This window comes from Lissotriton helveticus, chromosome 10, assembly GCF_964261635.1.
Source record: "Lissotriton helveticus chromosome 10, aLisHel1.1, whole genome shotgun sequence".
NCBI lineage: Eukaryota > Metazoa > Chordata > Amphibia > Caudata > Salamandridae > Lissotriton > Lissotriton helveticus.
In genome coordinates, this window is record NC_136071.1 from 645042474 (window position 1) to 645330831 (window position 288358).

Consider the following 288358-nt stretch of genomic DNA (forward strand, 5'->3'; position numbering starts at 1 on the left):
CAGTATATACGGTTACTCTTTTATTTTTTCCAATTTTACAAGCTCTTGTCAATGCAACCAATTTGGCTACTTGTGCAGACTTTACTCCAAATAGGCAGGAAGCTTCTATAGTGGTTTTACCGTGACTACAGCGTAAGCAGCACTCAGGCCTGCATATTCATGTCTCAGACATGAGCCATCCACAAACAACTCATAATCTTCTACAGGCAGGGGCATTTCCTTGATATCTGGGCGTGGTTTAGTACTAAACTCAGTTAGGTCAATGCAGTCATGCTCGACCTCTCCTTTTGCTTCTGCAATCAGTGATTCGGGTAATAAAGTTGCTGGATTCAGTATGTTACACCGAGTAATGACTACATTTGCAGCACCTACGAGGATTCTCTCATACTTAGTCAGCCGACTAGGAGTGAGATACTGGGTTTTAGTTCTGGTCAGTAGGATTACAACTGCATGTGGAACATACACAGTTACATGATGTCCCATAACAAAGGATTAACTTTGTTCTAGACTCATGCAAGTTGCAGCTACTGCTTTTAGGCATCCAGGTAATCCAGAAGCTACTGGATCCAAAGTGGCAGAAAAATATGCTACTGGACGTCTAGTCAGTCCATGCTCTTGTGTTAGGACAGACAGTGCACAATTATCTTGTGTATCACAAAACAGTGCAAACTCCTTTGAATAGTCCGGCATCCCCAATGCTGGAGCTGTACACAGACATTCTCGTAATTTTGTAAAGGCTGTCAAGCTTTCCTCATCCCATTCCACTGGGTCTTTTGCTCCTTTCTTTGTCATTTTGATTAATGGTTTTGCTAGGACTGCAAATCCCACAATCCATTGCCTGCAATAACCTACGACCCCAAGGAACATTCTGACTTCTTTCTGAGTATTTGGTAATTGCATGTTTCGAATTATTCTGATTCTTTCTGAAGTAACTTTCCTGATACCCTTCTCTATCTGGTGCCCCAGATATTTTACTGAATTGGTACAGAACTGTAGTTTGTCAGGTGATACTTTATGTCCTCCCTCACCTAAATGTTTCAGCAAGGCAATACTGTCAACAACACAGTCTTTCCGGCTCTTAGACGCCACCAAGAGGTTGTCTATATATTGCACCAGAACTGAATTTTCAGGTAAGACTAGGGATTCAAGGCACTTTTTCAGAATCTGATTAAAGATTGAGGGGCTTTCTGTGTACCCCTGGGGGACACGATTCCAAACGAACACGTGACTGTCGAAGGCAAATGAGAAAAGAAATTTGCTGTCTGGATGCAAGGGGATCGAAAAGAATGCATGACATAGGTCAATCACAGTGAACCATTCAGCATCCCAGGGGATCTGATACAGAATCACTGCTGGGTTCGGAACAATAGGGCAGCAGGGAACAACAATTTTGTTTACCTTTCTCAGGTCCTGTACTACCCTGTACTTGCCACTAGGTTTCTTGATTCCAATTATGGGTGAGTTACATGGGCTACTCATCACTTCTTGAATGATGTTGGCTTCTAGCAATCTTTTTATTTCAATGGCCACTCCTGCTCTCACTTCTGCACTCATCTTGTATGGCTTCGTATTGGGGTAAACTGTATTTTCTTTCATGGCTATTTTGATTGGGTCAACGTTTGCCATCAGGCCTACATCCTTTCCAGTAAAGTCCCATACTTCTGGTTTCACTGTCTGTTGGAGTTCTTCAGGTAAGTCTTGTATAGTCAGTGGTTTAATTTCTGAGTCAGGTCTGATTAACATTAACTTGTATATTCCATCTTCGTCTGGGGTTTGAATTTCGACGCCCTTTGGTGTGCAAAAGATGGTACAGTTCATTTTACACAACAAATCACGTCCTAATAAGTTTACAGGACTGGTGTCACAAACAACAAATCTATGCATTTCTTTGAAGTTCCCTATTGTAATCTCCATGGGCTCAGTAACTGGGGTACTAATCAATTGATTAGATACACCCACTACTTGGATTGCTGCTCCCGAGAGGGGTAGGTTTGGAACATCTGCTGTACTCACAGTAGAACGGGTAGCACCAGTGTCCAACAGAAAGGTGACATCATTGCCTTCAACCTTTCCTTCGATGTATGGCCCTGACTGGTCTACCGGCAAGGAGGCGCCAAGCATGCACTCCTCGTCCTCCCCCCTCAGGCCCCGTCAGTATTGGTCGTCACAGAAAAAAGTGTCATTCAACAGAAATTGCGAAGTTGCTGCATTTCTATCCTCCTGTCCTCCCCAGATTTCTATGTCTTCACCCTGTGGTGTCTTTCCCTTATAATTTGGTTTAGGTGCACGAGGCAACTGACTCGCCTTTACCTGTTGCTGATTCTTTCTTGGTCTTTCATTCTGCGTCTGTGGATTTAAATCAGGGGTTTGAGGGTTACTATGCTGTGCGTATGGACACTCGTCTCTCCAGTGCCCTATTTCTCCGCACTGGTGACAGGGGAACTTCTTTTTGGCTTCCTCTCGACTCATTTTTACTCTAGGCTTTCCTCCACCCCCTGAACCTGGATTTTGAGAATTCTTATTCATTTTACCCAATTGCTTTTCCTTCTGTTCCGCTAGTTTTACGTGTGCCCACATGACCTTTTCTTTCAGAGCCTTTTGCTTATCAGCCATCTCGTCTTCGCAGTACTTTGCATACCGTAAGACCTCATCAATCTTCTTTGACTGCCAACAGATTTTATTATCTTTTATCCATTTGCAAATTTCAGGTCTTAAACCGTTTACAAACCTGTAAATGAAATGGGTCATATCCTTCATCTCGATGTTATCTATACCGCTGTACGTTTTAAACACCTGTAACAGTCTTTTATAAAAGGAATGCACAGTCTCATCTCTTTCCTGTGTAGTTCTATCTATTCTGGTCCAATCAGTTTCCTTTGCAGGCACCTTTCCCTTCAAGTGTAACATCACTTGTTGGTATTTTTTCATTACTTCAATAGAAGGTGCTCCCGTATTAGCATCCCTCGGGTATTCTTCACTAGGCCAACCAATGGTAATTTTACAATCTGTCCATAAATCTACGGGAACGACTATGTCGAAAAACCCATCCAGGTCTTTCCACAGGCATTTTTGTACGTTTACGAACCTTTCCACCTGCCTGTACCATTCCACTGGTTTCTCTCGCAGTTTTGGAAAGTCATTAGTAAAAGACACAATATCCTGTCTGGACCATGGAACGTGCACATACTTCCCACCTGGCACTTCTTGCATGGGGTATAACTGTTCGGGCTTGTCTGCTTCCCTTAAAGCAAACTCAGAAGTCGTCTGTTTGGAACTAACCTCTTCCTTTTTCTTTGCCCACCTGGCTTTCCACTTGTCTACATCTCCCCATTTTTGCAACACGGTCAACAATTCTTTGATCTGAACCTTCTTTCCTGACACATTCATATTCTCTAGATCTTTGTCTGAGAAATCTGCTCTGTAGGGTGTTTGTAATGGCTTTGATTTTGAAATATCTATTCCCATACTGGCTGCAGTGTCTGTCAATTTCTCATGGAGCACTCTGGTATTACGGGTAAGACTCTTGCCAATAAACAGCAGCTCTTCCTCGGAATAGGTATTTAATCTGTCTAACCCCACATTTCCGGCCGTCAGTTCTTCCATTTCAATTCTCTATTTGTAAATATCTAATGGTTTGGTCTGAGGAGTTTGTCTCTCTAATTCTCGACTCCATCTCTCAATTTCCTCAGGAGTCACCAAGGTGACACTCTTGGTACCTGAAGTCGATTCCATTTGAATCTCTCTCGTATTGAAAGGATTATGTCTCTTCTGCAAACTCCTTCCCGAGTTCCTAATCGGCAAATCCATTAAAGAAGCTTCAGATTCACACTCACTCGTCTGATCATCTACAATTAAGGGCTCTTTTCTTAGCTGCACTACAGTTGGGGTAATAATTGGGGCTCTTGGACTCCCTTGTCTATCCCCATACAAAGGAACAACTGGTCCAATAGTTACTGGGATTGTCAAGGCTTCGGGGCTGGTATTTAACTGGGAGAGTTTCTGAATTATTTTGGTTCTTTGTTTAGCTAGAGCCTCTCGCTCTTTTTCCTGCAGTATTCTTTCCAGGCTTATTTCAGGTACTATTTGCGGAGTCAACGTTGGGGCAGTTGGATGCGTCATACTTGGTCCTTCACCATAATTAGGTTTTGGGAAACAGCTTCCTGTGTTTATGGATCTCGGTCCTTCCTCATAAGGAGGTCTTGAACCAAAGTCTCTTTCACCTGAATATCTTGATTCTTCACTAAATGGAGGTCTTAGACAGGTGTCCCCGGCACCTATTTATTTATTTATTTTTGATATTTATAAAGCGCATACAAAGGCCCATGGGCGTCTCGGCGCTGAGTATCTGAATAGTTTACCCTGAGAGAATGAAACAGGATCTATTGATTAAAAAGCCAGGTCTTAAGTTGTTTGCAAAAAGACCATAAGGATGGACTGGCTTTAATCACGTGTGGCAGAGTGTTCCACAATTTTGGGGCCGATACCAGGAATCTTCTGTCCCCCCATGAAACCGTTTTTGTACGGGGTACCACAAGATCACCTGAGCAAGATGAACGCAGAGTTCTGAACGGACGATAGGGAATCAGGTTACGGATGAGATGTGCTGGTCCTTGATTATGCAATGCTTTATACACGATGCATAGAGTCTTAAACTTTATCCTGTTTTTAATGGATAGCCAATGCAGCTCTTTGATGGTATTGGAGGCAGAGTGATGTTTGGGAATATTTCCCAAAAACCTTGCCGCTGAATTTTGTATTATTTGCAGTTTGTTCAAGACTCCTTCCTGTGCATTGAGGAACAAAGCATTGCAATAATCCAAGTTGGACAGCACGAGGGAAGTAACCAAAGTTTTACCGGCTTTATCAGGTAGAAACGGGAGAATTTTTTTAATAAGCTTCAATTTGAAGAAAGCTGAGGAGGTAATCTGGTTAGCATAAGGGTGAAACGTAAGACGATCATCAAAAATGACACCTAAGTTCCTCACTTTGCTATCAGGCTCGGGAGGTGAGCCTAAGGAGGAAGGCCACCAATTGGATGACCACTCAGGTGTTAGTGGTCCGAAGATTACTACTTCCGTCTTATCGGAATTTAACTTTAAACAATTGGAGGCCATCCAACTCCCTATTGCTATCATGCCTGATTTGAGATCATCCGCTACTTTGTAGCCATTGTTCTTGATGGCTAGGACCAACTGGGTATCATCTGCGTAGGAGGTAAGGCTCATCCCATAAGCCCGAATGACATTGGCTAAGTCTGACACATAGATGTTAAAAAGTGTCGGACTTAGGGATGAGCCTTGAGGTACTCCACATGGCACTCCCTATGAGCCCCAGGCCCTCGCTATAGGAAGGTATTTGACAGCTATCTCTTGTGTTTACAGATCTATTTCCTTCCTGACACGGGGGTCGTTGAGAAGTATCCTCTACACTAGACGATCTGGGACCTTCATTATAAGGAGGCGGACTTTTCATAAACATGTCATCTAATAAATCATCATCCGAATCCCCATTGGACACCCAATGTTTGCACTTTTCTGTCTTTTTCTCTCCCGCAGGACCACCCATTGCCATCATTGGAAACAGTCCTTCTACAATCATATTCTGTCTCCATTGTTTCATTTTTTTATCTCGGGTTTCTTGCTTTAATTTCGGATAACATTTTGTTAATCCTTTGTCCAATCGGGGCTTGTCTCTCTCAAAAGCCTCGATTTCCCATTCCTCTAATGCTTCGTACTGCGTTAATCTGGGTCTGGGATGTAAATCATTCATTCGGGTTCTCAAATTAAATAAAATCCTGCCATTAAATGTTCCTTCTAACGGGAAAGCCAAAATTCTGTCATCCTTTGTGTACTCCGCCCAATTTTCCAACCACACACATTAGTGGTACCCTTTATCAAACATCATGAACGATGCGGGAGTATTTGGTGGCGGTATGACAACACCTTCTCTAGTTTTGATAGGCTTGTCCTTTTTGAAATAATTCTTCACTTTATTTACAAGGGACAACTTTATCTTATTTCCGTACATAATGTCGGTTTTATGAGCTTTCCACTGATCGTTTTCAAACCCTAAATGTCTTGGATCAGGTCTAGTCACTGGCCTATACGTATGCCACATATAACTTCCCACAAGCGACTTTGTTTACAAAATCACTCCCAATCCAAATGCGTCTTTTATTTTCGTGCAACCAATCAAATGCACGGGTTCAAATAATCTCAACCAATGGGTGCGCGGCCTTTCGCGAGACAGGTTCTCACGCTTCGGCACTCACCCCTCCTTTACAATTCCAGCTCCGCTACACACCCGCTGTTTCGACCAATACCAGCGCGGCACAGAGTGACGTCAGAGCAGCTCCGCAACTGACTCCCTCCTTTACAAGGTAAAGGAAACTTGATTTCTCTTTTAAAGTGCAAGTGCTTTAGTTATTTAACAACATAAACACATTCGCCACTGTACTCGAGTGTTCTAAAAAAGGAAAGATACTTTCACTGCAAGTAAACTACTTCCATTTACTTTCAATTACTAAGAGTAGAACCCTTCTGCCTACCCTTCACTCAAGCATTAAGTAACCTGCTACTCCTTTGACTCATCCACTTCTTTTCGGGATATATACTAAGTCTAAAGTTTCACTAGCGAACCCCTTTGCTATCACCCAAGCTTCGACGAACCTGCTACTCCTTCCGGCGTGACCCTTACTAGGTTATATCACAATAGAAGTTTTGCCAGCGAACTCGTTGCTATAATTTTTTCAAGCATATATTCGGAAAACCCTAATTAGTGCTTCCAGTTCTGCCTAACCTGCACCAATTTTCCTAGAGTCAGTGACCTCACCACGGCGTGGATTCTCTTCACCACCCGCTATTCAATTCCCCGGGGATTCCAGACAAACACTTAAACAATTACTAACGAGTGGGTTAATACATAAATCAATATAACAATAAGAAAAACAATTTAAAACATTTCATAATATTCAAAGCAAAAACATTTCACGTGATCGATCAATTTCAGAAGTAAAAATATTCACAATTTAGCAGCAAAATCTTTATAGCAGCATCCGACCTACCTACTTATCCTAACTAGTCCTACCTAACTTTAACTAATCCCTAACCATTTCCTCTGCTACCAGAAAATTACTGATAGAGCGCGCAGGTCACCCGACCAACAATTTCACCACATATGTATCGGGCCCATAAACTTCAATTTATCTTATACATTAATCAGGTGACCTTGCACTCCACTACCAGTAACCCTAGTTCCTTTCCGAGTTATTCCTACTGTACCCGACTTACCATTCCACCGTTACGGGTACCTAATGACCACAATGGATCAGGGAGCTAGCTGTAAAAAAGACAGACAACACAGTACCAGTTTTATATTCTTCTGCATTAAATGACCACAGACTACTGGGAAGTTTTAAAGATTTTATCTAAAGTTCAGATTCGGAAAGCATCAAGTTTACAACCAAAAGGCAATCAATAATCAAAATAACGAAAAGCACATATCCATAAAGGAAGTAAATCAGGGCAACCATTTATGAGTCTAAGGGAAGATTAAGAACAGGAAACATGCTAAGCAGATTTTCAGGTATGGAACTCAAGAATGAATGACTATAAGTTGAGCAGACTTAGGCACAAACTAGAATTTCACTACTAGGAAAATACTCCAAAGGTTAGGTGAAAGTTTTGGAAATTCTATACCTCTATAGGAAGGGAAAAAATGGAACACGCTATAATTCTAGGAGTATCAACTCATTTAGCATAAAGGGAAAAATTGTAAACCACATCTATATTTCATAAAATGTCTGTAGAAAGGTACTTAAAGGGAGGGTAACATAGGAACATGCTAGACAACCAGTAATAACGTATGAGCTTTTCATACAGTAGTTTTGCGAAAGCATGGAAAATCAACTATGCGCAAAGGTATGTCTTTATTAAAGCAAAAGACAGAAAATTGGAAGGTGCAGTATAGAGTTTCAGCACTATATATTTACCTAGAATGGTGTGAAGACCAACCCTGGCCACGGATCAGTCAAAGACAGGAAAAACCCCAAGGAAGGACAGTCATCAATGGGACAGCAGGTGCAGAATGGACACCCCAGGACAGGACAGGAAACCCAGATTAGGATCAGGACAGGACCACCAAGGCACGACCAGCACCCGCAGTTTGGAAGCAACGCTTGCGCTCCACCCTCTCTGCAGCTATCGGTCAGAACCCCGATTGGGTTATTGAACTCCCCAGCAAAGTGCTCCGCCAGCACTTAGGGTTTCTTTAGCAAAACCCCGTGAGTCTATGGAAATTTCGGACAGAGTGCTACGCAGCCCTCTGTATCAAGTCACCTATTGAGTGCGTTGGGTCAGTGACAGGTCAGCTATTCGGACAAGTCGGACAATTTCTCTAGCTAAACCTAGGCTAGTTATACTGTTTTCGGGTCAGTGTACCACCCCCCAAATGTTGCAAGTGTCAGAATCCCCAATTTCGATTGGTCCCCAAGTAGGATAGGTCAACACACCAATCATATTTTACTTCTACAAGCCTATATTTGCATATTCTGGGACCGCCTATTGATTTTGGGGTTCCCATGACCTATTTTACAGAATACAATGGAAAGAAATACATTTGTTTCAATTGTAGTACATCTCAGCTTCTTCGGCTGGGTGAAGGTGCATCTTCCCAGGCACGTTTTGGCTGAGACCTCAGGTTGGCATGAATTCAATGCCACCGGCAGACGACAGACATGCGCAGTGGTGTACTTCAATATGGATTCCTGCGTGTCTCGCAGACCCTCAGAAACCCGGTACATGAAAAGTAAGCGAAAACAAATTAAAACACAGAAAATAAATGAATACACTGTATACCATGAATAGCTACTCTATACCCCTTTACTTAATATTATACTATGGCGTTAAAGTTTAGTGCAACAGACCATGACATGCAAGCATCAGTGCAAGCTTCACCATGTGAGGACACAGGCAGCCATCTTAAAAGCCAGTGCGCAAGCGCAAAGGTTCCCACCAGAACTGCAAGTACGTCACGTCACGTGAGTGTGACTAACGCATGCGCAGAAAGAAAACCCGCCAAGCAGCGGCCATTTTAGGAACAAGAGTTATTGAATTAGTAAACACATATGTAAGCGTCGCTAGGACAACCCAATGTCAGAATAAAGGGAAATTAGTATGACAAACAGATTGAATTACATTGTTATATGTTATTTCGAGGTTCATGAATCCAAGCAAGTCGCGTAATATGCGAATCCTTGCTCCATCAGAATCACCACCTTGCCTTTGCTTATTAAGATTTTAGAGCGGACTAAGAATTCCCGCTGGAACCAGAACTCTGCTCATGAGGTCAATGTGTTGTTTTCCAAACATATAAATCCATATCTGATGTGCTATGCGATGAACAATATAATCAGTTCAATAAAACAACTGTACAAATATATCCGTGGTTCGCTTGTTTGCCAAATTATATCCAACCGCTCCGCCTCTGTCTGCTGTGTGCTCCTGGACCGGGATCCGCGTTGGCGCCTTCCGTTGAGTGGCTGGTGGCAACGGCACACCCTCTCATCCAATCCAGACGCTGCTCCAGCAGAGCCAGGATTGGCTCGAGCAGGGGGTGTGTGGTTCTGAAAATCTGGACCCTATTGTTATCCCAATATCGAGGTCCAATACCCGTGTCACAAAATATCAACGTACCATGACGAATTTAGTGTCCATGAACCGATAATGATTAGGACACCATTCCTATGTATTTGCGTCACAATCGAGGGTTGCCAACACCCCTAAATCGTAGTTTCCGTCCCAATCCCTTAGACTCCATTTTGTGAACGGCATCCATCTTACGTCTTGCCCTCATGTTAAGTCAATTAAAGGTCGAGCTTGATCCAAAGGGACACGTCCACCTTCCCTGACTTCCCCCTGACCTGTCCCAACTGACTCCATTGCCTTTAGCCAAACCTGTTTGGGCAGCTCCTCGCCCAGTGGCCGAATACGATAACATCGACACATAACATTCCACAAACCATTCACCCCATACAGAACATGCTTTCTACAAACATGCACCTGTCCATATTCCTTGTTTATGGCCAGTTTTATGACTGGGTGGTACCTGCCTTTATTGGTGTTTCATCGATATCTGATGGGAGTCCCGGATCTTGCTGGGTAATCTATCACGAACTGGACATCTAAAATGTGGGCTTGCTTACATGACTCCGCACTTTGTATTATTGCAGAAATATGTTTACAGCCATATCATAAACTCAAGAATTCTTGCTCGAAGCCATTATTTCTGTATAAAAGGAGAAGGCTGGTTCTGTAAAAACGAACACGTACAGTCTCCTGAGAATACATGACCCGTGTTTGTCGTGCTTCTAGGACACGTGTTACTTGGTAGCTACCAATAAAACTTGATCTCTGACTGCGACTAGAAGACTCATTGTTTCTGTGGTCCGGAACAAGGGAGAACTCAGAGGTCTTCGGGTGTTATCCCCTGGCACCACCGGGTTCCTAAAAACCCGGCACCTCAGTTGGCGCTCAACGTGGGGCGATATCAAGCGGCGACGGTCCAAGCCAGATGTTCGTGAGGAGCTTCGTGTGAAAATTCCGGAGGACGGCCAGCCACTTCAGCGACCCCTGTATGTCGACGTGGTTCCGAAGGTCTTTGCTGCGTGGTTCCCCGCGTCCCGACGGCTACGAAGGACTGCTGCCCTGACTATCGCCTTGTTTTGGACCCAGTGATCCTTGGTAGAGCGAAACGATAGACGAGTCTTCTAGCGACGTCACCGATCTTCAAATACTTCAGTTAAGTATAAGTGGAGCGTCTCCCAGTCCTTAGTTTGTCCTTAGTTTTTGGTATCCTTAAGATACGACTTGATTTGGCACTTGCAAGCCCCAAAGCCGAAGGACTCGTGTTTTCACGAGAAATATCGTAATAGATAAACCTTTGAAGTTTGAAGCTAGACTAGTGAGCGAAGATGCCTGGTTTTAGCAGACTTGGAAACTTGTTTTGTCTTGGTTATAATAAGGACTCCGGATTAGAGGATTCTTGTCCGGTTCCTCCAATTGGAACTCCAACGTATGAGCTCTATGTAAAACATGGCGTAGGTCCTATCACATATAATGAAGTGTGGATAAAATACACCCGTAAGGATGGTGTTTTAAAATGGCCCCAATATGGTAGTTTCGACTCAGAAGTTTTAGATAACCTAGAGGTCAAACTGTTCAAGAAGAAAGCCCGACCGGCGATGTTTGACTCTTTCCGCTTATGGCGTAAAGAGGCCAAACAAAAGGAAATTAAATTAGAAAAGAAGAATAAGAGGGAAAGAGGTATTTCAGTAATGCAAGCCACGATAAAATTTAAAGACAACGAAGAGGATCGAATAAGTGAGCAGTTGCACAGGCAACGTAAAATGGCAATAGATAAATGCTATCCTGTTTTACCATCTCTTCAGCAAGAGACAGTAAAAGAGCGTGAGAAAGATCCATTAATGGCGCATTTGCTAAGTTCGCCACCACCCTATGCGCAAAATGCCACAGCACCTCCGCAACCTTTAGTTGCACCTCTGGTAGCTGTTATACCAGCTCCTCTACAGCACTCACCAGCTACTCTTCAGCTGGCTTCTATTTCTCTAGTGCAGCCTCCTCAAGGCTCACCAGTCACATCTACTTCTCCTACTGTTCCTTCTACAACTTCGCCTAGCTCACCTTTTATTTCTTCTGATACTAGTTCTGCGAACGCTTCTGTTTCTGCTTTGCGTGACTCTGTTCTGCCACCAGTTATTCCTCCACTTTCACCTTCCGTCTGGCATAAAACGGCCAGCATTGTTACTAACATTCCTTCACCACTTTTTCGGTCACCTAAAACGACCCCTAATACGGGACAAAGACAGTTACGAAGCCAAATGCCTGATTATCAAGAGAGGGAATCACTGAATAAGTTAGCACGGAATTGGGCTCTGGATACAGCCAGATATGATGTAGAGTCCGTCATGAACGTTTTCCGTCAATGGGATGAACCGACGCAAAGATATGTTTTTGAACAGATGTGTGTTTTTCTGTGTGAGGATTTGGAAGATAATGGTCAAGAGAGCAACGCTCGAGAGTTGTGTAATGTACGATTTAAATTTGGGGAAGGCATGATTGTAGGTCCCGATGTCGACAAAGCAGTTGAGGTATTATTATCATATCGAAGTACAGGTGGTAACTCTGGGTCATCGTTTGAATGTGGTACGTCTAGTGGGAAAAGAGCGAGACAGTACCCCATGAGAGAGGTTCCTCCAGTTTGGAGGGAAGGTGATGCGAATGCTAATCCACCAATTCTGCCCCATTTCCAGCGTGTATGGGTACATGTCCCATGGAAAAGATCGGAAGTATTAGCACTCAAGCAGTCACTACCTGACCCTCGTAAAAACCCAACTGGGTATTATAAGGAGTTATCGCAAACTGCAAGCTCATGTATAATGAATTTAGCGGATGTAGACATGTTATTTGGGAACGTTGTTCCACATCCTTTATGGAGCAAGATACGTCATACGGATCACGATCAGGAACTAGGTGACTCGTGGGCGAACATTGCGACTACAGATGCTAGACAAGTCGGTGGTTTTAAACCTGAGCCGTTAATAGCTGAACTTCCCGGTAGAATTATAGCGTACATGAAGACAATAATGCCTGAAGTACGCGTAAATTGGGACAAGCTATCAGCATGTAAACAAAAGAAAGATGAGAATGTGTCTGACTTTTTCACGAGATTTGAGGAAACATTCACCGACCACAGTGGTCAAGATATGGCTACCTAGGGTGGCCAAAGATTGTTTGCGGACAAGTTCGTCCATAATTTGCTCCCTGAACTATGTAATAAACTAAAAGACTCTGAGAGTGCTTGGGCTGTCTCTACGTCAGCACAGATTTTAGCCACAGCCCAGTACTATGAAAATAGGCGTAAAGACGAGCTAGACAAGGCAGATAAAAAGACGAAAGATTTGAAAACTAAGGTTCTCCTCCAGCAGGCCTATCCGCCTCGCACGGCTGGTCAGCCCGACTATCAACCACGACAGCAGTATTCGAGGAACGCGCAAGGTAACGAGTTTTCCCATCAGCGTCCTACATATGGCCCGAATCAATGTGCGTATTGCAAGGAAGAGGGTCATTTTAAAGGTAATTGTCCAGCTCTTGCGCGACGTTTAAACGGTGCTCAAGGTGTAAGGGGAAGAGGTGTACAGCATGCCCCTAGAGGTAGAGGCCGTGGAAATTTCACACAGAATACAACTTCTTTTCCACCTCAGAAGTCCATGAATAGCTTTGACCAACAGAATAATTCATCGTCTAAGTCAGCTCAGTACTATGCTGACGACTATTACGCCGAACACGAAAATGAGGGTAATGATTGCTAGGACAGCCATGGACAAAGAGAGGGAGTTGTCTCAGTTCCGGTAGATCAGAATGGACCTTATGTCGAGGTGATTACCTCAGGAGTGTCAGAGCCATTTCTGCTGGATACTGGTGCTACAAAAAGTTCTATTATGCACTCGAAACTTCCTGGCGCACCTTTGTCTGGTGAAATGAATGTCTCAGTAGGTTTCTCTGGCGCCCCTGTTAGAAACCCGATCTCTAGTCCTATATCACTTTCTGTTGGCCCATGCGAATTAGAAGCACCCCTCATTTTGACAACAGGTTGTGGTGAAAATTTGTTAGGTTTGGATTTACTAAAAAGGTTATATGCGACCTTGTACTGTTCACCCTCGGGAGTACAACTTACTTTAGGTAAGAAGGTAATTTCTTCGATGTATTTGTCAAAGGAAAATATTCCAACTGAATTATTGTCACTTCCTGATATACTTTGGGCTAATGGTTCTAATGATGTAGGTCGTTTGGAGATAACACCATATGTCATAACCTTGAAAGCCGACGTTAGATTGCCACGTATTACCCAATACAAAATATCTAGCGAATGCGAAAAAGCATTGTTGAAAATTGTTTATGATTTGATTGATAAAGACATCATCGAAGAAACGACAGGAAATGTCTGTAACAGTCCGGTTTTGCCCGTCTTAAAACGCACTGATCATTCACAACCGCCTGCATACAGGTTCGTGATCGACCTCAGAGAAGTGAACAAGGTAGTTATTCCACAGTTTCCAGTCGTCCCCGACATTACTGCTTTATTGACAATGGTTCCAGCTTCAGAAAATTGGTTCTCGGTGATTGACCTGAAGAACGCTTTCTTCAGCATCCCGATTGCCGAGGAGAGTAGAGACATTTTCGGCTTCAATTTAGGAGGACGAAGCTTCCGCTTCAAGTGCGCTCCTCAAGGCTACTGCGAAAGCCCATCAATATTCAGTCAGGCCCTGAAAACACAACTGGACACGATTATTCTACCAGATGGTTCGACTCTGATTCAGTATGTCGACGATCTGCTGATCGCCGCAGACACTAAGGAAATTTGCAAGCAAGCTACATTGTCATTATTACGTCACTTATGTGACATGAAGCACAAAGTATCTCTTTCCAAACTACAATTTTGCCGACAAGAAGTAACCTACTTAGGTCACATCTTGTCGAAGGAGGGAAGGAGACTGACACCAGAAAGAATACAGGCAATTGCAGAACTAAGTGCCCCAAGGACACAGAGAGAAGTTCGAGCCTTTTTGGGCATTACATCGTACTGTAGACAATGGATACCGAATTTCTCACTACTAGCTAAACCCTTGCTGGCACTACTCCGTAAAGATACGCCCAATCCTATGCCCTGGTCTGAAGATTGTCAGACGAGTTTCCACAAGTTGCGTGATGCATTGTGTTCGGCTCCTGTGTTGGGAAACCCCAACTACAGTAAGCCTTTCACATTATATGTCCATGAGAAGGAAGGCTGTGCATTATCAGTCTTAACGCAACACTTTGGGGACAAACAGCGCCCATGCGCGTATTTTTCGGCAACTCTAGATCCTGTGGCTAAGGCACTACCAAGTTGTCTGAGAGCCACCGCCGCAGCAGCTGTCTGCATTCGACAGTCTGCTGGATTAGTCATGAATAATACTCTGATTGTTATGGTTCCACATGCAGTAGACATTTTGCTAAACAGGACAAAGACACAACACCTTACTAGCGCTCGACTATCCAGTTACGAACTTACACTGCTAGCAAGTCACATACACATAAAGAGGTGTGATACACTCAACCCTGCTACGCTATTACCCATCCCGACAGAAACAGACACAGACAAGATTGATAAACATGACTGCTGCTTCAAGACAGAAGAAGAGACAAAAGGGAGAGTAGACTTACAAGACACTCCCCTTCCTGAATGCAACGATACTTTATGGGTTGATGGTTCATGTTTCAAGTTACCGAATGGTGATACGACTGCCGCATATGCCGTAACAACATTACACACCATTATAGAGACCGCACATATTTCCCACAACTCTGCACAAGCTGCGGAAATTATTGCACTTACCAGAGCATGCGTGTTAGCAAAAGGAAAGCGAGTGAATGTGTACACGGACAGCCAATACGCCTTTGGCGTGGCTCACAGTTTTGGGAGATTATGGCGTGAACGTGGCTTCCTTACATCACATGGTGCAAAGATACAACATGGTCAGCTAGTTAATGAGCTCCTTGAGTCACTGACCATGCCACTACAAGTTGCCATTATGAAATGCAGTGCACACAAGAAAATTCAAGACGATGTTGGCCGCGGGAATGCATTTGCAGACGAGGTTGCGAAAGAGACCGCAAGGAACATGATGAGTCGAATGTATGTTGCGGGTCCCGCTAGATGTATTGCTGATGTGGGAATGTGTGAGGACACCATTGAAAGCGTGAAATCTATACAAGCTGAGGCAACTGAGAATGAGTTGAATGAATGGAGAGAAAGTAAGGGTAGATTGGATGCGAATGGTTGTTGGGTCAAATTATCGGAACACCAGCGATGGCTACTACCTAATGCATACGTACTTGCAGTAGTAACAATGGCTCACGGCATGGCACACATCAGTTCGAAAGGAATATGTAAGCTATTGGCCCCAGTATGGCAGAATAGCAATATCCCAAAATATGCAGAAAATGTGGTCAGAAACTGTATGATATGCCTGAAACACAATCCCGGTAAAGGAACTCCAACTCCAGCTGGTCATTTTGCGCCTCCTACGTATCCGTTTGAGGTTTTGCAGCTCGATTTCATCCACATGGAGAGGTGCAACAATCTAAAGTATGTGCTCGTTGTTGTTTGCGCCTTTTCAAGGTGGGTGGAAGCGTACCCCCTTAAAGACAATACCGCTTTGACAACTGCCAAAGCTCTTGTCAAAGAGTTCTTCCCGAGATTCGGTATGCCTAGAATTGTCTGGAGTGATAATGGAAGTGAATTCATAGGACGAGTGATGAAGAGAGTGTGTGAGTGTCTAGGCATACACCAGAAATTCCACGCTGCAAATCACCCCCAATCAGCTGGATTAGTAGAGTGCTACAATGGCACATTGAAACTCAAGCTAGCCAAGATCCAAGCCAGTAGGGTCTTAAATGGCCTGACGCCTTGCCCCTAGCACTCTTGTCAACTAGGATGACTGTCCATTCCAGATTAGGTCTTAGCCCTCACGAGATAGTGTTTGGCCGCCCAGCCAACGTCTGGGGCATGCCAAGACCAGAGAAACTCTGTGAAATAGAACACCCCGTACTGCTTGATTATTTGTGCGAATTGACAGCTAAATTGCGTGTTTTACACCAACAGGTTCACAGTTCCTCTCCGCCAGCCTCTGACGATCCAGGTCATACAATCAAACCCGGCACGTGGGTCTTGGTGCGGAACTTCCAGCGCACCAGCAACGGACAGCCGAGGTGGACCGGACCGTATTTGGTGCTTCTTTCTACGAGGTCAGCTGTACGGGTGGACGGCAAAAAGAACTGGGTGCATGGGACCCATTGCAAACGGGTCCCTCTGCCCCTTCCATACGACCGGTGGGTCGATAAAGGACTTGCCGACTCTGAGACTGAATCCGTACCTCGTTTCATCCCTTTCAGCGATGCACGTTTAAAAGAGACTGGTACTGAAAAGGAGAGTGATCGTATTTTGCAAGGACTTGTGTCACCGTCTATGCAGTTGGACACTACCGAACCTGAGACATTGTTTAAAGACCACACCGTACCTGAGAAGCGACGGTACGACCTGAGATCTAGCCCCAGAGACTAATAAAACTTGATCTAATGTGATTTCCCTTTTCCCCCAAGAACTATTTTTGATTTTTCAGCTCTCTCGTCCCAGGAAACTAGCTCATTTTTGATTTTCGAACCGCCATCCGGTTCCGCTGCTAGGGTCGCGGTTGAAGTGTAGGGAGTGCAACCAAGGAAGTTTTAGGTCCACGGTTCTGGTTGGTCCGAGGGAGTCACCCCGGACTGAACGGAGCGCACTCCCTGGCAGAATCAACCTACCACCACGGGCAGCAATTAGAGGATGGAGTTTCCAAGGGTAGAGAGACCTGTCAAACTTACGAACTTTGAAAAACAATTGTGTACCATACTGTCCAAGAGAAGATTTTTAATAATATGTGTTCTAATGCTGTGTAGCACTGTGATTCTTTTGATTGGTTATGCTCTATTCGTATTTCGAGTTTCCCTATTCTCAAATGACACTCTGCCAACGCCTCCTCCCACTCTCTCCCCACACTCTTTTCACCCTCTACCTGAACACGAGTCTGCCAGAAGACTCGAATTTGTAAATAACTCTTTCATCCAACTCCTACACCAACACCAGTCTATAATGAACACATCAAACTGTTGGATATGCGGACTCATGCCGCACACGACTGATAAGGGTATCCCATACTTCATCCTGCCATTTAGTTATTATGGTTCTCTATGGGCTTTTCAGACCATGTTCCTATTCGCCCTAGAACCATACCCGACCCGTTCCACTGAGAGTGATTCCAGTAACAAGGCACTAATAACAGGGATAAGAAATATGAGTAGGGATATTGACACATATCTGACTATCCCCAAAGATGAACTGACTCCATACACTCGTTGGAACGTAACCAAACATGGCGTTTACCTGAGCAAGAGCCAAGCAGCACAGAAATCCCGCCCAGTTTGGATAGTGCCCCACCGAGGTCACTTATGTTTACAAGGTATTGGTAGGGATCCCACAGCACAGTTAGGAAAGAGCATTTGCACAGAAACATATGTGTTCGCCTCCCGAACTTCCCCTATACTCTTAGCAGCCAAAGGCACGTATTTCGTCTGCCATGACCAAGCCTATACATGGTTACCTACTGACTTCTCAAGCACGTGTTTCATCTCATTTCTGCTGCCTCCCACCTACACGGCCCGAGCAGATTACCATCGGACAAGGACAGCTAGAGGTGTCGTGAGTAAAGACGACACCGCGGGTCAGGAATTCGCTGACTTCGCAAAAGGTTTTCTGCCATTTTGGGGTACTATGGTGAACAGCAGGAATATTCGCCAGTTAGCAAGGATAGTTGAATCCGCCGTGACTACAACGGCCGGAGCACTTGGCAATTTGACAACCGAGCTTCAGTCGGATCGACTTATGACCCTTCAGAACCGAATTGCCCTTGATATCATACTCGCCGATCGTGGTGGTGTGTGTAGAGTCATCCAATCCAGTTGTTGCATATTCATCCCCGATAATGCGCCGACAGTATACCAGGCCATCTCTAAACTACATGAAATATCTGGTTCCCTTCACGTTGAGAAAGGGGATTGGTCCTTGCTAGGGTGGTTCTGGGGATTGATCGCTGCCTGGGGATGGAAAGCACTGATCTTCATTGGGATGATCTTAACACTTCTGTTTATGTTCTGCCTACGTGTACAGTGCGCTCCTGCACTCTGTGGCCTCTGTGCTACTTCATGTGTACGGAAGCCTGTGTCAAGGGATGAACTGAGCAACAGAATGATGTTACAGCAGCATCTCCACGAATTCCTTCATACAGATTTGGACTCGGATTAACATGAGTTATTGCCTTACATAAGGGCAAAAGGAGGGTCTGTGGTTCTGAAAATCTGGACCCTATTGTTATCCCAATATCGAGGTCCAATACCCGTGTCACAAAATATCAACGTACCATGACGAATTTAGTGTCCATGAACCGATAATGATTAGGACACCATTCCTATGTATTTGCGTCACAATCGAGGGTTGCCAACACCCCTAAATCGTAGTTTCCGTCCCAATCCCTTAGACTCCATTTTGTGAACGGCATCCATCTTACATCTTGCCCTCATGTTAAGTCAATTAAAGGTCGAGCTTGATCCAAAGGGACACGTCCACCTTCCCTGACTTCCCCCTGACCTGTCCCAACTGACTCCATTGCCTTTAGCCAAACCTGTTTGGGCAGCTCCTCGCCCAGTGGCCGAATACGATAACATCGACACATAACATTCCACAAACCATTCACCCCATACAGAACATGCTTTCTACAAACATGCACCTGTCCATATTCCTTGTTTATGGCCAGTTTTATGACTGGGTGGTACCTGCCTTTATTGGTGTTTCATCGATATCTGATGGGAGTCCCGGATCTTGCTGGGTAATCTATCACGAACTGGACATCTAAAATGTGGGCTTGCTTACATGACTCCGCACTTTGTATTATTGCAGAAATATGTTTACAGCCATATCATAAACTCAAGAATTCTTGCTCGAAGCCATTATTTCTGTATAAAAGGAGAAGGCTGGTTCTGTAAAAACGAACACGTACAGTCTCCTGAGAATACATGACCCGTGTTTGTCGTGCTTCTAGGACACGTGTTACTTGGTAGCTACCAATAAAACTTGATCTCTGACTGCGACTAGAAGACTCATTGTTTCTGTGGTCCGGAACAAGGGAGAACTCAGAGGTCTTCGGGTGTTATCCCCTGGCACCACCGGGTTCCTAAAAACCCGGCACCTCAACTGTCCCCGCCCATCGGGGACCGGGGGCTGCGGCCACTGGCCAGTAGCAGCCATCCCTCGCTCTCCTAATGTTCAGCAACAGCACTGCAGGCTAATACTAGCGCGCAGGATCGGGCTGGTGCGCAAAATGACCAGCCCAAACCTGAACATGCGCACTGGGCCTGCCCTGCTGCTGCTGCTGTCAGTCAACAACCACACCCTGCAGTCCTGCCCCACCCCCTTCAGTGACGCGTCCTGACTGACTCTGTCCGGCCGAGTTCGAGTATGTAGTAATCTTCAGAATGTGGCCACGCTGTGGGCGGGCAACGCCCTTAATGGACGCACCGCCAATGGTGGACAGACTAGTAAGCAGTGGACACGTCAACAGGGTGAGGAGTGAGTTGGGTCATGTGGACTGATTGTGAAGAGCTGGCACATAGGGACTGGCTCTGAGGAGTTGGGTTGTGAGAACTGACTGTGAGGAGTTGGGGGCAAGTTGACGTTATGAGAAGTGGGTCATGCTGCAGATTGTGGATCTTGGGGCATGTGGATCGACTCTGCGGAACTGGGGCATATGAACAGACTGGCAAACTGGAGCAGTGGCACAAGAGCATTGTGAGAGCCTGTGTCACACAACAACTAGCTGAAAAGAAGGGGAATAGGACAGTGAGGTGCAAGGGGAATGAAGGCAGTGTGGGGATATGAGGCTAGTGAATAGATTGAGTAGGACTGCATATAGGCTTTTTTTAGTGGGAGGAGTGTGGGTATGTAGAGGCACACAGGCAGGGTGACAGACAATGTGGAGGAGTCTTGGGAGTGAGTCGCTCACATGAAGAGACAGACAGTGCTGAAGGTTTGCATTCCCATAGTCCATGGATGACTTCACTCTCCCGAGGGAAGAGACGAACCCAGTACCCCCTGAGATGATTTGCCTCTCAGTCTGCCTCAGGTGTGCCTTCAAACTGCACTATGCTCTCATGCCACCAGGTGGTGCTAGACCTTTAACTTGTAACACCTACAAATTTTTAGCGCCCAGTTCATTCCTCCATACCTCCGAATAGAAACCAGGGCTCCTGGAACCAGCAGGCTTTGTCTTCAGATCAAAAAGCAGATATAATATTTTAACATAAGGTATGTGCCCAGAGGACGAAACTCTTTGTGTCTGCATGAGTCTGTGTGTGTATGTGATTTTGATGTGTGTGTGAGTGTGTATGTGTGGATATTTCTATGGGTGTGAGAGTGAATGCACAAAGGTATATATGTGCATTTGTATTTAGGGACGTGTGTTAGACGATGTATAAATATATATTTATTTCTGGTTATATCTATGTATGCATGTAGGTATTTTTATTGTATGCCTGTATGTGCATTATGCATCTGTATATTAGTCTGTTTCCATGCTGTACAGATTGCCCACTGGCAGCTTCAGATCCAGTGATGCACCACACACCACATAGTTAGTACAGGATCAAAGCTTACAGGCGCCTTACAAAAAGATAAAATCAAAACATATTAACCAGCTATAAACTTAAAAATCACTTCACATCATGAAAATATACTTTATTATGATACAGTACGGATACCATAATGGAGAGCGACGAGTATAAGTAGGTGTGACAATATCTGACGCACAGCTAGTGCATATATATGAGTGAGAGACTGAGGGAGTATGTTAATGGTGTAGGGCTGATGTTTGCAAGTGCAAGTGTGCAGCTGAATGGGTTTCCAAGAATTGAGTGGCTGAGAGTGACCCATTCAGTGAATGGGTGAACAATAAACAGTGACTGAGTGAGTGGATTATTGAGTAAAAGAGTAAGGCGGGAACTTAGTTTTCTCGAATAGTGCTCACTGACAGCTGACCTCCAGATGCTTTGCAACTGCTTGTTGTGGTTTCTGTGTTACTGAATGGGAGGAGCTATGCATTTAACACAGTTGCAGTCACTGGACTGTATCTACCCCTGGTAGAAAATGTCAGTGTTTGTATTAATACCCGGCATGTACAGGCAGAGATAGACTCCCCTGATTTTTCAAAGTCATGTTTCCACTGAATGATGCCTGTTTCCAGCAGTACACAATGGGAGCTTCCTAATAAACACCCCCACACACAAAGCGAGTGAGAAACCTCTGTTATGTCATGTTATATAATTTTCTAACATGCACAGCTACTCCAGAGAGCTCATAGGGAATGTGATGCACATCAGTACTAAACAAAGAGATACGTTTTTAACTGTTTTTGAAAGCCGCAGGATCTTATGTGTTGCGAGGTACAAATGGAAGGGTGTTCCATGCCTTCGCAGCCATAACGGCAAGGGAGCAGCCCCCAAGCCTATGCTGAGAGAAGCAGGGAACCTTTGCCTGGAGAAGAGCAGAGGACAGAAGTAGTCTCCCTGGAACGTAAAAAGAAAAACGTTTCTGCAAATACGTTGGCTCAAGACCATGCAGAGCACGATGGGCAATGGTAATAGATTTAAATTTCACCCGGGCCGCCATGGGAAGCCAGTGGAGAGAACGAAGATGACCTCACACACTGCTTCTTAAGGGAATGTCTAAAAGGAGTCGAGCCACCACATTTTGCACCACTTGGAGTTTGTTAAGGGAGTATGCTAGAATCCCCACATAAAGAGCATTAGCATAATCCAGGCGGGAAAGAATGAGCGCATGGACAACTCTCTCTTTTGCCGCCCGAGGGAGAAGTGGAAGAAATCTTCTCAAGATTTTGAGGAGACCAAAGCAACACCCTGAAAGTCTCTTGACTTGGGTGGCGAACGATAAATTATCCTCAAACCAAACTCCTAAGTTCTTAGCAGTGCTGCTGCTATAAGATGGTGGCGGGAACTCAGATGGCCAGATCAAATCTCTAAAACCAGGGGTAAAATTGCCATACAAGAGAATCTCTGATTTATCTTAATTTCATTTCAATTGGGCACCCGCGAGCCACTTAAATACCGAAGACAGGCAGGATTGAACAGAAGCCACGGAATCCTTGCCCTTTTTCTAGGTGAGAAGTAGCTGGGTGTCGTCAGCATAAGCGATCACCGTAGCCTCCAAAGCCTCAGCCAGCACGACTAGAGGAGTAAGATAGATATTAAACAAGAGGGGTCTAAGGGACGATCCCTGGGGGACCCCAGTATTAACCCCTAAGCTATGGACTTGAATCCTGTGTGGAGGGCTCAGCCTTTAATTGTACTTGAGTCAATATGCAGCTATGTCTGTGTGTTATTAGTCTCTGCTGCAAACTTAGTAGAGTTTCCAGACATGCAAGGAGCTAGACTAAAGGAAAACAATAAATCAAACCCATGAATTTAATCAGCGCTCAGTAATAAATATTGTGTCAGTCCAGCAGACAGTGCGAAAAGTGTTGCCCATCCCTTTGATGAAATTTCTGCAGATACAGAATGCACCATCGTTTAAACCCTTCAGAACGATGCATGGAGTTTTGCTATGGTCCTCAAGGAAAACTCCAGTAGTTAAGAACAGTCAGTCTGATTCAACAGACAAGAACGAAAAAAAAACAAAAAGGATTCTGTTATAGCCTTGTAAATGGTGCATAGGAAGGGCATGAACAGGCTCCATGGGAAGACTGATCTCCATTCCTCTTTCCTAGAAACGCTCACTTTGAAGTCAGCTGAAAGCAAAGTAAGTACGAAGCCAAGCTTCCTCAAAGACACAGCTTGACACTTGACCTCTGTATTTGAATGCACAGAAAACGTTATGAGATAAGAACAAGGTTTAAAAGCCTGTTTACAGAAAATGAGTTTGTGGAAGTATACCGAAAACACAGTTTAGGCAACAAGAGGACAAACTGTACCTGGTCAGCCTAAAGCAAATAAAGCCAGCAAATGGAAACAAAGAAAATGTAAGTTATAACCCACTAGCCAATAGCACGCAATGGGCAGAATGCATTCCTAAGTCAACTTTCTGAAAGTCCCAAAGATGTCTTTAGCAAAATCAGACAGCTGCGCTATTTTCTAGGCTGTGACCTAAAAATGGCATCCAAAAAACACTTGTACGTTCATTTCCATTTCTTTTTGTGCGTGTGACAATCTTAAATCAAAACCATTCACGATAATCATAAACTCTTTATAAGTCATTGTAGGAAACTGGCTCTGTATATACTATACCAAAGTAAGGTATAGAGTGCACAGAGTCCAGGGAGAACCCAGAGGTTTAGTGGAGGCTAAATTAGACAACTACTAACAGCTCACTTTGTAGTAGTTTGGGTGATCAGTTAGGCTTATCTGGAGGGTGTGTTAAGCATTTATTGTATTCACTCAATCAAGTCTGATGGCACACACATGAAGACAGAATCCAGACTATACAGGTAAGTATAAAAAGGTATACCTACAGTTTATTTCATAGAACCAAGCAAGACTTGGCACAGGCAAGTAATTAATATCTTCAAATGCAAGACTGTACACAGAATTGCAATTGTGGATTGTATTGAAATCATTTACAGGTTTGCGTTACTTTCAGATTACACCAACTACTTGGGGTTATATGCCTAGATATCACATCGTGGATACTACCATATTCGGGTAAGTAAGACTTTTTCAGGTTTAAAACACAGTTACTTTTCTTTCATACAAAATTAGTTCAACCCAGAATATTTTTAGGAACAGAAAACTCACACTATTATTCCCTATGGGGAAAAGAAGGTTAACAGTTCACAGGTAAGCAAACAACCTGGGGGTATGACTTTTGGTGGTTAGGACCAGGGTTCCCAAGGTCCAGTTAGGCACACAATTTGCACCACCAGCAGCACGGAGGCGGCCTCTTGCAGAGTGCAGGCGCCCAATGTTAGCCAATGGGGCCTTTCGGTCAGGGGCTGCTTACGAGCAAGCCACTTGGTTGTGTGAGGACAATTCGGGGTTAAGATCAGCAATGCAGGGGCCAACAATCAGCACAGAAGCTGCACCACCAGCGGCATGGAGGCAGCCAAGTGCAGGGTGCCAAGGAGGCATCAGGGACCCTGTGTATTTGAATGGAGATCTCCGGTTCAGAAAAGATACTGCAGGCTTGATGAGGGACTCTTACTGAAGGCGACCACTGGCCGGAGAGGTAAGTTGGGTTCTTTGGGGATGCCTAGACACCATCGGTTGGACCACCCAAGGCTGTGGAGCATCGGTGTAGGGGTGTCTTTTGATGACAGATCTTCTTAATAGCTTTATTCGCTGTCAGGGGGACTCTTCAGGTTGAGGCTACAGGCGCTGACTTGAAGCTTGAGGTAGGTCTGAGATCACCAAATCCCAGATCAGGATAACTGGGGAGACCTCCTCATGGTGTTGTGCAACTCAGGCTGTGGGCGTCGGGTACAGAGTAGTGCAGAACCGGAGAGCCATCTGGATCAGCGTTCTGTGTTGGAAGTTTTTATTTAAGCAAATCCGCTGCTCACTGGAGACAGAGTCTGTTAGATGAGTGCAAGGCAGGTCCTCCGGGCTCTGGGGGGCTGCTATCTGCTATACATGCCAGTGTTTCCACTGTAAGCAGGTCAGAGTCAGCACAGGCTGGTAGTGCTGGGCCAAAGCAGTTGGTGTCCCTTTCTTCCTGAGTCAGGACGGCTCTTAGATGCTTCTTCTTTCTTCCTCGAATCTGAGGAGACAAGGTTCAGGGTCGCCCTATTATGGAACTCTCCAGTGGGAGGGTTTTTCTAATTGGCTGGGTCCCCTCAGCTTCAAGATAGAGGGGACTCAGGGGTGGGGTTGCCAAAGGTGGGCACACCTCTCCTCCTATCTCGGTTTTCCTGCTGATTCTCCCATCCAAAGTGGGGTCAGAACCAGTGGGAGCCAGTTGCTGGGGGAAGCAAAAGGCAGGGGCAGCTTGCAAAGGCAACAGACCTTTGAAGCTTCCCCTTCGTGTACCCAACCCATCGTGAGGAAAGGGAGTTCTCTACCCAGGGGTCCAGGAACCTGTCTGGTGGTAGCAAATGGCGCCCAGGCATTCAGGAACCACACAAAGGCTGGTCGTATTTCAAGGGGCATCTCTAAGATGCCCTCTGTGTGCATTTGGCATTAAATCCCATACTGGCATCATGGGTTTAATGTGCTGAGAAGTTTGCTACCAAACTTTCGAATTTTCAGTAAAGCCGCTATGGAACTGTGGAATTCGTAATGACCAACTCCCAGACCATATACTCTTGTGGCTTTACGGTACTTACAGGGGTTCAGTGCTCATGCATCTGTACCCACACCTGAAGTCTAATGCCCCCTGCTACATAGGTGGCTTACTTAGGCCACAGGCAGTGCATTGATCTGAAATGCATTGGGTTTTGTTCGCAAGGGAGAACTTAAGAAATATTGAATTCTAGTTTGGTCATTATGAATGTGATACTACAACATATGTACATAATAGCAATTCATATAGATAACCCCACAGTCTTAGATCATGGTTGTGCACACAGTGTCAAGAACATTTGTTCTAGTTTCCTTTTCAGATTATAACACGTTTGGGCCAGGGTGGAGCCCTGTCCACAGTGGGCGCATGAAGCGCATTTAAGATTTTCAAGCATCATTATACATTTTGTACACTACATTTAGCTCTCACAAGTGCATTACTACCAACTCTTTTCAACACAGGAATGTGTTGCAGGTGTTCACTTTTCTCTGGACCAAAACTAGCAGCCTGCATAGCAGTGTTTGGGTGTTGAGGTACAGGGCCTCCAAGGGTGGCACAAATGGTTCTGCAGCCCTTAGAGGCATTCCCTGGTCACAGTGCCCTTGGTACCCATGGTGCCTTTTACAAAGGGCTTACCTGTGGCCTGAAATTTTCCCATTGGGGTACAAAGGTACAGTTTTCGAACGAACACAGGCCCTGGGAACCTGATCGGCAGGGACCCAGTGCACACCAAGTCAAAGTGCATCATGTGTCAGGCAAAAAGTGTGTGTGGGAGAGGTAACCATGTACAAAGGGGCACTTTCCTGCTGTCATGGTCAGCATCAATAAAAAATATTACAGTGTCAATTTTTTCCCCAATTTAAGGCTTCTAATATATCCTTAACTAAACTATTGATTCCATACTCTATTCGCCTGTTGATTTCTCTGCCTGGCCCTCACTTTCGGGCCCCTATAGACCTTTCTTGAATGCAGTTGTCAAATGTGATAGAGTGTAAAGGATGCCAGTAAGTGGCAATGCTCCCATCCTAGCTGAAAACAACAAAATACAATCAACACAACATAACATAACAAAATATAACATAACATAACATGAAAAATTGGGCCACATGAATGAAACCCTTTTGTGGTCGCACAGAACACAATATGAAAAATCACAGGTTTTGCAACTGCAAAAGATTATTTTGAAAAAGACAATAGTTACTCTGCAAGTTGCAAAAGTCTTTCTGACTCGCAAAGGAACTATTGTGACCCTTTCTAATTTGTAAATAGCGGGGGGGAGTGGGGAGGCTTCTATTTTCGATTCAGAATGCTATGTGTCAATAGTTTGGGGATGCAAATGCAGTTATAGATCAGTTATCCTCCAGGGTGGGGAGGTAACTAATTCACAGATGTGAAGCTATCTCTTTGGGACAGCTTCACCTTTGGAAACTGTGCGAGATGGCTTTGAGGCAGAACTCAGAAGCCATGGGGACCACTACATTATTTCCCAATGTCATTCAATACAAGTGAACCTATTTTTAAGAAAGAATAAAACAGCCCATGTTCTTTTAAGGGACACGGTGTACTTTTACATAAATGTTCGACTGGAATTAAAACAAATGCAGGGATTGAAGCCTGTCGTCCCATACAGGCCTCTATCACCACATTTACAGGCATTTGCAGAGTCAAAGAGTGCATTCTGTCTAATTGATATTCATTAGGCAGGAGGTTTTGTGATCTCCTGCGATTCTATATTTTGTGATGCAACTTATTAGTACATTAATCACATCGCAAAATGAAGGCCAGGCCACAAAGCTGCTGCGGTGCAACATGCACATGCTGGTTTGCAACCTGGGTGTTGTATATCTCCCGTTTTCTCTCTTTCTCGTTCCCTCTTTATCTTTCCTATGGCTTCAACGAATTTTCCTCCATCTTTCTCCAATTGCTGCTTTCTTTTCCCGGCCCTTTGTTTCTCCCGTTGCTGTTGTTTTCTGAATTATGATCTACTTATTCTCACTTGAACTTCCTTCCCACATTCCTGTAGATAAAGTAGTACCACAATGTTTCCATTTCTTGGTTCTGATAGAGTGCTTACAGCACCCTAAATTTTATGGGTGCATTATACTCATAGTTGAAACACACTCGGATATATTTTTATCATTTGCAGTGTATTATGTTTATTAAATGCGTTTATTCAGTATCCACATCATTGAAAAGAAATGTACACCTTTAAGTAGGATTTACATGTATTAGAGACACAGTTCAGTTCAGGAATCTTTATTCGAATTCCATGAATTCATAAAAGCACATACAAAACAATTAAAATATTACATAATACAAACATACAAATTTAAAGTCAGGCAGGGCAACATTTCCAATTATTAAATAGAGAATAGTCAAGAATTGTCCATCATTTTTCGCGCACGGACCGATGTTGTCAAAAAAGTGCTGGTGCGACAGATTATTTCCTCATTGTCGAGGGAAAGCAGTAATTGATAAGATTCCCCAAAAGTAATTGGTCTGTGTTTGTTAAAAAGAGGGATTAAAAACCATTTTATATATTTTAGATAATATTTACAAGTAAAAAAGAAATGCAAATCAGTTTGTGCGCTAACTCCATCACAGGGGCATTTTATATTATCAGCAATTGACAAATAACCTAGAGGGAAATTCAACAAGAATCTTACAGTCCCAGACCTCAATCGGAACAATAAACTTCGTTCCCAGTTTGTCATTTGTAACATGAGGTATAACGGGAGAGTATGACTAAATATTTCCCTGCCCATATATGAGTGGAACGTAGTTTTCTTGGACTCTTTCCTGACCCTAGCCATATCATAAAGTGCGTAGAGTTCTTTCTTCAGGTCATTCTTATGTACAGATCTAGATGTACCCGGATCATGAAAAATTTCACCTTTATCGATACTGCACAAACTTTTATAGACCTCCGAAAGCCATGGAATCTCCATCCCTCTTTCGCATCCAAGGCAATCTTTTATAATTTCTTGGGTCAGGGTAGCTGAATCATTCCTCCAAACTGAATGCCAAAATAGAGCGGGGCGAGCCCTGATAAAATCACAAATAAAAGTCAGACGTAGTTCTTTGTGGGAAATATATTGGGAGGTAGATATTGGTATTCCCAGCAACCTTCTACAAAAACGATTTTCCTCCCGCTGTATTCCTCCAGCCTCCGCCAGACCCCATATTTCTGCCCCGTATGTAGCAACAGGCACACATTGCAATTTAAAAATCCTTAAAATAGCCTCAGTGGCACCTATTTTCCTTGGTCGTGGAAGGCTCAAGATGGAGTTGATGACCTTTGAGAATTTGCTCGTGGAGTGGGCCACATGCTCAGTCCACAAGCCATTTGCAGCAAAGATCATCTCCAGATACGGGAATTAAGTTTGCGTTTCCCAGGGCCACAGGACATAACAAATGATTTTTTTATAATTTACATAGTTTAGAGACACTATCAATGCTGTACACATAGGGGCCGATTCCGATTCAGGAAAAACCGCTCCGAATAGCCGTTCGGAGCGTTTTTCCCATACGAATCGTACCCTGCAACATCCCCGTACGTACGACGAAGTACGATTCGTACCAGGAGCCGTACTCCATACGAGTCGTACAGAGACCGTACGACTCTAATCTCCGTACGATTCTCCCTCGGAACCCGCTGTACGCGACATCTGTATGGTTCGAGCTGGTTTTTACGACCCAGCAAGTACGATACGTGTCAGGTATGCACCATACGGCCCTTTTTCTACGGGAGCTGAAAACAGCCGTAAAAGCAGAGTTCGCTCCGAAACAGGTACGGAACGCCCCCCCGGGTACGGTGCGTACCCCTGCGATCATGGGGTGTACGCACTGTACCCCATGTACGCCGGGTGTACGCAACGTACCCCATGTACGCTGGGTGTACGCATCGTACCCCATGTACGCTGGGTGTACGCATCGTACCCCATGTACACTGGGTGTACGCATCGTACATGGGGTACGGTGCGTACACCCAGCATACATGGGGTATGATGTGTACACCCAGCGTACATGGGGTACGGTGCGTACACCCCATGATCGCAGGGGTACACACCGTACCACTGCGATCAGGGGTACGCACCGTACCCCTGCGATCATGGGGTGTATGGACCGTACGGTGTGTATGTGTTTGTGTGCTTTTCCGTATGACTCGCCCTTACCTGACGTGGACCGTACAAATCACGTCCTCATACCCCGGTCCGGATCGTACTCGTCGGGTCGTACGGCATGTGTACGAGTCATACGGCATGTGTACGAGTCGTACAGTTCAAGGTTTCAGCCTTGCAATACGTACGGATCACAACGATTCAGACGGATTCACGGAATACGGATCGTACTACGCGACTCGGATGGACGGGTACGATTCGTACGGAGAGGGCTCCGGATACAAATCGTACGGACGTTTTTTTTCCCGAAACGGAATCGACCCCATAATGTGCAGGATGGCATTATATTCATAGCAATGTAACTGGGTGTGTTTAAGTTGCCTGCACTGTAGGCCCAGAGTTGCAGGTCATTGACAGTTTCGAAATCCCTGGTTGCTAAAGAAATACTGAAATGAATCTCTTGTGTGTGCCAGAACAGTATGCTCTCATCCCACTGCAGATACAAGAATTCAACCACGTTATTCGTAGTTTAAGGAGATAACTGAAATGTCTTTGAAAAGTCTGAGAAGCGGGAGGGGAGAATACCTTCTGTGCCTGGCCTATATGAACCCCAAGGCTACTGGAAAGACACAGAGAACTTAATTAAAGAGTCCATGGAAATCTGCTGGGGAATATTGCAAGTGTAAACCAATTCATCATGTGATACATTTAGGAGGGGACTGAATTTGACCTTTTTGAATGATGAGCAGGGACAGAAAATCAGACTTCCACATTTTTGGAGGAGAAGGAGCATGCTAAGAGCGAGTACCATTGCCCTAAGCTATTTTGAGGCATTTTTGATGTGAGTACTTCTTGGAAAGTCTACACGTGCTGACACCTGTGGCAAATGAGATAGGGGAACTAGAAGGAACATCAATGAGAATAGTGTGGGGAAATATAATTTATGCTTTCCTTTCTAATGAAAAAGGAATTAGATTCCGCCTCCATCTTGGGGTGTATTTTGATTCTGGAATTTATCACATTGTGCCTTCTATTCTGAATTAGTTATATGCGTAGGTTGGGCTCTGTATTGATTGGTGTGTACCTATATTCACTGATTTTTAGATGTGTGTATATTCAATTACTTTTGGCCTTATAATAAAATCCATAAACTGGAATTCGGAGTCTGTGGTCTTTTAAAACATGACAAAATTGTAAGTATAAATTTGAAGTGTTTACTCCCCTCAACCACTTTCAGCAGGCAAATAAAAGACCATCAGTGCTAAATTTGGAAGGGAAGGCAAGGACTAAATTTAGCGTAATCAGTTCCTTTCTTCCTCATTCTGTGTCCCCCCCTTGCCTCTTGTACTCCCTTCCATCTTACCTCTCCTCCTCCCCCCCTTTGCTGCTCATGGCCAGTCCCCACAATCTCTCTCTTGTTTTGCTGTCCTCTCCTAATCTTCTTTAGAGAGTTTAAACAACCTTATTACAACATAAGTTCTACAAAAAAACTAACGAATCTGGTAGTATTAAAATCCCTTTTGGTTCCTTGTACGGATATGACTTCTCGTAATTTATGCAAGAAAAGTTTGATACGATCACTTTAGGAACATATAGGCAGTGGAACAATTTGGCGTTAATATTAGAACCTAAAGGCATAGAACACATCCCACCTCCCCTCGATTATCATGTTTCCACCAACAACAAATCATTTAAAAGTCTGAACATGGAAATTCAGAGCGAATTTCTAAAACAAATACTCAAGTTCAAGCATTCACAATATATGTGAATGGCACAGAACATTTATATCGAATCCAATGAGCACACTTTCCGGTCGTTCAATGCTTACCCTTCCACTCGTCCAAAAGTCCCCCACAGTCACTACATGAATTTTTTGTAGCAGATGCTTACATTTGTAGGTTGTGAAAGCCTCTGTCTTCAAGACCACAAACTGCAACCAATCAAACATTTCCAGGTTTTAGGTAGCTATGCGCAGAATTTATCCAATTTAACACATTCCTGTCCTTTTCCATTCTGCTGGTGCCATTTTGGCAACCAAGTGTCAAAGCAGGCACTCTTACACCATGGTGCAAAGGTGACTGCGTTGCATGCAGAATTGTTTTTGTGCATGAAGGAGCACCATCCTGCACAAAAATAACCCTGAAAGGCTTTTTCCTGTTTCTATGTGTGCGGCAGAAGGCACACATAGAAGTCTTTTTGGGGCATTCCTAGGTTTACAAGTTTTTGTAAATCTGGAAATGCATATAAATCCATGGATATTGCAAGGTAACAGCCACGCAACACCCATGGAAATGCCTCCCTGGCGCAGAGTAATGCAATGCAGCAGAGATTTATGTAGCCGTGCAGGGCCACACCAGGTGGCCTTGTGTGGCTTCATAAGTTTCATTTTTCATTTGCATCACCACGTTGTGTGGTGCATGAACAATGCAAAGGGGCTCATAAATATGCCCCTGGGCTTACAGATTTTAATAAACACATGAATATTTCTAGATTTATTGATGGTAGGTATAGTGTTAGTTAAAGCAAACTGCAAAAATTACTTTATTGTGCAAATAACAGGATTTTATTTCCTGGAAACATTTTGTAAATTTGTAGATCTTTGGGGGCATATTTATTTAAGAGTTTTGTTGCCCTTCTATTATGCAATGGGTCACAAGAGCGATGCAACTCTTAAATTTGATTTATCAATCCACGCAAGGCCTCTTTGCATTGGCCTGCGTGGCTTGATAAGTCTAAATTTAGAGTAGTGCAACATAATGCAAATCACTACTGCCCCAGGGAGGTGTACCATGATGGAGTGGGGGTGTTCCCACGCATCCACCCATGGGTTTTGACACAGTTCCATATTTACCATTACTGGTAGACCTGGGAATATGTCAAAACACTATGCATTACCAGACCAGGCACAACGAGGAGAAATATCATTATTTGTCCTCATTTTTTCTCTTTCTATGTTGCATACTGTAGCACACACAGAAAGAGGGCATTGTTTTTGTGCAGAAAGGTGCCCCTTCTTGCACAAAAACAATCCTGTCTGCAACACTGCCACTCTTCATAAATATGCCCCTTGATGCCAAAATGAAGGTTGTTCCCAAGTTCCGAGGCTCCGACAGAAAATTGACTGCCAACCATTCTACTATGGTGAAAGTGAGATCCATTGATGAAATACAAAGAGTGTTATCTGAGTTGCTGACTTGTGATATATGCCTAGAAAGTATGAATTCTAATTAGGAGTCCCATTTCAGCCACTGTCTGTGTTATGGATAGGACTTTAAATGAATGAATGAATGACTACACATTTGTATAGCGCATGGCTACTCGGAGGCATCCCAGCGCTTCAAAGACCCATTCATTCCGGTGATTTAGGAAAACAGAAAGGTTTTAAGCAGCTTCCTGAACCTAAGATGGTTCGCTTCCAAGCGAATGGTGTCGGGAAGCTTGTTCCAGAGCTTTGCTGCCTGTAGGCAAAAACGCCTGCCGCCCATGCGGCTTCTCTTTATCCTAGGAATGGCCAGTAAGTTCTTATTACTGGATCTTAGGGTTCGGGAGGTTAGGTAGGGGCAGAACATAGGTTGGATCAGGGCGGGACCAGCCTTGATCATGGCTTTATGTACAATGGTCATGGCCTTGAACTCAATCCTCTGTTGAACTGGCAACCAATGAAGTTGGCGCAGCGCTTGTTTGGCCGAGGTCCTTCGTGGGATGTCTAATAACATCAGGGCCGCACAGTTTTGTACGGTCTGTAAGATCTTGACTGTCCCCTGTGGGACCCCTAGATAAACCGCATTGGAATAGTCAAGGCGTGATAGGATCAGGGCCTGTACTAAAATCCGCCTCGCCTCGAAGGGGCGGAGCCTAAGGATTTTCCTGAGTAATCTAATCAAGGCGTAGCAGGTAGCTGCTACCTTCCGGGCTTGCACCAAGAAATTCAGAGCTGGATCCAACCAGACTCCCAAACTCTTAATCTGTTCTTTTGGAGGAGGAGGCTGGCCGAGGCTACCCGGCCACCATACCTCCACCGAGGAGGGAGCATTGTGTCCCAGCATCATGACCTCTGTTTTTGCTCCATTGAGTTTTAGGAAGGATTCATCCATCCACTCACGGACTCTGCTAAGACAAGAGGAGAGGTTGTCGTAGGTTGAGTCCTGCCCTGAGAGAGTAATGACTAGCTGGGTGTCATCAGCATAGGTAACCAGTTGCAACCCCCAAGGAAGCACCACCTCAGCCAATGGCCTCATATAGATGTTAAATAAGGTGGGGCTGAGGGATGAGCTCTGGGGAATGCCACACATCTGAGGGGAGGCCACATCATCCTCAAACACAGCAAAAGACCTATTGGAGAGGAAGGAGTGCAGCCACCTTAATGCGGTCCCAGTGACTCCTATATTGCTCAGTCTTTGAATCAGGATGGAATGATTGACAGTATCAAAGGCCGCGCTGAGGTCTAAAAGCAATATGGCTGCACAGCTTCCCATGTCCACAATCTTTCTGGTTTCCTCCACCACAGCAATGAGGGCTATTTCGGTGCCCTGTTTGCACCTGAACCCAGTTTGGGTAGGATGTAGGGAGTTAGCTAACAGGGAGTTCACATATTTTTCGGCAAGCTTACTAATAGTAGGCAACAGGGAGATAGGGCGATAATTTGCCCAATGTTCTGGGTTCAGGTTAGGTTTTTTTAACAGCGCCTTTACTCTTGCCTGTTGCCACGAGGCTGGCACTAATCCGGCTGCCAGTGAGGAATTGATCACCTCCTGAATAACTGGTGCCACCGTATCTGAGACCTTATTAAGGATGGTGGGCAGCGCAGTGTCAACCGGGGATCCTGATTTCAGGTTACCTAAGAAGGACTGAACCCTCGGGCAGTCGAGCGTGGTGAATTCTTCGAGCCTGATACCATCACAGGGCGGAGGAAAGAATGGCCCTGTTGTAATCTGCTGAAATGATGAATATATATTTACCACTTTCGAGGCAAAAAGTTTGCTAGTTCTGTACAGCGGGACTGGGCAAGAAGAGGATCGCTAGTAGAACAGAGGGGAGTGACTAGGGATTTAAACATTTTAAAGATTTCCCTAGGGGAGCTGGAGGCTGAGGTAATCTTATCCTGGAAATAGATGGACTGAGTAGTTTTAATTTCATGCTTATAGCTACACAGTGCCATTCTATAGCTATCTTTGCTAGCTCCTGAATAATCTTTCCTCCATTTCCTCTCCTGTCTGCATATCAGTTTAAGGGCTTTAAGTTCAGGGGTGTACCAAGCTTTTTTGTTCACCCCACTGCGATGGGAGAGTTCAGTTTTTGGAAGGGTGAGGTCCAAAGATGACTCCAGCCATTGATTGTAGCGTGCATTGACTTCTAGGGGATCAGTACTGATCTTGGGAATAGTTTCTTTAAGGTTCGAGGTCCATTTCTCTGTTGATAATTTGGACCAAATTCGGCTCATTTTCTTAGTTATGTTGGCAGGTACTATCTGTTCCTGGGGGGTCAAGACGAGGAACAGGAGAGAATGGTCATACCAGGGGACTCTCATAGAATTAACAAAATTCAGTGTGTTCAGGTTGGTGTAGCAGTGGTCAAGCATGTGACCTGCTTTATGTGTGGGCCCTTTAATAATTTGCTTAAGGTGAAGCACCTCCAATCCGGTCATCAGATTTTGACATGCCGGGGTATCTGGTTCATCTAAATGAATATTGAAGTCCCCCAGAATGGTGAAGTTGGGGGCATTACTGGAGAAATTTATTGCACTATTAGGAAGATCGTCACAGAATTGACCATGCGTCTCTGGGGGGCAGTAAAGCAGTAGGCCAGAGAACGTGCATGTCGGTGACAGTGTGTTTGCAAACATCATACTCTCCGCACCTGAGATGACGACCTTTGTAGTTCTGCATCCCAAGCTATTTTTGTACAGAATAGCTATACCCCCCCGCCCCACGCGACCGTCTACCCGGTCTTGTCTCAATATTACATAGTTAGGGTGCAGAGCTCGAACAATATCAGGCTCTGAACTGTCGTTAGTCCATGTTTCCATCAGGAAGAGCACATCAAGGTCTCGTTCCTCCAAAAGCAAGGAAATCTCGGTCGCATGCTTAGGCAGTGACCGGCAGTTGAGCAATGCCAGTGAAAAAGGATGCAATTTAAGTGCTACGCCCCTAGCGTTATCAGGGGTAAATTTATATTTACAGCCCGTACAGGGCCTCAGGTCCCTCATATAAGTGGCTAATCGGATGCATTTTGAGCCCTCCCTCCCTCTTAGTTTTAGGAGTTGCTCCCTACTGTAACTTAGCTCAGGCCTTTCTTGCCCTCTAGGTGCAGGGGGCCCGGCCCCTGGGCCCGACCTGGCCCGGACGGGCCCAGACGGGCTTACCTTAGGCGCTCCTTTGGCGCGTTGAAGGCGCATCCACTGAGCGCCTCCGCTGCGCGGAGTCTTACCCGTCTATTTAAATACAGGCGCCGAGTGCCTTGCGCCTCAGCAACTAGACTGCACCCTATCATGGGAAAACCTCCCCAAGATGGCCGCGCTCCTTCAGCTTCGCCTCCTAAGATCGAGGCCCGACTCAGCGCCTACTCGGCTAAGTCGCGTGAGTGTAGATGAGTTTAAAAATGCCCCAATGCAAAAATAACAATTCAAATACATTTTTAAAGGAGATTTTTAAAAACAGTGCTCAGAAATACAGAACTCACATACAATGCGCGCAATCTCCCGGCTTTCTGCCTCAGGAGAATGAACCAATCAATCAATCAATCATGACATTTATATAGCGCGCTACTCACCCGGAGGGTCTCAAGGTGCTGGGGGAGGGGGAGCCCGCTACTGCTCGAAGAGCCAGGTCTTGAGCTGCCTCCTGAAGGCGAGATGGTCCTGGGTCATCCGGAGGTGGATGGGGAGGGAGTTCCATGTCTTGGCTGCCAGGTAGGAGAAGGATCTTCCTCCGGTGGTGGTTCTGCGGATGCGTGGAACGGCGGCGAGGGCGAGGCTGGTCGATCGTAGCTGGCGGGTGGGAGCGTAGAAGGTCAGGCGGTTGTTGAGGTACCTGGGGCCCAGGTCGTGGAGTGCCTTGTGTGCGTGGGTGATGAGTCTGAATGTGATCCTCTTGCTGACGGGGAGCCAGTGCAGGTCTCTCAGGTGTCCGGAGTTGTGGCTGTGTCGGGGGATGTCCAGGAAGAGTCGTGCGGAGGTGTTCTGGATGCGTTGGAGTCTTTTCTGGAGTTTGGCTGTGGTTCCGGCGTAGAGGGTGTTTCCGTAGTCTAGTTGGCTGGTGACGAGTGCTTGGGTGACCGTTTTCCTGGTTTCGGTGGGGATCCACTGGAAGATCTTTCGGAGCATGCGCAGGGTGCCAAAGCACGATGATGAGACAGCGTTGACTTGTCTGGTCATCGTGAGGGAGGAGTCCAGGATGAGGCCCAGGTTACGTGCATGGTCCGTTGGTTTGGGAGCGGTGCCCAGGGCAGGGGGCCACCAGGAATCGTCCCAGGTGGAGGGTGATGATCCCAAGATTAGGACTTCCGTCTTGTCTGAGTTCAGCTTCAGGCGGCTGTTCTTCATCCACTCGGCTACGTCTTTCATCCCTTCGTGTAGGTTGGTTCTAGCGGTGGCGGGGTCGTTGGTGAGGGAGAGGATCAGCTGGGTGTCGTCGGCGTAGGAGATGATGTTGAGGTTGTTTTGGCGTGCGATGGCTGCGAGGGGGCTCATGTAGACGTTAAAGAGGGTAGGGCTGAGTGATGATCCTTGTGGTACGCCGCAGATGACTTCGGTGGCCTCGGATCTGAACGGGGGGAGGCGGACTCTCTGGGTTCTTCCGGCGAGGAACGAGATGATCCACTCCAGTGCCTTCTCTTGGATTCCAATGTTGCTGAGGCGCTGCACTAGGGTGCGGTGGCAGAACGTGTCGAACGCTGCGCAGAGGTCCAGGAGGATGAGGGCCGCTGTTTCCCCGTTGTCGAGCAGGGATCGGATGTCGTCAGTGGCTGCGATGAGGGCGGTCTCGGAGCTGTGGTTGGCTCGGAAACTGGACTGCGAGTGGTCGAGGGATCCGTTCGTCTCGAGGAAGGCGGACAGCTGTCTGTTGACGGTCCTCTCGATGACTTTGGCAGGAAAAGGGAGGAGCGAGATGGGGCGGTAGTTCTTGAGGTCGGTGGGGTCCGCTGATGGTTTCTTTAGGAGGGCGCTGATCTCGGCGTGCTTCCAGGTTTCCGGGTAGGTGTCGGTGTTGAAGGAGCTGTTGATGATGTCCCGGAGTTGGGGTGCGATGATGGAGTCGGCCTTGTTGAAGACGTGGTGGGGGCAGGGGTCGGCTGGTGATCCGGAGTGGATGGTGTTCATAGTGCTGGTGGTGTCTTCGGTGCTGACCGGGGTCCAGACGCTGAGGGTGGTGGTGGGGGGCGTTGGTTCGGTGGTTGGGTGCGTGGTTTGAGCTCCAAAGCTGTTGTGTATGTCGGCGATCTTGCTGTGAAAGAACGAGGCGAGTGAGTCGCAGAGGTCTTGCGAGGGAGTGATGTCGTTGTTTCCGGCGCTGGGGTTGGAGAGCTCTTTGACGATGCTGAAGAGTTCCTTGCTGTTGTGGGTGTTGTTGTCGAGTCGTTCTTTGAATGTTGTCTTCTTGGTGGTGTGGATCAGCTGGTGGTGTTTGCTGGTGGCGTGCTTGAGGGTAGTCATGTTGTCAGTGGTCTGGTCGTTGCGCCAAGTTTTCTCGAGGGTGCGGCAGTTCTGATTGGAGTTCTTAAGTTCGCCGGTGAACCAAGAGGCTTTCTTGCTGCCGGGTCTGCTGGGAGGGGTCTTCAGTGGAGCGAGGACGTCTGCGCATTTGGCGATCCACTGTTTGAGGTTGCTGGCTGCTTCGTCGGGGTCCGCTGTACTGGCGGGAGGGTTCTGGCTGAGGGAGGTGGTGAGCTGGTCGGCGGTGATCTTGTTCCAGTTTCTGTGAGGAACCTGTTGCGGGTGGTGGTGGGTCGTGGTTCTTCTGAAGCTGAAGTGGACGCAGCTGTGGTCAGTCCAATGAAGTCCGGTGGAGTGGCTGAAGGAGATGTATTTGCTAGAGGAGAAGACGGGGTCAAGCGTGTGGACGGTGTAGTGGGTGGGGGTGTTCACCAGTTGCTTGAGCCTGAGGTTGGCGAGGTTGTCTAGCAGGGTGGTGGTGTTGCTGTCCTTGTTGTTCTCCAGGTGGAAGTTGAGGTCCCCTAGGAGGATGTAGTCAGCGGATGGGAGGGCGTGCGGGCTGATGAAGTCGGCGATGTCTTCGCTGAATTGTGTGCGTGGTCCCGGGGGTCTGTAGATGAGGGTGCCTCTGAGGGTGGTCTTGGGGTTGGTGTGTATCTGGAAGTGGAGGAGTTTGGCAGCGGTGAAGGTGTCGTCGGAGTTGGTCGTTATGCGGATGGTGTTCTTGTGTACGATGGCGATGCCTCCTCCAGTCTGGTTGACGCGGTCCCTCCGGGTGATCTTGTATCCGTCCGCGATGGTTATGGCGATGTTGGGCGCTGAGGAGGCGTTCATCCAGGTTTCTGTGAGGAAGGCGACGTCTGGTGAAGTTTTGTCGAGCAGGTTCCAGAGTTCCACGGCGTCTCGCGAATGCCTTGGAATCCCTGTTTAAATACTGGCGCCGAGTGCCTTGCGCCTCAGCAACTAGACTGCACCCTATCCTGGGAAAACCTCCCCAAGATGGCCGCGCTCCTTCAGCTTCGCCTCCTAAGATCGAGGCCCGACTCAGCGCCTACTCGGCTAAGTCGCGTGAGTGAAGATGAGTTTAAAAATGCCCCAATGCAAAAATAGCAATTCAAATAAATTTTTAAAGGAGTTTTTTAAAAACAGTGCTCAGAAATACAGAATTCACATACAATGCGCGCAATCTCCCGGCTTTCCGCCTCGGGAGAATGAACGGGATGTCTTCCCATCATCAACTTCAAATTTCCTTGCCTTGTTTTCTTAGTTGACCCAACAAATTCTTGGCTACCTTACTTAAACAGCCTCATGTTTTGCAAAACCTGTTGAGCTCAGGAAAGCAGATAACTCTCTCTGCTTACTGTAATTACATTCATCCATCAATGTATGTTTGTGAAACTTTGGCTTCAAAAACCATACAAATATTTCCCATAACAAAATTAGATTTTGAATTGATTATTTTCATTTTGTTTTCATATTTAAGAATTATATACCCAAATTCACGATGCATCAAAACAAGATTCCTGTGGAAGCCACGTGATAAAAGTTCAAACTTGAGAGGTGTAGTATTTCAGGACAAGAAGAAGTGGACGCCAGTAAGGTCCATACATTACTTAATGGTTGGCAAATATCACATTGAGACAATAAAGGCAGGGAATTGCCATCTTTATTATCTGCTCTAAATGTATGACCCATGCTTAATCAGGATATTAAACTGCTAGAGACACTCCTTTGCCAAGTTCACTTTTTAAACAACTGCACAATTACATTTATTCTCATGTACCAAACCTCAGTTGGCAACCTTAGCTGGGTGGATTAACTGCTACAAGAATGGTTATGCTTCATTCTGCCATGGTGAAATTACTGCGAGAATCCAGTCTAGGCTAACCCAAGATGTGTTAGATTGTGAGTTTACACTCTGGATAGCAGCTGCCTCCAGTCAAGGCTAACCCAAGATGTGTTAGATTGTGAGTTTACACTCTGGATAGCAGCCTCCTCTCATAAATTAGAACACATGCTTGACCTCAAGTTCACAACAGCTCTCTTCATCTTAATTTCCTCATTTTGCCTAGTATCTGGTCAAACCACTATTTTATACCTTTTGTTAATGTAAATGTCCAGTATTTGAAAAGCGCAAACTATTACCCGAAGGTGTCTAGGCGCTGGGGACCCTCAGGAAGATTAGGTGAGCTATTGCCCAGAGTCACATGGTGCTGGACTGATCTGCCGTCAAAATGCCTCCTTTGGCCACGGAAACCCCTAATGGCATTCAAGTTGGAATAAGAGTAATGTAGAGGAATTGCTATCAAGTTGCACAAATTCGTCACAGTTACACCTGCAATTGACATTGACTCTCTACTTTTTCAGAACTGCACCTTTGTTGGTCAAACCATCGACCTACCTATTCTGATTTCAAACTATCCTGTTTCTAAATTGGAGAGACAGTATGCAGATCACTGGTTCACATCGAAACTGAAGAGAAAAAACCTGCAGAAGCAGCAAGCAGAGTAAAAGAAGCCGAATAGCCACACTACAGAACCCATAGGGCTCTATAGGTCCTTTCTGAAGCATTACAAAACATGCCCCTTCAAGACTTAAGCTGCTATCATTTCTTCTTTTTTTTGTTTCCTAATTTTTTATTGAAAGTTAAAAGGTATACATATACATTTATGTTCTGCACACAATAATGAACTAACAAAGGTGAATTGCCAGTACAAATGATTAGTGTGCTTTTTTAAAGATAAAAAATTACGCAGAATTGGGAGGGAAGGAAGGGAGGGAAGGAAAGGAAAGGAAAGGGTAAAATAGGAAATAAGGATTAAATGGTGGAAGAAAAATATATTGCGTATAGAATGAGGAGTAACCTACAATCCCAATCTTTCAAAGTCATAAGATGAATTAAAGAGGTTGAATCATAGATATATGAAGGAGGATTAGGTCTATTAATTATGGGATATATAAGAGGAAATAGATATTAATAATGTTGGATAGTCATGAGTGAGGAAGATACTGTCTCTTAACCCAGATAAAGAAAGAACAAGAGAACAAAAGAAAAAGGGAAATGAAAGAAGGAAGAGGAGGAGAGAAAAGGGAAAAAAGGGGGAAAAAGGAGAGAAAAGAATGGGGAAGAAGAGAAATGGAAAGGAGAGAAAGGACTTCAGAGCAGTGAGATATAAGAAAGGTAAAAAAGGAGGGGATTCAAGGATTTTGCAGACGGTATATTACACGCTCATGGGATGCTTCTGGATCATTGCAATCATCCATTCCTCCTGAGAAGGGGGACTGGGTGATTGCCACTGTCTTAAGATACAAATTTTGACAGTGGAAAGCGCAGTGTGTAGAAGACGACGTTGTGGATTTGTAATGTCAGGTGAAATCCCAAGATCATGCAGTAAAATAATGATTGGGGTTAGTGGAAGTCACGGGGAATTGTTTTTTTTACAGTATCCCCCACATAAGGCCAAAATCGCTGTATGGTAGGGCATTTCCAAATTATATGAAGAAGGTCACAATTAACTCCTGAACACCTCCAACACTTGGAAGCCGACAGTAACCCTGCTCTTTGTAATTTCAAAGGTGTCCAATACCACTCATGTAAGGTTTTGAATAGACAGAATTTCAAGCCTGCTTCACGAGTACACTTATCAAGAGCTTCTGATATATCTTGCCAGACCTCTTCTTCTATGCTAATGTGAAGTCGCTCCTGCCATTTCTCGCGAATAGCTTTAAGAAATGACCAATATAAATGATTGGTTAATGTTCCATATAATCCCGACATTACTCCCTTATGACGGCCCCAAATAAGGAGATAATCAAGTATCAGCGTGGATTCTAATGTCCATGGATATGAGCCAGACATCGTCTCAGGCAATGCTGTACTTGAAGGTGTCGCCCAGCCTGGTGTAGGGAGATCAAATTTGTCATGGAGTAGATCAAAAGATTTCAACTCTAAATTTAGTATGACTTGATCTAATGTCAATATTCCTCTTGATCTCCAACTAGACCAGCCAAGTGCATGGCCATCTATTTGGATGCTCTCATTGCCCTAGAGTGGAGCTTTGGAGTGTAAACGATGGTAAATCCCAAGAAGATGATGTGCTCTATACCACGTTTGATATGTAGCCTGCATCACAGGATGCGGAGGGGATACTCGTGGGTTCTGGGTTCCTTATAAAAAAATCAAGGCAGTCATCACAGTTAAGTAATGAGTGTTCGGTTGTGACCCACAGTGGAGGATCATTCGTGTCTGGGAGTGAATATGTCAGTTGTGAAAGGTGTAAGGCTAAGGAATAATGTTCTAAAGATGGTAATCCCAAACCACTGTGGGAGCGGCGAGCCATTAATTTGGCAGCAGTAAAGTGAGAGCACATAGATCCCCAGATGAAAGCCCGTATGAGAGCATCTATGTGACGTAGCTTGGACAGGGGGACTACAATCGGAAGCATTCCAGGAACATAAGTGAAGCTAGACAAAGTGACCATCCTTCCAGCCTGTACTCTTACCCACATTGAAAAATGTAAAAGAGACCATTTGGCAAAATCAGTTTCCATTTGTGTAATAAGGGGTGAAAGATTGTCTGAGACCATTTCATCCAAGCTGCGATTAATCAGAATTCCTAAATATTTTAGTTGTGTCAATTTCCAGCAAAAGGGTTATTCTTCAATAGCGGCTTTTATGGTACCCAAGGATAGTGATAAAGCCTCACTTTTTCTGTCATGCTTTAATTTCTTCTTTTCTCATATAACTCCATATTTGCTCTTGAAGCTGACTCATTCTGCTGAGCACTCCTCTTGTGACTGAATTACTGCACCATGATTCACCTCTGGATTTTGGGACACAGATTCATCCACTGAGCTAGAGAATATGCAATTAATTGTGATATTGACAAGAATCTTTGATTTCCAACTTTAGACATAACTTAGATTGGTCATAGAGGTAAGAAGTGGCATCAGTTATTACCAACGGTTGAAAGCATTTTGGATTGTGAGCATCCTGGTGAGATGATAGTGCACTGTACTGGTAATGACTTAGCCACATTCACAGGTGTATCATTTGAAATCCAAATTAAGGAGACCTTTTCACAATTGATCACTCTTTTGCCTCACACTGCCATGTCAAAGGCAGAACTGACAATGGTCAAAAGAGTTTTTCCCTTTGATTGAGAAATCCTGGAAGCATGTCAATAAAACAGTTTCTGTATTTCTTCATGACCATGGCATGGGCTCAATATATCATAAAAACATCTGGTTTGATATGCCAGGTGTGTATAGTCAAGATGGAGTTCACTTCACGGCCGAAGGGAACATGATCAATCAATCAATCAATCAAAGGGCGTTTATAGAGCGCACAGCTACCTCTGCAGAGGTGTCCCGGCACTAGTAAAGTGGACTAGAGAGATTGAGGGTCGATCTACTATTCCCCTTGCTTGAAGAGACAGGTTTTTAACACCTTTCTGAACTCGAACTCTGAATATCAGAGTGCGTAAGTGATAAGGCAGGGCATTCCAAAGTTTGGTGGTCTTAACAGTGAAGGACCTGCCCCTTGCCTCATTTCAGCAAAGTGAGGGACATTAAGGAGATGCTGATGATTAGATCTTAATTTCCGCTCCTGGCTGTAAAGGGTAGCCTCATTCTAAGGTAGTCCTTGCCCTGGATGGCTCTAAAGGTGAGCGAAAGGGCCTTGAATTCAATCCTCCTGGCTACTGGGAGCCAATGGAGCTGTTTAAGGTGGGGGGGGGGATGTGTTGGTGCATAGGGACCTTGCGGATGAGCCTTGCTGCCGTGTTCTGCATTCTCTGAAGCCTGTGGATCAGATAACCAGGCAGTCCAAGGTAGAAGCAGTTGGCATATTTAAGTTGATAGACAACTAAAGCATAAACCATGCTCCTTCGGCTCTCTTCAGGCAGGAAGCCTAAAAATGTACCGATTGATCTAATTTTTACAAAGCAAGCAACAGAAATTTGCTGGACTTGTGTATTGAGAGCAGGGTTCTTCTCCCATCTGACTCCACGGTTTTTAACCGAGTCCTTAGGGGAAGGTGGGGAGCCCAGCTCCCAAGGCCACCAAAAGCCTGGCGGGGGAGGCGATGCTTGTTTAAAAAATACGACCTCCATCTTATCAGCGTAAGTCTCAAGCAATTTTCATTCATCCAGCCAGCAACGTCCTTCAGGCAGTCCTTAAAATTGACAAAGGCTGTTGTAGAATGTTCTTTAAAGGACAACACCAGCTGGGTGTCATCCACATAAGAGACTACCTTGACACACCTCCTGGTAATTAGGGCCGCCAGCAGGGCCAGGTAGATGTTAAAGAGCAGCGGCCTTAAGCCAGTGCCTTGGGGCACTCCACATATGAGTTGTTTAACTGATGATGAGAAAGGTCAGAAAAAAACTTGTTGGCCTCGGTCTTTTAGATAAGAATGAATACACTCTAGTGCCACTTCCTGCACTCCTATGTCTTTTAGTCTTTCTAACAGGATTGCAGGAGACACTGTGTAAAATGCTGCCAACAGATCTAGCAGCACTAGCATGGCAGAGGAGCTGTTGTCCACTGACATTCTCACTGAATCGGCTACTTCTACCAACGCAGTCTCAGTGCTGTAACCTGATCGGAAGCCCGATTGAGAGTTGTGTAAAAGATCATTGACTTCCACATAATTGGCTAATTGTTGATTAGACAGTTTCTCTAGCACTTTGGCTGGTGCAAATAGCAGGGAGATCGGTCTAACGTTGCTGAGCACTTCCGGGTCAACATTGGATTTCTTCAGTAGTGTTAACAAGTAGGCTTGTTTCCAGGTGTCTGCCTTAATAACATTGAGGAGTGCATCCAGTTCTATGTGTAACTGAACATTACCCACTATAAACACAAACTCTGACAAGAGCCACCCTATTGCAACATTATGTGATAATTTCATGGTATAAATCCCTTTTAAAAAAAAATACTGACCCCTACGAGAGTCTTGCGGGAGCACACAAATGTCTGCTCTCACTTGTATATTTTTCCCACTCTTGCGAACCTCTTGCAAGCTAAAGTATTCAAAGTATATTGAATGCATAATAGTTCTGTATCACGGGTGGCATTATAAGACTGTGTAAACACAAACGCCTCTGTACTGTAACCTTTCTCTTGAAAAAGATTTTCTGAACCCCGCAACATTTTGTTTATGCAATCCTGCGAGAGTCGTGTGAGATCGTAATATTTTTTTGGGAGGGAGGAATTTATACTTTTCTTCATTACAGTACTTATGCCTTATTCTCCCCAGTAGTAACCTGTTGGTAGAAAATGGCCTGTCGAATGAGACCTTGTCACAGTAGTGCATAGGGGAGACTAGGTTCTACAGTAACACCTCTACCCAGGGCTACAAGTGTGTACAGTAGCATGTGTGTAGAGATAGACAGTGGCGGGCGTCCATTAAGGGCGTTGAGGCGTTGCCCAGCCCACAGCATGGCCATATTCTGAAGATTACTTTTTGACTCGAACTCGGCCGGCCAGAGTCAGTCAGGACGTGTCACTGAAGGGGGTGGGGCAGGACTGCAGTGTGTGGTTGTTGACTGACAGCAGCAGCAGCAGGGCATCCCCAGTGCGGATGCTCAGGTTTGGGCTGGTCATTTTTCGCACCAGCCCAAACCTGCGTGCTAGTATTAGCCTGCAGTGCTGCTGCTGAACATTAGGGGAGCGAGGGAGGGCTGCTACTGACCAGTGACCGCAGACCCCGGTCTGTGGAAAAGTAAATTTTGCCATGTTCTGTGTCCCTACGTGTTCCCCATCTTATGTTATATGTGCATGATTAATATGCATATGTATTCCCTGTGATCAATTAAAGACGCAATTACAGCTGTGTCCATCTCTAGTATGCCAGTTCCTAGTTTTCGTGAATACAACGAGCATCAGGCCTATGTAAAGTTATGTTGCCACGTTTCACAGTGTGCACGTTATTTCATTGTAGAAGTCCCCGTTTCTAGGCCTCAAAAGGGCCCGGACTCAGATTCAGCTCCTGTCTCCTAAACCCTCTCCGAGGAGCGATACAGCCCCCACCTGTATCCCTGACCCTTCACTTACTTCCTGCCTCACAGTGCCCGGCTCGGCCTGGCTCTGCCTGCCAGTCTGCCAAGAGTATGTTATGATTCTAGTTATCAGTCCAGCCCTCCTTCTCTGCATTCCTAAAGCTACTGAATCGCATCAATAGTTTCCGTCATGGTCTAGCCTTTACATCTCCATGTAAGAGAAATACTGTATTAATGGTCATTTAATATTCCTCAACACATACTACATGTAGAATAATGCATGCACCAGTCTTAGAGTCTGTTAGCCTTTACCCTGATAACTTTTGGATTCTATCAACATGTTCCCTAAACATCAGATACTAGATAGTGTTTAGGTACATGTCGCTCTGACTCTCCAGACTTTCGTCTCTCCTTCTAGCGCAGAAGTCATAGCCCCCAGTTCCTCCTAGTAACACATCATTGCCAGCTTGCGCGCACCACTAGGTTAGAGGTCCCGGCTCCTTAGGTAGCCCCCTCCATGTTTCCGCCTCATTTGTGACATATTCCGTTACGTTTACATCACATGTCTATGTATACGCCCTGTTCACGCCTCTTGTTACACCTACTTTCTGCCTTATCTTTCGCGACTGTTACAGGCCCTGCCCACTGCTACGCCTATTGTATTGAACATCATGTATTTTGTTTAACTATATATACTTGTGCAGTGTTATTAAAAGTTACCCCTTATGCTGTTGTCCCGATCCTGCCCCCGGCAGCGCTGCCATCCTATTCCCGTGCAGGTTGTCCTGTTCCTGTCCTTTATGCTGTATTAAACCTGCAAACTCCAGCTACCTCGAATCTTGACTCTTATTTATTGAGCTATCTGTTATTGTATATCCAGTCAAAAATAGAGGTATTATTTATTTATTTACCACATAATGGCGCCCGAATAGGGACTTGCCCTTTCCCCACGCGCCGGAGAAGCCACGCCAGCCCCCTGACCCTCTGCAGCCGTGACGGAACCATACCGTGCACGTGCAGATATTTCTGCTTCAAGTATCCCTCAGGCCCACGGAGGAGACGGAGGTTGCGGTCCAGCATCCAGACGAGGCGGTGGAGGAACGCGGCGAGTCCCGACCAGAGCCCAAGCCGAGAGTCCAAGGTCCGAGGTATCCGGAGGCCCACCCGTAACTGAAGTCCGAAGTTCGTAGTCCCTCGTCGTAGCAGTCCAGTCCAGTCCGAGGCCTTCCGTTCTTGCTGCCCGGTGAGTACCGTTGCTGGGGTAGTATCTAGTAAGCATGGGCGGATTTTGCGGATTGGCAATCCGCGAATTTGCGTATTTACGGATTCGCAATCCGCGAAGATCCGCGAACTCTAGCGGATTTGCGGATTTTTCCGTTTTTTGTGTTGGCGCGTGTTCGCGCCGATTTTGGGACAAGTTCGCAATTGCGAACTTACTTTTCGGCTTGCAACGGCCGCGACTATGTTGTTTCTACGTCTGGTTTATCATCACAGGTTCACAGCACCCTCTGTTTCACCACTGCCACCCTCTGGGACACCCATACCACCCTCTAGTACATCCTCACTGGCACCTATTAGGTTTATTTATCACTGTAGATTATGGTGGTTGAAAAAAGCAAGCACACCTGCCCTTCTTCAACTGCCATCAATTAATTTGTGTTTCATTAATGTGTCAGTAATTTTGAAAGTTCCAGTCTGGCTGGCACCTGCTTCCTTCCTTATCTGTAATTTGCTTTTTGTTGCAGTGAAATTTTTTTTTCACAGGACCTTTATGGTGCTATTCTATGAGCCTGCTGTTTGGGTCATAGCAGGGTCATAGAATAGTTGCAAACTCTGGAGGGGCCCATCAGGAAGCACTACCTTGAATGTTACTAATGTTAAGTTTGAACTTTTGCACCTGCTCATTGCTTTCAGTTTAGCTAAAATCGTTTTTTCTGCAATTTCGCGCGTTTTTTGGGGCGCGAATCCGTGCGAGATCGATTTCGGAAGCCGCGAATACGTGCGAATACAAAATTGTTTTTGTTGCGACGTGTATGTTCGCGTGATCTTGCGCGTGTTCGCGAGGCGCTTCTAGCTATACGTTTGCCAAGTTACCCTATCGGTCGTACACGGGCGCGGCCATCTTGTTGGCGTGACGTAATTCCGTTTCCGCCCGCTATGTGTAATCTCGCAAAGTGTGCTGCTCGCTAGTACAATTTCGCGCGTACTCGCAAGTAAAATCTCGCGCGAACTTACCCACGCGGTCGTGAACGGGCGCGGCCATCTTGTTTCTCATTCATTGCTATGGTTCTGGGCATGCTTTCTCTATCCTCTCTCAATCTCTGCCATCCTTTGCTTGTTTGAAGTTTTTTTGATCTAATTTTACTTATTATCTAACCCTCTATTTTTCTAGCTCTATATTTTTGTGTTTTCTGCAGCTTTTAGTTACTTTTAAACTACTTTTTTAAACTCTTTTCTTTTCTTCTTCACTATTCTATTTCTTCTTTATCATTTAAGTTTATTTCTGCCCAGACCATGGTAAAGGGAGCCGGGAAGCACCCTGAGAAGGGGAAGGGTCCCGCACCCCGTGCCCGGCTCCCGTGCGGGCGTTTAAGGGGGGAGCAAGTGGTCCCGAGGGAGATCTTCAGCGCGGAGGAAGTGGCGGCACTGATCTTCCACGTCCAGCGCCGCCTCCCCAAGACGATCCTGGGAGGCGGCAAGATCGCGACCGGCTATGGCATCCGGGAGCGTCGCAAGCGGTGGGAGAAGGTGTGCCGGGCCATGTACAAGATCTCTGGGGTCCGGCGCACATATAACCAGGCCACCCACCGCTGGACCGATGTCATGGACCGGGAGCGGGACTTGCTGGACGCGCTCGGCGTAGAGGTCCCCGGGCTTGGTGAGTAGTAGTAGTAGTACATTTACTACTCTGTTTTATCCTGCTCTGTTATTTGCAAATCTTTGTTCTTTACCAAGAGCAATAATGCTGCCGATTACATTGAGGTAAATTATATTTCAAAATCTTCTATGCATTTCAGGTGCACTGCTCTCCTTCTCAGTAGCCTTGCTTGCTACTATGCTTCTTTGTTTTGTATGTTGTGTTCAGAAGCATTTCATTGGCCTGAGAAATTATGTATGAGTGTACTGTAAAGAAAAGAACTGCGTAATGCTAGACAGTAAGGGTCATATTTTCAATTACCGGCGCATCCCTGCAAAGTAGCAGGGATGCGGCAGTAATTGTGTGCCATGCCACCACCACCCATTGGCCCAAAACGTCACAGAAGCCTTACGCATCTGTGCCGTAAAGGCAGCGCATTGCTGGAGTTGCGTGCCAACGATGGCGCAGCTCCAGCAATGCTCTGGGGTACCCTATCTCCCCAATGCTGCATCAAGCCGTACGTCGGCTTCAAGCGCGCAGGGTTTGAGTCATGCATCATTGTCCTAAAAGTGACTGATTGACATCTTGTAGATTTCCCTCAGCCACTTTTAGGATTCGTTCCTGCGCAGGTACGCCCTCCCTTGCGCCGGAACGCCCCCTGATGGCGCAGGGCTTTACAACGTGATGCATCGCCCATATGCCCATATGTGTTTTTTTTTTTAATATATACGCCGCACCAACACCATGGCGAGTCTTTTGTTCTGCCGCTGCGTCAGAAAAGGCACGCAACAATGGAGGAAAATCAGCCGCAACTTCCGCAAGGGACTTATAAATCAGCCCCAACAGACTGAAGTCCAGTCCTTCCTTTAGACAGTCACATGGCTATCAGAAGAAATAGTGGCGGTGGTGGCGGGTGGATTGATAGTTTGAGTATTCACTGATCTGCAAGCAGGATGGACTTTGTCTGTCACGTGTTGCGCACTGCTGCCTGCAGTGCCAGGCCTAGGCAAACCTCTTTAGTAGTCTGTTTATTGAGTTACATAGGAACTTTCTAAGTCAACGTTCCGCAAATCAGGCAATACGAATAACGTAGTATACCACATGAGATAGATCCCGTGGAATAGTTGTCTATCTATTTGCTATTTTTCCAAAATATGTTGTTATTGTTCTTTTGAAATGTTTGATTTGGTTGAAAAATCTCATCCATGTTTTCTGGTTTTTCTTTCTTTCATGTTGTACATCAGCTCCCCCCAAGGGCAAGAGGACACAGGAGGAGGGTGCTGAGGATGCAGGCCAGGATCGGGCAGGCGAGGGCTCCTTTGCTGGCCCCAGTAAGTTTACATTTTAATTAACAGTACCTATTTTTTCCTAGCGTTCCTCATTCGATTTTTTCTAAATCGTCTTTGATCTTCTTGTAGACTGGATATAAATTCTTATCCTGCCTCGAATATGACTCCCTGTGGTATTACTAGACTATTCTTATTAGTCTGTCTGTGTAGCTAACTAAGATTGGACATTTGGCAATTCCATTGGACTCCCATTATATTCAGCAATACCTCTATGCACTGTCTCCTTACTGACTAGATAGTGTGGCAGAGTCATTCAGCTCCCGAAGTCACCGATTATAGATCCCGAATGATCTCTAGATTATCGTACGCAGGACAAGAGAGTAGTACGGAGTCACAGCACAGTCAAGAAGTGTCAGAGGCACTCATGCTTGCAAAAATTCCAAAACCTTTAGCTCATCCACTCTAGTCTAGAGGAACAAAAACCACAGAGTCTATTTAAGTGTAAAAGCTTTATTAAAAGTAAACACATTTATTAAAATCTACTTTGTCATAAAACTATTTAACTGTAAACGGAAAAGTGGTTAGTGCTGACGATTAATTGGACACATTTCTTGTGGTCGAGCCGAACTCTCACCTAGTTTGAACTTGATCCTGGTCGTGTTCTTAGGACTCAGGAGTCAAGCTTCTGTCTGTTAGGAGAAAAAGTGGTGCGTGTTAAAAATCAAACGCAAGCATTCATCAGTTGTGCATAAAAGTGCAGCAAGACAACAGCCTTCCCTGGAAAATGGGACATTTTTACTATGGAGTAGACAGTCACAAATTATTACATTGTATTCTGTTTTTTTAACATTTCTCCTAGACCAAATATTATATAGTAGTGAGTGGTGTATTCTAACATTCTTAAATGTACTTTGTAGGTGTAACATCTGGTGACGGGGCCAGCGCGGAGGTGGCTGTGTTGGACTTGGACTCGGAGGCCTCTGGGGAGGAGGCGGCGGTAGAAGAGCTGGTGGCCGTTCCTGTGGGGGATCCAACGGTGGTGGCGGAAACAGGTAAGCTATATATTCCTTACTTATTGAGATTGAAGACTGCATAGTGTGCTTTCTGCACGGGTGTATTACAATTACAAATCAACCAGGTAGTAGCCTCCTCGAAATGTACTTCGACTTAGCTGTGAAGTTTTTGGTGAGAAGAATCCCAATAAGTTCTTAGACGAACGTGATGGATGGGATGAACGAAAAGCGAAAGAAGGGTGTAAGTAAGTGGGACGCGAACTTGTATGATGGCTGGCAAATGAGAACGATATGTGTTTGCTTGGACCCAGAGGTGGCTGGGAAGGAAAGAATATGGTATGGTGCATGGCTGGGTCAATGATGAAGCAAGGATGGGTGGAAGGACAGCAGCCTGGGTGGGTGAAACCGAAACTGTATGTGTGCGTATACTTTGACTGAATGGATGCCTGGAGCATGGTATTCTCTGACTCTTACATAGCACATGTGTATCTAGAGAGAGTAGATGGTCGCCAGGTGAAGTAAGTGTTACCTTGAAGAGCATGTACCACCGCACCCGCACGTCCGTCCCAGTGCAGGGAAGGCAAGGAAAAGAAATTGTAAATGTGTCCAATACTACCATGAATAGTAGCAGTACTTTGTATTGCGTTTGCATTCACAGCATATATCTGGTTATTACGGTGGACACTCCGTACCTCTCTTAATAACTTTAGTTTACTTGTAGTACGTCATTCATGTGTGGGTGTATCACTGTTCACTCAATATTAAGCAAAGCACCTAAAGTCATCTCATCTGTCATTAAATACGTCCCATGTGAAGTGATAGATAATCAAATTAGTTAGCTTCTTCAGTTTCCTTTTCTAGTACTCATTTGCACTGTAGGGTGAAAGGTAAATTAATTAAGCAGTAGCCCTTGTAACAGAGTATTCTCAGTGCCACCCGTAATAGAAAAGTAATAGCTTCACCACCTGCATGTACTGGACCGGTACAGTAACGCAAGTCTGTCTCCATCATCATGGTGTGCAACTTTTTTTCTCGGGTGCAACTTCACTGTGCTGTGTCCATGTCATTCTGCCGGCTTGCATAAGATAACGTACCCATTTCCCTAAACAAGAGAGAAGAAGAAGAATAAGACTGGTGTACTGTCATAGTCGACTGTAATGGAAGTCCATAGTGGTCGTAGAATTAGTTCATTAAACTACCACTACTGTTAGAGCAAGGATGCAGAAGTGGGAGGTTACATAGATACTGTCCTCAATAGTTATGTACTGTGCTTTCAATTTGCTACTTGTACTCTGTGACCCAACTTTCGGCTCAATCACTTTGTGTTATTAATAAGGAGCATTGGTTACAGACTATGTCTTTCTTTCTTCATATAGTTGCTCCTTCCAAATCAACAACAAGGAGGGAGCAGGCTAGATTGGCCCGGCAACGGAGGCTGGAGGCCACAATCGCCGAGTATCGGCGGCTGGTGGCCCTGGAGGAGGAGGAGGACACGCAGTCGAGCGGGGCAACATCTTCGACTGTGACCACTGCATCCTCCTCCGTGACTAAGCCAGCGGGACCGAGCCGGGCTAAGAAAGCCGACCGCCACCGCCAAGCAACCGAAATACCAGCTGCCCCCCACAGGAGCTGCAAGGAACGCCAACGCCGCCTACGAGTCCGCATGTCCAACCTGGAGCAGGAGGTCCTGAGGTATAAGAACTTGGTTAAGGGCCTCCGCTCCGAGCTTGCCACCCTCCGCAAGGAGTATGATGCCCATGCCGCATCATGCACCAGCACCAGCACCCTCCAGTAGTGGAGTGTCCCTTGCCCTTTTTTTATAGACTTTTGGGGGGTGGGATTTGGGAGTTGGGATCGTTTTGGGACGTTTCAGAGACAATCGTTGGGGTTAGGGTGGGTGAGGGAGATTATTTTGTTAGGGCTAAATAAATATATTTTTCAACTTTATCTGACCATACCTGTTTTTTACTGCTTTTCAGTCTGGTGGGTGGGGGGCGGGGGTGTAACAGTAACTTTGTTTTCCTGAACAGTCGTAGGACTTTAGTAGTACAACCGTCAATCTCTTGTCTACTCCGAAATAATACTCCATTGTATTACCTCCCACCAAACGCTTATCTTACCTGTAATTTGTGTTAGAAATTAGGGCTAGGCCCAGGGCTGGCTCCAGGTGAAATGGGGATTAACGTTGTCAATCCTGGGCGGGTGACATTTCCTCATTGCGGTGGTACTAGTGGTGTGACACAGTGGCAGTTGCATGCCTATGGAAAAAAAGAAAACAAAACCTTGTTTGTCCTCCTTACTGTAGCATTACAACGGTTACGGTACGATCGAGAAAATAGCAGGTGACAGTACACTAGAACAGTGCCATAATGTAGCCTAACAAATGGTAAAGTATTTGCTTGCAAGTATAACTAGTACTTGCGTTGAATTTATTTGACATTGGCTACTACTACTAGAAGATATAGTACTGAAGCTGAGTAAGTCTAGAAGATATCCTCGTATTCCTTCACCAGCCTGTTGCTGCTATCACCTTATCCTCCCCAGCAAGTGTGTGGAATTATTGATGTCATTTTAGTCAGACATCAAGCAAAACAACACAGCCCGGGGGAAGAGGGTTAGGGTTTGTAAAATGGATGGGAATGGGGGTTTCTTTTTGGGTAGGTTTTGTTGAGAGAAGAAAAAAAAAGCAGAGCATGGACAAACAATAATTGAAGATACAGAGTTTACAGACAATCTTTGGTTACAAACTAAAGGTAAGCACATGCAGTCACACTCATAGAATAAAAGACAACAATGGATACTGAATCTGTATTGCGTATGTTGTTGGAGTTGTCCTGTTGAAATTGGTAAGTAAGTTGCATGCAGCAAACAATTCCTCTTATTGGCGGCACTCCTCCATTCCAGCTGATGCTTCGTCCATCAATGTGGTGGTGACCACTGACAGAAGAGACACCCTGTCCACTGCCTGCCTGGCGGATGTTGACTGAAACCCGGCCTGTAATTATTGAACGGAAAACAGGAAGTGCTATTACAATACCACTGATAAATAAATAAAAGGTATGTACGCTGTGTGGTTCAAAAAGTGACACTTTGATTTCCCTAATAGACAGTACAATATTTTTGAAATTGCGTGCTCTGTCTGAGTCACCTTTTTAAGGATCAATAAGTATGGCCAAAATATTATAGCGGATCTTTCCCCTCAAGGTGGGTGTACTACTGTGTTTTAGAACAAAATTTGACCTTCCCAGCAATGCTCCCACCAAGACCCTTACTAAAGCCAGTCGCAAAAATGTAGAAGAACCCAATCATATCTCCAAAAACGATGCCTAGCAGAAAAATGGTTACAAAACGTACTTTGAAAGTAACAGTAGGCCCAAATACAGACCGTGGATTGTATTCAAACCACTTGCCTGCAAGCAAAAGTATCCATAGCCAGCATCGCTCCAACAGTGCTCTACAACAACAGAACCGCGTTGCAATAGAATCCCCCTAAACACATGCAATCCTGCTGCTAGGGCTAACCCTAACGAACCCTAACTTACAAAAAGTGCCAAAACTGGTGTTTCCTTATGGATTTTGTCCAACAAACTTCTAGCCGGTATTAGACCTTCCCAGGAATGCCCCAGGCAAGACCCGCCAACCCACCCGCAAAAAAACACCCGACACAACACCACCAAACAGCGAAAAAGCTAAATCTCATACTTACAATGTCTCTCGGCCTTCGGTCCAAACGCGGCGCTGTGCAGCTAGGTCGTCATCATCATCAATCATCATAACTCCTGTTTTCCACCACGGATTTCCTGAAAAGCAAATGCAATCAAGATTAGACTGTCGCAGCAGTGCTTCGACAGAGACCCCGGCCGCAACCCACCCACGAACAGCAGGAAGCCCCCCAAAACGCTACATTGAGCAAGATGTCTGAAGAAATGGCAAAAAAAAGGCTTTTCCTTAAGGATTTTGTCCAAAACACTTCTATCCGGCATTAGACCTTCCCAGGAATGCCCCAGCCAAGACCCGCCAACCCACCCGCAAAAAAACACGCGACAACACCCCCAAACAGCGAAAAAGCTAAATCTCATACTTACAATATCTCTCGGCCTTCGGTCCAAAGTAACGCGCTGTGCAGCTAGGTCATCATCAATCATCATAACTCCTGTTTTCCACCACGGATTTCCTGAAAAGCAAATGCAATCAAGATTAGACTGTCGCAGCAGTGCTTCGACAGAGACCCCGGCCGCAACCCACCCACGAACAGCAGGAAGCCCCCCAAAACGCTACATTGAGCAAGATGTCTGAAGAAATGGCAAAAAAAAGGCTGTTCCTTATGGATTTTGTCCAAAACACTTCTATCCGGTATTAGACCTTCCCAGGAATGCCCCAGGCAAGACCCGCCGGCGCCAACCCACCCGCAAAAAAACACCCGACAACACCCCCAAACAGCGAAAAAGCTAAATCTCATACTTACAATATCTCTCGGCCTTCGTTCCAAATGCGGCGCTGTTCAGCTAGGTCATCATCATCAATCATCATAACTCCTGTTTTCCACCACGGATTTCCTGAAAAGCAAATGCAATCAAGATTAGACTGTCGCAGCAGTGCTTCGACAGACACCAAAAATTACACACAACCCCCCGGAACCCCGCCAAAGAGCACCTCAAAGGCAAGCAAGTCAGCAAAAACGGCAAGAAATTTCCACCTCATATTTGGTCCAAAACACTTTTGTCCATTATTAGAGCTTCACAGCAATGGGCCCAAAACCGTCAACTCACCCGCAAAGAAGTACAACACCCCCACAAGTGCTGAGTCTTTCTTCATTGTGCGTAATCCAGCACTCTGCTTGGAGGGAAATCGCAGTCTGGAGGAGGAGGATAGAGGAGCATGTTCTTCAGAACTTGTGAACCTGAGGAATGTAGACTGCGGCACCTTCAAATCAATAAGCAAACAAGTGAAGACAGTTCTGATGATGGTCTTGTTTTTGGGATTAGGTGATTAAAGTTTGAATTAAATTAACTGTGCAAAACAAAGAAAGAGAGACACAAAGCACACAGGAATAAAAGTGAATAAGGACGAAAAAGAAAGTTCTTGATTGATTGTCTCATTTTCAGGGCTCGGTGTCAGGGAATAAGAACAAGATTTCGTCATCATACTCTGCGAATTCAGGCTGGATGAGGTCAGTGGCACCGAACAGAGAAAAAATCCCCTCATCTACATTGCTGTCCTCCTCGTCTTCATGCGGCGTGCTTTCTCGTACTTTGTAATCTGGTGGTATGAGGTGCTGATTCATCTTGATCATTGTCAGCCGCTCCACATTTTTGGGCGAGAGGCGGCTCCGTTTGGGAGTTACAATGCCACCAGCAGCACTGAAAACACGTTCAGAAGACACACTTGCGAGTGGGCAAGACAAATAGTTTATAGCCAGGTTGAAGAGCTGTGGCCACAATTGTTTTTTGCCATGCCAATACTGCAATGGCTCATCATTAAGGAAGACCTCTGTTGAGTCATTCAGATAGTCCTGCACCATCGACTCAAGGTCATCAACTGTTCCTCCACTTTGCTTACTTTTTGCTGTGCCTGTGACATTTTTTCGAGAACCATACCCCATCAAACTTAGCCAATCCTCCTCCCCAGCCACTGTTAGTGTTGTCATTGTGTGTGGTGCAGATGATCCAGTTGCCGGTGTCTTTAACGGCTGAGAGGTCACTTGTGCCCCAGCCACAGGTGCAGAAGTGGATTCTTGTGACTGCGGATGGCCTGCTGATGCTGATGCTGATGTACTGGCTTCTCCTTCAATAACCTGCCGTTCTTTTTCAAACCTCTTGGCTGACCAGGCTAACCAATGTTTGTACTTTTGAACATCTGCATCAGCGAAAGGAAAGAATGCGTTGTCTGCCAGCGCCTTTTTGTAGCGTGGATCCAGAATAGTAGCACAAATGTAATGCTGATCTGAGTTGATGTTTTGAAGACGTTCATCACCACGTAGGCGATGTAATAATTTCTCAGACAAAATGAAATGTTTTTTTTTTTTTTCATCTTTTTCAAACTCAGAAGAAACCGCCATCAGTTGGTGCTCCAGTATGCACAACAATGGGATAGCTTTTCCCAAATTACAGTCCTCCTGGCTGACTGCACGCGTGAAGAACTCAAAAGGACGAAGCATGTCTGTCAGGCTTTTAACTATGTCCCATTGCGCCTTACTCATCCGCAGGTCCTCCTTCTGAGATGTAGCCTCTGTCAAGAAATAGTGATCGAGTACCGTATACTGCTCATACAGACGCTCAAGCATGTAGAAGGTTGAGTTCCAACGTGTTGCCACCTCCTGGATGAGTGCTTTCACTGGCATTCCACGTTGAAGTAGCAGTCTACGCAGATGCTTCCGGGCCTTAAAAGAATGGCTGAAATGGTTGCACATTTTGCGGCAGGTGGCCATTACCTCGAACGCTGGACTCTCTTTATCACTCAAGAATTTTTGAACTACCAGGTTGATACAGTGCGCCAAACACGGCACTCTAACATGGTCACCAAGGAACATGGCCTTAACTACATTGGCGCCATTATCCGTGGAAACATAACCAATCTTGCGTTTTAGGGGGGATAGCATTGTCAAGACCTTTTTGTCAAACTCTTCCAAAAGGTTTTCTGCTGTGTGACTTTTCTCCAAGCCAAACATGGCTAGTGTTGCATGTTTCCGAGCAGCTTTGAAAACTTGGTCCGGGTCAACACCTGCGTTTAGCTTTGCTATAACACCTGAAAAAGAGACCCAGTGTGCAGTGATGCACATGTAATCATCGCCTGGGCCACTGGTCCACATGTCTGTTGTCAGATGTATTGTGTGAACAGCACTCTTCTGCAAAGCTGCCCCAATCGCCTGCAGCACATCTTCATGTAGTGCTGGAACCGCAACTCTGGCAAAATAGAACCGGCTCGGAACCTTCCATTTAGGGCAGAGCGTTGCAACTAATTCAAGAAAACCTACCGCTTCTACAAAAGAAAAAGGTAGAAGGTCCACAGCTAGCATTTTAGCCAGCTTAGTGTTATACAGACGCGTCAGTGGGTGGTTGCGTTCATATGGCACGTCTGAAGTAAGCATTGTTCTAATGTTGCCCTGGACCAAGCATTTACGGGCTGATAATGACTTCGTTGACCCAATTTTGCTCGCTGGTGAACTTTTGTGCGTTGGTGTCTCACTCGCTCCAACACTCTTAGTGTGCCTCACATTGGGTGTGCTGCTGACAGGGGTACTGGGTGTAAGGGAAGTGTTTGACACGTCTTCTTCCTGCTCGTCAACATCAGATGAAACATCAACGTTTCCTTGATTTTGGCCTTTCTTGATCGCAGCTAGGTGCGCAAACCATTTGACAGCGTGCTTTCTCTCAAGATGACCACTCTGGCCGCCGGTACCATAGTTGGTACCTGACTTACCACGACTAACTGCAAGCTTACAAAGGGTACAAATGGCAAACTTTGGATTTTTGGGACAAACAGTAAAGAAGTCCCAAACTGGGGACTTGAAGTGTCTGTGGGACCTGGAGGAGGCGGCGATACTGGTGGTGGTGGTCATGAAGCTAATGCCAGATGAAGTGGAGGATCTGGATTGCCCAACTTTTGTACGTTTTCCACTTTCACCGCCACTAATTAAGGTCGAGGTTGACGCAGGTCTCTTCTTGCCAGAAAGAAATATGGAAGCGGGACGAGTTGGTGTACTACTTAACTCCAATGATTGTGGTGTTTCCACTGCCTCCTCATCGACAACATCATCATCATCATCATCACGCGCAGCAGCTCTTCGGGCTAGGGTCAAAATGTCTGTTTGCTGCATGCCCGCTGGGGCTGCAGTGACCTTTATGATGACTGGGTCGTCGTTGGCAGAGTCTTCATCAGCAGCAGTATCCGCCACTTCTTGTTGAGCCTCATCACACTCCATAAGTCTGAGACTTTGGACGAGCTTCCTTTTACGCTTAAGTACCTTTGTTGGATCATGGTGTGCCTCACTCTCAGACGGCTGTGGTGCTGGTTCCCAAGTTTGATCCGTATCATCAGAAGGAGGTGTGCTTGAAGAGGATGTAGACACCACCCTTGATCTCTTCCTTGCTAGGGTTGTGGAAGACAATGAAGGATCAGCAGGAGGAGTGGCTTCCTCAAATGATACCTCGCCTTGATTGTCGATTTCCTGATGTGCCCCTACTTCGGGAGGAACAACTATTGTGGGCACTTGTGACCCTCCATGCACCTCTGCTTGCGCATCTCCTTGCGCTGCCTCTCCTTCCACATGTACTTGGGCTTGTACTTGCACATGTGATTGTTGTTGCGGCTGTGGTTGTTCAACACTCGTCAGATGAGCTACAACAACCTGTGTTGATTGAGGGACATTGCTGCTGCTTTCTTGCGATGAGCCAACATCACTGGTCGATGGTGATTGAAGAACTATACTGGCTGCCTCTGCAGCACTCAAGGGCTTGGACTTAAGTTGGCGTGGTGGTGGTGGTGGCACTGAGCCCAATGAAGCGGGGGGGTGCTGCCAGCTTGGTCCCCAGCAGATCCCGCTGCTGCTGCTGCAGGCATACTTTTTTTTTTACTCCCAAAAAAAGGGGCGGGCGGCACACCAGTCTCCTTGGTAACTTGCTTCTTCTGCTCCTTACTGGCACCTTTCTTGCTAGAGGAGCTACGGGTTACTTTTTTTGGGGCCATCCTCTTCAGAGCAGGTCAGCAGGCAGCAGTTGCACGAGTTGCAGAGGGTTCTGTGTCCAGACGTGACGTCGCGTGACGTTATGCTGCACACACCGCTGCAGGACTTCTTCCTGGCACTGGTGGTTCTCTTGAGTCTTCTTGTGCACCTAAAAGCAATGGAAGACAGAGAAACATCAGTTCAGTTATACACCCCAAAAATTCGACAAAACACAGAAAAATGAGCACAATCCCATGCCATCCTTGATGTTTACATTGAAGACACCCCACAGAAAGACTACGGACATGCAAGTATGCAACACTCACTACCCCTGGGCATAATGGATGAAAAGTAGGCAAAATAAGTGCAGGCCTCAGACACTGCCTCTCCTCAAAATGGCCCCTTACACCCCAGGCACATGTTGCCTGTACCAGCCAGCACTCAAGATGGCCACCACCACCACCCACATGGCCAGTCCACATCAACAGTACACCCCCAAAAAACAGAAAAACAGCCAGAAATCACCACAATCCAACGCCATCCATGATGTTTACATTAAAGAGAGTGAGACCACACCACAGGCACACTCAGTCCATGCACCACCCACCACCCCTGGGCAAAAGGCCACACCAGCAGCCCCCCCAAAACGACAAAAAACAATAAAATAAGCCCAATCCCAGCCCATCCATGGCCTCAATTATGTTTAAATTCAAGAAGACACCCCACAGAAAGACTAGGCCCATGCAACACTCACCACCCCTGGGCAAAGGGCCCCACCAGCAGGCCCAAAAAAACGACAAAAAACAATAAAATCAGCACAATCCCAGCCCATCCATGGCCTCAATGGTGTTTAAATTCAAGAAGACACCCCTCAGAAACACTAGGCCCATGCAACACTCACTACCCCTGGGCATAATGGATGAAAAGTAGGCAAAATAAGTGCAGGCCTCAGACACTGCCTCTCCTCAAAATGGCCCCTTACACCCCAGGCACATGTTGCCTGTACCAGCCAGCACTCAAGATGGCCACCACCACCACCCACATGACCAGTCCACATCAACAGTACACCCCCATAAAACAGAAAAACAGCCAGAAATCACCACAATCCAATGCCATCCATGATGTTTACATTAAAGAGAGTGAGACCACACCACAGGCACACTCAGTCCATGCACCACCACCCCTGGGCAAAAGGCCACACCAGCAGCCCCCCAAAAACGACAAAAAACAATAAAATAAGCACAATCCCAGCCCATCCATGGCCTCTATTATGTTTAAATTCAAGAAGACACCCCACAGAAAGACTAGGCCCATGCAACACTCACCACCCCTGGGCAAAGGGCCCCACCAGCAGGCCCCAAAAAAACGACAAAAAACAATAAAATCAGCACAATCCCAGCCCATCCATGGCCTCAATGGTGTTTAAATTCAAGAAGACACCCCTCAGAAACACTAGGCCCATGCAACACTCACTACCCCTGGGCATAATGGATGAAAAGTAGGCAAAATAAGTGCAGGCCTCAGACACTGCCTCTCCTCAAAATGGCCCCTTACACCCCAGGCACATGTTGCCTGTACCAGCCAGCACTCAAGATGGCCACCACCACCACCCACATGACCAGTCCACATCAACAGTACACCCCCAAAAAACAGAAAAACAGCCAGAAATCACCACAATCCAATGCCATCCATGATGTTTACATTAAAGAGAGTGAGACCACACCACAGGCACACTCAGTCCATGCACCACCACCCCTGGGCAAAAGGCCACACCAGCAGCCCCCCCAAAACGACAAAAAACAATAAAATAAGCACAATCCCAGCCCATCCATGGCCTCTATTATGTTTAAATTCAAGAAGACACCCCACAGAAAGACTAGGCCCATGCAACACTCACCACCCCTGGGCAAAGGGCCCCACCAGCAGGCCCAAAAAAACGACAAAAAACAATAAAATCAGCACAATCCCAGCCCATCCATGGCCTCAATGGTGTTTAAATTCAAGAAGACACCCCTCAGAAACACTAGGCCCATGCAACACTCACTACCCCTGGGCATAATGGATGAAAAGTAGGCAAAATAAGTGCAGGCCTCAGACACTGCCTCTCCTCAAAATGGCCCCTTACACCCCAGGCACATGTTGCCTGTACCAGCCAGCACTCAAGATGGCCACCACCACCACCCACATGACCAGTCCACATCAACAGTACACCCCCAAAAAACAGAAAAACAGCCAGAAATCACCACAATCCAATGCCATCCATGATGTTTACATTAAAGAGAGTGAGACCACACCACAGGCACACTCAGTCCATGCACCACCACCCCTGGGCAAAAGGCCACACCAGCAGCCCCCCAAAAACGACAAAAAACAATAAAATAAGCACAATCCCAGCCCATCCATGGCCTCTATTATGTTTAAATTCAAGAAGACACCCCACAGAAAGACTAGGCCCATGCAACACTCACCACCCCTGGGCAAAGGGCCCAACCAGCAGGCCCAAAAAAACGACAAAAAACAATAAAATCAGCACAATCCCAGCCCATCCATGGCCTCAATGGTGTTTAAATTCAAGAAGACACCCCTCAAAAACACACTAGGCCCATGCAACACTCACTACCCCTGGGCATAATGGATGAAAAGTAGGCAAAATAAGTGCAGGCCTCAGACACTGCCTCTCCTCAAAATGGCCCCTTACACCCCAAGCACATGTTGCCTGTAGCAGCCAGCACTCAAGATGGCCACCACCACCACCCACATGGCCAGTCCACATCAACAGTACACCCCCAAAAAACAGAAAAACAGCCAGAAATCACCACAATCCAATGCCATCCATGATGTTTACATTAAAGAGAGTGAGACCACACCACAGGCACACTCAGTCCATGCACCACCCACCACCCCTGGGCAAAAGGCCACACCAGCAGCCCCCCAAAAACGACAAAAAACAATAAAATAAGCACAATCCCAGCCCATCCATGGCCTCAATTATGTTTAAATTTAAGAAGACACCCCACAGAAAGACTAGGCCCATGCAACACTCACCACCCCTGGGCAAAGGGCCCCACCAGCAGTCCCAAAAAAAAGACAAAAATCAGCACAATCCCAGCCCATCCATGGCCTAAATGGTGTTTAAATTCAACAAAACAGTTGTATCATGCACCCCTAACCAACCCTGGTCCTACTGGATACTGTGGCTACCCACAATATAATTTATTTAATGTTCTGAAAAAGTTCCAAAATTTTACTTGCAGCAACTGTAATGCCCCAAACAAACTTACTTGTGAAAGTTGATTTCTAATCCAAAAGTGATCCAAAGACAGTCAAAAAGGCCTCAAATCCAAATATCCAGCAGCACCCACAAAAAGTAATCCTTCCAGCTCCAGATCCAAATGAAAGTGACCAGGAGATGGACAAAGCACTGGGAGGAGCCTGCTGGACAGGAACAGGAAGTTGGAGACTGTGGGGCACTTCCTTCCTCCCCCCCCCAAAATGGACTCCTTGCAAAAAAAAAAGGCCATGCAAATGTCAACCTGAGGAGTGATTCTGATAAAAATCATAATTTTCTGAAGGTTTATCCTGTTTGCTGGTGATTTTCTTGTGCGAAATTGCAAAATCTCTATTTCGCAAGTGCGAGATTGTTCCTTTCCGCCGCAACTACGTGTTCGCAATTGCGAACTCTCGCGAGGTGTGCTGTGCAAGGTGGCAAGCCGCGAGTACGTATTCGCGGGCGACAAACTCCCGCGGGAACACGCAGCAAGATCTAAAATGGCGCGTCACTCGCAAAGAAAAACAACTCGGCAAACGCTAAAATGACGGAAAGTGAACGCCGTGCACCACGCCGCGCGCCGCAACCAAGCAAAAAATCCGCCGCGAGCGGATTCACGGATTTTCGACAAATTCGCGAGCGTTCGCGGATTGCGGATTTGCCGAAAATCCGAAAAATCCGCGAGCGGAGCGGATTTTACGCCCATGCTTAGTATCTAGACAGGGTCAATTAATTTGTCTCTGGTCCGTGGGTTTGGGTACGCAAATCCAACACGAAGTATCCACCTAGGTGGATGCGGGTCCTGACATGTCTCTTTATGAGACCGGTAAGTTTCGTACTGTTTTAGCAGTGCATCTAGTTTCTGTTCTAGCCCGTTCTGTTCTCGAGAAATTCATGTATTCTGTTTTCAGTATTCCAGGTAGTATTTTGTCCGAACTGTTATCCTAAATGTCATTCATGTATTTCAATGTCGTGGTATGAAAGTGGTGTTTCTTCAGTAATTATCGTGTTCATTGTGTATTGTATTGTGTCTAGACTCCAGCCCAGTCATGCCATTGTTTTCCAAGTTACGTCAGTTAAAAACTAGAAAAGGTCTGTTATCAAGAAGCAGTTCCTGTCCCACCTAGGGACAGTCCAGGTCATTTTATGTATCATAAGCATGGCATAAGTGCCATATTATATCTAGACTTATGGGTGGAGTACACCAAACAGTTAGAAGAGAAATATAGATGGCCCGTATCAGGTACATGGGATGCCGAGTGCATCATGCGAGTAGAAGAAGCATTATGGAAAAAGAAAGCCAGACAGTCACAGAAAGATGCCATCGAGTTATGGCGCAAAGAATCTCATAAAAGAACCGAAAAAGAAATCAGAAAGTCAGAATTAAGTAGAGAATCCTCAGAAAGAGCCCAAGAAAGGGAACTAATCGAAATAGGTGAACGAGTTAAAACCGAACAGTCAGACAGACAGAGGAATGTCCTTTTTAAGGGTATGTATCCTCTTCTTGCCGAGGGCTTGCCAAAAGCAACCCCGGAGGCATCCAGTAATTTCCCGCCACCTTTAGTTCCGACCAAGCTACGTCACAAACCGACCGCAGCTGATATTTTTCTCTCGTCCTATTTGGACGACACAGTCCCAGAATATGCAAATCCTGTTCCACCAGCTCCTGTAAATAATGTAATTCATGGTCCTCCAGTCACCGGGGCACCTGTTGCAGTACCTGTTACGGTACCCCCGGTCCAGCCCGTAGTACAAATTCCCGCCACATCAGTCACTCTGCCAGCACGAAGAGTATCAGTCGACAATTCCAGCTTAGGGGCCGCGGGAGGAGGTCCTCCTGGTACCCCGCCGCCAAATAGACGTCTAGGGCCAGTCGAGTTACATGAACGTGCGTTACAGCGTACGCCTAAATATCAGTCCATTGCAGAAATCAGGCGAGCTCTTACTGAATGCTGTTATGATCCAGTCCCAGGCGAGGATAGTATGGTTATATATTCCGTACGTATAAGGCAGGTGTCCGAGTATTTGGTCACCCTACCGAATATGAAAGAAGATCTAGACAGAATGTATCGTTTCATTCGTACAGGACAAGATCCAGAAAGTATCGGTGAAGTCATGTCTCACAGAAAATCTGAGATCCAGTTCATGTTATTAAAGTTTCTGATCAATTGTTTAATTAGGGAACAAGATTCCCCGACTAAAGATCCGACCGAAATGAAAATTCTGACAAAGTGGAGTGATAATATAGCCGAGGGTAAGCACAAGACACTCAATAGTATAGAGAGTATGTACAAGAAAATACGTAAAGAAATAATAAGGTTACACGAACAACGCAAAGAAGCTCTAGGAAGCGAGAAAGAAAATGACTCTCTTACTGAAGAGGTAGACGACGAGAATACCGCCAGAATAGCGTATGTAGGTAAATCTAGATTTCCAGACCGACATTTACGCCTAAAACACAAGAAAGTCTTTCATCTACCAGCACCAGAACAAGGCTCTCTAGAACAAGTATTTCAAGCTACCGATCACATTCTGAAATCACGAATCGGTTATAGTGAATTAAGTACTATGCATGAACAAGAACTAGCCCGATCAGCAGTCCGGTGGATTACTGATTCTACCACTTTTCCAGACGAAATAGTGGCACAAATGTTCCTGAAACTGCCCCCAGCCGAACAGCGACTGGTGGGTATGTATATGATCCAGCACCTCATTACACTGTATGAGGGTCAACATTCTGATCCAGGTCCGTTACATGATATCCTGAACGAGTTACTCCAGTATAGATGGAAAGGTTTAGGTACCGATTTAATTAGTGTCATTCTAGAACAGCGCCATAAATATAGAACGTTTCTGAACCCACATTTTGTTCATGTCTCACCTCCAGAAAGTAAACCATTTTACATAGATAGACAGCATCCGTTACGAGAAGTACACCCAGTTAGGACAGCGGGTGGTGAAATGCAACGAGTATTTGTTTACACCCCAGTTACAAAGATGGAACTCTTAGAGATGAAGAAATTAATTCCCTGTCACGACAAAGATCCAGCAGGGTTCCACCGAGAATTAAAAGACATGCTCCGTATGGGAGAATACACGTATCCAGATATTATTAAAATGTTAAAAGTCCTGTTGCCTGCGGGCATATACGAAAAACTCAAGGAAAAGGATTGGGAGGTGGGAGAGAAAAAGATCGATTGGACAGCTCTAGAAGCTGAAGATAAGATACGAGTACCAGGTACCGATCTTGGAGACAAATGTAAAGAACTACCAGAATTATTGATACAAGTTTTGCCTAGATTATTAGCCACTAAAAAGGAAGACTGGGATGCAATCTCAGCCTGTAAACAGAAACAAGACGAAGACACTAGTGATTTTTATTCTAGATTTGAGAAATGTTTTATAATAAACAGTGGTTTAAAGACGAGTAGTGAGTCATACCCTCATCTTTTTGTTACTAAATTAGTCGAGAATTCAAGTCCACAAGTTAAGAATCGAGTTTTGAAAGTCGAAAGTACATGGCAAGCTAGTACTCCGTCCCAGATGTTACAGATGCTCCAGTATCACCAGAATAGAATCAGGGAAGAGCAAGAACACGAGAGAAGACGTATGAAAGACACGAAAATGAAAGTACTAGTTGCACAATCTGTTCCACAAGACAGTCAGAAGAGGGGTCCGAATCAAGCCAGTCATCCTGCAGCTCCCGTTAAAGGGACATGCAATTACTGTAAACAGCCAGGTCATTTTATAAACGAGTGTGCAGTTCTGAAACACAATATAGCCACTGGTAAAACTAAAGAAAGACCACGTCCGCCTAGACAAGAACAAGTTTCACAGACTTCTCAGCCACAGAATGCACAACAGACGGTTACAGCACCGCAGCCTATCGCTGCAACACAGCATGTTACACAGCAGATGTACCAGTATGCACAGTCCGAGTATCCAGAGTATCAAGCGTATTCATGAAACAGCCTAGAGAGGGAGGTAGGCTTGCCTCTCATCGAGATTCCTGTAGATCAAGAGGGTCCCTATGTTCACAGTCAAGTATTAGGGAAAGACAGAAAGTTTTTGATTGATACAGGGGCAAGTAGGACTACTATTAGTCATGACGAGGTTCCAGGGGCTCCGCTCTCAGGCTCTAGAAATGTTTCCCTTGGATTTTCAGGAAAGCCAATAGTTAACGAGATTTCCAAACCAGTTACTCTAGAAGTTGGTCCATTGTCCCGAACTACTGATCTATTACTTACGAAGTCATGTCCAGAAAATTTGTTAGGCATTAAGACATTGAAAGAATTAGGTGCAGTTATTTGTTGTTCCCCAGAGGGAATACGTTTGTTTTTACGTGACTTCAAGGGTCGCTATGTTTTACGAGATTTTGATCCGAGATTGTCTAATGTTCCGCAGCATCTATGGGCGCAAGGTCCAACTGATGTTGGTTTTATGCAAATCACACCCCATCGTGTGACTCTCAAGCAAGGTATAGTCTTACCACGAATCAGACAGTACAGATTGCCACCTGAGGCTGTAGCAGCCTTATCCAAAATTATTGACGAGCTCATTGCTCAAGGAGTAGTTGTAGAAACTGACTCCAATGTATGTAATTCTCCTATCATTCCAGTCATGAAACGTACTGATACAAATGCACCCGCAGTATATCGATTAGTGATTGACCTTCGAGAACTCAATAAATGTATCATTCCCCAGTACCCAGTTGTTCCAGATATCTCATCTCTGTTGACAGCTATTGATCCTGAGGCAATATTTTTTACTGTAATCGACCTCAAGAATGCATTTTTCAGTGTTCCAATTCATCCAGACAGCCAGTACCTTTTCGGTTTTTGTTTAAATGGAAGGAGCTATAAATTCACACGAGCTCCTCAAGGTTTCACAGAAAGTCCTAGTATTTACAGTCAAGCACTTAAGAGACAACTAGACAATATTCACATGCCAACTGACACTGCCCTGCTCCAATATGTCGATGATCTACTGATCACAGCCCGTTCTGAACGTGCTTGCGAGCGAGCATCACTTACAGTTCTGTACTTCCTAGCCGAGATGGGGCACAAGGTGTCCCCTTCAAAGCTTCAATTCTGTGTCCAGCAAGTGATCTACTTAGGCCACTTACTGTCCAAGTGGGGTAGGCAGTTGACACCTGACCGTATCCAGTTAATAGCGAGTCTTCCACAGCCCAAGACACAGAAGGAGGTACGTGCTTTTATCGGCCTCACTTCTTATTGCAGACAATGGATTCCTCAGTATGCATTTCTAGCCAAGCCACTGATACAGTTAACGACACAGGAGGCAGCCGTATCGACTGTCCTCCCTTGGACATCTGAACATACACTTAGTTTTAATGAATTAAAGAAAGCTTTATGCCAAGCTCCTGTTCTAGCAACACCGAACTACAGTAAGCCTTTTACGCTTTTTGTCACAGAACGTGATGGTACAGCATTATCTGTTCTCACACAAGATCAAGCAGGACAATACAAGCCCTGTGCTTATTTTTCTAGCACATTAGATCCAGTAGCCCAGGCTCTGCCTGCGTGCCTCAAGTCAGTTGCAGCCACAGCACTAGCTATTAGACAAAGTGATTCCATAGTGTTAGGACATTCCTTGACAGTACAAGTTCCACACTCCGTGGAAGTTCTTTTAAACCGAACACAGACTCAGCATTTGACAATTGCACGTTTGACAGGTTATGAACTGACACTATTCCAGCCACACATAGAAATCAGACGCTGCAACATTCTAAATCCTGCTACACTGTTACCGTCAGTTACTTCAAATCCTGCCACACATGACTGTGTGGAAGTTGTTAACACTATGACAAAGCCAAGACAAGATCTGACAGATATTCCGTTACCAGATCCTGACCTGACACTTTATGTGGATGGTTCATGTATGAGAACAAGTACAGGAGAACTAGTAGCCGCGTATGCAGTGACTACTGACACTGAAGTTATTGAAACACACCGTATTGACACCCTGTCTGCTCAAGCAGCAGAGCTAGTTGCTCTGACACAAGCCTGCATACATGCCAAGAACCTGAAAGTTAATATCTACACAGATTCACGCTACGCATTCGGAGTCGTACACGACTTTGGAGTGCTCTGGCAAGAGAGAGGTTTCATGACTTCTCATGGAACCAAGATTCAGCATGGTTTCCTTATTCAAGCTCTGTTAGATGCAATACATTTACCGACATCTATCGCTATCATGAAGTGCAAAGCACATACTAAAGTTACTGACATTATTTCCCAAGGTAATGATCTAGCGGATCGAACAGCCAAGCTTACAGCACAGACACCAGACATACCAGTTAACAAGACACCGACATCCACTCTAGATCCGACTACATGTATGACAGTTAAGGACCCCACTCAAGATGTCATAGATATCCAGTTACATGCTACTCCCGAAGAAATTAAGAAATGGTCCGAACAAGGAGGGGTCCAGACAGATCAGGGATGGGTGACGAAGGGAAAAGCCACATGGTTTCTCCCCGACTCTATGGTTCAAGTCATTATTAATACCGCACATAGTCCTGCACACCTAGGAGAAAAAGCCATGATAGACAGTATCCAGAACATTTGGTTTAACAAGCATTTACGAGCTGCAGCCAAGCAGAAAGTCCGTACCTGTATGATATGTTGTCAATTCAATCCAGGTAAAAGTGTCCCGGTGGAACAAGGTGGGTTCCAACCCCCTGACCACCCTTTTGAAGTCCTCCAGATGGATTATATTCAGATGGAGCGATGTCGAGGTTTTAAGTATGTCCTTGTAGTTGTATGCGCTTTGTCCAGGTGGACAGAGGCATATCCAGTCCCAGATTACACAGCCGCGACCACTGCCAAGCAGTTGGTTCGTGAATTTTTCCCCCGCTATGGACTCCCTAGGGTCGTGTATTCTGATAACGGCCAGCCATTCTCATCCGAACTAATGAAGCACGTTTCCCTTTTACTAGGGTACCAGTGGAAGTTCCATTGTGTACGCCATCCTGAAGCAGCAGGTCTTGTAGAGAGACATAATCAAACCCTGAAAATCCGTATTGCCAAAGTATGTAAAGAGAAATGTGTAGACTGGCTAGTAGCCCTGCCAGTTGCCCTATTTTATATGCGCATGGTCGCACACTCCAGATCAGGTCTGTCCCCTTATGAGGTCGTATTCGGCCGTCCCCCGAATATGTGGGGTACACCTAGACCCCGAAGTATTACAGATGTTTCCAGTAATATGCTGACAGATTACCTAGCTTCCTTGATGTCTGCCCTACACTCTTGTCGTTCACAGGTTGCCGCTGCATTTCCCGACAATACTGAAGTCAAGCCACACGATGTCCTTCCTGGCTCCCTGGTTTTAATCCGGAATTTCGATCGTTCAAGTCCGCTGGAGCCTCGCTGGAAGGAACCGAAGTTAGTCCTTCTGACCACCCGTACTGCCGTCAAGTTGGAAGGCAGGAAGGGGTGGGTGCACCTGTCGCATGTCAAGAAATTTCACGGACTCCGACTAAAAACTGTTTCCAAGAACATTTCCAAGGATTGTCAAGATTTTAAAGACTGCCAAGATACTATTATCAAGGACTGTCCCGCTATTGACTCTGATTCAAAGGATCCCCTGTTAGAGAAAACTCCGCAGCAGGAGTATAAACAGAAGCTTCGGTCTAGTAAAATAAGTCAGCCAGTTTAATTGTCTAAGTCCCCCTGGGTGAAACGGTTAGACAGGTATCTGACATGTATGAGATAGACCCCCATAGTGAGAGAGTTAGTCAAAACTCTATCCGATGTATCGTTTTTCTAAGTTTTATATTGTTTTTGAGTTTAATGATTACCTGTACAAGTTATGCATTTCATTTATGTTTTCCAATTTCTCATGTAAATAAGTTTTCTAATGCTACAGTAGAGCATACGTTTAGTGATCTGCCTCCTCACGAACTATCCTATCGTCTTGCTATGCGCAACAATACATTTATCCGTATGTTACATTATTCACACCAGACCAGCAATGCCAATAATTGTTGGGTGTGTGGTCGACTCCCCCCTTTCCAGACACCGAAGGGAGTTCTGCCACTGTTTCCTTATCCGTTTTCACATAATGGTTCGTGTGGAGCCTGGTCCACGTTAATGTCATCTTCAACAGATATGTCTTATCTGAACAGTACATGTTTTCCAGACAAGCAAGGTCTTCCCCACAGAACAGGGTTAGATCTAGAAAATGAAGTTTATAATTTGGGTAATTATTCTTCGAATTTCATGGTTCTGAATGTTCAGTCTGATCCTACTCCAGACTTACCTGCTATTTCAGTACTACCAGTCAAAGGCGAATTATGTGTCCGAAATAATGGTTCCGCACATGTAGGACATAGTGATTGTACTACTATTGTCAAGTATAGTGACAGTGGGAAATCTATTTTCAAAGCTTCACGTCATTCTTATTTTGTTTGTGGTCAGACCGCATATGTTCGTCTGCCCCTCGATTGGGATGGAACCTGTTACATTGCCTTCCTACTGCCACCAGTTTTTCTAGCCCCATCTGATTATCACAGAAACACACATCTAGTACACGCCAGACATAGAAGGGAGATTGAGTCCCCGATTGTCGATCAAACTGAAACTGCTCTAGAACAGTATACAGATTTCAATAAAGGATTCTTCTTTTTTATAGGACCTATCCAGAATAGTAAGTTAATCCGTAGGTTAACAAGAACCCTTGAAGCAGTAGTGAATGAGACTGCCTCTGCCCTAGGTAACTTAACCGAAGAGCAATCTGCTATGAGATTTGTCGTGCTCCAAAATCGTCTCGTTCTTGACGTCATACTGGAGGAGGAGCATGTAGAGTCATCGGATCTAGTTGCTGCATTTTCATTCCTAATAAAGCGCAGTCTGTTTATTCAGCTATAACCAGACTTCATAAAATTGCCCATCAGTTACACCAGAATCCAGGCACCTGGACATGGTCCGGTTGGTTTTGGAGTATAATTTCTGCCTGGGGATGGAAAGTATTGTCATTTCTAGGTATTGCAGTAGCGATCATATTCAGTTGCTGCCTCTGTATACAATGTGGCCCTGCGATTTGCGGCATTTGTGCTACCTCTTGTATTCCTAGTCCCAAGTCCCGTCCTAAGTCCCGTTCCAAGGCAATTCGAGACGAGCAAATGATACTGTATGAAATGATAGATGGTATCATGAATATTGATGTTTCCTGATGGAAACGTAGTGACAAGGAGGGAATGTGGAAAAGTAAATTTTGCCATGTTCTGTGTCCCTACGTGTTCCCCATCTTATGTTATATGTGCATGATTAATATGCATATGTATTCCCTATGATCGATTAAAGACGCAATTACAGCTGTGTCCATCTCTAGTATGCCAGTTCCTAGTTTTCGTGAATACAACGAGCATCAGGCCTATGTAAAGTTATGTTGCCACGTTTCACAGTGTGCACGTTATTTCATTGTAGAAGTCCCCGTTTCTAGGCCTCAAAAGGGCCCGGACTCAGATTCAGCTCCTGTCTCCTAAACCCTCTCCGAGGAGCGATACAGCCCCCACCTGTATCCCTGACCCTTCACTTACTTCCTGCCTCACAGTGCCCGGCTCGGCCTGGCTCTGCCTGCCAGTCTGCCAAGAGTATGTTATGATTCTAGTTATCAGTCCAGCCCTCCTTCTCTGCATTCCTAAAGCTACTGAATCGCATCAATAGTTTCCGTCATGGTCTAGCCTTTACATCTCCATGTAAGAGAAATACTGTATTAATGGTCATTTAATATTCCTCAACACATACTACATGTAGAATAATGCATGCACCAGTCTTAGAGTCTGTTAGCCTTTACCCTGATAACTTTTGGATTCTATCAACATGTTCTCTAAACATCAGATACTATATAGTGTTTAGGTACATGTCGCTCTGACTCTCCAGACTTTCGTCTCTCCTTCTAGCGCAGAAGTCATAGCCCCCAGTTCCTCCTAGTAACACGTCATTGCCAGCTTGCGCGCACCACTAGGTTAGAGGTCCCGGCTCCTTAGGTAGCCCCCTCCATGTTTCCGCCTCATTTGTGACATATTCCGTTACGTTTACATCACATGTCTATGTATACGCCCTGTTCACGCCTCTTGTTACACCTACTTTCTGCCTTATCTTTCGCAACTGTTACAGGCCCTGCCCACTGCTACGCCTATTGTATTGAACATCATGTATTTTGTTTAACTATATATACTTGTGCACTGTTATTAAAAGTTACCCCTTATGCTGTTGTCCCGATCCTGCCCCCGGCAGCGCTGCCATCCTATTCCCGTGCAGGTTGTCCTGTTCCTGTCCTTTATGCTGTATTAAACCTGCAAACTCCAGCTACCTCGAATCTTGACTCTTATTTATTGAGCTATCTGTTATTGTATATCCAGTCAAAAATAGAGGTATTATTTATTTATTTACCACAGGTCCCCTATGGGTGGGGACAGTCCCTGCTCGAGCCAATCCTGGCGCTGCTGGAGCATCGTCTGGATTGGATGAGAGGGTGTGCCGTTGCCACCAGCCACTCAAAGGAAGGCGCCAACACAGACCCCGGCCCAGGAGCACACAGCAGACAGAGGTGGCTGGGTTGGACCCGGCGGTCAGGTACGTTTTCTTTTTTACTTCATTTTTAAACCCCCGGCCCCTCACCCCAGCTCGACCCCCCCCCTGCGAGTATTGTGAGGCTCGAACCGCGACTGCCGGGAGAAACCTTAAAGTGGTCAATCTAATAGGATGATATAATTTGGCAAACAAGCGAACCACAGATATATTTGTGCAGTTTTATATTGTTCATCTCATAGCACATCAGATATGTATTTATATGTTTGGAAAACAATACGTTGACCTCATGAGCAGAGTTCTGGTTCCAGAAGGACTTCCGAGTCCGCTCTAAAATCTTACTAAGCAAAGGCCCGGTGGGGATTCCTCCTTCTTGGTTAGCAAATAGAATGGTTAATTGTAAAGACTGTGACTGTTTTGCATGCGGCATTGCTTTGCGTGTCACTCTTCGTGTTCGTGAACCCGCTGACCTGCCAGGGGAAGGCCAGCTGCCGGGATCTCACACATTCACTCTCCGTCCGGCGGCTGCACGCGGACGTAAGCACAGAGCACCTGCTGTCTGGGCCCCTCGTCAGCTTCGCAGGCCGCCTGGCTTTACACATTCCTGATTAATGCTTTAAATGAGCCGGCCCCTCCAGCATATCGTAGAGGCAGTTGTGATTCCCATCATTCGACGTCTGTGTTACGTGAATTTGTCCATTCCTGCAAAATGTGCCTCGAAACTCAAAAGTGAGAATGAAAGCAGGTTTTTGCAGTAAAGACTGCCATTTGTTAAACACCACTGCCATGTTCACATGTGGACGCTGGCATGGCAGCAGCAGCAGTCCTTTTACATGCTTGGGGTGCGTGTGGAATTTACTCCATGTATGTAAGGAGCCAGTGGCAAACCATTATCCACATTTTAATTTAATACGATGGCGTTGCAGCTGTGTTTACATACTGTTGAAAAGGCGACATTTTCCCCCAGTATGTTTCAAATATCTACATTTACCTTCGGTACAGTATGTAAATGACCAGTGTCACGTCACTATCTACATATTTTGTTTAAATACTGGTGAAGTTCATGTGCTTTGCATGTCTGAGATGTGATGTGTCCTCCAGTGACGGAAGCACGTTAGCTGTGAGGTACCCACATGTAGCTACAGCGTACAAAGCCCCCCTTGCATCACACCCGCTCTCACCCTGAGCTCATGGGCCGGAGCTGCCAGGCCGCACAGGGTCGGCTTCAGGATCTGAATGGTGGTCAATCCTCCCTTGTGCTTCTGTGCGGACTGACAACACTACATGCAAACACAGATGTCCGGTACTACACACTTTCTCCTGTCGTCTTACCGGTGAAACTTCTGGTGCTCGCTCCCCCCCCCTCCACCACCACCACCACAACCCAACATGCCCTTCCTTTTGCTCATGGCAATAAGCACCTGCTGGCCTTCTCCCCCATTACTCCTGAAAAAATAAAATCGTACAGCTCATGTGTCCCAGTGCCTGGATTTATGCAGATTGTCATATTTTAAGGTGTGGGGGGTGCAGCCTTGGAATGGGCCCGGCTGTGTGATGTCACTTTTATTGAAATGTTCTGAGAGAAGCTGGAATGTTATGACCTCTCACCTTTGAGTGTAAGAGGCGGACTTGGAACATTGTAAGAGTTCATCCTTTATCTTGTGAGAGGCGACATTGGAATATTGTGAGGGTTCATCGTTTAACCTGTGAAAGGTGGTGTTGGAAAATTTGTGAGTTCACCTTTTAGCCTGTGAGAGGTGCAGTTTGAAAATTGTGAGGGTTCCCCCTTACTGAGTAATCCCCTTGCACACTAAGAAACACCCTGGAACATCCAGTAGAACGCTGGTTTATCGAGCATGGCATGGGCACACTCTAGCCATATCTCATAGCCTCTGGATATTGTGCACATGCAGCGCTCTAAAAACCAGCAGCTTCCAGGCACACTGGACTCAGCCCTATCATGTGGATCATGTGCAGTCATGCGAGCAGCCTCCTTGCATAGCGAGCAACTTCTTTGCACAGCGAGCAGCCATGCGATAAACCTAGAAATGCTCAATCAAACTCAGCAGAATTCCACCAGGTTGTGCAAGGTCTGGGCATAGTGATCATCACTCCATTCCTATCTGAGAGGCGAATTTCCTGGACCATTCATCGCCCATCTCCCCTTAAATGATAAATAATTAAATCATATTGTTTAATCAACCTTCCCGCTCTCTCATATTTGCTTAACAATGCACCATTTGGCCACTCTTTTTTCAAAATGTTCTCGGGGAGAACCCCCTGACTTCCCGTAGGTTGTTCAGGCTCACTCTATATGCTCGCTCGCTGCGGTGCAGTACTGCAATACTTTTATGCCGCACCACTTTCAAATGTCACCAGCCACCACTGGAGATAGACTCTCCGGTAACATCTTACATCAAGATTCTTTATACCGCGCTACTGTTTTTTATGTTCCCACAAGAGTCCTGTCAGATTGTAAATGTATTTAGGGGAAGAATTTACACTTTCCTTAATTACAGTACTTATGCCTTATAGTCCCCATTAGTAGTGTTTGGAGAGAAATTAGACTCTCTGGTGAGACCTTTTCACAGTATGTTAACAGTGCATAGTAGGGTGTAAAGAGACACTGCAATCTCACTGACACCTCTGTACAATCTAACAAATGTCTACAGTAGAGTTTGGGAAGAGGCTGGGCTCTCCACTGACACCGCCCATAAATCTAACCAGTGTGTAGAGTAGAGGGTAAAGACACACTCCCTCCGCACTCACACCTTTCCCCAGCTCAGCAGATTGCATAGTAGGGTGGGGAATGCACTCACCTCACATGTAAGACCTTACTATTACATAGTAAGTAGTGGCCTCTCCACTGATACCTCTTCCCAGGAAAATAACCCTATATATTAGAGATACACAGTTGTGTCAGGGAAGGGAGTGACTTGTCCCCTAACACATCTTACCAGAGTGAGAGGTGTCTGTAGTAGGGTTTAAGATAAATGCATCTCTCTGCTCATACCCCTTCCCATCCTGAGAGCCATGCATAGTAGGTTGCAGGGAGATAGTGCCCTGTTTGCTGATACATCTCTCTTGCATGACAAGTCTGCATATTAGTGTGGGTAGAGACTTGCCTCTCCTCTGTGTCCTGTGTCTTGGATGATATATGTGCAAATTATAGTGTGAAAACAGGCATACCTCTCTGGTCACTGCTCTTCCCAAGATGACAGATGTACAAGTAAGGTGTCAGGATGAAATTCCTCCATGCTGAAAAGTCTCTGTTTCAAAACAACTATAGTGACTATGATATAAGAACACACACCCCTGTCAGCTGAGACATGTTCCCAGAATAACATATCTGCAAAGTAGGCTGTGGGTAGAGATTATTTTCTCTGTGCATACCTCTCTTCATAATGGTGAATGTCCATAGTACAGTGTAAAATGGAGTATCCTGTCTGTCGCAAACTGTGTCCTGCACAACTGGTGTCCATAATGGTGACATACTCACCTCCCTTTCAGACATCTCCCAATGTTGGCAGTCATGTGTAATACTGTGTCCTTAGCAGCTTATAAGAGTGTGTATTACAGTATGAAGATGCACTTCTCTCTGTGCTAATACCTCTCTCTTCTATCAGAGGTCCCTGTACTACAGTGTGGACAAGGGAATATCTCTCAGTTGACACCTCACTGTTGCATCAAAAGTCACCATCGCTGAATAACACCACAAATTTGTTTGGTTTCGCTTGAAGATTCTGGCTGTTTAGAGCAGCTAAAATCTTAATGTGACTCTTTTGAGGAATTACAAGCTAAATGGACCCAGAATTACCCATTCCCCTTATAAGTCCTCACTACTACTTCCCTAGTAATTAGGCAAACCTGGATAACCTATACTCTGGCATCATTCATCCTCTGAGGTGAATTTATCGGGAGGATTACAGGCCCACTCCAAGTGAGGGCCAAAGGCATGAGTGGTATCAGGTGTTGTGGGACATTTTCAAGGGAGATAACCAGGGAGGACTCCTTTAATGCATGATAGAACTTAATTGACTGGCTTCAATACTTTTACTGGAGTATAAGGCTTCATCATTAGAGATGGTCTTTGAGTGTACATTAGGGAACATGAGATCAGCTAAATTGTTTTAAATTTACTGATTATCTTGAATGTTTGTTTCTGAGAGATGTGAGCCTGACGATCAAGCCTTTGATTTTGCACAAAACTACTGTTTAGTATGATGGTGACCATGGAACTTAACTTTCTGGAAAAAAAGAGGTTCCCTTTGAATTTACTGGTTATGAGTTTATTTTTCTTCAAGGAAGAGATTACACATTTAACTAACTTTGTATTGAAGCTCATAATAATTCCAGAACCCAACATGTTCAAGATGGAGCTCACTCGTTCTGCATCTATTCAATTAAGTCTCACAGGGTGCCTGCACTTTAGAGGTAATTTCAAAAGAATAAGTTAGCAAACTTGTCAAGATGGTGTGATTTCCATTTTCGAATTTCATTAATAGGACTTCAAGACTCAGATGTAAAACAACAAATGCCATAGGGGAATTCTTTGAGGGGACAAGCGGGAATTAGATTTCACAAGTCAGATTACTACCTGTGTTAAATGCCAAGTCAAAGAGATGGCAGACTCTCTCTGGGCACTGTGCAGAATGTCATCAAGGGTTCACAATGACAACATGATTTACACATTTTTCCATGGCTGTAATGAAATATCCTGGAGTCATAGCTTATACACACCCTTGTATTGTGAAGGAGTTCTCTGCCTGAAAATCTCCAATCAAATCTGAAATTGTCTCACAGATGGAGGACTAAGAGATTTGTGGATGGTAGGAGTGCATTATAGGGTGCAATTATAGAAGGGACAAGTACACTGAAGCACAAAGGGTTCATAGAGTGGTGTCTGGATAATGGGCATTTTTTTGTAAGTAATCATGCAACCCTTGCACCATAATGCAAGGGTGCCTACATTAGTGCCAGGCTGCCGAAAGGGCACCAGTGCAGGGAGGAAAGTCAGGAATGCACCATAGGCCTTAAACCCAGCACATTCCTGCCTTTTCCCAGTGACGCAGTGCAGCTAGGTGACTTGCTGCACTGCGCCACTGTTCATAAATATGCCCCTCAATGTACATCCCGCCTTAATGTCAGTCTTTGCTAAGGCGCCCATGTCCTACCTTTGTAAGTGCGTGGGAGACTACAACACAACGGTGAAATAGTACAGTTTTGTAGAGGCTGACAGCATCCCTTTTCAAAATCAATCAAAGGGGGGAGGAAGAGTACTGATCCATTCAGTCTCCTTTGGGTTAATCAATAAATCAAGGGGGAAGGATCACTTGTCCTGCATAACTCGGGTACGCAGGTCGATGTGGGGTGTCTCCCAAGTAAAAAACCCTCATGCACGTGTAAATTGGGATCTCATAGCGGTATATGCTGTCTCCCCGCTCTTGTTGACACGTGTGTGCATAATCATAGGGTTAGTATTTATGGACCCTCCGCCAGGAGGTATTTATCCATAGTTAAAACAGTAGTGATCGTGAATAGTGGGTGATAGGTGTTGAAATCTTGTTTACTCGAACCCAGACTAATTAAAGTTTCAGTCTGTCAGTTCAGGTATTTTATAAAATTTCCCTTCAACACCTATCACCCACTATTCACGATCACTACTGTTTTAACTATGGGTAAATACCTCCTGGCAGAGGGTGCATAAATACTAACCCTATGATTATGCACACACGTGTCAACAAGAGCGGGGAGACAGCATATACCGCTACGAGATCCCAATTTACACGTGCATGAGGGTTTTTTACTTGGGAGACACCCCACATCGACCTGCGTACCCGAGTTATGCAGGACAAGTGATCCTTCCCCCTTGATTTATTGAGCATCCCTTTTCAGGCACGGGGGGCCTAGGGAGCTTCCTTTCAGTCACCCAGAAGGCACTCATTGGGGTGAAATCAATCACTAATGTACACTATTGAATGGTGCATAAATCACAGTTCCCCAGGGGCCTTCTTGCTATAAACACTCGTCAACCTCTTTGCATTGAACAACATCTCATTTAAATGCTGTAAAACCCACCTACTAGTGCATGGGCAAAACAGGAGGTGGCGCAATACTCCTTACAGAAGGGGGGGGGCGAAAAAACAGCAGCTGCTTCTGTGACATAAACATATCCCTATATACTGTCAAAAGGGAGACAAATAGCAATGCAAACCGAAGACAATTTTGTTGATCCAGACCCAGATATTTTTCATCGTTACAACAATATATCCTTTTGCGGATTAATATTTGTGAACGTGCAACCTGATTGGTGCACACAGATTTGCTTACTAAATCCAACTTGAACATTATAACGATACTTTAGTTTCTAACTGACTAAAAAAGGGTTGTAATGTTGGTCAGGAATGACAGTACTCTTTAATTAAATATGATTCTACCGAAAAAGATTTTATGCATGACTTGGAAGCTATATATTTTTAAAGGCGCTCCTTATAAATATTAGTCATTCCTCTTGAATCATGGACTGAGATACAGCAATTTCATGCACCCGCGATTGTGGTAGGGAAATGCTCTTGGAAGGCGCGTGGCTGCGTGCAAATCAAAAAGGGAGGGTGAGTGAATATAATTTCACAGAGGCTTATTTTTCAAACATTTTTTTGCAACTCAATATCCGCAAATCTTTGCATCTTCACAATGGAGTCACTGAAAAAAACCACATGCTGAAAATTGTGTTGTAAATTGAACTGTGTTGGATTATTCGATTCACCTTTTACAGTGTCAGGATTCAAAAGCATTGTGTTGTGATGGCCCTCTGAAAGATTCCTTTGCTGAAATAATGACAAATAAACCTCTTGTTTCATTGCACTCTTCTGGTCTGCATGAGTAGATTTCGAATATTAATCTACACCTGCTGGCAAGATACCCAAGGGAAATAAATAATCGCTTCATGTTGAGTTCTGTGTATAATCTACAGGTTAAAAATATTGTGGAGGTGATTCACACTTCCTTTCATCGGGGGTTAGAGACATTGAGTGCCACAGAAATGGCAATGACAACACCTGTATTCCCACTTTCACAAAATGGATAAAATGATCGAGGAAATGTTAAATAACAAAAATAAAACAAGCTATTATTATTTTCAATACATGGAAGCCAGAAATGCATGTATTAACACATGATTCTAATTGTCTTATTACAGCCCACGTGACATTAGAATGCGAATCTGTAATTAGAAAAACACATCATTGCTCGACTGTGGTCATTCTTAATGTATTAGTGTTTGTGAGTACCCAACTGTATGAGTGAACACATGGTTATCATTTTCTTAGTGCAGCCCAGGTTACATACCCTACCTAGACGCATCTGTAATTTGAAAATTACATCATTGATCGACTGTGGTAATTCGTAATGCATTAGTGTTTGTAATCTCCCTTTAAATTCCAGTCAACTATTTTCTACGTATAAATGATTTCTGAAGTCAGAGCTCGATTGGAAGATGAAAATGGCATCTCATTGTCCAGTATTTGTAAAGCGGGAACAATTACCCGAAGGTGTCAGGGTGCTGGAGGCTGTCGGGAAGATTAAGCGAGCTATTGCCCAAAGTCACATGGTGCTGGGCTGATCTGCCACCAGCGCCGGGCATCGAACAGTGAGCGCCCGGGGCCTTGTTAAAATGTATTAAAGGTGAGTGGTCACATTACAATAGTCTCGGTGGAACTGTTGGTAACCCATGGTGCCTATCTGTCAAAAAAGCAGACACTGCTGAGTTTTATGGCAGGCAGCAGGGCCTTAGGACTTTCAAGGGGCGGAAAGACTTGAACATTTGGGGGCAGATTTACAAGCCCCTTGCGCCTCATTTACGCCGCCTTTGCGTCACTTTTGCGACGCAGCGGCGGCGCAAATCCTGCTCCATGGTGCGGGGGTACTTACAACGTGACGCATCTGGAAGATGCGTCACGTTGTAATGCCCTGCGCCACATGTAGGCGTTCCTGTGCAGAGGGGGGGGGGTGTTCCGGCGCAGAATGCCTCCTAAAAGTGGCTGCGTGAAATCTACAAGATTTCACTCAGTCACTTTTAGGCCCATGCTGCGTCAAAACCCTGCGCCTGCCTGAAGCAGGCGTAAGGATTGACGCAGCATTAACTAGATAGGGCCCCCAGAGCATTGCTGGAGCTGCGTTGCGCTTGCGACGCAACTCCAGCAATGCGTCACTTTTACGGCACAGATGCGTCACGCATCTGTGCCGTATTTGCACCATGGTGCGCCGCATTGTAAATGCGGCGCATCCATGATGGCGGAGCTGTGGCGCACAATAACTGGCGCATCCCTGCTGATTTGCAGGGATGCGCCAGTTATTGTAAATATGCCCCTTGAAGTATATATTTAGAGAAACGTTCTTCGTCTGCATTCTTCTTTTGTTTTTGAGATTTTGAGGCCACTGCCTCTCTGCTATGAAGGGCATGCACAGCTATGGTGTGAGTTGCGAGCTTCTACAAACTAGGCACTTTCTTTGGGTTTATGCTTCTGCACTTTTACCTCACTTTAGCAATAATGAGTGATACAGAAAGCTCTTAGTGTCAGAAGATGGTCCACTCTATCATTCTACTCACAGAAGCATGTTGGCTCACTATCATTTTGAAAGACTTTGCTGTAAACACAACGGGTCATATGTTTCCATCGCTCTTGCGCCACACAATGCGATCCAAGAGCGACGCAAACCTAAAGTCATGTTTTTCAAGCCATGTAAAGTGGCTCCAAAAATATGGAGTAAGGCAATGCAGCGCAAATCAATGCGTTGCATTACTCTGCCCTGGGTAGGCCTTCCATGGGCGTTGCTTGGGTGTTCCCATGCAACGTCCTTGGTTTTTGATGCATCTTCAGGTTTACAAAACCTCATAAACCTGGGAATGCGCCAAAAAGATATACCTCCTCAGGGGAGGTTCAACAAGTAGAAATATATTTATTTCTCACCCTCTCTTCCTCTTTCTATGTGTGCTCCATTCTGCAGAACACATAGAAAGAGGACAATGCCTCTCATGATTGTTTTTTTGCAGGAAGGTGCTTCTTGCTTACAACACAGGCACCCTTGCACATGTACATGGATTGGCAAGTGGAGTGAAAAAAAAGGAGGGTCAAAGACAACAGCTAGGAAGGTTCAATGCGACAATAGGAGGGATAGGGTAAGAGGAATTAATTACATGTCATAAACCTGATGAAAACTGGCACCCACAAAAGTGATGGGTTGAGAGAAGGGCCAAAGTTAGGAGTAGGGAACTGTCTTATGGCTCCGAAATCCCTTAGAAATGAATGCACAAAAGAATCCAAGGTTGATTGGTATTAGCAAAAGCAACCCAAGCAATGTTGACCCTCCTCTAAGTACCATGGGAAACATAACACAAAAGAGAAATATGGAAACATGAAGTAAGAATGTAAATAGTTTATGGGTATTTGTGGAACTTGACCAAGAAAGCAAGACTGCCAAAGGGCCCAGGAAATTAAATCTCCTCAATTGGTCTAGATTGCTCCAGACACGTTCAAAATGTCCTAGTCTCCACCTCAACGAATGGCCTAAAGCAAGTGGGGTGTTTGCAAAATAAGTCAGATGTGGAGGTTACAAAGATTTTACTCTTTTCCGTGCAGGCCAGAGACACCCTGCTAGAAGCTGAAAGAGAACTGAAAACTCAAGGAATAAAATTCTCATCAAGAGCGGAGCTAAACCATAATGAAACCCCTGGGTGGGCTTTCCATAATGCCATGGCGGTCTTCAAGAAGATAAAGTTAGACTGGACCACCATGGTTCTCAGCAAAGCATTAGGCACATATTAAACAATAGGGAAGGTACCATGACAATTACCTTAGCACAAGGAGAATGCAGTAATGAGGAGTTGTTTAGATTAGACCTAAATAACTATGCGTACCTGAGGTCGGGTAAGGTAGATAAGATGGGCAGACATGATCTAAGCAACATTAACTATGGATGCCATATTCTGAGCTTGGGGGAACAAGTTGTCCGGCTAAAGAGTCGACCACAGACTTGACTCCAGCATTTGTTTTCCTTAGTTGAAAATGGACTCAATACATTATGCGCGCAATTAAAAACAAAACTTTAATGATCTTAAGCAAAGCCTTAGGCTCTTTTAAAAAAGCAGACTGGAGGAACTACAGAGAAAAACCTCGTATCTCTGTGCCTGTGTGCCTTCAGGACTGCCCTGCTTTCCTCTGCTGCCGTCTCCCTCACAGACTCAGGCGTGGGCGGGGTCGACTGGAGGCGGTAGCGTCTGTGTTTGGAGGCGCCGCAGACGCGTAGATTGGATTTTGGATACTTGTGGGATTAGAGCCCAGGTTTCTGGTTATCTTGGCTCGGAGATGCTTTTGGTCTCCCTCCTTTTTCCTTGCTGGCGCTGGCGCTGTCGCTCCCTCAGGAGGTGTTCACTGGATTAACCCATTGGTGTCTGGATCTCCCAACTTGAAGTTGCTCAGTTGGCCCTTGCTGTCTCATGTTACCACTACCGTGTGGGGGGCAGGTGGTCATGTTGCGAGTGGAGGTGCCAGGGGGGAGGGGGTTGGGATGTATGGACTAAGCTAAACTCTGACTCCTGCTGTTGTTGGCAGGGTTCTTTCCCCTTTACCCTGCGACCTCTGTGATGGCTGGGACTGTTTTTTATTTTAGGATCCCGGTGTGCTCTGTCTGATCTATTGCCATAACTTGTGAGGTGTTAAGGACTGCTCGGGCATCGTTTAGCGTATGGTGCTGTCTACTGTATATGTGCCCCCCTGGTATCTGGTTGCCCTCCAACTTAGTCAGGCAGAAGGGTTGTAGCACAAACTTTTTTGCGTGGACAAGGCGAAGTGGTTAATACACATGCGTAATTACAATATTCTTGTGCACAAGCCACAGAAGACCTAGCAAATAGGCTGGAACTTGGCTTGTCCTTGAACATGAGCCCCAAAAAAACACCTGTGTTGAGTTAAGAGTTGATAAAACTGGGGAAGCAGAGCGCCAACGCAAAACTATCTCAGAGGGCGAAACCAGAGGGGTAGCTGCCTACAACATCTACGGAGCCAAGGATACAACAAACTAACAGGTACACTTTACAAAATAAATGTATTGATGTTGATGAAACCCACTTAGGGCAAAACGTGTCTCCACCAGTGATCTTTCCCCAGTTCTTTGATACCTTAGCTGTAGCACCTCGTAAAGATCATTTCCCTAAACAAACTCAGAAAAAAACAGCAAGATGCTAACAGCATTGCTCAAATAGGGAAGGGGTCTAGACTTAAAATAAACCCCTCATTAAGATCCTTAAGGTCAGTGGGAGTGTTAATTCACCAACTTTTGTCACAAGGGTGTTAGAATCCCCCAGTGTTATTAACACTATGAATAACAAAAAAAAGACTGGAGAACTACAGCAAATCTCTAGTCTACCTCTGACTAACAAAGTTCATGTCCTAGAGATGGAGGCCCCACCCACGGAGACTCTACTTGATAGTCAGAAAGAAAGTCTACCCTCACCATCTGTCCCATATACATCATTGATGTCTCCTGAGTTCTTAATGGTAGAGGGAGCAACTGCATTACCTCCAAGGCAGGAAAACATCGAGGCATTGTTGCAGACATTATCAGAGGAAATTAAAAACAGATTTGCTATGTCAGAAGCAAACCAAGTAAAAATTTGCGATGCCTGTGAGAATCTCAAGAAGAAGCTCACAGACCTGACTGATAGGATTAAAAATTTGGGAGCATCTTCAGTAGATATGAGAAGGGAGGTTACTGATAACCGTAAGGAGATTTAGCATTGCAAGGAAAAGTAAAAAGCTCTCCAAGAAAAAATTGAGACTTTAGAGAATAACTCAAGACGAAATAACTTAGGGCTCCTGAATGTGCTGGTGGGGAAAGAGGGTGAGGATTTGAAGGAGTTTTGCGTAAATCTGATCCAAGAAATAAGACAAGAGACCAGGGAATTAGATTTACTCAATGATATCCAGCGAATCCATAGAGATCCCGTTAGGCGGAATCCTAATAGAGACAAACCCAGAAAAATACTAATTAACTTTAATACTTACTCTATTAAGGAAAATATACTTTCAGATGCACTAAAAGCAGGGTCGCACACCAGAGACGGATGGTCATTCCGCATCCGTTTGGATATATCAAAGGAAACTCAATTGCGTCAATGGGAATTGGGTCGGTACATACAGGAGCTCAAATCTCTAGGGGCCACTGTGCAAATTTAGTTTCCCGCAAGATTAAAAATAATTTGGAATAATAAAATGCATATGTTTAGAGCTCCAGAGGAAGTAGAAAGCTTTATTAAGCAGAAAAATCTTTAAAACTCTCAAAAAATAAGTTGAGTTCACACACATATACAAAGATTAACGCTGGAAAGATAAAGGCCGCTGGGTAGCTCTTATGCCCTATTGGTCAAAGGGAGGGTTCCCTTGGGAGGGAGGGTGGAGCTCCATGAGAATGGGGTAAGGATGCACTGTCTATATTTTGCAATTTGCACACTGGGTGGGAAGCATTGGGAATGTTTTTTTTTTAAAGTCCTCATATGCGAAAACCCTCTAGAAAACAGGAAATCTCGCTACAATACAGTTAACATAAGTAACAAGTATACTTTGAGGATACTTAGCTGGAACATAAATGGGTTCAGAGTAACAGAATATCAAAGAGTGTCATTATACTATTGAAAGAAACTCACCTGCAACAAAAAGAATGGGAACCGATACTTAAAGGGCATAAGTGGATATACCAGATAGCATGTACTAACCAACTCTGCAATATTAAAGGGTTCACTATCCTGTTTAAAAACTCAGCTCATGCAAAAAAAAAGTAGTCTCAGAACCTAAAGGAAGATGGGTTATTGCGACAGTGAGGATACAGAGTCAGAACTACTCCATGATCAGTTATAATGACCCGAATGTAAATGGCCCATCACCACTACATGACCTTCTACAACAACTATTGAATGATGATTATCCTATTATAATGGCGGGGGACTTTAATACTCTGTTGGATCCTGAATTAGACAAATCAACCACTAGGCCAACAGTTAGTGCTATCAAAATGCGAACCTTTATGCAAAACATGTGAAGAATTTAGCACTAATAGACCCCGAGAGGATAAGAGCTGGTAGAAAGAAGGAATGTACACATCAAAATAAAAAATATGGTCATGGTTCTCGTATAGATTATTATCTTATTGACTCAAGATTATGTAATAAGGTTAAAGCAGTGTTTCATCACCCTGTCCATTTATCTGACCATATAGCAGTTAGTTTAGAGATAGCTATAGAACAAAAGGGGGATGCAATCAGATGGACAATGGACAGGTCCTTATTAGGAGAATTGGAAATACAAACAAAACTGAAACAAAACATGCTAGACTACTTTGAACTGAATGCTGGTTCTACTTCATTACGGATTATATGGGATGCATATAAATCCTACATCAGAGGGAGAATAATTAGTTATGCCACGCATAGCAAGAAAGAAAATTATAAAAAAAATTGAAATAATAGAGATGAAAATAACCTCCTGGCAAAAAGATTTCTATGTAGCACAGGACTCAGTAGCAGTAAATGAGATCCAGGCATAAATTGATGAGGGGAAGAAAGAACTTGACGAATGTCTGGAAGGTATAGTTAAGAAAAAGTGGTTCGCATTATGAGTACAGTGAGGGATGTGGATGGTTATTGGCATGGAAAACTAGGGGAGACGTAGCTAGGAATACAATAAAAGAGATAATTTTGGAGGGGACAGATGTAAGCTGCACTGATGATAATGACATTGGGGCAGCTTTTACCGATTTCTTCCAAAATCTATACAAGGAAGAGATCTCATCGTCGCACGAACAGTTAACTACATGGCTTTCAGGAGACCCTCTTCCAAAATTTTCCTCAGCTAAGGAATCTCTGCTCAATAACCCCATTACACCTGAAGAGGTATCCTTAGCAATATGAAACTTGAAGAATGGGAAAGTACCTGGACCTGATGGGATTCCTAGTGAATTCTATAAGGTCATAGTGAAGGAAATCGCTCATTCATTAACCGCATTATTTGACTCTGTCTACGTTAATAAGGAGACATTCCAGAATCCTGGAATGCAGCCACAATAAGCCTTCTACTAAAACCCCACAAGAATCCTAAAAATTGTGAATCCTACCGCCCAATATCGTTGCTTAATAGTGATTATAAAATATTTACGAGTATATTAGCAAAACGGCTAGATAAAGTATTTGGAGCATTAATAGGAATTTCGCAAAACGGGTTTATGAAAAACAGACAATTAATTGATCTTACACATGACCTGGTATGTGCTACAGATCTGGCCACAAAATAAATCTTTTTAGCTATTTTGACTGTTGATGCCGCTAAGGCGTTTGACAGGGTTAGCTGGCCCTTTCTTCACACTGTCTTAACCCATATTGAGCTGGGGAACAACTTTGTTAATGATATAAAAACATTTACACATGCCCTTCTGCAAGAATTTTAATTAACAGTTCACTTACTAAGCAATTCATAATAGGTAGAGGTACACAGCGAGGTTGTCCCCTATCTCCCTTGCTCTTTCATTTATACATCGAGCCCCTAGCAAGGAGGATTAGGAAGGAACAGCTGATCCAGCCTTTTCAATATCAAGGTAGGGTTAAGAAAGAGGCGCTCTACGCTGATGACCTAATACTATACACGCAAAACCCTACGGAATCCTTTTCAATTATAATGGGCTTATGAAAAGATTTTGGTAAGATAGCCGGGTACCAGGTAAATAAAGAGAAAACTGAGATAATCTGGAATACTCAACTTGATTCTACTCTAAGGAAATGCGTGAAAAAAAAGATAAGCTATCTAGGTGTCCAGGTAGTTCAATCCTTGGGAGAAATGGCAAAGATAAACTTTCTAAAACGTGTGAAAGAAACTAAAAGGCTGTTACATACCTAGTCTACCCTACCATTATTGATTGTTGGCTGGGTGAATTTGATAAAAATTATGATTTTGCCAAAGTCCATGTTTATATTTAATGCCGTATCATTATATTTCGAGCTAAAATTGTTAAAAAAATTGCAAGGTGATTTGAAAAGTTTTATATGGGCTAATAAAAACCCAAGAATCGCCTGGAAGAAACTCTGAAAAAAAGATAGACCGGGGGCTTGCTTTACCTGACTTTTTGCTAAATTGCTAGGCCCTCCAGTTAAAAAACATTACAGTACTTCTAACTAAAGTGTCCAGCTACTTCGACCTTGCTTAGTCAGTGATTTTGCAGAACAAGGTACCTACTTCTTGTTCAAATACAGGCACCCTAAATTCTTCAAGAAAATCCGTTTGAAAGTACTGAATGTAGCATGTAGACTCTGGCTTTAGGTCAGGAGAATATTGAAGCTACCCTTCCCGAGTCATATGGCTCCTATTTGGAAATTGCCCGGGACTCCTTCATGTTTACAAGACTCCTTATCTACACAGCTAATGGATGCTGAAATTGAAAAATGGGGCCAACTAATGGACGAGCAGAATTAAATCTCGTGGGACTACTTATTAAAAAAAATATATATATTGTCTAGATGTAAATACTTACAATTAACAAGTTGGGCCCAAAGTCAATCATCTCTAGGAGCAGTGAAAGAGTGGGAAACAGCTTTATACGGCAATCCGGGACAGAGAAAAGAGACTGCCAAATGGTACTGGATTCTAATCCAAGAGGAAGACTCTCATATGATGCCACTGGAGGAAAAGTGGAATGAGGCCCTTCCAGTTGCCGATTTAACAACTTTGTGCAAGTGTCTATGAACACACTATGTTTGTTTGTCAAATTCGCACCCTTAAGGAAGAACCATTTATTTACCTTGCCCAGGGTCTATTGGTCCCCAAAAAAGCTGTCCACAATAGGAGGAGAAATAAGATGCTGTCCGAAATGTGGGCTCCAGAAAGCAGATGATGTGCATATGTTCTGGCAATGTCCTTGGCTAGAAGTGGGTAACATATTAACTGATATATTGAAAAAGAACATAGAGGTAAGCCTATCTTTGATTGTTTTTGGGATTCTAGACAATTATAGTTTTACTGGGAAGGACAAGAAATCGCTTGAGCAACTGTTATTAATTCTGATTATGATTGCGCGTAGGGAAATTTGTATTAATTGGATTTCTAGAAGTTCAGTGTCTTGTGCAGCTTGGTTAAATACAGCTAGACAATTTGATAGGTTAGACTGTATAAATGCTTCTGAGAAGAGAGCCAGTATATGGGAACCTCTTGTTAGTCATGATTCAAATTCAGATAGGCAATAGTGGATTTAAACGGTCCAAGGATTAAGACATCCTAATCCAATGGGAGGTATGCTGGGGAATCCTCGACACCTCGATATAAAGGTTGAAAGTAGGTGTGTCAGGGCAAGGGAACCTCCAGCAGGTATCTTGTGTATATTCAGTTCTCTAAACCCAGTAAGCACCGTAACAAACACCTTTTTGGATTGTCGCATATGAGAACCAAAACAAAAACAACAAAAAAACATTGATTATGAATGGTGTTCAAAGCACAGAATTACAATATTTTCCTGGAACACGCACAGGTTCGGGAATTTAACGAAACAGGAGATTTTTAAGCAGGTAACAGACATGTATGGGATCTTCTGTTTCCAGGAAACATGGCTGTGCATGGAGCCCCGCCAAGATAAACAGCTTCTTGCAAGTACCACAGACAGCAATAAATAACTCCTCAGGTCTTGTAAAGGAAATTAATACCAGAAGCAATTGAATGCTTGCTTGTGGGGTACAATTACGTAATGCTAAGATGGGCTCAGGTTGTATTATTGTTACTATATGTATATGCAAACGAAGAGCTCATCCGTTTACCCCGGAGAAATGAAAATGTTTAACCAGGACCTGTTTAAACTGTTTTCAATGTACCCTCTGCATGTGCTTATACTGATAGGAGATTTCAATCACAGATTAGCTCCCTGCATGATTGATTCAATGTATGAAGAAATGTTGCTTGTATTTAATATAAGCCCAGCATTTTACCCTGAAAGTGCTGCAGTGGCAAGGGACATTCCTTTGCTAAATGTTGCTGCCTCAAATGGTTTAGTCAGTATAAATAAATGTGTACCTTTGGATACTCCGGCAAGGAAAACCTTTCTGTATGGTCATCAGAGTTGACCAATTGAGTATGTCTTTGTTCATGTTTGGGCCTAAAGTGAAGTCGAGAAGTTTGAGGTTTTACAAATCAAAGGGAGTGATCACTAGTCTCTACTTCCAACGATGAATATGGGAACCCTCCATAAAATAAAGCAAATGCTCCCCTTCAAAGAATCCTTCCCAAGACGTTTATCTACAAGGATAACAGAAAGCACCCAAACTTGTTAAAAACTTTCCAGCATGAGTATAAAGAGATCAGAGAATCGGAGATACCTATGTCAGTTTGTATGAGGATAACATTTTAAAAAAAGTGGTAGCATGTTTAAAGGATGAGTTAAAATCATTAAATAATAGGATAAGTAGGAAAACATCTGAAAAACAAAATAGAAACCTCTGGAGTTATGACAAATGTAGACATGTAAAAAGGTGTATAACCTTAGTGAAAACAAAATAGTTTGTTGGTCTAGTTCGCTCTACCCACTGTTTCAAAAGATCCTATTGTCAGGAATTTTACCAGACAGTTGGAAGGGGAGGTGATTAAACCCATATATAAAAAAGGAGATGCATCAGCTCGCACAAAACTATAGACAAATACATGTTTTGGGATGTGAGTATGAAAACTTTCTCAATAATCCTCTTGTGGATATTGAAAGAATGGGCAGAAACAGACATGATAATTCCTATTGAGTAAGGAGGTTTTAAGGAATGACAGTCCCACAGCAGATCATTGCTTTAGCTTGTGGGTCATAGCTAAAAAATCGGTATAGTTAGGAGGGGGTCTAAACTGTTGTCTTGAGTACTTCTGTTCAGTATTCGATACTGTTGATCGGGCACTACTGTGGGAAGCTCTAGGAAATTACGAATTACCTTATGGTTTACTTTTAATCCTACTGGAAATACATAGAAAAAATTCAGCACAGGTTGAATCAGATAATGATGGATCTGTTTCACTGAGAATATATATCAAGACGGCCTTACACAAGGCTAATTTTGGCACCATTGTTGTTCCCCTTATTGTTAGCCAATCTGCCAAAAACAATAAGCATATCAAATGGCCATAGCCCTAGAATAAATGGTCCACATGCTAGCTGTCTTCTTTATGCAGATGATCTAGTCATTATCTATTTGAAGAAATTGGACTGAAGAGCAAGCTAGATGTCGTCTCAAATTATTGAAGTAGGAAAGAATTAACATTAAATATGGAGAAAACTAAAGTGTTTCCAATTGGGAAAACAAGGTAAAATTAAACTGGTTCATAAATAATGTTATAATTGAAATAGTTTATTTAATGCGATTTTCTATAGCGCGAACATTACCCGAAGGTGTCAGAGCGCTTTACATAAGATCCAGTTGCGACACATAAGGACTTAGGATTACATGCGTTACATAAAAGATACAAACAGAAAAATATTTGCAAATGTACAAGTTGTAAAGTCACTCAAGGAAGAGATACAAATGGATATAGTCTGAGAGTCACATAGGAATGGTAGTGAGTACAAAGGTCTACTACATATACTAGTGGTTAGAGTTATCTCTGTATACATATATATACAAATAGTAGATTTCCCAGGTCAAGACCCAAAAAACCAGGAGAGCAGAGTTCCATTAAGTGGGTTCGGAGGGGGCACGCAGTCACAGCACCAAGGGAGGGTGGGAGGGATACAGGGGTATGGAGAAAAGGCAAATCAGAGGATCATCAAGGGGGAAAGGAGGGAAAAGGGTAAAGGACAAGGGAATGGACAAGATGGTGGGTCAGGGTCCAGGGAGAAAAGCGGCATGTGGTTTGTCAAGAGCTTGTCAAGGAAAGAGCACATAGAAGCCCGGCAGGCAAAAACCTGATCATGGGTGCGGGGACTCAAGAAATTTGATAAGGTGTATGAAGGACCCTATCTAAAACCTGTATTGGCAGCATATCAAGGAATGATTTGGCCACAGTTTTAATACAGGGCTGGGGTACTCTTTATAAGTGGAAAAATAAACTGGGATCTTGAAGAGGGTAGAAGTCTAAAAAGTTTACTGTCCCTGCCATCCTTTACTATTGTCCAGGCCATCAGGAGTGACACTGGCCTTACGGCATGGAGCTATTTAGCTTTGCGGGTACTATCAGATACTGGTTGGGAATAGACAATGCAGATTCCCACAAATTGGGCAAGATCTGTTAGGGCAAGTATTGATGACATGTAATATAGTAACAATAAGACACAATGTGCCATACATAATAAGAATTACCAAGGCCAGCTTCAAATGGTCACAAAAACACGGCCAGGGAGGATGACTTCAGATATCTAAGAGACAAGAAATCTGTAGATCCCCTGATAACTTCATGGTTAGAGGAGGAAACATTCCCCTACCTAGAAAACCTACTGAATGAACATCTAAGAATGTGCCTTTTAAAATTGAGAGGCAAGAGTTAATACGGTTTTAACCTCACAAGCTCAGGAATCTCTTTTTGATGAGAATAATTTGTAAATCTAGTTTAAGGATGAAAGGTGACACAATGCACATTTTAATAGATTGTCTTTGGAAGGCATTATTAAGGCCAAATGTAATTCAAATTCCTAAATAAGGGAAGACGGTAAGCATTTATTTTATTATGGGATTTGAGGTATCATGATGTGGTTTGTGCTATGGGAGACTTATATATATGGGAATAAAGTTTTAGCAACGATTTGAGTATCTGGGGACAACTTATTTATGTTTGGGATTTGTTTTACCTTGAACAATGGTTTTACACATTATTAGGTACATTTTATTTAGGGTTTTAATTGTGCAAATGTTTTACAGACCAAGGTCTAGTTAAACTCCCTTTCACTGAGTAGTGAAAATATGGGAATTTTTGCAAGACCGGATAATACATGTTTCCAGTTGATGTTGCTTAATAGCAATTTGGTGTTTCCAAATTGCTTACCTTATCACCTATAGCTTTATTTTCTAATGCCCTAATTTCATTATATAGCGCCAAGAAATTACAAATATTGAGTCCATACACATACAAATAAGATATTGCTTATTTAACAAGGGAACTCTCCAGGATACTTTATTATTTATATTTATAATCTACTGTAGTGACATTACCAATATTATGTCCGTTGCTAGCTATCTTACAATGTCTCTATTAACAGCAAGTTGCACACATCCTGAGACACAAAGTGTGAAGTTAAGAATAGTCCTTACTCCAGGTTAAATATTGCCATTGACTCTTAACGCATCTGTCTTTCCAAAATGTATTTACTCTTTAATAACAACCTATACTTTGAATGCACCCAGCTTTGGATTGCTCTGGTTGTATGATGGAGCAAGAAAGAGAAAGAAAAGCAAAGAAGTATGAGGGAAAGAAAGAAAGAAAGTAAAAAAGAAAGAAAGAGAGCAATGATCTATTTTAATATTTTATCTATTAAAAATGTAAATAAGAAGACAAAGATTATGTTCTAGAGTACAATTAAATTCCTAGGTCTGACTGACAAACGTCATACAGTTAATAATTTAGGCTCTTTTTATGACCTGGCTGTTGAGAGTCTGAGGGTCTCGACCACAGAGGTAGTTTTCTACATCTCACAAGGAGGTATAAACATATATATATCTTAACACCAAAGAATGACAGGTCTGCCACAGCATTAACTCTCTCTTAACACCATACTACAACCATACTAGCCATGATGGTAGGAACGTTCACTGGCCAGGAACTGAGCAATGGGGCAAGGAGATGGCTAAGAGGATTTTGTAAGCACTACTGGCTACTTGCGGTTTGCCTTCTGTTACTACGTAAAAAGCATCCATGCTGGGAAACAGGCTGTCATGTGGACCACAGTCTTGCGGAAACAATATGGTCACTGTAAGTATTACCAATTATTTTGAATGTTATTCATATGCAGAAAATGCCTGGAGTTAGTACTTGATGTTGTCAACAATTTATGGTGTTTCTGCTCCAGTGACAGACAATGTGAGCAAGATAGGGAGTCTCAGGGTCTTCTCTGGCTTCCAAATGGTCAGTTTGAATAGTTAAACGAAATGAGCAAAAACTAAAATGAGGCCATTGTGAAACCACAGTGTAAATAAGTGCGTAATAGAAAGTGGGCTTTTGTTCTGTAATATAGTAATAATGACCAGACCACATACACAAAGTTAAGGAATGATACCCTTACAGTGCTGTGAAGATAGCGAGGAAGAGCTTTAGTCGGTTATGTTGTAACTGCTTGCCAGCGCAATATCTGTAACAGAGAAGTCTTTCATTCTATGTTAACTCCTACAATTTCAACTGATGTTGGCGTCTGTGCTCAAGTCACGGCTTAAAATGTTGAAAGCTGAACAGTTTCAAACAATACAAAATAGTTCAATGAGTGCTTGCTGATTGATACTCTTACAAAGTTGTAAAATGTATATTTAACAAATGTTACTCTTCAAAAAGAGATCCGTACTTCTTTGTCAGCTAAGGTAATTGAAATTTTAAGGGGAATATAACCAAAGCGTGTATTTTGCATGCTCATAGCTTAGGACCTTTTTTTAAGGCTGTGGATTAAAAAATATAAAACTAAATAAAGTACATCCTCAAGATTTAAATAATTTTAAAGTTTGGAAGGTACTGAGGAAAACTGCACTTTTTGCATATGTGGTGAAAATAAGGTCTAAGTAGTGAAAATTAACATTTAGTTCCTGATACAGTAACAGTGAGATGCCAACCAATTGTAGCAAACACCATATAAAGCAGGCAAATGAGCCAACTACTGTTTGCGCTCAAAATTTAGGAGGGTAATTTGATGACCAGTGCAAACCCAAAACACTTACTGCAAAAGCCTCTTATCTTTGCTGTTCGTCCGTCTTCAGGTCAATAGATCTTGGCTGCAGTTGCAGAATAGAGGTGTAACAAATTTCATTTCAGGTATAATCATTAACCTTCAGAACCCAAATGTTCAGTAAGTGATTAGAGGTTTGGAATAGTTTTAAATCTTTATTCCCGATTAAGAGATTCATATTGTTTCTGTCATTTTCATTCAGATTATTCAATTTACAGAAATCTCAAGAAAAGGTTTAATTAGAATCAGCATAAAATAGACAGCATGTTCTTTATAGGAAATAATCCCTATCTTAGTCTAAAAGTCCTAACCTAATTTAAAACCCATAAAGAGTTTTGTTGGAAAAGAGCAAGATTCTGGAGTAACTGTTAATTAATCAAGGTGAAGTAATCACTGCAGTAGCTATGATCAACTGTAGGGGAAAATCTCCCTGCAAAAAGATCAGGATAATAGGAAATCATTGTTAGCACTAGCACACAGCAATCTAGGCAGAACTAAAGGAAAATTAATGCATACAGCATTGAGGGTAAGGTGACACGGAAAAGGAAGAATGGCAATATTCCTCTCTAACTAGGAATACGTATATATAAAAACATGAAAATATTCAGCACTATTCGTCCAATGGAAACGGGTCTTCCTACGATCTGTCGTCTCTTCTTCCATTTCCCATAATAAAAATTCATGTTGATGGGAAGTTATCTAAAGATTTCTAGTATGTCTTGCTCTAGATACATGAAGGAAGGTTCTCATGAGAACCTTTGCAGGCCTATTCTGGTAGATGTTGTCAGTATCTGATTGTGTGGATAAAGGGCCAGTCTAAAGCAATGAAACATTTCTATCAGTAAGTCTTGATGAGACCCTGCAAATCAATATCTTCAGAAAGTTTTGCTACTACTCAATTCATTATAAAATGTAGCAGAATACATTGTTTAGTGAAATGAGGAAATCATATGGTACGAGTAAGCAACGAAGAACATTTCTCTTAGAGCAGCACACTTTAAAGTGATGGACGATTTTACAGTTAGAGGATTAAATCAGCAGTTTCTAAGAGGCATTTTATTTTAATGTCAAGCAGGCCTGGTCGTAGAAGAACTTTAGGTATGAGAGCATACTACTTATTTAAGCTGCATGTTTAATTGTTTACACATTCAAGAAAGCATCTCCTATGATTAAGGAAACTAAAACATGTCCTCCCCCCAACGATTTCAACCATTATCTACAAGCCAGAGTGATTCCCAGATTGGATTATGGTATACCCTATCTGGATTGCCCAGATCCAAACATGCTCCTCTAAAGGCCTCCCTCAACTCTGCCGCTAGACTCATCACTGGATCAAAAATATACAATCAAGTCAACCCAGATGTCAAATCCCTCAACTGGTTGTCTTGTGAAGCAAGAATCCAACATAAATTGCCTGCATGACACATAAAGCCCTCTACCTCAATACCCCTAACTATCTTGCCCAGAAACTCAAACTTTCGAGTGTCTTGAGAGCATCCAGAAGCTTCGTCAAATTTCTCCTGAAACCTCAGAGATTCTACAAGAAAAAGATCTAATACCGTCCCTTCTCTGGGATTGCCCCAAGAATCTGGAACTCATTACCTCCTAAAATCAGATCGAACCCCTTGGTCATTTAATTTATGAAAGAAGTCAAAGAATCCCTTACTACAAATTTCTTCCCTATTTGCCTGTAAAGGGGAGGGGAGGGGTAGAGCAGGGGAGGAGAGGGAGGGAGGGAGGAGGGGAGGGGGGTTGGAATGGCAATAGTTTCTTTATGATTTTGATTGTGCACATTGTTATGTTTTTGAGTGACACTGAAAGTACACAGTTTGGTTTGTTGACGATAAATAATGTTCATCATGTATGGAACTCAGCAGTACTAATACAATGGCATGTAGGATAGCATCAATTAATGTATGTGGGTTAAATGACCCAAATAAGAGGATGAGAGTGGCTGCGTATTTAAAAACTCTACGGCTGGACTTGATATGTTTGCAAGAAACCCATATAGAGCTAAGTAGGATAAATCTTTTGGAGCAACTGGGGTTCAGTCTATTGGCTAGCTCCAAGCAAGAAACTAGGACTAGAGGTGTAGCAATTTTGGGCAGACAGAGGGATGTGGTAGTGGGGAAAAAGAAGGGAGATAAATGGGGAAGGTGGGCTATCGCAGAAATATGCTTCAGGGGTCAGAAATTCACATTAGTTACAATTTATGGATCTACTGAAGATGACCCAGAGGTATTTCAGTTTCTTGACTCGGAGCTGCCCCAGTGGCCTGAACCTATAGTCTGTTGTGGAGATTTTAATATTCATGACCTCGAAAGCTCATTTGCAAGAACAGATGCAGTTTATAGAGGGAGGAAAAGGAAAGTGTTTAGGGCTCTGGCAGATATGGTTCAGCATAATGCCCTGATTGACCCATGGGTAAAACAACATCCTCACCTTGATGGGAGCACCTTCTTCTCTGCCCCACATAAAATACTGGTCAGGCTTGACTACTTCCTGATAACTAGTTCCTTATTATCTGTGACACAAGTCGAGAAGCTTCCTAGGATGATCTCAGACCATAGTCCAGTGATTCTTACCATAAAAATTAATCAAACATTAAGAACACCCACACAGTGGACTTTTGAGAGAGGTCTTCTAAAGGATCCTATATATAAGGAACACATGACGGAGTGGATTAAATGGTTTCTGGATATAAATAGGGGGACAGCAGCTTCAGGAATAGTATGGGACACATTTAAGGCGGGAATAAGGGGAGAAACAATTAGTTTTGTCCTGGGAAGACAGAAAAGAGAAAAGGAAAGGAGAGAGATGGTAGAGCATAGACTATTAAGAGAGGAAGGGAATTTAAGTAGTGCCATAAGACATAATCTACCTCTAGAGGAGTGTCTGCTCAGAATTATAGCTCTAAAAGCTGAAGCAGTTGAAGGATTGGCTAGGCAGGCGGCAGATAATTTTCTGACCAAAAAGGAAAAAACATACGAGCTTAGTGAGCAGGTGGGGCGCGTATTGGCAATTAGAACTAGGCAGAGAGCAGCTGTAGCAGGAGTGAAAGAAATACGGGACGCACATGGAGATTTGGTTACAGAGTCTAACTTAATAAGAGATGTTTTTAGGAAATTTTATGTAGACTTATACACTCCAGAAGATTCACCGAATCTAGCAGAGATTGATAAATATTTGAGCGATATACACCCACCGACGCTATCAGAAGAGGATAGGGAAATATTGGATAGACCGATACAGAACTGGAGGAAGCTCTGGGTAGCTTGCCGGTAGGTAAAGCGGCAGGGCCAGACCAAATTCCTCTTGAATTCTATCAAATATTTAAAAATGTGCTCCTTGGGGATATGTTTTTACTAATGCAACAAGTACAGACAGGGGAACCCAGTCCTGAGTCATGGGGAGGGGCTGATATAATAGTTATTTTGAAAAAGGGAAAGCCACCAGAAACACCGGGGTCGTATAGACCAATCACATTAATGAATTCGGATGTCAAAATATATTCTAAAATTTTAGCAAAAAGATTGGCTGGGATTATAGAGCAGTTAGTAACCCCTACCCAGCATGGATTCATTCCCGGAAAAGGGACTACGCAGCATGTAAGGACAGTGATTACGATGCTTGATTCTGCAGATGTCTTAGGGGACCCTGTCGCTGCACTCTTCCTCGATGCCGAGAAGGCATTTGACAGGGTCGCCTGGGAGTATCTTTGGCATGTCATGAGGTGGTCCGGGATGGGAGAACCTTTCATAAAAGCTATACAGGTACTTTATAATAACCCATCAGCAAGAATAAGAGTGAATGGAGGGCTCTCGGACAAAGTAAAAATTGCTAGGGGTACTAGACAGGGGTGTCCCTCCTCTCCCCTGCTGTTTGCGTTATATTTGGAACCATTATTGCGAAGACTGGAAGTTAATGAACAGATACCACCGATGAGGATAAATGCTGCGTGGTGAAGTCCTTAGCCTACGCAGACGATATAGCAATTTTAACTCCTAGTCCTACTTCAGCTATATTAGAGGTAGAGTCAGAGGCTCAGAGGTTCGGTAAGATATCAGGGTACAGTTTAAATAGAGCAAAAACTCAGATTATAAAGAACAGATATACTGTATGCGCTGATGACAGGGTGGTTGACTTAGCCATATATCTAGGGGTTTTATTAACGGCGAGCCTGGATAGGATAGTAGAGATGAATCTGGCCCCTCTAATAGACAAAGTCAAAAAAGACTTAGAGAGGATGAACAATTTGCACCTCTCTCTCATGGGATGTACGAATGTTATCAAGATGCTAATCTTGCCTAAATTTTTGTATTTTTTTCGCACTATCCCATTAGTATTTGAGGCTAAATGGTTTAACTTGTTAGAAAGGGCGCTCAATAGATTTATATGGGCACATGGAAAAACTAGAAGAGCTTACAGGTACATGACTCTACCAAGAGAGAGAGGGGGGTGGGGGGCCCCCGACTTCAGGCTGTATCAGATGGCCACAGCACTACAGTATATGCAGGGGTTAATTGGGGGTGGAGGAAGCGACATATGGGTTACGACTATGTCCACAGAACTCTATGCAATCGTACTGGGGGCAGAGGCAGAAAATAACTTTTTAAATAGGGTTGAGTTTGGATATCACAAAAGGACTAGATTCAAGACTGTAGTGGCAGCATACAGGATATGGAATGTATTCCTTAAAAAAATGGGGCTGGGAAGATATAATAGGTTCACTAGACTCTATAAGAACAAATCTTTCCCGGCAGAAGTCTTTGCAGATTCAATAATGCTAGGCTGGACACGGAAGGGGATAGAACAGATTGGGGATGTGATGGATGGGGATGGGATAGCCCAGTTTGCAGACCTCACTGTGAAGTATGGGATCGAGAGGAAGGACTTCTTTAAATATCTTCAAGTAAGGAGCTTCCTTTGTCATAAGCAAGGAGGTAGTTTGGGGTTTAGTAGTAATGAAATAATGGAAAAGATTAAATTAGGAGGGGACTGTACAATTAGATCTTTCCATGCGAGTTTAGCAAAAGGGAAGGTGGATGACTTGGAGAAAGTTAGCAATAAGTGGGCTGGAAAACTGGGGGGGGAGCCTGGAAGCTTTCAAGAATCCTTGGATCTGGGATGTAATATTTTGTGTTCGGGTCCCCTGCAATCGCAGCACTATAAGACGCTATTTTCGCTGTATCATACCCCCGCTAGAATAGCTAAATGGGGAGGCACCTCTGGCACTACATGTCCACGCTGTAATGCAGGAGATGCAGATATCATTCATATGTTTGCTACCTGCCCTCAGCTTTACACCTTGATTAAAAGCATAGAAGATTTCCTTAGTAATACTCTTGACATAGGAATCAAACTGACACCTAGGATGATATTGTTTGGGATAGATAATCAAGATGGATTTGAACAAAAAGAATTTATGTTTATAGCTTCTGCAGTTTTGAGACTGACAATAGCAAGAGTATGGTTAGACAAGTCACTCCCTGGAATGCAAGTTTGGTTGGCAAACTTATTAGCCAGCTATAACCTTGAGAAAGCTATATATGCAAGGAGGGGGAAAAAGGGAAGAAGGCTTGGGTTGAAAATTTGGGAACCAATAACCAAATGGAAAGAAAGGATGGCATTATAAGTCAATGTGGGAAAAATAATGAATCTTAAATGGTGCTTTATGATACCTTTATAGTGCTTAAACTGTTTTTGAAAACTTCAAACCAGAGATATGTAAAAATATTTGATGTAAATTTTGCAAAATGCATAAAAGTATGATATGTAATACAATGTGCATGTTAAGAATAATAAAAAATTTAAAAAAAAATTTAAAAAAAAAAAAAAGTAAACCAAGGCAAATTTTATGAACAAATTAGACTTTAACAGTGCCTCCCTTATGATGATTTTTAAATCATCACTTAAGGCTTCACATGTGAATGTGCTTCAGAATGCACTTTTGTCATCAGTTGAGTTATGTTGTTTTCTATTATCCCCCTAAATTTGAGAGATTTCATGTAGTCGTCATACATAATACCATGCATTCCTATGTCGCTTTCATATAATTTCTTCTGGTGATTTTTCTGTCTTTCGCATAAGAAATATTTACAACTCCATAATAGAGAATAAAGAAATATTAGACAAAGTACAAACATTACTACTGGCATTTCATATAGCTTTCAACATACATTTCCATGCTGTTGAAAAACAATTTCCAATGGCGCTTAATCCTTTCCCTGCAAAAAGATCAGGATAATAGGAAATCATTGTTAGCACTAGCACACAGCAATCTAGGCAGAACTAAGGGGAAATTAATGCATACAGCATTGAGGGTAAGGTGACATGGAAAAGGACGAATGGCATTATTCCTCTCTAACTAGGAACACGTATATATAAAAACATGAAAATATTCAGCACTATTCGTCCAATGGAAACGGGTCTTCCTACGATCTGTCGTCTCTTCTTCCATTCCCCATAATAAAAAATCATGTTGATGGGAAGTTATCTAAAGTTTTCTAGTATGTCTTGCTCTAGATACATGAAGGAAGGTTCTCATGAGAACCTTTGCAGGCCTATTCTGGTAGATCTTGTCAGTATCTCATTGTGTGGATAAAGGGCCAGTCTAAAGCAATGAAACATTTCTATCAGTAAGTCTTGATGAGACCCTGCAAACCAATATCTTCAGAAAGTTTTGCTACTACTCAATTAATTATAAAATGTAGCAGCATACATTGTTTAGTGAAATGAGGAAATCATATGGTACGAGTAAGCAACGAAGAACATTTCTCTTAGAGCAGCACACTTTAAAGTGATGAACGATTTTACAGTTAAAGGATTAAATCAGCAGTTTCTACGAGGCATTTTATTTTAATGTCAAGCAGGCCTGGTCGTAGAAGAACTTTAGGTATGAGAGCATACTACTTATTTAAGCTGCATGTTTAATTGTTTACACGTTCAAGAAAGCATCTCCTATGATTAAGGCTACATGATTTATTTATCACATTCTAAAGAATTATTTTCTATGTTTTTCGTTTTCTCTTCTACAGATACAATAGAGTGAAAGGCATTTTCTAATGTCAGGCACATTTTCTTCATTGTAAACCAAGGCAAATTTTATGAAAAAATTTGACTTTAACAGTGCCTCCCTTATGATGATTTTTAAATCATCACTTAAGGCTTCACATGTGAATGTGCTTCAGAATGCACTTTTGTCATCAGTTGAGTTATGTTGTTTTCTATTATCCCCCTAAATTTGAGAGATTTCATGTAGTCGTCATTCATAATACCATGCATTCCTATGTCGCTTTCATATAATTTCTTCTGGTGATTTTTCTGTCTTTAGCATAAGAAATATTTACAACTCCGTAATAGAGAATAAAGAAATATTACACAAAGTACAAACATTACTACTGGCATTTCATATAGCTTTCAACATACATTTCCATGCTGTTGAAAAACAATTTCCAATGCTGCTTAATCGTTTCCCAAAATGTTCATACAAACTTAGTGTTTCCAATACATGTAATTCAAGTTCTAAACCTGAAATGTTCTTTGCATAACTTTTTATTTCATTTAATCTGGTATTTATGAACAGCAGTGAGTTAATTTCAACATCCAGCAAGCTCTTCCCTTCTCTGCAAGTATTTTTTATTTTTATTTCTGGTATTTATAGAGCGCGACATTCATCCCAAAGGATATCAAGGCGCTAAAAAGAAAAGGGGACTGCTGAGGTTGTGCGGGGGAATTAGTTTTTAGGGAAGAGGTGGGTTTTGAGTTTATGCCGGAATTGGAGGAGGTTTGTAGTGTGTCTAAGATCCATAGGTAGTTCATTCCATCGTTTGGCCGCCAGGTGAGAAAAGGCTCGTCCACCTGTCCTTGTTTTGTAGATGCGCTTAGGTTTTGCTAGGGCTGAATTATTGGATCTTAAGTTCCTATTTGGAATATAGAACTCGATTTTCCCTTGTAGGATTGTAGGACCTGTTTTGTGGAGGGCTTTGTGCGTGTGACAGAGCAGTTTGAATGTGGCACGCTGGCGCATTGGCAGCCCGTGAAGTTGTTTCAGGCATGCTGATGCCGAGTCTCGTTTGCCTTTATTGCATACCAGTTTGGCTGCCTGGTTTTGAAGGACCTGTAGGCGGGAGAACAGTTGCTCGTTCATCCCTTCGAATAGGGCATTGCCATAATCCAGGCGGCTGACTAGGAGGGCCTGGGTAATCGTACGTCGGCAGTCCAGTGGGATCCAAGAGAAAATTTTGGCTAGGAGTTTCAGGATTGCAAATCCTTTACCCCAGAGTATGCGTACATGATCTTTCATGGACAGTGCGTCATCCATCATAATGCCAAGGTTTCTGGCGTACTGTTTCGGGGTGGGGGCTGTTCCCAGTGACGGTGGCCACCACGTATCGTTCCACGATAGTTTGGCTCCTCCGAACAGTAATATTTCCGATTTTCCGGCATTGAGCTTAAGGCAGTGGTTGCGCATCCAATCTGCCATTTCGGAGAGGCAGCTGTGTAGTTTGTTTTTGGTTGTTTCCGATCTTTCCGATCTTTCGTCCATAGTCACCATCAGCTGTGTATCGTCGGCATATGAACATATGCCGATGCCCCACTTTCTTCCAATGTCGGCCAGAGATGAAACGTAGACATTAAAGAGAGTGGGGCTTAGAGAGGCCCCTTGTGGGACTCCACAGCCGATGGGACGGGGTTTTGAATGGAATTGGCCCATGTACACTGCTTGGGTGCGGTTGCTCAAGAAGGATGCAATCCATTGTAACGCCATGGCTTGTATTCCTTTGCTCCGGAGGATGTTTAGTAGGCATTCGTGCGACACCGTGTCGAACGCTGCCGACAGGTCTAACAGTATCAGAGCCACCGATCCCCCTTGGTCAGTGATGCATCTGACACTGTCCGACACTGCCAGCAGCGTAGCCTCGGTGCTGTTGTTGGATCTGAAGCCAGTTTGGGTGGGGTCCAGAAGCGAGTTGTCCTCCAGGTATTTGGACAATTGTAAGTTGACCATTTTCTCCAATGCCTTGGAGAGGTAGGGGAGCTGTGAGATTGGTCTATAGTTCTCGGGGTTGAGGATATCGGAACCGGCTTTCTTCAGGAGGGGGGTTACAGATGCGTGTTTCCAGCAGTCTGGAAAGGACGCGGAGGCGAGGGACTGGTTGAAGAGTTTGGTAATGAGGGGGCAGAGAGTCGGTGCAATTTCTGAGAACACAAAGTGCGGGCAGGGGTCTGCAGGAGAGCCGGATTTTATTGCGTTAAGAACTGCTAACACCTCTTCTTCGGAGAGTGGTTGGAAGTTGGTTAGACGTGGGGAGTTGGCTACGTCTAGGTGAACATTGTCTTTGTCGGGTGTAGATGGACATACATCAGAGTTGTCGTAAGGGGTATTGGGATGGGAGGGGGTGAAGGTGGAATAAATTTTGTTAATTTTTTCGGAAAAGAAAGTGCTAATCCGTTCGCATGCTTCTGTTGAGGGGGTGAGGGTTTGCGAAGTGCTAGATGGGTTGCTGAGCTCTTTCACGATTTTGAACAACTCCTTTGCGGAGTTGTGGTTTTCGAGAATTCGTTGCGTAAAAAATGCTTTTTTTGCCTCTCGAATGGCAAGGATGTATTGTTTCCTTTTGGCGGTATAGTTGGCTCTGGTTACGGAGTCTTTCGTTTGTCTCCATTGGTGTTCTGTTTTTTGGCATTCCCTTTTAAGGCTCTTGAGGGTGGGGGTGTACCATTTTTCGTTAGTAGTTGTTTTTTTCCTGACTTCTCGTAAGGGTGCTATTTTGTCCAACGTTTGGCGGATTCCGGTTTCTAGCCGGATGACGTTGGTACCAAAAGATGCATTGTCTGGTAGGGAGATATCTGTTTCGTGAAAGTGATTTTGGAAGTTGGAGTCATTGATTAGTCTCCAAGCTCTAATGGAGGTGAGGGGGGTGGGTCTGGTTTTTACGGGTTTGCCGAGAAATTTGAGCGAGAATGAGAGCATGAAGTGGTCGGACCATGACAGGGGGCGGATTTCCTTGAGGGTGGTCGACTCGATGTTCGTAAAAAGGAGATCCAGGGTATGCCCTGCTATGTGCGTAGGGCCATCGACCAGCTGCTTAAGTTGGAGGATTTCCATGTCGTATTTGAGCTGTGTCGCTCCGGGGGCATTGGGATTTTCGTAGTGGACGTTTCGTAGTGGAGTATGTCTAAAGCAAGATGGTCTTGCAAAACCATGGACCTTATAGTAACTAACTCTGTGTCAGTCACTAGCAAAGCTCCAGATGTGCTGGTCGGCATTTTGTCAACTACTATGGGTAATTTCCTAATCTTTTAATGTTTACAATTACACCTACAGGTGGAAATATTGCTCCAAATATATCTCATATTAATCCAGTTCTAGTTTCTACACTACATTTCTGTCTATGTGCTAATGTTATAGTTAATACATCTAAGCTTGCAACATGATACATATTCGGAATTAATATACCTAATTAGCAAGTTCCCTCCCAATCAGCTGGCTACAGCTAATTGAACTTCTGAGCTCAACTAACATCCAATACCACATGTATGCAGATGATATCCAAGCTATACCTAAAAGCCCCCTCCCCAGGTGACATCAGCTCCCTCAACACAACACTAATGGAAACTCAAAATTGGCCAACAACTAATCACCTTAAAGTAAATACTCAAAAACTGAACTCCTTATAATCGCCACACCCAACCAGGCACTCATCATTGAAGAATGGCTGAAACAGCTAACAGCCCTTAACTGCACCCCACAAATCATTGACTCTGCAAAGTCATTGGGCGTTACGCTTGACAAGAATCTCAACATCCAGAAACATATCAGTGCCTTCACAAAAGCAGCAAATCACCAAGGGAGTATTTTAAGGAAACTAAAACATTTCCTCCCCCCAACGATTTCAACCATTATCTACAAGCCAGAGTGATTCCCAGATTGGATTATGGTATACCCTATCTGGATTGCCCAGATCCAAACATGCTCCTCTAAAGGCCTCCCTCAACTCTGCCGCTAGACTCATCACTGGATCAAAAATATACAATCAAGTCAACCCAGATGTCAAATCCCTCAACTGGTTGTCTTGTGAAGCAAGAATCCAACATAAATTGCCTGCATGACACATAAAGCCCTCTACCTCAATACCCCTAACTATCTTGCCCAGAAACTCAAACTTTCGAGTGTCTTGAGAGCATCCAGAAGCTTCGTCAAATTTCTCCTGAAACCTCAGAGATTCTACAAGAAAAAGATCTAATACCGTCCCTTCTCTGGGATTGCCCCAAGAATCTGGAACTCATTACCTCCTAAAATCAGATCGAACCCCTTGGTCATTTAATTTATGAAAGAAGTCAAAGAATCCCTTACTACAAATTTCTTCCCTATTTGCCTGTAAAGGGGAGGGGAGGGGTAGAGCAGGGGAGGAGAGGGAGGGAGGGAGGAGGGGAGGGGGGTTGGAATGGCAATAGTTTCTTTATGATTTTGATTGTGCACATTGTTATGTTTTTGAGTGACACTGAAAGTACACAGTTTGGTTTGTTGACGATAAATAATGTTCATCATGTATGGAACTCAGCAGTACTAATACAATGGCATGTAGGATAGCATCAATTAATGTATGTGGGTTAAATGACCCAAATAAGAGGATGAGAGTGGCTGCGTATTTAAAAACTCTACGGCTGGACTTGATATGTTTGCAAGAAACCCATATAGAGCTAAGTAGGATAAATCTTTTGGAGCAACTGGGGTTCAGTCTATTGGCTAGCTCCAAGCAAGAAACTAGGACTAGAGGTGTAGCAATTTTGGGCAGACAGAGGGATGTGGTAGTGGGGAAAAAGAAGGGAGATAAATGGGGAAGGTGGGCTATCGCAGAAATATGCTTCAGGGGTCAGAAATTCACATTAGTTACAATTTATGGATCTACTGAAGATGACCCAGAGGTATTTCAGTTTCTTGACTCGGAGCTGCCCCAGTGGCCTGAACCTATAGTCTGTTGTGGAGATTTTAATATTCATGACCTCGAAAGCTCATTCGCAAGAACAGATGCAGTTTATAGAGGGAGGAAAAGGAAAGTGTTTAGGGCTCTGGCAGATATGGTTCAGCATAATGCCCTGATTGACCCATGGGTAAAACAACATCCTCACCTTGATGGGAGCACCTTCTTCTCTGCCCCACATAAAATACTGGTCAGGCTTGACTACTTCCTGATAACTAGTTCCTTATTATCTGTCGACAAAGGTAGTAAACCCCTGAAATTACATTTTTATCTCCCTTTAATATCAGTCAAGATTCTCCTGTCAATTAGAAAGTATATTCACAGCTACTAATCCTTACTTGTCTCGTCCTTTTTAGTGTCCTCTTTTTGTAATTCAAATGTTTCCTTTGTGTCGGCTGTCTAGTCTAAGTTTAGGATAAATAATCCTTTTACCAAATTAGTTTTCTTCTTTCTTCCATGCATTCTCTAATACATCACCCTGTTTGTCAGAATTTCTGTTAAGTTCATGACCTTTCTTATTTAGTCATTATGTATGCCTTTTCTACAGGTCAACTTAGACTGGTTAAATTGTTTTGTAAGCCTTTAAACTATCTATAGATGTGTAATGAAATAAATAATACCAAGCTGTGTCCATCTCTTTTGCTTGTGGGTATAAATTCATGCTTTCAATCAAGAGTACTCCAGAAAGTACTAAATCATGATTAGAATAAAAGTATTCAAAATGTGCTTATATATAAACTAATAACAGTAAAATACTACAGGGAACAGCATAACACAAAGGAATGTGATAGTACGTAACCTCTTCAGAAACAGAAGTCGGTAAATGTGCACAGACATAGCAGTCCTTTGCATCCATAGCATTAGTGTATTCATGAACTAATCTAGAATACACATTAGTAGAATATTCATCATTGTTATAGCTTACAAAAGCATAGCTAAGAGAATTTCCTCTAAGGTTAGATGTGTGTGTGTATTAATAAGGTTCTTTGGTTTAAGCTCTGTCGCGGGAGTAAAACAAAACCCTATGAGTATTATAGTGATCATTGTTACTGTTATTACAAAAACTGATCCCATGATACACTTACACATATTTCTAATGTAGCACATTTCTCAATGAGTTAAACAGAGCTTAATTCAGTGGTTTTAGTGAATAGCTTTGCTGATACAGTTAGTGTTCTTTTTTTTATTGCTTTGCAGGTCAGTGTTCTAAATAAAAAATCCTTAAACCTACTCTGTGTTCCTCCAAAATATTATCCCTAATTCTTTTGTAGCTTTTTCTTGGGCCTAGGTTAGTCTTATGTAAAACAAATTACAAAAATAATAAACCTGTTAGTGTTCATTCATGGTCTTTTTCTTACTGTCTTTCCAGCTACTTTTGATTCAACTTATTCAAGTTCATTTGCAATGTCTTTTGACTTTAAGGGTGGCTCTAATAATTCAGGATTCACATTGCACAAGTCTTCTAGTGTAACGTTCACATAATAGGACCATTCAGGTGCAGAGTATCTGCGACAAGGTACTTGTGCTCTTTTGGATCTCTGTATTACTTGTTGATTTGGATTTATACCACGTTCGCTGTCTGTTTCATCTTCTTCAAGTATGAGCTCTGGAATACAAGGTATACAATTACTTCTAGGTTTTTTGTTTTCATAACTCGTCAGCCTTTCTGCTTGTCGATTTGTTATCCTTATTCTGGTACTTCTTCCTTCTCTTGGGTCATTTTCATCTCCTTGTACCACTTCTTGAGTACTTTCAACTTGGGCTTTGATCTCTGCTTCTGTTTTGTTAGAGAGCTCAATATCACTTTGTGTCACTTCAGGCAGCTGCACTTGTCTTTTCACTTGCGGGTCTTCACCCCTTTCTTATTGTGGCTGGACTGGCACTGATGCTGCTGGTCTAGGTCATCTCTCTTCTAGCAGTGTGACCACCAAAGGCCTTCTTTCAGGATTAAAGACCAAAGACACTTCTTCTGGATTTCTCAGTGTTTTGGTGTGTGAGGCATAAATCCAGTTTGCAACTCCAGCACATTTAACAGCACTGTTTGTTGTCAAGATCACTTGGAAGGGGCCTTCCATCTGGGTTCAAGACAAGTCTGGATGCAATTCTTGATGATGACCCAATCGCCGGGACTGAGGTTGTGGCACATTTCTTGGTGGAAATCTGGTGTGGCCACTGATACCCGATGAGAAACAGAACAAACCCCTTCAGCCAATTCCTTGCAGTAATCCAAGATTATATCATCTGTAATACTCACAAGGGAATTTGCAGGTATAGCTGGTAATCTCGTTGCCCTGCCCGTCAGGATCTCATACGATTATAGTCCTGTAGCCTGTCTGTGGTACTTTTAATGCTTATTAACACTAAAGTTAAAACATCTGGACACTTTAGGAAAGCTAAAGAACACACTTTTGCCATTTGGACTTGATGGTACCACTCATTTGTTCCACAATACCTGATGCTACTGGTCGGTAACTGCAATTCAATCTTTGCTCAGACTGTAGGGCTGTACAAATCATCTGCAGCCCTTCATTGTTGAAATGTGTTACTCTAACTGACTCTAAAGAAATCGGCATGCCGTACCGAGGGATATGTTCTTGTAACAACAACTTGGCTACATTCAGACTGTTGTTTCTTCTTGTTGGGTAGGCTTCCACCCATCTCCAGAAAATATAAACAGTCACCAGGATATAGGTCAACCCACTGTGTACAGGCATCTCTATAACATTTATCTGCATCCTGTTGAAAGGAACACCTGATCTCTCTATGTGTCAAGCACCGCCGGTCATGGGCATGGAAAGTCCACGGCGTCTACACAGTCGGGGAGAGTGGGTTCTCTCTTTTCGGGCCATTCCTCCGCCCTTTCTCATCAAACGGAGGAACATGTAGGTACTAACGCTACGAAGGACAAACTTGACATGATCTTGCGGGAGATCCGTGATTCTCGCTCTGTGTTGGAAGCGCACAGGGCATGATTTCAGTGGATCTAAACTTATTGAAAGATGATCATAAGAAGTTTGTTGAGAAGGTTAAAACAACTGAGCAGAGGATGGACAGTGTGGTACCTCAAGTGCAAGCCCATGAGGAACAACTAACCTATATGCACCAACAGATCGACTCCCTCCAGGCCCGGGCTGATGACGCGGAAGGCCGGGCCTGCCGGAATACTCTCCGAATAGTAGGCCTGCCAGAGGGAAAGGAAGGCTCCACACTCACGGAATACATAGAAAACTGGTTAAAGTCTAGCGTGGCCCCAATCGGATTATCCGCTCATTTCACAGTTGAGTGGGCACATCGTGTTCCTACACGTCGACCAATTCCAGGTGCTAACCCACGTCCCATCTTGGGCAGGATTTTGAATTCCAGGGACCGGGATCACCTACTGCAGGTGGCGAGGGACAATGGTCCGCTGCAGATTGACAACGCGAAGATTTCCATATTCCCAGGTGACACCCTGGCGGTACAGTGCAGAAGATTTTCCTTTAAGGAGGTGACGGCACAAGCTCGGGCAGTGGGCCTGTCGTTTGCCTTATTGTTTCCAGCAAAACTGAAAATCCTTTACAATCAACGCTCCCTATTTTTTGATACTCCTGACAGTGCGTAGGACTGGCTCGACAAGACGTTACCCAATGTCCAACCAATGAGACAAAGGGACTCCTCCCTGCCAAAGACACAACACCCCCCTCGCAGGCATAAGAGGGGGCTTCTTACTCAAAGTTTGGCTTTCAGTCCCCTAATTTGTCAACAGGTGATGGAGGGCAGGCGAAGGGCACTCCATACTATCTCGACCTTCCGCACCACTCGCCTGCCTATCAGCTCCAGTCCTTATGAAAGATTGAATACAGATACTGATTCTGATGGCAGCGTTGCACTGTTTCCTTCGGTGACCACACAACTTAGCAATGATCCTCTAGCCTCCGCTGGTTCTTAGTTCTCTGACATGTGCCATCGTAATGCATGCTCAGCCTTTTGTTGAATCTCTGTCCAGTCTGAAGTCATGTTGTATTACATATGCTCATTTACTCAAATGGTAGTATACCATGAAACTTGTCCGTCTGTATGACAGGTGGGGACGGTTTAGTAAGTCTCCCTGGCCCGGCCCGCGTTCTGGGAGCTTTCATGTGTTGATAGTTGCTCTTGGGTGACTGTTGATAGGGTTGGCGACCTTCCCCCGCAGGTGTTAACATTTGCTGAATGTGAAGCATGCCTGATATTAATTCTTATACTTTGGTCTCAAGGAATGTTCGGGGTATGGGGTCTATTGCTAAAAAGCACTGAATAGCTGTGCAATTACATAGTTGTAAAGCACACATAATATACTTTCAAGAGATGCATCTGGGGCCAGATGTAGGTAGCCAAATACCGGTCGGTAACAGCAAAAAATACTGAATTTCGGCCGTTACCGACCGGTATTTGGATATTGAGATGTAGGGGACAAAAAAACTACAGATTCGGTAAATTTACCGAATCGGTAAATTTACCGATTCGGTAAATGAGAAATGGAAAAAAATGACTTTTGAGATGTAGGTAACCTCTAAAATACCGAATTTGCATGAAATTCGGTATTTAAGAGTCGGTATTTACCATGGATTGAAAGCAGGTGGTAACCAGGTGCAGGCTATACAAAAGGGCCAAAAATGCAACAGTGTGACCAGAATGGCAGAATTCTACGTGATAGCGAGGAGGCTACGGCTACAGGCAGCAGGAGAGAGGGTGTGGAGAAGGGAGGAGAAAGTGTACAGGCAGAGGATCACGCTATTTCAACTAACTGAGGCAGAGATCCTGCAGAGGTACAGGCTACACCCCCACACCATCCTGGACTTGATCAGGGACCTCCACCCACTTTTGGAGCACCCAACCCCAAGGGCGCACGCCATCCCACCCCATGTTCAGGTGCTGTGTAGCCTACACCTGCTTGCCTCTGGGAGCAAAAAGTGTGTGATTGCTATGATAGGTGGGGTGTCCTAGAGCTGCCTGTCGCGTTTCTTCAGGAAGTTCCTAGAGGCCATGATGTAGAGAATGCATCATTACATCAGCTTCCCTGAAGCTCACTCGGAACTACTCAAGACCAAGACTGACTTTTATTAAATTGCACATTTCCCACACGTCATCGGCTGTATTGATGGCACCCACATCCCAATATGCCCACCTGCTGCCACAGAGTACATTTACAGAAAAAGGAAGTCAACCCGCACAATCAATGTACAGGTAATCTGTGATGCAAACTATATTATCACGGACATAGTGGCCAAGTTCCCAGGAAGTACCCACGACTCCTACATCTTCCAGAACAGTGGGATCTACACACGCCTGACAGCGGGGGAACTTGGCGAAGGATACCTGCTAGGTAAAACACTGTGTGACACTCCCTTGATAGATATTGCAGATGTATGTGTATGTGTGCCTGTGAGTAATGTCTTTCTCATTTTCAAATAGGGGATAGTGCATATGCCGTCCGCTCTTTCATCCTGACACCCTACCTCAACCCTTCAACCCCCAGCCAGAGGCGATACAACAAGGCACACAAATCTACTAGGAACATTGTGAAGCGCACATTTGGGCTGTTAAAAAGCAGGTTCCGCTGCCTACACAAAAGTGGAGGGGCACTCCAGTATACACATTTTAAGTCAGACATCACACTGCATCTGTCTGCAAGACCTATTATTTCCAATGTTCTTAATGTGCTTTGGGTCACCGTCCTACAGGCATTAATTTGCTCTGTAAATGTCTGCTAATTTATAATTATGCTTGTTGGTCCTCGTTCAGAAATTAACATACTGAAACATGAGTATTTTTCTTTTCTTGATTCATAACTTATAAGCAATGGATACCATCAGAGAATATTAAGACTCCTTCACTATTAAGGAAATCTTTATGGACAATGCTCTCCCACAAAACAATAAGAAAAGAAAAGCTAAAAACATTCCCTGTACTTAATATTATTAATGGTTTGTATTTTTTTTAGTATGAAAACAATCTTTGAGATTGTGCAAATTATTCTGGATATACAGATAATCCATATAAGCTTGTGGTTATATATCCACTGCCATGACCATGCCTGCATTGTCTTTACTACAGAACAGGTATACACTAAGCTCAGGTGCTTACAAACATGTTTAGTTTTGACAGCATTTTCTTGAACCATAAATAAAGTATCTAATAGAGAAACATGTTATGTTTTTCCTTTCTTGCTGTTTAAGAAAAAAATATCAAAGCACCATGGACATCTAGATGCAGCCAGTAGCATTGCATCCTTGTGCTTTACATTCAACCTAGATATCTTGGGGCCATGCCACAAAAAAATAACAGTACAATAAGTATCAATACAGTAGTATTCTTTTTTAAACTCTTACATGCCTTTTAACCAAACACAGTTTGTCTCACAATGCCACTGATTATCACTGTCTGCCAAAAGCTAACGTGGGAAAATTAATACATAAAATAAGTGGTGTTGGGACCACCAAATGGGCTACTGAGGATTGCAGGAAGCAATGGCGTGACCTTTGATGAAGTATCAAATTAAACTGCAGGAGGAGGTCCACCAAATTACTTTAATTTGACACCTAACCCAGAGTGGTTGCTTATGGTCATGGATAGTAACTGCATTGCAGAGCTACCAGGTGTAGACACATCTGAGAACTTTCCTGGCAGTAAAAAGCCCATGTACGTTCTGTATTTGGGGCTATTTCTAAGAAGATATATGCTTCATGACTGGAACTGAACTCACTTTTAAAACTATAGAGGTAGTTATTATTGTGGAGTTCATCTTTTCTGGTACATGAAATGTAGTTTCATTTGCAAACCTCAGAGTCTTTGATTGGCTGAGACCAGAGTAATGTGAGTTCACAAGCCACTGTGAAAACTACTGGGGGGGGCATATGTATAACTCATTGCACCGCAGGTGCATCACTTTTATTTACGCACCAGCAACACAATGAGCTTCCCCATATTTACAAGGCCACGTAGTCACCCTGTGTTACGTTTCATAGTCTTGTAAATATGCTTCCCTATAATGCATAACCATAACCATGGGTGTTGCTGTGGGTGTTCCCACACAACATCCATGGAACTTGACGCATTCCCAGATTTACAACATTTTGTAAACCTGGGAATGTTTCAGAATCATACTTCTCACCTAGGGAGGTGTAAGGAGGCTCAACAAGGAGAAATACTTTAATTTCTCCTAGTTTTTTCCTCTTTCTATGGGTGCTGAATGTTTCAGCACCCATAGAAAGGGAAAAATGCCTTTAATGAGGAAGGTGTCCCTTCTTGCATAAAAACAATCATCCCCTCAGCCCAGGCACCTATGCAAAATGACGCGAGGGAATCTGCACTGGCGCACAGCTGCTGTTTGTACATTATGGAATGTTTCATAATTATCAGTTTAGACAATACACAAGGAAGGAGTCACTTTAATTTAGCTGATGTTGGGGGCGCGGAGCTTGCCTGGCCTAAACATGGCTGCTCCGTGATAGAGCTCCGCCGACAGCCATTACAATCCGGCATAATTAGCAGCTTTACCGATTGAGTTTCCTAGCCGGAGCGCATTGGCAAGTGCGTCCCACTGTTTGACCATCCGAGAGCTGTGTCAATTTCGGGGAATGACCTGGCGGCTTCTGAGATTCGAGGTGTGGCGCCCTTCACCGGAACGCGGCCTGGTGGTGTGGCGCTGTAATCAGCATCTCCGGTGGCCTGGCCCCGGCATGGAGGTCGCGCATCGACTTCCGAAAGTGGGGTCTCCCGACTCCTGAATATCCTGCAGGAGATGCCTGGAGGCTGAGGGCTGGTGTGGAGGTGCACGCCATGAATTACTGACTGCAAGGATGGATGGTGGGCCCCCTTGTGCCTGAGAGACGTAGGCTGCCTGGGCCGTTGGGGATACGACGTGACTACATGGAGAGGTATCACTGGTAATACTGGCACACTGACACTCTGCCCTGGTGCTGTATATCCCGGAGTGCTCTGTTCCTGTCCTGAGCTCACCCTCACTGTATGTTAAGGGGACAGTCGCCTTACTGTCGCTTCAGTGTGGGTCCCCTCCTGTGGCCTTCTCGATCCTTCATATTTGAAGTGGTGGCCCCTCCTGGTCTGCGGTGAGGGCTGTTGGGCCATATACGCTGAGCGCTGAATGTTGCTAGTGGACCAGTGCCAATATTGGTGGCTATGCTGTCCCTCGGGTTAGCGAGATCCAGACCTGCTTTGGGACGTCCTAAGTGCCGCGCCCACAGGCTGGGCTGGGTGGGATTGTGTCCTGCTTTCTGCACTAGCTCGACCCACAGCCAAGGGGTGGTGAGCGTGGAGATGGGAAAACCAGATAAGTCGCAGCCCAAGATAAATTTTGAACAACGAAAATCCAGACAATGTGAGGACACAGCAGAGCCCACGATGTCAGAGCCTGACTATCCCGCGGAAGATCCTATAGGCGACATTAAGCAGATAATAGCGTCTATGCAGCAGGGCCTGTCGGCGATTGACACTAAAATTGACACGTTAGCCTATAGAATGGATAGGATGTCTGAGCGGGGTGACAAACACTCGGAGCATTTGGATATAGCTGAGCGGCACATCACGGAGGCTGAGGAGGCCCAGGCTGTCTCCTGCAGCGCCCAGAAACGTGTGGAGAAAGCCCTAGTGGCCTTGCAGGACAGAGCAGAAGACTTGGAAGCCAGGTCACGGAACAGTAACCTGAGAATCACGGGCCTGGCAAAGTCTGCTGTGACAGCCAACATGGAGACCTTTGTCAAAAAACTACTCATGACATTGCTGGGTGCTAAAAAAAATCCCCTATGTTTGTCGTGGAGAGGGCGCACCGCTCGTTGGGTCCCAGGCCTGTCCCCGGTGCTCCCCATGGCCTATAATTGCCAAACTCTTGAACTACCACGACAGGGATGCTGCGCTGTGGAAGGCGAGAGAGCTGGGACACTTGCAGTACGAGGGAATGATGATTTCCCTATTCCTGGACTTTACCCTGAAGGTTCAGGAGGCCATAAGGCAATTCGCACCCCTGAAACGTAAACTTCGGGACCAAAGGATTGAATATGCTATGCTCTACCCGGCTCGACTCTGTGTAATGCTGGATGGGAAGGCCAAGATTTTCTATGACCCACGATCTCTTCAGGCTGCACTCAACTGCTGACAAAAGACTGGCAGGGGTGGGAAGGGCCAGCAGGACAGTTCTTCCGCTGATGGTGCTACTGGCAGTCTCGATGACAATGATTGATGGGCAGGTGGAGAGGTTACTTCTGTCTGGATTTCTCCTGTTTAATTAACTCCACTTCCACTAGTGCTATGTTGGGTACTGTTATATTATTGTTGGGGGGATTGCTGTTGCACAGGGCTGTTCTATTAGTGATTTGTCCTTGACATGTGCTCATCGAGGGGGTCCTCTTTAGGCCGGACAGGCTATCTGAATTGTGGCGGGGTGCTTGGCGCTCTGGTGGGGAATTGCTCTTTGATTCCGTAATTGTTTATGTTGCTACTAGCTGCTCCATTTCAGTTGTTGAAGTGGTACTATTGTTACTAGGCAGTTTGGTGGAGTGGTGGTACACTGAGGAACTGCTGGGTAACATCCACCCCAAAGCGTTACACGCTGTTTTTCTTAGTGATTCTGGGGGTTTATTGGTGTATTTGTGTGGGTGGTTTTGCTAAACTCTCTTTTGTTTCTTCAATGTCAGGGAGGGATGCTGATCGCCTCAGCCATGTTGGGGTAGGCGAGGCGTGGCTGAGGCGTGGGTCTAGGGGGTTTTGTTTCTTATATTTTTGATGATCACATGCTTGATTGTTATCATGATGTGGGTGGCCTTACACGGGGCTTCACAGGGTGGCCACATTAATTGCACAAATTCAATACGTCACAGCACAACACGAGACGGGGTATTATTAAGAAGTTGAGCCTATTGATATGGAATGTCAGGGGCCTCAACGATCAAAGAAAGATGCGTAAGATCCTGGCGTACTTGAAGTAAAAAGAGGTTGATATTGTGCTGCTCCAGGAGACCCACCTGCTCCCCGGTAGAGTGCTGCTCCCTGGTACTGGGTCAGCTGGTCTTTCTCATGCTTTCTCATGCTTTCTCATCTTAGCAGGAACCCCTTTGTGTCAGTCACCCTGTACACATGCTAGCCCCTCTCAGCCCCTGCACAGGTCATATTCACAGTGCAGAGGGTTGTCCAAGGGATAACCAGTCCAGACTGCTCAAGGCATCTCACTCAGTTCTTGTGTGAAATAAATAATGGTAGCCATTAGGTGTAGAGTGAGACTGTGATGCAAGGTGTGCCATGAACCCGAATTTTAGCATTGAGTTGAAGTGAAATATGACTTTATTGAATTCAATAGCACAATCAAATTGCCTTGTGACTTAAGCCATTATAAGCAATGGGACTATTGAGTTGACCTGAAATGTGATTCCATTAAAGAAAGTAGCAGCATTGAACTGACCAGGTGAGTAATTCTCTCCAAGTCACCTGCACCACTGCGTTGGCTTGAAGTGTAACTTTATAAATGCCAATGGGTTTAGTGGGCTGACTTGGACTGTGACTCCCTGAAAGTCAGGACAACACTTGACTTAACTTAGAATATGATTAAAATTAATGATGCTGTCATGAATATATTATGCGGTTTATGTTCTGGTTATGCCCCTCCTTGACTTCCATGTGCTAATCAATCAATGAGGAGTGAATATGTGTAATTAATAGAATGCATATTTAGTTTATATTATTATGTTCTGCAATGTGATAATTATGTATTGCTTGCATATATTCACCATATTTTATCTAAATGCTGATTGTTCTGTTTTACATGACCTGTTCTTGATTTTTGAAGAGTTTCTCAAAGGCTGATAACTATGCTTCTCATTTATTGTTGTTGTTCAAGAGAACAGTGTCTCGCAGTATGAAAAAAATTGAAAGGGCATCACATAATTCCCTGCTAATTGTTTATTTAGAGAGCTTCAACAGCAATGACATAATGTTATAAACGCTGAGTACAAAGACTGAGGGGTTAGAGGGGAACCTTCACATCAGGTGACAATGGGACAAACTGCAGAATAATTTCCCCAGTTCTAAAGGCTACCCAGAGGGAAGCACCTACCTTTCACTTCCTGAACTTATCAGTGCAGCTGGCCTCGCATAAAAAGAATAGCAGGCATTGCTACTATAATGTGACACAGGTCCCTTTGATCAGACAGGTATGCAGGTGGGAACCACTTCCGAAACTCGAAATCTAATTTCTGCTGTGCTAGAATTAGCTTAGTGCTAAGAATTAGTAGAATGGGGGAACTGCTATGAACGGATTACAGCATTCATGCTGGAGTATTCCTCTTATTCACAATTTTGGTAAACAATGCTGTTGCCAATATATTTGTCTTTAGTGTGGTTGAAACTCATATTCTGTGTTCTAGATTATGGTTTTATTTTAAAATACATCTTTAAAATGTCTCCTCATTATCCAGTGATCTGGAGTGTGTTATTTGTTAATGAAACTGGGAATCTGGTTCCACTAACAATCCCTGTAATGTCTCATAGGATTGATCATTTCCTGAAACACATCTCATTCAAATATTGCTAATTTATTGTGGAGTGGCTGCAGTCTAATTGGTTTGCTATTTCAGGTTGTCATATTGACTGAGTCCTTAGTGCCAGAGGTGGTCTAGAAAAGCGAACTCCGAGATTCAAGAATAATCTAGAAAATGTATCAGCGCCATTGGGTGGACTTGCAACGTAACTCCAATTAACACAATGGGGCCACAGATTTGACCAGGAGTATGACTCCACTAAATTCAGTGGCATCATTGAGTTGCCATTAAATGTATCACTATTTAAGACAGTCGGTCAATTGAGATGAGCTGGAAAGTTACCCCATTTTCAATATGACCATTGTGTTCATAAGGAATGTGACTCAACTAAAAGTTGGTGGACCCCCTGTTTAACCTGGTATTTGACATCATTAAGTAGATGGCACCAATAAATTGACCCGGACTGCAACTTCAGCAAAGTCAATGGTTCCATTGAGTAGACGTAGAGTGGCTCCATCAAAGTCAATAGGGATATTGAGTTTACTAGTATGGTGAGTCCATTAAAATTTAGCACCCTAAAATTCAAAAGGATAGACATTTGACATAATGAAATTTCCATACACAGACAAAGTAGAGTAGGAAGGATGGGATGCAAAAAACACAAAAATAGCAGCAAAAAACACAAATTAGGAGCTTCAGCATCATGCCTCCAGATCTTACCACACCAAGAACAGTGTAACAGAATCCCTTTCAGTGGGCCACAGGTCAAGCAGGGGTTACTGGGCCCAACCGTGGGGGCTGGGTCCTTTTACTCCTGAAGTCCTGACTGTTTACCCTACTATGGATTTTGAGAAACCGGGTCAAGTACCCCTTCTGCACTTGACTCCCTGGCTCGAGCAGTGCAAGGCTCTGGATACAGATTAGTGCACACAGGCTCACAACTCAAAACGCATGCTGCAATATGACAGTGTGTCCATCCCCAGGCACTCACAGTGGTTGCAACTGAGTTCAGGTGAATTGGTTGCACACGGTACCGGGGGATACACTCAGTGAAGGCTGAAGAGTCTCTCACTCATGTCTCTCGAACTGACCGGAGGCTCTCTCGGTGGCTCCTCCTATGGGGTGAGTGTCCAGTTCCTCTCCCAGTGGGTGGTGGCTTTGATGATACTGCCTTGTGTCCCTTGCCTAGGTGATGGTGTGCAGGCGCGCCCATGTAGTCCTCACTTCTCCGGATCGAGATGGCAGATCAGGTCACAGTTCTTGATGCTCCCAATGACTCCCTCTGGCATGCATGTCATGGATCTCACAGCACATGTGGAGTTCTGGACTTTTTGGTTCCGTCCAGAGGTGTCAGGGAAAACACCCGAAGACCCCGGAGTTCAACCTGTCTCGGTGCACAAACAAACAGAAACACGGGCTTCTCGATGGTGGCGTCAAAGACCAAAGGTTTATTACTGCAGGGACACAGAAGTCACAGAAACTGCACACGGGCAGTGTCTAGGAGCCTGTTCAATTTGTACAAAGAGGGTTGTTCCTTATATACTAAATATTCTGCTCGGGGCAAATTCTTTACATGTTACCACAGTTCTAAACATTCGTGTCTTAAACAATAAATATTTGGCGTTGCACAGGAATCGTCAACAGTATCTGATGTCAAAACATTACGAATGAGGGGTTCCCACTATTCCATCATAATCCCATGTCAATTTCTCATTCAAGACCCGGACCGCCTCATCGTAAATTTCGTTACCTCCCCCTAATAAAGGCCCAGAAGGAAAGGAGCAGAGCCAGGTGTGGAAGATAGAAAGACAGGATAAGAGATGTTTGTGGGTCGTAAATGGGCACGGTTACCAGCTTCGGCCGCCTAATCATGATCAGGCCAACGAACACAAGAACCAGTATAGCAGGGCTGGCCTCAGGCTGGGGAGGCAGTTCTTGCCGAGTCATGCTGCCACAGCGTTGCTGGCCTAAGGTGCACGTGTCACTCGCAAGGTGAATCGCCGGCTAAAGCCTACGTGTCCTTAAATGAAAAGAGGTCATTGCGTGTCCATTGACTATGTGAGGGCAAGGAATACAAAATGGCTTCCGTGTTCTAAGATGGATGCCATGGGTAGAACAGAATTGTGTTTGTAACTGGAGTGCTCTTGCTCGTAGCATAGCGAAAACACCAGGATATACTAAATGGATCATTTGCGGTTCACTGATACCAAAATTATGTATTTACGACAATGTTACAAACACGAGTAAAAATCGTCACGGAACCTCAGTCCCTCCTTTTGCCCTTACATAGGCAATTACTCAGTCTATGTCAGAGTCAGAGTCTAATTCTATGCTCATTAGGTCAGTGACATGTTGTTGTATCATCATCCTGTCTCGTGCCTTTTCTCCTAATGCAGGTGGTTTTCTGAAACAGGTTGCAGCACAGAGACTACACAGAGCGGGACCACATTGGATAATAAGACAGCACGAGAACAGAAATACTAGGATGACACCAATGACCATCAGAACCTTCCATCCCCACGCTGATACCAGAGTCCAAAACCACTCCATGAAGGACCAGTTTCCCTTATCTACGTGTATAGAGTCGGAAATCTTGTGTAGCTTAGAGATCGCTTCATAGACTGTTGGAGCATTATTTGGAATAAAGACACAGCAGCTCGATTGGATCATTCTGCATACCCCACCTCGATCTGCAAGTATTACGTCTAGAACCATTCGGTTCTGCAACGTCATGAGACGATCCGCCTGAAGCTCAGCTGTTAAGTTACTAAGGGCACCAGCAGTTTCTGTAATAGTAGATTCAACTACCCGTGTTAGTTGACGTAGATTTCTACTATTGGCCATAGGCCCCCAAAACGGAAGGAAACCTTTGAAAAAGTCTCCAGCTTCTTGACCAGCGGTATCTTCCTTGCTGAAGACACCTCTTGCTACTCTGGTCTTGTGATAATCTGAAGAAGCAGTGTATGTCGGAGGTAACAATCGAGCAATATAACATGAACCTGAAAAGTCAGCAGGCAGCCATGTATATGCTCTGTCCTGACAGATGAAGTAGGTACCCCTAGCAGTCAGAAAGGCAGGGGAGGAGTTAGACGGAAATACGTAAGTCTCAACGCACTCACTCCTCCCTAGCTGAGCTCTCAGATTTCTCCCATTTCCTTGCAAACAGACCTGACCTCGGTGAGGCACGACCCAAACTGAAGTGGAGCTTTTACGCTTGCTTTCTCCCAAACTAAGGCGATACTCTGTAGAGTTCCAACTCAAATACACCCGTAATTCATCTCTAGGGTAAGATGGAGTATTATTGACGTCTTTAATCATGTCAATAATTCCCTGGACTAAAGCTTTGTTGGCTGAGTTGTATTTAGTGGACCGTGGTGGACGCGGAGGATAGGTCTCAAGGGCATATGAAAAAATGGTCTGAAAGGCCTGAAATGATCCATTGTAGCTAAAAGGCAAGACTAGATAGGGAATGCCTTTATCCATAGTGTGAGGTATCAAGCCACACACCCAGCAGTCTGTAGTATTAACTACCAGTTGGTGTTGATGCAAGAGCTGTACAAATGTATTGTTAATAAATTCTGAGCGTCGAGCTTGTTCGTGTTCAGAAAATGAGTGAAAAGAATGTATAGAAGAAACCGTAGAAGTAGTAGGATCAAGGGGAGGTACTGTAGTTACCGGCATGAAAATCAAATGTACACCAAAGACGATTCCACCCACCAACGTTATCAAAACAATTAAAAATGTAACTGCACATTGCATTAGAAAGCATTTGCTGTGAAGTATTCTGTACAGTCTATTTCTGCGAACATAAATTACATTTTCTCGTTGCAGCTCAGGAAGCTCCATCTTCTACGACCGTTCGCGACCACTGATGATGTGTACGTAGATGAAAATGCCTCTATCAGCCCTGGGAGTTCCCAGAACTAACAGAAAGATCGACCTTGTGTCTGACCCCCGCAGATTCAACTAGGCACACAGCCACGACCCTACGGCTACCCAGACGGCAAGGCAAAATTTAAAACAACAAAATAATAGCAAACTTCCTGGCTGGAGGCAATGTATCAGAAAATTCAAATCTGAAAATAGGCAGTTTCCTGCTTTATTTGTCCATATTGCGAGAACGTAAGTTGTATCTCAGTTTTGCAGGAGCTGTCTGATCTGGAAACAATGTATTTTCAGCTGACGTTGCAATGTTCACGTTCGCAGATGGCAAATGTTCTTTTGGTGCAGATGGCAAATGTTCGTTGGGTGTGGATGACAAATGTTCAGGGTTCAAAAGAGCAGTTTCAGGAGGAGAGTCAGAATTTGGTGAATCCGTGATCAGTTCTGCATCGCTGAAAGGTATGAACCTGGGGATTTGTTCCGTTTCAGAGGCACCGATTCCTTTCTTTACCCAGTTGTCGTAAGGAAGTGGCAGAGGCACACGTTTGGCATGTGTCGTATGGATCCAGTTCTTCCTTCCGGCCACACGAATAGCAGTTCTCGTTGCTAGTAGGACTTGGAAAGGGCCAATGAATCTGGGCTGAAGATTTTTCGTTCTTGCAAAATTTCTAATGACCACCTGGTCACCTGGTGTCAGCTGATGGCCTGGACTCTCCGGTGGCTTTGGCAATGCATCGAAAACCTGTTGGTGAATAAGACTCAATTTAGCAGTCAAGTCGAAAAGGTAATCAATTAACATTGGGTATTCCAGCTGCTTGAATTCTTTTGGTCTAGGTACCCCCCAAACATTTGCAGGACGACCGAAAACTATTTCATAAGGACTAAGCCCTACTCTAGAATGTACAGTTGCTCTTGTTGATAGCAAAGCCAAAGGCAATGCGTCTGGCCAGGACAAACCCGTGGATGCTTGTATCTTAGCAAGTTTCAGTTTAAGGGTGCCATTGTAACCCTCGACTAAACCCGCGGACTGGGGATGATTCGCACTATGAAACTTCTGTCTAATCCCTAGACCGACACACACACTCTGCATAACTTTCCCTACGAACTCACTTCCGTTATCTGACCATACAATCCGTGGCATTCCGTATCTGGGGAAGTATTCTTTAAGAAGAATTTTGGCAGTGGATAAGGCAGTATTGTCCTTTAGCGGGTATGCTTCGATCCATCTGGAGAAAGCACAAACTACCACTAGGACGTATTTCAGGTTATTACAACGATCCATGTGAATGAAGTCTAGCTGGATCACTTCGAAGGGGCAGGAGGGAGGAGCAAAGTGACCTGCAGGTGTGGGGATTCCCTTGCCAGGATTATGCATCAAGCATACCATACAATTTCTCACCACTCTCTCTGCACACTTACTAATCCCATCATTCTTCCAGACCGGAGCCAACATCTTACAAATCCCTTTTGAACTGATGTGTGCTGTTCCATGTGCCATCGTCACTACTGCAAGCACATACGCATCAGGCAACATCCAACGCTGTTGTTCCGACAAGTCAATCCAACACCCACTCGAGTCCAATTTACCCGTGCTCTCTCTCCATGCAAGTTTTTCCTCCTCAGTCGCCTCTTTCTGAATTTCTTTCACGCTTTCCACTGTGTCTTCACACATTCCAGACTCAGAAATCCATCTTGCAGACGTTGCAACATACATTCTACTCATCATATTTCTAGCTGTCTGTTTTGCAGTCTCATCAGCAAAAGCATTCCCACGACCAACATCATCCGTGATTGCTTTATGAGCACTGCATTTCACAATCGCAACTTCAGTCGGCAAGGTTAGAGATTCCAACAAGTCATTAACTAGCTGACCATGTTGAATCTTAGTCCCATGGGACGTAATGAAACCTCTCTCTTTCCACAAACGGCCAAAACTATGGGCCACGCCGAACGCGTACTGACTATCTGTGAACACATTCACTCTCTTTCCCTTAGCTAAAACGCACGCTCTTGTTAGCGCGATCAATTCTGCAGCCTGGGCAGAATTCTGACTCACTCTCGCAGTCTCCACAATCGTACTCAAAGTCGTTACTGCATAGGCAGCAGTCACATCACCATTCTCCAATTTGAAGCAAGACCCATCAACATACAGCGTTCCTTCTGGATCTGATAACGGAGTGTCTTTTAGATCAATTCGTCCTTTTGTTTCTTCCTCAGTTTTGAAATAACAGTCGTGTGGTTCGGAATCACTCGACTCTTGGCTAGTCGGCAACAATGTTGCTGGATTCAATACATTGCATCTTTTGATCTGAATATGACTAGCTAACAGTGTCAGTTCATAACCTGATAATCTAGCACTGGTAAGGTGTTGCGTCTTGGTTCGGTTCATGAGTGTATCCACCGCATGAGGAACCATAACCACTAGCATGTTGTTCATTACTAAACCAGCAGATTGTCGAATGGAAGCTGCAGCTGCGGCTGTAGCTCTCAAGCAACTAGGCAATGCTCTGGCTACCGGATCTAACGTTGATGAAAAATACGCACAAGGGCGTTGTTTATCACCAAATTTCTGTGTCAAAACACTCAATGCACAACCTTCTCTCTCGTGGACATAGAGCGTGAATGGCTTACTGTAGTCGGGTGTACCCAATACAGGTGCTGAACACAGTGCATTTCGCAATTCAGAAAAACTCTGCTGACATTCTGCAGACCATGGTACCGGACTCGGAACATTTTTCCCAGTCAAGGCTACCAATGGTTTTGCTAAAAGAGAAAAATTTGGGATCCATTGCCTACAATATGAGGTAATACCTAAAAAGGCACGTACTTCTCTCTGCGTGCTAGGAACATTCATCTGTGTAATTGCTTTTATTCTCTCTGGGGTCAACTTCCTTCCCTCCTTTGACAAGAGATGACCTAGGTAGGTCACTTCTTGGCAGCAGTATTGCATTTTTGAAGGTGACACCTTGTGATTCAAATTTGATAAATGATGCAATAAAGAAATCGTAGCTGTTTTGCAAGTTTCCTTGTCATCAGCAGCCACTAGAAGATCATCGACATATTGTACTAAAGCAGAACCAGGAGGAAGTACGAAGGAATCTAACTGGCTTTTTAATGCTTGACTGTAAATGGATGGGCTTTCACAATAGCCTTGTGGAGCGCGTTTAAACCTGAAGCTTCGTCCTCCTAGAGAGAAACCGAAGATATCTCTGCTTTCTTCGGCTATCGGAATGCTGAAAAAGGCATTTTTCAAGTCGACAACCGAAAACCATGCTGCTGTAGCAGGAATCAACGTTAACAATGCAGTAATGTCTGGAACCACAGGAAACTGTGGAATCACAATTTTATTAACCTCTCTAAGATCAATTACAAACCTATATATTGGAGGTTTTGTAGGGTCAGTTCGTTTCAAAATAGGCAGTACAGGACTATTACAGACATTACCTCTAGTTTCTTCTATAACGTCTTTCTCAATCAGATCATGCACTATCAGTAGGAGCGCACGCTCACCTTCACTAGAGATTCTGTATTGTGGAATTCGTGGAAGTTTGACATTTGCTTTCAAAGTTACTACATAGGGTGGAATTTCCAATAGACCTACATCATTAGGACCGGTCGCCCACAGAGTATCAGGGAGTGAACGCAGCTCTGGTGGGAGCGCATCCATCGACAAGTACATCGGAGAGATTATTCTTTTACCCAACGTAAGCTGTACTCCTTCTGGAGAACAGTACAATGTCGCGTACAGGCGTTTTAACAAGTCTAAACCAAGCAGATTTTCGTTACAACCTGTCGTCAAAATCAGGGGTGCTTTCAATTGACAGGGTCCAACAGAAATAGACAAAGGACCAGAAACAGGGTTATGAACAGGGGCGCCCGAAAAACCTACTGAAACGTTTGTTAAGCCAGACAAAGGTGCGCCAGGGAGTTTCGCATAAATGATAGAACTTTTTGCTGCACCAGTATCCAACAGAAACGGTTCGACTATACCTGATGTTGCTACTGCGACATAAGGCCCACTTTGATCTACTGGAACTGATACTACTCCCTCTCTTTGTCCATGGCTGTCCTAATACTCACTTTGCTGACCTTCCTCACTAGCTTCATAATAGTCTTCAACATGATACTGTGGAGACCTATTCTGTTGGGCAGATTGTCCATTTCGCTGGTCGAAATAATTAGAAGGGCGATCACTCGTCTGCGGAGGCATAGCACCTCGTCCTCGACCTCTAGAGTTTTGCATAGAACTACCACGACCTCTCTGAGCTGCCGCAGCATTATTTTGTGCCCGAACTGGACACTCATTTTTGTAATGACCTTCCACTTTGCAATAAGCACATTGATTCCATTGGTATTGTGGCCTTTGAAAATTATAATCCGTTCTTTGATATGACCCTTGCTGCATATTAGTCTGATTCGTGCGAGGCGGATAAGCTTGCTGTAAAAGTACTTTAGTTTTTAAATCTTTCGTCTTTTTATCTGATTTTTCCTTCTCTTCTTTATCCCTATTTTCATAGTACTGGGCAGTCGCAAGTATTTGCGCAGTCGTAGAGACAGCCCACGCACTTTCAGAATTCTTTAATTTACCACTAAGTTCTGGCAACAGATTGTGCACAAATTTGTCAACAAATAATCTCTGGCCTCCTTCTGTGCTCATATCCTGACCACTATGATCCACGAAAGTCTCCACGAATCTTGTGAAAAAGTCGGAGACGCTTTCGTCTTTCTTCTGTTTGCACGCGGACAATTTGTCCCAGTTAACGCGCAATGCTGGCATCAAGGTTTTCATTAAATCGATTATTCTACCAGGCAAATTAGCAATTAGGGGTTCTGGTTTGGAACCACCTATTTGTTGACCATCCGCTGCAATTATAGCTGCCCAGTCACCACCTAGGGCAACTGGATGATTCTCTTTACGAATTTTAGCCCAAATTGGTTGCGGTACTACATTACCAAATAGCAGATCTATGTCAGCAAGATTCAATACACAAGCGTCAACTGTTTGAGCCAACTCTTTGTAGTACCCTGCAGGATTTTTACGCGGATCTGGCAAGGCCTGTTTCACTGCTAATACTTCAGCTCGCTTCCATGGAATATGTATCCAGACTCTCTGGAATTGGGCCGGAGCGGCTGCAATACCAAGGTTTGCGTTAGCTTGCACAGCTTCACGCCAAATTGGTGGAACCTCTCTCATTGGGTATTGACGATTTTGTTTCGTACTACGTTTCTCTAACTCTCTCGGTGAACGAAGGGATGAGTCGGTCCTATAACTTAGAACCAGTTCCATCGCTTCTTTTATATTTTGTCCAACTATCATACCTGCAGCAAACTCTTTCTGAACATTAATTAATTCTTCTAGATTTGATTCAGGGTCATCCTCTTCCAATTCCTCACGTAGAAGGAAACACATTTCATCGAACACATATCGTTGTGTCGGTTCATTCCATTGCATAAATGTATCTAATACATTTTGTACATTATATCTTCCAACTTTTGAAACCCATCTGAGAGCAGTGGAATCTAATATTCCTCTTTCTTTAGTACTGGGAAGCTGGCTACGCCTCTGCACAGAGTCAGAGGTAGGAGTCTTAATCAGAGTTTTATAGAAGGGAGATAGAATATTAGAGACAGAATCAGTGATTCTCCGACGAACAGAAAGTGGAGTCATAATACTAGCAGAGGCAGTAAATAGAGTAGCAGTTGGAACAGATAGATTAGGAACAGTAGGAGTAGCAGGAAAAATAGCTTGTGAACTAGCAGGTGTGAGCGACACAGGCATAGGTAAAGAAGCCGGCAACCCTGGAAGAGGGGTTGTCGACGGAACATTAATATTGACCACAGGAGGTACAGGAACTTGATTCAGGGGAGCGGGAACAGGGACACCAGGTTGTCCAGCAACCGGTAATTGAACATTCGGTATAGGTGGAGCCGTAGCACCCTGTGCATACGGTGGGGGTGATCGTAACAAGTAAGACAACAGGGGATCCTTTTCAGGGTCCTCTACTATCTTAGCCGTACTCGATGGCAAAGCAGGATAGCACTTGTCTATCGCTAAATTACGCTCTCTATTGGCCACCTCCATCGCTTTTTCAGACTCGTTGAGTTGCAGCTGCCTAGCAGACTGTTCTAAAGTCAACTCTTGCTCTTTCTGTTCTTTCTTCAACTTTTTAATTTCTCTCTGTTTAGATTCTCTTCGCCAATAACGGAAAGAATCAAACATTGCCGGCCGGGCTTTCTTCTTAAACAACCTTCTTTCTAGATTATCGAGAACTTCAGGTTCAAAACTACCATGTAGTGGCCAACTAAGGACACCATCTTTCTCTGTCTGTGAAGCGGATCCATACCTCGTTATAAGAGATAGGGCCCACACCAAATTTGCAATATAGATCATAAAGGGGAGTTCCAATCGGAGGAACCAAACACGAGTCCTCCAACTGGGAATCACTGTTGCAACTGAAACAAGACAACATACAATTTTTCCGACTTACCATTTTATAATCCGGAACACAAAACAAACAAGACACAAACAGAAAAGATGCGCACTCGAACCAAGAACTTAGGCCTACCAGAACTGACAAATGTATCGATACCTGAACTGAACAGAATGATTATCGTAACCAGAATAACCAGTGATAATCTTACAGAACTGAACTGAACTGAGAACTAAAAGGATTATCCAAACAGGAGCAACCCTCACAAAATACTTAACTGAGGTACTGAAGACGTCACCAAGGAGAAACCCGTCACGTCTCGCCGTACTAAGGACTGCACCTCGGGTCCAAGACAGGGCGACGGTCAAGGCAACGGACCACTGCAGCCGTCTGAACGGGAACCCTCGTGGAAGAGAACGTCGGGGCCACTTTTGCGATATGCCGGGATCGATGAAGTGGGGCGCCTCCCTCTGAAATCTTCACACGAAGCTCCTCGAACTCTTCAGGCTTTTGGACCGGTACCGAATGACGTTGCCCCAGGTTGGGCGCCAATTGGAGTTCTGGACTTTTTGGTTCCGTCCAGAGGTGTCAGGGAAAACACCCGAAGACCCCGGAGTTCAACCTGTCTCGGTGCACAAACAAACAGAAACACGGGCTTCTCGATGGTGGCGTCAAAGACCAAAGGTTTATTACTGCAGGGACACAGAAGTCACAGAAACTGCACACGGGCAGTGTCTAGGAGCCTGTTCAATTTGTACAAAGAGGGTTGTTCCTTATATACTAAATATTCTGCTCGAGGCAAATTCTTTACATGTTACCACAGTTCTAAACATTCGTGTCTTAAACAATAAATATTTGGCGTTGCACAGGAATCGTCAACAGTATCTGATGTCAAAACATTACGAATGAGGGGTTCCCACTATTCCATCATAATCCCATGTCAATTTCTCATTCAAGACCCGGACCACCTCATCGTAAATTTCGTTACCTCCCCCTAATAAAGGCCCAGAAGGAAAGGAGCAGAGCCAGGTGTGGAAGATAGAAAGACAGGATAAGAGATGTTTGTGGGTCGTAAATGGGCACGGTTACCAGCTTCGGCCGCCTAATCATGATCAGGCCAACGAACACAAGAACCAGTATAGCAGGGCTGGCCTCAGGCTGGGGAGGCAGTTCTTGCCGAGTCATGCTGCCACAGCGTTGCTGGCCTAAGGTGCACGTGTCACTCGCAAGGTGAATCGCCGGCTAAAGCCTACGTGTCCTTAAATGAAAAGAGGTCATTGCGTGTCCATTGACTATGTGAGGGCAAGGAATACAAAATGGCTTCCGTGTTCTAAGATGGATGCCATGGGTAGAACAGAATTGTGTTTGTAACTGGAGTGCTCTTGCTCGTAGCATAGCGAAAACACCAGGATATACTAAATGGATCATTTGCGGTTCACTGATACCAAAATTATGTATTTACGACAATGTTACAAACACGAGTAAAAATCGTCACGGAACCTCACATGTGTTCCTGCCAAATCAGCACTATGAAATGTTTCAAGGAGGCCCCTCCTGGCATATGTTCTCACTGACTCAGCACTACGCTGGGGCTCTGGCCCGACAGTCACAGAATGACACACAACTCGGTTCATAGCGGCGGCTCCTGGCATGTGGGTGTCACCGAATCTGTCCTACACATGAGCAATAACCCAATCAGTGCAGGAGCTGTTTCCTCACACCTTGCACTGGGCTTACACACCATAGGGCTTCCCACTGGATGTTGCCCCCTTAAATTCTCTCCTTTTCCTCTCACGCACTTGTCTTGGCAAGCAGGCAAGCGCTGGTCCTCCAGACTCAGGTGATCTTGGATTCTCTGCTTGATGTCCCCTCAACCAGCAGGGTCCATCAAGTTTTGGCCCCCAGTCCTGGCCACTGGCAGAATTCTTACAGATCTGCCCCTTTCTTACACAGCCTATGTTGTTGCTTGCCAGATGACAGTTTTAGTGTCTCAAACTCTCCTTCTTATAGTCCATTTCCAGACACCAAAGGTGATTTAGAGACATGGGGCCAGATGTAGGTCACCCAATACCGGTCGTTAACGCCCGAAATTACCAAATTTCGGCCGTTACCGACCGGTATTAGGCTACTGAGATGTAGGTGGCCTAAATTGCAAATCCGGCAATTTACCGATTCTGTATTTTATGGAATCGGTAAATTACCGATTCTTTAAAATACCGAATCGGTAAATTACCGAATTTGCAATGTAGGGAGCACTCAAATGAGTGCTTTTCCCATTTTAGGATTCGTTATTTACCACCTACTATAAGTTTGTGGTAAATAACGAATACCTTTGAAAATGCAAATTTGTGCATTTTCAACTGTGCCATGTGCCCTTAGGGCATTTATGTGTGCCACATCTGCACACAAGCACGATTCAGGGGTGCAACAGGGTGTCAAAGTGACACCCTGGCACCATTGAATGTGTCCCCCATTTTACAGAATCTGTATTTACCGATTCGGTAATTGCCATTCATTCCTATGGGCCTCCAGGCCCATAGGAATGAATGGCAATTACCGAATCAGTAAATACCGATTCGGTAATACCGATTCGGTAAATACCGAATCTTACCGATTCGGTAATGTTTACCGATTCTATTTGCTACATAGCATTTACCGATTCTAAAATATCGAATTGGTAAAATCCGGTATTTTAGAATCGGTAAATGTACTTTACCTACATCTGGCCGTAAGTCTTTGATGTTTTATATTGGGGGTCTGTTTCTTTCGACAAGTCCACTTCTCTGCTCTCGCACACAACACAGGCAATGGGAGTGACTAGAGTTTACAACTGTGATATTTGCACCAAACGATTAATCCAGGACCCCCGCCCCACTCCTTATGATACTCTTATCAGCACCATCTCCTTCCTGAGAGTGCCTTGTTCCCTTCCTCGTGACCTCTCTCTGAATCAATGACCACCCTTTAAAGTGCACAGGGGAAGCCTGGCTCTCCCTTCTCCAGTGTGCGTCCCACGCAGCTTTTAAGAATGCAGCAATACACCAATCTGTATGGTAGGATTACTCTACCTCCTCATGCTTTCATCATGCAGGCCTGTATCTTCCAAAATTAATCCCAGGGCAATTCATATATTGTACCATCCACAGGTACACATACACCCGGTGCATGTATGCAGCATACACAAACTGTACAGTACTATATCCTCCATGTATTAGGACACTAACATCCAGCACCTGCGTTCTAGATGTACCACTGGAAAACACTGTATGCTTCATTTACTGTATCACTCACAGACACTCATACAGCGCGCACATACTTTTAATATGCATGCATTGCACCCTTCATGTATTGTATCACTCACAGGTACACATACACCCAGGGCATGATTTTAACCTAAACCCGCTGCACAGCACTACATCATTTAGGAACTGTATCATTTATATGCAGACATGTGTCCAGCACATGCATTTGACATGTGCACTCTGTGCAGTACTGCATTATCCCGGTATTACACCCTTCTCAGGCACACATACACCCAAAGCTGATACAACGCTCCTGAGCTACTCAGCACTCAACACTACACCGCTGTAGGCCAAGGATGAGTTAAGCACACCCAACTGGAACTTTAAAAATGAGTTTGCCAGTAGGCCTCACTCCAGTGACACAAGTTACAAACAACCTGTTCACTCTTACTGATCACTACACAGTTTGCTACAAACTGCTTAACTTCTGGTGAAGGCAGTAACCTTCTACAACTACGAGCGTAGTACTTTCAGCACTTCTCCCAGTCCAACAAGGCCGCAATCAGTGAGACAGACCTATGTCATGGCACACACGAATGATCCTTGTTTGCCTATGATAACAGAAATCAGCATTAGGGATCTATACAGCAGTAAAGTTGTACATTCAGGGCAGGGTTGCATGTCCATTACCATGCAGAGGACTTTTGCATCCCAACAGACTGGACAGCTGCTGTTCCTGAAAACATTTTGCCCCCATTGCCCTGACACACAAAATAATCAATGCTATGACTTTGAGAAATAAAAACTTCAATAAACTAATCTAAAATGTGAATGACACTTCACTCAAACAATAGCTAACAGGGGTTGTTCCAATCAAAACATTGATAGGAAGGGGTCTTGGGGCTTAGTCGACTAATGCGACCTAATGGTCACAGTTTCAAATCCCAGCACGTCCACTAAGCCTTTTATCCTTCTGAGGTTGATAAAATGAGTACCATTGAGTTTGGCAACAATAAGCATCTGTTATTCAGTGCCAAGATACCCTTCTGGGTGAATGTGTTCTTTACAAATAAACATGTTATGTTAATGGGTGACCCAAAGCTGCTTTTGGTGTATTTAGTTTGTCTAGATGACATGAGGTTTGACAAATTGCTAAAGTTGTCTTAACCAGACCACTTTTGTGAAGCAAATCCAAAGCAAAGTGTTGGAGTGAAATTTGCCATCCAATGCAAACCGGGATTTGGAAAGTATCCAAACGTAGCGCAGTTACACTATGCAAAACTTTTTGTCATGGAGTCATTCCAAGAGTGGTAAATGGACATCCCCATGCAAGCACCCATGGGTTTTGATGCAAATTCATATATAGTAACATTGGTTGACCGGTACTTGTGCCGAAACCTAATGCCTCCTCAATGTAAGCAGAAGAAGAATTGTTTTCATTTCTCCTTATTTTTCCAACTTTGCACCTGTGCTCCATTGTGGAGCACACATACAAAGCCGTAAAGCACAGTTTTTGCACTAGATCTGTACCCTTCCAGTAGCACACAAGCTATGCTTTAGAGAATGTACACATCTTTTCACTTTGGCACAATGTTGAGTATGTTGGTGCATAGAAGCCAAAAGTGCACCAGAGAAAGGAAACATTCCCTCCCTTTGATGCAAGACAGTTCAGCAACTTGGATTACTGCATCACCTTGTGTCAAGTATTAGCAAATCTGGGCCCCACTGTCGGAAATATTTAATACAGGCACATTTCTTCATGAACCGATATTCTGCAGTAATGTACCATAGATTCTATTTCTAAATCAAAAGGTGTTGCCAAAGATTTCAATCAACGAACGATGTACTTGTGAAAGTAGTTTCAATGATCTGTCAAGCAGGCTGAGCAAGCTAAATCTTGAGATTAACTTAAAATATGGAACTGGTTGAAGGATGCTATTCTGACTGCACACTCTATCTGACAACTTAATATAAAAGGAATATTTATGGAGGAATCCATGGAGACATGTTTGAAAATATGCCATTAAAGCACAAAATGTTAAAAGTAAAAAACAATTCATTTTGCAATGACTGTAAGTTGTACTGATACATTGTCAACAAAGACAATGACAAGTTTCTTTGGGGTCTATTTACTAAAATGTCATGCAGTGATGCACTGCACTGCGTGATTTGGAAAAGGCAGAAATATGCTGTATTAAAGGCACTACGGCGCATTCCTGCCTTGTTCCCTGCGCTAGGGCCCTTATGGCAGTCTAAGCGTCAAAGCAGACACCCTTACACCATGCACCCTTGCGCCATGGTGCAAGGGTGCTGCATTCCATGCAGGATTCTTTTAGTGCAGGAAGGAACACCTTCCTGCACAAAAACAATCCTGAGAAGCATAATGCAGCACACATGGATAGAGGAAGTAACAAGGATAAATAAAGATATTTCTCCTTGTTGCGTCTCTCCTGAGAAGGTGTATCTTTTTGGTGCATTCCCAGGTCTGCCAGAAGTGGTAAATTGATACGAATATTCCAAATGCCATGGGATTTGCACAGTAACATCCACGCAATGCCCATGGAACAGCTTCCCAAGGCAGAGTAAGGCAATAAACCATTTGCGCTGCTATGTCTTACTCTAGATTTATGGAGCCACTCAGGGCCATGCATAGTGACCTTGCTTGGATTCATAAATCATATGTATGGTTTGCCTTGCTCTTACACCAAGTTGAGTGGTCCAAGAGCAACGCGAACTGGCTCATAAATAGACTCCTTTACATTTAGCTGAGTGTGAAAAAAAGCTCCCAAGAAGTGCCTGTGATTATGTCACCTATTGAATTCTTGCACAATAATGTGATTCCTGAAGCTGAGGGATATATTTGCATTGGAAGACATTGTCTCACATCCATTGATGATTGCTGTTCAAAATAAAATATTAGGAATGGTGTCCTGAAGTTAGTTACAAAATAGGCAATAGCAGTATCATTATATCAACAACATTTGGATTCTGGTGATCTGTAAAGACCTGCTCCATTTTACCTCATACCTAAATCTGTTTGAATGACAGCTTCCAAATAAATAATAACCAAGGGTGGGGAAAGTGTGTAGGAAAAAACCTATGTTTTCTAAAAGAACGCTCACTCACTAATCTAGTTGGCGACATGCTTCATCAACGGGTTCCCACCAGGGAGACCGAGTGCCTCCCTGGTGTGCTAAGACGCCTGAACTACAGCGGAGCTTGATTTTGTTGGGCAGTGTATCAGTGCAAAGGGTGGTGCAAATTTAAAAGATGACAAGCTTTACCCAGAAATAATTTTAATAACAGGGAAGCCTACAATCATTAAAAACAAGTGAAGCGGCATGTCCTGGCTTTTAAAGCAAGCCAACTATATCCAAATTGAAAGTGAATGTGTGGTCGACATGTTTCTGCTTGTAATTGCTAATTTAGCTAAGCTTTCATCAGGACCAAGAACACCCCGGTGGTATACGCACGCTAAGGCGTACCCTAACCTGAGGAGTGGGTGTGTGCAATAAAACTCACGGTTTTACCAAACGAGCGCTCCTGGGATTTCCAAAGGACCTAATCTGAAAGAAAAGAAAACAAGAGACAAAGCATAAAAGCATACATCGCTATACATTGTCTCTTATTGTTATTGAGGTATGTTTCCTTCAGTGACCCCGTGTCATGGATCAGCCAATGCCCCCACCAGTGCTCATACTTTTCAAACACTAGTGGAAAAACCTCTGTTACCTGGTCATGCCAGAGGTTCCTTGTAAGCCAACACCGTGAACTCGGTAAGTGTACTCTGGTTCTACACGGGTGGGGGTTAAATACTAGCGAGAGCAGAGACTATGCTTATGCTCCAATCACGGAGACTGTGCTCATTTGTGTTGATCCCTCTACTGAAAAGGCTTAGATAAATAACATTGCCTTAACATTACACACTTTTGGAGAGAATTGTGCACCGAAGCATGGAAGAATTCGAAAAAACATAGGCTTACGTGAAGACTAAGATGGCTTCACATCATGGGTTCTGTGCATTGAGTAGACCTTTGGGCATATGTCTACACAATGATCTGCCTCAACCATTTGGTCCTTTCTGCAGTGAACTATGTTTCACTATATGTCCACACCACCATCCATTCGGATTTTTAAAAAAAGAGAATATGTTTACACCAGTCCCTTGTTCTTGAAAATCGAACACCTAAGGCTTATGAAAATTCAATTCCAAATCAAGGAAACATTTAGTTTGCAATGACATTTTGGATAAAGATGAGAATGTATCTTTTTTCCATCCATTGCCTGGTATCTGAAGATTGGGAAACTAAGGAATCCAAGAGCAGGTAATTAGTAAATTACTTGTGATTAAGTTGTCACTCCGGTGAGCCTCAGTAGTTCCAAGAATGCATCAAACTGCTAATCATTACTAATTCAAAAACTCCATCCAAAAACATTTTTCAGTACAAACATTTTAAATGAAGTGGTTTTAGATCTCCCACAGCAGGTGGACAGGTCACTACTCTTACTTAGAATTTTGGGAATATTTTCTGGTGCGTAATAGAAATAATAGAAATAAGACATTCAACAATGATTAAGTCACTTTGGGTTAGGGCCAGGTAAAAGAAAACCAGTACGTCTGCAGGATGTTTTTAGCTATCTGCACTAGTCACCTGCCTAGGACAACTGCCTCCCTGGACGGACTTTCTCTAAATATTTTGTGCATTCTATAACATGGTGAGCTGAACGACTGCTCTGAATCCCTGTAAAAACACGACAGTCGGCCTAAATATTGCCTTATGACAAGTAGCCTGTTTAGTTAATCAGTGAGTGTAGAACTTGGCCCTTTTTGGCTAAAGTCCCTAAACTTTTTGCTTTCCCCCTAGACCTTTTTCTGACATCGTGTTGCCAACTTAGATGCTTTGGACACTTTGCCACTGCTAACCAGTGTCAAAGTGTAAGTGTTCCCTGTATAAATAATGGTAATTGGCTGTCCATGATTGGTATGTTTGCCTTACCAAGTGAAGTCCCTAGTGAAGTGCACTATGTGTGCCTGGGCTGGTAATGCAAATGCTACTAGTGGGCCTGCAGCACTATTTGTGTTACCCACACAAGTAGCCTTAAAAAGGGAACTCAGGCCTGCCATTGCAGGGCCTGGATGCGGTTTGTGAAACTGCCATGTTGTTCTTTCAAGTGCACTCACTGGCCAAACCTTACCCTTCCCTTTCTGTGCACCTAAGATACCCCTATGGTAGGTCTAGGGTCCCCCCTGGACAGGGTGTAGTGTATGTGAAAGGTAGGACATGTACTAAGCTGTGTGTCATGTCCTGACAGTGAAATTGTCTCCATTTCGTTTTTCACTTTTGAAAGGTCATCTTGCTCATAGGATCGAATGGGAAGGCTGTGTAATATGTATTCCAGCCTATCTTCCCAAGGGTTTAATATGGAAAGGTGAAGTTTAGCATGCCTGAACTTACAATGTAATAACACATCTTTTTATGTAGGTGGTTTTTGCATTGTGTGTTTAGAAGCCACTCTTTTGAAAGTGGCTGCATTTTTGTGCTCTGACATTTCTGTGTGTCTCTGCCTGGCTGTAGATTGACTGTCCGGATTTGAAAGCGATAGGATCTGGGGAATGTCTTGACTCAGGGGAGGAGGTGAGACAGCAACAGGCAGACCTGCATCTGGAGTGTAGGGGAGGAGAAGCCCCTAGAGGTGAAGAGGCCTGGACTCCTGCTATAAAACAATTGTCCCATCCCCTGCCGAGTGATTAAGAATCCAGACCTCCACTAATCAAAGGAAGAGAGTTGTCACTGGCATGGAGGCACCCAGAACTGGTTTGAGCAGGAGTCAGTGCCCCCTGAAGCACAACAACTGAAGCCCCTGAATTTGGAGAATAGCTTGATCAAGTGTGAACACGACTGGAGCTACTTCCTGGTCAAGAGGACCTTTGCCAAGGGAGAAACAACTGAAGAGACTGCTGGATAGTACTGCTCTTGCTGTGGGACCTGTGGCTGGCCTGCAGTTTGCTGTTTCAACCAACCAAGGAAAGGCTAAAGGGATTTTGCTCGGTGCTGTGTCCCCCTGATTGAAGGACTTTGCAGTGTGCTGTGTCCAGAAGTAACTATCTCCAAGGGCCTGAGGCGAGCTGGCTCCCTTTCGGAAACACAGGAATACCCAGGTTTCCAAACAAGACTCTCAGATTCACTGTGTGTGTATGCTCTGTCTAGCCTGAGATCTTCGTAAGGCGTGCCCTGTGATCGTGGCACCTGGAGTCCTAGTGTGTCCCAGAGACGCTGTGTGCTTGTGCTTTGTCTAGCCTGAGACCCTTGAAGGAGTCGCCTTGTTATCGTATGCACCGTAATCCAAGTGAGTCTCACCGCCGTTGTGTGCGGGTGCATTGTGCACCGTGAGACCTTCATGAGAATTTGCCCCGTCATTGTGTGCACCAGAGGCCAAGTGAGTCTCAACACTGTTGTGTGCTGGCGCGATGTGCACTGGGAGATTTTTATAAGGATTTGCTAAGTTATTGTGTGCACCGGAGTAAAGTGAGTCTCAGATATGCTGCGCGTGTGATCTTCGTGCAGCTGGAGAATCATGTGTGGAGTGCCCAGTGATCGCACAGTCGGAGTGAAGGAAGATTCAGCGACGCTGTGTGCGTGTTCTTTGTGGCCGCCTGAAATCTTCATAAGTGAAGTGGCCTGAACCAACAGTCCCAGAGGAGCTGAGTTTCCGGCCCAAGCCACCATTGCCATTCCACAAAGCTGCTTGGAGGCCCAGCCACTGGACTAGGAGAGGAGAGTGGGTTCGTGCCCCCAGGTAACGTGGGTCGACTCCTGGGGAGGGGCGTGGGCTCAGAGGGAGACGCTGTTGGTCTCTCTCTCATGCTGGCAGCGCAAGCCTCTGCTTCGGCTCGTATTGCGGCCCGTATTGCCAAAAGGAGTGGTGATACCTGGGCAGAGTGCGAAGCGGCACTTTGGAATAACATCGTACTGTGTTGGGGGCAACTGTGAGAGGCTTACTGAAGGTCAGTAGAGGAGGCGGAGAGACCGCCTAAGGCCAGGTGATCGGGGCCTGAGTGTACTACGTAGTATTCTGTTTCTGAGAGCGGAGTACCTGACTGACGTATTACACATTCCAACTTTCTGTATAACGACCTTCTTGATTGTTGTATGACGCATTGCCTTGTTCCTGCCTAATGGACTACCTGATTAGCATATTTGCCATTGCATTATTCCTACATAACGAGTTGCCTGATTAATGTATACCCATTGCTTTATTATTGCAGAACGACATATCTGGTGGTTGGATTACGCATTGCATTGTTTTACCTTGCAAAGTGCCTGATTGTTGCGTTACACATTGCATGCTTTTCATTGCAGAGTGTGTGATTGCTGCGTTATGCATTACAGTATTTTTACTTTGCAAAAGTACCTGATTCTAGCATTACGAACTGCGTGATGTGATTAGGAATACAGGAGAATGTTTAGAAGTGCTCATTGACATCGCCAGTACTTACAAGGGCTGGCTGGCCTAACAAGCGGCCAGGAGAAATATTATACAACCTCATATGTTGGTTTTATATCATGTGGTCTTATCGTATATCTTTTTTACATAAAGTTTATACTCGTTTTATAAAACTCATGCGGAGTCTATTTGTGGTGTTATCATTGGATTATTGTGAGCATGGTTGTGACCTTCCTTTCCCAGACTTTGGAACGCGGATCCCTACTTGGCCTAAGGTACCTACCTTAGCCAACAAGGGATCCCGGGTCTAACAGTGAGCTAACAACGGTTTGCGCAGGAATCACAATTTAGAGTGGTGCTATGTTTCTCACACCCGCTAATTACCAGGGCCCGTATCACGTATTGCCATTGTTTGAGCCCAGGGTATCTTTGAAAAGGTGCGCCAGGCGCAAACAATGCCAATGCACCCCATTATGTTGAATGCGCAGCCCTGGGGGCATCTGCAAACTTGGGGGCAGCGCATTCATGTGAAAACATGGAGCAGCTGCTTCGCAGTTTCACAGTGCAGGCGGCACCCGCCTGCTCTTTCAAAGGGGATTCGAGATCCCCTTGCAGACTAGTGCAGTCAGTGACTGTACCTGTCTGCAAGGGGATGTCTGGGGGGGTCCATGGGACCCCCGTTTACCCCTGCAGAGGGCCGCTTTCAGGGAGTGCACTGACAGTGCACCACCTTATAAATGGCGCACTGTCATTTGCATAGGGCACGCCCCTATGCAAATGGGGGAACATCCTCTGTTGATAGCGCTGGTGCTTTAAGTGCGCCAGCACTATCAGTATTATAAAAGGGTATGCACAAGCGTCTTCGCCCCCTGCTATAATACCAAAGTGCCCCGGGGGCACACAAAGCGGGCACAAGCGCCCATTGCGCCCCGGGCACCTTATGTAATAGGGCCCTGGTGTGATGAGGAACTCACACTTTGTCAAATTTCAAAAGACGATTTACCGAGACATGCGGATTATGGTGCAATCTGCAGGTTTTCCCTAAAAAGGCGTAATTGAAGATAATGAACGCATCCGATAAACAGGCACTTCTGTCACATATTTTTATTGTAAGCGATAATTATCAGCCTACTTGTAACTAGGTTCAAAATTTAGTTTTAACTCTGTTTCTTGAAACAATGTATCTTCAGTTTTGACATTTTTTATGTTCATGCATTCTAGAAAAAATCTGACACATACATATTACAAAAAAAGTTGTTTATGTAGATGGAATTGTACTTGTATTTTACCAAAATATATTATACTCCTGGAACTAATAAATTGTTCATTCAAAACAATAACATCTACTCACAGTAGACAAATTCATACCTTCTAGCAGTGGAGGACAAGTTGGGATCCGTGCGAGACAGCTAAAGTATACAATAAAGGATGTTTTTTAATGCAAATAATTTGTTGCCCAATCTCGTGTCAAAAATCACATGGTGAAAGTTGCAAGGTCGATGCATTTGCTGCAGGGCACATCTAGATTCACAATTCCTGCTGGACCTTTTTCCTTGAATCGAGTCTCCAGCATACGAAAAACTGAAAGTATGCAAAAGTAAGCAAACCTAATAGTAGGTATTTACAAGAGATTAGACTTATTTAATAAAAATGTTCACACAGCCTTAAATTAAATTCTCAAAACCAAACGAGTTCTACCTGATTTTCTTTACATCACAACATAACACAGCTTGTCTAATCATATTCTACTATGCGTTCCAAATAAATGTAATAATAAGATAACTCAAGCGCCTGAAAAAATTCTGCTAGTAAACAGGACAGTGTTTGAAATACTGAACCATGATAATCATTTTGATCAAACTAATGCACCATGTCGATGAAAGGAGTACTGATTCCAAGCAGTAAAACTTGCTACAATATATTTAGTCTACAAAAACAACTGCTGATAAGATTTTGCAGGTGAGACAGAGATCCTTACTTTTGTCTATTTTGGCTCACGCCCTATATTTAAAGGTAGTCACAAGGTCTAAATCAGGTTCTGAATTTCGATCCCACACCGGTATGCATGCTCAGGCTCCCTTTCATAAATCAGGGAAAAGAATGATATTAGCTGGATTTTATCAAAAGTCACCATTGTGTAAAAACTGGGCATACATATATTTTCACATGTTCAAAATTGAATTTGGGAAAAAGATTAAATTCCTCACTTACAACAGGATGGAAAAGATGTATAGTACATAAATGTCTAGTAAATGGGATGCTGGACATTTTTGTTACTTGTCAGCAGTAACAGACATCTCCAGTATTGAACAGAAATGCAGTGTAATAATGTGAGATGACGCTGTAATATTACATGTCTTCTATCTGGGATGACTCTGTATAAAAAACGTTGTGTTAATGAATGGAAGAAACAATTTTACCCCTGGCTGTTACCAGGCCAGAATTAAAATGCAATAATTATGTTACTAACAGAGACAACATAACTTTTTATTCTTAGGGTCACAGGTCGTAATCAGAATGATATGTAGAAGGACAAACTATATTTCTTGAAGCCCTGTTTAAACCTAACAGCATACTGACACAAAATACTTCATTGAGGAAACCTAAACATGTAGTCAATTCAGAGGACTCAGTTGTGCTACCAGAGAATGTTGATGAGGAACCTTTCATCCTAGAAGCTACACCTTCTCAGTCAAGGGTGTCCAGAAGATTGACAAACTCTCAGCTCGCACTGACTACCAGTACCATCTGTAATACAGTAGTATCCTGATAGAAAACTGTGACACTATTCTTTTGGATAACTATCAATGTTACTACTTAAAAAAGAACCACTGCAGAGCCTACAGTATATAAATGAGAGAAGAGTTATTAGGAGGGTAGATCCAGCTTCACCACTATATTTTGTACAAAAAGTAGAGGCATACAATTGCAACATTTCTAAAACAAATTCAAGAAAATATTAGCATAATTGATAGGTAACATTAGCTCTGTGAGAGATGGAGTTTTGGAACTACCTTGGAACTTAAAAGGTAGAATCAAAGGTGGAAACAAGCTCTCACCCTTGTTTGGGAATGCCAGTTAAAAGAGTAATGTTTTTGAAGGCTTGTGAAGCAGGAACAGGGGCACATCATTGCTGCATTGCTTTTGCCCTTTTAAAAATATTGTGTTTCCGTTGCTGCATGTGTTTCGCAATAATTTTTTTTACTTTAGGTGGGATTTTTTTTTAAATGTAAACTTAAACAAATTATTGTAACCTTCCCTACAATTTACTGCAGGGAGCTTTCACACCTGGTGGCAGAGATATTTATAAACAATTGTTAAACTTGGAAAAAGTAATCCAATGTTAAATAGTACTTTTAATTATTTATACATATTGTGGATCAAAACAAATGACACAGCATTAACTTATTTTTCAATTAAAAGTTAAATTAGCGGGGGAGGAGCCAAGATGGCGACCGAGATGGCTACATAAACGCTCTGCTCCGTGAGCCCTCTCACCCCGCACATATATCCTGGCAATTATCCGGTGCAATAGTTGCATGTCTAAGTAGGCGAAGGACACCGTTCACTTACCGTCTGCTCCTGAGGCTTCTCCATGCGGTAGACCCGAAGAAATGCCCCCGACTGCTGGGCGGCCTTCATTGTGCCGGGACCGGGATCTCGAGTGAGAGGAGTATCCGGCCGCGACTGCAACGACGGCGGCCTCTGGCTGCGGAGGGGAGCCGGTCGGAGGGAACCAGAGATCTGCTGGCCAAAGGCGACAGTGCCGACCTCCTCCGAATAGCAGATTGCTCTGCGGGAAGTGCGATACAGCAGGACCGGAGGGAAACCATTGTCCTCGACACCCCCTCGGTGTGATGCCAGGGCATTAACGACCTCTCCCGGGACTGACGGGTGCCTCCCGGGGAGCGGCAGAGAATTTGTTTAGCCCTTTGGTGACCCTCCGTTGAGATGCCTGCTTTGATTTTTGGGGTCCTCCTGTGAATCCTGTTGAATCCTGTTGTGGGGCCCGGTCCTGGGGTGAGATGGAGAAGGAGGAGGCCGTAACGGCTAAAATGGCAGATGGCACCCTTTTCTGCACTCTTCATCCGGGCAGAGAAACCGCTGTACAAGAGAGTCCCGGAGGTTGGCATCATGAGAAAGGGCCCACGTCCAGAGATGTACTGGCTGCATTAAAAACCCTGCAAATGACCCTGATCCGGGAGGCCCGGGAACTGGGAAGAAGGATGGCCGCCATTGTTGTTCCGCCGTTCCACGTAGGCTTGGTTCATTCTCGTGTAGGCGCCGATCTGCCCGCCTATGTGTCACAGACGGATGCCTCCGCTACGTTTAAGTCCGTAGAGTCACTGATAGCCTCGGTTTATGAGACTGCTGTGGGTACACCTGTTGCATGTGTGATTGACTCATTGGACCCCTTGTCTGCTTGGCGAGTGGTAGAACGACGTTGATCCGTGTTTTGGACTGCCCCGGCAGTGTTTCAGCGCTTGCCGCATCGTGTGATTCCTTTTCCATGGCTGGCGAAACTGTGTTCGGACTGGAGGTTGTTATCGGTGTTGACATTGATACAAACAGATTTCCGCCATGCGTCTTTGGCGAGGTACGGGTGGCTAACGTCCTATGGAGCAACGACACTTCCCGATCCTCCTGGAACATTTGAACCCTTCATGCTATTTTGTATGCCGATTGAGAGCGAGATATACATTGGTACTATGGATAGACGAGGCCAGGGGTGAGATCTTTTAGGACAAGGGGGGACCTATTGTTGTTTGACGGTGATTTAAGGGACACTCAGCGGGGATATAATTGATTGTGCTATACATGATTACTTTTTTCGTATTCCTTCTATTATTGCATGCGGTGTGGGGGGGGGGGGCCGGGTGGCCGGGTCGATGGTCCTTCTCCGACATTTTTTCTTCTTTATTCTCTCTTCTTCTCTATGTTTCGGGTTTCTTAATTAGGGCGACAGGCACGCTGCTGGGGGGGTAGGCCGTAACCTTCTGCAGGGGTGCAGGGTGGGGGTAGGGGGATGGGATTGTTAATTTGTCCTTTCTTTGTCTTTATGGCCCTTTATCTTTCTCTTTTCGATGTCGTCGTCTTTTATGTTTCCTACAGTGTGTTTCGCTTTGAGGGATGGGGCATAGCTCGCACCGAACTGTGTGTGTTTTTTATAACTATCCTGACCCAAAGGCCCTATCCCCCATTACTTCGAATGCATTTGCACTACTGGCGGGTTTTCTGCTTTTTGTTCGCTATTGTGGGAACGTGTATGACTGTACGGCATTGATTTTAATTTTATTTTTCTTTGTTGTAAAATGGACCTTCTTGGATCCTTGTTCTCACATTGTAAGTTTACGCGTATGTTTTATCCTGGACGCTCTTCAGACCTTGCTTTCCGTGCCGCTGTCTTTTTCTATAATGTATTGCTCTATTTCCGACTTGATTAGCGTCCGGCCGGAATGGTTGTAGGCCCATGTTTGTATTTCCTTGCTGAAACAATAAAGGTCCTTTAAAAAAAAAAAAAAAAAAAAGTTAAATTAGCTTAAATATATAAAATCTTATCGCAATTATTTTCATCCGTTTAAGTAAAAAAATGAATTCCTACCTAAAGTAAAAAATATATGTATTTTTTATGCATTATTCCTCATTAATAGTGGTATACAGAATTCGCTGGGATGGAAAAGTACTCTGCATGGTAATGGACTTTTACCCCTGCCATGCCTCTACTGTACTGATGTCTGGAACCCTATTGTTGATTTTTGTTGTCATAGGTAAACATGGACCATGCGTGTGCACCACAACATAGGCCCGTCTCACGGAGTGAAGTCTTGTTGGACCTAGAGGGTCACCCAAAGTGCTACCCTCATAGTGGTGAGAGTCTACTGCCTTCACCAGAAGTTAAGGAGCACAACCACAGTCGTTGCATCATGACATGGAGTACTCAGTAGGAGTGAACATGTGGTAGTGGAGTGAGGTCTAAAGGCTTACTCATTTTTAAAGTTCCAAGTTATATGCGTAACTCAACACTTGGTCTACATTAATTTGGTGTGTAGTGCTGCGCAGTGCATGAGTAGTGTATGCGCTCGGTGTATGTGTGCTTGGAAAGTGTACAATACAGGGGTAATGCAGTACTGTGTAGTTTGTGCATGCTGAATGCATGAGCTGGATGTATATGTGCCTATGAGTAGTACAATGTATGATGGATGTAGTGCTGTGCAGTGCGTGCATGTTAAATGCATGTGCTGGATGTATGTGTGCCCATGAGTGGTACAGTACATGAAGGATACAGTCCTTTACATTGTGTGCATGCTGTAATCATGCACTGGCTGTATGTGTGCCTCTGAATGGTGCAATACATGGAGGGCCCTGGGATCCATTTGGGAGACCCAGGCCTGCATGGTGAAACAGACAGAAGAGCTGGAGAAATCCCACAGACTCATTTGTGTAATATTGTATCCCTTTAAGCTGGGGAACACAAACTGGGAAAGAGAGAGCCAGGCTTACAGCTGCGGTTCCTTAGTCAAGGCGAGGGAGCATCACCCTCTCACCCACTGCAGCATGGTAAATGAGAAAAATAAAATGGCAATTAAATGAATTAATCGCCATTTTATTTTCATGTGTAGTGTGCTGCAGCTGCCAACCTCCCCCCAGCGGATTGACATAATAGAGGACTCGAGGAGCATGGCTGGCTGGACGCTCCAAAGTACGATTCTTAGTCTTGCTGGCTCGCTTGCGCCAGCCAAAGTGACATGCACACTTTGAAGCAGTCCAAGAGATCAAGCACAGGCCTACAATGCCTGAAGAGCTTCCAGCTAGCCCACTTCATCCAATCCAGGCGCTTCTCTCATGCTGGTTACAATCTTGACGGTAGCAGCAGAATTGGGTTGGGGAATTGCTGGACCGGAGAGAGGAGGACGTCTGACGTGCAGCAAGCAAGGTAATTGATCTTTTTTTTTAATGATTTGCCATTCACCTTGCTTGCATGCACGCACCCACCCACCCCTCAGTTGCAAGCCTCACCGATCTATGTATTTGCCAGCCGCCCCTGCAGGCTTCTCCCATACATTTCGAAGGGTGCTCTGTCACTTAGCGAGAGGTCACAAGGAAGGGGCCTGGGCATCATAAAGAATAGGGCTGTAGCTCTGGACTAACCTTTTGATGCGCATATCAATGTGACTGACATCCAAGTGTGAACCCTTATTGCTCCCATGGCCTGTGTTATGTGACTATCAGCTTTAGAGTTGCTACTGCTGTGACAGGCTCCGTTCAAGAGGACGAGAGAGCAGAGGATGGGCCCTTCAAAAGAAGCAGAACCCTAGCATAAAATGAAAGACTCAGGGGCATATTTATGTGCCCCTTCGTGTTGCTCATGCACCAGGAATGTGGTGCAAGAGCAACGCAAATGTGAAATGAGATTTATGAAGCCACAAAAGGTCGCCTTGCATGTCTTCATAAATCTTGAGTAATGTAACGCAGCACAAATGACTACGTTGCACTACTCTGTCCCAGGGAGGCATTTCCATGGGTGTTTTATTTTTTAGGTTGAGTTTTATATACCGCGAACTAGACCCAAAGGTATAGAGCCCTTTACACATGAGCACAAGTTATGTTACAGACGGACACTCAGGGAGATTGAGTGATTTTCCCCAAATCACTGAATATTGAGCATCGCTGCCGAGACTCAAACCCGGTTCCCCTGCTACGAGGTCAACAGCCCTAGCCGCTAGGCCATTTCTCTCCCCAGAGAGACAGGGTGTTACATGTGTATTCTCAAACAATATCCATGGACTTTGATGTGTTCCCATATTTGCAAGAACAGGAACTTGGTAATTTGGCAAAAAGATAAGCCTCCCTTTTAGAGGAGTAACAAGCAGAACTATCTTTATTTCTCCAAATTTTTTGCTCTTTCTATGTGTGCTGAATTCTGTGCCCCTTCCTGCACAAAAACAATCCTGCCTCAAACACAGGCACCCTTGCACCATGGTGCAAAGGGTGCCTGCATTGGCACTAGGCTGCCAAACAGCTCATGGGAAAAGGACAGGAATGCACCGTATTAGATACATATGGTGCATTACTGCTCTTTCCCGTTGATGCAGGACAACACAGTAAGGTGACTTGCTGCGCTGCCCTGCACCATATAAGTTGTAAATGTGCCCCTTAGACTCTAAATCACATTTGGTGTCTGGAAATTAATTATAAAAATGGCAGCTTGAGACCTCATAAATTGCCTTTTGCCAGGCAGCCAGACTGGGTGTTTGATGAGGGGAAGCTCTACAAGACTTCTGCCTGTGACCTGGACAGGGGTCAAGGCCTGCTTAACTCCCTGCTGGGTGAGGGAACATCACCCAGGGAATTCAAGACCACCTGCCTTGGAAAACCATGGCTTGCCAGCTTGCCAAGATCATACCTATGAGGAGGAGAAATGTTGGAGAAAGGGAGTTCCAGTGGGGAATCCTGTTGAGTGGATTTCTGTTGCAAGGTGTGTGGAAATGGTTACTGCACTAATCTGGTCATTGCACGTGCACAGGACAAAGTCAGCGACCTCTGTATGCTGGAGAGGACTGCCATTATGTAAGCTGTGGTGACGGTTGTGCCCATAGAACAAAGTCCTGTGCAGCTGAGGATCGTCAACCCCGTATGCAAGGAGGGGGTCCTCGCACATGAGCTTTTCTTAATGTTTTGCCGATCTCACAGGAGCCCGTGTGTAGCTGAGAAGCAGCAACTCCATATGACAGGAGAGGATTCTGTGCGGATAGCTGCAGGGACAAGGGAGTCGGTGCCAGTGTACAGTAGGGATGTGGTGACCCATCTATGCTAGAAGAGGTCACTGGTATTAGCCAGAAAGGTGTAGCGTCACAGAGCATTGTCGGAGGAGTGAGGTTATAGTGGGAACCTCCCACGCATCTAATCCCAGATGATGAATCAGCACTGGGAACTTCTCATCTGCCTCCTGCTGTTGGAAAGACCAAAAGGCTTACCTGTAACAAGGAGCCATAAGGAACCTTCAGTCGCTGTAGGAGTGCAACTGTGTATGAGAAGATCGGGGATCAGTGAGTGCAGCCTGCCTGGACCATGTAGAGTGAAGTCACCGAGGCCTGCTGCTGTGATGCCTGCAGAGGAGGCATGCTCAGAAACTCTGGATCCTCCGAGCCTGCAGGTGCGGGTAAGAATGAATTTGGGCCACTGACCCCAGAGTAATTTGCTGGCTAGATAGCCCGTCGGTGCTGGAGCACTTTTGACTTTAGAACAGAGTCAGAGTGTACTCTTGAGACTCGGATTGCTAGTGGAGCATACTATTGATGATGACAATAGTGAATGCATAATAGCCTCTATCACTAATCACTAGAGCAAGGAAAACCACAAAGGAAGCACTAGAGCCACAACCTCAGAGGGATTGGGCATTTGTTTGTGAATGTTTTATTTTTTCTTTGTGTTGGTAGCAGTAGAAATAAATTGCTTCTCCTTTTTCATAAAAGAATTTGGCTGTACAATGATTTATTGCTGCAGCGCATGTATTTTGAGATGTGAACCTGTGTTCACTTTACTCTATCTACCTCCCCCAACTGTTCAACCATGTTGCTACTAAGAGTCAAGGAACAGAAGGGGTACTTGGCCCAGTTGCTCAGAATCCATAGTAGTTCAGGCCCCAGGACAGCAAAGATTAAAATGCCTGGACCCCACGTTGGGTGCAGTAGCTTCTGCTGGCCTCCTGGCCCTCAGAACATGGTTCCGGTAGAATTAAAAGTAATTTAATTGTATTTTATTTAATTGTTATCACATTAATTTCTTAATTAAAAAAGGCTAAGATAGTTTATACTTAAATAATAAATTCGTTTAATTTTATACATATTTTTTGCAATAAATTACATGAATTTACATTTTACCTATTTTTAACAATTTTATTTAATTTAACAATATTTCTCATGGGGTTTAAGTTTAAGTTCCCTCCATTAATTACTGTGGGAGGGTGTTGCTCCAGTTGTTGGCCCTTTGTGGTGCTATACTTACTACTGTTTCTTTTAAGTTCCTAAAAGTGTAAGAGCAAAATTAGCTTACTCAAAAGTTACCCTTCTGAATGGCTCCCATTATTTGTACATACAGTCTAACAAGGGGATAACTGTCGTTGGCAAGCTTTTTTCAGCTGCACAGTTTTGTAGTTTTTTCGACCTTCAGAACGAGTTTGTCCTTCCACAATGTCTTTTTTTTAATATACAGAAACAAATTGGTTTTGGATATCCATGTTTTTCTTTGGATAGCTCGAATTTTGTTAGAGCCTAGAAGCAATGAATAGCATAAAAATCACAATTTGAGAATCTTATTTGGCCTTTATGCCCACTGTGGAAGATCGTTTAGCCAAATTGTCAGATAAATAGATAGTTAAACTTGGTACTGATATCTCCCTGCAAGAAAATAAGCATTCCTTTAATGAGGCTTATAAAACTTCTACATCAGCTAGATGAAAAATGCAGCAATTCAAAATCATTAATAGCTTCTTTTATACAGCTAATATTCTGTTCAAATGGAAGATCATAGTTAATTGTAGATATCCCAGATGAGGGTTTGAGAGTCTGAGAATGCAGTAATTTTCCAAATGTTTGCTATTTATTCTCATGTATATGAATTTTGTAAGGACTTTACACCTTGTTTATCCTTAAAGTTCAATAATAATGTAGAACTTACAACTAAAAGAATTATTATTGGTACCAACTTGAACGTACCTCCTGAAAGGGCTCCTACTTTATTTACTGAGATCATGATAGCTGAGGGATGTATAGCCTAGGATTGGATTAGCCATATTGCCCCTACAGTTAATAAATTGTGGTTTGATAGTCATCATAATTATGAGTTTGAGATTGGAAATGACTAAAGGTCCAACGGGTAGTAAACAATTACATAAGCACCTTGTCATTCAATCATAACAGTTTGTGTGTATTGTTATTCATTATTTTAATCTCTGCTATTAATATTCAGATGATTGTAATGAGTATCAAAATTGTGTACAGTACTCTTATTATTGTTAGTTATGATGCTCTTCCTTCTCACTAAAACAAAACTATTAATTTTCAAGCAAATGTCAAAAAATGTTTCCCCCCAAACATGGCAGGACTGTGCACTTTGCTCTCTGTAGGCTGAGGGATTGTGACCTGGTTGTTGGGGATTGGAAGAAGAGAGACCCTGCTGAGGTCATTACTGATAGTAATGCCAAGAAGCCACATGGCATGGCCACTGGACAATCGTTTAAGCCACTCCGTTCAAAATATGAAGACATGGGTGATTGGGCCTCTTTAAGGACCAAACTTGCACCCAGAGCCTATTGGATACGGCTAACATCCTCCTGGTTCTGGGAGCAGGAGGGTGGGCACAGGGTTTGTAGTGATAACTGCTTAGTGCACTCTGTGCACATCAATGGGCCATGCTTGATGGGTGTTTTGTATATCGGTCAAGGTATCTCATTGAAAAACATAGAAATTCAATGAATATACTTTGTCAAATGGTATTCATAGAGCCTTTAGCCATGCCAAAGAATTTGGGCCTGTTGCAGGGATTCTGCCCTAAAACAGAACTATGTGCAGGATTATAGGACCTTGGTGTATAAGGACTGAGTCCTCCTACCACCTTAGTACTTATGGCCCAGGACCAACTAGCTATAGTGTCTCACACACTCTCCTACTCATTCACAGAGAAACAAATGATTAGAAACCCCAGAACACAACGCTCCCAGATCTCGCAGGAATTGCGGTAACAAGACACACCCTTAGGCTCTCACTCTGTACTTGTCCACAATAAGATCTGAAAGACAATTATGCCTAACCTCCCTCTCCTTGATAAGAAGCAGTATCATTATATATTAGAAGATCTCTGAGCTTTGTCACTAGACTCCATACCTTAGCCTAGAGATGGTAGATCTACATCATAGGTGCTGTCTTGCTCTTCTCCCTGGAAAGGTCCCTCTCCAAGTGTGTCCCACCTATTCGTGTTTCCAAATAAAACTAAAGTATGTTATCCAAACAACAGCTGCATCAGTATGTTTTGTCTAGGAGCTAAGGCCTGGCCAGAACAAAATAACAAAGGGCATTGTTGTTCAACCTTGCTCATAATGTTCAGTCAAAATCCCAGGAACATGCAGAGAGTGAACAAAGCGATGAGTTCTCATGTGACAACAGCCATAGATATTATTAAGACGTGTAGCAATGTGCGCAAAGCAGAAGGCAAGCTGCAGCGTGCTTCTGCTAACTTAATGAAGATGGCAATGTCCCTATGGGCCACGTGACAGGCCTAATCTACTGTTTGGAAGATGGAGTACAGTCTTTCAGGGTCGCAGAGGACATTACCTCCACCAACCTGATGGACTACTATTGGCCAAATTTAGAGATCCCCGCTGGCCCCATGGTAATTTCTGTACCTTGACAGGGACAGCTGTCACAGTGGACCCTGTACAGGTACTAAAAATTTAGTGCCATTGGTTTTAAAAGCTGTTTTACAAACTTTACTACAGTTTTTATTTTTCAAAAACACACAACCAAAGGTAGAGTTTATTATTTAAAAACAAACAAAAGAATTGATGACCCCCATTCCTGGGTCATAGTTTCAGGTAGTGAGGGTCAATATTTGGTTTCTTTGTTTTACCTGATGGTGACAGACATAAAAAAGGTAATTATAATGTCCACTCTAAATAGGGCGGCCGGTGTAATGCTCTTCCTCTGACAGCTCTACTGTATTGGGCCATTAAGGGACACTTTCCATCAACTGAGGCAACTGAGGCTCCTGATGGTCTTCCCAACTCTAAAGAGGGAGATAGGACCATCATTTTAGCAGACTGAGAACTCAGTTGTATTTGTACACAAACGTTTCTTCTGGTGCAAGCACTTAAAAGTCCTTCAGCTCATGAACAGTACATTTTTTGGCATGCTAGACATTAAAGAAATTCCTTATGTAGCCAATGTCAAAATAAAAAAAAACTCTTGGTGTAATGACGTTGATCATTAAATTCCCTAACAAATGAGGGGTAAATTTAAATAAGCACAACACACTTGTTTCAAATACTGTTAATGTGATTTTTGTATTCTTTGAGGGGGTGATCTGACACAAACGTATTGTTTAAGTAATTGAATCTGAACCCGAGGGGTGATGATCTGAATCGCATGATGCACTTTAGATAAAATACTACATACTACTTTTACTGTTTGGCTGCAATTCTGTTGCACTGAATAGAATTCTTGCTCGTTTAAAAACTTTTTCTACCTTTTAATCAGTTGTATTGAAAAAATTCTCTTTTGGTGCTCTTTACTTCCTGGTTGCCGCTTAGAGATGCCATTTTGAGGGGCTAGCGCTCTAGCGGTTTAGCCAGGATACAGGTGCAGACGCTCAAGTCAATGAGCCCTGCCCTTAAAAACACTGCAGCACAGAATTCCTCAACAATTGAGGGGGCAATTCATATAAGCATATCACACTTGTTGCAAGTACTGTTGCTGCATTTTTTATATTCCTCGAAAGGGGCGATCTGAGTAGCAGGCTGCACTTTGTATTGTTTAAGTGATTGAATCCCAACCTGAGGGGGGACGATCTTAATAGCATGATGCACTTTAGATAAAATACTAGAGACTGCTTTTACTATTTTGATACTAATTCTGTTGCACTTATTAGAATGCTAGCTCATTTAAACTCTTTATACCTTTTAAACAGTTGCATTGAAAAACGATATTTGAATGCTCTGTATTTCCTGGTTGCCACTTAGAAACGCCATTTTGGGGTGGTAGCTCTGACTGTTTAACCAGGAAACCGGTGCAGACGCTCAAGTCAATGAACTCTGTTCTTAAAAACATGGGCACCATCAGCAAGCCAAAGGCAGTCTGCACCAGTCCATGCTCAGACTGCGCCAGGTGCCAGGGATGCTCTCCCTTCCAAGTCAGTAATACATGCTCATGGTGTGAACCATCTGTTCTCGAGATCTCCTAGTTGCACTACGTCCCTTAGGTAAGCCCATAGATTGCCCTAGGATCGCCCCTGATAGCACGACACACCCTACATGCTCCAACTGCTGCACATTTAAACTGAGCAACAAACACTGTGCAGCAGCCAATAGGAGGGTGGGAGCAATAGTGGACACACTGCGCTCACTGATCAAACACAGAGATAAAGTTATGGATCTGATCCTTAATGTAGATGTAGACTGTCTTTTTGTAAAGGAAACCTGGGCAAAAGGAGACTCAGGGCCACATCTTGTCTATGCAGTACCTAGAGGTTATGTGATCACTCGGCTACACTGATCTGGTCGAGCTGATGGAGGCCTAGCTATAATTAGTTAAGAATTCCTAAAGTGCACATTTGAGCAAACATAAAATTTGCCTAATGAGGATTGTAAAGCAGTGCATTTCAGACACAAACCTCACATCACCAAGTTCTTCACAACATGGGGACAGGTCCTGGAACCGTTCATCTTGCAACCTAATCACCATTTTAGGTGATTATAATTTTCCTTTGGAGGACTCCTCCAATAAAGACTCCACCATGTTACTGGAATTTATGGCCAACTTTGGTTTTACTCAACTGGTAGACATCATCACCTGCAGCACAGGCCACACCTTAGACTGTATTTTTATCAATTCCACCAACTTTCACGTGAAGGACTTAGCTGGCCTGACCACCAGATGGTATGTTTCAAATCTTCTTTTTCTCAGCTGACTATCAATATGAGACATGAATTGAAAGTCCTTCGGTGCACTCGTGGTATATGCTGTTTTTTCAATTATTTATTCAAAATTCGTGTGTGCTACTTCATCCTAGCGCTTTGTCTTGAAGCGCTGATCAGAAAATTTGTGCTATGTGGGACAGACAACTCTGTCACAAGGGATGTGTGCACTTTTTCCAAAAACATTGATGAAACTCTAATGTTATTGGAAAAAGTGCACACATCCCATGTGACAGAGTTGTCTGTCCCACATAGCACAATATATATATATATATATATCAATATGAGACAGCCACATAATGGGCCCCAAGCCAACAGAAACTGGGGCAAGATTAATTCAGTAGAGCTTCAATTAGCTCTCAGCTCTTCAACAATAGAGGTAGAATTTCACATGGAGCACATGGCAGAAGTGCTCTTCAACTGGCTCAGTGTTGCCCTAAATAAGACAGCACCTATGAGGTTCAAGAGCCTCAACAAGAAGAGTCAGCCCCATGGTTCTCCAATGAACTCAAATAATTGAGGGAGCACTGCCATATGAATGAATGAATGAATTGTATCTTGTATCGCGCTAACTTAGCCCAATGGGCGTCAAGGCGCCTAAATCAAATACAGAAACAAGCCGGGTCAGACAGCAGTATCTCATTGGTACGCTCTGGTGAAAAAACAGGTTTTCAAGGCTTTTTTAAACAAATCGATGGAGGGTAAGATTTTTATTTCCAACGGAAGAGAGTTCCAGAGCTGGGGAGCGACAACAGAAAAAGCTCTTGCTCCCCATCTGGTCAGTCTAGCACGAGGCACTACCAATTGATGTAACCCGGCTGATCGCAGGCATCTCGTGGGTACGTAACGGGTAAGCAAGGTACCAAGTGCGTCTACAGGGCCAGCCGCAAGTGCTCTATATGTGAGACATAGGAGCTTAAAGGAAATTCTAAACTGGACAGGGAGCGAGTGGAGATCTCTCCTAGCAGTAGTGGCAGATGATGCTATAGGAAGAGCCAAGACGAAGCGCACAGCGGCGTTCTGTACAGTTTGCAATCGATGGATAAGACCCTTGTTGGACTCCACATACAAAGAATTACAATAATCGAGTCTGGATCCGACAAGAGCAATTGCAATCTGTTTGCGCGCCTGGAAGGAGAGATAATGGAGGATTTTCTTTAAGATCTTGATAACACCCCAGCAGGTGGCTATTCACTTGGAGCGTCATGGAAAGTGAGGTGTCAAAAATAACGCCTAGGTTTCTGGCCGATTGGGAGGGAGTGGGGCAGATGCCAAGAGATGAAGGCCACCACTCGCTCGACCACATGTCTTGGTCTTTACCAAAGACCAAGACCTCTGTCTTGTCGCCATTCAGCTTTAGGGAGTTGAGAATCATCCACTCCGCCACGCGTTGCATGCATGACCTAAAGCTGAATGCGGATGTACTGACAGAGTGAGCCAGTGACACCATGATCTGGGTGTCGTCGGCGTAAGACACCACCTCCATCCCCTGCGATCTTACTAGTCTTGCAAGTGGGGCCACATAAATGTTACATAGGGTCGGACTAAGAGCCGACCCCTGTGGCACTCCACATTGCAATGACTTGGCAGGGGAGAGGAAATCTCCAAGCATAACTCTCTGTTCTCTGTCATGGAGAAAGGAGTTAAGAAGACTCAGGGCTGGTCCAGTGACCACTGCCTCCTTAAGCCGAGATGTTAAAATGTCGGGAGACAGGGTGTCAAACGTAGCCGTGAGGTCTAATAGAACCAGTACTGTGGTTTGGCCAAGATCAACTTTGCGGCGAATATTATCCACCACAACAGTGAGAGCGGATTCAGTGCTATGATGTTTTCTGAATCCGTGCTGCGAGCTATCAAGGTATTCACTAGTCTCAAGAAAAATAGAAAGATATGTATTAAGATGCATTTCTAGCATTTTTGCCGGGGGTGGCAATAAAGAAATAGGCCTGAAGTTCTTAAGATTGTCCGGGTCCAGCGATGGTTTTTTAAGGAGAGGCTTAACTATAGCCTTCTTCCATACCTGCGGAAAAGAACCCTGGACAATAGCCCCATTCATAATTTCGAGCAGGGGCGGAAGGATACTATTTCTACATTCCTTTAACTTTTTTAAAGGTACAGGATCCAGTGGAGAAGAGGATTTAGTCCTGTCTAAGAGGAGGTTAAGTCCTTCCAGTGAAAGAGTTGGAAATTGGGTGAGGGATACAGGGGAACCTTCAGCCAAGATATCAAGGTTGGCTATATTGAGAGGAACACCGTCATCCAGGGAAAGTCGTTGAGCTTCTAAAGAAGTATGGATATCCGTGATTTTATTATAGAAAAAATCCGAGATGTTATTACAAAGATCTTGCGAACTCACCACTGGATCTGGAAGTTGGAGGGAGCATAACGAATCAGCAATTTTGAAAAGTTCTCTAGATGAAATTAGAGAACTTGTAGGATTGGAGAAATACTCCTGCTTTTCCGTAATCACTCTCTGTTTGTAATCCCGCAAAGCGGACTTGTGTTCCTCCCGGTCCTTCATATCCCAAGATTTCCTCCAGATTCTCTCCTTACTCCTACAACTCCGCCTCAAAAGTCTCAGATGTTCAGAGAACCAGGGAGCAGTGGGTTTCTGCCTCGCCACGTAGCGAAGAGAGGTAGGAGCAAGTTTCTCAACTGCAGTGGAGATGTAATCAGCAAGTTCTTGAGCTGCTTCACTCGCCTTCTTTAAGGAGAAAGGCTCTATGGCCCGAACATAGGGGGCGAGAGCTTCATCAGTAATATTTTTATAGTTTCTCCTAAGAACAAAAGTGGTGGCGGCCTGATTAGCCGTGGCTGAGGCAGGGAGGACAAAATCTAATGGCACTGCAAGATGGTCTGACCAGACCAGCGGCAAAGGGGGGCCAGCAGATAATCTTGGGTCACTGGAAAATACCCCGTCCAGAACATGTCCTGCCTTAATATGCAGGAGAGAATATGGCGCGCTACTTTAGACACTAAGGAGAAGGATTAGCATAAATCCTTACTTGCCACACATAAGGTGGCAATTTGGATGGCTAAATCCACTTATGATGCATCTAAAGTTAAGCTAACCAAGAACGCTATCAATAAGATTTTCAAAGTAGACAGGAGTTTATCTAATCCCCCAGTAAGCAGCAGATCAATGCCTCCCAAGCATTCTGCAACAACGTAGCAATTTATTTCAGGGATAAAGTTCTCAACATTTTCTTTGAGTTTAATTCTGTTGAGGCACATGAAGAGGAATATCCTGTTCAAGATATAGATGCACTAGCCTATGTCATCACTCCAGGTCAAAGAGATCTTGATGAGTGTTAAATCAGGCTCTCCCATTGACCCATGTCCTCCAAAAATTCTGCAGTCAGTCCCTGATCCTCTTGCTGAGTTCTTGGAGTTTTTTCCTAATTACATCCTGATAGTCAGTGTCTTCCCCGAGAGCTGGAAGGAAGTCATTATCATCCCACTTCCTAAACAGACTAACGTGGACCTGGATGAGTTGAAAAACAACTGCCCAATCTCCCTACTTTCTACTCATGGGAAAATGCTCGAGAAACATTTGAACAAAGAGTTAGTCAAGTTCCTTACTGACCACGACCTTCTGGAACCCTCTCAAAATTGCATCAGAAGTGGTCACAGTATGGAGTCAGCTCTCATCACTGCCACCGACTTGATGAGAATGCAGGTAGACCAGGCCGGGACTGCTGTCCTAGTCCTGTTGGACTAGTCGGTAGCATTTGATACTGTCTCACCCATACACATGTTCAAACGGCTAAATCAAGTAAGGGTGAGTGCTCAAGCACTGAAACTAATTCACTCCTTTCTGGTGGGAAGGTGTCAGATTGTTATGGTCAGTTTAGGGCCAAAGGGTGAACAACCTTTACAACGCAACTTTTACCACGCAGTGCCTTTACGACGCAACTTTTACAATGCAAACCATTACAACGCATTGCGCTGGGGGGCGCTCTAGGATAGGGAATAGATTTAATTTACTATCCAACACCTTCCCTAGTGTCCACGGGGACTGGAGTTGGAATAGTAAATTTAATAATTCACTATCCAACACCCAAAAGCACTATGCGTTGTAATGGTATGCGATGTAAAAAACGCGTTGTAAAGGCATGCGATGTAAAAGCATGCGTTGTAATGTCATACATCCGGGCCATAGCCTTCGGTATTCTATAAGGAGTGCCACAGGGCTCCTTGCTTATCTCCTTGCTCCTTGCTTATCTCACACTGTTTACTCTGTAAGTCTCGCCTTTGGCAGCCGTGGTGAGATCTTCTGGAATCCAATACTATCATATGCTGATGACACACAACTTATTGTGTCCCTCACTGACAACCTACCTGAGAAGGTCAAGCAATTTAAACTCTGCATGTCTATTGTGAGTTGCTGGATGAAGGATAACTTTCTTAAGCTTAATGTTGACAAGACCAAAGTTATGGTCTTTGGAGCCCAGCACTCTATCTGATCAGAGCTATGGTGGGCAGAATTGTGTGGGCCCCTCCCTATCCATGCAGAGTCAGTTAAGAACCTTGGAGTTCTGTTTGACACCTTCCTCAACTTAACTCTACAGATAAATCAAACCATGAGTAGCTGCTTTTTCCTTATTTGCCACCTCAGGAATATGTTCCCTTTCATTCCTGAGGAACTTTGCAAATCAGTGGCAATTGTGTTGATCACCTTGTGGTTAGACTACTGTAATGCTCTGTATCTCAACGCCAATAGCTACTCCTTGAACAAACTCCAGATGGTGCATAATGTGGCCACACATCTCATTTGCAACCCTCCAAAATGTCTCTCTGTGAGAAACGACCTCTGAAATCTATACTGGCTGCCAGTCAGGAAGCAAGTGTTCTTTAAGGCGCTTAGCACAGCCCACCTAGCACTACATGGCAAAGCCTCACCAGCCATCAGGTTATACTTTCATCTTTCGTGGCCGACCAGGGACTTAAGATCAGCCTCTAGCACGAAAGTTACTGTTCCTAAATTTTGGAAAGTAAGATGGGGCGCACGCTCCTTCTCTGTGGCAGCTGATACATTATGGAACCCCCTGACAAGCTACATTGCTAAGGCCAACTCTTTGCTTCCTTTCAAAAACATTTAAAAACCTGTCTCTTTTACTTCTAGTTTAGACCTTCCACGGTCTCACACATTACAGGATCTCTCTCTCCTCCTCTCCCAGTTCCAGTTGGGATTCCGTCTCTCTGTTTTATTTAATTTTTGTGTGAGTTTTCCCTGAAAGGATTTGGGAATTCTTAGATGTAGCATCTTGATTCCTTGGGTTTAGAGCATTCTATAAGTTTCTTTTTCATTTCATTTCATTTCAATATGTTTATAGACCAATATAATACATTTTAAGTAGGTACTCAGGTGCTTTTTGGGTTATGTCTTGATTTTTTAATGCAAATTGAGAATTTTTTCAAATTAACATTTACAATGATTAGATTACCTGACATTTTCTGAAATGTCACAGAAACTTTGGAGGAAGCTGATTACCAAGTCTAACTTTCTCAAATCTATACTCACTAGATCACTTTCTCAATCATTCACTTGCGTCGTGCCTCTTTCAGATGGACTCGCTGACTTGAACACTACATCGCTTAGTCACTAGGTTTATTACATACCTTCATATTCACATGATCACTTCCTGAGTGGCGATACCAGTGACACACAAAATCATTCAAAAACATTTATATTGAAACTCAGTTTCAGAAATGTTCTTCACTCTGCAATGGGAATATATGTAATTGCAGAAGTGAAGTTCCTAATTAATTGCATTCTTGTTTTAGGAGCAAATATGGTGCATAGCCTTATTAAGAGGTTGGGGTTATGCAATAATACAGGGATGTATATGAACGTTTGCTAAACAATAAATGATAATGGTGGGCTATTAAACACCTTATTTTAATGGATGGATATACCTTTATCTCACCAAATTAAAGAAAATAAATGCTGCATTTCCTCAATGATGCATGCAGTATTTGCATTGAAGAGAAAGAGGTATTAAAATAGCTTAATTGTGTGAAATTAAAACATCCACCATTATACTTCGAATAGGTTGTGCTAGATTAATTTACTGAATATAATGGTCTGATTTGGTTTACAATGTATAAGTTGCCAATAGGTCCACAGGGCTGATTATACAAATATATGAATATTCCCTTTAGACGTGGGATATACATTATAATACCTTTAGGATCACTGACATAGTGGCATCTGAAAAGAAAGGCAAAATAGACACACGATACACAACTGGGCCAGTTTTGAAAAAGGGACCATTAACAAATGTTTTCTCTTTATTATGCCCCCTCTGTTAGGTATGGATATATATGGTAGTTCTGGCAATACTTTCAATTTCAGTAATCTGAACTCACACTAAATGACTTTAGAATTGTTTCTAAAATATCATGAGACAGAAATATCATCAAACAATATTGTAGCTAAAATTGCTACCATTCATTTTGGGGGCATTTGAAGCACAAAGCACTTTATTATGACTGTGATTGTTAGTCATTTAAAGTATTTGGAGTTTATATTTAGCGCTCTGATTGCTTTCTGAGTTTTGCTGCTATTTGCTCGGCATCAGAGTTCCGCGGCGCACAAGGTTTTTTAATCTCTTTGAACTCTTTAAAATATAAAACTCCTTAACATTACTGAATCTTTTTTTAAATGTGGGGGTAGTGGGTGAGGAGAACGAAAGGTAAACCATAAGTATCGCTGTGACTGCAGTGTAGATCTGAGGTCTAGATCTTAATGTGGGGGGATTAAAAGCGTGGGTGAGCACAGTCGCGCAGCTGATGTGCGTAGCAAGCGCACCTAAGGCAAGCCGGTCTGAGCCTGAACGGGACCCGGGGCCATGACCCCTGCCAGTTCTAGTTCAGGAAACAAGGGAAGACTGCTTTACACAAGGGAAGTGTTGCTGGACATGGGTAAGATCCTGACTAACAAGAAAATGTTCTGTTGTAAGGGTCCACCAAGAAGCACTGAGGAACCATTCTCGTGTTATAATTAGTGAGGACGTTGGTCAGTGACGGAACTGCAGATAGCAGAATATTGCTGCTCATCAGGACCTCCATTAAAATGTATTTACTTCTGTGAAAGATCCCTACCCAAGCGTTGTTTGGAAATTTGGGATATAATTTCAGAGACCAATCCTGAAGCTTTTTATAACACACACCTGTTTAAATATTTCTACTCAACTGGACTTCTCAATCGCATTACCCATTGGGTATAAGAGGTTATAATGTGACAGATTGATTGGAGGTGAAGAGGTACAGCTATCCCTTTTAAAGAATCCTATACATGTTCTATGGAATATGCCGTGCTTTTAGATGACTATGAGATACATCCTTTTCAGGTCTCCATCAAAGAGTGGAGAAAATTTGGGAGAGCGGTGATTTACAAACCTCCAGGGTATCAGCCCCAATTCATTGCAATACTACTCTCACAACTCTTTTCCTTATGCTTGAAACACAATGACTTTTTAGTCATTGTTAATTTTAATGTTCAGTTTGAAAATGCGGGGGACCCCCTATGCAAACAACTAGAAAATGACATGAAGATCCTGCAACTCACACAATGGGTCAGGGGACCCACCCATATTACAGGGCACATTTCCTGCCACCAGTTCATGCTCAAAGAGGTCACTTACCAAGCCAGTAAATCGTTTAAACATAGCAATTGCAAATGCTTTAGGCCGTTGTGCTCCTCAAAAAATAATTAAGTCAAGTAGAGATCCCCCTTCAGAAAAATCTTACTCGCCAGAGTTCAGAAAGGTGAAGAGAAAGAGTAAATCATTGGAGCATAGGTGAGGCAATCCAAAAATGCATTAGATAGACATATATGATAGACATATATGAGGAAGCGCTAAATAAGTATCACAAAGCACTGAAACAAACACAGAAAGCATTGGAAGACTGTAGCTCATCCAAGTAACTTTTTAGAAAAGTGAAAGAACTTTTGAATCTGACTGGTCTCTCTCTCGATCACTTAACTCCTCTAAAGTCCACTGTGAGGAGATAGTGACTTCTGTAACAACAAAATCTCAAAAATCTATTCGAAATTTAAAATACAACTAGCATTAGAGGAGATAAATTGGGAATATCTAGGACCTCACCTGAACGCAAATTCGAATCTAGGATTTTTTTAACCCATCACAGAACAAGTCGAGAAATGAACGAGAGAGGGAAAATCTGGATTCCCACTGGACCCTTGTCCGCACTTTATTTACTCTTGCTTAGTAACAACATTGAGTACTTACCTAACACAAATATTTAATTGGTCATTAGATTAAGCAGGGTATCTGGACTTGTGGAAACCCATAGTGGTATCCCCTTTGGTAAAAAAGTGGCATAGATGTCTCCATTCTCTCTAATTATCGGCCAACTTCTCAGCTTCCATATATGTCCAAAATTTGAGAGAAATTGGATGTCAAGCAAATGATCTTCTTTCTGGAAACCATTGATCTCCTTGGCCCCTGCCAACAGGCTTTAGAGCTAAGAACAGTGCGGAGGCCACACTCTTAGCTGTGTTCAATAACATCAAAATACTGTTGGATCAGGACAAAGCTGCCGCCCATACTATATCACATAGACTTCTTATGAACAAGCATTTGCAATGCAATAGGTCTCGCATTTGCAAAGTTTTAAGCTATTGCCATTGTAAATGGCATCGTAAATGGTAATGCCTTTTATTTATCTGTTTTTAAAACCAACACATAGATAAAAGGTTTGTTATTTACAATGCCAGTAGCTGAATACCATTGCAGGAGAGAGACACGTAGAGCCCTGCCAGTGCGCCTCGATGTTACCCTATTATTGTTGTACTGGAACGAGCACCTGAGTTCACACTTGCAACACTCCTACAATTCCAGTAATGAAACAAGAACACTGTACCATCCCAGTCCTGAAGACCCGCTGTGTGTTCTGCCAGTGGCCCTCAATCCTGAGCCTTGCTATTGTACTTATGAGGCTAATTCACAGCTGCCAGCGTGACTGAACCCTGATTTGCGCCACCCCTGCTATTCCCACAAAGACCCACACGCAGCTGTCCCAGTGGATCTCAATCAATCCTGGACTGCAGCCCCCCATTTGATTACACCTCTGAGACCATACAGTGTTCTTCTAATGCACCTCCTTCCAAAACATACACCCCTGACGTTCTATTATATTCAGCTCCCCAAGTGTACCTGCAGCTCTGAACCCACATGTTGCTCTTCCAATGCATCTCACTCGTAACTTACACCACCCCCTCCATTCCACATAGTTGAAATACAGTCTACCTGCAGCTCTGAGATCACACGCTGCTACAGCTCCCCCAGTGCAGTGTACCTGCAGCTCTGACCCAGACGCTGCTCCTACAATTCACCTCCTTCCTAACTTACATCACATCTGCCATTCCATCACATATAGCGTCCCAGTGTATCTTCAGCTTCGACACCACACACTGCTCTTTTGAGACACCTCACTCCTAACTTATCGTGGCAGCACAAGAGAACTTAAATGGCCAAGACACATAAGGCCACAGCTGGGTGAGCTGCGAGGAGCAGGCACAGACGAGTGTCCGATGCTCCGAGGCAGGCTGCAGCATAACCTGCCTTCTCTGTCCCCTGGCTGCGCTGCTGTGCTGGAGACACATGACTGATTGGGAGGGGGGAGCTCAGAAACCGAGAACATAGAAAGTGAAACCAGCAACGGCATCGCTGCTGGTTGATGTTTGACTCGATCCTGTTTGGGAGGCGGGAGGGGTATTACTAGCATGCAAGTATTACAGGCGCTGTAATGGGGCACTTATAAAAACAAGCAAACATGCGCACATGCATGCACACAGTCACATATTCATAGATTATACACACACACACAAACACTCAAACATGCATGTATAAAGGACACGATTCACACTTAACAGTTATTGTGAAATAAGTATCTGCGCCATGCAGGGGGTGAGGCCGGGGATATCCAATAGATGAATGTTATAGGTTAAAGGCTGTGGTGGAACAGGTGAAGAGAACCATTTCATACGTCGTGGCACCTTACACTGACCCCTCGGGGTGGCCTTACCATGAAAGTAGCTGCAACCCCCTGTGCAGGCCAGAAGAATCGACATCATCTATTGCTTGGACTCTTTCAACAAACTCTGCTTTTCCCACGCGGTTGTGCGTCCTTACTGTTCCGGTGTCTTCACAGCTCGCTGAGGTGTCCCCTTTTGGCAGGGCCCGGCGCCCCGTTGGCTGGGACGGCTGTCTGTAAGCCTTTTTCCCACAGCCTCTGGGAAGCGGGGCTGGAGGAGCGTTGTGGTTCATCAGAGCTCCCAAAACTGCAGGCAGACAGGCAACAGGAGCTGTACAGGGGCATGTTTAGCACGGAGAAGCCTAGCGCTGCCTCCATGGCCCGCTGAGGAGTCCGAGAGGTGAAGGGTGGACTGGGGTCCGACACCTTAGCTACTGGAAGGGAGCTGACCTGGCCCGAGTAGTGCCGTCCGAAGTGTCTGCGGCATGCTTGACACCCGTGGGCACCATATAACGGACACTTTCCCCTCTGGCTGCGAAGAGCGGTGGCAGCTGCTCCTCGTCCTCGCCTAGCCTGTCAGCCTTCTCCTTGGGCTCCGAGACTCTGTCCAAGGGCGGCGTGATGCCCCAGTCTGTGCAGGTTCGTCGGACGCAGAGGACCGTCCGGGACCAGAGCGCAGGGTCTGCGGGAAAGTTCGGAGTCTGGTCACGGCACCGGAGAGCCGCCTGACCGCAAGGGAGTGCCCCGCTCCTTCGTGGGAGAGATAGGGAGAGGGGAGGAGACCGCAGGGAGGAGCTAAGGGAGGGACGTGAGTTAAGAGGGTGGGGCACTGCTGAAGCCGAGGACGGGGCAGCGGTGACTTCCTGCAGAGGAAAGTTAGCAGCTAGGACGGGAAACGAGTCGACACCGAAGAGATAGAGGAGCACCGCGGCCCACGAGACAGAGAGCGGAGCATGGAGAGGCAGGTAGGGAAAGGACCTGGAGAGAGCCTTAAGCAGAGGGAGGACAGTAAAGTACAGAAGGGGAGGCGAGAGACGCCGAGGGAAGGATGCAGGCGAGAGAGACGCCGAGGGAAGGGGACACGAGAGAGGCGGAGGGAAGGGGGCATGAGATAAACGGAGGGAAATAAACGTCGGAGGGAAATAAACGTTAAAGACACTAACGCGGCATGGATGCGAGGCACTGCAGCCAGTTTCACTTTCATTCATTGAAGAGCGCGCACCAGGCAGGGGATGTGCACGGCGCCGGCTGGGCGTGCGCGTGCACACAGTGTAATCCAGCCAAAGAAAAGCTCGTGGCAGTTTCTTGTCCTCCATTCCCCCGAGTCAGCTAGCTATAGTTCTCCATCTGGAGATTCCAGGCTCGACCTAAAAAACTACATGAAAATGTACTTCACTCTAAAACTTTACAATGGTTCCGCTCCTTTTTAAGAAACAGAACTCAGACAGTACAACAGGGCCCTTTTACATCATGCCCAAAAACAGTAAAATGTGGAGTTTCATAGGGCTCATCATTGAGCCCAACACTTTTTAATGTGCATGTTTCTTTATTGGCTAGGATTGTGAAAAAATAGGGAGTCTACATCTGCTCTTACGCAGATGATGCACAGTTGATGATTGCCATAGGGGAAAGACATGAGCACACCATGGAAAAACTGGTCAACTATCTTTCAGAGACCACACAATGGATGACTGAGCATTATCTCAAACTGAATGCTGAGAAGTCAAAAATATTACTTTTTGGGGGGCAAACCAAATTTGGGACTCCTCATTTAGTCCTACCTCATTGGGAACCACTCCAGAGCCCAAATTGGTCGCAAAAAATCTAGGAGTCTTTGTAGATAATTCATTATCCATGCAAGATCAAGTAAAGGCAACTTGTGGCAAATGATTTTGCAATTTTAAAATTGCTACGGAGACTCTTTAAGTGGATTCCTGACAACTGGAGAAATCTATAGTTCAGGCGACCATAACAAGTAGACTGGACTATGAGAATTCCATGTACGTGGGGATGGCCGACTATTTGTTTTCACTGCTGCAGGTTACTCGAAATTTGGCAGCCAGGTTAATCTGCAACAGGGACAAGTTCCGTTTAGCATCAGCATGTCTGGAGGGTCTACATTGGTTGCCAATGAGCCAAAGAGCGAAGTTTAAGTTACTGTGCCATGCAAACAAAGCATTACATAAAACTGGCCCTATGATCTTGCAAGGTAGAGTAGAATTCTATCTGCCTTCACCTGAGCTGATATACCGCAATATTGCATTAACCAAAACTAGGCGAATAAAGAAAGTGAGTGTCGGAGGTCGCTCTTTTTCAAGTCAGGCAGCAGTACAGTGGAACAAATTACCATTAGACTTATGCCTCATCAAAGATCATTTGGGGTTCAGGAAAAAGCTAAAATAATGGTTGGTTAGGACATTATGCTTTCGGGGCTCTTACTAACAAATGCCTTCAGAAACATCAGGGAGTGATATTAGTGTTGGGATGAGTATTGCGCTTTACAAAAAGTGTCAAATACAACGATATTGTAGTACAAAATATCGCAGGCAAGAATATAATTTTGCTTAATATACTATTTGTAAATATAGTTGTATATAGTATTGATTTTATACTTTTTTGTGTTTTTAAGTTATTAATATGGTAATTTTAGTGGTTTGTGAGTTTATTTAGTAGTCGGTTTATTATTATGGTAATATTTCTAAAGTGTTTTTTAGTATATTTTAATTCTATCACATTATGGTGGTTGGATTTGTAGGGAAGTAGGGTGGGAAGATATTTAAATATAAATATAAATATATTATTGAATTTCTGTGGAAATTTTTTACTATTCGCAAAGTTGTATTGGTTAAGTAAATTAATACATATGTAAATTATGTAACTGAGATTTTAGTTAGTGTATACAATTTTTTAATTGTGTATCAATCATATTGTAAATTAATTATACATTATTAATTATGTAGATTTTAATTAATTATTGTTTTTCAAATTGATAATTAAAAAGTAAATTATTGTACAAATGTATTGCTAGTTATGCAAACTGTTTATTTCAGTAAATACATTTTTTTTGGGCTGCTGGTGAGGTAGTAAAATACAGTAATTAACAGGGTTCATTGGGCCCCCTCAGTGCTCTAAGCCCAGGCGGCAATGCACCTGCTCCACCAATGGTAGCTATGCCCCTGGATTATGCTACCAACCAGGTTGTCTCTGATTTGGGTAAACATTGTCTGAATGGGTGCCATCACCAAAGGACACCCACTTGAGCTATTTGACAAAGAGGTGTACTCTAGTTCAGAACGCTTGATGACATAGTAAAGTAAATGACTTATCGACTGGCATGCATCACCAGCTTTAGATTGTATCCAAATATTATATAATTGTTTCTCTATACACACAGAAAAGTCATACGGAATTCTGGACAATATCTTGGTTGTCTGCTGTCCCAAATATTTTAACTTGAAAAACTAACCAATAATTTCTGAAGCAATATTAAGTAAATTACTTCATGGTACTCTATCACAGAGACAGGCCAGCTGACAAAAACCACACAAACACACATACACCGCTTACACGCATGCACATTGGTCTACCTAGGGGCGTGTGGTGGAGGATGACCTCCAGCCTTTCGGGCCCCCCAAAACTTTGGGGGGCATTCCACCCAAGGGCAATGAATGTCTGTGAGTCATTGGAGGCTTATGGGCCTCTCTTTACATTCTGCAGGGGTGACCCATCATTTTCTGTTATACCTCTGTAAATACCACACACACATAGGCACTCAAGGTGACATTCTGGTATGCTTACACTCAAACCTACAAGGATTCTACATGCACTTAAGCTATTTGAGCACTCTTCACTTGTTTTGTAACTTTATACACCTGTACCGAGACTAAGAGATCTGAATGTGCGCCTGTGACAAAAAGTGATACAAAAGGGGGTGGTGATGGACGGAGCATCTGAACCAATCAAACACTCACACCCAGTCAACAGATCTGGGTTTAATCCATCACCGTTCTTTAGCCCACTCTGCCACCCCAGTTCAGACATGGCCATATGCAAATCAGTCTGACCCTGTGCCTCATGGGAACAGTCCAGCCCGAACTGCCAAGCCAAGCCTTCCCTGGACCGTAAACAAGCTTCCGAGGACCGGTTTCTGGCATTTCAGCCGTCTTCAGCCCGGCTTGCTTGAATCCAGTGGCAAAGTGAGCAAAGGACTCACGTCTGAGCATACCCTGCCAACATATGGCGAACAAAGTGCTACAAAAGGGGGTGGTGATGGACGGAGCATCTGAACCAATCAAACACTCACACCCAGTCAACAGATCTGGGTTTAATCCATCACCGTTCTTTAGCCCACTCTGCCACCCCAGTTCAGACATGGCCATATGCAAATCAGTCTGACCCTGTGCCTCATGGGAACAGTCCAGCCCGAACTGCCAAGCCAAGCCTTCCCTGGACCGGAAACAAGCTTCCGAGGACCGGTTTCTGGCATTTCAGCCGTCTTCAGCCCGGCTTGCTTGAATCCAGTGGCAAAGTGAGCAAGGGACTCACGTCTGAGCATACCCTGCCAACATATGGCGAACAAAGTGCTACAAAAGGGGGTAGTGATGGACGGAGCATCTGAACCAATCAAACACTCACACCCAGTCAACAGATCTGGGTTTAATCCATCACCGTTCTTTAGCCCACTCTGCCACCCCAGTTCAGACATGGCCATATGCAAATCAGTCTGACCCTGTGCCTCATGGGAACAGTCCAGCCCGAACTGCCAAGCCAAGCCTTCCCTGGACCGGAAACAAGCTTCCGAGGACCGGTTTCTGGCATTTCAGCCGTCTTCAGCCCGGCTTGCTTGAATCCAGTGGCAAAGTGAGCAAGGGACTCACGTCTGAGCATACCCTGCCAACATATGGCGAACAAAGTGCTACAAAAGGGGGTGGTGATGGACGGAGCATCTGAACCAATCAAACACTCACACCCAGTCAACAGATCTGGGTTTAATCCATCACCGTTCTTTAGCCCACTATGCCACCCCAGTTCAGACATGGCCATATGCAAATCAGTCTGACCCTGTGCCTCATGGGAACAGTCCAGCCCGAACTACCAAGCCAAGCCTTCCCTGGACCGGAAACAAGCTTCCGAGGACCGGTTTCTGGCATTTCAGCCGTCTTCAGCCCGGCTTGCTTGAATCCAGTGGCAAAGTGAGCAAGGGACTCACGTCTGAGCATACCCTGCCAACATATGGCGAACAAAGTGCTACAAAAGGGGGTGGTGATGGACGGAGCATCTGAACCAATCAAACACTCACACCCAGTCAACAGATCTGGGTTTAATCCATCACCGTTCTTTAGCCCACTCTCATCCCCTTTTGTATCGCTTTGTTCGCCCTAAGTGTGGCAGGGTATGCTCAGACGTGAGTCCCTTGCTCACTTGGCCACTGGATTCAAGATAGCCTGGCTGATGAGGATTATGAATCCGAAACCGGTCCCAGGATGCTTGTTTCCGGTCCATGGAAGACATGGCTTGGCAGTTCGGGCTAGACTGTTCCCATGAGGCACAGGGTCAGACTGATTTGCATATAGCCATGTCTGAAATGGGGTGGCTGAGTGGGCTAAAGAATGTTGATGGATTAAACCCAGATCAGTTGACTGGGGGTGAGTGTTTGATTTGCTCAAGCGCTCCGTCCATCATCCCCTTTTGTATCGCTTTGTTCGCCCTAAGTGTGGCAGGGTATGCTCAGACGTGAGTCCCTTGCTCACTTGGCCACTGGATTCAAGATAGCCTGGCTGATGAGGATTATGAATCCGAAACCGGTCCCAGGATGCTTGTTTCCGGTCCATGGAAGACATGGCTTGGCAGTTCGGGCTGGACTGTTCCCATGAGGCACAGGGTCAGACTGATTTGCATATAGCCATGTCTGAAATGGGGTGGCTGAGTGGGCTAAAGAATGTTGATGGATTAAACCCAGATCAGTTGACTGGGGGTGAGTGTTTGATTTGCTCAAGCGCTCCGTCCATCATCCCCTTTTGTATCGCTTTGTTCGCCCTAAGTGTGGCAGGGTATGCTCAGACGTGAGTCCCTTGCTCACTTGGCCACTGGATTCAAGATAGCCTGGCTGATGAGGATTATGAATCCGAAACCGGTCCCAGGATGCTTGTTTCCGGTCCATGGAAGACATGGCTTGGCAGTTCGGGCTGGACTGTTCCCATGAGGCACAGGGTCAGACTGATTTGCATATAGCCATGTCTGAAATGGGGTGGCTGAGTGGGCTAAAGAATGTTGATGGATTAAACCCAGATCAGTTGACTGGGGGTGAGTGTTTGATTTGCTCAAGCGCTCCGTCCATCATCCCCTTTTGTATCGCTTTGTTCGCCCTAAGTGTGGCAGGGTATGCTCAGACGTGAGTCCCTTGCTCACTTGGCCACTGGATTCAAGATAGCCTGGCTGATGAGGATTATGAATCCGAAACCGGTCCCAGGATGCTTGTTTCCGGTCCATGGAAGACATGGCTTGGCAGTTCGGGCTGGACTGTTCCCATGAGGCACAGGGTCAGACTGATTTGCATATAGCCATGTCTGAAATGGGGTGGCTGAGTGGGCTAAAGAATGTTGATGGATTAAACCCAGTTCAGTTGACTGGGGGTGAGTGTTTGATTTGCTCAAGCGCTCCGTCCATCATCCCCTTTTGTATCGCTTTGTTCGCCCTAAGTGTGGCAGGGTATGCTCAGACGTGAGTCCCTTGCTCACTTGGCCACTGGATTCAAGATAGCCTGGCTGATGAGGATTATGAATCCGAAACCGGTCCCAGGATGCTTGTTTCCGGTCCATGAAAGACATGGCTTGGCAGTTCGGGCTGGACTGTTCCCATGAGGCACAGGGTCAGACTGATTTGCATATAGCCATGTCTGAAATGGGGTGGCTGAGTGGGCTAAAGAATGTTGATGGATTAAACCCAGATCAGTTGACTGGGGGTGAGTGTTTGATTTGCTCAAGCGCTCCGTCCATCATCCCCTTTTGTATCGCTTTGTTCGCCCTAAGTGTGGCAGGGTATGCTCAGACGTGAGTCCCTTGCTCACTTGGCCACTGGATTCAAGATAGCCTGGCTTATGAGGATTATGAATCCGAAACCGGTCCCAGGATGCTTGTTTCCGGTCCATGGAAGACATGGCTTGGCAGTTCGGGCTGGACTGTTCCCATGAGGCACAGGGTCAGACTGATTTGCATATAGCCATGTCTGAAATGGGGTGGCTGAGTGGGCTAAAGAATGTTGATGGATTAAACCCAGATCAGTTGACTGGGGGTGAGTGTTTGATTTGCTCAAGCGCTCCGTCCATCATCCCCTTTTGTATCGCTTTGTTCGCCCTAAGTGTGGCAGGGTATGCTCAGACGTGAGTCCCTTGCTCACTTGGCCACTGGATTCAAGATAGCCTGGCTGATGAGGATTATGAATCCGAAACCGGTCCCAGGATGCTTGTTTCCGGTCCATGGAAGACATGGCTTGGCAGTTCGGGCTGGACTATTCCCATGAGGCACAGGGTCAGACTGATTTGCATATAGCCATGTCTGAAATGGGGTGGCTGAGTGGGCTAAAGAATGTTGATGGATTAAACCCAGATCAGTTGACTGGGGGTGAGTGTTTGATTTGCTCAAGCGCTCCGACCATCATCCCCTTTTGTATCGCTTTGTGACAAAAAGTGATGCGCTGGTTGTCACGAGTTTGAACTTTGTGAAGGAAAGCTCAACAATTCGTAGATCAGTAACCCAGGTACCATGCATTGGGTAATAGTATCAGTTAATGACAATGCTTAGGAGCAGCAGAAATGTGATATATAAAATGCAAATCTTTATTATTATTATTCTCTTACATGTGTGGCTAGTGCTCAAGAGCATGAGGGGTGTTGCTCTGTCATCTTGGGGGAGGAGGTGGGTGAGAAGATGAAGGAGAATGAGAAGGAGCAGGAGAAGGAGAAGGAGAAGGAGAAGGAAATGTAAGCAGTTTAGCAGAAGGGGTATCAGATGCTTGTGATGTATCAGTGTACGCTGTGTTTTGTTTCTGAGTGAAGGGATTAGTGCTAGGACTGGTGAGCCCTGTGCATGTCCAGGCAAGGAAGTCTTTGCAGCTTCCAGGCACAAGCCAATACAGTGACGTCACAGTGATGTTGAGGCAAGATTTTGCACTTGTGAAAAGGTTGCATTTTGAGCATTTGCTGAGTGACCCAAGGCAGGGTCAGCAGAACTCCATCGAAGTAATGAGCCATGGGCGGAGCTGGACGATGAGTAAAAGTAAGGAGTGGGTTGCAACCGCCTAAGTGAAGGCCAGTGGCAGCTAGCTTAAACAAGCATTTACAATGCAATGGTTTCGCCTTTTGAAAAGTTTGAGCTAATGGCATTGTAAATGACAACATTTGTATTTGTGTGTTGGTTTTGAAAACAGATAAATAAATGGCATTGTCATTTACAATGCCAATAGTTTAATCTCTGGCAAATGCCACACAAAAACACACAGACCCACACACATGGCTTACTCCAAGCATAACAGCACCTAGGATGCTGAGACTTAAAGCCTCAGTAGATAAGCATTGTAATGTTCTCATATCAGAAAATGCTTTTCATCACATTGTTGCTCTGTCTTTTGGGTGTGAGTTTGTAGCATGTATCAACCCAAAAGTTATTTACTTTGTCAAAGTGGTAGGGGATACCATCTGCTTAAGCCAGGCTGCAGTTGAGTCATATGTTTACCACACTTCACAACTTAAGATCTCAGATATGGAAGAATTTAATTTCAGAATATTTTGTAGCGTTCCGGTTTGTTCAAAAGCATTCAGTAACTCCAGATGTCCCGAGGACTGATGGTAGTTAAAGCGTACAGACAATCTGAGTGTCTGAATACACCAGAAGTACAACCAAAAAAGCATAAATAACCAGGAGGACTGTGAAAAACAGGCTACTGCTGTGTTAAAATTTCCAAGAGTCTCTTCATCCTGAGGGAGGTGTTTCTGCACAGGGCACATAACAAACGATAACCTGATCTGCAAAAACCAATTGTGGTATATCAGGTCCCAACCTACACAGCACTGCAGCTTAGCTAGGCCTTGAAGGATCGGGGAAGCTTCTTCAGGAAGTCAAGTAAGCTTTTGAGATCCAGCTTGTTATGTCAGGCTCGGCATCCAGGAAGCTGTTCAGAAAGCCACCTTAAATACAGCCAGGTGGCTGAGAAGCTGGAAAAACTCTCTAGCTACCTTTCTCGCTCTGGTTCTTCTCCTTACCATTAGGCTCCCGCTCACCACCCCTGCTCATGCAAACAGCGCCTCCCTTCAACCCTCTGCTCTTTTCTGTCTCCCTATATCTGCTCCCTCCTCCCCTCACTACGTTTCTCTTTGGTTTCTCTTTCCCTCTCCTCGACAATGTCTTTCTACTTGTAACCCCATTCCATCACTCGCCTCACTCTTCCCTTCACCCCACTCTCTCCCCTGCTCCTCTCTCTTGCTTTGCTTCCCCACCATGTCCTCTGACGTGTTTCCTTCCCCTCCCCTCCCCCGCGGCTCACCCCCACCTCTTCTCGTTTTCCCCTCGCCCTCCTCCCTCAGCCATCGCTCCCATCTCTCTTTGATCTGAGTTTCATGTGAATTTCTAAAAGCTCACCACTCCTTCGAATATGTCGTTATGAGAGAAAGCAACTTAATCTGCCCACTTTCCGTGGTAGCACCCCTCCAAACCCACACACGCAGTGCACCATTAATTATTAAATGCTGGTACCCCATTGAAGATTACCATTTCCAAATGATGCCCCAATCACTCACCAAAAGCCGAATGTATTTAAAACTACTGGTCTGTTGCCGGTTCTGTGCCGGGTGTGTTGGTTTGAGTCTTTGCTGGATGTATGTTTGTGTGTCAGTTGACTCTGTATGATGTGGGTGCGTTTGTGTGCACGCGGGCGCGCGCTGCATGTAGGTTGTTTGTTGGTTAACTGCTGGCTGCATTCTAGCTAGTGCAGGTTGTGCAATGGCTGAGTTTTGCCTCTGTACTGCATGTGTGCGTTGCCTGCTTGTAATGCCATTGCTCGCTTCTAACTGCATATGATAGCTGTATATTGGTTGCACATGGTTGTACCCTGATTGTTTAGTTGGTGTGCAGGCTGTTTCGTGTGAGTTTGCTGTATCCTTTCTTTGTGTTTTCAGAAATTAGTATCTTTTTGTTGTGTTGCATGTGTGTTTGTTGTGTGTGCTGTTGTGTAATATATGTGTACTCCATCCGGTGCGTGGTGGCCTTGTGCTGGCGGTATCAAGGGTCGTGCATTGAATATGTGTTGACTGTATCTTAGCCATATTGTGCATGGGTGATCCTGTGTGAACACTGAGTGTATGTGTAAATTGTTTCCTGTGTGTTAAGTCCGTGCGATGTGTTTGCAGAATGTGTGGTGGATGTGGCTGCAGTAAACACCCTCTGCTGAGGGAGTGGAGGGGCACCTTGACACAGTGTTCGATGTGCTCTAACTGTGGTTATTTGTGCATTACAGTGAGGTGAAGTGTGGTAGCTGGTATTTGCTGTATGGTGGCACGTTGCTGATGACACAATGATTGTGTTTTTTACGGCTGTGCTAATTGTAGAGAGATAAGCAGGGAGAAAAGACAGCGGCAGACAATGTGACGAGAGGTGCTAGGAGAAACGACCGGAGGGGAGGGTTAAGGAGAGACAGAGAAAGGGAATAGAAGAGAAAAATTGAGAGGATGAAGAAGGGATATCTAAAGAAACTGGAAAATTAGGAGAGAGGGTAGATGTGAGAAAGAATGGAGAGAAAAAGAAAGTGGATGTGAATGAGGACGAGTGAATGGAGAAGGGAGCACAAAAAATGAGGAATAGAGAGAGAAGAGAGGAAGAAAGGAGGGGATTGAGTTCAGAAAATACAGTCCGAGAGAAGGGAAAAAGAAAAGAGGAGCGAAATATTTAGAAGAATTCGATGGTGAGAAGGAAAAAAAGCGGAGAAAGGGTAAGTGTGAGAAAGAATGGAGAGAAAAAGAAAGTGAATGTGAATGATACGGGAGAAAAGAATTGAGAAAACCGAATGGGAGAAGAGAATAGTGAAAGACAGTAGAGAAGGGAAAGACTGGGAAATTGGAGACAAAATAAATGAGGAAGAATGAAAAGGGTAGACGAATGTTGCAGGAAAAGCGAGATGAGGAAAGGAGGGTAGAGGCAAGAGGAGGGAGGACGTAAAAGAAGAGGCCTGGGCTCTGATAGATATAATTATAAAACATGACAGCGGGGAGGGCACTCAATAAATTAGAAATGAAGAAAAAGATGAGAGGGGTAGGACAAGGAACAACAAGGTTGAGCATGAGGGGCGAGAAGGAAAAAAAGATAAGGAGGAGAGACAGTACCCCTGGTGGCAGGTGCCAAGGCCTCCTGGGATGGTGCTTAGGTCAGGGTCACGGGCTGGGCAGAAAAAAGAAAGGGCGCGAAACCTCCCCTGGGAGAAATGAGAGGTCCCCTGGCCGCGAGGATAGCCGAGGCGTGAGGGATACCTCCACCTCTCCCCTCCGCAACATGTCTTGGCGCTCTCCCTTAGCACGCAGCGTCCCCTCCGTCCCTGGCCCCTGGTCCTGTAGCCGGCGGTGATACTGCAGGTAAGGCTGCAGCCTGTGAAGTATTCTCTCCTCGGCTCTCCCCCTCCCTCTCCGTGCGAGGAGGTGCGCGCGTGCCCTGCCTATGGATTAAACAGCTGTTTGCCGGGATGGGTGGATGGGAGGGAGAGGAGGGGGGAGAACATCCCGAGGCCGGCATCTGCGTCAGCAGCTCCCTCCCGCCTGCCCACCCACCGGTGCCTGCCAAGGCTTCCCTGCAACAGCTCTGTACCACGGCTGCCGAGGCGCCCGAGACCACCCGTGCCACGTGGCACCGAAGGACTGGGCGCAAAGACCACTATGGAGAGTGTGGAGGTCCGTCCCTGCCACCCAGGAGACAGCACCTAGGACTGGCAGCACTGCCGAGAGAGCATTGAGGAGGCAGACGGCCGCGGACGCTTGAGACAGCACCCAGTGCTGTAGAGAGAGCGACGGGAAAGTAGGATCAGAGAGGCGGACCCTTAGTAGAGGCCGTCAGGGACAGCACCTAGGAAGGTCATCCAGAGAGTGTCAGGGAGGCTGCATCCAAGAGGCATCTGCATGGAGTTCCCCAGGAGCACCCACTAGAGGGGGGGCATCGTCGAGAGAGAGTCAGGGATGTGGGGCCACTGAGCCAACTGGGGGCCTCCCGGGGACACCCCGCGGACGTGCGAGACCTCTGGCAGCTAGGACTAGAGAGCCAGCCGACAAACGAAACACATTAGGGACTGGCGGCACTCGCAGAGGGGCCAGCGAGACACCAGCTCCGTGGAGGCACCCAGGAGAATGGCGAAACAAAGCTTTGTAAAAAAAAAAAAACACGCCCACAGCCGCAAGACGTGAGCAGAAAGCCTAAAATTCTTGGGAACGCCCCCGAATCTGCTCCGCAATTGACGGACAGATCTCTGTTCCAATGGCTAGCCTCCACTTATGAAGCTAGCCAATGGAACAGAGGGCGGATTCCCAAGCCACATACTGTTCTCATTAGATTTCGCCTGCGTCGAAAAGCTGCGCAGTGCGCAGCTTTCGACGAGGCGAAACCTAAAAATGGTGAGGCTTGAAGGCATAGGAATCCCCAGAAATTCGAGAGCCCGAGCACAACCGATGCAGCACTTTTCTTTGCTGTACACAAGCTTTCTGCTTGTAGAACGCATCTCAAACTAATCCTGGAGCTGCTCTCATGCTATGAAATCAGCTCCAGAATGTGTGGGAGCAAGCTCAGCCAGTGCTCATTTTGAGGCTGGTTCAGAAAAGGGGGTGGTGATGAACAGAGTGTCTGAATTAAGCAGACCACTCTTACCTCATGTGCCAGCCTTCCTAGGCTGTTTCACAGCCTTTGGATTGCTGGGTCTACAGTGCACATGTTGGGCTGGCCATCGCAAGACGGCCGGCTAATCTGAAATGCACACTGTAGACCAGTGCTGCCATACTGCATTTGCAGGATTCAGCCCAGCCCCCACCCTTGCACTGTACAATAAATAAAATGTATTGAAATGCCATTTTATTTATTTGTGTTTGCCTGCTGCGCTCCCAGCAGGCTCATTGAAGCTCTTCCACTCCAGAGGAAGAGCCACCCCTGGTGAAGGCTTTGCCTTCTCCCGCTTTCTTCCACTGCTGCTTTCATTTCCAATGTTAAGTAGCAGGCTGCAGGAGGTGTCTGGCATACCGACTTTCAGTTTGTTTAATGCTCAAGAAGTGTTGTAGAAGGGTCATGTTTCTGAGGAATAACTCTTTACCTTTTGTCAGCTCTGCTGAGGAATTTAATTTTGAGCTGCCTGGTGAGCTCTGAAGGCCCAGCATGTGGCAAGCTTCACTTACTGTTACTGGCCCGATATTCAGATAATGATGAACAGCAAGTTACATAGTGCTGTAATGCCAGTGGAGCTGGGTTCAGTCTCACTGCGTTCTGTTATCAATCGCAGGTTGGCACAGTGCTAATCTCGGGGATTCATGCTTAATTATTTTGAAGTTATTTATGTGGTGGGTAGGTCTGCCCTTGTATCCTGTTCACAATATCCATATCCCCCTAGTCTATCACCAAAAACACTTCCACTAGTCCGCTGCCACACACCAACAATGACAACAAACACTTCCATGATACCCCCCCCCCCCCCGCTGCCGGGAAGGATGGACAAAAGAGTAAAATGAGCCGCTAGGTGTAACGGTCAGATCGCACCTCAGCCGACTCCACCTAGACTAGCTGTAATATCATGGAACATAGCGGGCTGAGGTCAAAGGTTACATCTCATGACTGGCATACCTTTATTGAGCAACATGATATCTGCCTTTTTCAGGAAACATGGCTGGTGGACTCTCTTTATTGTCCAGGATATTCAAACTAGCATATTCCAGCCACCAGTGAGGAAAAAGGTTGCCCTTGATAATCTGGGTTCGTCAAGCCAGTGGTTATAACATCCAGGAACTCCTGACTCAGAGCAATGATATTCTTGTCATTCGGTTGAAGACGGGCCCGCGATGTAACATTAACATGTATAATGTCTATGCGAGGGGACTCGTGGGTGGAAGAGGTTGGACGTTTTATGATCTTCTTGACTTGCATTCCTGGGATTCCCTAGTGTTAGTTGCAGGTGATTTTAACTCGACCTTTGAGCCCCTTGGTAATGTAGAGTGCGATCTTTCAAAGGAGGAAGACATCCAGTGGAGTATCCCAAGGTTGGAACTAGCACCTATTAAAAAATGGAATGGGAGAACCGTTTCAGATAGACATGTCAGATAGACATGGGGCGAATACTTTTAATAACGGCCACAGTGCAAGCCGTATAGATTATCTATAAATTAATCTAAAGCTATGGTATGCCCTTTGGGACATGGTTGTGAGGGACCGCCTAGAGAGTGATCATAACGCACTATGCTTGACCCTAGAATTACAAGCACAGCGGGAACCCATACAATCAGTTAATGCATTCATCACTCTTTCTTTGGTCCCCACAAATGATATGCGGCGACTGAAATGGGCAACGATATCAAATGAACCTGAATTGTTAGCCACTATTGCTGAGGACACTGAGCTCATGATATCTGAGCTAGAGACCTGTTCCTTTAACCCCGATTTCCCTGAGGTTATAACCAACTCTCATAATACATTTTTCACCCAGTAACGCTCTTATTTCTTTAAGAAATGTAGGGCCAAGAGTACCCAACACAACAAAAACATCATGCCAATGGTTCAATGAGGAATGTAGATTGGGACGTAGAGTCCTGGGGGAAGTGATCAAAATAGGGGATCCAGGCAGTGTACGGACAGCCAGGAGAAACTATAGGAGGACCCAGGAAAAGGGTAAGAAGCAATGGGATAAAAACAGATGGCAGGACCTTAGAATGGCATGTGCAAGCAACAGTTCCAAACAGTTTTGGGATATAGTAAAATGGGATAGGGAGGACTGCCATTACCGCCACAAAACCAAGTAGCTCAGGACCAGTGGGTTAATCACTTTGAACCTCAATATGCACATAGCACAGACTAGGGAGACCCTTTTGAGCCTCCCCATTTATTTTATCATGACAAAGACTTTGTTTTGGCCGATGTCAATGCTGCCTTAGGAGCAATAACGAGGGGAGGGCGCCGGGCCTAGACGGTATCCCGGCCAATATCTTCCTCTACGATAAGCCCAAGTGGAGCCGGTATATCATGCTACTGGAAAATGCAATTGCTCTAGGTGCCCCAGTCCCCGACACATTGAAAGTGTCCGAGATCATCACTGTGTATAAAAGAGGGGATAAATCCCTTCCAGGCAACTATAGGCCCATCAGCCTAATAGACTCTTTACAAAAGGTGATGGGCCGGCTGTTATTAAATAAGGCCCAAGACTGGATAGATGAGCAGGATATCCTAGCTCCAGCACAGACAGGTGTTCGGGATCACATAAGCACCTTTGACCAGGTGTTTCGGTTCATGCTAATACATTGGTGGACTGTGATCTTTGTCGATCTCAAGTCAGCTTTTGACTTGGTCTCTCACAGCAAACTCTGGGCAGTGGTGCAGGAGTTAGGGATGGCACCAGAGCTACATTCCCTTATTGCTCGCCTTCACAAGAGTAATTTTGCCCAAATACGGTGGGTCTCTCAGTGGAATGTCACCAACCCCTTTCCGATAGAGAAAGGAGTGTGCCAAGACTGTGCCATGGCCCCTATATTATTCTTCCTTTTTTATCAAAGGGATCGCCAAGTTTTTAATATCTGTTCAAATGGATGCCCCAGTTTTAGTGGGCACAAAAATCCCTATGTTAATGTTCGCTGATGACACGCTAATCATCTCAAAAATCCCTAGTGGTCTTCAGCATCCTTTGTTACTCTTTGAGGAGTTTTGCCTCCTATGGGGGTTGGAAATGAATGTATCTAAAATGAAATGTATGACCTTCAACCAGCATAGAACAATCAGAGGAGGCATATCTATGAATATTCGTCCCCTGGAACAAGTTAGTGTGTTCACTTATTCAGGGGTTATCTTGCAAAACAACAAAAGGTGGAATCGCCAGCTTGATACGGCCACATTGAAACATCAGCAACTATCAGGCGCCTTGCAAACTGAGTTCAACTGCTCCTTTACTAAGCCAGTTATCCCGGTGTTGCAGATTTACAGCATGATGGTCGTGCGCTCTGTTCTGTATGGGGCAGACCTCTTGGGGTATGAGAATCTTCCTCAGCTAACCATCGCAGAAAATAGGTTCCTACGAAAGATCACCAGCCTCCCACAAAGCACCCCAATGCGTCTATTGTTATATGACTTAGGTAGAAAAGCACTAGTTGATTTAGCCAGGTTACATCCCATTCCATACTGGCGCAGAATCTGGTGCATGCCAGAACTGGCATCCTATGCTGCATACCTTAGTAACTTAGAACTAAGCCAGACTGCTTCTACAAATTTAGTTGGTTACAAGAGGTAAGAGCCTCCCTAGTTAGCATTGGCATGTGCACCCTGTGGGAAAACCCATCAAGTGCCCTATTAACTTCAAAAGAGATCATAAAGGAAAAATACTGGGAATTGGTGTTTCAAAATACACTCAGAAATAGTGACACGTCTACACTGACGGGAGGGTTCTTAGACATTAAACCCCAGCCAAGTTTGGAGCATTATTGGGGTCTAATATCTAAACCACATCTCTCCTCTGCTGGCCGGAACAAGGCACCGGAAGCAACCAGGCTGAAGCTCCCCTGAGCCAATCGCAAAGCTGCATTGCGGCGTTGTGGTTGGTCTGAGCACCAAACCACGGTACTCAAATTGAGATAGGGAGCCTGGGCATGTTCTACACCCAGGCTGTAATGCAGCCTGTGTGGCGAACATGCAAAGTGCGCATTACTGTATGGCCATCCCCAGAGGGCCGACCAAACATTCATGTGCACTTTATTTTTTCTTCCACTGCTGAAGAACAGTGGGGCAACACTCCTCCGCCTTAGCAGAGGAGCCGCCACTACCAACACATTAGGCCTGAAGTCTAGGCAAAGGCCTCAGCACATGACAGGCTGAAGCTCCCCTGAGCCAATCGCAAAGCTGCATTGCGGCGTTGTGGTTGGTCTGAGCACCAAACCACGATGCTCAAATTGAGATAGGGAGCCTGGGCATGTTCTACACCCAGGCTGTAATGCAGCCTGTGTGGCGAACATGCAAAGTGCGCATTTATGTATGGCCATCCCCAGAGGGCCGACCAAACATTCATGTGCACTTAAGGCAGTGCAAACCACTCCTCCTCTCCCCAGCTCTGTCAGCAGAGCAGCCCCCCTCCCGCCTGGCAATGATACCGCGCCTGCAATAGCAAAAATATTATGATAATAACTTTCAGTTAGTATCACTTTATTTTTTCTTCCACTGCTGAAGAACAGTGGGGCAACACTCCTCCGCCTTAGCAGAGGAGCTGCCACTACCAGCACATTAGGCCTGAAGTCTAGGCAAAGGCCTCAGCACATGACTGTTGCCCATGTGGCCAGGCTTGAGATGCTCAAGCAGAGCTGTGTCTGGATCTGTGAATTACATTCTATTATATCACCCAGATTGCTTGAGGCAGCATAGCCGATCTCCACTACAGCTTTATGTAACAGACAGCACCGAATATCTAGAGAGCTACTGGTTAAAACTGAAGTACACTGAGTAGGTGCCAATAAGAATAACGAGATTACAGGTTACTATAGATATGCCAGTCAGTGAAATACACTTTATTCGATTGTTAAAATCATAAAAGGTATAAAAATGTTATATACATTCATTCAAAATACAGGATAACACATGATAAACCAGATTTAGCAGTAAAGATTATGAAAATTGCTAGGTACATTTGATTGTAAAGATTTCATTTCAGAGAGTAAAAACGGACCAGCTCAATGTTAAAAATAATCAGGTTCGTGTTATGCGAGATTTCGATCTAGTTGCGGCTACCAAAAAATTAGCAACGCTAAATATAACGTAAGTGCTGCCTAAAAGCTGAAGATAAATTACAGCAGGCCTTACCTGGGTAAAGCCTTCCTTTCTTAAAATAGGTAACAAAAATGTAGCCCTTTCCACAGTGAAAAACCTGCAAAACATAGTAAAGTGCATTGTATTTTGTACGGATCTATCATCACATTTACAAAATGGTGCTGCCTCAGGTTTCGCCCATTTAGGATAGCTACCCAACTGGTAGTGGATTAGGTTAAAACAGAACTTGGTCAACAGGAACCTATGGAACGGTTTGGTGACAATGCCAAGATATGGTTTCATTGAGGGAGAATGCAGAAGCAAGTAATGCGATCTAACAGTTGGCTTCTTCAGTTCCCTTTCCTCCCGTGCCAGACTGGCCCCCTCCATGTATTGCTTTTTGATCATACCAATATCCTCGCTCCTAATGCAGGAAGGTGAATAAAAAAGTTCCGGGTGACCGAGCTCCACTAAAGATAATTTTATGTATTCCAGCCAGGGCACCCTACTGGAATGATCTAAGGACATGACATCAGCCATAATAGAGTGGTTCAAAGATAATTCGCTGTTCAGCCAGGTCCTAAGCCAAAAAATTATTGGGGCCAGCCTCAACCTATCGGTAACAAAGTCCAAACCCACCTCCATGTGTGTGGAGAAGGTTGGGGTGGACTGAGGAACCGACAGCAGTGATCGTAAAAACCTATTTTCCACCTTCTGAATGGTGTCATCTTTTATGTAACCCCATAATGGTGAGCCGTAGGCTGCAATTGCTACACATTTGGAGTTATAGATCTTTAACATTGCCTGCATCGGCCTAGCCCCCAACCTTTTAGAAAACCCCATGAGTGAGGCAGTTGACCTTGCCACGGCTAGTCCTCTGGCTCTGACCTGTGGCCTCCATGAGCCTCTCTCGTCAAAGAGTACTCCTAGGTAGGGAAAAACAGCCACTCTTGAAACCACCTCCTCTTTGCATTTAAAAATCGTCTTTTTTACCTTTCTGCAATGGAGGCCTACTACCATAGTATGGGATTTGTTGGCATTTATTTTTAGATCGAGTCGGTCCATGAAAACCCTGAAAGCATCCAACAACCGTTGCAGTCCGACACCTGTACGGGCTATGAGTACTGCGTCGTCCGCGTAAAGGAGGGCAGGTATTTTAGCCTCTCCAATACGCTGAATATCGCCCTGTACTGCCTCAAGATGACTACTTAGGCCGATAATGTACATTGTGAAGAGGAGGGGGGCCAGGATACAACCCTGGCACACCCCTCGCATGGACCTGAAGGAGGTCGTACATTTACCCTCCTTGGTGACTCTGACCTTGGCAAACAATTCCTGGTGTAGTGATGCCATAAAGTTTACCAAGGCCCCATCAATACCCATCTTCAGGAGGATGTCCCACAATTTAGTTCTATTTACCAGGTCGAATGCCGAGGAGAGGTCCATAAAGGCCAAAAATAACAACCCCTCCTTGGCTACAGTGTATTTTGCAAGTGAGAGAGCGCCATGTAAAGTGAATTTTGTAGAGGTGCACCATATGTACAAGCAGGCAGCACCCGGATATATAGAGGACCTTTAATCATGTTTAGATACGATATATGACAATGCATTTGAATGAATTGACATCAGAAAACGTGCAGAACTAGCGTTATAAGGTGCAATTCCATGCTTTCATTAATGTAGAAGTGTTTGTTTCAATAATGTAGAAGTGTTTAATAGATTAATAATGTGCCTTTGGATGAACTATAGCGAAATATATAATCATGCTTTATGTACTAGATAATTAGTTTATGATTAGAGCAAATGCTTTTGTCGTTAAGGTTGGAGGCCTAAGTGAACCAAGAAAGTGCAAATGTAAAGCGTTGGGCCTATAACCAGCAGAGGCCAAGTAAATGGAAATGGCGCAGGCCTGTATGAAAATGTCTTGCTTAAAACACATAAACAATAGAAATACTTATGAAAGACCTTTTAGAATTGTTGCAACATTTGTAGACTGTGAAGTTATGTGTGTATTTCTTTGCAGGCGCCTCATCAAGCAGATAGTAGAGTAGAAGGGCCCATTGTGTATGAACGTTAGGATGCTAGACTCAGACATGGAGGAGTAGACTAGGAATTTACAGAAGCAACTTGAAAGGATGAAGAGCCTGAGACCCAAGGACGTTTGAACGGACAAGAATGGACTTGTGCCATGTGGAAAAATACAGAACTCAACACCTTTTTGAGGGGCGTCCCAGGAGGCGTGACTTTATCATTGTGGGGTTTGGTATTAGGGACAGGGCCCCGAGGGTGGAGGCAGAGCAGACGAGCTGAGGAGCTAGAGAGAGCGGTCAAATGGGCAAAGGGCATAGATGCAAGTCAAGAATGATAGTCTAAGGGAATGTGGGCGAACTTCACTTGGAAGTCACCACAGCTGACACCTTTTGGATAGGACGGGCGGTTGTTGAGTAGGGATGTCATCTAGTATAGAGTAGGGACAGACTAACCTGAATTTATGTCTATTATCCTGATGAGTACCAGAACTCAAGTGATAGCAATTTTGTTTAGCCTGATGGTCCTGGAATTAATTCTCGTTCTGTTCATTAGCCGACTGAGACTTTTCCGTAGGATTATGTTTGTATTAGTACCTGTTTATCTTTTGAACCTCTGGCTGAGGTGCCTGTATCTTCAGTTATTTTTGGTTATGTAATAAACCTTCTAAATTCAGTCTTTAGTCAGTGGTTCTTTGGGAAAAGCAATTGGGTATTTTGAATTTGATCTGTTCAGTGTCAACTAGGTTGCCTTATTCACTCCATGACAGGAAAAAAGGTCCAGTCGACCTGTGATGGGATTCTAGAGGATGAGAAGCAGACTCTAAAGGAGAAATCCCGCCGTATCAATTGGTAGCAGTGTAGGATGGTTATCTTCTGAGTGAGGGTAATCTAGAAGTAGGTTGAGATTTCCCCGAGGCCCATAGAACCCAAGGATGAGTGTCCAGAAAATCACGGATGGCGGATGGCGTTCCATGGAATCTGACGGAGAGTAACAGTGCGGCAGACAGCAGCAGGTCGGAGGAGAGTGAGTATGAAAAGGGTCATGCGTTGTTAGATTGCGGTGTCGTGTTGTATTGTATGTGTATTGTCTTGCGGAGTTGAATGTCTGTAGTGTGAAAGAGGACAGGTTGTGAGCGCGCGCAACCGGTGAAAATCTTAAGCTCAAGGGCAGTTTAAGTGGTTCGGGTGTATCGAACACCCAAAGTAATTGTCGACCATTGAGAAAGGAGGTCATGAGGTACCATTGATCGCCCACAGGACCGAGATAGGGGGAACGTGTGTGTGAGTGTGTGGGTAACGGACGCTGGTCGGAAGTTACCGTGAACTTGTAACCTATCAGAGTGGCGAGTGTCCGGCCGTTCGCGGACAGACACCTGCCAGTTGGTGACAATTACAGTTAGACTGTGGCCGTACAGTCAGGGAAGTGGTTGCTTGGTCGGAAGCAATCATTTTCAGTGTATGATTGGGACGCATGCGAGACCGCGAGAAGAACGGAGAGAGGAGGGGAACTGCTGCGAAACGGAGGCGAGTGACGTCAGAAGGAGCCGCGCTGAGATAGGGCGGTTAGTGTGAAGCCGCGCTGTGATAGGGCGGTTGGCGTGAAGCCGCGCTGGGATTGGTGGATTGTCATCAGGAAGTACAGCGAGTGTTGTAAACAAGGAAACGCGTTGTTTTCATCATGAAATGTTTTAAGATATTGCAAAAATGTTTCAAAGGAGAAAACAGGATAGAACCTCGGGGTGGGGAGGAGGCTCCACCCGAGGATACTCCAGCTTACTACATGGCAACGAATGTTGGGTTGCATACCATATTGTGGCTCGATAATTGGTGTAAGATGACAGATGGAAACGAAGAATTGACTTTTCCTAAATATGGAACGTTTAGACTAGAAGTGTTATACCAATTGAAAGCGATTATGGCTGCATTGCGACCTTTGCCCAGACCAACACAGTTCGAAGCACTAAACGCATGGATAAGGGCAGCCCACGACAGGAACAGAGATAGGAGACAAGAAAGAGTGAAACGCTCGGTAAGGGCGGTTCAAGAGGCGAGGTGGGATGCCATGGAAAAGAGATGGAGGGTACAGACCATTGCAGTAGACAAGTTGTATCCATTGCTGGAAAGTGCAGGCAATGGGCAGAAAAAGAGTATAGAAGATGAGGAAAGCGAGACAGACGACAGCCTGATAGAAAGGCTATTGTCAGAAAGGCCACCCCCATACAATCCAGAGTTGCAGGGAATACAAACACCGGCAAAGCACTGGGATGCCCCAGCAGGGGAAGGCAGGGTTCCAATGGGGAACGGATGGGAAACCCCAGGGGACAGGTTTACCCCAGAAAAGGGAGAAAGGGCACCCCCACCCTCCCCAGTGTCGAGAGTAGTGGGACGGTTTACAGTACAGAAAATTAGGGTAGAAGAGGGTGTCCATTCTCAGAAATTGCCAGATGCTCTGACTGTACCTGTTACCATAGGTCCTATAGTATCAGTGTACAATCCAGAACAGACCCAAGGCGAGAGTCCACCAAAGATGGGGAGTGAGAGGAGTGCTAGCGAAAGTAGAACTGGTGCGGCGGATGGGTGGAAGACCTTACCCATACCAGTAGAACGGAGCACCCCTTTGGTGGCATCGGCAGACTCCTCAGAGGAGAAAAGAGGTTGGAGGGATTCGATGGACTTGAGAGGACCGAGGCCGAGGTCGATGAGGGAGTTAAGGCCAGATTTGAGAACATGGGAAACAATTGTGGACACCCAGAGCGACAGATCAAAGAATGTGTTTGGGACAGAGAACGAAGAGAATAGGATGGGTTCTCACTGTGCAGCTAGCGAAAGCAGGCAGGAGTGGGAAAATGGAGGTGTGGGGAGCAGGGAGACGTCTCATCATTCCTCCGGAGATAGGCGGCAGGAGTGGGACTGTAAGAGTTGCGAAGGTAGAAGGGTTCCTCCTAATACACCTGAAGAGAACAGGAGAGGGAGTCAGGAAGGTGGCGGAAGGGACTCTAAGGAAACCTCTGGCCAAGGCACATTGAGAGCGGCAATAAAGGCAAGGAGGTTAGATGTGCTGAGATTAAAGTCAGAAGTAGAGGAAATAGTGGAAGGTGCACTGCCACTAGAAAGGATTGAACTTTACGAACCAGATGAGTTGTTGTTTGTGGCAAAAGATGTTACTCGAAAGGCTAGGACAGCTCATGAGAAACTTTCTGAATTGGCAAACAAGTATGTGGTGGACTTGACAAAAACGAAAGCCCTACAGGGGGGCCACAGGTTACAGTATTCAGATCAAGACCTTGGAGAAAAGAGGGTGATCGGATTAAAAACCCATATTAGGGAACTGATAATGGGAATCCGGACATGGTCCCAGCTGGAAAAATGGGAAGAAAGGTGGTCAAAGAAAAAGACAGTCAGACGGAGTGTTATCGAGACATCCCCGGGAGGAGGGTTGATGCATGCGGAAGCATACCCCTTGTGGGAGGTGGCTCATGGGGGATATGTACATGTACCCTGGAGCAGGGGAGACCTGGCTGCTTTTACGAACACATTTCCAAAGTTGAGAGAGAGTCCCGTGGAATGGTACAAGCAGGTAGAGAGGTTTGTTAAAATTTCTAAGGTGCTGTGGATTGATTTGAACACACTGTTTGATATTGTAGTTCCAAGTGATTTATGGATAGCATGCAAAGTCAGTGTCGAATGGCCCACTGCGGAGCCAGAGAGAGATAGTGCCACAAATGGACCGTCACCTAGGGTGATGGCAAAGTACGAGCAGGCGATCACGTGGCTAAAAACTAAAGTACCACCACAAGACATAGATTGGGTAAAAATAGACCGTACAAGACAGGAACCTAAAGAGACAGTGCATGAATTTTATGAGAGGCTATTGCTGATTTTCAAGCAGTACAGCGGATTAGATGTGATGGATCCGAAGGATATGGGACAGTTCGTATCCAAGTTTGTGCTGGGATTGAGGCCTGATATCTGTCTTATGATACAGCAGCATTTGATTTGTTGGCAAAACAAACCTCTAGATAAGATTTTGAGATATGCGAGGTACTGCAGCGATGAGATAGACTCGAAGACAAAGAAGCTTAAGGATAAACTAATGTTAGTCCAGATGCAAGCAGGAGGACAGGGTCAGTCAGGAAATGGCACCATGGGACGGAGATCTGGGGGGCAGAAGAAAGACGGGGAGGAAGGTCCGAGACCTAGGATAGACATAGAGGCCCTGAAGAAGACGACCAGGTGTCATCAATGTCACGAGGTCGGGCATTGGAGACGCGAGTGTCCCCATAACCCAGACAATCAGGTACAGGAACAGGAGCAGGAGGAGGAGGAAGTCCAAGCCCCTCCGACACGGAAGGTGACAGTGCCTAAGTCTCAGATGACGAAAGGGGGGTCTTCAGCCCCTAGAGCTCAGGTTCCCCAGCCACCAAAGATTTCAGCAGGGAACAAGGTATACCACCAGATTCCTTTCATAGTTGAGGGGGATGAGTGCTATTACTTTGACCCAGTGACAGGTCGGTACCAGGATGGGGAGGAGGGTTGTACCCTTGGAGCAGTACTGGAGGTAGATCAGAGAGGACCGTTTGTGGAGGCGGATGTAGACGGACATCCCACCACCTTCTTGGTTGACACGGGCGCTTCTCGCTCCACTGTGCGGTCTGCAGTAGTTCCCAACTTACCCCTCTCAGGACAGACCATACAAGTGGTAGGAGTAGCAAACAGAAGAATGACAAATCCCCTGACTGAGCCGGTCCCTGTGAAGATTGGACGTTTTAGAGATCGACACCAGTTCGTGGTGTGTGATTCCAGTCCTGTGTGTCTGTTAGGAAGGGATCTTTTGTGTAAACTTAATTGCACCATCTATTGTACCCCCAAGGGAGTAGAATTGCAGACTAATGATGATGATGCTGATTTTAAGGTTGCAAATACGCAAGTGTGCATTGAGTTGTACCCTGCCATAACTGTGGATGAACTCCCATGGGATTTGAGGGATTCGGTCTCGCCGGAGGTGTGGGACTTTACAGGAGAAGAGATTGGACTGATAAAAGGGGTAGAGCCTGTCCGAATTCAAGTGAGACCAAATGCTGAATTCCCGAGAACACCACAGTACAAATTGACCCCAGATACACTTGCAGGTATAAAACCCCTGATTGAGTCCATGATTAGACAAGGGATCCTGAAGGAGGTTATGGGCAGTCCCTGTAACTCTCCGATAATGGGTCTGCAGAAGCCAAGTGGCAAATTCAGGATAGTGCAGGATTTGCGAAAGATTAACAACATTGTCGTCCCATGCTGTCCAGTGGTACCGAATCCATCAGTGATATTGTTCCAGATACCGTTCCAAGCTGAATGGTTTTCTGTGATTGATTTGTGTCAAGCCTTCTTTTCCATCCCATTGCATGAAGAAAGCCAATTTATTTTTGCGTTCAAAATAGAGAGTCGCGTTTTAACATGGTGTCGAATTCCTCAAGGGTATACAGAGAGTCCATCGATCTTTAATCAGTTGCTGAAAAGGAATTTGGAGAGTCTAGTGCTGCCGCAGAATTCGGTTCTCGTACAGTACATAGACGACCTCCTTGTTGCGTTAGACACCGAAGATGCATGTAGGATTGATACCATTGCCTTGCTGAACCATCTAGGAAGGAACGGTCACAAGGTGTCCCCCAACAAGTTGCAGTACTGCCTACAAGAAGTGCAGTATCTGGGTCACAGAATAGAGCAGGGAAAGAGGAAGGTGTCACCTGACAGGATCGAGACAATCATGAGAATGAACGTGCCCTCGACCCAAAGAGAGGTTAGAATGTTCTTGGGCATGGTTGGCTACTGCAGACAATGGATTGTTAACTTTTCCCTGAAGGCGAAACCCTTGCAGAAACTGACGCACAAGGACGTGAGTGATCCGGTACCATGGGACTCAGACTGTATGATGGCTTTTCTTGAACTGAGAGAGGACATGTGTCGGGCTCCGGCTCTGGGAATGCCTGATTACAGTAAATCATTTGCATTATTCTGCTGTGAAAGAGAGAAATGTGCATTGGCAGTTTTAGTGCAAGATCATGGAGGAGTCCGTAGACCAGTTGCATACTTTTCGGCTACCCTAGATCCAGTAGCCGCAGCGTTGCCCGGATGTCTCAAATCCGTTGCTGCAACAGGTGTCAGCATTGAGAGATGCGAAAGTATAGTGATGGGATATCCACTGACAGTGCATGTACCGCATTCTGTAGAATTGCTGATGACTAGGACCAGGACGCAGCACCTGACCAACAATAGGCTCACACGCTACGAGCAGGTTATACTTGCAGCGGAGAATGTGACTCTTAGAAGGTGCTCTGTCTTGAATCCTGCTACTTTGTTGCCATTACCCAATGATATAGATGATGATTGGGAAGATCATGATTGTCTTGATGTAACTGAACTGTGTACCAAGCCTAGGCCGGATATTGTTGATGTGCCGTTGACAGACCCTGATGAAATTTACTTTGTCGACGGCTCATGCATAAGAGACAATACTGGTCAGCTGAGAGCAGCTTTTGCTGTTTGTAACATTTCCGGAGTAATTGAAGCAGCCTGAGTACACTCCGCGCAGGTGGCTGAGATAGTTGCATTGACGCGTGCCTGTTTGGCAGCCAATGGAATTCGGATCACCATCTTCACCGACAGCCAATATGGATTTGAGGTGGTTCATGACTTCGGTCAGTTGTGGTCTCAGAGGGGTTACATGACATCATCGGGCTCCCCAATCAGAAATGGCGAGTTCATCAGGTTATTGCTGGAGGCTTTGCAGGGTCCTGCAGCAATAGCAGTGGTGAAATGTACTGCTCATACAAGAGGAAGTGATTTTGTGACAATGGGAAATAAATATGCTGATGAAGTTGCACGCTATTGTGCGGAGCAAGGTTATTCTTTTACCGAACAAAGCATTGAAGGACCAAGGGAAAGGACTGAACTAAGCATGATGCTTGAGATGGCAGACACATGGGAAGAGTTGAGAGACATGCAAGGGCAAGCGTCAGAATATGAGAAAAGGGTGTGGACATTGGCTGGTTGTGCCAAGGGAGACTTGGACATGTGGGTTTCTGCAGATGGAAGGGCTGTGTTGCCGAATGAGTTGGTGAGTGCAATGGCACGACAGATACATGGTCCTGTGCATCTGGGAAGGGATGCGATGTGTCGTGTGTTCAGGCAGACATGGTATAATTCCAAATTTAGACAGGCTGCAGAGGCAGTATGTCAGAGATGTGTGACGTGTCAGCAGATAAATGTGGGGAAAAGAACACCAGTTACACTGAGTCACATTGGAAGGTCCGGTGGACCTTTCTACAGGATGCAAATAGATTTCATTGAAATGCCGAGGTGCAATAGCCTTAGGTATGTCCTGGTGATTGTGTATGTGTTCTCTAGATGGGTTGAGGCATATCCCACTCGTAGGTGCGATACACAAGTTTCAAGTTTCAAGTTTTATTTTATTATGATAAGGAACTCTTTATGAGGTCCACATAAAACAGCATATACATACAAACAAGAAATACTTAAAATATTATTCCATCGAAATTACAAGAGACATCTTAATACAGGTCCAAAAAACATTTAAAAAAGTTGTACAGTTTAAAAGCAAACATTTCATTAGGTGGGTTAATCAAGGCAGCCTTAAACAAAGAAGCAGATAATATGTTGAGTTGTAAGCAAATTGGTCTTAACCATCTACGCCTGCAAGGCATCAGTGTCGGACAGACAAACATGACGTGATCTAAGTCCTGATCATACAATTGACAAAGATCACAGCGTGCCGAATGACCAAACCAGCTGGCATGTAGAACTTTCAGCGGAAGCAAATTGTGTCTTAATAAATACACAAGGCGCCTGGCGCCATGGGAGATATTCCAATGCATATATGGTTGAGCTTTCCGCAGGGTATAAGATTCAATAACAGGCGTACAACCTTTTTTTGCTAGACAGAGATCTCTATCCTGACAAAACCCCAATTCCCAGGAGGCTGACTTCAGAACCGTTTTTAATTGGAGAGAGGACAATAGAAATAAAGTCTCCTCATCCAATTTCAATTTTAACACGGCAAATCTGAAGTTTTTTACAATCAGTGAGAAGTCATTAAGAGATCCTAATAATTCATTTTTTATAAGAGCTCGTAAAGTATTAGGTTCACCTTTAGATAAAGCTACTACCCAACGTATGATACTTGCCAAACCTTGGACCCAGCTGCTACGTAAACCCAGCTCCTGTCTCAAGGAGGCAGTTGAATTTGCAGTACCTACAGACATTAAACTACGTAAAATTTTCCCTTCCGCAGAGTTTAAAAAACTCCACTTTTTTAGATCAACTAACTCAATACCGTATAACAGGGAGGCAGGAACTTTCGCTCTAAAAACATCTAAAAGAATAGAAAAATGCCTTCTACCTGTGGCTTTATATAGGGAAACTAAGCTCTTTCCCTGCGAAATAGCCTTACAAGAGTTATTGTCAATGTGTAGTTTGTCACTTAAATTATAAGTGACAATTTTACCTAGGAAGGTATAAGATTTCACACATTCCAGTTTTTTCCCCCCCACAACCCATGGATAGTTAAGGCATTTAGGCTTCTTTCTACCAGAAAAACAAATAACTTTGCTTTTTGCCGTGTTTATAGATAAGAAATGGCTTTCAGCAAATTCAGACAATGCATGCAGCCGATTGTTCAAGCCCTTTGGGGTGAGATCCAAAATCAGAATGTCATCTGCATACATAAGGCATGCAATTGGAGCTCCACCCAAATACGGGGCAATACCGGCGCAAGCAGAGAGAGTAACGGGTAAATCAACTGTATATAAGGAAAATAGCAATGGAGCCAAAAGGCAACCTTGCTTCAACCCGTTGGAGGTGGGAATTAATTTAGATACACCACGTTCACCTCCAAGTAGAACTCTGCACCAAGTGTCAGAATAGAGGGCGCGAATTAACTTAATAAGGAATGAAGGCATACCCAAGTTAACTAACTTTCTCCAAAGCAAAATTCTATCTACCTTATCAAAGGCGGTGGAGAAATCAATAAAGGCGCCATATACCTGACCACCACGGACTTTCACATATTTTTCATTGATAACTTGTAATGCAGTCAGGTTATCAAGAGTTCCGTGATTTTGTCTGAAACCTGTTTGCTCCATGGGAAGGATTTTATGTTCAAATACCCATTGATTCATTAAAGTAAGCACACATTTTGCAAAGACCTTACCAATCGCATCAAGCAAAGCTATTTGACGATAGTTTTGTGGTAGATCTCGTGCCCCTTTTTTATATAAAGGGACAATAATACTTCCTTTCCAGGAGGGGGGGACTGTTCCGCTAGAAAAACAAAATTTAAACACTGGGAAGAGTATTTTACTCCAAAGTTCACTCTGGTTTTTTAATACTAAAATTGGGATTTTATCAGGACCCATCGCACCAGAGGAGCGCATATTCTTAATGGCACATTCAATTTCCTTTTCTGTGGGACAGTCAGGTATACGTGAGACATTATCCAATTCAACATTAAAAACATGAAAATTATTGCTACTGTACAACTTCTCAATATAATTAACCCACACCTGTTCCTCAATGGCAATAGGCGTAGGACTGGCTCTGGTACCACAACCTTTGCCAATTAGGGACCAGAATGTCTTAGCTTGGCCATTATAAGAAGCTTCCCTCAGTTGGATCCAGAGGGAATCTTCCTTAGACCGTTTTAAACGGGCCTTGAGCCTAACTCTCCTTCTTTTTAAGATAAGCAACTTCGACTTAGCTTCTTCGGTAAAGAATAAAAATTGCCCCCTTACAACTTTGTTTATTTCTCTATTTAAAGCCCTTAGTGGATGAGGGACCACAAGGGATTGTTTCAGACCTGGTTTCTTTTTTGCACTAGCCGTTACAGAATCTAAAAAATTATTAAAACATAACAGCACTCTCCCTTCCCAGAGGGGTAAATTCTCAACAGTAAAATACAAAAGAGGCATCAAATTTCCAACAATACAAGGGTTCCAAAAACATTTCCCTGAGCTGGAGTCAAAATTCACAGAATCTATATCCAGACTCCACGGATCCGCTTTTTGAAGCTTAACGGATACAGAAAGCGTCAACACATTATGGTCACTAAGATTAGTCTCAATGACCTTCATATCCTTCAATAGGTGAAAACCGGCATAGTCTACCATGATAAAATCAATAATAGATTTTCCCTTTTCAGATTTACGAGTATAAGCTGCCGGGATGTCGGATGGAAGCCTCCCATTTACTATTAAGCATTCAACATTAAGTAGACCCTCTAATATAATTTTACCTCTTTTGTTAATTTTAATTTTGGAGGGAAACTGGGCTGATGGTATATTCAAAGACTCTTCCAATAAAATATTTCTAAACAACTCCAACCCACAGTTAGATATGTTACAATTTAGGTCCCCAAACATTAACACATGCGGAGTAGGGGAGATATCAAACGCTTTAGTTAAAAAAGTAAACAGAGTTTTTAGACCAGCATTAAAACTACAATTGGGAGGAATATAAATGTTTACCACAATCAACAATCTATTAGGGCAATCCTCAAAAACATCTTTTAGCATTATTGCTTGAAACAGTTTTCCTGGATCTAAGTAATATGAATAGTTCCAATGCAATCTGTTAGATAACAGGCATGCTAACCCTCCCTTAGCATGGCCTCTTCTAGTACTGGTTGCACTGCAATCCAAAACAAAGAAATCTTTCTCCAAAGCTAATCTTCCTTCAACCCATGTTTCCTGCAAACAGATTATGTCAGCCTTTTGAGAATGTAGGAAACCCAATTTCTCCTTATAATCCTTGAATCCAGCAGTGTTCCATGAAATAAATTTCAGCTCTCTGTTAAAAATTGGAATGATGTTTAAAACCGGGAGCAGATCTACTCGCTAGAACTCCAGGTAACCAACTCCATTTAGATTGATCATCCTTCACTGTCTGCTTAAGGGGAGGATTTTTGTATGAAACTAGCCTTTCATTCTTAGCCACACAAATTTTTAGGTCCTCTGATCTAGGATTAGACCAATCCGACAACTGCACTCCCATATTTAAGGGAAGTGATAGTGAAGAATCAGCAGCAATACTTTGAGAACATTTATCCCCGAAGTATGGCATGACATCTATCCCTCTAACTTGTAATTCCTCTGCCCACTGTAGAACAAGATTTAATACAACTTTCGAATAAAATTTCACCCTTGTTGATCTTAATGGTTTCCCCATGTAGGAATTAAGGAGAAATACAATATCTAAATCGGACGTTTGAATTAATTTCAAACCTTCGATCTCTTTGAAACAGATCAACAGGGTAGATCGATTTAAAATTAAATCAGGTTCAAATAAGGGAGAGAAATCAAGAAATAACGTATCCACGTTTATTTTTTCTTTTGGGACACTAACTGTCGTTGAGGATGAAACCTGAAAGGGTCTTGCTGACGGATTCAACGGAGGCGCAAACGGGATGACAAAAGGAGAGGAAACCTTAGAAATTACTTGGCCAGATCCTGCTTTAACGTTACAATAAGAAAAAGGATTTGCGGAGGGGTAGGAAACCTTGGGAAGAAAAGGATTAGTAAAGTTTATAGGACCTAGACCAGGGGAGGGGGCATTTTCTTTGGGCGAGACAACCCTAACCTCTACATGAGAGGGAGGAGGCTGCTCCGCCTGCGGGGAATCATCCATACTTAATTCAGCATTCTTATCAAAGAAAAGTTTCCTCTGTCTTTTATTAGCAAACCTTCGAATGGGTTTCCTCTTCTTTATTTTAATCTTTTTGTGTTTCAGAGGACTCTCTTTTCCCATCACTCCCGTATTTACTTTAGGAATCTCCTCTTCTTTACTTGAAGGCAAGGAGAATATCGGAAAAAGAGATGGAATTTCGGATTTGGGAATGAGAGGGAAGTTACTGTTGCCTCTATCTTGTCGCTAATTAGAGCTATACAATTAGCGCCAGCCGAAACCACTTTGGAAGGATTGGGGACAGCTAGAAGAACTACCGGCTTCTTTTCCTTTTGTCCTTCTGTCAAAGGAGAAGATAGAGCTGAATCCAAAACTGCCGAAGCGGAGGGCGCGCTTATTTTCGGGTGTACCAACAAAGAGGCCGATGGTATGGGAAGATCTGACACTAACTCATTTTTACTTAACAAGAGAACTTGCAAAATTTGCGTTACAGTGTCAAAAATACATTCAGAACCTCCCACAAACTTTTCAAGCAGACTTAAAATCGAGGAGAGAATTGATTCCAAAGAGGACAAAGAATTAGAGATTAACCTCCCATTAATATTTGGGGAACCCTCCACTAAATTGTTCAACATTTGACCTGAACAAGATGTAAGGTTTAATTGTGGAAGGGAAAAATCTATTTTATTAGAAGGTGTGCTACTTAGAGGACCGGAACTTGAAATCGTTATTGCTTCCTCTAAAGGTTCACCTTTAGGGTTCCCCTGTACCGATCCTACCCGCGCCCTATGAGCTGTTAAATCAATGTCAGGCAGTGTAAAATCATTCCCTACCACAGGGGATTTAACCAGCGCGGCTGAAAAAAGATCAATATTCACTGGAACTTTAGGAGCATCCATTGGTGCAACTTGAGAGGGGACAATTTTGACAGATTTTGAGGGCATATTACCCAGAGATTCAAGGGGAGCATTCTGTTTCAGATGCACATTGTTAGACGCCAACGGCGAACCCCTTAAAACTTCGGGGCTAACTAGAATAGGCAAAGATTGACTAGCAACCAAGCTTAAACTAGAAGAAACATCAATGACCCGGTTAACAGGCACCGATTCATTAGAACCCGGAATTTCATTCGGGGACTGCAAATCAGTGGGTTTATCTTTCCCTTTGTCCCATAAGTTGAAAAGCTGGCATTGACCTTTCAGTTGCATGGAAGATGCAATTTTGTTCCGTAGAGGGTTGGATTTGGTTTTAGACCCAGATCTCCCCACAATCACTCGCCCAGAGCGTAGTTTTTTAGCCGTCATGAAACTTATATTAAAAGGAGGGAAAAAAAGAAATGATAACAATTATAAAGTATAAAACCTAATTAACAAAACCTTAAAATACAATACAAGCCTATGTATGCAATAACCCACTAAATTGATACCGGAGAACCAAGGGGGGGGGCCCAGCCCAGCCTTCTTCAGCCTCTGACGGCCTCAGACGGTCCCGCCCTTGTCCCGGGCTTCTCCCGGCGCGCTCCCGCGTTGCGGTGTCACAGAGGAGGTTTATAGCCGCGCTGAGGCGGGGGAGGAGCCAGCAGGGAGAGCGGGTCAGCTGCTGGTGATGCCGAGGGTCAGGCGCTCCTGGGACTTGAAGTCCTCGCCTGACCACGCTCGCAGCCCTGCCCACACCACCGCCACAGAGGCTCAGTCAATAAAAGTCCTGGAGACACAGCGCACTTCCAGCAGCGCTGACACCGACCCAGGGGCGAAGCGGGACCCGCGGAGCGGGTTCCGCGAGGAGTTGAATGAGGGTTGAAGGAAGAGCAGCTCCTGCGTGCTCGCAGTCCAAAGCTCCCTCGTTAGTCCACAACAGGCAACAGGTGAGAAACCAATGAACAAACTGACACGCTGGTTTTAGCCGCGCTGAGGCGGGGGAGGAGCCAGCAGGGAGAGCGGGTCAGCTGCTGGTGATGCCGAGGGTCAGGCGCTCCTGGGACTTGAAGTCCTCGCCTGACCACGCTCGCAGCCCTGCCCACACCACCGCCACAGAGGCTCAGTCAATAAAAGTCCTGGAGACACAGCGCACTTCCAGCAGCGCTGACACCGACCCAGGGGCGAAGCGGGACCCGCGGAGCGGGTTCCGCGAGGAGTTGAATGAGGGTTGAAGGAAGAGCAGCTCCTGCGTGCTCGCAGTCCAAAGCTGCCTCGTTAGTCCACAACAGGCAACAGGTGAGAAACCAATGAACAAACTGACACGCTGGTTTTAGCCGCGCTGAGGCGGGGGAGGAGCCAGCAGGGAGAGCGGGTCAGCTGCTGGTGATGCCGAGGGTCAGGCGCTCCTGGGACTTGAAGTCCTCGCCTGACCACGCTCGCAGCCCTGCCCACACCACCGCCACAGAGGCTGAGTCAATAAAAGTCCTGGAGACACAGCGCACTTCCAGCAGCGCTGACACCGACCCAGGGGCGAAGCGGGACCCGCGGAGCGGGTTCCGCGAGGAGTTGAATGAGGGTTGAAGGAAGAGCAGCTCCTGCGTGCTCGCAGTCCAAAGCTCCCTCGTTAGTCCACAACAGGCAACAGGTGAGAAACACTCACGGTAGCCAAACTATTGCTGGGGGAATTGGTGCCACGATTCGGGGTCCCGACCTCTCTGGAATCGGACCGAGGAAAACATTTTAATAGTGAAGTTGTGAAGATGCTTTGCATTGCCCTGAACATTGATCAAAGACTGCATTGTAGCTACCGTCCAGAGGCGTCTGGCATTGTAGAGCAGATAAATGGGACCTTGAAAGCCCGAATGGCAAAGGTGTGCTCATCTACATCCCTGAAGTGGCCCGATGCACTGCCGTTGGTACTGATGAGTATGCGTAGTACCCCATATAGGAGGACAGGGCTCTCTCCTCACGAAATCTTGATGGGGAGGGCTATGAGATTGCCATCGATTCCTACGACTGCTTTGCTGAATATCACAGATGATGTCATTCTTGACTATTGCAGAGGACTTTCTTATGTCATGCGTTCTGTATCGCTTCAGGTGCAGGCTGCTGAAATCCAGGCTTCTAGCGACCTTTGTCACGACCTGTGTCCAGGAGACTGGGTCTTCGTGCGAAAACATGTCAGGAAAAACTGCCTGGATGTGCGTTGGAGAGGTCCGTTCCAGGTTATCCTAATAACCACGACATCTGTGAAAGTTGGTGGATTGCCAAATTGGGTCCATGCTTCTCACACCCGATGAGCTCCAGCACCCAAGGAGGGAACAGCTCCCCTCATAGACGAAAACAATAACGAAGAAGAAGATCCGGGTGAGGGGACAAGTCAAGCTGTGGAGGTGCCAGTGGAAGTTGGGGAATCCCCAAGTCAGGCTGTATATGATCACGACGACAGTGACACCAAATCTGCCCAAGAAGAGGGAAGTGGCGGAGAAGGTGATCTGAGTGCAGAAGAGCCTGGGAGTGGGGACGAACAGGGTGTGCAAACCAGAAGCAGATGAGCAAGAGGTGCAGAAGCTCATTGGCCTGAGAAACAGAGGCGAAGAAACGTGAGACTGGCTTCTGAAAGAGAATTTGCCCCTGTGTCTGAAGAATCTGATCTGGAAGGGGAAGAAGGAGAAGCTGAGCAAAGGGGTCCGAGAAGGTCAAGGAGAGTGCGAATACCTTGCGGAAGATACGCTACTCCAGAGTGGACCTACCCTTTCGCAAATGCTAGGGCTACCAATGCCAGGAGTACTGAGGTCCGGGAGGGTGAGGACAGTGACGGTGATCAGCACGATTCCCAATGTTAAGCTGGAAGTGATGTTGTTGGTACCTGGACTTGAAATTGAAGGTATACTGACACTCACTATTCCTAATCCCCCTCTCCTGAGCAAGATACGTGATTTACTCCTGGATAGACTGATTTTCCGCACTTTTGTCCCGGATATGCCAGTCTATGATGAAGTTGTGCTCCGTATGGAACTCTTAGATTATGTGCTGCAGGCAATCGGATCAAGTATAATCATCGACTATTGAGAACTTTGAACTTTGAACTTTGAACTTTGAATTTGAATTTTGATCTTTTGCTTGAGCTTTGAATTGCTTAAAAGACTTTTGAAAAGACTTTGTCAATAGCTGTTAACTTAACCTAGAGCCAAGTGGAAGAAGAACAAATTTAGGGACTTTCCACAGAGGACGGAGAAGGGTTAAGGCTGTCTGTTGATTGAAGCAAAAGAAGAACTGAAACAGAATTTTCAAGCTGCCAGATGTGGTTCCGGAGACTCGAATAACAGAGAAAGAGACTTTGGGTGCTTTCCGAGAACGAACTGCTTTGTGCTAATACCATGGCGCCTGGGAACCCGAATCGTAGAGCCAAGTGCATAGTAGGCACTCTTTTAGCTGTAGTGATTCTCCTTATAGTTATAGTAGTTTCCGTTTCCTATTTTGCACCACACAAACAAGTAGAGAAGGCTGGGGGGACACCGACACCTATTACCCCTAGCCAGAAGGAAGAAAGAGAAAGGAGAGAGAAGGCCTTGTTGGCTGCAGAGAGTCGTAGGTTACATACAGATCTGTCTAAGGGAAATTTTGGACAGAACGCGTACGCAAAGCTGCTGTATAAATACATTGATGTGATGAATGCGAAGGACTGTTACGTGTGTATGCAATTGCCAGCTTCAGTAGATGAGGGTATCAGATACCATCACCTTCCATTGACATATGGGATATCCTCTAGTTTGCTGATTAGTATCCTGTATGGGCGAAATCACTTTGAATACTTCTTTTCGAATTATGATGCTGTGTTGCCAGAAGTCCCGAATTACAAGCATTTGAACAAATGGGACTATTATAAGTCTGAGGACAGACTTGGATATTTTTTCATTCCCACTCAAGAGCTAGACACCCCGTATGCACACCGACACAACTTGACCTGTTCGCTATCCGAGATAGAGAAGAAGTTTATTGAGCAAGTGGAAGATAGGTACACGAAGCAAAAGAAGTTGCGAGATTCAGGTCAAGGCAAGGTAGATTGGACCGAAGAAGAGAAACAGCATAAGTCAAGGGGGAGTTATGGTCCAATAGCTCTAGATGTAGTACAGAAAGGAAAGTTATGTCTTCATCGACCACAGACGTATTATGAAAATGTGTACGTGGGTCAGACCACGTGTGACCACACCTTCACATTAGAGTATTATACGAAGGACTTCCTGAAGAGTGTGGTTCAGGTGATTCCTACTGTGTATTTTGTCTGCGGGAGGAATGCGTATGTGAGATTGCCAGAGAAGTGGTATGGAACGTGTTACCTGGCAATTATCTTTCCCAAAATTTACCACACTGAGGATTTTTCTCTCTTAGAGGGAGGGTCTCAGAAGAGGGTGAAGCGGGGGGAGAGTGCTGGAGCCATAATTGGAGACGTGTTTGGGGCAGCGATACCCATGCTAGGTGTCATTTTAAATGACATCAAGATAAGGCGGTTAGCAACTGTCGTAGATGAACTGTCAATGAGTACAGCCAAGTCATTGGTGCTGGTTGAGGGTGAGATGTTGTCGATAAGGACAATGGTTTTACAGAACCGTCTTGCTCTTGACGTCATCCTAGCAAAAGAGGGCGGGTCTGTAAACGTTTGAAGGTCCAAGAATGTTGTACTTATATACCAGACAACTCTAAGGATCTGGAGAAATATATAACCAACATTACTGCAATCCATTATGAGATTGAGGATTTGACCCAAGAGAATACATGGGAGACCGTTGGCAAGGGATTTGGAAAGGTTGGAAACTGGTTTGCTAACCTAGGGAAGTGATTCCTGGGATTTGTACTGAAGCCCCTCATTATAGTAGTGGCATGTGTGATTGCTTTGTGGGGACTAGTGAGGTTGTACAAATGGTACAAATCAAACAGATTGGCGAGATCAATGAGAGCGCAAGAGATGCGAATGGAAAGGATGCAAGACAGTCAATATCGCAGTTTGAGAGCATTGGAGATGCTCAAGCGAGGGAACATGGCCACAAGCTCTGTTTAGTTCAGCTCTTACCCTGAGTATGATGTGAGGGTGGTGAAGACACAGTTCATCAAAGGGGGGAACTGAGAGAGCGCCATGTAAAGTGAATTTTGTAGAGGTGCACCATATGTACAAGCAGGCAGCACCCGGATATATAGAGGACCTTTAATGTTATGTTATGTTATGTTATTTGTTTTTTGTACCGCGCACAGCTGCCCCAGCAAAGGGGCGTCCTGGCGCCTTGAGAGGTAAACACAACACATCATCTAAAAGGAGCGTGCTCCGTCAAGCGGATTTAGAGAAACAGAAAAGTTTTTATTGCTCGCCTAAACTGCAGAAGGTTATCCATCGCCCGAAGCTCAGCAGGAAGAGAGTTCCATAGCTTTGCGGCCACCACTCGAAAAGAGCGTCCGCCCATTCTGCTAAGTTTAAAGCGAGGGAACGTAGACAGGTGCATACCCAGGGATCTCAGGGGTCGCAGAGGTACGTACGGATTTAGGAGGTTAGTTAGAATTTGTGGGGCCATGCCTTTAAGGATTTTAAAAGCCAGGCAGAGTACCTTAAATTTAATCCTCTGGCTCATCGGGAGCCACTGTAAGGAGTGCAGAGTCTTAGAGTCAGAGCATCGTTTAGGCAGTCCCACCACCACTCTAGCGGCGGTGTTCTGCACTCCCTGTAATCGGGTGAGTTCTGCCTGGTTGATCCCGGCCAGGAGTGCACTGGCATAGTCCAACCTAGACAGGACTGACGCCTGAACCACCAGCTGTCTGGTGGAAGCATCAAAGAACTTAAGTATTGGCCTAAGTCCTCTGATGACGCCATAACAAGAGCCTGCCACTCTCTTTGTATGGCACGTAAAACTAAGCGCCGGGTCCAACCAGACCCCAAGATTTCTTATCTCAATTACAGGAGAGGGAGTCGTCCCCAATTCCTGCGGCCACCAGTTATCGTTCCACAACCCGGCCTGTTTTCCCAGCACCATGACCTCCGTTTTTTTAGTGTTTAATTGGAGACAGTTCTGATTCATCCAATTTGCCACGGCACATATGCCCTCGCGAAACATAAGGGCCTCCACATTAGAGTCCCCACTCAACGTGACCGCCAGCTGCGTATCATCCGCATAGGAGACCATTGTCAGGCCCCAGCGTTTGACCACCGCAGCCAGCGGTCTAACGTAAAGATTAAATAGAGTGGGGCTCAGAGATGACCCTTGTGGGACCCCTAATGTCAGCGGGTATGATTTAGATTTGCCGGGTGGGATAGCGACCTGGAACGATCTGTTCGACAGAAAGGAACGAAACCAACACAGCGCGGAGCCACTAACTCCCGCTTCCTCAAGTCGCTGCAAAAGGATACCGTGTGAAACCGTGTCGAACGCGGCACTCAGATCTAATAACAGGAGTGCCGCAGTTCGACCGGAATCCAGCTCGGAGCGCAAGTGCTCGACCATAAACAGTAGAGCAGTCTCCGTGCTGTGACCTGCACGGAATCCATTTTGTGTGGGATCCAAGATGTTAGCTCTGGCAAGATGGTCTGCCAGGATCCCATTCACATGGGCCTCAGCCACTTTGGTCACCCATGGCAGCAACGAGATGGGGCGGTAGTTCTCGGGCTTAAGAGGGTCCAGAGTAGTCTTTTTTAAGATAGGCGTGACTACCGCCTGTTTCCACCTAGTGGGCACAGTTCCGGAGGCCAGCGACAGATTAATAAGATCCAATACCGGAGCACGGCACACCGCCGACATATCCCTCAACAAAGCCGGTTTAAGTGGGTCCATAGGGGAGCCCGACTTAATTTTCCTGCTCAGAGAGATAAATGTTTCCATGGATAAGGGGGGTAGCATATCCAGCTCCACGCCACTACATGCTTCTGAAGTCGGCAGGACGGTGGGGAAAGTGCGGTAAATTGCTTGCACTTTGCTAATGAAGAAAGATGCCAAGTTTTCGCAGTGGGAGTCTGAACGAATTTCTGTAGCAGTGCTTCTCTTAGCCAGAAGGTCTTTTAACACCTTAAATATCACTTTAGAGGGGTTGGAGCTATTCAAAAATTCCTGTGCATAGTGGGCTGCACGCGCTCTACACACCGCTCTGTGATATGCTTTGGTTTTCCCCGCGTAGCAGATTTTAAGCGCGGGGTCGAAAGATTTTCTCCAGCGCCTTTCGGCTTGCCTGCACTCTCTCTTGAGAGATGCAAGCGTGCTGTCATACCAAGGGCTATGATCTTTGACCCGGCGTTTCGACCAAACCAATGGGACAAGAGAGTCAAGCGCATGGGAAATCCATTCACAGAACGCATCATAGCCCCCATCCACATTCGTGAAAGGAACTAGCGGAGCCTTCTCCAATAGAAGATAAAAATCCTCTAGCTTCAATTTATGCCACTGTCGAGCGAGAGTGGTTATATTCTGAGGGCTAAAAAGAGGCTCTGACATGGGGATGATCGCTTTCACTAACAAGTGATCGGTCCACACCAGCCGAGTGGGGCTAAATAACTGGACTCCCTCTAAATTGGTGAAGAATGGATCAAGCACATGCCCATCTCGATGTGTGGGGAGAATCACCAATTGGGAGAGCTGCAGAGCTTCTAGGTCAGACACAAAACTCCGAATGGAGGGTAGGGATGGACAATCAAAGTGCAAATTAAGATCACCGAGCACATTGAAATTTGTACATCCCAACGCCTCGGAGCTAATTTAGTCCGGGAGAGCGGCCCTAAAGGCAGCATCGCAGCCCGGAGGACGATAAATTAAAAGACCAGAGAAGGTATATTGTTGACTAAAAGAAATTTTAAAGCGGGCACATTCACAGCCAGAAAGCTTCACGTCCTTCCAATCACAGGGTAAGCACTTCTTAACCGCCATCGCTATTCCACCCCCTCTCGTGCCACGATTGAGAGTGAACACCGCATATTCCGGGGGGAAGGCCAGGTTTAAAACAGAAGTGTCCGCATCCTGCAGCCAGGTCTCTGTCATAAAAAGAGCGTCGGGAGACTCATTAGTCAAAAATTCATGAATCTCCACATAATGCTTAACCAGGGACCTGACATTCAGGTTGCAGATAATAATGTCGCGCCCCCCAAGCGATCCTTTGGTCAACGCTGGTAACTCAAAAGATCGTATACAGGACGGAGATGGTAACATCCAGCTGCAACACGTGCAGTGATATGGGCCACATAACGGCCCCACTGGGGGCGGGCAACACTCAGAAGACCGGCCTCGAATTGCCAGCAGGTCATCCCTAAAGTACCTGATCGCCGTAGTGGACCTCCTAAACGGTGAGAGTCATAGCATAGAGTCCTGCCGCGCCCCGCGCTTCCTTAGCGCTGACGGGCGCAGACGGGCAGGACTCTGGCAAGACTCCGGCACAGCGCAGGCACACCCGCTGCGCAGACCCGCTGCGCGGTAAGGGGAGCTTTAAGTAGGCGTCCCTCGCCTCAGCCTGAGCGCTAGAGCGCTCGCCGATGTAGCCCAGCCGGGTCCACACCACTCCAATATGGCGCCCAGATCCCAACCCACCCGAGGGTCCTGACCCGCCAAGCGGCGGTGGGGGTACCGATTAAAGTGCAGGTAAGGGGGCGCTAAGATGTCCCAAATGCGCACGCTAATTAAAACAACAAAAATAAGCTCCAGAAATGATTTTAAAATCGTAGCGCTGCACAGGTAGCGCTTAGCGCGATGCTTCACGCAAATACCTTCTCCTAATCATGTTTAGATACGATATATTACAAGGCATTTGAATGAATTGACATCTGAAAACGTGCAGAACTAGCGTTATAAGGTGCAATTCCATGCTTTCATTAATGTAGAAGTGTTTGTTTCATTAATGTAGAAGTGTTTAATAGATTAATAATGTGCCTTTGGATGAACTATAGCGAAATATATAATCATGCTTTATGTACTAGATAATTAGTTTAAGATTAGAGCAAATGCTTTTGTCGTTAAGGTTGGAGGTCTAAGTGAACCAAGAAAGTGCTAATGTAAAGCGTTGGGCCTATAACCAGCAGAGGCCTAGTAAATGGAAATGGCGCAGGCCTGTATGAAAATGTCTTGCTTAAAACACTTAAACGATACAAATACTTATGAAAGACCTTTTAGAATTGTTGCAACATTTGTAGACTGTGAAGTTATGTGTGTATTTCTTTGCAGGCGCCTCATCAAGCAGATAGTAGAGTAGAAGGGCCCATTGTGTATGACCGTTAGGATGCTAGACTCAGACATGGAGGAGTAGACTAGGAATTTACAGAAGCAACTTGAAAGGATGAAGAGCCTGAGACCCAAGGACGTCTGAACGGACAAGAATGGACTTGTGCCATGTGGAAAAATACAGAACTCAACACCTTTTTGAGGGGCGTTCCAGGAGGCGTGACTTTATCATTGTGGGGTTTGGTATTAGGGACAGGGCCCCGAGGGTGGAGGCAGAGCAGACGAGCTGAGGAGCTAGAGAGAGCGGTCAGATGGGCAAAGGGCATAGATGCAAGTCAAGAATGATAGTCTAAGGGAATGTGGGCGAACTTCACTTGGAAGTCACCACGGCTGACACCTTTTGGATAGGACGGGCGGTTGTTGAGTAGGGATGTCATCTAGTATAGAGTAGGGACAGACTAACCTGAATTTATGTCTATTATCCTGATGAGTACCAGAACTCAAGTGATAGCAATTTTGTTTAGCCTGATGGTCCTGGAATTAATTCTCGTTCTGTTCATTAGCCGACTGAGACTTTTCCGTAGGATTATGTTTGTATTAGTACCTGTTTATCTTTTGAACCTCTTGCTGAGGTGCCTGTATCTTCAGTTATTTTTGGTTATGTAATAAACCTTCTAAATTCACTCTTTAGTCAGTGGTTCTTTGGGAAAAGCAATTGGGTATTTTGAATTTGATCTGTTCAGTGTCAACTAGGTTGCCTTATTCACTCCATGACAGGAAAAAAGGTCCAGTCGACCTGTGATGGGATTCTAGAGGATGAGAAGCAGACTCTAAATGAGAAATCCCGCCGTATCACAAGCAAAAGATGTAAATTTGAACACTGGTCGACCGTACCTCTCTTCTCCCTAAACCCATACTGGGCATTAGCTATGCCCCCACAACTTTCCACACTATCCCTTAATTTCGTCAGAAGGACTCTTCCCAATATTTTAATGGCAGAATCTAAGAGGGATATGGGTCTATAACACCCTGGATCCTCCCTCTGGCCTTTTTAAAAATTGGTACTATAACTGAGGTGGCCCAGGAAATAGGGATTACATTACCATTGGCGGCTGTAAAGACTTTAGATAGCACTCCTGCCCATAACTTAGGAGAGTGCCGATAAAAGTCTGCGGGCACTCCGTCTGGGCCTGGTGCTTTGTTTTTCGAGGTTTCTAAAATGGCTCTCTCAACCTCTTCGGTAATGAAAACTAGCGGGGCATAATCTGAGGTTGTCGATTGGGGGCCATGTGACCAAGGCGATGAGTCTCCGTACACAATTTTAAAATGGGAGAGCCACCTGTCGTCAGGAATAACACAATCCGTAGGCATGTTATCCTGACCAGAGAACAGGGGCTGGTTTATCACTTGCCAAAATTGGCTGCTATCCCACATAACATCAACTGAGAGTAGCTTCTCCCATGCGACTTGCTTAATACCCTCCTTACGCTCTCTGATGGCCTGCTTATACTCCCTCCTTAGGATAGATACAGCCTCCCTATTTCTAGGCTTATGGTTTAAGGCTGCTAAGAGGGCACTATGTGTTTTAGAGCATTTAGAGTCGAACCAGCGGTGTTGTTTGTTGCCACTCTTCCCCATTCTTACTGTCAGCTGGTTCGAAATTTGTAAAGAAATTTCTTCATAGGCCCCCAGAATTTCACATTTTTCTGTACTAAGATTTTGACAAATTGCCAAAGCACTTTCAATTTTGGGGAACAATGCCTCATAGAAGTCATCTGGCACCACGTTAGCCCACTTAAGCCGTCTACCCTGGTCCACCACTTTTAGGGTTCCCACCCTAGGATTAATAGAGAGCGGCATAGGGCCTATGAAATCACCCCAATAAACTTCCAATAGAACAGGATTGTGATCACTGAAAGGGGAAATCAGGGTTCTATATGAAGCAACACTGTGTAAAATCGCAGGTGACAAAAATATATAATCGATAATGGATCCTGGGTCCGACCCTTTAAAAGTATTGAGCCTTGGTCCGCCTGAGACACTGGCAGGTTCCAGCAAATTGGAATTAGCCAATAACTCCTCTAGTGCCTCTCCCCCTTTAGAATGCTCAAAGTGCATAATGTCTGGGCCACTCTGTCCCAAATAATCAATTGTGCCGCATAACAAGGTACATGGATGAATATTAAAATCGCCCATAAGGACGAATTCGATATTGGTGTGTGTATCTAGACTGACCTCTGCCAAAAATTGGTCCAGGATAGCGAGATTATCATTACTATTATCCTGGGTTCCTGCATTATAAAAGTTGATAAAAATAGTTTTCTTGGTTGGGGAGATCACCCTTTCCACTAACAAAAGATTTGGCGAAGCTTGGTTAATTACTTTTAAAGCCCCCTTAAGTGTTAGTGAAAAAAGCAGAATAAGGCCACCTTTGGCTCTGCCCGAATCCATCTAGGCCAAAACTAGGTGATATGTCCCAGGATTCCTGAAGGGCTACAATATCATGCAAAGAAATAAAAGCGAGCCATGCCTCATCGACCCTTTTTGTTCTAACACCCGCCACCTTCCAACTCAATAGCCTGCATACTTCCACTGAGTCAGAAGTGGAACTAGGTTCTTCTTCTAAATGTGCTAATGGTGGTGCAGGTAGTCAATCTGTGTCCTCTAGCCCCGAAAGTGAGGAAAAACGGTTGCTAAGAACCAGCCCACTCCCATCTGTTGTTCCAGATATGTTTTGACCAGAGGGTGCGTGCTGCCGTGACTCAGAGGGCTTGGGTCCAGTGTGGGTCATTGGGCCCGTACCTACTGATGCTTGATGGCAAGGGTTTTGCATTCCTAACCTTGCCTCCCTTACCGGATACGGCCCTCTCCTACCCCCTATGGGTACACGATGCGGGCCGTGTGGACTTACTATGGGAGGGTAAAAGAAGCCTAAAGGCAACGGTCTTAAGTGATCGTTGCTCAAGACTCCAGATCCGTCCCAGAATAACCTTTCAGCCACACCGGCCCTGTCAAAATTGACTATCACACAATCCCCCTGCACCATTTTCGGTACCCTCCCAATCCACCCCACCCTATTGGCTGAAATGATCCTGTTGGAGATACTGCTCCCACTACATGAGTCCGTACACCAGGCTCGTGCTTTAACTATAAGGTCTCTTGCGCACTCACGCTCTCCTATTTTCAATGGGGGAGTACCCACGAAAATTGCCACTAACGGGGCTGCTTCTGGTGGTAGATCTAGATGAATATTACTGCCCTTAGGCCTATTCTCTACGGGCAACCTTTGTGGCACCCTAGAGTTTTCCAATTGGATGGGAGGTAATGGAACTACCATAGGATCAGCAGGTGACACGCTAGCCTTGGGCTCCCTTTTTGAGCTTCCTGACCCTTGCTCCAAGAAGGCCCTCATTGTGTCTATCCAAAAGCAAATTGTGACCGTTAACCATTTTATCGATAATGACACATTTCTTAAGGAGTCCCTCCAAACAAGTGTTATGGGTGTCCACAATGTCCTTAGCGATGGCCACAAGAAGCGGTTTGATCCGGGCAACAAAGAGCGCCTCCAACTGGTCCCCTAGATTGTTGGTAGATGTACTTGTGGGTCCTGGCAAGTGCTTAGCTTTCCCCCTTTTTTTCTTCATCGATAGGACACTGGGCTGTGGACAGGTGGTAAATTGTGGTGACTGCGGGGCACCAGATGAGTTACCCGCTCTCGTAGTAGGTGCAGCTGCTGCTGGCTTTGTGATGATTACCAAAGGTTCCAACGGAATGGTGGGGGTAATAAGTACATCGCCACAGTCTACTGGGTCAACAGGTTCCACTGGCGTTACGGTAAATGTATTGGGTGGAGGGGGGGCTTGTACCAGGCTCAGTTCGTGTTCGGCATTAGCAATTTCTTTGTTAATAGCCCCCACAGCCGAAGAAAGAAATGTTAAGATGGACTGTTATTGTCTTGGCACCTTAGCTTTCTTGCTACCCTCCTCACCATTGCTCGTATTCTTTCGCTTACCCATATCAAGTTGGTAAGGGCCTGGCCCAGCCCTGCCTCCTTCTGCCAACGACTGCCTTAGACTGCCCGCCCTTTGCCTGGGCTTCGCCCGGCACCGACCATGCGCGTCCGCGATGCAGAGGAAGCTGCTCGACTTTATGCGCCTTCGTGCGCAGTCAATTGCAGGAAGTGGGTGTGTCCTCCGAGGAGTCTGGGAGCTGTAGTCTTCCCCCACTGTGGCCCCGCGATGGTACTTGCGGTGGCGGCAGGGAAGACCAGCAGCGTCAGGGACGCAGACAGATGTGACCAGCAAGCGGCAAAAACAACCCTCCAGCAAGTAAGTTGCGGCATTAGGAGAGCTGTGTGTAAGAATTCAACTTCTGGAAGAAAAGAAGGTGGATAATGAACCCACCACACACCAACATTCACCTGCTACAAACATTCAAAGCACTGACAGTTATAACTGAGTGCGCCCTGAACAGGGTGCCCCTATACATTCTGGTGGAGGATTGAGTAAGGTACCCCATCGGACTCTGCACAAGGTGGCACTAGACCGCATAGCTTCATCTCGAGTCCTTGAGCTTTTTAGCAAAGTGAAGCTAAATAAATGTAAAATGCATTATTTGACATCATTTTTTCATAATTTTACAGGAGTTGAAGCCATCTCCTCATCAGAGTGTACGCCCGCCGCTTTCAAATTTCACCAGCTGCCACTTTCTTCACAGTCTTCAGTTGATTTTAGGGCCTCTGGTTTCTTCATTCGAAAATGTTGAACAAGATCCCCTAAACTAACCTTTTTGGTTGAGGAAGGTTTGTGGCCCTAATCTGTAATTGTAATATCTGTTGGGTGGGTTGTAAACCCCCACCAATCACTTGTGGGCTTTCGGATTTAGGTGAATTTGGTGTCAATATCATCTGTTGTGGCAGAGAATATGCCCTCTACTTCCAAGTCCCCACTGAATTTTTTTCCTTGAATTGTTAGAAATACTTGAGAATTAAAGATTAGAAAGAAGAAAACCTATGTCATCGCCACTTAAGGACTCAAGATAGTTCATTATCCTTTGAATTTAAGTGTATTTCCTTTCACATGTCAGTGCTCGGTTTTACTTACTGAGAAGATTAATGTAGCACAGATTCGAAACTGTAACTAAAAACTGTACTATCACAACGAGCTGCGCTGCACAGGGGTTGTTTCACACTGCGTGCATAATATTCTATTAATTATCAAAGTGAGTATAGCACAGGAAATGCAGCAACGCTGGAGGCGCAGTGTTTCTCTAAATAAGTCACATTCATAATTCAAATACCGCATTTTCCCGGAATTTATTTACAGAAACACCAGGGCCACAAATGAGTGCCGATGCAGATTGGTAAACCCTTGCTTTCATCAGCAACGAAAAAAAGCGTTTTTCTACGATCTCTAATGAGTCGAAACTGCTTCTTCGCACCCTATAATTCCAAGTACACCATGCATTATAATCACATCGAAAAATTATTCCAAACTTGACGGTAAGTTTGTAAAAGAATAAGGGGCATATGTAGGTAATTTCCATTTTGCGATTCCCAAATAGCGATTTTTAAGGAATCGCTATTTCAGAATAGCAAAATGGAATGTAGGTAAAAATTCGCAATTTTTTTGCGAATCTTTAACATTCCTTATTTGCGATAAGCAAATTGCGAATCGCAATTAAGGAATGAGGTTCTCATTCATTCCTACGGGCCAAAAGGCCCATAGGAAAGAATGGGGATACATTCTCAAATTGCGATTTTCTGTGTGAAAATTGCAATTTGAGAATCGCAATTCCAAGGGTGCCAGGGTGTTCAAAGGACACCTGTTGCACCCCTGGAGTGTGCCTGTAAGTACATGTGGCGCACATACATGCCCAAAGGGCATGTCTGTGCCACATGGCACTTTGAATTTTTTAAAAAAATGCATTTTTGAAGGAAATCGCAAAATACCATCTACTTGAAGTAGGTGGTATTTTGCAATTCCTTATGCAAAAATCGCAATTTTTAAAGCACCCCTACATAGCATTTAAGGAATCGCAAAATTGCGATTCCTTAAATGCTATAAGCAAAATAAGGAATCGCAATTTTTGCGATTCCTTATTTTGCTAAGTTGCACCTACATATCAAATTTCCGTTTGCGACTCGCAAACGCCGAAATTCGCCGAATTTCGGCATTTGCCAATCGCAAATGGCTACCTACATATGCCCCTAAATGTACTCAAATTGGTACAATTTGCCTAGACCATCATTGACTGTAACCTTTATTCAGTAGGCAGGAATTTTTCATTGACATTTTAAATCTTATCAGAACTCCTTAACGCAATGTTAACCAGGCCTCATGTATAATACTTTGCAATAAAATGCACTGGTTATCACTACAATCTAGCAGCCAGAACTGTGATTGTAATCACACTTTAATTAACAATTTCAGATGCCTTTCTTTTGGGAGTATGTTTGTCTTTATGCAGACCTAGGCAAAATGTTGTACACACAGTTACCATGGAGGGTACTAGGTTTAGAGCACGAAGGGCCTGATGTACTATTCACATTAGAAGCACGGGGATGTGCAAACGGCTATCCAACAGGTTTACACACGCGGATGTAATGTTCAAGGCAACGTATGTTCTAATAGCAAACATCACAAAGGGCCACATGTATGAACGTTTTTTGCATTCGGTAAAATCGGCCGTTTGTGAATGCAAAACAGCCTTTCATGATGTATGGAAGGCTTTGTAGTCGCAATTTGAGGTAATCGCAAAAATTGCGTTACTTAACTTTAGCACATGTATGAAGCACTTTTCAAATGCAAACTGTGCATTTAGGAAAATGCAATTACCATTGACATCAAGTCGACCTAACATGTCAAACTTAGTAAAATTCACAAAACTCAATTTTTCAAAGTGCCTTTTGGCGAACACATTCCCCTAGAGCATATGTGCGCTTTACATGTGCACACTGTTTTTTGGGCGGGTGCTTCAGGAGGGCCTGAGGCCACTGGGCAACCAATTATGTAATCACAAATTAGCTCATGCAAACCATTCACACCTATGTGCCTTTCAGCCCACAGTAACGAATGGAGTGATATTACCTAATAGCCATTCCCTATTTATCAAATCCCCATTAGGTAATATTAAGGAATCGCAAAATCTTTAGCGATTCCATACATACATAGCATTTTGCGATTACCAAATAGCCATTCATTAAAAATCGCAATTTGGTAATTGCAAAATGCTTATTTGATACATGTGGCCCATAGTGCCCATGTGCAGGCGGGCATGAAATAACCCGCCCAATGAGAATCTGATGACCCCCCTGTGATTGGCTGCAAAGACAGGGATGAAGAACTGCATTGGACAGGAGACAGACCACCATGCCTGAATTTGCTTTGCAAAAAGGGAAAGAAATACTTAAAACAATAGCCAGCACCCATTAAGGAGAAAGGTGTTGAAATCAAAGATGAAAAATGTTTTGCTTTCGGGGACACCTCGTAGGAAGCACGCAGTAGTCCCCTAGATATTTTCTTGCTCTCCCTAAGGCCATAGAACTAGATCCCGGAAATGGAAAGCAGTGTCACAGTAACAACATCGTCTTGCAAATTACTTCTCCAGCTTGATAGGAGGTATATTTTGAATGGTGTGCAATTGAAATTAAGGTCACAAACCGTTGATACACAATTTTGACAATTTTAAAGGGGAGAGGAATGCCATTTGCATGCCGCCTCTTGTTTCCTATTCAAAAAGAGTCACAAAACCCCCTTTAGTAGTAGGAACAAGTTTTCTGACTCGTAAAAGAGGTTTTGTACATTGTGAACATGTGATTTGTATATGCAAAGCCTAATTCAACCACAAAAATGTTAGTACATGACACCCTGATAGCAAAAAAAAAATTATGGAAGTAACTGTTATTGCACAGGCACCCACGTTGCATGTAAGCAGCTGCCCCATCAATCTACCTTAAGCCTGGCCTGGATGGATGGCCTAGCCAGGATAGTTAAGGAAGTATGCAGAGTTCATCTCTGGTATCTCCTTTGAATCTATTATTAGAAGTAGCAATTATATGCTGCTGTAACAGACTTCAGTGGTGTGTATAGTATAGTTTGATAGAGATAAACATACATTTTTTACAGATATCCGTGTTCACATTTCCAGATATTTCTTTTAGTTTTCTTCAAAAAAAGTTTAGGTTGCTTCCCCCAAAACATTATCAATGGACTCTATACAATCCAGCGATTCTTAATATCCATTGTTCTATTATGATCATTACAAATGTTGGCACTATGCATTGGCAGACTCATCTGCAACAATCCTTCTTTTTAGTTGCTCTTGCAGGGTTACTATAGACTTATAGCCTGCCGTAGTGGGCTATACCGACCATTAAAGGCCCGCTCTAGCATTAAAGAGCAGCACTTTAATGGCCGGTATAGCCCAGCTATGGAAGGCTATAAGGCTATTAGAACATTCTGCTACTAGAGGGCAGAATGTTCTAACAAATAAAACAAAGGCCTCACAGAGCCCAAGGGGGTTTAAATCCCCTTGGGCTCCGAGAGATGTTTGTTCACAGTAGCAGCTGTGAATGAAAAAAAACATTAGAATGTTGCTCTGCGGGCTTCTACCGGCCTGTAGAAGCCCGGAGCACTCTATTGTCTGCAATGGAGTGCTCAACATTCTAATGTTCTAATAAGGCTTATATGGATAATATCCAATGTGTGTTTTAGGACAGCTTTGATAAAGGCAAGGTGGCGCTAGTGGTACGATTGGTTCTATTTCCACCTTTTGACTCTGTGTACTAGTGTGAGTTTCTATGACACAAACCACAACTACACATGACATCGCATTCTAACTCATATATGTGTGTGTGTGTGTGTGTGCATGAGTTATAGTTACTTGAGATAAATATAACTGGTGAATTCCATTGGTTTTTAGAGTTTAAAATATTACCTTGTTACTGAACATTTCACCTAATCAAAGCGTTACTTTAACCTTCATTTTTTTAGTGACTATATCTATCTAGCTAAATATATCTATTACCTACTGGTGATTGCCGGTAGGTAGTTATAGTTAGTACCATGTTTCCATAGGAAAAACGCTTTTAGACTTGCCTATATCTTGGGCGCTGCTTCACAAATCTTCACAAAATGTTCCCCAAAAAGTGTCCTGGTGATTCTTGTTATGCATGGAAAATTTGGGGGGATCAATCAAGCAGGAACTGAGAGAAAGGGGGGTCAATAGAGGGTGTTTTTCCAATGTTAATTCCCATAGAGATTTTAGACACAACTGCAGACCAAACATCTGGATGGAATTTCACAGAATCTGGCACAAAGCTAGCTCTTGGTCCAGAAAGAACCCTTTTTGTATGTGGTGTAAATAAACTTGTATATATAGTCCCTGTGTTGAAACTGATTGGCTGCCAACTCTTCAACCAGGAAGTGGTATATACACATAATCTGTGCACACAAAAGTCATAAAAAGTCAAATATTCCATCCAATAGTCAATACTGTAAAGTCCAGCTTAATCCAATTCATAAGTTTGAGCGAAAGGAAATGTTGTCTATATATCTTCATATGAAACCAGTAGTAAAATGTACACAGCCAGTAAGAAATAGTTCATCCAACCACTGTTTCGAACATAGGCTTGTAATACCTCACCTTTTTCAGAGCTGGTACATAGAGAAAAAATTAATGTAGTTCCAATATACAAGGCCCTGTGGTTCCGGGGCCATACAACGGGTGGTCGCTAATGCTCCTGTACCACGACAAGTAGTGGGGCAAGAAGAGTGCCCCTCATGTAGTTTCAGTGTGGAGGCAATGTTGGCAGCCATCTTGGGACTCTGCTTCAGGAATACCCTGACTCTCTAACTGTGGTCCTGGGGTTATTTGAAGGTTTTATATAGCGCTTGCTCCACCCTAAGGTATCGAGCGCTTTACATAAGCAATTGGAGTAAATAATACAAACAATCAAGGCATTAAAACAAAAACGGGTAATGCAGGTGCTCAAACCAATAAAACAGTACAGGGATTAAAATAGGGAACATAGTGATTTAGGGGTACATATAGATAGAGATAGAGAAGCAGGTTGCCTGAACTGGAATGTTATTGTAAAAAAGTAAATTTAACAGAGTGTCAAGAGATATTCAAAAGATATAGTGGGTAGTGGGTGGTAGAAAGATGGGGAGGGGGAGAAAGTGGGGGAGAGAGTGGGGAGGGGGAGAGATCTGAGGAAGGAGAGGGAGAGGTAGTCTGAGAGGTTATCTGGGATTTTCTTTTTTTTTTAGTTTCCTCAAAATTTAGTGAGCAAATGAGTTTTAAGGTCTTTTTTTGAAGCTGGAGTAGGAGGAATTGCAACAAAGGTCTTTGGGTAGGGCATTCCAAATGGTTGGGGCCTTACCAGAGAAGGAGCGGGATTTTGAAACGGCTTTCTTGAGTAAGGGCGGTATGAGAATAAGAGTGTTGGTGCTTCTCAGTGTTCAGGCACAGCCAGCTTTTAAAAGTTTAGTAGAGAGGTAGGATGGGGTCTTCTGGTAGAGGGCTTTGTGAGTAATACAGGACATTTTAAAGGAGGATCTGCCTTCGATGGGGAGCCAATTGAGGGACTTGAGGGCAGGGGAGATGTGGTCAAAGCGACTACAGTTTGAAATTAGTCTGGCGGCTAGGTTGAGAACGGATTTGATGGGGTCAAGGTGGGTTTTTGGGGTGCCAGAGAGAAGGGCATTACCATAGTCTATTTTGGACAGAACAAGAGACTGGGTAATTAGTTTAAAGTCTTCAGCTGGCATAAAAGGTTTCATTTTTTTGAGATGCCGGAGAGTGAAGAGTGCACTTTTTGCTGAGATCTTGACATGGGAATTAAGAGTGAGTTTATTGTTGATGGTGATGCCGAATGATTTAACCGAATCCACGAGGGAGAGAGAGCAGTTTAACACATTTAGGTCAGCAATCCATGATTGGATGAGGAGTGGATTGTTTTTGGGAGAGAAGAGGATGATCCCTGTTTTGTTTGGGTTGAGTTTCAGTTGATTGCTGTGAAACCAGGTTTGGATCTTGGTTAAGGTCGTGTTGAGGTGGAGGATATCGTATATACACAAGACGCAAATGTGTCTGTATGAATCTTTCATGCAAATTCGCACAGACCTCCATGGACACTTCCTCCTTCAACATCTGCGAGCGGGCACTATCCCTGGAGGATTGATCATTAGGAATATACCGGTAGTGTTCACAGAGGACCCAATTTACAAAAAGGGATATAGCCTTATAGAGACCAAATGCAGTAGAGACCTCATGGTCCTGACAGTGGAAACAGCACAACGTTTGTCCAGAGTTCAACTAGAAGAGATAGAAAATTTGGAGACGGAAATCAAAAATAACCAACTAATATCAGACTCCAAGGCCCTTCTAGATAAGGTCGATAAGGACATCATTGAATTCAAAGACTACACAATTACTCAAAAAGAGAGCAATTTCGAAAGAGGTAAAAGGAATTTCTCATTAGAAAAAGCATACCCATATTTACATCAAGATTTTTATACCAGACCGGAGTCGCGACGATTTCTATCTGACAACCAAGGGAGATCGCGAAATAATTTTTTGACTTTTTCGGACACATCCTCTTCTGGGAGCAGTGAAGGGGACAATTCCAATTTCAGACCTGGGAACGCAAGGAGAGGATCATTCCAACCTAATTTTCAACAACAGAATTATCAACAAGGAGGACAGCAACAGCAACAACAGCAATCTTTTTTAGGGAGCGGCCAACCGAAGGCTCGCGCAAAAAACAGATTTGCCCCACAATGGGAAATGTCCACAAGAAGGCAGAACTACAGCAATTACAAGAATTAAAATCTCAGATTTTCAATCTTTCTAACAAAATTTTGACATCATCAGAGATTAGTCTCTTAGAAAAGGGACTGTCGTTTGTTCCCTTGAGGACCACAGATTTTATTAGACTGAAATCGGAATTTATTGAATTCTGCCGCAAAATCAGGCTGACAACATTCTTTGCAGTAGAAACATATCTACCCAATTTAGAGACTACAGGTCTTAAAAAGAAATCAAAATTTTGCCCTCCGGCCGGCAAGGTACCCAGAGAGGTCCTTACTTTCGAAAAAACTATGTTGTCTGCTATTTCGTCACAAGAACAGAAAAAATCATCCTTTATCAAACATAATCTTTCAAAAGATCAAAAAGATGCACTCAAGACTCTAGCCAATGATAATGAGGTGATTATAAAACAAGCAGATAAAGGCGGTTCAATAGTGATCTGGGATAAGGAGTCCTACACAGCCGAGGTCAATAAACAACTATCAGACAAAGACTGCTATAAAAAACTTGATAAGGATCCCACCCAAGATTTACAGAGAGAATTATTTGAGATTGTTGAGCAAGGTTTTGAACAAGGATTTCTTGGTAAAAAAGAAAAAGAATTCTTACAAAATAAACACCCGCGGACCCCCTTGTTTTACGCATTACGGAAAATCCATAAAGATGAAAAGCAACCACCCGGGAGACCAATTGTCTCCGGGTGTGATTCCCTTTTTGAACCTGTCTCTAAGTTCATCGATTTTTTCTTGAAACCCTTTATGACAGAAGTAAAATCTTTCCTACAAGACACCACCGATTTTATTAATAAACTGACAACCTTACCATTTGAAGAGAACAAAGACTACCTAGTAAGCATGGACATCACTTCTCTCTATACCCAGATTCCTCAGGAAGAGGGACTGGAGACACTAAGATTTTTTCTAAATCAGAGAGAAAGACCTATTAAGGTACCCACCGAATTTATCCTGTCGTTGGCGAAATTGGCTTTGAAAAGGAATTTCTTTAAATTCAAGGATGACTTCTTTTTTCAAATTTGTGGAGTGGCGATGGGGTGTCCCTTCGCCCCAGAATTAGCAGTACTCTTTATGAGTCAGTATGAAGAAAAATACATATATGAGAGCAATCCTTTTGCACAATGTATCGGAGGTTGGCTCCGATACATAGACGACATTTTTTTCACATGGTCAGGGACAGAGGAACAACTGCTCGATTTCCATCAATGGCTCAACAACCAGACCGAACACATTAAATTCAGCATACAACACTCAAAAAATCAACTACCATTTCTGGACGTTGAAGTATACTGTAATGATGGCATTTTGGTCACGACATTGTACAAGAAAGAAACTGATCGCAATAGAGCGCTGCACTTCTCAAGTTATCACCCGAGAAGCCTAAAGGAGAATCTACCCCTGGGACAATTCCTGCGGATCCGTAGGAATTGCACCTTCAAAGACAAATATATGTCGCATGCGAATGCTCTAAAAGAGAGACTATTACTCCGCGGATACCCAGCCAAATTACTTAAACGTGCTCTCAAGAGGGCTTGGTGGACACCGAGAGAGACACTCTTAACAAAGAAAGTCAAAACTGACCAAAAACGGATAGTGTGTGTATCCACATTCTGCCCAACATCCAACTGGCTTAAAAAAGAAATACATAAGAATTGGCACTTGGTGAAGAATTTGGACAGTCAACTCACAGAACCGCCACTATTTGCTTTTAAAGAAGATAAGAGTGTGGCAAACCATATAGTGAGAGCGGCTATGCCCAAACAAACATCCACATCACTTAGAGAGTATCTTAATTTACCGCCAATTGCAGGCCACCACCGTTGTGGAACGTGTGTGTGTAGTCCTCTAATGATGGAAGGAGACGTTTTTCAACACAATGGTGTTTCATGGAAACATTCCAAATTCACAAACTGTAAAACCAAGTTTGTCATCTATGGGATCATATGTCCATGCAACAAACTATATATTGGAAAGACGAGCCAAGAGATCAGACAGCGGATCAGCCAACACAAATCAAGGATTAAGAAGGTCATCCTCACTGCCCCACTGGTTCAACACTGGATAGACCATGCACACACAGAACGTGATGTGAAGTGGACTGTTATCTCCAAGATAGAACCCGACCAAAGGGGAGGTGATTTGGAGGCGAAATTATCTACACGCGAGGCTATGCTTATTTTAAAATACAATTCTACAGTTACAGGATTAAATGAATTGTCGGAACTATACCATCTATGACCTTGCAAATCCGTGTATATTGTCCATTTAGATGGTGTACTCATCCAGGAAATAAGGAAGATTGCACCAGCTACACCGTCCAGTTTGCACTAGAACCTTCACAAACACACAGACCTAAGAAGGTCTCAAGCCACACGAATAACTACACTGTCCAACATGCACTATAGTGCTCACAGAGAAACACCAAGCGCCGTAATTGACATTCAATGAGTCCCACTATACAACCCTACATCAGCTTGAACTCGACAACACGATTAGGATAATATAATTTTCCATCGCCGAAAAACTACAATTCCCAACAATAACTGCAATTCCCAGAAGACTCAGCGCCATTTGTTGGTATCATATGACCCGTCGAAAGCAATGGCCGCTAATGCGACGGCAGACTGAGCAACGCCGAGCGAAGGAGAGGACTCTTTTTCCACCTAAGGTGAGCCTGGCTGATTGCAGCCCACAACGCCCCTAAGAATGCGCTCCTTTTGAGATATGCGGCGCTTGTAACAACCTCCAGGCACAACCGCGTTCCGATGATTAAACTAGGCATTTGGTTTCTTTTGCGCCCACTGCAGGAATTGAACCGAACAAATACGCGGATAGAATACACCAGTTCTCACACCGGTCCGCCTGGGACGGCAGGTAATTCAATTGTGCGCTAGACTCACGCTTGTGTAAATGACTACCAGAGTACGTTCTAGAGTGCAATTCACAGTGACGTTTTCATTAACAGAACAGATGGACTATTGATGCTGTGACAGTTTAAGCTGCGCTACCAACAAGATTAGCGAGTTCCAAATTCCCCGAGAAGACGAGGTAATTTTTCAGGTTTTGCTTGTCTGGACAATAGTTGAGGGTTCTAGTTCAGGAACATGGCTTAGTAAGTTTTTTGTCGTTTTGTTCACAGGACTGAACCCCACGAGGTCCTGAGGAGAATCCCCACAGTAAAGGGGTTTCGAAACGCGTCGACCCTCTCTGTACATGAGGCCAATCGTTATGTCAAATATAATTATGCAATATCTAGATTGTAAATAGATGTGATGGCCTAATTCAAATTTTTGTAAATGTGATTGTAAAATAATAATACTTCTTCCCACCAATTAGAGTAACTGGTTCTGTGGAACCTTGGTGAGGCCCTTCTGTACTTTTCAATTTCATTTCTTCCCCCGTTTGGCTCTTTTCTTTTTCACTTCATTTCCCCACAATTCACTTTTTTTGATTTATTTTTTGGTGTGGTTACAAATGACAGTAAGAATGTTGGTATGAAAGTTCTACAGTACAAATGATGGATGTGTAACATAATGTGTACGAATGAGATATGTTTTTCAGTCCCGGGTGACACTCTGCACTTCTTTTTCAATTCATGAGATTCCCATCCCTCCCTGTTTGTAAATAGTGAATTCCCTCTTTGAAAACATAAGAAACTTTGAATTTTGATAAATTATTTTAAAAGAATAAAAGATTCATACAGACACATTTGCGTCTTGTGTATATGCGACAGCTGTTCAATTTCACTGTGCATTGAAATAGTTAAAAATATACGGCAGTACTGGCATTTTGTTTTGTTTAGATTGATATGTGGCGCAGCCTTACTGCGTTTTCTGCCAAACCCTTTTGGTGTTCCTTGAGGTGGAGGATATCAGCATGGGATTTTATTTTATAGTACAGTTGGGTGTTGTCAGCATACAGGTGGTAGTTGATTTTTTCTTGTTTGAGTATCCGGTAACGGGGTTCCATACAGAGGTGAAAGAGAGCAGGAGAGAGGATGGATCCTTGCGGGTCACCAAGGAAGACAGAGGTTGGGCTAGAGAGGCAGTTTTGAATTTTAATCTGTTGGGTTCTGTGTCAAAAGTAGGAAGTGAACCAATTAAGGACAGAGCCACTGAGGCCAAAGCGATTTTTGAGTATGTTGAGTAGGGTTGGGTGGTAAACTGTGACCACAACATGGCCAAAAAGCACAAAAAAACTAAGATTTTTCTGCGGCAACACAACGGAGCCGGGAATCCGCAGCAAAATAAAGAAAAAAAAAACGAGCGCGATCTTTCATGCTTGTTTATATTATAGCCTCTGGGTGGGCCAGGTCCCGGGCCATGTGGCCTTTTCTTGAAAAAAAGGAGGGGGCACACAAGGCCCCCCTCCTTGGGCTTAATTATGCCCCATGGACCACCAGCTCCCGAAGAATTATTTTTAGTAACGCTGGGGCTGCTCAGACCTCCCCGAGTGCCATCACTTTTTGGGGGGCTATAAATAAACTGACAAGAGGGAGCCACCACATGGACCCCCCAAGCCCCGGGGACCACCACCTCCCTGGAGCTAAGTTAAATATGGAGTAGGGTACTGCACGGACTTCCAACGCCCTAGGAACCACCATCTCCCCGGGCTATCTTTTTTTTAAAAATCAGGATGGAGGGCGTGCAGCCTCCCTCTTGGGCCATTCTCAACACAAGGGACCACCACCTCTCCACGGTGCCCTGTACAAACAGTTGGAGGTGGGCCACCTGGCTCCCTTTCATGGAGCCATACATGGCCCTGGGGACTGCCACCCCCCGGGGCCAGCAACTGCTTTGGCCTGGGGTACCCACCTCCTGGACATAGCTGTTGCTTTTGCTTGGAGGGAGCTCACAACTCCCACCAAGCTAAATCAAACACTCCAGTTCCAGCGGGCGGGAGCGGTCAAAGTGCTCCTGCCCACTGGAAGCAGAGGTTTCGTCTCTTTCCCAGCCCACAGTCATGCAGACAGGGAAAGAGATGAAATGATTGCTCCTGCGTGAAAATACAGGTGAGAAACGAGCAAAAAAGAGGCAATATAATGTCCTTGGAACAAGCAGAAATAGGCAAAATAAAATTGAAAATGAGTAGAAGGAGGCTGACTAAAGGTCAGAAGGGAGCAGAAAGAGGCAGAATAAAGTTCAGAAGGGAGAAAAGGTCAGAAATTAGTGGAAAGAGGCAAAATGAATGTGGTAAATGAGCAAAAAGAGCTAAATAAAGCTCAGCAACAAACAGAAAGAGACAAAATAAAGGTGTGAAACGAGCGGAAATAGGCAGAATAAAGGACAGAAAAGAGCTGAAAGAGGCTAAATAAAGCTCAGAAACAAGCAGCAAGGGGCAGAATGAAGGCAAAAATGAGCAGAAAGAGACAAAATAATGGGCAGAATGAGCAGAAAGAGGCACAACAGAGGTTAGAAATCAGCTACAAGAGGCAGGATAAAGGTCAGGAGCAAGCAGAAAAAGTCACAATAATGGGCAAAACAAGCTTAAGGGGCAAACTAGAGGGCAGGAGTGAGGAGAGAAGAGACAGAACACTGGTAGGAAATGAGCAGAGGAGGCACAACACTGAAGGCATCAGAGGGTAGAAGACTGCAGGCAAGCTGGACAGGAGGACCGTCACAGGGAGAGCTGGCACGAGGATCTGCTCCCATGTGCACCCTACTTTTTTCCATGCACTGATTAACAGACCCACTCATACACTTACATACCAATTCACACACCCACTGACAGACCCTCTCAGACTCACCCACCCACTGACAGACACACTCATGTACTCATTCACAGATCTATTCAAGCACTCATTCACCCACTCACAGACCAACTGAGACTCACACACACTCACAGACCCATTCAGAGACTCACTCACATACCCACTCACACAATCAGAGACTTGTTCACACTCTCACAGACCTACTCACACACTCATCCTCCTTTTCACAGATCCACTCAAAGACTAATGCACCCACTCACAGATCTACTCAGATCTACGCATCCACTGACTGACCCACTCGGACACTCACTCATCCACTCAAAGACCCACTCAGAGACTTCTATAACCACTCACAGACCCACTCAGATACTCATGCACTCACTCACACAACCACTCAGAGACTCATCCCTCCATTTACAGACCTTCAGAGACACTCTTGTACCCACTCACTGACCCAGTCAGAAACTCACACACCAACTCACAGACCCACTCAGACACTCATGCACCCACTCACAGACCCAATCACACAATCATGCATACAGTCACAGGCCCACTCAGAGACTCATGCACTCACTCACAGACCCACTCAGAGACTCATGCACTTACTCACAGACCCCATCAGAGACTGATGTACCCACTCACAGACCCATTTAGACACTCACATACCCATTCATAGACCTGCTCAGACATTCACATACCCAATAACAGAACCACTCAGACACTCTAACACCCACTCACAAACTTTCTGAGACACACATGCACACACTCACACACTCACTGTCAATGTTTAGTGGATACATTTAGGAAATCAAATTGAAAAAAACGTTTGAAATTCACTTACAAAACCAAAGGCTACAGGGACATTTTAGTTAGGAAACAACATTAAAAAAAACTTAAAAATTTGCTTAAAGAAAAAAAGGTTACAAGGAAGTTATAGTCATGCTTAGATTTCACTGGTACAAAACCAGTGAAATTTGGCAGTTATAGTTACCGGAGCTAACTATAACTTACGCCCCCGCAATGCACTACTTATGACCTGACATATTACATCACAGATGACATCACTGATGACATCATTGATGGCATCTCAAATGACATCACTGATGACATCACTGATGACATGATCCACAGAACCCCTGACAAATACATGCAACCTCTCATAACCATACTCACACACCCACACAGCCACTCACATACCCATTCACAGACCTATACAAGTAGTTAGACACACTCACTCACTCATACAGCCACTCACACAACCACTCAATTACCTAAATAGCCAGTCACACATCAACTTACAACCCCTTATAGCCACTCACACCCCCATAAAGCCACTCACACATACACTTACAGATCCATGTCGCAGCTCACAGACTCACTCACTCACTCACTCACTCACACACCCATACAACCACTCACATACCCATTCACATACCTACACAGCCACTCACTCAACCACTCACTCACCCATACAACCACTCAAACAGTCACTCACTCACCCATACAGCTACTAACAGAGCTGCTCACTCACCCATACAGTTACACAATAATGGGGTTAACCCAAAACATCACTGGGACCTGGGTGAAATGCGGTACAATAAGGGGGGTGGGCCCAGTGGAAACACAATACTTGCATAAATATCAACATCACCTGATTTAATCAATTGCAGACACTATTTATGCACATTTAGAAAATGTAATCATGTTGAACATATAGTGCATCATGTTCACAGCATAGTGCTGGGGTCGCATAACTAGTTAGCAATTTCAACATACACTCACAAACTCACTCAGACACCTACATACCCATTATCATACCCACTCAGATACTCATGCACCCTGTCACATACCCATTCAGGTACTCATGCACATACTTACAGACACACTCAGAGAGTGATGCAACCATGTACAGACCCACTCAGAGACTCATGCACCTACTTAGAGTCCCATCCATATTCTCATGCATACAGTCTTCAACCCACTTAGAGACTTTTACACCCACTCACAGACCCACGAGGGCACTCATGCATCTACTCACAGACCCACTCAGATACTAGTGGGTCTACTTACAACTACTTACAAACTCACTCAGAGTCACACACCAAAGTACAGACCCACTCGGAGACTCACACACCCACTTACAGACCCACTCACACACTCATGTATATACTCACAGACCTCCTGAGACACTCATGCACCCACTTACATATCCACTCAGACTCTCATACACCCGCTCACACACCCATACAGTCACTTCAACACTCAGTCACACACCCTCTCAGAGACTTATGGACTCAATCACTCACTCATACACTTAAAAACTCACACACCCACTCATAAACTAACTCAGATATACACACACCCACTCACTCACCCACTCAAGGCTCATGCATCCACTCACAGACCCACCCAGACACTTGCCATCCCAATCACAGATCCACCCGGACACTCATGAAAGCACCCATTTATTCACCTACTCAGAGATTCATGCTCTCATTCACAGATCCACGCAGACACTCATATTTATTATTTTTTTTTTTTTAATTTAAACACTTATAAAGCGCGAACGAAGGCCCATGGGTATCTCGGCGCTAAGTATCTGCTGGATTCAGCCTTACAGGAGTACACCCACTGATGGACCTACTCAGACACACACACACACACACACATACAATCACTCACACACCCAATCATAGACCTACTCAGAGACTTATGCACCTAGTCAGGTATATACTCAGAGACACATGTACCCTCTCACAGTCACACTCAGATACCAATGCACCCACTGACAGAACCACTCAGACATTCACACTGCCAGTGATAGAATCACCATGAGAGACTTATACACTCACTCACAGACCCATTCAGGTGGTCATGCACCCACTCAGGCACTCACTTAGACACTCATATATCACACACATCCATTAAGACAGTCATATACATACTTACAAATGCACAAAGGAGCTCATAGAACTTCTCACAGATTGAGTGAGAGACTTATGCAACCAATCACAGACCCATTGAGACACTGATGCCCCCACTCATAGATGCACTGAGGCAGTCACACAGTTTGTTACAGAAGCATTGATAGACTGATGCACCATCTTACAGATTCACTTAAATACCTATACAGTGAATTGGAGATTTACCCTTCTGCATGAGACAACACCTGGTGGCCCACCACTATCTGCAGCCCCCCACCCCCACGGACCACGCCCAGAACCTCGGCATCATACTCCCTCTTCATGACCCAAAAGATCAACTCCATCGCCTCCACCTGCTTCAACACCCTCCTCATTCTTCGCGAGACCTTCAAATGGATATCCCCGAATCTAGAAAGACCATCACCCACGCACTCAGAACCAGCAGGAAGGACCATGGAAACCCTCTCTATGCCGGGATCAACAAATCAGAACACTGCAGCCAAACTCATCCTTGGCATCCCTCGAAACAAACACATCACCCAACACCTGCAAGACCTCCACTGGCTCCCTGTTGAGAAGAGAGTAACCTTCAAGATACTCACCCACACATACAAATGCCTCCACAACACCAGACCACAATATCTCAACGAAAGAATCGCCTTCCACTTACCCAAGAGAAACCTCTGATCCACTGATGTCGCCAAAACCCCGCACATCCACAGAGCTAGAACCGGTGGAAGACCCTTCTCCAATACCATGACAAAGACCTGGAATGAGCACCCAATCAACATCAGACACAACCCCACTCTGCACATCTTCAGGATGACCCTCAAGACCTGACTCATCGACTTACTGGAGCTGCTCCCCCAGCACCTTGAGACCCATACGGGTAAGTAGCTACCTTAACAATTCCCTGATTGATTGATTGACTTACTGATACAGTGGTGCATGCAGTTATAGATTACACAGAAAAAATTATGCACTGTGTTATAGAAATATTAAGGGAGTTGTACATGCTGTTATTCAGTCATTTAGATAGTAATGTGTTTAGTCTGTTGGTTATAATAGTGTAAAATTAGTGCACATACTTGTTTCACCTCTTAAAAAAGGTGCGATTGTCGAGGTTAATGCAGTAATCACAGGAAGTTCGGTTCAAACACAGTTTTTAAAAAAGTTAGTAACAATATGTGTATAAACATGTTCTTTAAGATAGTAAAGTGTGTATTGTAATAGTTGGAATTAATTTTTTAAGTTATGATTTTTTTATGTGGTGGTGGTCGTTAAATGTTTGCATTTGTTTTGCAATTTCGCAACCTATTCGCAATAATTGCAATGTCACCATGAATTTCAAAAATTCTAAAAAAAATTATTTAACAAGAAAATTAACAACATTTTGGGCTCTTGGGTGTTAGGTGGCTCTGACAAGAGCCTTTGTGTTGAGAGTGGTATAAGAAAGCTAGATATAAGACGGCATGCAAAGTTTCTGGTTGCCTAGAAACACTCTGATCCCTTCATCTGTAAAGTGAATTCCATCACCTCTCTATATTCCATGCATGTCAAAAAGGAGAATGTTGTTGTAGAAAAAGCCTATGTTATGGTCTCTGAAAAAAAGAGAAACTGTTTTATTAACATGTTTCCTGGCTTGGCTAATCTGTGGACAGAATTGATTTGACCACTTCCATTTCTGTCTTTGGCATATAATAGAGTACACCAAGATAGCTTGAGGAAAATGCCAATTCAGTTCTGCAAAGTTATCCTTCATTAGAATTTCCAACCCTACCCCAGTCAATGCCACAGTGCAAAATCCTGAGGTGAGGAGTTTGGAAACCTACAATGGTTTTAACTAAAGCCAGCAGCTGATGAAACTTTAACTCTCTCTGGCCAAACCAACTAATTTCCACATTTGGCAAACCAAAGTCTCTGTCAATACCTTTGTTTTTGCAGACTCTTTAGCCCAATATACATTGCTGTGGCCCACAATCCACAATCGAAGCATTTTGTAAGAAGGTTGAGTAGCACACAGGACAGGTCTCTAGCTTAATATTACAGTTGGTACAATGAAAGACAGTGAACAATCATGTGTGTTGGTGGTTTGAAAAAAACTAAAAATGTGATTGGATGAAGGGAATATGCAGTGAATAAAAGTAGGTTCCATATGGAAATGATTGGTAAATAGACATTTCTTTGGCTCTGGTAAATAGAAAAAAGTAATAGAGAGTTGGATATGCTTTACAGTATGTGCAGTAAACCACACCTGATGTAGTTCATTGTGTAACTAGTATTGTTCTTCTGGAATGTGTTATGAAATTGTGACCTACTTGTTCTGGTGGGATTCTATGGAGAATTTGCAGAGGGCGTATTGGGGGAAGGCTGTTAAGGAAACAGGCATTAATTTGTATAAATTGGAGAGGTCTAGGTTCATTGTTTTATAAGGTAGGTATGATTCCCAAGTGTCTAGGCAAAGGCCTCAGCACATGACTGTTGCCCATGTGGCCAGGCTTGAGATGCTCAAGCAGAGCTGTGTCTGGTTCTGTGAATTACATTCTATTATATCACACAGATTGCTCGTGGCAGCATAGCCGATCTTCACTACAGCTTTATGTAACAGACAGCACCGAATATCTAGAGAGCTACTGGTTAAAAGTGAAGTACACTGAGTAGGTGCCAATAAGAATAACGAGATTACAGGTTACTATAGATATGCATTAGGAGAGCTGTGTGTAAGAATTCAACTTCTGGAAGAAAAGAAGGTCCATAATGAACCCACCACACACCAACATTCACCTGCTACAAACATTCAAAGCACTGACAGTTATAACTGAGTGCGCCCTGGACAGGGTGCCCCTATACATTCTGGTGGAGAATTGAGTAAGGTACCCCTTTGGACTCTGCACAAGGTGGCACTAGACCGCATAGCTTCACCTCGAGTCCTTGAGATTTTTAGCAAAGTGAAGCTAAATAAATGTAAAATGCATTATTTGACATCATTTTTTCATAATTTTACAGGAGTTGAAGCCATCTCCTCATCAGAGTGTACGCCCACCACTTTCAAATTTCACCAGCTGCCACTTTCTTCACAGTCTTCAGTTGAGTTTAGGGCCTCTGGTTTCTTCATTCTAAAATGTTGAACAAGAACCCCGGAACTAACCTTTTTGGTTGAGGAAGATTTGTGGCTTTAATCTGTAATTGTAATATCTGTTGGGTGGGTTGTAAACACCCACCAATCACTTGTGCTCTTTGGGATTTAGCTGAATTTGGTGTCAATTTCATCTGTTGTGGCAGAGAATATGCCCGCTACTTCCAAGTCCCCACTGAATTTTTTCCCTTGAATTGTTACAAATACTTGAGAATTAAAGATTAGAAAGAAGAAAACCGATGTCATCGCCACTTAAGGACTCAAGATTGTTCATTATCCTTTGAATTTAAGTGTATTTCCTTTCACATGTCAGTGCTCGGTTTTACTTACTGAGAAGATTAATGTAGCACAGATTCGAAACTGTAACTAAAAACTGTAATATCACAACGAGCTGCGCTGCACAGGGGTTGTTTCACACTGCGTGCATAATATTCTATTAATTATCAAAGTGAGTATAGCACAGGAAATGCAGCAGCGCTGGAGGCGCAGTGTTTCTCTAAATAAGTCACATTCATAATTCAAATGCGCATTTCCCCGTAATTTATTTACAGAAACACCAGGGCCACAAATGTGTGCCGATGCAGATTGGTTTTCATCAGCGACGAAAAAAAGCATTTTTCTACGATCTCTAATGATTCGAAACTGCTTCTTCGCAACCTATAATTCCAAGAAATCCATGCATTATAATCACATCGAACAAGTATTCCAAACTTGACGGTAAGTTTGTAAAAGAATAAATGGACACAAATTGGTGCAATTTGCCTAGACCATCATTGACTGTAACCTTTATTCAGTAGGCAGAATTTTTCATTTATATTTTAAATCTTATCAGAACTCCTTAATACAATGTTAAATAGGCCTCATGTATAATACTTTGCAATAAAATGCACTGGTTATCACTACACTCTAGTAGCCAGAACTGTGATTGTAATCACACTTTAATTAACAATTTCAGATGCCTTTCTTTTGGGAGTACGTTTGTCTTTATGCAGACCTGGGAAAAATGCTGTACACACAGTTACCATGGAGGGTACTAGGTTTAGAGCACAATGGGCCTGATGTACTATTCTCATTAGAAGCCTGGGGATGTGCAAACGGCTATCCAACAGGTTTACACACGGGGATGTAATTTTCAATGCAACGTATGTTCTAATAGCAAACATCACAAAGGGCCAAATGTATGAACGTTTTTTGCATTCGGTAAAATCGCCCGCTTGTGACTGCAAAATAGCCTTTCATGATGTATGGAAGGCTTTGTAGTCGCAATTTTAGGTAATCCCAAAAATTGCGTTACCTAACTTTAGCAGATGTATGAAGCACTTTTCAAATGCAAACTGTGCATTTAGGAAAATGCAATTACCATTGAGATCAAGTCGATCTAACATGTCAAACTTAGAAAAATGCACAAAACTCAATTTTTCAAAGTGCCTTGTGGCGCACACATTCCCCTAGAGCATATGTGTGCTTTACATGCGCTCATTGTTTTTTGGGCGGATGCTTCAGGAGGGCCTGAGGCCACTGGGCAACCAATTAGGTAATCACAAATTAGCTCATGGAAACAATTCACACCTATGAGCCTTTCAGCCCACAGGAACGAATGGAGTGATATTACCTAATAGCGATTCGCTATTTACCAAATCCCCATTAGGTAATATTAAGGAATCGCAAAATCTTTAGCGATTCCTTACATACATAGCATTTTGCGATTACCAAATAGCCATTCAGTAAAAATCGCTATTTGGTATTTGCAAATGCTTATTTTATACATGTGGCCCATAGTGCCCATTTGCAGGGCGGGCATGAAATAACCTGCCCAATGAGAATCTGATGACCCCCCTGTGATTGGCTGCAAAGAAAGGGAAGAAGAACTGCATTGGACAGGAGACAGACCACCATGCTTGAATTTGCTGTCTAAAAAGGGAAAGAAACACTTAAAACAATAGCCAGCACCCATTAAGGGGAAAGGTGTTGAAATCAAAGATGAAAAATGTTTTGCTTTCGGGGACACCTCGTAGGAAGCATGCAGTAGTCCCCTAGATATTTTCTTTCTCTCCCTAAGGCCATAGAACTAGATCCCGGAAATGGAAAGCAGTGTCACAGTGACAACATCGTCTTGCAAATTACTTCTCCAGCTTGAGAGGAGGTACATTTTAAATGGTGTGCAATTGAAATTAAGGTCACAAACCGTTGATACACAATTTTGACAATTGTAAAGGGGAGAGGAATGCCATTTTCATGCCCCCTCTTGTTTCCTATTCAAAAAGAGTCACAAAACCCCCTTTAGTAGTAGGAACAAGTTTTCTGACTCGTAAAAGAGGTTTTGTACATTGTGAACATGTGATTTGCATATGCAAAGCATAATTCAACCACAAAAATGTTAGTACATGACACCCTGATAGCAAAAAAAAATTATGGAAGTAACTGTTATTGCACAGGCACCCACGTTGCATGTAAGCAGCTGCCCCATCAATCTACCTTAAGCCTGGCCTAGATGGGTGGCCTAGCCAGGATAGTTAAGGAAGTATGCAGAGTTCATCTCTGGTATCTCCTTTGAATCTATTATTAGAAGTAGCAATTATATGCTGCTGTAACAGACTTCAGTGGTGTGTATAGTATAGTTTGATAGAGATAAACATACTATTTTTACAGATATCCTTGTTCACATTTCCAGATATTTCTTTTAGTTTTCTTCAAAAAAAGTTTAGGTTGCTTCCCCCAAAACATTATTAATGGACCCTATACAATCCAGCGATTCTTAATATCCATTGTTCTATTATGATCATTACAAATTTTGGCACTATGCATTGACAGACTCCTCTGCAACAATCCTTCTTTTTAGTTGCTCTTGCGGGGTTACTATAGACTTATAGCCTGCCGTAGTGGGCTATACCGGCCATTAAAGGCCCGCTCCAGCATTAAAGAGCGGGACTTTAATGGCCGGTATAGCCCAGTTATGGAAGGCTATAATGCTATTAGAACATTCTGCTACTAGAGGGCAGAATGCTCTAACAAATAAAACAAAGGCCTCACGGAGCCCAAGGGGGTTTAAATCCCCTTGGGCTCTGAGAGGTGTTTGTTCACAGTAGCAGCTGTGAATGAAAAATAAAACATTAGAATGTTGCTCTGCGGGCTTCTACCGGCCTGCAGAAGCCTGGAGCACTCTATTGTCTGCAATGGAGTGCTCAACTTTCTAATGTTCTAATAAGGCTAATATGGATAATATCCAATGTGTGTTTTAGTACAGCTTTGATAAAGGCAAGGTAGCGCTAGTGGTACGATTGGTTCTATTTCCACCTTTTGACTCTGTATACTAGTGTGAGTTTCTATGACACAAACCACAACTACACATGACATCGCATTCTAATTCATATATGTGTGTGTGTGTGCATGAGTTATAGTTACTTGAGATAAATATAACTGGTGAATTCCATTGGTTTTTACAGTTTAAAATATTACCTTGTTACTGAACATTTCACCTAATCAAAGCGTTACTTTAACCTTCATTTCTTTCAGTGACTATATCTATCTAGCTAAATATATCTATTACCTACTGGTGATTGCCGGTAAGTAGTTATAGTTAGTACCATGTTTCCATAGGAAAAAAGTTTTTGGACTTGCCTATATCTTGGGCGCTGCTTGACAAATCTTCCCAAAATTTTGCCCAAAAAGTGTCCTGGTGATTCTTGTTATGCATGGACAATTTTGGGGGATCAATCAAGCAGGAACTGAGAGAAGGGGGGTCAATAGAAAGTGTTTTTTCAATGTTAATTCCCATAGAGATTTTAGACACAACTACAGCCCAAACATCTGGATGGAATTACACCGAATCTGGCAGAAAGGTAGCTCTTGGTCCAGAAAGAACCCTTTTTGTTATGTGGTGTAAATAAACTTGTATATATAGTCCCTGTGATGAAACTGATTGGCTGCCAACTCTTCAATCAGGAAGTGTTATATACACATAATCTGTCCATACAAAAGTTATAAAAAGTAAAATATTCCATCCAATGGTCAATACTGTAAAGTCCAGCTTAATCCAATTCATAAGTTTGAGTGAAAGGAAATGTTGTCCATATATCTTCATATGAAACTAGTAGTAAAATGTACACAGCCAGTAAGAAATAGTTCAGCCAACCAGTGTTTCGTACATAGGCTTGTAATACTTCACCTTTTTCAAGGCTGGTACACAGAGAAAAAATTAATGTAGTTCCAATATACAAGGCCCTGTGGTTCCGGGGTCATACAACGGGTGGTAGCTAATGCTCCTGTACCGCGATATGTAGTGGGGCAAGGAGAGTGCTCCTCATGTAGTTTCAGCGTGGAGGCAGTGTTGGCAGCCATCTTGGGACTCGGCTTCAGGAATACCCTGACTCCCTAACTGTGGTCCTGGGGTTATTTGAAGGTTTTATATAGCGCTAGCTGCACCCTGGGGTATCAGAGCGCTTTACATAAGCAATGGGAGTAAATAATACAAACAATCAAGGCATTAAAGCAAAACCGGGTAATGCAGGTGCTCAAACCAATAAAACAGTACAGGGATTAATATAAGGAACATAGTGATTTAGAGGTACATATAGATAGAGATAGAGAAGCAGGTTGCCTGAACTGGAATGTTATTGTAAAAAAGTAAATTTAACAGAGTGTCAAGAGATATTCAAAAGATATAGTGGGTGGTAGAAAGATGGGGAGGGGGAGAACGTGGGGAGAGAGTGGGGAGAGGGAGAGGTCTGAGGAAGGAGAGGGAGAGGGAGAGGTAGTCAGAGAGGGTATCTGGGATTTTCTCTTTTTTTTTAGTTTCCCCAAAATTTAGTGAGCGAATGAGTTTTAAGGTCTTTTTTGAAGCTGGAGTAGGAGGGATTGCAACGAAGGTATTTGGGTAGGGCATTCCAAATGAAATTGGGGCCTTACCAGAGAAGGAGCGGGATTTCGAAACAGCTTTCTTGAGTAGGGGGGTATGAGAAGGAGAGTGTTGGTGCTTCTCAGTGTTCAGGCACAGCCAACTTTTTAAAGTTTAGTAGAGATGTAGGATGGGGTCTTCTGGTAGAGGGCTTTGTGAGTAATACAGGCAATTTTAAAGGAGGATCTGCCTGCGATGGGGAGCCAATTGAGGGACTTGAGGGCAGGGGAGATGTGGTCAAAGCGACTACAGTTTGAAATGAGTCTGGCGGCTAGGTTGAGAACGGATTTGATGGGGGCAAGGTGGGTGTTAGGGGTGCCAGAGAGAAGGGCATTACCATAGTCTATTTTGGACAGAACAAGAGACTGGGTAATTAGTTTAAAGTCTTCAGCTGGCATAAAAGGTTTGATTTTTTTGAGATGCCGGAGAGTGAAGAGTGCACTTTTTGCTGAGTTCTTGACATGGGAATTAAGAGTGAGTTTAGTGTTGATTGTGATACCGAGTGATTTAACCGAATCGGCGAGGGAGAGAGAGCAGTTTAACGCATTTAGGTTGGCAATCCATGATTGGATGGGGAGTGGATTGTTTTTGGGAGAGAAGAGGATGATCTCTGTTTTGTTCGGGTTGAGTTTCAGATGATTGTTGTGGAACCAGGTTTGGATCTTGGTTAAGGCCGTGTTGAGGTGGAGGATATCAGCCTGGGATTTTATTTTATGGTACAGTTGGGTGTCGTCAGCATACAGGTGGTAGTTGATTTTTTTTTGATTTTTTTAATTGAAGCCAAGTTTTGTCAAACATAAACATTTACATATTGCAGCATTATATCGTACAAAAAAAGACACGGAGTTAAAAAGTCTATCTTGACAATATAAATCACCACTATAAATCTATTGAGCATTCTATAAAAAGATTTTCGCCAGTTACAAATATCGCACGAAACGAGTCCCCTGTAAACATTTAGTTGATTTTTTCTTGTTTGAGTATCCAGGAAAGGGGTTCCATAAAGAGGTTAAAGAGAGCAGGAGAGAGGATGAATCCTTGGGGGACACCAAGGAAGACAGGAGTTGGGCTAGAGAGGCAGTTTTGAATTTTAATCTGTTGGGTTCTGTGTCGGAAGTAGGAAGGGCAAAACAAGCAAAAGGGGCAAACTAGAGGGTAGGAGTGAGGAGAGAAGAGACAGAAAACTGGTAGGAAATGAGCAGAGGAGGCACAACACTGAAGGCATCAGAGGGTAGAAGACTGCAGGCAAGCTGGACAAGAGGACCGTCACAGGGAGAGCTGGCACGAGGATCTGCTCTCATGTCCACCCTACTTTTTTCCATGCACTGATTGACAGACCCACTCGTACACTTACATACCCACTCACACACCCACTGACAGACCCTCTCAGACTCACACACCCACTGACAGACACACTCATGCACTCATTCACAGATCTATTCAAACACTCATTCACCTACTCCCAGACCACCTGAGACTCACACACACTCACAGACCCATTCAGAGACTCACTCACATACCCACTCACACACTCAGAGACTTTTTCACACTCTCACAGACCCACTCACACACTCATCCTCCTTTTCACAGATCCACTCAGAGACTCACGCACCCACTCACAGATCTACTCAGAGAGTCACGCATCCACTGACTGACCTACTCGGACACTCATTCATCCACTCAAAGACCCACTCAAAGACTTCTATAACCACTCACAGACCCATTCAGATACTCATGCACTCACTCACACAACCACTCAGAGACTCATCCCTCCATTTACAGACCTTCAAAGACACTCTTGTACCCACTCACTGACCCAGCCAGAAACTCAGACACCAACTCACAGACCCACTCAGACACTCATGCACCAACTCACAGACCCAATTACACAATCATGCATACAGTCACAGGCCCACTCAGAGACTCATGCACTCACTCACAGACCCCATCAGAGACTGATGTACCCACTCACAGACCCATTTAGACACTTACATACGCATTCATAGACCTGCTCAGACATTCACATACCCAATGACAGAACCACTCAGACACTCTAACACCCACCCACAAACTTATTGAGACACACATGCACACATGCACACACTCACACACTCACTGTCAAAGTTTAGTGGATACATTTAGGAAATCAAATTGAAAAAAAACTTTTGAAATTCACTTACAAAACCTAAGGCTACAGGGACATTTTAGTTAGGAAACAACATTAAAAAAACCTTGGAAATTCGCTTAAAGAAATAAAGGTTACAAGGAAGTTATAGTTATGCTTAGATTTCACTGGTACAAAACCAGTGAAATTTAGCAGTTATAGTTATCGAAGCTAACTATAACTTACGCACCCGCAATGCACTACTTATGCCCTCACATATTACATCACAGATGACATCAGTGATGACATCATTGATGGCATCTCAAATGACATCACTGATGACATTACTGATGACATGATCCACAGAACCACTGACAAATACATGCAACTTCTCATATACATACTCACACACCCACACAGCTACTCACATACCCATTCACAGACCTATACAACTAGTTAGACACACTCACTCACTCATACAACCACTCACACAACCACTCAATTACCTAAATAGCCACTCACACATCCACTTACAACCCCTTATAGCCACTCACACCCCCACAGAGCCACTCACACATACACTTACAGACCCACGTCGCAGCTCACAGACTCACTCACTCACTCACTCACTCACTCACACACACACCCATACAACCACTCACATACCTATTCACATACCTACACAGCCACTCACTCACCCATACAACCACTCAAACAGTCACTCACTCACCCATACAGCTACTAACAGAGCTGCTCACTCACCCATACAGTTACACAATAATGGGGTTAACCCAAAACGTCACTGGGACCTGGGTGAAATGCGGTACAATAAGGGGGTGGGCCCAGTGGAAACACAATAATTGCATTAATATCAACATCACCTGATTTAATCAATTCCAGACACTATTTATGCACATTTAGAAAATGTAATCATGTTGAACATATAATGCATCATGTTCACAGCATAGTGCTGGGGTCGCATAAATAGTTAGCAATTTCAACATACACTCACAAACTCACTCAGACACCTACATACCCATTAACATACCCTCTCAGATATTCATGCACCCAGTCACATACCCATTCAGGTACTCATGCACGTACTTACAGACACACTCAGAGAGTGATGCAACCATGTACAGACCCACTCAGAGACTCATGCACCTACTTAGAGTCCCATCCATATTCTCATGCATACAGTCTTAAACTCACTTAGAGACTTTTACACCCACTCACAGACCCACATGGGCACTCATGCATCTACTCACAGACCCACTCAGATACTCATGACCCTACTTACAAACTTACTCAGAGTCACACACCCAAGTACAGACACACTCGGAGACTCACACACCCACTTACAGACCCACTCACATATATACTCACAGACCTCCTGAGACACTCATACACCCACTTACATATCCACTTAGACTCTCATACACCCACTCACACACCCATACAGTCACTCCCACACTCAGTCACACACCCTCTCAGAGACTTATGGACTCAATCACTCACTCATACACTTAGAAACTCACACACCCACTCATAAACTACCTCAGATATACAAACACCCACTCACTCACCCACTCAAGGCTCATGCATCCACTCACAGACCTACCCAGACACTTGCAATTCCAATCACAGATCCACTCGGACACTCATGAATAAACCCATTTATTCACCTACTCAGAGACTTATGCTCTCATTCACAGACCCATTCAGACACTCATATACATACACACAGATCCACGCAGACACAAATACACCCACTGATGGACCTACTCAGACACACACACACACATACAGTCACTCACACACCCAATCATAGACCTACTCAGAGACTTATGCACCTAGTCAGGTATATACTCAGAGACTCCTGTATCCTTTCACAGTCACAATCAGATACCAATGCACCCAATGACAGAACCACTCAGACATTCACGCTGCCAGTGATAGAATCAGCCTGGGAGACTTATACACTCACTCACAGACCCATTCAGGTGGTCAAGCACCCACTCAGGCACTCACTTAGACACTCATATATCACACACATCCATTAAGACAGGTATATACATATTTACAAATGCACAAAGGAGCTCATAGAACTTCTCACAGATTGAGTGAGAGACTTATGCAACCAATCACAGACCCATTGTGACACTGATGCCCCCACTCGTGGATGCACTGAGGCAGTCACACATTTGTTACAGAAGCATTGATAGACTGATGCACCATCTTACAGATTCACTCAAATACCTACACAGTGAATTGGAGATTTCCCCCTCTGCATGGGACAACACCTGGTGGCCCACCACTATCTGCTGCCCCCCACCCCCACGGACCACGCCCAGAACCTCGGCATCATACTCCCTCTCCATGACCCAACAGATCAACTCCATCGCCTCCACCTGCTTCAACACCCTCCTCATTCTTCGCAAGACCTTCAAATGGATCTCCCCAAATCTAGAAAGACCATCACCCACGCACTCAGAACCAGCAGATAGGACTACGGAAACCCCCTCTATGCCGGGATCAACACATCTCTGCTCCGCAATCTCCAGACCATACAGAACACCGCAGCAAAACTCATCCTCGGCATCCCTCGAAACAAACACATCACCCAACACCTGCAAGAGCTCCACTGGCTCCCTGTTGAGAAGAGAGTAACCTTCAAGATACTCACCCACACATACAATTGCCTCCACAACACCAGACCACAATATCTTAACGAAAGAATCACCTTCCACTTACCCAAGAGAAACCTCTGATCCGCTGATGTTGCCAAAACCCCACACATCCACAGAGCTAGAACAGGTGAAAGACCCTTCTCCAATATCATGGCAAAGACCTGGAATGAACACCCAATCAACATCAGACGCAACCCCACTCTGCACATCTTCAGGAAGACCCTTAAGACCTGACTCATCGACTGACTGGAGCTGCTCCCCCCAGCACCTTGAGACCCTTACGGGTGAGTAGCAAGCTTAATAATTCTCTGATTGATTGATTAACTTACTGATACAGTGGTGCATGCAGTTATAGATTACACTGAAAAAATTATGCACTGTGTTATAGAGATATTAAGGGAGTTGTACATGCTGTTATTCAGTCCTTTAGATAGTAATGTGTTTAGTCTGTTGGTTATAATAGTGTAAAATGAGTGCACATACTTGTTTTACACCTCTTTAAAAAGGTGCAATTGTCGAGGTTAATGCAGTTATCGCAGAAAGTTCGGTTCAAACACAGTTTTTTAAAACAGTTAGTAACAATATGTGTACAAACATGTTATTTAGGTTAGTAAAGTGTGTATTGTAATAGTTGGAATTAATTTTTTAAGTTATGATTTTTTTATGTGGTGGTGGTCGTTGAATGTTTACATTTGTTTTGCAATTTCGCAACGTATTCGCAATAATTGCAATGTCACCATGAATTTCAAAAATTCTAAAAAAAATTATTTAACAAGAAAATTAACAACATTTTGGGCTCTTGGGTGTTAGGTGGCTCTGACAAGAGCCTTTGTGTTGAGAGTGGTATAAGAAAGCTAGACATAAGACGGCATGTCAGAAGAGTGGATTGGGTGGGAAATAGATTTAAATCCACCGAAGGTGACTGTGTTGTAGTTAATTTCAAGGATGGCCGTACGGCAAAGTTTATAACGGACTGGAAGGACAGCTCCATTAGCAGCCTGATCCGCACTATGGATCTGAGTTATTTTTACCCCCCGAATAACCATCCTCCAACACCGGTGCATTCTTTCTCCACCGCTGAACATGTAAGAGCCCCAGATAATTTTCACCAACATTATAGTGGGATAACACCTAGAAATCAAGGCCACTATATCGTAAAGGAGCAGCGTCAGCAAAGAAGGAATACATCTTGGGAACCCAGAGAGGTTAGATACGAAGGTACCTATCCAGAGAACTGGGAGGTTGCTCAGGGGATGTATTATCATCAAGAACACCCCCAACTCATAGATCCAAAAATCTATTATAATGTACCCGTCACTAACAGGTTTGATGCTTTTTATAACCAAAGTGATCTGGAGGGGGTTGACTGACTACAGGCTGGTCCATCTATATTATTGCCAGGCGAATTCGCAGAATCTGATTTCACAGAACCTAACCAAGAACAAGGAGTGGCATACAAACAAGCCATAGTAGCCCCCCCTTTAATGACAAAGCTAGGCAACCCCAGTAAGCTATTGCCAGCCATGGTCAATCCACCCAATAACAATAAATTTCCTGTCTTGCTTGAGGCTCATAACACCCCCCTGCCCAACCTAGAACCAGACCTGGCCTGTATTGTGAACGTGGGGGCGATGAACATAGATACAGCCAATCCAAAGATAACTCCAGTTAATAGAAAAACTGTGACAGAATCAGTATCCGGTGACTGTAGTTTAAGCCTACTTTCCTGGAACATAGCCGGCTTGACTGATAAATTATGTGAGCCCGCTTGGTTAATATCTATTAAAAAATACACAATTATATGCCTTCAAGAGACATGGATGGAGGATAAAAATATCCACATTGAGGGCTTCCAAAGCTTTGTTATACCAGCAGCTGCATCAATCAGGGGCAGAGCAAAGGGGGGTTTGGCCATCTTCATCAACTTAGGTCTGTGTTGCAAAATAAGTAACTGTTATAATGCCAATCGGAACATTCAGATTCTTGAACTAAAGAGCGGCAGAAGTGTTTTGACCCTGATTAATTTTTACAATGCTAATGGTAATGGTGATTGTAATATTTTGTCCTTAACTGAGATATTGAGAGAAACTGTATGTAATGTGTCACGGAAGTTGTTGATTGCAGGTGATTTCAATGTACACCCATGTGGTAATCCAGGCCTCACCCCAATGGGTTCCTTGGGATGTATCAATATAGAAGGTTTCCATTTCGCCCACACTAGGGGAGGCAAGAACTTAAATGATCTGGTGAACGAAAACAATTTAATTGTAACCATGTCTATGGTTCCTGAAACAAAGGTCTATGATGTTACAACTTTTAAAGGACATGGTCAGGGATCTTTTATAGACTATATACTGGTTTCCCCAGATTTCGCAACTTGGGTCTCGAATTTTACCATTCTTTAGAGTGCTCATAGTGATCATAATCCCCTAACTATCAAACTGGGAGGGACTTTATTCAAACAACGCATGCCCCGCAATGATCGGGGAACGATGAGCTGTACAAATGGCAGACGTCGTATAAAATGGACAATGGTAAACCAAGAAAATGTTTACTCTAAAATAAATAAAGTTTGTGAGGAGGAATTGTTAATATGTACATCCCTATACTCACCTCCTGAGAACATTTTGTCTGGGTTTGAGGCGTTAGTTTTAAAAATTGGCCCCATGCTAACAGCACCAACAAAAGGACAATGTGATAACAACTCCAAATGGTTTGACCATAACTGCTCAAAGGCAAGCAGAGATTTGAAGAATGCTCTAAAAATCAAACCCAGAGACTATGATCAAATAAGAAATCTCCGATCGATACACAAGAAGGCATTAGTCGCTAGGAAAAAAGAAATTAAGGCCAACACTATAGAGTCTCTCCTTGACCCCTCAGTGTTGGGGAACAGCAGTAAGTTCTACAAATTATCAACAAACCTCTGTTTGATAATCCTAATGATGCAGCCCTTGGTACTAACATCTCTGAGGAGGAGTGGGTGTCCCATTTTAGCACAATTTTTAAAAGTCATGAGCAACAGGAAGAAAATGTCTTCATAACTCCATCCGATAATTCTTTAAGCTTTTCAGTTAATGAGATTGAAAGGGGTATCCAGGGACTAACTAGCAATAAGGCCCCGGGCCCGGATGGTTTACCCCCAGACCTCTTTAAGTCAAGTATTTCCTTCTGGGCTCCCGTCCTCACTGCTGTAGTAAATGCAGCAGTGATCTCGGGGTGCCCAAATGTGTGGGGGTTATCGACCATAGTCCCTGTTTTTAAAAAGGGCGATCGCAGTAGCCCACTATGTTACAGGCCGATATCCCTAATAAATTCAGTAGCCAAAGTGGTAGGAGGAATAATCCTGAATAGGTTATCTACATGGGCCAAAGAAAATAATATTTTATCATCCATACAATACGGATTCAGACCTGGCCACTCGACAATTACACAGTGTCTGAACCTGTATTTGATTTTAAGTAAGTATACCCTGGCCAAAGAATGAACAGTCTATATGGCATTTATGGACTTATCATCCGCCTTTGACTGCGTGGACAGAGGCATACTATGGGCTACCTTGATAAAAATGGGCGTAGAGAGGAATCTTGTTAACTTTTTGGCCGATCTGCACTCGGACACAAGGGCCAATGTCCGTTACACCCAAGACCTAAAAGTAACGGGCGAATTTAGAATAAATCGGGGTGTACGACAGGGGTGCATCCTGGCCCCATTCCTCTTCAATCTGTATATCAACGAATTGGAGGAATTTCTCCTAAAAATTGAAGCTGACTACCCCTTTGTAGAGCGCAAAGGGGTTCCTGTTCTGCTTTATGCAGATGATGCTGTACTCATTTCTAGAACAGCAAATGGCCTTCAGAAACTACTAAATTCCTTCTATAAGTTCATGGAGTCCCGTGGATTAAGCATAAATAACTCTAAGTCCTACGTTATGAAAATAGGTCAGGGTATACGGAAAACAAATTCTTTCTGTATAAATGGGGAGAAAATCCCTACCACTAACATCTTTTCATACCTTGGAGTCCTTTTAGATCATAAATTATCCTGGGGTCCCGCAGTCATCAAAAAGAAGGGTGAGGCAACACGTGTAAATGCGGCCATTCTTGGCTTCGCGAAAAAAATCGGAAACTGTCCAACGGCCGCCCTGCTCAAATTATACCAGGCAAAAAGTGTTGCTGTCACCAGCTATGGAAGCGAGCTCTGGGGCTATTGTAAGATAAAGGACTTAGAGGTTACAGAAAATAATGTTTTGAAAAAGATACTGAGGCTACCAAGGGGCACAGGGAATTTCTCGATACATGAGGAGCTGGGTGTTCCCTATTTAAGTGACAGAATTGCACTGAACCCGGTACTGTGCTGGTTGAATTGCTGGCTTAATAAAGATATACCTCTCACTCAAGCTTTGTTAAAAGAAGCCTTAACACTTGATGGGAGGTTTCAAGTTCCGTGGTTGAAGTATATAAAGGACTGTTTGACGGCAATTGACCGGTCTGATCTGTTTTTTGCCCCCAATTTGATTAGGAAACCTGATGTTATACTTGTAAAAAATGCTATGTTAATACTAAGATGTTCAGACAGGGAAGAGGTTGAGTTACAGAAGGACAGTGTTAGGAAACACTTACTACTTAAAACCTGTCCACAAATGGAACCCTACTTGTCATGGCATTTGACTGGCTATGAACGTTTTTTGTTAACAAGGTTTCGTTTCGATATATTTCATCTTCTACTGGCGGTCCCAAGCGGGGCTCATCGGGGGAGAAGTTGCCAGCTTGCGGCTGCGACGGGAAGTCTCCGCAAGACTTGGCACACTTTTTATTTACTTGTCCTTATTACACTTTACCACGGAAATTATATCTTAAACCATGTCTTAAAAAATTGAATTTTATTCACTTTACTATCTTCAATTGCTGAATTGTGACTGCACTTTATTTGTCTGTAACTTTTTAAAATCAGCCATTACCTTTAGGAAAGTATGGATGGATAATTATGATGCTAATGCTCTAGGTATTTTTAATTTTCATAATGAATCTATTTACGTTTTTAATGTATTTTTAATAATGTTAATGCTCATGTTGCCCGCTGTTATCGCTGCTATCTCTTTTTTACCTTTTACTGTGTATTGGACCTCTTACTTGTCAAAATGAATTATCCGGACTGTTTTTAATGGTTTGTTGATGATATGTACTTTTATGATTGTAATTTTTACAATCGAATAAAGTTATTTGAACTTGAACTTGAACAACATTTTGGGCTCTTGGGTGTTAGGTGGCTCTGACAAGAGCCTTTGTGTTGAGAGTGGTATAAGAAAGCTAGACATAAGACGGCATGCAAAGTTTCTGGTTGCCTAGAAACACTCTGATCCCTTCATCTGTAAAGTGAATTCCATCACCTCAATATATTCCATGCATGTCAAAAAGGAGAATGTTGCTGTAGAAAAAGCCTAAGTTATGGTCTCTGAAAAAAACAGAAACTGTTTTATTAACATGTTTCCTGGCTTGGCTAATCTGTGGACAGAATTGATTTGACCACTTCCATTTCTGTCTTTGGCTTATAATAGAGTACACCAAGATAGCTTGAGGAAAATGGCACATCAGTTCTGCAAAGTTATCCTTCATTAGAATGTCCAACCCTACCCCAGTCAATGCCACAGTGCAAAATCCTGAGGTGAGGAGTTTGGAAACCTACAAGGGTTTTAACCAAAGCCAGCAGCTGATGAAACCTTAACCCTCTCTGTCCAAACCAACTAATTTCCACATTTGGCAAACCAAAGTCTCTGTCAATACCTTTGTTTTTGCAGACTCTTTAGCCCAATATACATAGCTGTGGCCCACAATCCACACTCTAAGCATTTTGTAAGAAGTAGGAGTAGCACACAGGACAGGTCTCTAGCTGAATATTACAGTTGGTACAATGGAAGACAGTGAACAATCATGTGTGCTGGTGGTTTGAAATAAACAAAAAATGTAATTGGTTGAAGGGAATTTGCAGTGAATAAAAGTAGGTTGCATATGGAAATGATTGGTAAATAGACATTTCATTGGCTCTGGTAAATAAAAAAAAGTAATAGAGAGTTGGATATGCTTTACAGTATGTGCAGTAAACCACACCTGATGTAGTTCATTGTGTAACTAGTATGGTTCTTCTGGAATGTGTTATGAAATTGTGACCTACTTGTTCTAGTGGGTTTCTATGGAGAATTTGCAGAGGGCGTTTTGGGGGAAGGCTGTTAAGGAAACAGGCATTACTTTTTATAAATTGGAGAGGTCTAGGTTCATTGTTTTATAAGGTAGGTATGATTCCCTAGTGTGGATGTTCCAAGAGAGTGTAGTGTAGAGACAGAAATATAAAAGTATTACAGGAGGTAGGTGTAGTGCTTGTAATTTGGCACGATAGGACACACCCAACGGGAGGCAAATGCACTGCAGCTCCTTTAAATAATACACGTGAAACAGCACTCCCAAGAGACGAGGCGATAAAACAAGACCCAGCACTCTCTTAAGGCGAGGCAAGAAAGCAAATTCAGGCGCATTTAAAGTGACACTTACAAGTTTATTATTACAATATTTTGCAAAGGAAGGCAAAATATATCAGTTAATACAGACTCCCAAATATCAAGTAACTTAATCACTAAACCAGAATAACATGTAGCATATATACATGTAGCGAAAAACAAAGAAACGTAGAAATTATATACACAAAGTAAGTAACACCTCACCAATCAATCATACAACATCCTTGCCAACACAAGCTGGAGGAGCCCTTCGACAGCCCAGGAAGGTTTTCGATTGGGACTAAAATCCAGATTCTTTTGCGGCAGTATGTCTACTCCACAAATGAGCTCCTAGTTGCCCGCAAAGACTCCCGCCTTTAATACCTTTTACTCAACGTGAGGCGAAGGATCTAGAAAGTGAAACCTCGCACCGTTTCTTCTGTTACGAAAATCCAAGCTGACCTCGCTGGTCGGTGTCAAGGTCAAGACAGAAGCTGGCCAGGCCTCTGTATTTTGACTCCAAGACAGAGCTATACATTCCACTCATTCCACTGGCAAGAACAATCCCTGCCCTGAAAGGTACCAAGCTTGCATCCCAAACAACATGTTCCAATTTACTCTGATCGGTGAGGAGCGAAAACAGGTGACATGCGAAAACATCCCCTCCCCACTTTGCAGCTATGTGCGGACACAGAAAATGGACTCTGTTACACAAGATGGAGTCAGCACAGAAAATAGAGTCAATTATGCCAGATGGAGCCAATGGTCAACATATCATTCTTAATATCACTACAGTAGGTTTTTCGACTCTCGTTTTTGTTCTCATGAATTCATCGCGTTCATCGCGATTACCTCAGAAAATATTGACACAAAGACATGCATTTAGGGCTGCCTCTAAACAGGAGTGAAAGGGTTAATTTAAACACAGTAATCATTCAGAAATGCAATTACAAAACTGAAATATGAAAGCAATTTTTTTATTTGCTGACTTTTGGAGTATCAGGCAATCCAAAGTTTAGAAGGTTGCTATTTATGGTTGCTTTGTATGAGAATGGCGTGCCATTCTTATGCTAATTTTTTAGAAACACTGAGAATATTGCATCTACCTAATAAGAAAAAAGTGATTCTACTAACTAAATCAATCTTCTTGTATTTTAATAATTTTTTGGGGAAAGTAAAAAAAAATATTAATAAGCTATATAATTATGTGATATTGTAATAAAAGATTTTGAAATATATATCATTATTTAAAAAAAGAACGGATGATATGTAAATCAAATTGTAAGTGGTTTTGTATATCTATAAATATGTAACTAAGACAGAGTTTGTCTCAGGTGCAGAACAGGTCTCTGTCAAGTTAGTTTAGAATGTGTTTCCATGGTGGTCAATGTTACACTTGTATTGCTGTACTGCATTCTGGAAGTGGTACGAGAAATAACTGCACACTCAGTGCTAAACCTATCTGTAATCTTGTAGTATGTCATGTCAATGTTTTATATGTGTATATATGATGTGCTGCTTATAACTAATGTTTTGATTTGAATTCTGGGAGATGTAGTCATATATGTTCCATTATGAAAGATCAATACAATACTTACTTTTAATTGTGTAAATTATGCATTATAGCTGTATATGAATTATAATATGGATTTATCTGTGCATGGAGGTTTATTGGTAGGGCTGTCTTATCACTTAAAAGTGCTACACAAGGCGTAAACTGTTCTTGTACCAGTTATAAGTGAACCCTAAGATAGGCTGCAGCTAGGCCATAGTGCACGGAGCTATTCGCTTAAAAAGTAAACAATGCAATTTGATGTTTCGGTGAGCTTTATACACTCATAGAAACCTATGTGCCCAATTATCATCATCATCATTGAAACTTGATTCTGGCTATTACAGCCATAATAGCACATAAAACACAATTATATATATATTTTTTTTTACAACCACATAAAAATAGAATCAGAAGGGTAATCAATTGTCAGGTACATAATTAAGAAGTACACAAGCAAATATAAGCTCACATTTAGGGAAGTTGGTCAGTAAAAAAACGTCTCTATGGGAAATGTAATTTTCTATAAACTTCTTAAAAATATAATTTAGTATCTAAATGTTTAACCCAATTAAACATTTCATATAGAAGTATATCTAAAACCCATCATCATCTAGCAGCCATTTGGAATGTTTCAATCAATTAGTCAGCAAGTGCATACACAAATAAGCATAGATCTTGCGTAATCCCTGATCACTAAAGAACGGGTAAAGCAACAGGTGTTATATGTTATGTTATGTTATGTTATTTTATTTTTGTATAGCGCAAATCACCACTGGTCTCTAAGCGCTTCTAGAGAAAGGGCAGTTCGCTAGCGTAGCTGCGAAGGCGGAGCTTAGACAGATGTCATTGTCTCTCAGAACAGGTAGGTCTTTAAAAGCTTTCCAAAGGAGAGCAGAGCCGATTCCTTACGCAGGTTCTCCGGTAGGTCATTCCAGATCTGTGGAAGGAGGACCGAGAACGCTCTGCCTCCCTTAGTCTTAAGTTTGTACCTGGAAGAGGCTAGCCTGCAAGCCTCGGAAGAACGTAGAGCCCAGCCGGGAACGTACTTTTGCACTCAGTCTTTAATGTATTTTGGTTCATCCCCATAAATTGCCTTGTGGGCTATACAAAGGCTCTTAAATTGCACGCGCTGTCAATGGGCAGCCAGTGCAATTTATGTAGTAGAGGGGTGGCTCGTGTTCTCCTAGGGAGACTAAAAATGAGCCTGGCCGCATCGTTTTGTACAACTTGCAATCTCCTCAGGAACTTCTGGGGGATGCCCAGATAAAGGGCATTCCCGTAGTCCAGCTGAGAAATGACAGTGGCGGAAACAATTGATTGTAATGCAGAAGTAGAGAGGAGAGGAACAGGTCTCTGTAGTTGCCTAAGTAAGCCCGTGCAGATGCCTACAACCGAAGTAACCTGGCGGGACATAGACAGATCCGAGTCAATTTTCAGGCCCAGGCTTTTTACTACTGGCACTGGGATTGGAACCACACCCAATTCTGGACACCAAAAAAGATCACACCAAGGGCTATTTTGAGCTGGAATAATAGGCACTTCGGTTTTATCCGGGTTGACTTTCAAAGAATTGGCTGCCATCCAGTTAACAGTAAACCTGAGTAGATTTTTCACTGATTCTTGAACCTGGCTGGTGTTGTGAAGTTGGACCAGGAGTTGGGTGTCATCAGCGTAATTAAAGACCTGGCAGTGTCTGCGTGTGAGAGCCTCCACCAAGGGCTGCAAATAGATATTAAAAAGCAGTGGAGACAATGCAGAACCCTGGGGGACTCTACAGGTCAGGGAGCCGAAGTTCGACAACTGCTCACCCATTTGAACTCTCTGAGTGTGATCAGTCAGGAAGGATCTTAGCCATTGAAGTGCTTGCCCCTTTATGCCCAGATTCAAAAAACGGTTCAGCAGAATGTTATGGCTGACGGTGTCAAATGCTGCTGACAGATCTAATAAAATCAGAGCACTCGGATGTTTGTTATCGGCCCTAACTCTAAGCTCGTCCAGGACGGACACCATCACCAGCTCTGTGCTATGGTGTGTCCTAAAGCCCGCCTGTCTAGAGTGGAGCAGATGGTGATCATCTAAGTATTTTGCGAGTGTTTTCAAGACGTGTTGTTCCAATGTTTTTGCTAGAAAGGGGAGCTGTGAAATGGGCCTGTAGTTTTTTAAGGCTGTCGTGTCAGCCCCTGGTTTTTTCAATAGGTGGGTGACCCTTACTTCCTTCAAGTTGGTTGGTAAGTAGCCTAGATCTAAAGACTCATTGAGTAATCCCAGGGCCTGCCTTTCCAGACCCAGCAGAGCCATTTGGAAAATCCCCGGAGGACAGGGGTCTATTCGAGAGCCTGATTTAATCTGTTTTGCTACTGCAGCCAGGGTGGCAGAATCAAACCTTGGGAAACAAGCCAACTGGCAGCTAGGGCAAGGGGGGCTAGTCTGATCCAGAGACCTGGAGTCGATGGGGTTTGTGGTAATTTCTGAGACAATGCCCAAACCTTTTGGAGAAAGAAATCCTGGAATCTATTGCAGGTCGGAAGAGCGATTGTGGGCATATTTTCCCCTTTTTGGCTCAGTTCCTTCAGAATGGCAAAGATCTCTTTTTGTTTATTTCCTGCCAAAGTAATCCTTATAGATTCTCATGACAGTTTTCAAGCAAGTACCTTCACTTAGACCACATTGCAAAAAGGAATTTTGAGATCACAATAACAAAAACCGGGTCAGTGTCTGTTTTTAAAATCCTAAATAATTTTATATCATTTCTAATACCCAGGTTTCTGCAGAGTTGGATCACGCCCTTAGATCTAGGCCTCTTATAAGCCAAACAGAAGAAGACCACATAAATCCCGGTTTCATCCTCCACTAAACACCCAGGGCAGGGACGACCTATTGTGCCCGCCCATCTATTAGTTAGGGAATTAAGTGGGAGCGTCCCGTATCTAAATTACAGGAACAGATTTTTTGCTAGAGGAGGCTGTACAGCATCTAACACCTGCTCAAATTTATACTGGCACTTAATATCCAGAAACCCATGGGCTAGACTGGAAGGATTAGCCTTCTGGAGAATGCGTGTCAGTTTGTGTTCCTTTATTGCGCTAGCTAAAGTTTTTTTAGAGATTTCTGCACATGTCACTTCGGATACAGTCCCTAAGTCCTCCCTGCCCATTGCTCAAAATGAGTCTCTGATAAAGGACAGCCAGGGAATTCTACCCGCCCCAAGGGTAGATAGTACCACTTTTAATTCATCCCTATAGTGAGCCAATTCTGGCGTGCTCCACAGCCGTCGCCAATACAGCAGTGGGCGCGAGGAGATTAGGGCCGCAATCGGGCGGATGTCCAAATCCATCTTCAGTGGTACTAGGGGTGTGTTTTTCGGCAGACTTAAGATCTGTCGCTGCGCAATGCCCCCACAATTCTGCCCCATACAATGTAGATCCCCTAGCTTGGATTTTAAAAATTTCAACTGGCGGGCTTATGGTCTTTAGAGCAGAACTCTTATGGAGTTTTAGAATCCCCCAATGGCCTGGGTTAACTTTAAGTTAGCCTTTTCAATTTGTGATCCCACCCCATTTTGTCGTTTAGGGTAAGTCCTAGGTAATCGAAGCTGGGGACCCTATCCAGGGATCTGCCATTCATTCTTGGGTGTGGGCAAGTAATGTAATTGGCATTAAAGACCATATATCTTGTCTTTTTGACATTGACCACCAAATTCCTCCTCTTACAAAACTGACTAAATTCCTCTAGAACACGCTGCATCCCCATTGGTGATTTAGAGAGGAGCAGGGTGTCATCCGCAAACATCAGTGCTAGTAATTTGCGGTTAGCTAGTTTTGGGGGGTCGATGTCCTTGAGGGCAAGAAGGTCTTCAATTAGCCTATGAAGGAAAAGCGAGAAAAGAGTCGGTGCAAGCACACAACCCTGTCTCACCCCCTTTTCAACGGGAAAGGGTGCCGTCAATTTCCCATTTCTGCCAAACCTCACTCTTGCAAAAGTTCCCTCATGGAGGTGTCTGAGCTGGTGGCATAGATAAGGTGAGGCCCCCATATCCAGCATGATGCCCCACAACTGATCACGATCCACCATATCAAATGCTGATTTTAGATCCATGAATGTGAGGTATAGGCTACCACCCTCCAAGACTATATGCTTCCAATAGATCAGTTGTAACCTAAACAACTGATCTATGGTCGAGGTTTTGCTTCTAAAGGGAGTTAAGATATTAAGGTCCTCCATCTATTTGTGTAGTCTGCCCAATAACATTCTGGCAAAGTTTTTTTGAGACACGTCTATAAGGCTGATTGGCCTATAATTTACAGGGTCAATGGGGGACCCCTTTTTATATATTGGAATAATCTCTGCCCCCGCCCACTTTGGTGGAGGCGGCAAACCATTAAGGATTGCATTAAAAAGCAATTGAAGGTATGGGGCCCACACTACCTGTTCACTTCTGTACAAATCCCCGGGAATTCTATCTAACCCAGGGGCTTTGTTAGGTAATACCTTCACAATGGCAGCTGACACCTCAGCCAAAGTACAGGGTGGCGAATTCTCAAGAAAATCTAAAATTTGGGCATTGCCTGCGATCCTGCTCGTACTTTGGCCTTCGTTTGGGCTTGAATACAAATCCTTAAAATAAAGACGCCAGGCATCCTCGCTAATATTGGGCTCAATGGTAGTCTTTCCCTTGATTCTTCCGGTGTGGCCTAGATTCCAAAAGCCTCTTGTGTCTTTGAGATCCAAAGCATTTTTAATTGCCTGCCATCTTACCGTTTCCCTTTCTAGTTTTGCTTGTAAAATCAATTTTTTTAAAGAAAGCCTACTTTCCCTTATGCTTAAACTATCACCCTTCTTAAGGCATGCCAGCAGTGCTCTTTTAGTGTCCCTACATGCCGAGTTATACCTCTGATTTTTTTCTCTGGGGCGGTTGCTCTTAATTGGTTTGCTGCTATAAAAAAAGTCCGCCAGGATTGCGACCAATTCCTGGTGTACTTTTCCCAGCTCTATATTAACATCTTCACAGGCACCAATGCCTGTGAGAAGGCTTGCCTTTTCCAGCAGAGGGATAACACAGGAGTACATGGCCGCCATCGTATCTGGGGAGTGGGTTATTAAACCCCAGCGAATACGTCGCCCTCCACCTACCACTGATAAATTCTCTTGTTGGTGGAAGTCCGAATCTTGCCCTACTTCTGGTAATTGGGCTTCTAAAGTGACAACCAAAGGGTTATGGTCACTTTCAGCCCAAGGAAGGACACACAACTTTACTACTTTGTGCCAGATTTCAATATTTATTAGGATGTAATCTAACACGGAAGTCTGGCCAGGTTTATTAAAAGTAGAATGCCCAGGATTATCTTCCGGAAACCGGCCATTACAGGCCCTCAGCGAATTTGTGAGGGTAAGGGAGGTCAATTGGAGGACTAAGGGAGTCCATCCTCTTACCGGATAAGCATTGGATGTGGGGATTGATAATATTAAATCCTCCTTGCAAGTAATCGGTGATGACAACCCGTTGAGGGGTTCAAAATGGCAATTAAAGTCACCACCGAAAAATAAAATATGCTTTCCCTGAGAGTGTGGTAAGAAGGGCTGCCAAATGATCCAGTGTTGACGATGTATGCCCATGCTTAACTGGCCTAGAATAGACATTGATAACTGCCAGTTTAGGGAGATCTCTGTTGCTAAGAAGAATGCATAGAATATCCGGTGAAGGAGTATCTACTCTCTTCACAGTATACCCTAGGTGTGTGCCCACCCATATGCAAAGGCCCCTCGATGGTCTACCTTTCGGGCCTTTCACTGCTGCCTTACTATACGCTACATAGCCTACTCTGTATAAAGATTTTAAGGCCCATGTTTCTTGGAAGAGACAAATCTCGTGCAAGTCTATAAGATTGCCCCAATCCGGCAGCTCTAATTTAGCCATTAATCCTGCTATGTTCCATGACAAGATCTTGAGGCCTTTGCGGCTTACTTCCATTTCACTCACAGAAGTTATCTCCAATTCTCGTCTGTCTGTGGTTTCTGTAGGCCCAAAATGATTAACAATAATCACGGGGATTTTGGGATGTGATCCCTCCTCACTGATTGTAGCACTATTACGTTTAGGCTCAGCTACACAATTACCCACGCCCTCACAGAGACCAGGTATAGTGTTTCTCATTCTCTCTTCATACCCCAGGGTGGCTCTTTGCTCTAACTGTTGACCCAAAAACTCATCCCCCATGCCCGGGGTGGTGACGCCCAGCTGGTTAAACAGTGTCAGATGGCATGTGCGGGTTGGAGCTAGTCAGTCAACCATGTCAAGGACGCTATATCTATTTCTAAGGGGAATACTAGACACAAAACCAAAGCCATCCAACTCAGTTCTATTACTGGAATTACCAGGTAGGAGTCGCCCCTCCCAAGTCCTTCCCAGGTAACCAAACTCCTCCATACATGGTGGGGGGGTATAGAAATAGCTAAGATCAAATGCAAAACAACAGTTGATGGACAGAATGCAGAACAATGTCATACATTCACCCCAGTACAGAGATCTGGGCCTAAATCCATCGTTTCTTTGCACTCCACACCACCCCAGTTCAGACAAGGGGGGTATAGAAATAGCTAAGATCAAATGCCTGGATGGAGGTTCTCGAATTTTGGTGAGGCCCCTCACAAATATGACACACTGCCCGTCTGTCTCTAAAATTAATTGCTATGCAGTTGCCTGGTGTATCTTTCACTCTCCGGGCTACCTAGCTTACTCTACGGACAAACAGGATTTGGCTATACACATTTGGGGGGAGGGGTCTGTGGGTGTTCAGCCAATGGATAGTTTTGTTCTTTAATTCAATATAGGATTTAACGCTACCCTTGGCTAGATCCGGGACCCCTGACAAAACAACAACATAGGGTGCTGACTCAGGGGGCAAATCAATATGAGGCAACAAGTTCTTATGATTGTCAGATCCCTTTGGACCTTCCTGTGAGTTTTTAGGCGGGACCATTCCCAACAGTTGTCGTTCTTCTCTCCCACCCTTAGGGCAGTCTAGATTTTCCAGTACGACTAATCTACCCTCAACAATATCGCCTGCTGCAATGTTCCCACGTGAAATACCTTCCATTGAGTCAGAGACATACACGTTAGAAGTCGTATTGCCATCCAAAGGGGCCATTCGTGGTCAGTTCCTTATCCTGAGTGTTCATTGGTAGATTCTTCTTGATACCATCTAGGTTGGTTATGGTCAATTGTTCAAATTTCACCAACCTGTCCGCGATAGATGAAAGCCTATCAAATAGAGATTGTAGAGAAGAGGTGATAAGGCTACCAATTTTTTGCCAGAGACCCTCCTCCATCGAGGGCGAGGAACCAACAAGGGATGTCATGGGCAAGGAATCTGCATGGGGCGTATTCGCATGTACTGGCCCTGGACTTGAGGGTATAACGCTGGGCAGATCTCCATGCTTGTTCATTTTAGGTATTTTGGGATTTTTTTCCCCTCTGTGCGCCCCCTCCTCGCTTCCTCTTTGGGATTGCCCCCGTGATCTGGTCTGGTGGAATGGGCAACACTTTCTGAGTAATCCCCATAGAAGCACGTGTAGCTACCTGATCTTCAGTGGTAGCCAAGGTGTTATTGTGTGCAGTTCGTCCTAGCTGATCGGGCTCCTCAACAGTCGAACTAGACACCAACTCCTGAAGAGGAAGGTTGCCACTTTGACGTGGGGCCCCAGGGTCTGTAGCTTTATAAATGTGCCTCTCCGGGGTATGTGCCAGGGCCAGATCGCCCATGGATGAGCGCTTGGCAAATCCCAATTCTTGAGAGAGGCGACGCTCAGTTATAGGAATTTCATGAGCTAATACCGAAGTAGCCCTTGTAATAAAATGGTCAAGTGTCCCGGCTACATACCTGCCCGTTGCACAAAATGAGTCTCTGATAAAGGACAGCCAGGGAATTCTACCCGCCCCAAGGGTAGATAGTACCACTTTTAATTCATCCTTATAGTGAGCCAATTCTGGCGTGCTCCACAGCTGTCGCCAATACAGCAGTGGGCGCGAGGAGATTAGGGCCGCAATCGGGCGGATGTCCAAATCCATCTTCAGTGGTACTAGGGGTGTGTTTTTCGGCAGACTTAAGATCTGTCGCTGCGCAATGCCCCCACAATTCTGCCCCATACAATGTAGATCCCCTAGCTTGGATTTTAAAAATTTCAACTGGCGGGCTTATGGTCTTTAGAGCAGAACTCTTATGGAGTTTTAGAATCCCCCAATGGCCTGGGTTAACTTTAAGTTAGCCTTTTCAATTTGTGATCCCACCCCATTTTGTCGTTTAGGGTAAGTCCTAGGTAATCGAAGCTGGGGACCCTATCCAGGGATCTGCCATTCATTCTTGGGTGTGGGCAAGTAATGTAATTGGCATTAAAGACCATATATCTTGTCTTTTTGACATTGACCACCAAATTCCTCCTCTTACAAAACTGACTAAATTCCTCTAGAACACGCTGCATCCCCATTGGTGATTTAGAGAGGAGCAGGGTGTCATCCGCAAACATCAGTGCTAGTAATTTGCGGTTAGCTAGTTTTGGGGGGTCGATGTCCTTGAGGGCAAGAAGGTCTTCAATTAGCCTATGAAGGAAAAGCGAGAAAAGAGTCGGTGCAAGCACACAACCCTGTCTCACCCCCTTTTCAACGGGAAAGGGTGCCGTCAATTTCCCATTTCTGCCAAACCTCACTCTTGCAAAAGTTCCCTCATGGAGGTGTCTGAGCTGGTGGCATAGATAAGGTGAGGCCCCCATATCCAGCATGATGCCCCACAACTGATCACGATCCACCATATCAAATGCTGATTTTAGATCCATGAATGTGAGGTATAGGCTACCACCCTCCAAGACTATATGCTTCCAATAGATCAGTTGTAACCTAAACAACTGATCTATGGTCGAGGTTTTGCTTCTAAAGGGAGTTAAGATATTAAGGTCCTCCATCTATTTGTGTAGTCTGCCCAATAACATTCTGGCAAAGTTTTTTTGAGACACGTCTATAAGGCTGACTGGCCTATAATTTACAGGGTCAATGCAATGAGGGACCCCTTTTTATATATTGGAATAATCTCTGCCCCCGCCCACTTTGGTGGAGGCGGCAAACCATTAAGGATTGCATTAAAAAGCAATTGAAGGTATGGGGCCCACACTACCTGTTCACTTCTGTACAAATCCCCGGGAATTCTATCTAACCCAGGGGCTTTGTTAGGTAATACCTTCACAATGGCAGCTGACACCTCAGCCAAAGTACAGGGTGGCGAATTCTCAAGAAAATCTAAAATTTGGGCATTGCCTGCGATCCTGCTCGTACTTTAGCCTTCGTTTAGGCTTGAATACAAATCCTTAAAATAAAGACGCCAGGCATCCTCGCTAATATTGGGCTCAATGGTAGTCTTTCCCTTGATTCTTCCGGTGTGGCCTAGATTCCAAAAGCCTCTTGTGTCTTTGAGATCCAAAGCATTTTTAATTGCCTGCCATCTTACCGTTTCCCTTTCTAGTTTTGCTTGTAAAATCAATTTTTTTAAAGAAAGCCTACTTTCCCTTATGCTTAAACTATCACCCTTCTTAAGGCATGCCAGCAGTGCTCTTTTAGTGTCCCTACATGCCGAGTTATACCTCTGATTTTTTTCTCTGGGGCGGTTGCTCTTAATTGGTTTGCTGCTATAAAAAAAGTCCGCCAGGATTGCGACCAATTCCTGGTGTACTTTTCCCAGCTCTATATTAACATCTTCACAGGCACCAATGCCTGTGAGAAGGCTTGCCTTTTCCAGCAGAGGGATAACACAGGAGTACATGGCCGCCATCGTATCTGGGGAGTGGGTTATTAAACCCCAGCGAATACGTCGCCCTCCACCTACCACTGATAAATTCTCTTGTTGGTGGAAGTCCGAATCTTGCCCTACTTCTGGTAATTGGGCTTCTAAAGTGACAACCAAAGGGTTATGGTCACTTTCAGCCCGAGGAAGGACACACAACTTTACTACTTTGTGCCAGATTTCAATATTTATTAGGATGTAATCTAACACGGAAGTCTGGCCAGGTTTATTAAAAGTAGAATGCCCAGGATTATCTTCCGGAAACCGGCCATTACAGGCCCTCAGCGAATTTGTGAGGGTAAGGGAGGTCAATTGGAGGACTAAGGGAGTCCATCCTCTTACCGGATAAGCATTGGATGTGGGGATTGATAATATTAAATCCTCCTTGCAAGTAATCGGTGATGACAACCCGTTGAGGGGTTCAAAATGGCAATTAAAGTCACCACCGAAAAATAAAATATGCTTTCCCTGAGAGTGTGGTAAGAAGGGCTGCCAAATGATCCAGTGTTGACGATGTATGCCCATGCTTAACTGGCCTAGAATAGACATTGATAACTGCCAGTTTAGGGAGATCTCCGTTGCTAAGAAGAATGCATAGAATATCCGGTGAAGGAGTATCTACTCTCTTCACAGTATACCCTAGGTGTGTGCCCACCCATATGCAAAGGCCCCTCGATGGTCTACCTTTCGGGCCTTTCACTGCTGCCTTACTATACGCTACATAGCCTACTCTGTATAAAGATTTTAAGGCCCATGTTTCTTGGAAGAGACAAATCTCGTGCAAGTCTATAAGATTGCCCCAATCCGGCAGCTCTAATTTAGCCATTAATCCTGCTATGTTCCATGACAAGATCTTGAGGCCTTTGCGGCTTACTTCCATTTCACTCACAGAAGTTATCTCCAATTCTCGTCTGTCTGTGGTTTCTGTAGGCCCAAAATGATTAACAATAATCACGGGGATTTTGGGATGTGATCCCTCCTCACTGATTGTAGCACTATTACGTTTAGGCTCAGCTACACAATTACCCACGCCCTCACAGAGACCAGGTATAGTGTTTCTCATTCTCTCTTCATACCCCAGGGTGGCTCTTTGCTCTAACTGTTGACCCAAAAACTCATCCCCCATGCCCGGGGTGGTGACGCCCAGCTGGTTAAACAGTGTCAGATGGCATGTGCGGGTTGGAGCTAGTCAGTCAACCATGTCAAGGACGCTATATCTATTTCTAAGGGGAATACTAGACACAAAACCAAAGCCATCCAACTCAGTTCTATTACTGGAATTACCAGGTAGGAGTCGCCCCTCCCAAGTCCTTCCCAGGTAACCAAACTCCTCCATACATGGTGGGGGGGTATAGAAATAGCTAAGATCAAATGCAAAACAACAGTTGATGGACAGAATGCAGAACAATGTCATACATTCACCCCAGTACAGAGATCTGGGCCTAAATCCATCGTTTTTTTGCACTCCACACCACCCCAGTTCAGACAAGGGGGGTATAGAAATAGCTAAGATCAAATGCCTGGATGGAGGTTCTCGAATTTTGGTGAGGCCCCTCACAAATATGACACACTGCCCGTCTGTCTCTAAAATTAATTGCTATGCAGTTGCCTGGTGTATCTTTCACTCTCCGGGCTACCTAGCTTACTCTACGGACAAACAGGATTTGGCTATACACATTTGGGGGGAGGGGTCTGTGGGGGTTCAGCCAATGGATAGTTTTGTTCTTTAATTCAATATAGGATTTAACGCTACCCTTGGCTAGATCCGGGACCCCTGACAAAACAACAACATAGGGTGCTGACTCAGGGGGCAAATCAATATGAGGCAACAAGTTCTTATGATTGTCAGATCCCTTTGGACCTTCCTGTGAGTTTTTAGGCGGGACCATTCCCAACATTTGTCGTTCTTCTCTCCCACCCTTAGGGCAGTCTAGATTTTCCAGTACGACTAATCTACCCTCAACAATATCGCCTGCTGCAATGTTCCCACGTGAAATACCTTCCATTGAGTCAGAGACATACACGTTAGAAGTCGTATTGCCATCCAAAGGGGCCATTCGTGGTCAGTTCCTTATCCTGAGTGTTCATTGGTAGATTCTTCTTGATACCATCTAGGTTGGTTATGGTCAATTGTTCAAATTTCACCAACCTGTCCGCGATAGATGAAAGCCTATCAAATAGAGATTGTAGAGAAGAGGTGATAAGGCTACCAATTTTTTGCCAGAGACCCTCCTCCATCGAGGGCGAGGAACCAACAAGGGATGTCATGGGCAAGGAATCTGCATGGGGCGTATTCGCATGTACTGGCCCTGGACTTGAGGGTATAACGCTGGGCAGATCTCCATGCTTGTTCATTTTAGGTATTTTGGGATTTTTTCCCCTCTGTGCGCCCCCTCCTCGCTTCCTCTTTGGGATTGCCCCCGTGATCTGGTCTGGTGGAATGGGCAACACTTTCTGAGTAATCCCCATAGAAGCACGTGTAGCTACCTGATCTTCAGTGGTAGCCAAGGTGTTATTGTGTGCAGTTCGTCCTAGCTGATCGGGCTCCTCAACAGTCGAAGTAGACACCAACTCCTGAAGAGGAAGGTTGCCACTTTGACGTGGGGCCCCAGGGTCTGTAGCTTTATAAATGTGCCTCTCCGGGGTATGTGCCAGGGCCAGATCGCCCATGGATGAGCGCTTGGCAAATCCCAATTCTTGAGAGAGGCGACGCTCAGTTATAGGAATTTCATGAGCTAATACCGAAGTAGCCCTTGTAATAAAATGGTCAAGTGTCCCGGCTACATACCTGCCCGTTGCAGCTTTCCTGCCCTTTCCCTCACGTCCAGACATTACAAATTGGATTGAGTGCTCTAGTTTAGTACAGGAAGGGAATGGTGGTCGGTGGTTACAATTATATACAAGTAACTAACCTTGGATCTGACTATCTTAGGGGGGGCCCTGCCCAGCCTCCTCCGGCCTCCAAGGGCACGGTAGCAGTGGCGGCAAGTTGCAGGAAGGCAAGTGTCCCCAAAATTACAGCAGGGCTCCTTGTACTGTTCTTGCTTCCTCTGTGAGTGGCTCTTTGTGCAAAATTTGCGGTCTGTTAATTGCCTTATGGAGTTTCGTTTCCGGCTCGGTCTACAGCAATCCACTACTCGACTCTTACCCTTTTGGGGAAATTTGCAGTTTTTAGCTTCCCTCCACTAGTGAACAGTGCTGTTTTGCGACTGGGTGGTGTCTGAAGCAGCGGGTCGCCGTGGGACCTCTGCGAATTATACCTCCTGTGCTCTATCGGGGGTGGGTCTCTCTCCCATCTGTCGCCCAAGTCTCAAGTAGTCAAAAAGGCTAGGCCAGGCGAGATCCACGGCTCAACTCTTTTGCTAGACCCCCGACCATGGCCGACGATCGGATATGAGCAGTGTCCAGAAAGTTTTGTGTATAGGCTCTGTCTGGAGCGGGCGCGTGGGGTGAATAGCAAGATTTCCTTGGGCACACAATGGCTGGGGCTGCTAAAGCCCTCACTTGTTTTCTATACGGGCTCCCTTCCTCTGGCCACGCTCCTTCACCTTCTTGCCTGCCTACACCAGCCAGCCCCCACCACACGCACCAGCCCGTTTCTGTTGTCTGTTTCGCCGATCCGTTTAGTGCAGCGGGCGGGGGTGGAGATTCGCCGGTCAGCGTGACTCACCATGGCGGTGGAACGTTGGCAGTGTCTTCGGCTCCGATGTGCACCAACGCAGGTATTCAACTTCAGCGGGCCGCCATTTTGCTTCTCAGCTCTCCCCAGCATTTTATACATCCAGCCTTCACTCTGACGTAAAACCGAGATACATCAGTAGAAAAGCAGACAGACACTAAAACACTTATTGAGATAGTTAGAGAAGCACTGAAAGATTCAGTCACACAGACAGGCACAAATGATATGTATCTTCTGGTAATAAAGGCAGTTTCTCACACACTTAAATTACCCAATATTCACTAGAACACCCAGGAGGCAATGTATGCAGGCCGTTACAGTCACATATAGAGAACCATATATCACACAAAGTGAGGCAGAGATTGATTTAGTAAAACAATAAACAAACTAGAAATCAGTATAAACAAGACAAAAACCATGCTGATACAAAATAGATCTAGCAGTAGACTGAAAATTTGTCTGAATGGCAAGAAGTTGGAGGAAGTCCCAAACTACAAATACCTAGGAGTCTATATAGACAAGAGATTCAACCAAAAGGCACAAAGGGACTATATGGAAAAAAGGGCAGGTGCATTATTTTTCTCATTCAGCACTCTAGCAAAAGACATGGCATGCCCGATGTTCAAGCCACTACTAGATGTGATGGTAGCAAGGTTCCTGCCAACTCTAACTAACGGCAGTATAACGCAATACGGAAAAGACGGGGAACATGGCGGCCGCTGAGTTGAAGCGGTCGTGAGCTCTTTCCTACCTGATGGATGGGCGTTCATGGCGAGAGTTGTGGCTTGCTCGTGTAGCAGGCTCCTTTTTGACGCGTGTCGGCGTCGCTGATCACTGCTCGAGCTGCTGGGAATGGGCGTCCTCTCAGCGCGGACGACCCGGAAACACAGCATGCTACTGCGGCACTGGGAGGCGTCTGGACCGAGGCAGCCGCGCGGTTCGAAAGGAGCCACTCTGCAGCGGCAAGAGTCGGGCTCCCTCTTTGGGGGGTCTCAATTAAGGGCACACTCAGCGAGTCTCGGACGGTGCAGGAAGCTTTCCTTGGGGAAGCAAAAACAGGAGATTTGCTCCGGCAGGTTTCACCCGTGGAGTTGGAGTTGGAGGCTCCGAGTCTCGGCGGGATCGAGAATGCGAAAGGGAAACAGAGATCCATGACCCCGGTAAGGAGGCAAAGGCGGGGAGAATCTAAAGAGGGTGAAGTAGGAAGGGAGGCTGAAACAACCAGGAAAACGCCAGGAAAAAAGGGGAGAGAAGGAAAAAAGAGGACAAATTGCAAGATAAATTACAGATATACATTAAGGAGTGGAGGAATTTGGGGTGCGGAAGATCTTACAGTAAGCGTAAAAGGCTTAAGGGTGAAACCAGAGTTTCAAGTAATCTCTCCTAAAGCATTAAAAGAGCTCAGTGTGGAAAAGCCTCTTACCTCTGCACCTATAGTAGAAGCACAAGCAGAGTCAAAACAGGATATTGGTTTGATTCAGGGGCAAAACTCCATTAAAAAAACTACAATAAACATGAAAAAGAAAAGAAAAAGTGAAAGGAAGCTTAAAAAAGTAAAAATTACGCCCTCTTTACGTTCATATTTTAAAGTACAATCTCAATATCAGTACCCAATACTCAAACTAGCTCTGTAACACAAATTACTGATAATATTTCATCGCAAAAGTGCGGAGCTAAGTAAAAAAATTATTTTGGCCTCGAAAACTGGATCCCAGGAGGACATTATTGCACAAATACCAACAAAAAATTGTTTTGAGCCACTAGCTGGCCTGGAAAACGCTTCTGACTCAGATGTGCACGGCTCCAGTACATTGAGTGCTCAAAGTCCTCAAGGTGTTCAGAGCCAGCCTTCTTTTTTACAAACCCCTTTTGGCCTTTTCGATAGGAGTGATGAGTTAGGATCATTGCCGACACAGGAGAAACCGCAAGACTTGGGGAAGCTAATGCTAACAATGCTATCTGAGAGTAGACAGAGGTTTGTTATCTCCGAGAATAACCCCAAAAAAATTCACGGGCAATGTGAGTCACTGGAAGAGAAGATTAATGGGCTAGTGGAACGGGTAGGTGTCATGGAGCATGCATATGGGCAGCTTGCAGCAAATGTGGTGGTAAATCAGACGGGAATTACCAAACTACAAAAGAATGAGCAAGAACTGAGAGACTAGATTGAAACCCTCGAAAATAAGATGAGACACAATAACATTAGAATATTAAATGTCCCAGAAGGCTCAGAAGGGGGTGACATTAAGGCTTTTGTAGTCATGCTCATTCTAGAGCAGAATAGCGATCTTGATCAAGCCTCATTAGAGGAAGATATACAGAGAATCCACCGAGACCCCTTTGTTGCCCGCACTGGTAGAAAGACAGGCAGAAGGATTTTGGTACATTTTAGAACATACACTTTGAAGGAAAGGATACTTTCCGGTGCACTAAAAGCCGGTTCATATAAAAAGAGTGATTGGTCGTATCGTATAAGGTCGGATATATCTCGGACCACGCTCGATCGCCAATGGGAGCTTGGCAAATTCATTTTAGAATTAGGAGATCTTGGTGCCATAGCAAATATCAGATTCCCAGCATCCCTAAGAGTTATGGTGAATAATAAGATGCACAATTTTCGAGACCCCAATGGAGTGAGAAGTTTTATAGATCAGATCAAAGTACAGCCACATTAAAAAGAAAAGTGTATTTAAAAGCCCATTCGAATGTAGGAAAAGCTCAAATAGAGGTGTAATATTATATCTCAAGAAGATTAGGAGGGTTCACCAGGGAGGGTGGGGTGGGTCACAGGTAAAACGTTAAAATTTAAAAAAAGACAACAGAATTATAATTTTCACAAAGGCTGGGGGAGCATGTGGGAAAAAACAAAAAAAAAGTCCTCAATTGTTGTAGCCTTTGTTTTGGTTTTGGTTTTTTGAGCTACCTAGAAAGACGCAGTCTGTTTTATCTTACGGAATGGCAGCTCAAACTAGACTTAGTCACCTGAAGATTATGACATGGAATGTCAATGGCTTAAGGGTCTTATTAAGAAGACAAAAAATTCTAGAATACTTGAAGTTTTGCGACTCAGATATTATCTTTATCCAAGAATCACTTCTTGTTAAAGAGGAATGGCTAGAAATATTAAAACGCCAGCCATGGTTAGATTACTGTATATGTACCTCTCAAACGGTTACAATAAAAGGCGTCGCAATACTGATTAAAAAAACCTGTCACAGTTTATTAGGGGAAACCCAGGTTGACCCATTAGGTAGGTGGATAATTGCACAGATAAAAGTGCAAGGCATTTGGCTGGCACTAGTGGGCTATTACAGCCCTAATTTAGATGACCCAGCACCTTTAAAAACACTATTTTTACACTTAGTTGAAGTGAATGTTCCCATCATCCTGGGAGGTGATTTTAACATTCCTTTGAATCCAGCATAAGATGCTACATCTAAGAGGTCAGCTATGGTAGTCCCAAAAACGAGGGCAGCAGTGAAGCAACTGATTCAAGACTTAGGCTTAGTGGATATTTGGGTCACAAAGGGTGTTAGGGCAGGACCAGACGCAGGGAAATATACTTTTCACAACAAAAAACATGGCCATAGGTCGAGAATTGATTTCATTTTAGTGTCAGCCTCGATCAGTTAACAAATTTTGAATGTGTCTCATATACCAGAACACTTATCTGACCATTCAGCAGTATCACTATATTTTGAGATAAGGAATAACATAGAGGAAAGAAGATGGACTTTGAACCGATCTTTACTTTCAGACAGTTCAATAATAGAAAAACTGAAGCACTCAACAAGTGAATTCTGTTTTTTTAATCTTAATTCTGCTCCCTTAGATAAAGTCTGGGATGCGTTTAAAGCGTATCTTAGAGGAACTTTAGCAGGTATCAGTGCATTTTATAAGAAAAAGGAAAAGAAAGAATTCCATGCACTAGAAGAGGCAATTAAGCAGGCACAGGGAAATCTAGAACATTCCCAAAATACAACCGCTGAATTAGAGCTAACAAAAGCAAAGAACAATTTAACTGATTACTTGGAGATCAAAGTAAAACAAAGATGGGAAGCGAGTAAATTCGCAAATCATGAGTATGGGGAAGGCTGAGGCAAATTGTTAGCGTGGAAAAAAAGGGCTGATCAAGCTAGGAATATAATTAGAGAAGTAAAATGTCAAGAAACTGGATTAGGAGTCACTGAAGAGGGGGGGATTAAACAAGCATTTACAAAAAATGTTCAAGACCTTTACACAGAAAATTTAAATCCGGGTATGGAACAAATAGCAGCTTTTTTACAGGATATAAAGCTCCCGTATCTCAGTGATGAACCTAAGGAAGATCTATCAGCCCCTTTCACTATTGAAGAAATTCATAGGGTCATTAAAAGTTTGAAGAAAGGTAAAGCTGCACGCCCTGATGCCCTTCCCAACGAAATTTACTCCCTTTGAAAGAAGAACTAGCCCCTATTTTGCTGGACTTGTTTAATTCCATTTACATCTCAAAACAAGATCTTCTTGCATCTTGGCAATCTGCCAAAATAATTATATTATTAAAAACCAATAAAGACCCAAAGCTTTGTGAATCATATAGACCCTCCCTACTCAACTCAGATTACAAAATGTATACACAAGTAATTACAAAGAGATTAGAGAGGGTGGTCGGTCTTCTGATTCATAATGATCACAAGGATTTTATCAACGGTAGGCACCAGCACAATTTAACACAGAAATTAATTGATACAATTGATATGGCCACTGTAAATGCTAAACCCCTAACAGTAATGACTTGCGACGCAGCCAAAGCGTTTGACAGGGCCAACTGGGTTTTTCTTCAGGAAATAATTCAGCATTTTAATTTAGGCCAACATTTTTTCTAGCCATTAAATCTTTATACAAAAATCCTGTTGCCCAAGTTCTGGTTTATGGCTCCCTTTCACCTCAGATTATAATGGGTAGGGGTACCAGGCAAGGATGGCCCCTCTCACCATTACTCTTCGACATGTATATTGAGCCGCTCGCTATTAAGCTAAGGGAATGCCAGGATATTACCCCTTTCTCATGGAATGGCTGGAAGAAGAAAATAAGTCTCTAAGCAGATGACCTAATGATTTTTACGGGCCACCTTCAAGACTCAATAGTAGCCATTTGGGATACTTTAAAACGTTTTGGGGAGATATCGGGATATACAGTGAATCAAGCCTAAACAATGCAATGGAACACATACTATAGCTGTGACCAGATTCGGCGTAGTATCAGATATTTGGGAATAGAGGTAGTGCAGAAAATTGAATTCATGGCGAAGGTAAATTTCCATAAAGTAACATCTAAAGTCAGGACACAATCACAGAAATGGGAGTCACTGCCTCTATCCTTCCTAGGAAAATCGATCCTGTTAAAAATGGTAATTTTACCAAAATACACTTTTCTATTTAACTCAATTCCTTTGGAGTTTAAAAAGGACTGGATAACTAAGGTCCAATGTCTTTTCACAAGTTTTATATGGGCAAAAAAAGACCCCGGATAGCTTGGCGTAAGCTCAGATAAGAAAGAAGAACGGAGGGATCGCTACTCCAGACCTTTTGCAATATCAGAGGGCATTTCATAAAAAAAAATTCAGGCAACTATTGGGTGATACTACCTCTTTTACACCGTTATTTCAGGCATTAACATTAGGTTTTCAGTCCCAAGCCAGGTTTTTTTTGTTCAAATTCGGGGACCCGAAATACTGCACAAAAGTGAAATTAAATGCCCTACTGGCAGCTTGTAGAGGTTGGTATCAATTAAGAGTACTACTACGCATCCTCTATTATAGCACATTGGCCCCAATATGGATTTCACCGGGAAACCCAATATGCTTACAAGACTCTCTCGCAGTCTCAATTCAGGAAAATGGAATCGAAAGATGGGGTGAGCTGTTAGACGGGGCGGATCTAATTTCATGGCAAAAATTACTGGAGATCACAAAGGGGGCTGTCTCCAAATTCAAATACTATTAACTAGCAAGCTGGGCTAAATCACTTAAAAGATTTGGGAGTGGTAATTAACTTTTTGAATGAAAGGCAGCTACTACTTCTGTGGGGCGGAAAGAAATTGCTGAATGGTATTGGACGTTAATTCAACCTCATGAAGATTCTCAGCAGTGGCCTGAATCTATTTGGAGGAAAGAACTGCCGAGCTACGATCGGGATACCTTATGGCAAGTATCTCTATCTGTTTTATGGCAAAGTGTTAAATCTGCACCACTAAGAAAAAATCTTTTATTTACCGTTCATAAAGCGTATTGGACCACAAGAAGATTATCCAAAATTAGTTCCAAAAGAGTGAAGTGCCAAAAGTGTAGGGAAGTAGATGCAGATGAAGCACATATATTTTGGCGGTGTCCTACAATATAAACGTTTTGGGAAAAAGTAGGTGAGACGATCTCTAGTATTGTGGAGTTTGACGTCAAGGTGAGTCTCCCACAGGTAATTTTTGGCGTAACCCCAGATGAGGATATAACAACCAATGTATCTAAAAATCATAAAACCCTACTGCTTTTGCTAAATTTAATGGCGCGCAGGGAGCTGTGTATTAAGTGGATTTTTCCTGTGTCCCCCCGTAGAGTGTAAATGGATCAATTCGATACATAGGGTTGCAAAATTAGATAGGGCTATACGTGTAACAAAATAAAAATGTTGGTGTATATGGGATGATTGGTGCAAAAGTAGACAAATGTAAAAGAGTAAAAAATTGCCAGAAGCAATGTTTTCTTAATGTTTTTTTTCTATGATTTCGATGGCAGCTATTGTTTCTTTTGTCTGAACGTTTCGTAAGTTGCTTTTTTTCAGTTAAGGACATCTCCTTCTCCGATAACTGTTTTGATGGTTAATTTAGACCTATGATTATGTGGTAGCCGTAGAGGCCAGGAAAAGTCCAAAAGGTATGGAATGCCAATCCTGGTGCAGAGTTTTCTGCGGGACCTGTTATAATGGAGAAGGAGAATGGGAGGGGGAGAAACGAGTAAGAGGTTTAACGTTTGGAACGGTTGAGGGCCCGAAATGTGTAGCACATGCTCTTTGTAAAAGGAGTGATCGGATACCCTCATTCTGTCGAACCTAAAGAGGGAAGTTTAAAGGCTCCCTCCTCTGTTGTTTCTCTCCGCTTTCTCGTTTGAAATCTCTAATATACATTGGCTTATTACAAATAAGCACAAAAACAAAACAAAATAAAAAAATACGGAAAAGATGCAGTATTATTAAAAGAATTTCAGGTATCCACCTATAAACTGACATTCCAGCTCCCAAAAAGTGCATCACCAGCTCAGGTAAAGCTGGAATTTGGATTAATAAATGAAACCCTAGGAATGATGTATTCAACCATAAAAAGTTGGTATAAAATACAACGTAACCAAGATCACTGCAAACTCAGTGAAGCGTTATGGACGGAAATCAAGAAAGATAAGGAATCATGATTTAAAAATGTCCTCCATAAAGCCTTTGAAAAAACCAAGACAGAAGACCTGTGGAAAAAGGGTCTGTCCCTCTCAGAATTTAGACACATCACCAATAAAACGGCTAGACATCAATCACTATTGGAAGCTAAAATAGCACTCAGCAGACGATAACAGGCATGGATGGTAATCAATAATTACGACTCTTTAAAAAAGCACCCTACCTAAGTGCTACATTTCCTGCCTTTCATAAAAAACGACTGATGGCACTCGCTCAGTGACTTACCAACAATAGCAGATCAACTTAGTTGGAAACACAAAGGTCCCATAACATGCAGATTTTGTGGATTAAAGAAGATTTTTGTTAATCTAACCTCATTTGCCCATGCTTTTATTAATCACGAATCACTTTACTGAAGTCGGACCTTAATATAAGGAAAATCATGACATGTAGGACTGCCATTACTCAATGCCTTAATACATTAGACACTCATTTGAACTGAAAACTGTTAAAACACTATGAATTAGCCTTAAAAAGTAGTACACCAGTTTAATGGACTATATAATCAAACTGTGGTACTATATAGAATTGAAAATATAACATCCATTGAAAGAAGCCATATTAGTGTACTGTATATTACTCTGTTTTAAAAGAATATTTTTTTGTAACATTGTTATGGTTTTCATTAACCAAACAATAAAGTGTTTCCTATGAAAAAAAATAGCCCAATGTTTTACAGAATAATTTAGAGGAAAGTAGACATCACAAAGATAGATGGCCATTTATGAACAAACTCACATACTCATGGAATATGAGCTCCTGATAGGGGCTTACACAGTTATTGACAGATATGTGAAAAAACTTGAGACATTCAAGTCTAACAAGTAAAGCCCTTTTCAAGTTTTAAGCTATTCTTCTACAACGTATGACTGTCCCCTGAGGTAGGCCGTAGGTAGTAAATAGGTATACTCGTTTAAGGTAATGTCAGTGTAAATAGGTATAGTTTTTGTGAGTAACTCTGGGGGTGAGTAAGTTGTATGTGAGTAGCTGTATGAGCAACCTCTTATACACGCATACATATAACTGAGCAAGAATGGGTGCTAGGTACTTAAAAGTAAACACATCTAGTCTGAAGATTGCCTGAGCTATATATCCTCATATTAACTACATGTTTGAATAGTTAAAATATGTAATGTGATACTATATAATTAAGTGATGAATGTAGTTTTCTATTTTTGTTTTCAGACATCAATGTCTAGTTATCTACACAGAATTATCATGCCAACAAAAACTCAAAGAAAAAAGAAGCAACAGCAAATAGAGCGTCTCCTTTGAACTAAGAAACAAAAGGGGCAAAATGCAGAAAAGATGGTGAAAGACCAAAGGCTTGCTGGCAAGAGGGCCAAGACATATCTTAAAATTGTTTATGACCTAATGGAAAAAGTGCAAAAAGAAGTAAAGAAAAAGAAAACTATAACACTGAGTGCTAAAGCACAGAAAGTCTCTGATGTAAAAAGTAAGAAGTCATTGAAAAAAGGAGAGACTTTAAGCAGAAGGCAGAAGCAGTTCAAATAAATCAGAAGTAGAATGTTCTGTACTAGAGCAGTTCACAATTTGTGAGCATCTACGTAAAAGTATAGAAGAAGAACACAAGCAATCAGACAGAAGAAATCTGTTGAAGGTGTAGTTTATAAATCATTTGCTCTGAATAGAAAACTATTTATCTTGGTTTTAAAGAGAATAAAGACACTGGGCAAGATAGTGTTGTCTATGAGAAGACAGAGCCAAAATAAAAGAATAGTTAATTGAATTTACTTTTGCAAAGATTTTAGTGGTGAATGGACACATACTTCAAGTACTGAACCTTTCTTTAATGAAGAAGACATTTTCCAAGACAACACAGTAGTGCATGCAGTTGATGAATCTGGACGATGTTATGAGATGAAAGATTGTATTTCTGTTCCAAAGGAAGTAATGGTGCCTAGAATGTTGAGGAAGAGATTGCTGAAGAGATGCAAGGAAGGCGTAGACAGGCCCCCGTTTACAAATGGAAGTGGAGTAGAGTTTGCAGTATTCGTGAACAATCAATTGATATATTGAGAAATTTCCTCAGTATGTTTGCTTCCACAATTTTAAAACAGATAATACATATTCTGCAAGGATTAGATCCATGCAAAGTAAGAATGCATACCAATTTACAAGGACACTCACTACCTTGTCTGTCAAAAAAAGTGTGTCAAAGTAGTCTTCATTATTTTAGAATGTTAGGTGTACACCATTCAATATTGAGAACTTTTGTTAGAAGGCTTAAGTATCTAAAACCTCCTGCTCTATGTTTAGGAGAAATTAATAGAGCTCTTTTGCATGGTAGTGTAGTAGAAGTAGAAAAGGTTTGTGATTATTTTGAATTAAATTTGTTTTGGACCAGAACAGGATTGTAGGGAAATTGAAGAGTTGGTAACAACAGCAGTTGTGGAGCAGAACAGATGTAATTTTGTAAAAGAGATTAGAAAGTTTAACAAAGTTTCTTCAGAGCATCCAAACTGTGTTTGTATATGTTGTTGTTGACACATTCACTACAAAAATCAAACTCGTAATGGTGATTTGCACATTAAAACTGAAAAGGAGAATAATAATAAGTGGTGAGAATTTGTTGTTTGTTTATTTGTAGAGGGACGATTTGACTAGTCCACCCGACAAGTTATATGGAGTACTGCTATAATAAATTAGAGGAAAACAAAATGCCTGCTAGAGCAGTACACAACAACTTTAAAATACCACCTGCCCAGAAGTACTTACAGATTTGAATGTTTAGGAACCCATATTATTACAGTCTGTACATCCATTTTTTAAATTGTATGGAGCCATAAACAGGGACATGATCTCCAAATTAGCACCAGAAATGTCTAAAAGGTAGAGTTGTATACTTGCCATTAGAGCTGAAGGAAATTATTGACACTATAGGGGTACAGAGACATTTGGAAGAGGGTGTCAGGCTTTGATCAAATGCGCCTGCAATATACGTGAATCGTGGAAGATGAGGCCACAAAACTACATCTCCCAGAAGGCCTTCCTTCTGGGAGGGGTCAATTAGGGTTAACTCCGGCCGCGCACACTGAGCTTTGTGCGTAATTCCATTGGTGACCTTGGATCTTGTATCGCAGAGCGGCTGCTCTGCTTCTCTCGTACCGTTGTGTGCCTTGCATGGGGCGAAGACTTGTTCTGGCTGCCTTGCTGTCTCCCGAGTCTGGTGTCTGCAGCCCCGGGAGGGATCAATTGTTTGGAACTCAGCAGACGGCAGTTTGGTGAGAGGTCTCATTAGTGCGGGACATGTTCTGCTCCCAACGACTGTTGGGAAATACTTTATTTGGATCTCTGTAGGCAAGCGAGGTAGCTTGCTAATCTCTGGAGGATGGGCGCATTGGAAGCATCTGGCTTCCATAATTGGAATTAACTCCACTTTGTCTGGCTGTTGTTCTGGATTACAGTAAGACTCGAGTGCCAAAGGGCGGATTCTTTGCTCAACAAATCTCTGGTTTTTGTTTTTCTTCTTTTTCATTCATTCCTGTACTGCATATAGAACTTATATGATTGTTAGGAGAGATTTATTAGTCAAGAGGATACCTTGGCTTCTATTTTGGTTGCTGCCTTTGTGGTTTATGAACAAAACTATTCATTTGGTGCTGAGACATTTGCTTCTGGAACCAATCTTCTACAAAACGAATCCAGATTAAGGGGGAGGGAACACTTCTTCGCCTCTTTTCGGCTATCCTGTTTTATTTAAGTTTGGGAATGAGGAAAGGGTATGTATGTGTCTATTTTTTTTCTTATAGTAGAAGAACAAAGTAGGAGAGTGGATTGATAACTTTGCGTGTTTTTGGTTGTAGGTACTATGCTTCCAGGTTAAGAGACATATCTGATCTGGGTAGGAAAAGGATTCACAGCGTCTACTTGGTTTTCTGTGGCAATTACTAGTTTCAGTAGTGAGACTTTTTGAGTGTAGCCAGTGTGCGCAGAACTGTATTAATCCTGTGTTTTTCTGTTTACAGGTATCTCTCTCCCCGCTGTTCCTATCCTAATTCCTATCCCTTGCTTTATCGCCTCAATACTCTGTACATTGTAATCAGAGTTGGGGATGTCAAGAGGTGGACCCTTTTTTGCATTGCCCAGATCCTGAGGAGTTCCAGTGGTTGTAACAGGGGGACTTGTAATTCTAGTAAATGGTGACTTGACCAAGTGTAAAAAATGATATGGCAAGAGTTAGTAGATGTTAGCAAAATTAAAAATTCAACTTCACTTCTAGTACAAAAGAACATATATTATAAAAATGCAGAAATTCATCAAGATATCAAACATCTGGAGGACAATACATCATCATCAACAGGTCAGATAGAAAAAGTGGATTAATGTAGAGTAAAAGAAATTTATGAACATTACAAAATTCATCCCCTACATTTAAAAGACATTGTTGGTAATGCTATTGATTTATATCAGCGAAAAGAAGCAGAATGAACTCTCTTATGTGGATAGGAAAAAAGTTTGGAAGCTCATCTCTTTCCTACTGGAGTAGGTTGTAGGTATGATGATCGGACTGTACAAATCCCTGCAGCCGAGCACAGATGTTCTAGACTTTATTTAGAGATTTCGTCAATGTATCCGTTATGATTCATCAATTAATTGAAAGTGATTTGTCTTTATTGTCTTATTCTGTAAACCACATTTTGAAAATGGATTAATCTCATGACTTTTTAACGTGGGAGCAATAAATATTGGTATCTTCACGGTGAACTAAAATGCATGTTGAGAACTTTAGGAGCACCTGCATGGTTTTAACACTCAGTTCTTCTGAGTATGCATGGGATGACCAGCTTCTATTCTTGCGAAAGTCAAATTCAAATATAAAACACATCGATCTAAAGACACCAGGAGAACTCTGCTTATTGGTCCCTTTAAACGTTTGCAGATATTTTAACCACAGATTTGAAGCCATGATGGCTTTTATCTGCAATAAGAGTAATCCCCCTCTCGGTGAAGCAACTGATTTCTTTTGGCTCAAAAAACCGAAGTGCTCCACATATTCACATGCTATTATGGGTAAAAGATGCCCCAAAGTTTGGAACAGATACTGATGAGTATGTGTTGTCTTTCATGGAGCAGTTTGTCACTTACATTATCCCAAAGGAGAGTGATGGCAAAATTTTAAGACAATACTGTCATAGAAAATATAAATTGAAAGGAACATTTTATACAAGATGTTGTTTTGGATTTCTAGGACCTGTGATCTCAGAAGGAAGAGTTAACAACTTTTTGTCTGCAGTAAGACACACTCTCTCATGGAAGTCACAAAAGAACACATACAACCTCAGAAGAACAGAAGCCTCAAAATACATCAATGACTACAATTCTGTGATTTTGAAGATGTGGAATGCGAATATAGTTCTACAGTTTGTTGCAGAAAATTCAATTGCTGTTTCTCGGTATGTCACCTCTTATATAACAAAGTCAGAGAAAAACGAGTTGAAGGAGATTTGGGGAGAGATTTCAGCAGAAAAGGCTCGTACAAAGAAATTATACAGTTTTAGTTTGAAAATGCTTTCTCACAGAGAGATCGGCTCATATGAATGTAAGACCAGTTAGGCTCAGCTAGTTTGTTTTTTAAATCTAGAGGACATCTATGGGGAAATTTGAGTTTTACATAGCGCAAACTAGAACCGAAGGTATCATGAGTAAGTTTAGGGCTTGCTAAATATCGTAATAGAGTACTGAAGTCTTTTCCTGAAATCCAATATCTTCTGGAATTCGAGCAATGCAGTATAGATATTTTGAAGACTAACATGGAGGGAATGTATTGTCAAAGAAGGAGTCCGCATATAGAAAGGATGTGTGTGTATGAAATAATTCAACATTATATGTCAGTGAATACATAAAAGAAGGAACATTTGCTGTTAATGGATGTGAAGGGTGTTTGGCCAGACATAACAAAGGAAATGTATTCAACCTTCGAAAGCTAAGTTGCCAAACTCCAGACAAAAGAGAGTTTTTCTATTCAGCCCTGTTGCAGTTAATCAAGCCATTGCGAATGGAAAGTGAGCTACTTGGGGAATTTGAGTGTTATGAATACTCATTCAATGCTGTGAAATACACAATTGAGTGCTCTGTGTTTCCAGTAAAACTTCTAATGTTGAGAGATAAGATTAAACAAGAAGTAACGATTACTGCTGAGATAGCTAGAGAGAGTTCTCAGAGCAAAGTTCAGCACCTGGAAGTCAAGATCTTCTTGGACAGCCAAACATTCAAAATCAAGCTGCAAAATCTATGAATGAGATGGAGAATGCAATGCAGCAAGTAAGACAGGAAACTGTTGATGTAGAACAACTAATACAGCAATTGAATACAGATCAGAAAGACATATTTGAATATGTAAAAGGTACATTAGAACATGGATTTCTGCATGATTAAAAAGAGTGTGCATGTTCTACATATAAACCAGTTCTATTGTACATGAGTGTAAAAGTTGGAACTGGAAAAAAGTTTCTTGGTTAAAGTGCTGACAATTTATATACAGAAGACAGCAGATTCCAATTTGTCATGTGTAATTACTGCACCAACAGGCTTAGCTGCACATAATATTAAAGGAGTTACCCTTCATCGATTATTAATGCTGCCTGTTGAACATGACCACAAATTACAACACAAAAAATTATCTGGTGATGCTTGTCATGAAGTCGCAAAAGTATTAAAGAAATTAAACCTACTAATTATTGATGAAGTCAGCATGGTGTCTAACCTAATGCTAGCACATACACTGTCCCCAGCACACGCTCGAATTACATTCAAAATCTCTTTTAAAGTAGATATATTATGAAAAAATAGACAATCTTGTTGTGTTTCTCTTTTTCTTTATTCTTTAGGGTGGCTAAGAATTCAACACAATTACAGAAAAAAGAATAAAGAAACGGAGAAACACGACAAGATTGTCTATTTGTTCACATTGTATCTACTTTAAGAGAAATGTTGAATGTAATTTGAGTGTGTGCTGGGGACTGTGTATGTTCTGTTGAATTAGCCTAGGCCACATTATAGGGTAATAGGTGGTTTCTCTCTACCCTGCAGCACCGCTTCAGAATTGTAGCTAGTGAATGCAATTTTAGGTGGACTTCCCCAAGTGGCGCTACATTCCCTTTAAAAGCACCACCGATCCGGACATAGCTTAACCTAATGCTAGCTTTTATACATTTCAGAATGCAGTAAATATTAAAAACTGACTATGAAGTGCTTTTTGGAGGAAAACACGTAATAGTCTTTGGAGACCTACTATAACTAACTCCTGAAAAAATACGGTACTACAAAATGAAACAAGGAATTCACTAGGAAGTATTTGAAATGTAAACATTTTGAAAACCTTCAATACAACGAGTTAATCAAAAATATACACCAAGAATCAGATATGCAATATGGAGATACACTACAAACATAAGAGTGGGAGTCCTGACAAAACAAGAAAAGAGAGCATTAGAAACCCATCTCATCAAATTCTGTTTCCAAGAAATGTTTGAGCTGCAGAAGTAATGTATAGTTTTGTTAAGGAAATTAAGTATATTGTTTGTTTGATGCCAGCTCTTGAGGAGTGTAGTGAATTCAATGAACAATTATTGCAACTGGAAAAAGAAGAGATCATCGAAATTAGAGCAAATGATAAAATGGATCATCAAGGAGTTACAGTGCTACTAACAGAAAAACTGCAATCAAAGTTGGACAGTTCAGAAAAGTCTGTGTCAAAAAACTGCAGGATTAGAAAAACAGTTTTGTATCTGTAAAAATTGTTGTGCAATCTTACATCGTATTTAAATGTTGAAGAAGGGCTTGTAAATGGTGCAATGGGTAAAGTTATAACATTTATTAATTAGCCAAACAGAAATTATGTGGAATACTCAGCCATAGAATTTGATGATGTTTGTGAAGCTAAGCAGATTGGTACATGCGTTGTGCATTTCCTACTTGAGAAAGACTTGTATGTGCAGTGAAAGCAGGTCCCAGTGTCTTTAGCGTATGCAGCAACTATCCACAAATCGCAAGGTTTAAGTGTAGATACAGCTGTTATTAATATTGGTAGTAGTATATTCAAAGAAGGAATGTCATATGTAGCTTTGTCATGAATTAGAACATTGTCTGGTTTATTTATGATTGAAATTGATGTGAAGAAAGTAAGTGCTGATGTGAGCTGTGTAAGGGAGTATAATCGGTTAAGAGGTTAATATGCTCCTCATTAAGGCCAGTATCCTCTGTTTGAAAAACTGATAATGTATCCAAAGTGGAAAATATCAAAGCAGTCTATCAGAGCTGGACAGTAAGTTGAATAAAAAGAAAAATAACAAGGACCTAAGAAAAGAACATGAGGAAATAAAAGGATCACTTTGATAATAAATCTGGAGTGAACTGTTATGTAAATGTAGTGTTAAATGTACTATACCATTTGCCTCATTTTACAAATTCCATTAAAGAAAAGGTAGCTAAAAGAATGTATTCACAACTATGCCGTTTACTTGGAGAATTAAGAAGTGACAGAAGTATTATACATTCTGCTACTGGAATAAGAAAACTTACAGATGACTGTACTGCATCAGTAGTGTTGTCTCAAAATCTTTAGCAGGATGCTCAATAATTTTTAATGGTAATGATAGGACTATTAGAGGAAGAAGATGTAGATATCAATGATTTATTTGGTTTAACTTATAAATGGAACCATAACTGTGGAGATTGTGAAGTTACGTCTAGCACTAAAATCAACTCAGAACGATTCCTCTACTTGACATTACCAGATTGTAAAGCTGTACCCTTTGAAAATGTAACTAAAAATGCCCATCAAGATATCACCTGTACCAGCTGCGGATCAGAACTTAGGTCAATGTTGTTTCTACATAGATATGGAAAATATGTCATAGTCATGCTACAATGATGCAGAGTGGGTGGTACTAAATTAGGAACTGAAATTACAAACTTTGTAGCTTGACAAATTTCCATTCAAAAAAGAAGTTTCACAGATATAGCAATCATATTTTATGAAGGAGTTAATGTATCCTCTGGACAGTACACAATATATGTAAGATGTCAAACAGGATGGACAGAGTGCAATGACATACAAGGGACATTCAAATCAAGACAACCTAAAAATATACCAAACTCATATCTACTATTTCTAGAACTGAAGGTCTAAGGAGAATTTAGGATAACAAAATGTGGTAGTGTTTTGACATGTATATGGATTATGAGTTTCTGTGACATTATTCAGTCTATTAGGAGTATTGTCTACAGCAAGCTGTTAGAAATGAAAGACTTTTTTTAACTGCGGGAAAGGAATTTATAAAACATTGAGAACTACATTAAATGGAGGTGCTATAATACCAGTAGCCTTAAGTTGCATCTAAGAAGCCTCTTCACCACTATAAAAAATCCCCCTTTTGTTTCTGCTGCTACAGCAACTTGTACTAAGTACTGTGTGTTAAGTTTTCGTACATTGACCAAGAACATTTTGGACATCATTTGGCCTAACAGGAATGATGTTTACAAATGAATATCAAAACATTAAGACTGCTTCCTAATTGTTCAACATGTTGTACCAGATATAAAATATGAGAAACATTTTTAAAATATAGTTGCTTTCATTTAGGTAGTAACCTATCAGCAAGCCAGTATTAACAAACGTATAATGTGTGGAATGCACAGTATGACATATTTGTAAAGAATTACTAATGATGGACTGTGTACGTTTTTTTTTTACAATCCATTGAATGTATTTTCCCCACTGTTTGATGATGATGCATTGTACAGCACTGTTGAAAGTTAAGAAGTATGAAAGATGAAAACAGTAAAAAAACAATCCATTGATAGTATTTTCCCCACTGTTTGATGATGATGCATTGTACAGCACTGTTGAAAGAGAAGAAGTATGAAAGATGAAAACAGTAAAAAACAGTAATACATTTGACTATGTTGAATTCAAGTTTTGGAGAAAAAATAGTGTGTGTTGTTTTGGTTGCCTAATGTTCAAAATGGCACCCCAATACATTTTGTTATGTTTGTATTTCTTCACAGTGGTTGGAGAACGGGATATATTATGTGTGTCAAATGACTAATCTAGTGATAGATTCATCGAGTCACTACTCATATACTTATCCCATCATCCAGGAACTACACTTGCACTCATACAATAACCCCAGTAGTACCCATATAGTCAAAAAGTCACCCACACACTACCTATGCACTTATCTAATCATCCAGGCACTTCCCATGCACTCATCCAGTCACCCAGGCACTAACTGTGCAACGATACAAACAACCAGACACCACTCATGCACTCATACACTCACTCAGACACTACCCATGCATTTATCCAATCACCCAGGCACTACACTTGTACTCATCCATTCACGCAGGCACTGTACTTGCACTCATCCATTCACTTAGGCACTACACTTGCAGTCATAAAGTCACCCAGGTAGTATCCATGGAGTCATCCATTCACTCAGACACTGCCTATGCAGTCATGCAATCACCCAAGCACTGCACTTGTACTCATTCATGCATCCAGGCACTGCCCTTGCACTCATTCATTCACTCAGGCACTATATTTGAACTCATTTATTCACCCAGGCACCACACTTGCACTTATCCATTCACCCATGCACTGCACTTGCACTCATCCAATTATCCAGGCACTGCACTTTCAATCATGCAATCATCCAGGCAGTGCACTTGCACTCATATAATCACTCAGGTACTACCCATGCAGTCATGGGATCACCCAGGCACTGTACTTGTACTCATTCATTCACCCAGGCACTGCACTTGCAATAATTCATCCACCCAGGCTCTACACTTGCACTGATGCATTCGCCCAGGCACTACCAATGCACTCATCTACTCACTCAGGCACTATCCATGCAGTCATGCAATCATCCTAGCACTGTACTTGCACTCATACAATCATACAGGCGCTGCCCATGCTCTCAACCATTCACCCAGGCACTGCAGTTGTAGTCATCCATTCACCCAAGACCTACATTTGCACTCATTAGGTCACACAGGCAATACTGAGGCACTCATCTAATCATTCTAGAACAACCCATGCACTCATCCAAATACGCAAACACTACTCATGCACTCATCCAATCACCCAGGCACTACAGGTGCACTCATGCATTGACCCAGGCACTACACTTGTACTTATCCATTCACCCAGGCACAGCACTTGCACTCATCCAGTTATCCAGGCACTGCACTTGCACTCATCCAATCTCCCAGACACTATTCAGGCACTTAGCCAGTCACCCAGTCAGTAGCCAAAGAGTCAGCCATACACAAAGACACTACCCATGTAGTCAGGCAATCACCCAGGCAACGCACTTACACTTATCTAATGATCCAGGTGCAGCACTTGCAATCATGAAAATCACCAGCCACTGCTCTTGGATTTATACAATAGCTCATGCAGTACCTAAGCACTCATGAAATCACCCAGCCACTACCAATACATTCATCTAATCACCTAGGTACTACTCATGCACTCATTGAATCACCCAGGCACAGCACATGCACTCATTGAATCACCAATGCACTAATCATGTAGTTATTCAATCACCCACGCACTATATATGCACTCATCCTATCACAAATACGCTACCCATGAAGGACGTGGCCCTCTAAGGGCCCTGCGAGTTATTTCCACAACCACCTGCTAGGCCTTCCCAAATGAAGGGTCGGTCAGTCAGTAGAGAATACAAACTTACTTTAATGATAATATGCTCTGCAGAGGAGCCCCAGCTCAGGCCTTCACCCTAAGATGGTTGCCAAGAGTGACTGGCTCCCCAAGGCGCGCTAATACATAATAAAGCTTTCTTGAGACCTCAGCCACGCCTATTATGGAAACGTACCGGCCTAAGCCGGGCATGAACAAAGAGGGTACAGAGAGATGAGCTAACACCTGCCAGATGGGTGCATTATCAGTGCTCCAAGGCCGATGTGTTGGGCTTTAACGTCTTCTAACGATGGAGCAGAACTACACATACAGAAAGGAATGTAGGAAAAGAATGTCTATTCATTAGCAAATCAGACTTCAACCTTGGAGAGCAGAGAAAGAATAATAACGGTATACAGTTTTACAGTTCTGCTAAGCAAGCGAAAAATAAATGAGGCCTAGTGTGGCTGCGGCCTAAGCAGACTTCTAGTAGACACGCATTATAACATGGAGGCACACAAGTCAACGAAAGTTGCATGGTGTAAGGATAACTCAGTGGGTTTCATAATGCTAGTACAAATGGCGTATATTTACCCACCTCAGACTAACTTATATACTAGGTATGAATGCAAATTATAAAAGGGAATTTCAAACCTAACACCATGCACTGATCCAATCGCCCAGGCACTACACATGCACTCATCCAATCACCCAGGCACTCAAAATGCAGTTACCCAACCACTCATGCACTCATTTATTCATTCATGCCCCACTTATGAACTCAGTTGATCATACATGCACGATTATGTTCTCATTTAATAATGCATGCACCACTCATGCAATCATTCTATTATGCATGCACCACTTATTCACTCATTCAGCTATCCATGTACCACTCAAACACATTCAATCAAACATGCATCACTCATACTCATTCAGTAATCAATGCACTACTCATGCATGCATTCAATCACCATATACATGTTCATACACTGATTCATTTAGCTTATCTTTTTTAACTGAATAGATGTTTTTTGGGAGTTTTTTTGCAGATTCTAAAGTCAAAAATATATTTAAAAAAACTATTGTGATTCTTTGCAGCATTGCGAAGGGCTGTTATGGATTGCTCTCTAGCACTCACTACAACTCCACAATCCATGCAGTATGATGCTATTCGGGGAAAACTCTAGAGCCACATTTTGAAGTTGAGATTGGACCTCTGAAGGGACTCTCACCTGGTGTTGTCGCGGTTCCTATTGAAGTTAAGGGTCCTTCAGTCTCGCGGTGCTTTCTTGCTGCTTTTAGACTATTGCCACGGTATGTTTGTTGATGGTAAAGCATGGGCGTAGTCCCGCAAGAATATTTCTTATTTGTAGCCCTTGACAATGTCTTGTCCCATATTGTGCATTGCACAAATTTTGTTTTAATAATACACATTATAGAGCCATTTTAGATAGAAAATAACATTAACAAACCTAAAAAATTAAATAAAAAATCATAGGTTACATGGACGTTATAGTTGGGAAATAGAATTTGAAAAACCTTAGGAATTCAATGAAAAAAACAAAGGTTACAGGGACTTGATAGAAATTAGCATTTTTTTTAAAACGGAGAAATTCACTGAAAAAAACAAACATTACAGGGACATTATAGTTAGGAAATGGAATGAAAAACAACTTTAAAATTCCCTGAAAAAAACTAAAGTTACAGGGGCATTATAGTTAGACTCACATTTCACGCATACAAAATCTGTACGAAATTCAGCAGTTAAAGTTAGCTGACCTAACTTTAACTTACGCCCAGCAATGCACTGCTTATGACCTCTTTTTTTTATTTTGTTATTTTATTTTCAGTTTTAACGAAGGGTACATACAAAAAAAGAAAAAAGAAACAAAGACAGTCAAAACATTAGTAATAACAGGAAGCACGAAATGTACGACACATGAGCAAGAAGCAGTAGAGAACATTAGAAAACAAAACAAAGAAATAAATCATGGTCAACATTTAAGTAAACAATATACATGTAAATATAGCTACATCCTTGGAGCATCCACCGTCAGTCTGATAGCATACCATACTAATGCTCAAAGTATTTCAAAATATGTCGAAGTCTTAGCATTGAACGAGTAAATTGAGTTTTAGCAAATGCGCTTTCTCTTTCATAAGTATCCTTCATGAGGGCCAGCCAATTTTATTTATTTATATTCTAAAGAGTTTTATATAGCGCTGGCTAGACCCGAAGGTATCAGAGCGCTTTACATTAAGTTCCACAATGTAACAGAAAATTATCACAATTACACATTACATCAAAAAAATAACCAAAACATTGAGAGAGGAGAGAAAGGAAAGAGAAAATATTGGAGGGGGAAAGGGGAGGTGAGAAGAGGAAAGAGACAAAAGGAAGTCTGTCTAAAGCCCGACTGGGTAGGTGAAGTCCAAGGAGGGAACCCATGACCGGTGTCCCCTTTAGTTAAACAAGGTAACTCCATCGGGCATCAGTCAAAATAGCTAGGTCTCAAGTGGTGAGGGAAATTTCACAGATAAACAGGGTGTGGAACTAAGGGCAAGGACAGGTGAGGGCAAAGGTCAGTAGCTGGGTAGAGGAGAAGAATAGATTGGAGACTGGATGGGGTAGGGGGAAAAGGGGAGGTGGGAGATAAGGTCAGGGGAACTTGCCCAAAGTCTGGCTGGGTAGGTGATAGGCAAGGAGGGAATCCAAAGTCCATATCCCCTTTGGCTCGTGAGGTAGGAGTAGGGGGTGGAGGGGGAGGAGGGGGAGGAGGGGGAGGTGGGAGAGAAGGTCAGGAGAGATGCAAGAGAGTTTGCCCAAGGACCGGCTGGGTAGGTGATGGCCAAGGAGGGAATCCATAGCCCATCTCCTCTTTAGCTCGTGAGGTAGTTCCACCGGGCGTCAGTCAAAATGGTTGGGTCTCAGCTGCTGATGGAGGGTTCACAGAGTGAATGACTGGGGTGACCATCTTGAGGACAGGCAGGGGGGATGAGTACTTGATATACAAATTCACAGGGTCCCCATAATTTTCTATAATTCGGATGAAAGGGGGTGCAAACTAAGCAGAGGATCGGCATGATGACCAGCGCAGGGTCCGCATGTCTACAGGGGTCTGTTCAGGATAGAGCTCGGCCAATTACTGTGCCTTTTAGGGATCCTCCTGTTATCTGCTCAGTTGATTGCCTGTTATATTGCTCAGGGATTTGTCAGGGAGCAGCTCCACCTGTTAGTTGTCCTTGACTGCAGCCTTCTTAGGATCAGGCAAGCCCCAAATGTCTAGGATTGACCCTGCTTAAATGGACACCATTCAGAATATGCCACATTTCTCAGCAATATGGCTATGGGGGATGGGGAGGCCCTTGCACACTGTCCTCCGATCTTGCCTTTACTTGTCCCTGGATTAGTTTCAGGACATTCCAGGGCGATGAGCGATCAGATCTGGCTTACCGGTCCGCAGTAGGGAGAGGCAGCTTCTTGAGACCCGAGCATTCTTCTATGGACCTTCCCTCACGTCTCTACTTCAGTGCGATCGGCAGCTCGGTCGACACTCCCGCTGTCACCACACCGCATCTCCACATGAATTGGCGCTGAGCACAGCCAGGCCTCCCAGTGCTCATCCGCTAGTGCCGCTCTAGGCTCATCAGTGATCAGGCGCTATTCACAAATTCGCTCGCCATCTTGTCCCTTGCCGGTGCGCCAATCAAATAATGAAGGAGAGTTAGGAGTAATCCACACTCTCGCAATACAGAGATGGGCAGTTACTAATAGAATGGACAAGAAGCACACCATGGAAATGTCATCAAACAGATTAAACCTCAGCATGATCTCTTTAACGGAAACAGTTGAATCAATACCCAAGCGTTGGCCAACATACTGTGTGACATTTTTCCAGAAGTCCGATAGCATAGGACATGAATAAAACATAATAAGAATATCAGCTGCCCTTTGGCCACACTTGGGACAACATTTTCTATCCTTACCCCCACTAGCAGATACCTGTGATAACTGCTGCCACTTAATTATTTTATCCGAAGTATAATATAACATACAGATAGTGCCGAATTGTTGTAGCTTTAGAGCAATAGAAGGTACAGAGTTATTTAATTTATCTAAAGCCAATGTGATTTCAGATACATCTGTTTCCATATTAGGTGTCCTACTCCAAGACTGCTTATGACCTCACGTATTATATCACTCATTATATGGTCAGTGACATCAATGATGACAACTCAAATGACATCACTGATGCCACAACTGATGACATCTTCCACAGAACCGCTCACACTACCACCTACACCTCATACAACATCTCACATACCCACAAACCACTGATATACCCATTCAGAGACCCATACAAACACTCATGCACAAACTCACTGATCCTTAGAGACACCCACACATCAACTCACCATACAGCCACTAATGCAACCAGTAACTCACATATAGATGCACTCATGCACTTGCTCACTGACCAATACAGCCACGCACACATCCAGTCATACAGATATAGAAACACTTATACACCCACTCATAGACCCATACAGCCACTCACACATAAATCAGTCACCCATACAGCTTCTCAAATGCCTATTCACTCACCCATATACTCACTCACACAGCCACTCACTCACCCATACAGTTAATCACACACCCACTCACTTAGTCATACATATACTTATACATGACACATTCACCTATACAGTCATTGAAACAAGCACATTCTTTCCCATACAACCTCTCTCATGCTCACTTATCCATACTATCACCACACATGCATTCACTTTTCCCATAAAGCCATAGCACACCCACTCACTCACCCATACACCCACTTACATACCCATTCATGCACCCATATAGCTACTCATTTACCCTCTCACTCGTTCATATATACAGTTTTAAACCTGCCCAGTAACCCATACTGCCACTCCATCACCATTTAAAGCCACTGACACACCCACACACTCACCCATACAGCCACTCATTTACCCTCTCATTCACCATTGTAGCCACTTACACACCACTTGCTCACCCATACATATATGCACAGAGCCACTCTCTCATGTATACAGTCTCTGACAAACCCACTCACTCTTCTATACACCACTTACACACCCACTCACTCCACATAAGGTACTCAAGCCAAATTTGCATTCTTTTTTTCAAACTTCCTGGGGATTCTAAAGGTACACCGAGTTTGTGAATGCCTGTGGAGGGGACCAAAACAATTTGCAAAATATAGCTTTAATTTGAGTTTTTAGGGAAAAATAGGAAAAAGTGCTAAGGTTAAAAGTGTCTGTTTTTTGCCTAAAAAGGCATCAACTAACAATTTGCTAAAGTCACGATCTTCCCAGCTTTCAGGAACATGCACAGCTCTATAAAAAGGCACCTTTTTACCACAGTTTTGGCCTTTTTCAAAGAGGCAGCCAATATTTTCTCTTTTGTGTGCCCTCAAACTATTTTCAGCTTGTGGTAGAAACTAGTGTGAAACCAATGGATGATCCAGGAAAGCTATACATTTCTGAAAATTAGGGGCAACATTCTGAATTCAACAGGACGTAATATATGCAGATACTACAATAACTAACTGTTGATATGAAGAAACATTGAAAATGAGTAAGAAATAACTGTTATTTGTGACACTTTCATCTGTAACTTTCTGTCACGATGCCCGATTTACAGAATCAATATACCATTATGTACATGACACCCTTTTGGTTGTGGATATGTATAGGGTTCATAAGTTCTCCAAGAACTCAAGGTAGCCAGAGCCAACAAATGAGCTGCACCATACAATGGGTTTTCATTGTCTACAGAGTATAGACCAATTCATGTGGTGAAATATGTGGAGGGAAAAATGAATATCTAGGAAACCTGTGTATTATGAAGGGGGCATACAATATGGAGTTTTGGAGCAGTAGTTATTTGTACATATAAGGATCTGTGGGTACTGATACTAGCATATGATTTAGAGGGTGTTTTTTAAATGTCTTCTTTCTTACACACTGGCTTACATTTGGAAAGCAAAACTGCAGCAACATCCAATTAGTAATAACAAATACTCTGCTATTCAATGCCCCTACATATCTTCTGATAAAAATGGCACCTCACTTGTGTTGGTAGGCCTAGTGCAGACAACAGGAAATAGCCCAAAACACAACATGGACCCACAACATGTTTCCACTGAAAACTGCTCTTTATTTCCATTATGGGTAGCTGAGGATTTTGGGCCCTAGCTAAGCCGGCACCTAGTGAAACATAGCAAACCTGTACATTTGTTTAAAACTAGACACCTAGGAAGTCTAGGGTGGGATGACTTGCATGGCTCTCACAATTATGTTTATTTTACCCAGCATTCCTTGCAAATCCTCAATCCTTGACTAAAAAGGCTAATTTTCCTCAGATTTCTGTGATGGAAGGTAATGGAATCTAAGTAGAGCCACAAGCTTCCTTCCAACCAGCATTCCCCTAAGTCTCCAGATAAAAACTGTACCTCATTTGTGTGGGTAGATCTATTGCCTGTGACAGGAAATGAGCCAAAATGCAACATGGAAACATCAAATTTTTCCACTCAAAGTTGACCTTATTTATGCAAAGTGGGTAGATGTGGATTTTGGGGTCTAGCGAATCTTAGCAAACTTTGACATTTTTGAAAACTAGACACCAGGGGGAATGCAGGGGTGGGTGGCTTGCAAGGCTCTTACCAGGTTTTTTTTCCCAGAATCCCTGGCAATCCTCAAACTTTGACTAAAGAACGCATGTGCCTCACATTTCTGTAATGGAAAGTTCTGGAATCTGTGGGGTGCTGCACATGTCCTTCCATCCAGCATTCCCCTAAGTCTCCCAATAAAAATGATACCTTACTTGTGTGGCTGGGGCAAGAGACCTTGACACAAAAGACCCTAAAGCGCTACATGGAGAGATCAGTGATAGGGGTAGCTGCTTGATTTGGTGGCGGGGGGCAGAAATACTGACATTTTTAAGGGTGTTCCTCCCCTTTCCAGTGATACCTCTTCTAAGAGTAGCATTGCTTGGATGGCTGAGATATGC